This window comes from Staurois parvus, unplaced genomic scaffold (genome assembly GCF_062004578.1).
Source record: "Staurois parvus isolate SC_StPar_1 unplaced genomic scaffold, SC_StPar_1.0 ptg000580l, whole genome shotgun sequence".
Taxonomy (NCBI): Eukaryota; Metazoa; Chordata; class Amphibia; order Anura; family Ranidae; genus Staurois; species Staurois parvus.
In genome coordinates this window covers 2,392,290-2,680,647 of record NW_028318376.1, presented here as the reverse complement: position 1 = coordinate 2,680,647, position 288,358 = coordinate 2,392,290, and the positions used below count along the sequence as shown (strand labels likewise).

The 288,358-nt window shown below is 40.6% G+C and overlaps 1 protein-coding gene and 1 pseudogene across 2 annotated transcripts; both read left to right on the top strand.

The window, feature by feature from the left end:
• Nucleotides 1-38,337: 38,337 nt before the first annotated feature.
• On the top strand, nucleotides 38,338-38,457 carry LOC149450199 (U2 spliceosomal RNA; annotated as a pseudogene).
• A 29,723-nt stretch (nucleotides 38,458-68,180) lies between these two features.
• ALCAM (activated leukocyte cell adhesion molecule) lies at nucleotides 68,181-248,054 on the top strand. 2 transcript variants are annotated; one of them, XM_089692248.1, is made up of 16 exons: nucleotides 68,181-68,865; nucleotides 148,482-148,582; nucleotides 165,262-165,481; nucleotides 173,175-173,239; nucleotides 173,388-173,475; nucleotides 180,899-181,081; nucleotides 183,453-183,580; nucleotides 194,227-194,356; nucleotides 201,018-201,130; nucleotides 204,660-204,792; nucleotides 204,952-205,085; nucleotides 206,263-206,395; nucleotides 208,365-208,403; nucleotides 213,946-214,051; nucleotides 241,374-241,489; nucleotides 243,825-248,054. In XM_089692248.1, exons 1-15 carry the CDS (start codon nucleotides 68,808-68,810, stop codon nucleotides 241,459-241,461), a joined length of 1,719 nt encoding a protein of 572 aa, XP_089548374.1. In that variant the 5' UTR covers nucleotides 68,181-68,807; the 3' UTR covers nucleotides 241,462-241,489; nucleotides 243,825-248,054. The 2 variants fall into 2 exon arrangements, with proteins under 2 accessions (XP_089548374.1, XP_089548375.1); XM_089692249.1 differs by lacking the exon at nucleotides 208,365-208,403 and having other exon boundaries at nucleotides 68,185-68,865.
• The last annotated feature ends 40,304 nt before the right edge of the window (nucleotides 248,055-288,358 follow it).

Below are 288,358 nucleotides of genomic sequence, written 5' to 3'. Positions count from 1 at the left end.
TTCAGGTCTGAGCAGAGAGGGTGGGGGGGTATGTGAGGCACTGGCTGACAGAATTGTTGTTGGTGTGTATGAATCATCCAGACTTCTCACACACAAATCAGGGGGGGCTCCAGGATGTGTGACTGATGTGGACAAAAAAGACTTTTTGTTTGGGTGGGATAAAGCTTTCATTTCTAGGTCCAAATTTTACCTCGTAGCCAAACCTCGTAATTAGTCTCAGCTATCCTCAGATCACATGCGGACTGACAACTCATGGGGCTACCGGGCAATAGGGGATCATGGGGCCCCTGCGCCCTTGCCCAAACTCAAAAAAGCCTATGAAAAAGGTACCAGGGGCATCTCATGGGGCCCCCTACTTACCCCGGACCCTCGGGCAGTGCCCGAGTTTCCAAATGGTCAGTCCACCCCTGCCTCAGACTTTTATATATTTGAGCTGATTGATGCTCAGGGTTCTTGCTCTCTCTGCTGTGGGAAGCTGCCACTGTGTAAAAAGGCTGACTGCTGATAGAACGCATAAGGTAGAAGTGTCATTTGTTTTAGGGAACCCATTAGGGGACATCCTGTTAGTCAGGCACTGACCTGAGTTTAGTTAGTGAAACATATGTTTTGTTGTATGCTATGGACTTCCTGTAATAAGCCCCCTACAATTAAAATTATATTTGTTTACTGTCATTCTGACAAAACTGTTTGGGCCGTTCCTTGGTGTCCCTTAGTCATACATGGTTTAGAGTGACCAATATCAGTTGAGCCTTCACACCTTACAATATATTCATATATATTTGGTGGGTAAGGGAAATCTGTGTCAAACTGAAACAACCATCTTTTACATGGGTTGGGGCAATGATACCATCTGTTTCCCACATATGTTGCCATTTTAACATCTCAACCTGTGGTTTGCAACAATTCACACCCTTAGCATTGTAAATCGAAGGTTTGACACCTATCCATTCTTCCGGACACCTAGGATGGAATTATGTAACTGGAGCAGGGTGGTTCCACAACCTTTACACTTTACACACTGTTATTGGACAGTCAATATCTGCCTTTCCATGGTCATTGTTTCAAAAGAAAAGTTTGGGTTTTTTTGTAAATTATACTTACCTAGATGGATGCAGCATCCATCCGATGCTGCACCTGTCCCCAACTGGTTCTAAGGGTGAGAACTGAGTGATCAAACACAGCTGATCACTCAGTTCTCCCTGCCACCCTGAGCAGAGATCTGGGATGCTGGGCTGTGGAGGGGGTGGGAGCAGGAGGGTCTGGCTCAGGCTCTCAGTGGCTCACTGAGAGGCTGAGCCAGGTGCCAATCTAAGCTCCTGGGTGCATCCCGACCAAATGGTGGGGATCTTTCCCCAGCCTGGACAGGCTGAGTGACATCAGTCGACAGTGGACTTTAGCCTGCTGTCAGCTGAAAAGGGATCACTGGAGTGCAAAAAAAACTGCACTTCTGTGATCCATAGAAGTACAGCCAAACAAGCTTTGGCTGTACTTCTCCTTTAAGGTGTCTGTGCTACCTGTTTTAATATAGATGCTGGGTTATTTTTCTGACATTCATCAGAACTGAAGAAGTCTCTTGGATAAGCTAGAAATTGTCTTAAATGTTACACCTGGATGTGACTAACTACTATTAGATATACCATGACCTGATTAAATAAGAACCTTCACAGACATGCAACTGCAATATAGTATAGTCGGCCCTAAATTGGAACTCTTGGTGAGAAGTGTGAACTGGATCAGCCTGATCAACAGGTAAATCGGAAGCATAGCAAAGAAATGGAAATATTGCATATTATGCAGTGAATCCATTATTATGTAGAATGCACAGGGTGATTTTCATTTTTGGAATTTCACATTAATGGAATTCCAGTTTAATGATTTTAATGCTCGTAATTACATAATGGGTCACTGATGGATCTCATTGTTTTATAAGTTACATTTGTTTTTTTAATAAACTTATAAATCTCAAGGCCATACCAAAATGTGCCTTATATTGAAATTAAGTTCTGCCCTTGTGATAAAGCAAAATTCTACACAAAGCAGACATACTGGTCATCCCTAAGAATGACCATAATATATTATTAGGTATGTATCTGCTACCTCCACTCTTAACCAGACAAACGCATTGACTCCTGCTGTTCTTCTCTGGGTAACTGCATTTATCTGCTACCTCCACTCTTAACCAGACAAACGCATTGACTCCTGCTGTTCTTCTCTGGGTAACTGCATTTATCTGCTACCTCCACTCTTAACCAGACAAACGCATTGACTCCTGTTAAATTCTCAACAAATGTTGTAATTATATCTGTGTATCTGTTGACTTGTCCTCACCTCTAGGTGCACTCAGGTTTATGACTGTGGCCTGGTTCCTAAGAAACATCCCCCCCTATTCATGTGAGCCTTATCAGCTTCTAATTGGGGCGGAGTTGAATGCTCATTTGAGCATCTCCCTATAAATTTAGTTCAGCTCATGGGGGAGATCTCTGATGGGGGGCACAGTCTCTGATGGGGGTGCTGCTTATGATGGAGTGCGGCTTTGAGTGAGTGCAGAGCAGTTAAACACAGCAGTTGAACTTAAGCAGCAGGAAGACACAACAACAGCAAGAAACTCTACTGCATGCTGGAAAGACTGCAAGGAAACACACTGGGAAATATCTTTTACATACCTGAGTCCCACTCCATGTACCTTTTATATAATACACCCCTCTTCTCCTCTTCATATTACTATCCTCTGTTCCCAAATCTCATTTCTTTACCCCTCTGCTCCACCCCAAAACTTGTACATCTACCCCTCATTGCTATCATCTCCCTACTATTGCTTTCATCACCTCCCCAAAATGCCTCTTCCATTCCTCCTTCTCATTTTCCTCTCCTCTGTTCCCAAAATCCATTCACTATATCCCTCTGCTCCTCCCAAACATTTGTATATTGTGCCCTCACTGCTTCCCTCACCCCTCTATGGCACCTACCACCTCCTCCTATTACTCCACTCTCCCACTGACCCGAACACCTCCACTAGTAGTTTCTCACGCTCCTGCACATCCCGCTCCCATGCCACCTTTCTCACCCTTCTCCTCCTCATAACCGCGGGGGACATCTCCCCGAATCCTGGCCCTCCACTACCTCCCTCACCCGCCCAAAACCCTCCCGCCTCCACGTCCTGCCGCAACCCCCGCAACTTAGTATCTGTCCCCCTGCTCCCTAAAATCTCCCCCCCCCGTTTTCATGTGCACTCCTGAACGCCCGATCGGTGTGCAACAAGCTTACCGCCATCCACGACCTCTTTGTTTCCCGCTCCCTCAACCTCCTGGCGATTACGGAAACCTGGATCCAGCCCACTGCTGACTCTACCTCCCCTGCTGCACTCTCCTACGGCGGTCTCACCTGGACCCACTCACCCAGGCCCAACGGTCGTAAAGGTGGTGGGGTTGGCCTGCTCCTGTCACCGCTGAGCACCTTCCGAGTCCTCCCAAACCCCCCCTCCCTATCCTTCTCCTCCTTCGAGGCCCACTGCGTCCGACTATTCTCCCCAACCCCCCTGAAGATTGCTGTGATATACCGGCCTCCTGGATCCATACCCCGCTTCCTGGAAGACTTCTCCTCCTGGCTACCCTTCTTCCTCTCCTCTGAGCTACCCACTATCATCCTTGGGGATTTCAACATCCCTGTCAACCTCGACAACCCGGACACAGCCCGTCTCCTCCACTTAACCTCCTCCTTTGCACTTGCACAGTGCATACAATCCACCACCCACTCCGACGGTAATATCCTTGATCTTGTCTTCTCCAACCGCTGCGCTCCCCACAACCTCACTAACACCCCCTTCCCTCTCTCTGACCACAACCTGATTACCTTCTCTATCTCCTCATCCTCCAACGCCTACCCCTCCAAATATCACACTACTACCAGCCGTAACCTCCGCAACCTTAACCCTGCCTCCCTCCACTCCGCAGTAGATCAACTCCATGACCGCATCCTCCCCCTGTCCTGCCCTGACTTGGCTATGACCGCCTACAACAATGCGCTGTCAACAGCCCTTGACTCACTAGCGCCTTTAACCACACGCAACATCAGACCCCGACCGCTCCAGCCCTGGCAGACTGATCACACCAAAACCCTCAAACGACACAGTCGTGCCCTAGAGCGACTATGGCGCAAAACCAAATCCCAACAAGCCTTCACCCGATAAAAATCTGCCTTCCACACCTACACCTCCTCCCTCCATACTGCCAAACAAGCCTACTTCCTGACCCTCATCAAGGCCCTCTCCCCCAATCCTCGCCGACTCTTCTCCACCTTCAACTCTCTACTCTCGCCACCCCCACCTCCACCCAGCACCTCACTCACTGCCCTTGAGATTGCCAATCACTTCAAAAACAAGATTGACACAATTCGCAAGGACATTGCCGCAACTCACACGCCTTCTCAACCCGTCCCCTCTCACACAGCTACCCCCTCATCCCCCCTCCCCCTCGACATAACCCACAGGGACTTCGTCGCTGCTCAAACTCCCTCCAACCCCCTTCCCCCTCACTCAGCTACCCCCTCTACACCCCTCTCCCACGGCCCCACCACTGCTCTGACCTCCTCTCCCACCCCACCCTACATTCCTCATACTGAAGCTCCCCCAACACTCCGCACCTTTGACCTTACTACCATCGAAGAAGTCTCCAAGATCCTCTCTGATGCCCGCCTCACCACCTGCCCCCTTGACCCTATCCCCTCACAACTCCTACAACCTCCCTCCCCCTCCATCCTACGCTCCCTCACCCACATCTTCAATCTCTCCCTCTCCTCCGGCACTTTCCCTTCCCCTCTGAAACATGCACACATCACCCCCATACTTAAAAAGCCCTCCCTGGACCCCAATGACCCGAACAACCTCAGACCCATCTCCCTGCTCCCATTTACATCTAAACTCCTCGAGCGCCTAGTCTACGCCCGCCTATGCTCTCACCTCAACGACAACAACCTCCTCGATCCCCTACAGTCCGGCTTCCGTCTCCTACACTCCACCGAAACTGCCTTACTCAAACTCTCCAACGACCTGCTAACCGCCAAAGCTAATGGCCACTATTCAGTGCTCCTACTCCTTGACCTCTCTGCGGCCTTTGACACAGTCGACCACCCCCTCCTCCTCAAAAAACTACACTCCCTCGGCCTCAGAGATTCTGCTCTCTCCTGGCTCTCATCCTACCTGTCACAACGCTCTTTCAGTGTTACCTATAATGCCACCACCTCCCTCTCACTCCCCCTCTCTGTTGGGGTCCCTCAAGGCTCTGTCCTCGGGCCCCTTCTCTTCTCCATCTACACCTCCTCCCTTGGCCAACTCATACACTCTCACGGCTTCAACTACCACCTCTATGCCGACGACACACAAATCTATCTCTCAACCCCCCACCTCACCCCCTCGGTCTCCGCCCGAATCACACACCTGTTGAGCGACATATCAGACTGGATGTCGCTCCACTTCCTTAAACTGAACCTCTCCAAAACCGAGTTTCTTGTCTTCCCTCCAGCCCGGACACCACCCCCCATTGACTTCTCCATCATGTCCAACAACACCACCATCAAACCCGCCCCGCAGGCCAGAGTACTTGGTGTCATTTTGGACTCCAACCTATCCTTCCAGCCCCAAGTCCACTCTTTAACAAACTCGTGCAGACTCCACCTCCGCAACATCGCCAAAATCCGCACGTTCCTAACTCCAGAAACCACTAAACAGCTCATCCACTCCCTCATCATATCACGACTCGACTACTGCAACTCCCTCCTCACTGGCCTGCCTCGCCGCTGGCTATCCCCGCTTCAGTCCATCCTGAATACGGCTGCCAGACTCATTCACCTTTCCAACCGCTCCGTTTCCGCCACCCCCCCTCTGCCAATCCCTCCACTGGCTTCCGATTGCGCAACGGATCAAATTCAAAATCCTAACGCTGACGTACAAAGCTGTCCACCATACTGCCCCGAACTACATCACTGACCTAATATCCAAGTACCGCCCAGCACGCACACTCCGCTCCTCACAAGACCTCCTTCTCTCTAGTTCCCTGGTCTCCTCCTCCCATGCCCGCCTCCAGGACTTCTCCAGGGTGTCACCCATCCTCTGGAACTCCCTGCCCCAACCCATCAGATTATCACCTACTCTCCTCTCCTTTAGGCGCACCCTGAAAACCCATCTCTTCAGGGAAGCCTACCCCGCCCCCTGCTAACTTGCCGACCTCCTCCACTCTTCCTACCACTCCATCCCCCACAGCTATCTCCTCCTGTGCCACCATCCCCTCCCTCCTAGATTGTAAGCTTGAAAGAGCAGGGCCCTCGATCCCCTCATGTTTTGCATTGTATTGGTATTGTTCTGTCACATGTTCTGTCCCCCTTTATAATGTACAGCGCTGAGCGAACTATTGGCGCTTTATAAATACTGTATAATAATAATAATAATGTAGTATAATATAATACCTTTTCCAATATGGTTTTTATTAGTAGCCCTTCTAACACACATAGTATGAGGTTTAGATGCACTAGTCATTTACATTTTGCAGTGAATAAAAAAAACCCCAACATATATTATCTTGTATCAGTTCAATCGTGTATTATTTATCAGTGCTTATAAATATGCCAGCAAACAAGCTTGCTATTTCCTCCCTTTATAAAATAGCAATGTGACTAGAGAAAAGTCACAAAGGATCTAGATTCTAGGGTATTCAGTCATTCAATTTTTTACATTCTGTGCTTTAATTATGGAGTCAGTCATTCTCCATAAGATCTGTATTATGTGAAACAAAGAGAATAGCTGTAGATTTAAAGAAATAAAACTGATGAATCATTTAGGAGCAGATGAAACTGTTGCAATTAGCGATTGTGCAGTAAATGGTCTGAAACATACTGTAATTATTAAAGTTATCCATCCTTTACATCATTTTTACTATTTTCTTCTGGAACGTGCAACTAGTTGAGTCTTTGCAATATGTCTCAGAATTGTAAAATACAACTGAAACTACATATAAAGATGCTTAATGTGGTCTTAATTTTAATGCGCAACTACACTTTTTCTGAGACAAAAAAAAACAGATAATCCTTACAATTTCAGCTATAAACATTGCATGACATTTAACAGACATTATGACAGATTCTTACTTGCTTCAGTTCTGGAGATGAGTCACTCCTGTAGTCTAAATTTTCATAATATTTTTTACTAGTGTTATTTTTAATCCAACTTGCAGCCCCGTAGATGTCAATGGGGTATCTATTGCACAAGCTCAGGCTACAGAAAGAAAAATTCTGGTTGGTCAGAGATATGTGGATTGACAGAGTACCGGAACTAGGTACAGTCATGACCAGAAATCTTGGCATTTCTGTCAGATAATGCACTACTTCACTCAGAATATTGTTGCAATTACAAATGTTTGGACATTCTCATGTTTATTTCTTTTGTTTTTATTGGTATGACACAAAAAAGTGAAGAAACAAAAAGCCAAATCTGACACATTCCACACAAAACCTCAAAAATGGACTGGTCAAAATTATTGGCGCCCTCCATTTAATGTTTGGTAGCACACGCCTTGGAAAAAAATAACTGAATCAATCGTTTTGTGTAACCAACCATGAGTTTCCTACACCTCTCTACTGTAATTTTGGACTACTCTTCTTTCACCAACTGCTCCAGGTCTCTCAGATTGGAAAGGTTCCTTTTACCAACTGCTGTTTTGAGATCTCTCCTCAGGTGCTCTATGGGACTGAGATCTGGACTCATTGCTGAGCAGTTCAGTACTCTCCAGCGCTTTGTCCGAAACCATTTCTGGGTGCTTTTTACATGTGCTTTGGGTCATTTTCCTGCGGTAAGACCCATGACCTCTGATGGAGACCCAACTTTCTGACACTGGGCCCTACTTTGCACCCCAGAATTCTTTGGTAGTCTTCAGATTTCATAATGGCATGCACATGTTCAAGACATCCAGTACCTGAAGCAGCAAAGCAACACCAAAACATCAGTGAACCTCCACCATGTTTGACTGTAGGGACTGTATTCTTTTCTTTAACCACTAGCCTACAGGCACTTATACCCCCTTCCTGCCCAGGCCAATTTCCAGCTTTCAGCGCTGTTGCACTTTGAATGACATTTGCGCGGTCATGCAACACTGTACTCATATGAAATTTTTATCATTTTTTTGTGACAGATAGAGATTTATTTTGGTGGTATTTAATAAACTCTGGGTTTTTTATTTTTTCTTAAACAAACCAAAAACCACTGAAAATTTTGAAAAAAAAATTTTTTTTCTTAGTTTTTGTTATAAAATTTTGTAAATAAGTGATTTTTCTCCTTCACTGATGTGTGCTAATGAGGCTGCACTGATGGGCACTGATAGGCTGCACTGATGGACACTGATAGGTGGCACTGATGGGCACTGATGAGGAGGCGCTGGTAGGTGGCACTGATGGGCATTGACAGGCATCACTGATGGGAACTGAAAGGCAACACTCATATATGGCACTGATAGGCGGCACTGACTGACACTGATAGGCGGCACTGACAGGCACTGATAGGTGGCGCTGATGCACACTGATAGGCGGCACTGACTGGCACTGATAGGTGGCACTGATTGGCAGCACTGATAGGTGGCACTGACTGGCACTGATGGGTGACACTGAAAGGCAGCTCAGATGGGCACTGATATGTGGCACTGATGTGGCACTGATGGGCCCTGAAATGTGGCACTCATGGGCACTGGCAGGTGGCATGGATGAGCACAGAGCTGGCACTGATGGACACTGACAGGTGGCACTGCTGGGGCTACACAGATCATCAGGGCACGCTGATCATCAGTGCTCTGATGATCTGTGTAGATGTCCCCTCCGAGGAATGCCGATTACCGGCTCTCCTCTCCTCACGAGCTGTCAGCGTGACAGCTCGTGGGGAGAGAAATGCCAATAACCGGCATTTCCCTGTTTACATGTGATCAGCTGTGATTGGACACAGCTTATCACATGACCAAGCCGACATCTTCGGCTCTTTCCATGGATCGGTGATCCGCTGTGTCCGAGGGACGTCATATGACATCCTCCCAGAATGAGAGAACCGCCTCGCGTCCGTCATATTACTATATGGCGGACCGGAGGCGGTTAAAGACCTCTTTTCTTTTTCTGACACATTAAAATGATGGTCTTTACCAAAAAGCTGTAATTTTGCTTTGTCTGTCCACAGCACATTCTTTCAAAAGGATTTTGGCTTTCTCCGGTAAGTTTTAGCAAACTCCAATCTGGCTTTTTTATGTTTCTGTATCAGCAGTTGGGTCTTCCTGGGTCTCCTACCGTGGCGTCCCTTTTCATTCAGATGGCAACGTATAGTGTGAGCTGACACAGTTGTACCCTGTGTCGGAAGGTCAGCTTGTATTTGTCTGGAAGTTCGAGTTTCTTTATCCACCATTCGAACAATCCTTCGTTGCAATCTTTGATCAAGTTTTTCTCTTTTGTCCACGTTCAGGGAGATTAGCTACAGTGCCATGGGCTGTAAACTTCTTGACAATGTTGCGCACAGTGGACACAGGAACATTAAGATCTGTTAATTGATACAGGTGAGTTTAATTACAAATTACAGGAGCATCACAAACTTGAAATGCAATTGTTTCTTACAATTTTTAAAAGGTGCCAATAATTAGGTCCAGTCCATTTTTGAGGTTTTGCGTGGAACGTGTCACATTTGGCTTTTTGTTTCACCATTTTTTTGTGTCATACCAATTCAAACAAAATAAATAAATATGCGAATGCCTAAACATTTGTAATTGCAATAATTTTCTGGGTGAGGTGCTGCATTATCTGACAGAAATGCAGGGGTACCAATTTTTTTTGCGATGACTGTAAGTATGCATTTGAGGAGGGTGTTAGCTAGATCAGTTCTGTGAGGTGGGGTAAAGTAGGAAAGCTTTCCCTCAAGAACTTCTCTGTGCTCTGCTTGCTGTGTCTGTCTGTTGCATTTGCTGCTGTGCCTGCCATTTTCCCACAGCCCTTCTGTCAGTTTTTGTCATGTCTGACTCACTGCACTCCTAATCACTTTACTGTGTAGTGTGTACTGGCAACCTTGGCTACCCACCTAACCTACTCCAGTCCATAGCTCATCGTCAATGGTGAAGTGGTTCTACATTGCATCTAAGCACCCCAAACCAAAACTGCTATTTAATTCATTTTTAATTTCCAAAGCAAATTCACTCAATTATGTCTCCATGCTTTATTTTGCTGAGAAATCACTTTGATAAACACCCCCTATCATATCTGGCCGTGGCCATCTTAAGTAAGGGCAAATGTTTCATGTAGCATTTACTTCCTGGAATACATCTGCTCTTAGCTCAGGCATGCAGACAGGAGAGAGTGTTTAGCTGAGTAAACCCCTCTTTCCCATGACATAATTTGCATATGCCTGAAAGCCAGGAAGTAACTGAAGAAATATAGAAAAAAAACAAGTAGATATGATATACTATCCTATCTATTTACTAATTCTGGCAGCATAAGCATTAAGCACCAGAAATCGGCAAAAGTAACTACTTTTCAAATTTTTGGAGTCTCAACAATTAGAACAGCTCCATTGTCGATCATAGGGTGTGACTTGTCATGCGATTTGAACTGTCAAATCGCATGACAAGTGGCATCGGTGTGAACGAGGGGTTAATGATGGCTGCTAAAGATAAAGTGCGCTGCACCTGTGGCGAAATAAAACCTCAAAAGAGATCCTTACACTTTCATAAAACTGTTTTTGAAAGTTTCCTTAACAATTAAAGATGTATTGCTCCTCAGTGCCTGAATCTAGAGGTTATAGATTATTTTTTTTAAATCTCATTTACAGCTTGTTAATTTTAAGATACTCAATTGTCCATGGACTGTTCACAGGTTCACATTAAGGCTGGATGCACATAAGTGACTCCAACACCAGTGCTGGCAATGTTCCTTCTGCTGCCATGTTGCCTTCTGCCTAGGTAATTGAATTCATGTTATTTACAGTGTAGTTATGTACATTTTGTGGCTATAAATGCTGGGGCATATTTCTGGCAAGTCCAGTTTAATGCAACTATCTGCTACTAGCTATACAAAGACCTACAGAACTACAAGTCCTGGCATGATCATCTCCCCCTCCTCAACCTAACCCACTGAATATGCACCCGAAGCTACCAGAATTCCTTGCCAGTGAGAAGGCTGGGAAGCTAGTATCAGGAGGGGGTCAGCAATGTCAGCTACCATTCTTCACAGTACAGGGCAAACTTGTAGAACTACAAGCTCTGGCATGATCACCTCCCCCTCCTCAACCTAACCCACTAAAAATGTACCCTTAAGCTACCAGAATTCCTTGTCAGTGAGAAGGCTGGGAAGCCAGTATCAGGAGAGGGTCAGCAATTTCAGCTGCCATTCTTCACAGTACAGGGCAAACCTGTAGAACTACAAGCTCCGGCATGATCATCTTCCCCTCCTCAACCTAACCCGCTGAGTATGTACCTGAAGCTACCAGAATTCTTTGTCAGTGAGAAGGCTGGGAAGCCAGTATCAGGAGAGGGTCAGCAATTTCAGCTGCCATTCTTCACAGTACAGGGCAAACCTGTAAAACTACAAGCTCCAGCATGATCATCTTCCCCTCCTCAACCTAACCCGCTGAGTATGTACCTGAAGCTACCAGAATTCTTTGTCAGTGAGAAGGCTTCATGCAATCACACGTCAGTAGCTCCTACAGAAGAAACTTGGTGATCTCCTGCCATCCTTTGCAGTCTACAAGAAACCATGACAGATATGATGTTTAATCTGAACAGCAGCAACCGAAATACCCCACCAGGCTCCACAGAAAAAATTCTGCCCTTCAAGGTTATGTGCAGCTTCCCAACCTATTCCACATGCAATCAGCTGTCATGTGACATCCTCTACATAGCCTGCTGGACAGCCTGAGCCCACGCAGATTACGTTGGGAAGTCTAGTTTTAGAATGACTTTCCTACTGGGAATAGTAGGTTTGTGTAGTAAATCTCTACCTCAGTCTGCCATGTTCACTTTTTTTTTTACTCTCTTTAGGTGCCTTTCTTTATACTCATTTTTTATTTTAATAGACACACCCACTATTTTATGGCTGAATGCTCTGCTGTGTTACTGTTGGCATAGGCTATGTCCTCCACCTTTACGGTGATACAGGGAGAATGCTGGTTGGGTTGTTGAGCTTCTGAACTGGGGCTGCCAGGAGACTGAAGTGCTGCATGGAGGCTGTTGACACAGGCTTGGCCGGCCCGGGCCCTCTGAATTTACTGAATTACCTATGCAGAATGTCATATCAGGCACTTTTCCCCAGTGACAAAGTGTGAGGACTGGTTCACACATTTTTGTGCATAAAAAATGCAGGTGAAAACTGATTTGCATTAACCTGAATTTTATGTGTGAGAGCTGGTTCAAATTTCTGTGCATAAAAAATGCAGATAAAAACTGATCTGCATTAACCTGAGTTTTTATGTGCATTTACAGTACCTACATTTTTATGCCCATTTTTTAATCATTTAAGCTTTGGAATGATTTATCCCCTTCCTGACCAGAGCATTTTTTGTTTTTCAGTACTGTGCTATTTTAACTGGCAATTGCGCTGTTATGCAAAACTGTACCCAAATTAAATTTATATCTTTTTTTCACACAAATAGAGCTTTCTTTTGGTGGTATTTATTTTTTATTATATAAATGAAAAACGATCAAAAACTATGAAAAAAAATATGTTTTTTATATTCTGCTATAAAACATATCCAATAAAAATTTAAAAAATCAAATTTCTTCATTAATTTAGGCCAAAATGTATTCTGCTACAGGTCTTCGGTAAAAAAAATGTTTTTTTTATACTAGTAATGGCAGTGATCAGCGACTTATAGTGGGACTGTGATAGTGAGGAGAGCAATCTGACATTAATTGATGCTTAGTAGGAACTGACTGACACTGACATCACCAGTGACACTAATAGAGTGATCAATGCTCACATCCACTCACTGGCTAAATCAATGCCCACATCCACTCACTGGCTAAATCCTGCCGCCTCAACCTCCGGAACATTTCCAAAATCCGCCCCTTCCTGACCAATGACACCACAAAACAACTTATCCGCGCCTTGGTTATATCCCGCCACCATTACTGCAACTCCCTCCTCACTGGTCTACCGTTACACAGGCTATCCCCCTTTCAGTCTATTATGAATGCTGCTGCTAGACTCATACACCTTACCAACCGATCAGTGACTGCTGCCCCTCTCTGCCAATCCCTCCACTGGCTTCCACTAACCCAACATATAAAATTCAAAATACTAACAGCTTACAAAGCCATCCACAACACTGCCCCTAGCCCCACTCCGCTCCTCCCAAGATATCTTCCTCTCTAGCTCCCTCATCACCTCCTCCCACGCTCGCCTCCAGGACTTCTCCAGAGCCTCTCCCATCCTCTGGAACTCCCTACCACAGCATGTCCGGTCAGCCCCCACCCTGTCTGCCTTTAGGCGATCTTTGAAAACTCACTTCTTCAGGGAAGCCTACCCCACCTCCACCTAAGAACTGTACTTGAATCACCTCCACCAGGTCATCCCCTGCAGCTATCACCTTTTGTATCACCTCCCCCTTCCTTTAGATTGTAAGCTCCATGAGCATGGCCCTCGAATTCCTTCTGTACTGAAATGTATTGTAATTGTACTGTCTTCCTTATATTGTAAAGCGCCGTGCAAACTATTGGCGCGATATAAATCCGGTATAATAATAATAATAATAATGCTAATACTACACACTGTCACTGTACTAAGGTCACCAGCTGGGAAGGATTAACATCTCGAGATAATCAAGGGGTTAAGTGTGTGCCTAACAAGTGTTAATGTGTGTTATGCATGCTGCTTTTTACTAAAGATCGCTTTGTTTCATCTGCCCATGTGTGCCCTGACCCTGGAAGAAAGCCACAATGTGCAGGTATGTTGCCGTGTCTGTACGAGCAGCCCGTCCTCAGTATATGTGCTGCAGCAGGTCAGCAAGCAGTTAAACTCATATTGCATTTAGCTGTTTTATTTTTTCCGTGACTTTTCTGACTATTTCCTGTGTCATAATTTCCTTTTCACAGAAAATACAATAAATCATTATTAATGAACACAAACACAACATAACTTACAAACTTCCTCCTAAATCTAAAAGACAAAACTGTATTGAGGTTATAAATAAAGCTCTGTATGTGAATGAGGTCTTGGGGCTCATTCACATGGGTGCTGTGGCCAGTACAGTTCAAACCAGATTTTTTTGGCTAGAGCTGTGTGCAGGCAGCCTATGTTATGCTATGGGGCCACAGTAATTCTACGAATACAGCTGCAGTTTTTAATTTGAAAAGCATGTGGATGCACATGTACAGCCTCAAACACAGACAATGTGCATTTGGGGCCACTCACCTGCACCTGTACACCTGTCAAATTAGGACCTGCTGCTGCGTTCATACGGCGGCTGCATCCTTATAGAGTAACCGGTCAGAGAACCCGTGTGAATGAGCCCTTTATTTTTTTTAATTATTATTTTCATTTTCTCAGTGCTTCTTTTTTTTTTAGGGGGGGGGGGGTTGGTGACAGAGAAAGGAACAACACATCATTCCCCACATACATTAGAAAAACAAACACAAAAAACGCTTCATTAGAGAGCTTTTGTTGGAAACATAAAAGGTGTTAAACAAATAAACAGGGGGTACTCAGAAAAACAAAGCCTGCCTTGTTAACGCTAGAGACAGATTGCAGCATACTTTTTATTTTTCCTTTCATATAACTTTAACTATGAAGATTAATTTCTTCACAGTGCCTGCAGATACAGGGGACAGTTAGAGCTTATTTTATAACTTTCCTCCTGTTTGTTAAAATATTTAAATTCCTTAATGGCCATAGTCTGGATACAGGTGAACTTTAAAGCCAATACATTATAAGCTTCAGGTTAATAGAGAAGGGTTTAAATCTGTTTTTTGGTTTTTTTTGCCATCCATTTCCCAATGGGGAAATTTCTTTTTACCAGTTCCATGCACACGTTAGAAAGTGAGGAGAAATCTCTTAAAAGGGAGGGAAACTCTTAGACAATTGTCACTGCAACAAGTGTTTCCATTGAAAGTTTTCCCCTCTGCTCATGATTTTTTCCCTTGTTTTCTGTCCCAGTGACAATGATCACAAGTCAAGATAAAGAAGGTGAATCTCCTCTTTGTACATGGAAGTTTTTAAATAGCTGATGTAAGTGCAATTTAAAAAAAAAAAAAGTGTTTTGAGAAGCTTACTACACCATGAGGCCCCCTCCTTTTCTATATGAGTTTACCATAGAAGGAACCACAACCTCTTAAAGGGCCATACACCTTTTTTTTGGAGCTGATACAGGACCCCTAACAGCGGAAAAGAAGCCAAGTGCCCCAGAAAGAGGCATCAAGGAAAAAGATCCAACAACAACCCCTGCAAGGAAAATGTGTGTTTGACCTGAAAATGTAGCAGGTCCAGCGATAGAGGTGAGTGCATATGATGAATGGTAGTGGGGAGCACAAGAAGGCACCAATTAATATTGCATGGGTGAATATCCAGAAAAATTGGGATTATATGGACATTGTATTACTATCAGTAAGAAAGGCAGTGTCTTAATTTTATTTAAATTTTATTTTTTGAATAATATTTATGCATATAATTATTCACTTTGATGTTGTTTATATGAATTTTAATATTGTGTTTTTCTTGATTGGATCCATATTAGGAAGGCGCTGCAGTAGTTTAATATATGTATATTGTTTATGTAGGTTGTGGGAACACAATTAACTGCGAGCAGCCTTCATTGTTTTCATACACACACGGGATTGATATATATTGTATTTACAATATAGTTACATAACACATTGGAGATTTACTTTATTAATACACTGGTAGAACGGAATAGACAATTACATATAAATGATAATGTGTATGGTGAATTACTGCCTTTCACAGAATATTTGCAGTCAGTAAAGCGGTGGTAAAAGTAATTAATCAACTGCATGAAGATTTTCACAATATCAAGTGCCATTTTTTTTATTGATAAAATCATAAAAGTTAAAAGTTTCTTGACCACACCTTTTTTCTAATATCAGATTTTGTCTGAAAATTTGAAAATATTTCAGGGTCTATTGATAAATGTTTTCACACAAGATTTACACAACTTTTAGCCAATATTAACACATATTTCTGATTAGATTCAGTGAAGTGAAAGTTGCGTAAATCATGTGTGAAAATATTTACAGTATAAATAGAAGAAATAATACTTTTTGTGGACAAAGTTTAAAAAAGAAACTACAGAAGAAACAGATTTGTAAAACATTAACATGTAGTGACGCAATTGTTTAAACAAGTTTATCATGTTCACACACAAGTGTTAAAATAAAAGTACAGACTCCCTTTAATTATTACAGATGACTTGTTTTAATTATCAGCTATCATGTACTTTATGTTTTCAGAGATAGCAACAAAAAAAAAAATTCTAATTTTGTCCATAATATATTCTGTATTTTAGCTAGAACAAGGCATGCATGTGGATTGCTTTAATTGCCTTCAGCCTCTCTAGAACCATGTATTCATGGTTAGGTAACATGATACAATCATTGGATGTAACAAATGAGGAGGGGGTCACCATGGTTCATCAACTCTCCATTACAAGCCATTCTGTCATTATAATGTAAATTAGTAGCTCTTGTGAGGCACACTTGATCTGTGATAATACAGAAACAGCCAAACTGCTGAAACAGGAATCATGGTATCAGAAGTCATCACAGGTACAATGTTACAACCTTCTGCTTCTAGAAATAGATAATTGAACTAAAGTACCAAAACAGTTTTTTCATAAGAATTGTTGATTTTGGCCTTTCCACTTTACAGAGCTGCTCTGGAGCATTCCTCACTTACTGTTGCCATATTTTGCTAAAAGATAAAGAATCAAGTCAAAGTATTTCACCAAATTCCAAAGACTCTCCATTATTTTTTTCACTGAAAATTTCAGTTGTAACTCACTTTACCCACCATGGTCTTAGCCTTCATTTCCAAAGGAGGAAAGCTATTTTGTTCAAGATGGTACACATTAGTGTTTCATTTCATATACAGTATTTGGTCAGTTGTTTCATGTTGTTTTTCAATACCCTCTCTAGATACTTTTCACAACTTTCAACACTTAACTGGAAACATCTTAAATTCAAAACCAAGCAAAATGTCACAGTGTGGAAGTGTGGGGTAGCATGGTGGCTAGGTGGTTAGCACTTCCGCCTAGCAGCACTAGGGTTCATCGGGTTAAATCCCAACCACTACACTATCTGCCTGGAGTTTGCATGTTCTCCCTGTGCTTGCGTGGATTTTCTCCTACACTCCAATACATGCTTGTAGGTAAATTGGCTGCTGACTAAATTGGCCCTTATATGTATGAATGTGAGCTAGGGATCTTAGATTGAGGGCAGAGACAGGTGTGAATGTGTAATATATATGTAAAGCGCTGCGTAAATTGATGGCGCTATATAAATACCTGTAATTCATTAAAAGCAATTATATCAGTATAACTGCATTTTCTTTCTTGTTTATTTAGGAACACAGGATTATTAGGAACAGGAGGATTTGGACACTGGAAAACATGAAAATAGTGACCAGCTTGGCATAAACCCTCCTACTCCCTTCATGCCTCAGTTTTTGTAAGTGTCTTAGTAGGATGGGCATTGTCTCTCTACAGAGAAAGTTTAATTGTTTTCAAGATTATTTTTTCTTCAGTCGAGACATCCCTACTTTCTTCTTGTACCATTCTTAAGCAGCTATCTGGATTTGTGTATCCTCAGCAGTATCTTTGGAGGGTATATCTGGAATGTGACTTCTGGTCTGGGAGCATTATGGATTCTTTCTGAGTCCAGAGTTGTGGCATAGCCTCTCGTGTGAGCCTGTCTCTGAAGATTTACTTTGTGAGTAAGCCATGTAGGCAAAGCACCAGAAGCTACTTTGTTTATTACAACAGTTGAGCACCATTGTAAACCTATTTTCTATTGATTTATTGAGGAAAGTGTTAAAGCTGAGGGTGCTACATCTATAGGTGGAATATTACATACTCAGACCCACACTCTTGTTCCTGTCATTCAGCATGAAGGTAGCACCTTCCAATTAATTCTAGTGATGAGCTGAATTGCCCTTGGTTTGGTTTGAGCAGGATTCAGCTAACATCAAAGACTTTTGGATGCTGAACCCAATTCTCATTGAAATCAATGACAACCAAATCTGTCAAATTAAAAATGCAATTTTTTGGCTAATAGGCAAGGTGTTATAAAAAAAAAGCTTGTGGAAATGTGTAGCGCTCTGGACAATGTGTATTAATTCAAAAACATTTTTTGAAATCACTTTGGCCAGGAGTAGTGTTTTGTTAAAGGATAATTTTTAGAAGTTTCCCCGTACTATCTGTCAAATTTGAAAAAAGCATGATCATGCGGGGCTCTATCCACACAGCCGAATCATTCATTCATAGACTTCCGTGAATGAATGAACTGCAAGTCCCAACAGCCTTAGCGGCTGTCGGCTTGTTGTTTTCAATGAAGCGCCACAGCACCGTGGTAGTTCATTGAAGCTTCCTGTCAGAATACCTGCTTGCTCGTACATCCCGTACAGCAAACACATATTCTGGCAGGTCTGCAGGAGACCTGCATGGCATCAGCGATCTACTAATCACTGCTGCAATGCTTTCCAGGCTCCTGCAGACAAATATAATAAATACACATTTTTTTTACCTGCAAAAAAATGAGTATTTATTATTTTTGTCTAAAAGGTGAAATTATCTTTTAAATGCTTAAACTGAAACATTAAAAATGTCCAATTCCTTTAAATAATATGCCTGGGGAATGTCATAATCCTGCATGTGAAGGGATGCATCTATCTGAAGTAAAGAAAGTGTTGTGGCAGCACTAACAGTTGCAAAGGAAAAGCAGTTTTAAAACTGCTGGCAAATGACAAAGGTGCCCCAAAATACATTCAAAGGGGTTTGTTTGATGGTACCAGGCCACATTCCCTTTACATGAAGGGGTTGCCTTGCCAGGGGGAGGATCCCCAAGGGAAAGCACCCCATGTTGAAGAGAACAAGGGCCTCTTCCCCACAACTTTTGTGGTTGTGGGGGTCTGCAGACCTATCACCCACCGACTCACCAGACAAAAAACCTGGCAACCCAATGCATTTGACCAATCCTAACAGTTACACTAGCCAAAGGTCAGGTCCCAAAGCTGTCATCAGCTATATAAAGGAAAGGGTGGCGATAGTAGTGACTTCATTGGCCAAATGTGGCCATGATGTCAGTGGTTCCTAGGAACTCCCGGCTTCCTTAGGACAGTGACAGTGGGGAATGTTTATAAATAGAAGCAGTTGAAATACTGCTTTTATATATGATGCACAGCTCCTGCCAAACAGGCTAAAGTTTGGACATTCGTCTGAATGCCAAAACATCCAAAATTTGGTCATGTTCAGAGTTAACTGTTGGCTCATCCCTAATCACTGCCCCGTTTTTGATGCCACTTGCAGTGGCCTGGTCACCTTCAGTCATCTGAACTTTTCTTGATTCCAGCAGCTGGTTCATGAATCTTTGTCTCAGCCTTGCAGTACAACATGTTGGATGCCAGATGGGGAGCAGTCCCATTGTACCAGGTCTTTCCAGGTTATTATCCACCAACAGTTTTAGGCAGGCCTGCAGTGCTCCCTCTCAACACTGGAGCACTGACAGCCTGGAATGTGGTCCCATGCTTGAGTTCCTACACTCTCCTGAGTTTTTCTTAGCTTTGTCAGGTGTGGTCAATTCTATTCCAGGAGAATTTCACTGCAGTTATGTAAGATTTCATGACCCAAATTGCAACCTTGATTGCTGATTTTGGACACTAAAAGCCACTTCCATGTCTTCCCCTGCTAAATGTATATCTGAACTCCCTGTTGCCCTAGCAGTCTCTGAGTCTTCTGCTGTTAGCAAGAATCGCAAAAATCCTTGATGGATGATGCCCCTAAGTAGGTACAGGCAACTGTCATTTCTCCCAGGCTTAGATAGACCATTTTGGCTCTTATTGACATAGTGAGCACCAACTTAAAATATGAAGAACGGCCTGGAGCTGAATCTGCTACCTGTTTAGGATCCTTTGGACATCCTAAGACTACTAAAACCTTTTCAATGCACCCTCACAACATGTTTCAAGGGAATGTCCCTCAATTTATAATCTACAACACCACAAGAAGGGACTCAGATAAATAGCTAATCAAATGGGTGACATAGTAACCCCTTGGGGTGTATACAAAGGCTGAAGCACCATTATATTACTTGCAAACTGTAAATCAACCAGTGTGGTATATAATATGACTAGATTATAAGATAACTCACATGGAAGAAATATATTTTGAAATATATTTTAATAATATTCTTCCCAAATACGTATATTTCCATTTATTTGAAATGCTACAATGTTGGCCATATTCAGTATATTTAAAAAAAAAAAAATATATATATATATATATATATATATATATATATATATATATATATATACTCCATGTTAAAATGTGTTTTTATTACAAAATATAAGAATTTAAAAAAAAAAATTATTTCATATATACTGTATGTCTTTACAAATACAAATCTACATTTTTGGAATGCATTTACAAATATATGTAAAAATATATGTTAAAATTACTTTTTTATATGTAAAAAATAAAATTTGAAGAATATATTTAAATAAAATATATTTTTAAAAATATTCAAGCATGGTACCATGATAGATTGCCACCTGTATAATAAGGCCATCTGTTCAATTGTTAGTGGTATTATAACAAAGTGGAAGCAACTGGGAAGAACAGCAACTCAGCCACGAAGTGGTAGGCCATTTAAAATGTAAGAGCGAGGTCAGCACATGCTAAAGAGCACAGTGCACAGAAGTTGCCAACTGTCTGCGGAGTCAAACCTCCAAACTTTGTGTGGCCTTTAGATTAGCACAACAGTGCATAGAGAGCTTCATGGAAAGGGTTTCCATTGTCGAGCAGCTGCATCCAAGCCTTACATCACCAAGTGCAATGCAAAGTGTTGGATGCAGAGGTGTACAGCACTCTGCCACTGGAGTGACAAATCATGCTTGTCTGTGTGGCAATCCAATGGACGTGTCTGGATTTGGCGGTTGCTAGGAGAACAGTACTTGCCTGACTGCATTGTACCAAGTGTAAAGTTTGGTACAGGGGGATTTTGGTGTGGGGATGTTTTTCACAAGTTGGGCTTAGCCCCTTAGTTCCAGTGAAGGGAACTCTTAAGGCGTCAGCATGCCAAGACATCTTGGACAATTTAATGCTCCCAACTATGTGGGAACAATTTGGAGATTGCCGCTTTCAGTTCCAACATGACTGTGCACCAGTGCAAAAAACAAGGTCCATAAAGACATGGATGAGCGAGTTTGGGGTGGAGAAACTTGATTGGCCTGCACTCAAGCCGATAGACCACCTTTGGGATTAATTAGAGCAGAGACTACGAGCCAGGCCTTCTCACCTGACATCAGTGCCTGACCTCACAAATGCGCTTCTGAAAGAATGGTCAAACATTCCCATAGACATACTCCTAAACCTTGTGGACAGCCTTCCCATAAGAGTTGAAGCTATTATAGCTGCAAAGGGTGGTCCAACTCAATATTGAAACCTACGGACTAAGACTGGGATGCCATTAAGGTGTCCAAATACCTTTGGCAACATAGTGTGTGTATATATATATATATATATATATATATATATATATATACACTGTACATATAATATGTATGTGTAAAATAATATCCAGTTATAGCAGATCCATCAAATGAAGTGGTGGTGTAGAGAAGTGGTTACATATTATAACATGTACTGATAATAAGGAAAATCCTATTAAATATATTGATATTAGGGTCCATTGTAATAATGATAATATTCTGTAAAAATGTAGCCTGAGCTAGCCTTATGCTGGGTACACACAATCTGAATATTGGCCAATTCAGCAGGAACCGGTTGACGGTGTGTACAGCGGTCTGTTCATCAGAAGTTGGTCCAAGAACCGGCTATCCTTATAGCTTATTAGTCTAGGAGGATGTGGTGCTACAAACTGATCAGATTCCTGGTAGATGCTCTGTGAGTCTTTCCAGATCACCAAGATCTTCTCTCCCAAGGACTGGTTTACCATCCTGATTTACATCTTTGGCGTTACCAACTTGGCTATTGAAGTAGAAGTCTTGATGGACAGGGGCCTTTCCAAAGTGATGATTTTTATAACGCTAATCTTTTTCCAAAGATTAGCTTCCCATTCTTTGATTAAGACCTATGTCCAGGGTGTCTCATGGTGTTCCTTCTGTACACTCACCCATCACTCCCATGTGGGATTTAAATATGGTTCTCTTAGCACTTCAAAAAATGCCTTTTGAACTTATCAGAGAAGATCCCTTTTCCTTAAAGTGTTACTAAACCCAGGACCATGCATTCACTCTATCTGGTCTCCCACAGTAAACAGAACACGGCAATTCAATTATTTTAGTGAATATAAATTGCAAAATACCTTTTCTCATCAGCAGTAAGAGCAGTCTTGTGACTTCTATCAGTGTTCAGCAGAGCACTGGTTAAATCTTTTAGGAGAAGTTTTCTTTCTGTTCTAGGAGGATGCAGAACCACTGACCTCTGTCTGGACAATGCTAATTGGCCTATAGCTGATCACATGCACTCTCCCAATAAAAAAAAAACTCTAGCAATACACACCAGACTGTGCATGTGCTATCAGGAGATAAGAGGGGGGCACTGGAAGAAGGGGAGGATCAGAGAAGAGAGAATCAAACAGCCTTTTTACACAGTGTAGAGCATTAACCCCCTATGTTCCACAGTGAGTATATCAAGCATGCTTTACTGCATATACAGACTGATTTTACTGTTGTGGGTTTAGTTACACTTTAATTACTCACAAGGTTGCATTCCTTGTCAATATCATAATCACCTTGGTGAGGAGTATATATGAACTGGTGGTTTTGTGTTGTAGACAGGGGCGGACTGACAACTCATGGGGCCCCCAGGCAATAGGGGATCATGGGGCCCCTCTGTCCTTGCCCAAACTCAAAAAGCCTATGAAAAAGGTACCAGGGGCATCTCATGGGGCCCCCTAGTGACCCCAGGCCCTCTATAGGGGATCATGGGGCCCCTGTGTCCTTGCCCAAACTCAAAACAGCCTATGAAAAAGGTACCAGGGGCGTCTCATGGGGCCCCCTACTGACCCCGGGCCCTCGGGCAGTGCCCGAGTTTCCAAATGGTCAGTCCGCCCCTGCTTGTAGATAACCCTTTTTTGCCTTACTCAGGGACAAAGCAGTGTTGAAACTTAGAGCTTTCTTCCTTTTTAAAGTTGTTTCAGCCTTTCACCTCAACTAAGACACTATGGGGTGGATTTACTAAAACTGGGGAGTGCAAAATCTGGTGCAGCTCTGCATAGAAATCAATCAGATTCACAGGTATTTGTCAAAGCTTAATTGAACAAGCTGAAGTTAAAAGCTGATTGGCTACCATGCACATATGCACCAGATTTTGCACACTCAAGTTTTAGTAAATCAACCCTTATGCTTCCATCTACTGTCTGGATGTAGTTTGAGCTCTGTGTCTTTACTGTCAAGACACACTGTATGATAACTGATGGCTTCTTGGGCTTTTTTGATTTCAAGGCAGCGGCCTGATCTCTAATTCACAATTTTTTTAAGTTCTACCAGGTAGGTGTTCAGTCCTCATCTACTGTCAGCTTCTGGTATAAGGTCTTCAGGTGGCTCTTTGAGCTGCAGGCAACCACAAGTTCAATTTTTGCATGATGTATGGGCATGGTAATGTTTTGTTGCTGGTGCCCACCCCTCAATTGGACTGCTTTTGGACATCCCAGTAGTCTATAAATCCTTTGTCTCTCAACAAACAAGAAATGTAATTGGGTGACACAGGTGCCACCCCTCGGTGTTTAGGATCTTGCCTTATTTGTTGCTTCACTACAATACTAAGCTATGCTGGGAGAGTGAGAGGGTTATTTCAGGCTGGTCACTTCCAGTGCCCAAATCCTCCTGTAGACAGCAAAAGTCTTTGAATCCTGAGTCCTTTAATGAACTCCCAAAATAGGATTTTAATGCAAGTACAATAAACAATTCTTATGAGCTACAAAATTACAAAAATGTTTATTAAGATCAATGATATATTTTTAGCTACACTGGAAAGATGCCCAATTAATTTTCAGTCCAATCTGGACATTATGTTTCCGAATGGTGTTGTGTAAGACCTTTTTAGAAGGCAGCCTTACTCGTCCTACAGTTGAAAAAGCTCACTATCAAAACAGGTTAGGAATCCTCCATGTGACAGGTGCATGGTGCATGGTGCCAATCATTCTCTTTTCTATGGAAAAAGGTAAAGGACTAAGGCTGGCCATACATTATACAATTATCTTCCAATTTTCTGCCCAATTTCCTTTAGATTTACCTTCAACTGTGTAGTGAAAGGGCCTGCCTGATTGGATATAACTGAAAGTGTTGTTTAGGTTTGTCCTCCTATTATATGGTTTTTGGTAAATCTAAACCAAAAATCTCCAGATAATTGTATAATGTATGGCCAGCCTAAGGCTGGCCATACATTATACAATTATCTGGAGATTTTTGGTTTAGATTTACCAAAAACCATATAATAGGAGGACAAACCTAAACAACACTTTCAGTTGTATCCAGTTAGGCAGGCCCTTGCACTACACAGTTGAAGGTAAATCTAAAGGAAATTGGGCAGAAAATTGGAAGATAATTGTATAATGTATGGACAGCCTAAGTGAACCTAAACATCACTGTTGCCCCATGGGTATTTTCCAGTTGGATATCTACTCATCTTTTTAGCAGCCTTACTAAGTGTAATTCCTAAGTATTACAAGGAAAATGGAGAAAAAAAGGACTCAAGGCTATTAAAAGAAACAAGGAGTTTGTGTCATAGACAATAACCTGAAATTCAATTTCCTGTGGAGAAAGAAGGGCTTATGACCTTAATAAAACTTTAGTTGTAATTTCCTTTTCTTCATCTATTTTTTCAACAAAAAGCCTCAGTGTCCAAACAACAAACTAGAGCTGCTTAAAAGTAATAGATTTAAAGAGGATTAATTGTGTTCTATTTATTTTGAGTATGTCATGCATGATAAAACTGATATATAGTATTAGCAGCATTTCCAGTTCTTCATATCTCTATACCCCCAGCTACTACACACGTAACCATTAACCAAGTATCTGACTATTCACATTTAAAAGAAAGAGAACAATTGTGAATGCAGTATCCAATGTATTTTTCTTCTTCTTCCTATTATTATTAATATACTGTATTTGTGAAAACTTAACAGTGCATGGCATATAATACCAGAAAAATAGAAACATGCAATAATCATCAACTTAAGATGTAACAATATATGGTATGATCCTGGGTAACCATCTACCATGTTAAGAGAAGTTTGTACTAGGAAGTTTGTACTAGGAGTGACATTTCTGATCCTCCTCTGAAATGCTAGCTGTCTGGCTGTAGAGCTTTCTGAGTCAATAAAGCAAAAAAATGAATTGTTGCAAAGTCAAAGTTTTTAATCTGCATTGTGAAGTGAAGCAAAAAGAAAGTGCTCACCAACCTTGCGCATTACTTCAGTAAATCTGTGATTTTATTAAATAAAATATATATACTCACAAACAAGGACGTGAAACAAGCACTACAGATCCTCAAAGGAACTAGGGAGTGTAGAGCCAGTGTGAATCACGTCACTTCACAGTATCGGTCAGGCTTCCCCAGCCTTGTTTAAGAGCTGCACAACCTTCCATGCACTGGTGGAATTGTTTTGAGGTTCCTTTGATTCTTCCACCCCTGGTTTGAGTCGTAGAGCGCAGGAGGTGTTGTTTCTGTATCTTTTTAATCTGCATGTTTGTGCTAGATCATTAACTATGCAATCATTGAGCCCATTGCACTTTCTTGATGGCAGACAAATAGCATTTTCAGAAAGCGAAGTTAGCAATGGCAGCCCCCACATTTCTCTCAGCACAGCTTTTATAGGAAGCTTGTACTAAGAAAGTATAAAAGCTACAGTTGTTGACCTGCTTTTCTGAGAATGCTAGATTCCAGGATTCCATTCTAATGCTTGCTATGATCAAGCCCTATGTGAAGTGAAACATATTGGTGCGGGAAGTGGACAGGCTGACAATATGTTGTGAATCCTCTACTTATTATAATAAAGCTGGTTTTACATCGGCGACAGCATCAGTGTGCAGTCAGTTAATTTCTACATGACAAACAAACAGAACAGCTGAGTCGTGGGGAGATTTACTAAAGCTGGTTCACTCAGAATTTGGTGCAGCTGTACTTGGTAGCCAATCAGCTTCTAAACTCAGCTTGTTCAATTAAGCTTTAGCAATAAAACCTGGAAGCTGTTTGGTTTCCATGCAGAAGTGCGAGAGCTGGAAGTAAAGATACAGAGGCAAGTTTGGAGTGGCATAGCTACTATTGGTTTCATAAACAAAGCAGAATACATCATACATATGTAGGTTTTCAAAGGTTACCAAAACAATAAATAGTTGTAATAATTACTGACATAATGACATTAATTATCTGATCAAATTACATTTAATTTAAAAAAAAAATGTTCACTGGCAAATTTGATGTCTGCCCAAGTAGTGTAAAAAAAGCAAAAATTCAGAGTCACTGCAACTGCTACTGTGGCCACATGGAAGGACTCAGCTCTTTTCGAAGCTCTCTGTTCTCACCAGGGGTGGACTGACAACTCATGGGGCCCCCAGGCAATAGGGGATCATGGGGCCCCTGTATCTTTGCCCACACTCAAACCACACCCAAAAAAGCCTATGAAAAGTACCAGGGGCATCTCATGGGGCCCCCTACTGACCCCGGGCCCTCGGGCAGTGCCCGAGTTCCCAAATGGTCAGTCCGCCCCTGGTTCTCACCAGTCTCTGTCATACTTCTGTGCTACTCCTGTCCCTTGCACTAACAATACCATCCAAATCAATCACACAGTTCCTTCTTTTTCCCATAGCTGCAAATATTTTTTTTTAACTGAAGACGCTCAGGGCTTATATAATAAGTACACATTACTGTTTGCCTGAATAAGGAGCTGGTGAATACTCTGATATGTTGCACTTTCTGATACGTGGCTAATACGTTGCTTGTGACTGAGCACATGATGTGCTAGTGATTTCTATGAATTCTGGCATATACTGAGAAAGTACAAAGAGCAGTAAGCTAGTAAGCTTTTAGAATACTAGAGTCATATCAGTAAAAGGTAAAATCTAACTGAATGATAATTCTTACTCTGCAGCAAAGAATAAGCATCAGCATATATATGAAAGTGAACTTGAAGAAATAGCAGTACATTTTGGTAGGGTTTTTGAAAAATAAAAGGGTGTTCTGGCTTGGGGGCTTGGCTTAACCACTGCGTCATTGACCATGAGACTTTTATTTCATCTTTAGCTTGCACCACCTTGCATGATATATTTTGTACAATTTCATGAGGTGAGCAATCCAGCTAAACCCAGTCTGGATTTGCAGTGAATCAAATCAGTAAATGGTGAATTAATGTTCACTATGGATTATACATTTACATTTTTTTGTTTGATCATGTAGTAGGTGTACAATAATACTATTTTATATCTTTAGCAGGTATGAGACATCAAAAGGTAAATGTAAATTCACCTCAAAATCCCTTTATAGTGTAAAACTAGGAATGTCAGTTATCAAAAATATGTAGATGGAAGAATAATGAAGCAAGCCATAGATTGTGCAATTTTATTTCCTTCCACCACAAGCGAAAGAGAAAAAAATGCTCAATTTCCCCATCAACACAGTCAGTGTTGATGGGGTAATCTCTCCCGCAGGACTATTGTGTTCTGTCCCTGCCAGCATAGCATAATGATCACTGCTAGCGGCTATAGTCGCCAGCAGTGATCACATGCCAAAATACGACAGGCTGATTTTACTGAAGTCTATTGCTAGATCGACATCAGTACAACCAGCCTGCCCATAGATGGATCAAATCTTGGCTGGTCCCTGCTGAATCGGCTGAGATTCGAACTAACTATAGCTTGCATAATGATCAGCTCACTACAGCAACCCATAATAGTCAATCAGATATCAATTTACTTCAATTGGATCAGTGAAAAGTAAATTGTAATTGGTTTCTCTGGGTCACTGCACTTTCATATTGCTTCTAACCTTAAAATAGATCTAAGCCTAATCACTAAAATATTACATAATTACAATGCAATTACAAAAGTAGCTTCCGATCTTTTTAAACAACACTTCTCTATAGAATAATATCTGGTGACCCTGCCATAAAGATATATGCTTATGGAATTAAAACTGTCTTCCAATTCAGCATTGTCACCCTGTGGGGTTTATTTACTAAAGCTAGAGAGTGTAAAATAAGGCTAACTTCTGCATAGAAACCAATCAGCTTCCAGGTTTTATTACCAATGCTTAACTGAACAAGCTGAAAGTTAGAAGTTGATTGGCTACCATGCATAACTGCACCAGATTCTGAGCACTCCAGTTTTAGTAAATCTACCCCGCTCTGTGAGTCCGATGAAAACTTCAAATGGCTGTGCCTACCCACATTGCACAAGCCTGGTCCGCCATTGTCACCATCCAGAAGCAGGACCAATGATGTGCAGCCCAGCCTGGAACCTTCACAAACGAAGTGTAGTGGAATAGAAGGAAAAGATGGAGAAATTAAAAAAAAAAGTGAAAACAGGATTATATGAAAAACATATTATGAGACACAGCGAAAAAAACAAAACAAATGTCAACTGGTTAGGTTTTCAATTTCCGTGAATAGCAGGTTCCCTGCATTGTTCAGATACTGCTTATGAAAGGGATTCTAACAAAACTAAGGAAAGTAATACATAAATAAGTGTACTGAGTAGTATTTTGCTATCTATAAAATAACAATAAAAATAAGCCAGATTTCTATCCAGTGTGTGATCAAGACATCCGCAAATAAATTATTAATAAGCTAGCACTTTAGTTTTACACAATGCTGCCAGCTGGAAACAAATGGCCAAACAGGTCAATATAGTGCAAGCTATAAAATTAGATTGAGGGGCGTAAATGGCTAAGTTTGTGGATCTGTCTCTCTTTAATTGGTCTAAATCATTTTTAGACAGATGGGCCAGACTCCCAGTACACTTAAAATACACCAGCTGGACCAGTATGTGAAATCAGGGTTTATGTTACCAACACAAAACCATTTACAGTTGGTAACTTAATAAATAATTACTCCAATCAATACTTCCTTTCACTTTAATTTCTACTACCATTTTGTATCAACTATTTCAACTAAACTACTTGTGTTTCTGGAACAATTAACATCAAGCTTACGTCTTGGATGATACATTTGTAAACAGTAAACCTCCATATGCCCTATAAATAGCATGATTTGGAAGATGATTATGACCAGGGAAACTACTTTCCAGCATGCAAAATAAACACATAGGGGTAGATTTACTAAATCTGGAGCAGTCAGAATCTGGTGCAGCCAATCAGCTAGTTCAATAAAGCTTTGCAATAAAGCCTGGAAGCTGATTGGTTTCTATGCAGAGCTGCACCAGATTTTTGCATTCTAGAGGTTATTTAGTAAATAACCTCTATAGCTCCTATTTTTTTCTGTCACTTAGCACTGATAAAATGCCACAGTTACACTCCATGTTGATTATTGACAACATAAATGTTTGGCTTTCTTACAAGTAAGGAAAAAGGAAAGCTGTGGCATTAGTTTACTCTAATGAGGACTGCATCGGGCATCAAGCAATGGCTGTCAGCAGTAGAGGAAAACTGTATGTTACTGTTCCATGGTTGTAATATGGGCTGCAATAATCCTACATTACTGCTTTTGTACTTTCAATGTTTGTGCAAATTACTTGCACCACCCTTCAAGGAATGTTTATATGGATCTGCCTTTCTTCCTGTGTTCAACAAATGAGGGTTGTCGTGGTAGATGAGATCTATGAAAATATTGTTAATGTGCAAGTATTATTACTAGTTTATTATTAGTTCTATGCATAATGAGCAACACTGCCCAAAGCACTCTTATACCTAATGCTGTGAAAGGTACATAGAATTTGTGCTTCGACTTTTTCATGATCAAATGTATAAAGTTAAAGGTGTTTTGTACTTTTATATTGTGTCTGTTAGTATGGCAGAACCATACTACCCCATAGAAGAGTTCTGTGTGATTGGCTAAAAAATAAATTAGTTAAAAAATTGGGGTTATTCCAAAATATTCCACAATTTCTTTCTGGGGTTATCATTCAAAACATAACAAAGAACTCAACAAAATATAGAATGGAATTTTCCTTGATTACCCTAGAGATGCATTAATTAAATACTTCTCACTTTTGTATATATAAAAATAGTAACAATACCTTATAGGTTCAAAAAACAAGTCTATGCACAATTTCCTTCCTTTTCTTCATGACAATATAATGTTTTCATCAAATATAATCACATGCTATGTGTGTAATCTTATCTACACCTCTCCCCAATGTCATGATTAATTATGTTCTTTGTAAGCATAGTGTTCAGTATACAGTATACTAACATATATAGTATATGAATGTCATTCCTAATTGGAGTACTGGATATAATTTTATGGGAAAATATTAGAATACACCTGCATTGTGAACATTTCGTTAGGGCTTTCATCCTTGCTCTTCCATGTGTCAGCCTGTATCACATTTCTTTTTCTCCTTTTCTGTTAACAATTGATACAAGGAGGCAGGTGATGTGTACTGTTTCTATACCTTCACTAGCAACTCTGAAATTAGCTGCCTTTGCTGGTATCATAACCTTATCTATCTTGCTATATATGGATAATGGACTGTCATCCAATGTCTAAGAACACTTAAGGGACAAGGTTTTACGACTACTGGTAGGCTTACCACTAACCAACTTTGCAAAAACCATCACAACTTATTTGCGTCTTCGTGGTTCTAAAAGTCATGTTGAATAAATAAATAAGTAGAGGCAGCTGGGTTGTTTTACTAAAACTGGAGAGTGCAAAATCTGGTGCAACTCTGTACAAAACCCAATCAGCATGCAGGTTTTATTATCAAAGCTTAATTGAACAAGCTAAAGTTAAAAGCTGATTACAATGCACAGTTGCAGAATTTGCACTCTCCAGTTTTAGTAAATCTCCCCCAGTGTGTGCCCACCCCTCCTTTACAGTATCTCATAGCTGTCAATAGTTACAGTAGGCATAAATACTGGCACTGACCCCTGAAAGTTGAAGTCCAGCCAGAGACTTTTCCCCAGCTAATTGACAGCAGCAAAATAAAAATATACTAAATTTTCCAAACAATTACTCAGTCCCAAGTGATCCTTCTTCTTGAGTGAGGGGTCTGGCTGTAGTTTGGACCATAGGTCTTCAGTTCTGGAAGAGGCACCATGGCAGGTTGGGTTATGGTGAACTCTGGTGGGTATAAAACCTTGTTATAGGGTTTAGATTCAAACAAGTAGCCATTAGAAACTATTGTGCTATTTAGACCCCAGCAATCTTCTTAAATGGAACAAATGCATGATGCAATATGCTATGAATAATATAATTTTTTTCCTAAAACAAAAGAAAAAAATAGGACTTACAACAGGGGTGTCCAAACTTTTTTCAAAGAGGGCCAGATTGGATGAAGTGAACATGGTGGAGGGCCGAACATTTTTCCAAACATTCTTTGAACCATTACAATTAAATGCAAATAAATTATTTTATGCCAAGTTAATTGCAAACGACATACTTTTCATTTCATAACATTAAGATCAACTGACAGCTGAGTTTTCACAATGTATTGAAAATACATTTTAAAAAAACTTACCTGCACTAATGTGAAGGGTGAAAAAGGTAGCTGGAGCTGAAGTCTCTGCTCGGCAGCCGGGAGGGGAAGAGAAACACACTTCACGCTGGAAGCCCGGCCCTGACGTCACCACCCTCTGTCGCTCCCAGCGCGGCGCAGTCACGCATGCGCACTGCTCTCAAGCAGAAGACTGTCTGCCACAGAAGGGAGGGCCGTGCGACAGCCGCATTTACACAGACCAGGGAGAACGCGCCGCAGTCAGGCATGCGCACTGCCCTCTGCTCTCAAGCAGAAGACTGTCTGCCATAGAAGGGAGGGCCGTGGGAGGGCCACATTACACAGAGCAGGGAGGGCCATATTAAACCGACCTCCGGGCCGTAAATGGCCCGCGGGCCGGACTTTGACAATGCCTGACTTACAATTATCTACAAGTACAATGACAAGCATGCCACTATGTATTGAAAAAAGTACATTAAACCTTGCTACATACTATACAATTGAGGACAGAGAAGTGTTCTGTAGGAGGAAATAAACATCAGTAAAGGCCTCGCTAGCTTTCAGTTCATTTCTGTAACTTAATATATTATTTAATAAATTCCAGAGGTAGATGGTACACATTTCTAAATTAAATGTAGCACACTGGTGAAAATGCGCCATGTGATGCTGATTATTTTCTTTTATATTCTGTACTGACAGGAACATGACAAGTAGTCTAGCGGAACTGTTGCATAATAATACTCTATCAATTTTGAAAATAGATTGTAAAATGTAATTATCATCTGCAGAGCAATTAATGTGCCTTTTCAGCTTCTGTAGAATTGAGTTTTAAATTAATACTCACTTTTCCTCCTTCCTTCAAGTTAATGTAAAACTAGCCCATCTAACTTCATGAATGTAACTGATACCCAACAGGCTTGGCTTTGTAATGCAACCTTCTTATTTACAATACAAACAAGCCCTTAGAGTAAAAGTTAAATGCAGAATTCAGCTTTGCTTTATGTCTACTGCAACATTGTAAACCTGCTTCAGCTGCTTGGGTTTCTTTCTTGAAGAAATGCCTTTCTTAAAAAAAAGTAAAAGGAAAGGTACTTATAAAGAGTTACAATCAACTCAGATGTGGCCTCCTGTAGCTTGGAACCATTACCTCACATTTACAGGAGAATTGCCAAGGAGAATCTCTATTCAGACTACAACTATCCTGGCTTTAGCCACAAACAATGGAGCTGATGATACATCACAAAAGAGCTCTGTTATTACCTATTAATGCAACAATCAGTTCAGGCGTTGCCTTTTCAGTTGCCCTGGAAGGGCTGGCACCTTACATCAGTGTATTGTTATTCTTCTTTTCTACTAGCCAACTGTTCACACTGTAATTGAATTCCTCCTTGTACTTAACCCTGCAGCCAGAAATGAGCCTGCAGTGCTTTGCAAGCTACTATCCTGATACTTGTGGCATTAACAGGAGACTGAAGCTGTACTGTATTATCATGTACACAAAATGACTATTCACTTTACTCTGACTTTGGTACAGCTACAGAAATTCTTTTTTCGAAATATTACTTGTCTGTGTGAAATGGAAATATGATACAAAAATGATGCTTCAGTTTGTGACTATTCAAATAATTCACATATTTAAAAATGGAATTTTGTATAATAATTTATGTTAATTAAAGTGATTGTAAAGAATGAACGTTTTTTTTCCCTTCATGCATTCTATGCATGAAGGTAAAAAACCTGTGTGCAGCATCACCCCCATCCCCCTAATACTCACCTAAGCCCCCTCTTGATCCAGCGATGTGCACTTTAGTCTCGACTATCGCAGGACTCCCTCTTCTCATTGGCTGAGACAGAAGCAGGAGCCATTGGCTCCCACTGCTGTCCATCATAGACACTAAGCCAATGAGAAGAGATGGGAGGCGGAGCCGAGCCACAGAGTCATGTGTGGATGAACACACGGAGCAGCAGGTGCCCCCATAGCAAGCTGCTTGTTGTGGGGGCACCCGACAGGAGGGAGGGGCCAGGATTGCTGGTGGGGAGGATCCAGGCTGCTGCTCTGTGCAAAACCACTGCACACTGCAGGTAAGTATAGACATGTTTGTAATTTTTTCCTAAAAAAAAAAGCCTTTAGAATCACTTTAAGCAAAAAAACAATGTACAGTAGTTTAGGTATATTATTATGTTGTAATGTTATTGTTGTTAATGTTATTAAATTGCTAGTATGACTGTAAAGCAGATGCCTTAAAATGCTTAAACATAAATTTAGATACCTGCTAGGAGCCCCTAAACTGGAGTGCTGCCCACTTTCCATGCCTCTGTACTAGCCCCTAGGAGGTCTCACTGACCAAAGGAGAAGCAGAAGGTGAGGGCTGGGCTTGACTACCAAGAGCTGAAAAATGTAGCACCCTGAGTTTTAATGCACCCAGGGCACTTTAGCACAGTGTTTTTTAATCTTTTTTTAGTCAAGGCACCCTTAAGAATTGCTGACAATCCCGGGGCACACCAGTTTGGGGGCTGCTCTATGATAGTGAAACATGCAGAAATGGTGGTGGCATGGTTTTTAAATTGAGTCCCACCAAAATGCATGGTACTATGGTACCATGCGTATTAGTAAGCGAAAACATGCATGCAATTGGTGGATGCATGGGGGTGCCACTAAGAATTAATGGCACCTGCGTGCAACTGCAAAAGGCATCACATTTTTTATGTGGTGCAGAAAAATGCACATTACCGCACTGCACCTTGTGTGAAAAAGCCCTAAAATGTAATTTTTAAGGCAGAGTTAAGTGGTCAGTAGGTTTTAAATCCCCCCCCATCCCCCCAACTAGCACAAATCTTCCCTCCAAAAGCCCCCTCCTAGCAAAAATCCTCCCCTTCATACAACAAACTTTTCCTCCAAAATACCCCCTCCTACCACAAATCCCCCCCCCCCTCGTAAAATCCCCCTTCTAGCACAAATGCTCCCATCCTCTTACCCCCCCCCCCCCCTTTGCCTTTATCACAGCACACAAAGACTAAAGGTTTCCTGGGTTAACTCCTGTGTACAGGGAGCAGGGAAAGTACATTCCCTTCCTCCTTCAGGATCTCTCTCCCTCTCTGCTGCTATATGTACTATTGCCAGCAAAATAAAAAGCTGTGTGCATTGCCCAAGCTTCCCTTAGCAAACAATGACGTCATCGGTTGGTGGGACGCGGGCAGACGGCTTGTACAGCTTTCAGTTTTGTCAGCAATAGTATAAATAGCATCAGGGAGGGGGGACAAAGCCCGAAGGAGGAATGTGATGTGCTCACCTTGTTCCCTGTACACAGATGTTAACACAGAAAACCTTTAATCATTGGACAGGGCTTTCTGTAATGTTGCCCCTGGGGACACTTTGCAGCCTCCTGATTGAAAAACCCTTCTTTAGGATATATTTAAGGCCAGCCATAGACAAATCAAAATTTTGCCAGTTCAGCAGGAATGGCTGAATTTCGATCCATCTATGGGCAGCTTGTCACATTTTCGTGCGTTCACTGACGGAGGCTATAGGCGCAAGCAGTGATCATTGTATTCTGCCTATGGGGAACACAACAGTGACGTGGGAGGGATTCCCCCATCAAACCAAGGTTGAAGGAAAGAAAATTGCATAATGTATGGCCAGCCTAAGGTTATGCTCTAGCAGGGGTCTCCAAACTTTCTAAGCAAAGGGACAGTTTGCTGTCTTTCAGGCTTTAGGGGCGCAGGACTGTGGCCAGCGAAACTAGAAAAGGCTTGGCATCAGTGACTCATCATTGGTTTTAATGGGAGGAATAGTGCCCAATTTGTGATATTATTGAGGAGAATAGTGCCCCATTGATGGTGTCAGTAGGGGGAATGGTGCTCCATCATTGGTGTCAGTTGATGGAACAGTGACCCGAGGGCCAAAAAGGCAATCAGAGGACCACATCCAGCCCCCAGGCCACAGCTTGGAGACCACTGCTCTAGAGTCCTGGTATACAGTCACATTCACTGTTTATAACTTTAACATCGAGTCTCAAGAAATATATACTTTAAGCTTATTACAGATAAAACTAGACTATATTTTTAGCTCTTCATAAGTGTATTTGTGAATATAAACAGAGAATTCATAATTGCTCATTGCATTGGGGTTGATTTACTAAAACTGGAGAGTGCAAAAACTGGTTCAACTGCATAGAAACCAATCAGCTTCCAGGTTTTTTGTCAAAGCTTAATTGTTCAAGCTCAAGTTAGAATCTGATTGGCTACCATGCACAGCTGCACCAGATTTTGCACTCTCCAGTTTAAATCAACCTCATAGTCTACTTCCTACTCAAAAAATATTTTTAGATGCATTGTAACTTGTAACTTGGCAATTTAGGTCTAGGCGTTGGAAGACTGCTGTTTTCAGTTGTGTCAGACTTGTTTTACTAAAAACAAAGAGGCGGTTGCCTTTGCAAGGGAGGGGAAGGTGGGAAGGAGGGAATTTTATTTAAGCTTAGTGAATGTGACAAAAATTCAGTTTGCAAAGAAAACCCAGTCACATTTAAAGAAAGAGAATTCATTTTTTTCTTTTGCTTGCACTTGATTGTACAATAGAAGTCAGCAAAGATTTACCACATTCATTAAATTAAGAAAAAATGCCCTTGCAAGTGAACAGCATACTGCAAAAAGTCAAAGCAAGAACACACCTGTCTAGTGCATTATCCCCAAAAGATTTATTGTATTAAAGATAAAAACGAACTCACAAACACGTGATGACAGTTCTCCTATCTAGTGACAGCCACTTAGTGCAATGACTGATTGGAGCCAATATAGATCTTGGTGTCTAGATTAGAGCCCTAGGGCCAAAATACGGCTGACACATTTTAAGGGCAACCCTCTTCTTCAGAGCCAAGTGAACACCATATTTGCTTTTGGTAACAACTCCAAAGACTTGCACCAAAAATAGCAGATAAATAATAGTTTTCACTGACAATATAACAACACTATACTGGCCAAAAATAAAACGGGTACTATACTGGCCACTAATGTAACTACTATAACTTTTCCACTGACTAACATTGTAAACAGAACTAAAATGTTCACCTTCCAGCTTACATGATTACACATGAAAATATATAGTTTACACAGTGGAGAGAGGTTTTAGAGAGATGATCCATCTTAGGTGTCCAATATTCTAGTTAAGCCTCTGACAGTATTACTGATCTGTTTTTAACAGCTAAAACAGTTACAGTTATCAGCTACATTTCTCAGTCAACAGGCATGAACCGTGTGTCCTATCTGAATTTTACATGTAGAATGTAATTACTAGGGCATTTTTTGTCACTTCTTGTCTCCGCCCCCCTACTTACCTCTGAGCATCGTCATTTGGTTCCACTCCCTACCTACCTCCCAGTACTACACCTTTTAGATACTACAGAAGCAATCATTTTATGGTGCTAAATAATTTGTATGTAATTTGTTAATGATAACAAGGAAAGCAGTCAAATAGATATCCTGCAGCCAGCAGCATTACACCCCACCAGCAACAACAGATTTCTCTAGCAACAATGGACCCTCAAAACAAAATATCACCCAGGCAGACCAGACCCCCAGCAGCTGCAACAGATCTTCCAGCAACCAGCATCAATAGACTCTCTAACAATAAACAATAGACTCCCATCAACAGAAGATCACTTTCAGCAAGAATTGACCACTATCTACAATATATTCCTCACCAGCAACAATAGACCTGACCAGCAACAATAGATCAAAACACACAAATTGACCCCTTCAGTGACAATAGATCTCTCAGCAGCCAACATCAAAGATCCTCCAGCACACCCCAGCACCCCTTGCCATTGCATAAATTCAGTGCTGCAGGTGTTGGAACTGCGTTTCCCCATGTACTTGCTAAAAAAAAGCCCTGGTAATAACATCATCTCCTGTATTGATGTTGAGGTAAGTAGCAGGAACCAGTGATCACTGCAGGGGAACAGATAAGATCCTCTCTTGGTTTCCCAGCAGCCTTTGAGAGATGATGTCTTAACAAATGCAACAGAGTTCAGCAGCGCAAGTTGCTTAAAGAGGCCCTGTCACATAGGTAAAAACTCAACTGAGCACATAACTGTAGAAAAGAAATGTATACATGCTCTGTTTTGACAGGTTCACTTAGAGGGTTAATTTTATAGATTATGTTAAGTCTTTTGTGTGAAGATTAAGTGTTAGGATCAGATTAAGGAAACTCTTTGATACCACAATTATAGGAGCAGCCTATATCCTGTAGAGCGGGTTTTTAAGGTTCCAGGGCTATCAGTTTGATTGCAGCATTACTAACAAGTCAGCTGCTCACATAGAAAAATAGCATGCCAGAAGGTTCAACCAGGATCACAGTCCTAGAGCATACACCTTTAAAAACAAGTCAGCAATGTTGGCTACCATATTTCCATCTTATCTGTCTTATCACTTACAGTAGATGTCAGTGATATTTTTGGGCACTATATAATTGAGAGCTAACAGTGCTGAGCTTCTCAACCTTTTGGCTAAGATCAAGTGTAGTATCTCTTCTTATCAGTTTTTTGGGAGGAAGAAAACTGGTATCCTTTAAACAGGCGGCACCGGTTAGTATTTTCCTGATGTAATAAGGTGGAAATGGAGGGAAGGTTTGTATTCTTCCTGGGTTGAATACCTGTGCAATAAGTCCATCCATGAAATTTCCAGGCTACTAAATATTCCATGGTCAACAGTTAGTGGTATTATGACAGTGTGTAAGCAACTGGGAACAACAGCAACTCAGCAACAAAGTGGTAGGCAATGTAAAATGACAGAGCGGGGTCAGCGCATGTTGAAGCACACAGTGCACAGACGTTGCCAACTGTCTGCAGAGTCAATAGCTAAAGACCTCCAAACTTTGTATGGCCTTCAGATTACCACAACAAAAGTGCATAGAGATCTTCATGGAATGGGATTCCATGGGCGAGTAGCTGCATCCAAGCCTTACATCACCAAGTGCAATGCAAAGCGTTGGATACAGTGGTGTAAAGCATGCCGCTACTGGACTCTAGAGCAGTGGAGATGTGTTTCCTGCAGTGACAAATCATGCTTCTCTGTCTGGCAATCCGATGGATGTATCTGGGTTCGGTGGTTGCCAGGAGAACGGTACTTGCCTGATTGCATTGTGTCAAGTGTAACATTTGGTAGAGGGGGAATTAAGGTGTGGGGTTGTTCTTCAGGAGTTGGACTTGGTCCCTTAGTTCCAGAGAAGGGAACTCTTAAGGCATCAGCATACCAAGACATTTTGGACAATTTCTTGCTCCCAACTTTTTGGGAACAGTTTGGGAATGGCCCTTTCCTGTTCCAACATGACTGCACACTAGCACACAAAGCAAGGCCCATAAAGGCATGGATGACCAAGTCCTGATCTCAACTTGACATAACACCTTCGGCATGAATAAGAGCGGAGACTGTGAGCCAGGCCTTCTCGTCCGACAGCAGTGCCTGACCTCACAATGCGCTTCAGGAAGAATGGTCAAACATTCCCATAGATACATTCCTAAACCTTGTGGACAGCCTTCCTAGAAGTGTTGAAGCTTTTATAGCTGCAAAGGGTGGGCCAACTCAATAGTGAATCCTATGGACTAAGACTGGGATGCCAATAAAGTTCATGTGCGTGTAAAGGCAGGCATCCCAACACCTTTGGCAATGTAGTGTATATAGAGGTTTGGATAAGATATCGACCCAGAAATGGAGGCTGTATCCCACCCAAAGCTCTACAAAGCTTCTGGACTCCAGGACCCAGAAGAGAACAGGGTTCTTAAAAAACAAAAAATATGTTTCTCCACATAAGCCTTCAACTCTGGACCCCCTCACCATTTGTATGTGAGTAACAATGGTAACACACACACCTTCCACAATCCTGCTAGCCAGTGTCTCACAGATCACTTAAAACTTAAATTGACCACAGACATCTCTGATAAAATTGGGAAACAATATTGATTTAATTATCATCCAAGACGTAGCCCACAATGAAAAATTACATATATGATACAGTCTGTCAATGGAAGTAACACAACCGTTTTTGTTTATCATAACATAGTTGTATTACCTTTTAAACCATGCTAGTAGGTCTGAAATTGTTTCATTTCCTTTGAAAGACCAAGTTAATCAGCAAAGGTGCCAGTTAGAATGGTTGGAAAACCATTTTACTTTGACAAGGGTGCCATAGTCATAACTATTATGGTGGGGGTGGCATGTAAACAAACTCTCATGCTCTATATTCTTCAAAAACAGTCTGCCATTTGTTTTGTTGAAGTGATCCAGCAGCTGCACAGCTGCTCATTCACTTTTTTTAGATGTGCACCTCCCCCATCTGGAAAACTACCCTGGGGGGAAGGAGGTAAAGCTGGCCACTCCCTCACACTTGAATGTGCATAGAGTGCACACGTTAACATACATGAACACTGTACAACACATGTTGGGTATAGTTGTATATGCCAGAATAAGAGGAATAATTCTAGGGTCTCATTTATTTACAGTTAATTCTAAACTGATTAAATCTGTAAAGTATCATCTATTGACAATTTTGGGTATCATAGTTTGTTGCTGTGTTGCATGCACACACGGTTTTTGAGTTTCAACATATCTGGCATCTATTTTATCGTTTCATCGTTTTTATTTTACATGGAGAATGGATTGTGTCTGCATGCACTAAAAATAATTTAGTGCATAAAAAAAATACAATAAAGTGTATTTTTTACTGAAGTTCTAGGATTGCTAAGCACTCCTAAGATTTTTGTTTAATCAGTACAATTTTCATCCGAAAAAAATCAGAAGAGAAAGAAGCACGCATGCTCAGAAACAAAAGAATACATTACAATACATTATAACGCATGACATCACTTCTGAAGTTGTATTCAGTGGTATGAGAATTTTCCTAACTTTAGTAACCTCTTCATTTTCAATATGAGACTAGCTTGCAAAAAAAGAAAAACAGATTATCATTCATCTGATATTCTCATTGTGTGTACCAGGCTTAAGCCTGTATCAAATCTGGACCTTAATTTACCCTAGTTTGATTTTTCTCAAATCTACTGCATTAAGAATGCAAAGAGCATTTTACAGGGTAAGAAATTCCCCTCACCTTCTTCCTGTATCATCAATCACACTCAAACTTCCAAGGTGATTTGAGTCTGATTGGTTGCTGTAACAAACTTGCTGTCTATATGTGAAAAACAGCAAGAAGCCTGCTGTAGGTGAGTTTAAGAGCTTATTCCCTGCTTCACAATCAGTGGTTCTTAAATCACCAAACTACAAAAAAAAATTCAGGGTGGCTGGTGCACTACAGCTAGACTTAAATAAATAACTAAGGCAAAAAACGCTTTGTTGGCTATTTCATTTCTTTGTATTAGAGATTTAACTGATTGTTGGCATTAACTTCAATTGAACCACATCAAAATCAGTGTGATGCTAATAGGTTAAGAAACAAACCTGTCAGCAAAGCCAGTAGCCAGTATAGCTCCAGTGTATGTAGGTAATCTACTCTCCCCGTCTTATCTTAAAGCAAAGTTCCAGCTGAAAAAAAAATGAAAGTCAGCAGCTACAAAAACTGTAGCTGCTGACTTTTAAAATACAGACACTTACCTGTCCCTCGGTCCAGAGGTGTCTTCACCACCGCTGGTTTCACTGGTCATCTTCTCTCCCCAGCGCCGGCATCTTTAGTGTGGGCACCCGGCTGTGACAGCTTGTGGCTTCACAGCCAGACGCCCACTGCGCATGCGTGAAAAGTGCTGTGCTTTGTGAATGGCCCCATAGTGTTCTGGGTCCTTTCATGTGTCCCAGAAGACTACGGGGAGGGAGGGAGGAGGACAACTTCCACTTCCGATTGCCTAGGCGATCGCAGTGGAAGTAGGAAGCGGGTACCTGTCAAATTTGGGTACCCGCTCCCCCCCCCCACTCCCAAAAGGTGCCAATCCTTAATGGGGTGCGGGGGACATAGCATTAAAGCGGAACTTCCCCTTTTGGGTGGAACTCCCCTTTAAAATGTATTAAACCCAATAGCAAAAACGGAATATATTGGGGTTGATTTACTATAGCTAGAGAGTGCAAAATCTGGTGCAGTTCTGCATAGAAACCAATCAGCTTCCAGGTTGTTTGTTATCAATGCTTAATTGAACAAGCTGAAGTTAGAAGCTGATTGGCTACCATGAACAGCTGCACCAGATTTGGCACTCTTCAGTTTTAGTAGATCAACCCCATTACATCTCACTAGACCTCAGACTAATTGCAAGGACAAACAAAACTTCTTGAATTATGTAAACCGTACTGCTGCATTAACATTTTTTCAGCTAGATTGTCATCTCAAATATTTACTTAAAAGATTATATTTTGTTGTGTATATCATTTGCATCTTCTTCCTTCTTGTATATCTAAGCCTAATAACAAAAATTTAATATATCGGGGACAATTCACTAAGCAGTATCTTACTTAATCCAAGTATGCGGAAAGGTACTGCACAGCATTTAAAAAAAAAAAGTTGGCATTCACTAAAAATGCTACTTAAATACTGCATGAGTTATTTTATTAAGTCATGCGGTATTTTACTAGTGAAAACATGCAGTAATGTATCAGTTGTCAGCGGGTTTCTGGCTGACAGCTGAATATAAAAAAAAGAATTGCTGGCAATTATAAATTAATTTAAAAAATGACGTAGGGTCCCCCCTCATCCACACCACGCCAATATTTTTCAACAAATGGCATGGGGTCCCCCCCCCCAAAATCCATACCAAACCTTTATCCAAGCATGCGGCCTGCCCCAGCATATATCATAAGGGAGTGGGGTCACCCGACCCCGTTCTTTAGTTATTTAAAGCGGAGCTCCACCCAAAAGGGGAAGTTCCGCTTTAAGCCTTTGTCTTCCACACCCCATTAAGGATTGGCACCTTTGGGGAGCAGGTCCCTGAATTTGACAGGTACCCGCTCTCACTTCCATTGCAGACACCACTGGACCAAGGGACAGGTAAGTGTCTGTATTTTAAAATTCAGCAGCTACAGTTTTTGTAGCTGCTGACCTTTATTTATTTTTTTTCAGCTGAAACTCCGCTTTAAGAACTGTCAGGCAGCAGAGCTGTCAGATGAAGGAAGCCTTCATTGGAAGCGGAGCCTTTTTTTTTTTTTCAGATTGGCAGTGTTGGCGACCATTGTGATTGATGATGGATCTACACCAGGGGGCATTTTTTTGCTTTTTTAATAAAGCACTTGTCAAAAACTGCCTTTTGGTTTTTTTTACACTACAGTTTATTCAGGAGGGGGGAGACTGCATGCATGGTCAGATAAAGGTCTGGTATGGATTTTGGTGTGGGGATGTGGGGGCTTGGTATGGATGGGGGGAACCCCATGCCGTTTTTTTTACTTAATTTTGAATTGCCGGCAATTTCTTTTTTTACATTCAGCTGTCAGCATGGAACCCTGGGGTAGACATGGTAGGCCAAAACTCGTACATAGTCGCTGGCAGTGACTCTACCTCTCAAGAAGATGATGGGGCCTACAGAATATCAAAATATGGCTGCCCAAACCATGATTGCGCCACAACCATGCTTTACCATTGGCACAAGACAGTTCTGGTCCTAAGCTTGGACAGAGTTCACCACATGTAAACATGTCTGGTGGTTGGGAACAGTGTGAAGCTCAATTCATCAGACCATTGATTCCATTGATTGATAGTCGATGATAATGTTATATACAGTCATGGGCGGACTGACAACTCATAGGGCCCCTGGGCAATAGGGGATCATGGGGCCCCTATGTCCTTGCCCAAACTCAAAAAAGCTTATGAAAAAGGTACCAAGGGCATCTCTTGGGGCCCCCTACTGACCCCGGGCCCTCGGGCAGTGCCCGAGTTTCCAAATGGTCAGTCCGCCCCTGCATACAGTGGATATAAAAAGTCTACACCCCGCTGTTAAAATATCAGGTTTTTGTGATGTAAAAAAATGACACAAAGCTAAATCATTTCAGAACCTTTTCCACCTTTAATGTGACTTATAAACTGTACAACTCAATTGAAAAACAAACTGAAATCTTTTAGAGGGGAAGGTAAACATAAAAACATAAATATAATGTGATTGCATAAGTGTGCACATCCTCTTATAACTGGGGATGTAGCTGTGTTCAGAATTAAGCGATCACATTCAAAATCATGTTAAATAGGAGTCAGTACACACCTACCATCATTTAAAGTGCCTCTGCCAGCTGTTCTAGTAGGTTTTTCCTGACATTTTCATAGTCACATCCTATAGCAAAAGCCATGGTCCACAGAGAACTTTCAAAGCATCAGATGGATTCCATTGTTAAAAGGTATCTGTCAAGAGAGGGATACAAAAGAATTTTTAAGGCATTAGATATACCATGGAACACAGTGAAGACAGTCATCATCAAGTGGAGAAAATATGGTGCAACAGTGACATTACCAAGAACTGGACGTCCCTCCAAAATTGATGAAAAGACAAGAAGAAAACTGGTCTGGGAGGCTGCCAAGAGGCCTACAGAAACATTAAAGGAGCTGCAGGAATATCTGGAAAGTATTAGCTGTGTGGTACATATGACAACAATCTCCCGTATTTTTCATATGTTTGGGCTATGGGGTAGAGTGGCAAGACGGAAGCCTTTTCTTACGAAGAAAAAGATCCAAGTTCTGCTACATTTTGCAAAAACACATCTGAAGTCTCCCAAAAGCAAGTAGGAAAATGTGTTATGGTTTGATGAAACCAAGGTTGAACTTTTTGCCCATAATTCCAAAAGATATGTTTGGTGCAAAAACAACACTGCACATCAAAAAAAAACACCTGACCCACAGTGAAGCATGGTCGTAGCAGCATCATGCTTTGGGGCTGTTTTTCTTCAGCTGGAACTGGGGCCTTAGTCAAGGTAGAGGGAATTATGAACAGTTCCAAATACCAGTCAATATTGGCACAAAACCTTCAGGCTTCTGCTAGACGAACTTCACCTTTCAGCATGACAACGACCCAAAGCATACATCCAAATCAACAAAGGAATGGCTTCACCAGAAGAAGATTATAGTTTTGGAATGGCCAAGTCAGAGCCCAGACCTGAATCCGGTCGAAAATCTGTTGGGTGATCTGAAGAGGGCTGTGCACAGGAGATGCCCTCACAATCTGAAAGATATGGAGAGTTTTTGCAAGGAAGAGTGGGCCAATATTGCCAAGTCAAGATGTGCCATGCTGATAGACTCATACCCAAAAGGACTGAGTGCAGGAATAAAATCAAAAGGTGCTTCAACAAAGTATTAGTTTAAGGGTGTGCACACTTATGCAACCATATTATTTAAATTTTTTTATTTTTACTTTCCTCCACCTAAAAGATTTAACTTTGTTGTTCAACTGAGTTGTACAGTTTATAGTTCTGAAATGATTTATCTTTGTCTCATTTTTTTACATCACAGAAACCTGACATTTTAACAGACTTTTTATATCCACTATAACTTCCGCTTCCAAAGCAAAACTTGTCACTTTCACACCAGCAATTCATGTAGAGTTTTCATATTTTGTCCAACCCCCTGTACATCTTGCATCATTTCATCATCATGTTTCTTTATGATGGCGACACTTTTTTTTGGATTGTATGCCTTTAGAAGCACTGTCTAATTGATGATTCTGAAGTTTCATGTTGGGTAATGTCTGTAATGTTTTATCTTGAAAATGTGAAAATAAAGATTTAATAAATGAAAAAATACTTACAGCTCTCTTCATATCATAGGGCTGAGGTATTCTGTAGTCTACAGAGAGAGCTGGAAACAATGCCAACTGATAACTAAACAGAGTGCACAGAAAGTTACCTGGCAGGATCAACAGGCATTTTTGCACAGATATAACAACATTTTTTCAATGGTATATTAAGATACCAAAAGGTAGAAAATTAAAGATGTTCATTCTAGGGTACACACCCTGGTCACATCAAGCCAGACTTTGAAATTGTCGCATGATTTCAAAGTCGGGGGACATGCTGATTTCAGGTGCGATTTGCAAGACATCTGACACAGATGTCTATGCAAAGCACACAAAAAGTAGCGCATGTACTACTGTAGAAATCAGTGCAGCTCCGACTAAGTTGGAACCACACCGATTTGATCGTTGTAATTGCAGACAATAGGGTGCGACTTGGCATGCGATTTGCAAGCCGCATGGCATGCAAATCACATGCCAAGTCGCACCCAATGTGACCGGGGTATCACACTTTAAGGTTAAGTTATTTATTTTGACAGAATTTTACTTTGATTAAAAGTTATAAGACCTACAACCCATCTATCAGACTATTTTGTTATTTACAACATATATCTCTTTTCACTAAGATCAATGAGTTATAACTCCATTCACTATTGTACAATTCTCAAAGTGTCCAGTTTGCAAATCCAAATATTGTCTAGGTGTGGAATTCCAATTTCTCGGCATAAAATCAGAGTTTAATTCTGAAAAAAACCTTATTTCCTAAATAGCTATTTTATCTCATAAAGCATTGCTTTATCATCACCTCAAATGGCTCCTTTTTCCTGCTTTCTTCACTGGGCACCCTAATGAAACTCAGTGTTATTTCCAGCCTAGAGCTACCGGTGTTATAAGGAGGAAAACTCTGGACAATAATTTTTGTGACCTGCCTTTCAAAAATCAATAAAATAAGGGCTGTGCAGTAAATGCAATGCTCAGCTGTTCTGTACAGCCTTAAAAAAAAATGAAAAATGCATGTTAATGGAAATAATGCTTGCAATAAGTCTTTGTAAACTGAGCCTAATGTGCTAAAAGCATTAGGACATCTGCCTTACTTAATAAAAGGTTCTTATTTTTGAGTGTAGTAATAGCAGTTATTCAAAATCTTACTGGTCTAGATGATTGCTATTGGTTACTGAACCTAAAGTGCACCTGGCATGTGAGAATTGCTGATCTTAGCCTTCTGAAAATGTTAGTTCACTGGCTGTCATTCTGATCCAACAGCCTTACTGATGCTTTCTTAGTCAGTGATCCAGAACAAGCCTAGAAAAAAGGAATTCTAAAACCCTTTTAACCCTCATTCACATCATAATTGTTCTGGGTTCTGTGCCTCAAAAGTGTTTAAAAGCTCAGTTCTCCTTTTGTAAAAAAAAAAAAAAAATGCACATCATTTTGCAGGTACAAATTGTGCATTTATTCTTTTTTTACACTGGAACCTGTAAAGCATTGCACCAGTGATAATCAGATTGCGAATGTGATATCAGGCTCCCACAGACTCAGTACAGTTGTCTGCCCGTACCATACGGAAGAGCAGGAATCATCAATGAACTATAAGGATGCCCACCAGTGCCCTTGCAGTTCATTGAGAACTAAAAACAGTCTGCTGCATTGACAGATGGGACTTGTAGGTCATTCATTCACAGAACTCTATGAATGAATGACACAGCTGTGTGGGTGGAGCTCCATATAGCCACGCTGTTTTTAAATTGTGACAGTGGGCGCAGGGAGAGAACCCTCCCTCTGTCACAATGGGGGTTTGGGAGGTGGGGATGTGGGAGCTGCTACTTTAGTAACATGTTACATGCTACACCTTAAATACAGGTGTAACATGTAACATGTTACTACAGGTGAATTTATTCTTTAACCCTTTTGCTGCCAGGTCCATTTGCTGTATGGACCTGACAGTGGGTGGTTTTATGCACAATCCGGTGGCTACAGCCAGCTAGACTCTTGCCAGTCAGGTGTAAGCAGTCAGGCGGCTCCGCTGCCGCCATTGCTTCCACAGCCCTCAGTGATGGTGCCCCCCGCCCTGCAGGCTCACTCCCACCATGTATCTGGGCTCCGCTTGCCCATCTGCGGGCCTGGGGAGAGTCATGGCGGGTGCCGGTGGGTAGAGGGGAGAGAGGAGAGTCCGCTCCCCTCCCCTTCTTTGTGTGATCTGGAAGGCCCGGATCATGGCTGTCACTTTCCTGGCTAGAATAAAAAGATGTATTGCAATGTGGTTTGCATTGCAATACATCTAATGGATCACAGAGGAGACATGCAGGGTCTTTTAGACTCTGCATGTCTCAATAAAGAGAACCTGTCACCAAAAAATCATCACATAGGGGACTCTGTGTCCCCTATATGATGGAAAAAAAAGTTAATTAAAAATTTTGTTTTGTAAAAAAATTAAGTTACAGCCATACAGCCAAGCACATAACACCTCCCACCCCCACATATACGCATGTATGAATGTAAACACACGTCAGAGTGCCTACGTGTGAAAATGCCCATTGCAATACACGTTACATATCACTGTGCACGCTGAAGTGAGAGCAATAATTCTAGCACCAGACTTCCTCCGTAACGCTAAACTGATGACCTGTAGTGGCTTTTAAAGCGTCGTCTATAGAAAATATAGGGTACTGAAGTGTGACGCAATTTCATAGGCAAACACTAATTTAGGGTTTGGCATGTTGGGTATCTATTTACTCAGCACAACCGTGTCTGTTATATTTTACCTAAAACTTGGGTAAATTTTTTTTTTCCCCTAAAATTCACTTTAGTGTGGTTTTTGCAAGAATATCACGTGACATCAAAAAATTGGAATTACCACTAGTTTATTATCTAGGGTGTCTGCTTTCTGAAAATATATAATGTTTGGGGGTTTTGTGTAATATTCAGGCCAAAAATTATTTTTTAAACATGTGTGCAAAAAATGCAAAGACGGATATGGCAGCGAAAGGGTTGAGACATGCACACCAAGACAGCTAACACTTTCAGACACAGCCAACAGTGGTAGACCCCATACTTCTTTCATACCAGGTATACTTTACCTCATTGCCACCAATGCCTAGCAACCCAGGAGGAGGAGACAGGCTTCCCAACCATATGGGAATCACAGCGATCACAAGATTGGGAGTGCCTAGTAGTAAAAAATGGCAGGAACTGTCCACTGCCCATTGCACAGTGAGCTCCCCGTGGACGCATATGTGCAGAGACTCAGCGGTAAGACCTACCCACCCTGCATATATGTGTAAGACCAGAGGGAACTCGAAATAGTAAAGAATTAGTGTTTATTGATGAAGTCATGAGTTCTTCCTACATTTGGTACTCTTTGTAGACACTGAGAGTATGCCAATTATATTCTCTATTTATATAATAGTGGCAGGCAGAAGTACCAAAAAAGTAGGCAAGATCAAAAATCAATAAATGGCTGATTTTATCCAGCAAACAGTACAACTGTTGTCAAATGTAACTCACTGCAACCACACTCCAGTATAGTCGATGTGTCTGTTTCCAAGTCTATGCTGTGTAAATTTCTCTTTTTTTTTGCTAGCCATAACACTGACCAGATTCAACTTGCCTGAGCAAATATAAACCTTCTTAGTGCTGACACTTTGGTACAGCTGGTTTTCTACATGGCGTTGGGGTGGTGTGTAAATGCCTTTCCTGAATTAAGAGCAAGTACATAAATGGGATTTCCAGATTGCTGACAAAAGGGAATGGGTTAGCTGTTGAACTATAGCTACATTGGGTTAAAAAATCCTGACTCTATACCAGGTAAGTTGTATTCTCTACATGAACTGAAAAAACATAAGTAGAACCATGACCTCCCATTAACAAAAGATATGAGGTGTAGCACCTAACTGTAAAACCATCTGAACTTAAACTTTTACCTTAGACCCCCTGTAGTTTTAAAAATACTTGTTAAACCTGCCAGTGAAGTCCACCCCATGTAGCTTCCTATGATGGGTTGACAATGATGCTGCACTGCACCAAAATTCAAAGCAGCATTGTCACCCTCATTTAGACTCTGAATGCTTGCACTACAGTGGAATGAGCGCACTCTCCTTGTGCATTACCGTGGTAAAAAGGAATTTATTTAAAAATGACAAAAGTATGTACTCACAAACCAAGATTCATAAAACAAGCTAGGAACCAATGTGACAGTCCGATCAAATGGTAGTCTGGCAAAAGGGTATGCTAATGCGTTTCAGGAGACGTACTCCCTTCTTCAGAGCTAAACCAACTGTACATGATGCAAACATATATAAAGAAGTGGAATATAAGTTTGCATCATGTACAGTTATTTTAGCTCTGAAGAAGGGAGTACGTCTCCTGAAAGACTGAGTGTGCAAATGATGAAAAAGGGTGGCAGGTTATAAGGGAGGATTTGGGAATGAGAAAGATTTCTGCAAAGACGATACCTTGAATCTCGACAGAAGATCAGAAATAATATTGTCTTGATATTTCATCAGATCTTTTAAAGAATGCAGCAGTGTTTTAATGTTTTTTTATATTGCATTCTGGGAATTAAATTGTCACACCTCGTGTTAAAACATGTAATTGTATATGCTACAATACATGCACTTTTGAATCAGTGTTCACAAATACTTTAAATTAAAAACAAACAAAACATTCAAACATATTAAACTAAAATAAATTTGCCCAGTCCAAATTTTTTAAGGCTTATGCCACAGTTAATGGCACATCTAATATATAAATTATCAATATCCTTCAAAGCTTAGGCTTAAACAGCAACTTTGAGTTTGAGAAGAGAAAAAAAAAAAAAGCTTTCTCTTGCTAGTGACAGTCCAAACAGTTATACATTGTCCCAGCAAACACACCTGCTTGAAACGCCACTAACTAAATATGTGACCGAGCTCAATGAAAGCAAGGGTGGAGCAACCTGCTATTTCAGTGCCACGTTATCCAGGCCAGCATCAAAGCTCTGCATTGTTTGATCACAAGAATCAACGAAGAAATAATGTCTAAAGAAAATAATGCCATCCTATAATTGTCCTAGTTTCACCTGTAAGATGAGAAATGTTTTGTCTGTCTTAGTCACCTTCCTGCCACACCTTAGTTTTCTCCCCAAAAAAAAACATCTTAGTGTAAATGAGGCTGAATTTATTTAAATATGACCACAATGAAGACAATTCAGAAAAGTCAAAAATCAGTTCCAACCAGCAGAACAATACAAGTGAATTAAGCCCAGTCATTTTAAATCACATTACAAAGCATTGCTTACAGCTAGCTATTTGGAAGCAGACGTAATTGTACTGCAGCTGATGCATGCAATATTCTATGATGTGTAAAATCCACAAAATTATTAAAGGAAATTCGACATATCATAGGTCAGCATATATTATAAATGAATTTATTTCAAGTGGACCTCGCCCAGGTGACCATACTCATAAATCATACCAATTTGAATTAAAGTAAATAGGTTATCAACTTTGGCAAACCAAACTGAACATATGGTGAAAAAATGCAAAAGGAGAGAATACAAAATATCTGTTGTGAAAAAGTGAAAACCATGAGCCAAAGCAATCAGCAGACCCACAGATATGGATAGCTGAAATTATTGGAAAGGTTAAAATGTTACTAAACAGTAAAATCAGTCTGTATATGCATTAAAGCATGCTTGTTATACTCACTGTGGAACCCAAAGGGTTAATCCTCTGCATTGTGTAAAAAGGCTGTTTGATCCTGTCTTCTATGATCCTCCCCTTCTTCTACTGTCCCCAATCCATTGGCCGATAGTACAGAGCTCTAGGAGTCACTCTGCGCATGCTTAGTTTAGTGTGTATTGCTAGAGAGTTTTTTTTTTGTTTAGGAGGGTGCACGTAATCAGCACAGGGACAATCAGAACTGTCCAGACAAAGGGTTAATGGTTATGCAGCCTCACAGGACAGTCAGAGCAGAATGAAAACTCCTCCTACAAACTTTAACCAGTGCTCGGCTGAACACTGATAGAAGTCACAAGACTGCTATGTACTTCTGATGAGAAAAGGTATTTAGCAGTTTATATTTACTTTATATTTACATATTTATATTATATTATATTTACAGTTTATATTTAATTGCATTTCCATGTTCTGTGTACTGTGGAAGACCGGATACAGTGAATGTAGGGTCCTGGGTTTAGTAACACTTTAAATTTCCCCGCAATGACAAGCTTGGCAAACCTCTCACCATCTTTGTAAAAGTCCTTTTAATGGGATAATAACTCATCGCTAACTGAACTCCAAACTTTTTTTTTGCCCCGCAGCTCACATAAAGAAAGATGGGCTGCAGGGTGTGAATGACCTGGCCACAACTCATTGGAGGAAAAAAGGAGAGCAAGCTTGGAGTTCGGTTAGAGGACATCTGAGCTCATTCCTATTCTGTATCTAGTGATCATTTTGCAGATTTCATGGAATTTAAAGTGATACTAAGGTTCAGTTGTTTTATTTTTAAAATAACAAACATGTCACATTTACCTGCTCAGTACAATGGTTTTGCACAGAGCAAACCTGATCCTGCTCTTTTCAGGTCTCCCACCAGTGCTCTTAGCTTCTCCCCCCTGCTGAGTACCCCCAGAGTAAGCAGCTTGTGCATGCTAACCAATGGCTCCCACTGCAGTTTCTGAGCCAATGAGGAGGGAGAGACCTAAAAGAGCTGTTGCTCTCGTGCAGGTCAGGTTCAGGAAAATATAAGGAAGCGACAGCTGCACACTGAAGGTTTTTACCTTCATGCATAGAATGCATGAAGGCAAGAAGATTTTACAACCACTTTAATATCTGTTTATGTATTTTGTTTTTCACAATTTGCTTAGGTTTAGGCCTCATGCAGACTGGACATTTTTCTATCTCTTGTATATGTCCTTCCTTCCAGCAGTGGCATTTAGAGAGGAAAAAATGCTTGATGCTTGTAAAACTGTGTAACGCATTTACACCCCGGTCATATCAAACCCGATTTTGAAATTGTGCGACTCACAGTGACCTGCAAATTTCCTTGCGATTTGCAAGACATCTGACACAGATGTCTAAGGAAATTGCAACAAAAGTAGTGCATGCACTACTTTTAAAATCGGTGAGACTGTAATAGCGGACAATAGGATGCGACTTGGCATATGATTTGCAAGTTGCCTGGCATGCAGATCGCATGCCAAATCCCACCCGATGTGACTGGGGGGCTTAGGCCTATTTAGCAGCATCAAGCATTTAGGCGTTAATTCATTTACTTGGCTAGAATAATCATTTATTCTGCCCACTGACATCAATTAATGCTCAAGAGCTAAACACGCTTCATGTTAATTCATGTTTATGTGAGTTTACACATGTCAAGCGTGTTTTTTTTTTTGCCAAAATGCCACTGCTCCTGGACACACTGGCAGATGGAGTTTTCTCCTGCCTCTAAACTCCTCTAAAAGCCTATGGGGTTGATTTACTAAAACTGGAGAGCTTCCAGTTTGTTTTGTCAAAGCTTAATTAAAGAAACTGAAGGTAGAAGCTGATTGGCTACCATGCACAACTGCACCAGATTTTGCACTCTCCAGTGTTAGTAAGTCAACTCCCACGTGTGCAAGGACACATAAGCTAACATGTTTAGGGGCAGAAAAAAAACCGAACACCAGATGGGTGCAGCTGAAAAAACATCCAGTGTGCATAAGGCCTTAATCGTACATTCTGACACCTTAAAAGAAGATAAAATAAGACTTAAGCTGGTCATAGATGGATCAAATCTTGGCTAGTTCAGCAGGGACCAGTCGAGATTCGATCCATCTATGGGCAGGCTGGTTGTACCCACATGGAAGAAAATATATTTTAAATATATTTTAAAAGTATTCTTCCCAAATATATTGACATATATTTGAAGTACTACAATTTTGGCCGTATTCAATATATTTCAAAATATATTTCAATAAATATACATACAGTTGCAAGAAAAAGTATGTGAACCCCTTGGGATTACGTGGAGTTTTGCATGAATTGGGCATAAAATGTGTTCTGAACGTCATCTAAGTCACAACAATAGAAGAACACAGTCTGCTGAACATAATACTACACAAACCATGGCAACATCTAATGTTTGTGTAGTATTATGTTCAGCAGACTGTGTTCTTCTATTGTTGTGACTTAGATGACGTTCAGAGCACATTTTATGCCCAATTCATGCAAAACTCCACGGAATCCCAAGGGGTTCACATACTTTTTCTTGCAACTGTATCTACTGTATTTATTTATTTCAGGTACTTATATAGCGCTGTCAATTTTACGCAGCGCTTTACACATATATATTTAACATTCACAATAGTCCCTAACCCTCAAGGGGTGTACAATCTAAGGTCCCTAATTTACATACACATATTAGGGCCAGTTTAGACAGGATCCAATTAACTTACCAGCATGTTTTTGGGAGTGTGGGAGGAAACCAGAGCACCCGGAGGAAACCCACGCAAGTACAGGGAGAACATGCAAACTCCATGCAGGAGGCACCATGGTCAGGAATCAAACCCATGACTCATTTACTGCAAGGCAGACGTGCTAACCACTAAGCCACTGTGCCGCCCCTGTATGTTGAAATGTGTTTTTATTACAAAATATATAAAAAATATTTTTAAAAATACATTTTCAAATACACTGTATGTCTTTAGAAATATATTTAATCTACATTTTTGGAATGCAAATATATGTAAAAATATATGTTAAAATGACTGCTTTATATGTTAAAAAAAATCTGAAGAATGTATTTAAAAACATATATATTTTTAAAAATATTTTTCATATATTTTGTAATATATAAAAAATGCATTTCAACATATGTTTCAAATATATTTTTCTTCCACGTGGATAAAACCAGCCAGTCAGAATTTTTTCAGGTGATCACTGCCTCCAGCATTGATCATTGTGTTCTGGCAGTGCAGAAGGCTTCCCTCTGGCAGAACACAATAGCGCTACGGGAGAGATTTCCCCATCAACACTGACTGTGTTGATGGGGGAATCAAGTGATCTTCTTTCCTTCCACCCATGGTGGAAGAAAGAAAATATCATAATCTATGGGCTGCTTTATTGTCATTGTATACATACAACGAGATTGCTCAAAGTACTCTTTACAACAGCAATAAACATTCTTCAGCACAACCACACAAGCCTACTTCCTAACGCATGCCCACATATCTGTCCTTCAATATAGCAAAAAGAGCAAATATTTTTAAAAGATTTTCACATACAATTCCTAAATCTCTGCACCTGGTGGATTTATAGACAGTACAGCCCTAGGAAAAAAACTATAACTCCAATGGACTAGTGTGTGTTTAAGGTGTCCTATATCTTTCCCCTGAAGGCAATGGGGCAAACATACTGTAACCTGGATGGGTTGAATCACAAAACTGATAAATCAAGTTTCAAATGCTTTATAGGACCATGTCACACATAGCAACTACAAAATCGCTCTCTTTAGCCTTTTTTTTGGCTGCTAGGAAATTCCCTTCACTTGAAATTACAAGCGCTATAGCTCAGTTGTTGAATGGTTGACTTTCTGCAGCTAGCAACAGGATCACCAGTTTCAATAGCTACTCATGTTATCCAGTGGAACTGTTGGGGATCATGGCAAACTTAAAATTTGTAGCCTGACATTGAATTCAACTACAGGAGACTGTAGGAAACTTTGTAACTAACTACAAATCACTACAAAAAATAAACAGACATTTGTAGCTGCTACAAATGACAGCTACAATGTTGCCACTGTGATATGGCCCTTAAATCATGCTAATCTAATGGTTTTGCTGTATTCTAAAGCTCTGGCTCAGAATGAGTGCAATTTTTTTTTCTGACACTCTAGTAGAGCTTGAATCCTATATTTCACCCAATATTTCACTCACATACAGTCCTGGCCAAAAATATTGTCACCCCTGCATTTCGGTCAAATAATGCACCACTTCACCAGAGGAAATTGTTGCAATTACACTGCTCAATAAAATGAAAGGAACACTTTGAAAACACATCAGTTCTGTTGGATTTAGGTCAGGCGAGCGTGGGGGCCATTCAATGGTATCAATCCTCTAGGAACTGTCTGCATACTTTTGCCACATGAGAATAGGCATTGTTGTGCACCAGGAGGAACCCAGGACCAACTGTACCAGTGTAGGGTCTGGCAAGGGGTACAAGGATTTAATCCTGATACCTAATGGCAGTCAGGGTGCCATTGTCTAGCCTGTAGAGGTCTGTGTGTCCCTCCATGGCTATGCCTCCCCAGACCATCACTGACTCACCAACAAAATGGCCATGCTGAACAATGTTACAGGCAGCATAATGTTCTCCACGACTTCTCCAGACCCTGTCACATCTGTCACATGTGCTCAGGGTGAACCTGCTCTCATCTGTGAAAAGCACAGGACGCCAGTGGCAGACCTGCCAATTCTGATGTTCAATGGCAAATACCTATCGAGCTCAATGGTGCCGGATAGTGAGCACAGGGCGCACTAGAGGACATTGGGCCCTCAGGCCACCCTCATGAAGTCTTTTTCTGATTGTTTGGTTAGAGACATTCACACCAGTAGCCCGCTGGAGGTCATTTTGTAGGGCTCTGGCAGTGCTCATCCTATTCCTCCTTGCACAAAGGAGCAGATACTGGTCCTGCTGATGGGTTAAGGACCTTCTACGGTCCTGTCCAGATCTCCTAGAGTAACTGCCTGTCTCCTGGAATCTCCTCCATGCTCTTGAGACTGTGCTGGGAGACACAGCAAACCTTCTGGCAATGGCACGTATTGATGTGCCATCCTGGAGGAGTTGGACTGCCTATGCAACCTCTGTAGGGACAAGTTCTGCCTCAGTCAGTCAGTCAGTTAGAAAAGATGAGTGGGGAATAAAATGTCACTGGCCTCCACCTGTAAAACAATTTCTGTTTTGGGGGTTGTCTCATTGTTGCCCATCCAGTGCACCTGTTGTTAATTTAATTAACAGCAAAGCAGCTGAAGCTGATTAACAACCTCCTCTGCTACTTAACTGACCAGATCAACATCCCAGGAGTTTAATTGACTTGATGCTATACTCTGATTAAAAAGTGTTCTTTTAATTTTTTGTTAGCAGTGTACAATTGTTTAGGCATTCTCCTGTTTATTTATTTTGTTTGTATTGATATGACACAAAGAAGTGAAGAAACAAAAAGCTAAATCTGACACGTCACACAAAACCCCAAAGATGGACTGGACAAAATTATCTGCACCTTCTCAAAATTGTGAGAAATAATTGCATTCCAAGTTTGTGATGCTCCTGTAATTTGTAATTAAACTCACCTGTATCAATTAACAGGTGCAGACAATATAGAAATCACACTGGCAACCAGGTAAAAGACTGAAAAAATAACTCAAACTTTCTGTTGTGTGTATCTGTGTGCCACATGAAGCATGGAGAAGAGAAAGAGCAGCAAAGAATTGTCTGAGAATTTGAGAACAAAAATTGTGGAAAAGCAGGGACAGTCTCGAGGTTACAAGTCCATCTCCAGAGATCTTAATGTTCCTGTGTTCACTGTGCGCAACATTGTCAAGAAGTTTATAGCCCGTGGCTCTGTAGCTAATCTCCCTGGACGTGGAGGAAAGAGAAAAGCTTGATAAAAGATTGCAAGGAAGGATTGTTCAAGTGGTGGATAAAGAACCTTGATCCACTTCCAGACACTTTCAAGCTGATCTTCAGGCACAGAATACAACTGTGTCAGCTCACACTTTACATCGCCCTCTGAATGAAAAGGGACGCTATGGTAGGGAACTCAGGAGGACCTCACTGTTAACACAGAAACATAAAAAAACAGATTGGAGTTTGCCAAAACTTACCTGAGAAAGTAAAAATCCTTTCGGGAGAATGTGCTGTGGACAGATGAAAAAAAATTACAGCTTTTTGCTAAAGCTCATCATTCTAATGTTTCAGAAAAAGAAATGAGGCCTGTAAAGAAAAGAATACAGTCCCTACAGTCAAACATGGTGGAGGTTCACTGATGTTTTGAGGTTGCTTTGCTGCTACAGGCACTGGATGGCATGACCGTGTACATGGCATTATGAAATCTGAAGACAACCAAAGAATTCTGGGGTGCAATCAGAGATCATGGGTTTTACAGCAGGACAATGACCCAAAGCGCACATCAAAAAAGCACTGGAGAATAATGAACTGGCCAGCCATACGTCCAGATCTCCATCCCATAGAGCAAGAAAGAAACCTATTGATGGTTACAGGAAGAGATTAATTTCAGTTATTTTTCCAAGGTGTGTGCTGCCAAATATTAAATTGAGGGTGCCAATAATTTTGTCCAGTCCATTTTTGGGGTTTTGCGTGAAATGTGTTAGATTTGGCTTTTTGTTTCTTCACTTTGTTTGTGTCATACCAATGCAAATAAAAGAAAGAAACATGAGTATGCCTAAATATTTGGAATTGCAACAGTTTTCTGGGCGAAGTAGTGCATTATCCGACAGAAATGCAGGGGTGCCAATATTTTTGGCGATGACTGTAAATAGTGGCATAATCCACTATACTGTAGGAGGTCATTCACATCAGCTGCTATTTTCGAGGGGGATCATTGCAGTGCCAATGCACTTATCCTGGCACATAACACTGTTCCCTTTTTTTTAAATTAACTTTATTGAGATGTCACAAAGACATTTCATTAAATTCAGTTTGGTGCTGTGTGGTGTGGTTTATTTCTTTGTAGTACGTTGCACTGAAAAAAAGAACCATTTTTCACCACACACTGCCTTCACACTACTGCAACACACATGGGAGACAAGGCATTCTGCATTGTCATGCAGTGGGAGTGTGCCAAACTTAATACCTATCACATGGGAGATTTCGTTTTATGTGTCATCGGTTGGTCATATTGCATTTATGATCACGTTTTTGCTGTTACACTTTCACTCTCAAGTTTGTATGTGTATTTTATATTTATTTTTTTCACTTGTGCGTTTTTTCACACTTTTTTGATTTGTTTACACTATATTAATAGGAGTTGAGCAGCTCCTTTGTTTTACTTGTGTTTTAACCATTTTTTATTTTGCATTGTACTTAGGATTGTATTTATGTTGATATTTTATTTATGATCACAGATCTGTTGACACATTCCTTTCATTGTTTTTCATTCCCTTCTCCTGCCTTAGTGGAATATAGTTCAGTTTCACCTATTTAGGATTAGCGCAGCACTATTTTTGTTCCAGTGTGCTTGAATAGCTGCCCAATGCAGTCCCAGCGCATCTGTTGTAAATTAACTCCTAAAGTTAAATTCCACGTAAATGAAAAGTTCTACCTTGCAGTGGGGTTGTCCCTGCACTTAAAGGGTAACTGCTCATTTAGTCTAAGAAACAGTAAGAACACTTTTACCCAATCCATCACTCACCTCTGCACCGCCAGTAGACTTCCTTCTGTTCCTTAGCGACCTCACACCCATTGCAGGGCTATGGACTCTGAATTGGTCCTGATGATATCAGTGGACCTCAGATCGCTGGAGTGTAGGGGAGTAGAGGCTCCAAGGACTGGACTAGCAGTGCAGAGGAACCTGAGGGAGTGGATGGTCAGGTAAGTAAAACTGCTGCACCAATCCCCTCAGCATAAACTAGCTGGTATCCCTTGCCGTGTGGACACAGCTTCACTGCAAGGGAAGGCTTTTATTTTTCCCATAGTTTAGTTTTAAACAACTGTTTCTCTATTTGTGCCGAATACTATAGACAAAGTATAACTTCAGAATTAATTTTTGACAGATTAAGGGTATTTAGTATAATGAGTGTTGGTATCATTAGTAACCCCCTTCAATATGAGCAGTTACTAACCATCTTTTGTGTCATGTTGGTAGTTCCTAACAGCCTTTTGTAACATCAATGCAACTGCTGCTAGCTATTCAGCACATAGTTTATTTGCCACAGTGTTACTTTGTATTGCTGGAGGGGGTGCAAATGACTCAGAGAGGAGGGAGGCAAGATGTTTTCCCTGGGCTACCCAATAAATTAAAATGGCCTTTAGCAGACCTCTAGTCTCCTCTATACAAAAGGAATGAGGCAGTAATTAGGGAGGAGTAATCTTTTCAATGGAGATAAAGACAACAATGACCCTTCCTTACTCTAAATATACACATAATTTATGTTTGGAATAGCATGGGTAAAGTTTGAAACCTATGTTAGGTTTTTATTGATGTGTCCCCAGTTAGATTTCCCCACTCACTTCCTGTGTGGTGCCAGCAATCTCCCCAACCTTTCCTGTGCACACATTGGGACCCTTGACAGTTTTTTTGGCCATCTGTGTCCTTTGGACAGCTTTTTCCTCACTTCCTTTCCTGTGCATCGGGACTTGAGAGAAAATCTCTCCAAAGTGAGAGAAAATCTCTCCAAATTGAAGAACATTTCTTGAAGAACACTCTCTCCAGAACTAGGGTCATCATCTGAAGATTTCCTCTCTATTCCTGTAGGGTGACAATTCAAAACTTTGGATTTTCCCTCAATTTCAGCGGTCACCATTATGAATAAAAGGGTGACACAGACAGCAATTAAATCTGCCAAAGGTTCTAACCCATCGCCGCTGGCTAGAGTGCCACTTTAGCAGATACTTTTGGTGTCTGTAGACTGGGTAGTCCATTTACTGGTGTGATGAGACCTTTACAGAAAGCTTGTGTATATTGAGCCCATTCACACCTGCATACAGAATAAAATGTGTGCGTGCTAGTGTGTGTTGTGTAGAGGAGATGTAATGCTATATTGCCTTGCAGTAAATGGGTTATGGGTTTGATTCCCGACCATGACGCCTCCTGCATGGAATTTGCATGTTCTCCCTGTGCTTGCGTGGGTTTCCTTCGGGTGCTCCGGTTTCCTCCCACACTCCAAAGACATGCTGGAAGGTTAATTGGATCCTGTCTAAATTGGCCCTAATATGTGTATGTATGAATGTGTGTTAGGGACCTTAGATTGTACACCCCTTGAGGGTTAGGGACTGATGTGAATGTACAATATATATATGTGTAAAGCGCTGCGTAAATTGACAGTGCTATATAAGTACCTGAAATAAATAAATGTTACTTTTTTTTTTTTACTTTACTGAAATTTCACAAAATGACACTTTATTCAACTTTGCATAGTGCTGCACATTGCAACACACTGTGGTGACATACAGTGGGTTGCGCCGTGCAAAAATGCATACATACTGCATACTGTTACACATATATAGAAAAAGAAATGTTTTCTATGTGCCCTTGTGTTGAGCCTGCCCTGATCTATGCAGATCAACACACATAGCGCTAGCCATACACTGTTAGACTTTCTGGTGGTGCTGCCATCTTGACAAAAGTCTTTTAGAAGGAATTGGGCTGAAAATTGGCTGAACCTCCAAATTCCTTTTTTTGCTGCTATGATCTGACTTCCTGATAGAGGGTGGATATATTTGTTCTTCATGGTCCCATTGTATGTAGGAATGTAACCACCTTCTCTTGCTTGCCCCTGGAATGGACTATGGGATCTATGGTGTACATAGAGTATTGCACAGGACCGCAACTCACAATCACTGATTGTTCCAAACAAAGCTTTAACACATATGTGTGACAACAAAGAAGGTGGGCTTTAATACACATATTCATTAATTGAAGGACAAGATTTCTGTGCTGAGTAACTACCAACACAATAGCCAAACTGTCATAGACAGTTTTTGGTATCCCAATATAAATGTGAAAGAGGAGGTGCAGCGCTATATAACTAGACACAATAATAAATAAACCACTGATGGTACACAATAGTGATAAACAGTGACTGCAATTAATAACGCCACTAAATGGTGGCCGTAAAGTGAGGAAAGTGAAACAGTCCAATGAAGGAGTGCTCTTGAGATCCGGGATGATCTTCAAACGTCCTATATGAAGGACCAACAGGTGATAAAATATAAAGACTGCGCACTCACCAGATACGCAATCTTTATGCGCATTTGTGTAAAATATCACTGGACCTCCTGTGTCCTCATCCTGGTCTGGTCAGATCTGGTCAGCATATCCCTCAAGGCCTGGTATCCAAATAGATGTAGCTTTTCCGTAGATTTGGCCGGTTTTCACCAATGCTCAAATAAATAGAAAGGGCCACATAGTGTAATATCCTCAGGTATCTTTATTAGAGGTACAGGATAGCAGGAAAACTGACATGCAAAAGTATACTGACCAAATGAAAATCAAAGATGGCCGCCGGGGCCCCTCGTGGCGCCGGCGGTGAGGCGTCCGACCTGCTGTAGCGCTCACTTATCTTTTGTTTTTCTTGGTATCCCAATATGATTGGGAGGTACTGGTTCCTGATCTTGTGGCCACTGAGACAGTCAATTACAGTCACATGATTGGGAAGTCCATCCTGCCCCCAGGGTGTATGCACCCACTTAAGCAGAACTATAGGCAGTTTATACTTACTTTTTCTCCAGTGGTCCTGCCCCACACTGGTGCTGGTATCTTCTAAAAGGTTAAAGAGGGATGTAACTACAATGATCACAGTGGCAATTGTGACCCGGGGGGCCTTGCAGCTCTCCTGTACACCTGGAAAGAAGGAGCAGCATATAGAGAAACTGAATAGATTTTCCTTTTGCAGCCACTGAAAGCATGCTGCTCATCTCCCTCCTGCCAGCATTCTGTGGCTGCAGGAGGAAATATGTTCCTCTAAATGCTGCCCCAGCTGCCCCTCCTATGCAGCTTCTGCAGCCCCATGTACTCTCCTGAAGCCCTCCACCACCACCCCCCACAGTTCTACTGGCTTCTCCCCTCTCCCATTGGGATGCTTTCAGGAAGGAGAGCGGGAAAGGGGCCAGTAAATATGTCATTTACCGACCTTTTCCTATTCTGAATGGACACAGTGATCAGTAGAGATCACTATGTTCATTCATTATTCAACTGAATAAAAGGTCCATCACAGGAGTAAAGGGTCCCAGGATCTGTGGGAAGGACCCTGGGCCTGAAGCTTATAGTTACGCCTCTGGGTTAAAGCAGAACTAAAGTCGGCAATATTTACCTCTGCTTCAAAGGTCTGAAACCTGTGAGGTTCCCCCCAGAGCAGGCATTTTTCCACCCCTCTACTAACACCTATACTAACTACCCTGTAGCTAATGTGGATAAACTTACCTATTTTCAGGTTGTTACGGGCTGCTAAGATAACCTGCCCTGTATCAGTTAACACTGGCTACAGCGGAGAGCAGAGAATGCTCTGGCAATGGCTGGAACGCCTGCATGTTGACATCCCCCATAGGATTACTATGGGCCATCCATTGTAAGCACTCCCTTGTCTCTCCTTGCAGTGGTCACTGCCAGAAACAGGGGAGATGATCATGTGACCAGATCAGAGTGCCCTAAAAATAGGTAAGGCAGGCCATACATGATTCTTTTTTTTTTCATTCAACCAGTGGGCTGAACAAAAAAAATGAATGAATTCTACCATCCACGCATTTGGAGAATTACCCCCAAAGAGCTATTGTATTCTGCTAGCAGGGAGCCATCCCTGCTGGCACAATATAATGATCAGTATTGATCATTGATCAACCAGATAGCCCATACATGGATCAAAGTTCAGCCAGTCCTTGCTGAACTGTTATATTTCAATCCACCTATGGCTGGCTTCAGTATATACATCATTCTTCCAGAGGATAGTTAGCATACAAGGGGTGACAATTTAATTCATGGAATGCCCATGGCATAGAACAATGGTGCTGAGTCACGCAGCCATTCATACTCGAGAGTTATGATATGTTCTAATTTGCACTCCGCTGCATTGCAGACCAGTCGATTCAGTCTTTACAGAGTAGTAGAAGAAATAACACGTGTGTTGCGCTACTGGAGGAAAATGAGTGACAGGAAACTGGAGCCGTGGATTAATATCAAATTTAGCAAAATATCAAAATTTTAAAATTGGCAAAAGCATGAGTAAAACTTTAGCTCCGTTACAACAGACTTATGTTAAACATTATGTGAAGAAATCAAGCGTTTTTAAATGACATAGGCTGTTTAAGGACTGGTGGGAAGATGTACACGATGATGTAAGAAGTGGGCAGCCAAAAATGCAAAGGATAAATGGTTGAGTGTGCAAATAATAGCAGAAGAATTGAATATGAACAGGAGAAACAGTGTAACAAATTCTAACAGAGGGTTTGGGAATGAGAACGATTTCAACAAAGATGGAGTCTCGAATCTTGACAGAGGATAAGAAAGAACGTTGTCTTCAAATTTCATCTGACCTCTTGAGGAATGCAGGTGTTTGATAGGGTTATTACTCCTCCATTGCAAGAATTCAATTGTCATACCTTGTAGGTGTTGGGGAGGAGGAGCAGCTCTAAGATTAGAGAGTTTTATCCTAGTATTCCACTTCATTTGGAGAAGACCCACAGAGGTTTGTCTCTTCTCTAATAAATAGCCTATCTGCTCCCATTTCTTTCATAATAGACTTTTTTTTAAGTGTAGTCAACTTGGGTCCGAGTCCCGACTTGATGAATGAGAGTTCTAAAAAGAAGTCACTTTGTATTATTCTAGTGAGATCCTCCAGTGTCATCACCACAGCTTTAGTCAATGTGTCCAACCACCTAGTAGTTGGTCTCCCTTTTCACCAGGATCCTTCGATCTTCCCACACATTATTGCTCTCTCCATTGATCTCTCTCTTCTAACAATGGGGTTTATTTACTAAAGCTGCAGAGTGAAAAATCAGACCCACTTCTGCAAAGAAACAAATCAGTTTCCAGGTTTTATTGCCAATGCCTAAAGTGGTTCTAAAGGCTCAAGGTTTTTACCTTCATGTATTCTATACATGACGGTAAAAAAAACTTCTGTGGTCAACCCCCCAATCCTTACCTGAGCCCCTCCCATCCAGCGATGTTCTCGACAGCCTCTGTTGTCTGAGGACTCTTCCTCATTGGCTGAAACAGCAGCGGGAGCCCATTGGTTCCCACTGCTGTCAATCACAGCCAGCGAATCAATGAGGAGAGAGCAGGGGGGCGCTGAGCCACGGCTCTATTGGGTTCATTTACTAAAGCTGGCTCACTCAGAATTCCATGCAGCTGTGCATGGTAGCCAATCAGCTTCTAACCTCAGCTTGTTCAATTAAGCTTTAGCAATAAAACCTGGAAGCTGATTGGTTTCTATGAAGAAGTGCCTGAGATTCTGAGTGAACCAGCTTTAGTAAATAAACCCCTATGTGTCTTATGCAGGCCATACATGGGTCGAATTCCAAACAATTTTTTGTCCAAAAATCAAAAACGTTGTTCGCTCAGTAATCTGATGGTGCCATCAATAATTTCAAAAATCGGCCGACCAAGTCATAAAGTTCACCCCAAATAACAGGCGAAACGTCTGTTCCTTGCAGGTCACGGCTCATGCACATATTCTTTTCGAAAAAACGATTGTATGATTTGACCATCATTGAGTCGAAAATCGGTCGTTTTTCACGAATTTTCCAACATGCCCGATCACCGAAAAGGGGAGGAACCACGAAAATTGGCCGATGCCATTGACCCAATAACAGAGTGCAAATCAGCTGATTATTTTTATGTCCGATTTTCAGACAAAAAATCTCTCGAATTTCGACCCATGTATGGCCAGCTTTAGGCTACTTTCATACTGATCCGGCGCACAAACACAGCAAAAACATATAGGAATTTTCACTGTGCTTTTGCCTCGCTTTCTGGGCATTTTTAAAAGACACGTGACTTAAAAGCTGCAGCAAAAACATTTCCCAGAGGCGTTTTTGGGGCATTTGTTTAACTCGCCAAACATGCCCCAAAGATGCTGCAAGCGGGAGTTTTTATACCATACCGCAAGCCCAACACCTCAGTGTGAAAACAACATTTTTCTTGAGCTTTTCAGGTGCTTTTTTTAACACAAAAATGCTTCATAAACTCCGCAGTGTGAAAGTAGCCTTGTGGATGCACAAAACAGTGGCTCGGAAACAAGCACTCAGCGGTGCCCCCAGGGTGAGTGGCTTTCCCTGGGGGCACTGATCAAGTTGGGGGGGGGCGTCAGCGGGGACCTGAAAATAAGTGGATCTGGGCTGCTCTGTGCAAAACCACTGCACAGAGCAGGCAAGTATAGACAGGTTTGTTATACTTTAGGACCAGTTAACACCACGTGCAGTCCAGTGCATTTTTTTTCTGCATCAAAAACACATTGATGGTACTTTACATGGTTTCTAATGGCATAGTTCACACCAATGCAGTCAGTTCCAGTTACTTAAAAAAAAACAGTAGAACATGCTGCATTATTTCTGCACTAAACTGTACCAGAACGCAGGAAACCTTGTCAATGATGCACCAAAAAGCACCAGGATGCACATGTCCTTATTTGAGTTGAAGAAAAAGAGAGGGGAAAAAATGAACCGAAACACATCGAAAACACACTGTTGTGTGTCAAAAACGCGCATACAGAAATGCGTCTGGAACGCATCTGGACTGCGTTTCTGCGGTGTGAACTGGCCCTTAGCATCACTTTAACCTTCCTGGCGGTATTCCCGAGTGTAGCTCGGGGTGAAGTTTCAGTACCACAAGTGGTAACCCTAAGCTACACTCGGGAATACCTTGCAGCATTGCTCCGGGATCTCTTCATCACTTACCTTGTCCTTTGCTCCCGCGATGTCCCCCCTGCAGTGTCCCTGGCAATGTCCTCCGGCCAGTGCTGGCATCTGACTTCCAGGTTCCATTCCCTGCGACGTCAGGACGTACGGGGACGGAACGGCGGGATATTTGCAAATTTTAAAAGTGACATTCACTAAAATCACATAGTAAAACATTACTGTATCAAAGCATTTCACATACATTTTGTCCCGAGTGCTTTGTCCTGTGCCCTGCCTGCATTTTTACTGTTCTTTCTGCCTGGAAACTGAGAAACATCCATGGCGTCCAAAAAGCGTCCCTTTAGGTCAAAAGCGGTTTTAGACCGGCTAGAGAACAGTGATAGAAATCAGAACCACTTGCAGAATTGAGTGATAATGATTCGTGGGGAAATTCGTCATCAGACACTGAAAACGATTTTGCGACTGAGCTCAGTGATGTGCGAACTTGGCGCTCTATTTCAAATTTCAGTGTTTTTGGTTTGATTATATTATTGAATTAAATGTATTATTTTTATGATTATTTATTATAATTTATGATTTCGTGTTTCAAATTTTAACATACCCAGGATGTTTACTAGACTATTGTTTGGACAGATTTCAGTGAGTTATTCCTAAAAATTACAGGCCTACAATAAAAAAACAACATATTTCCATGCAAAAAAATGTACCGCTTTGAGCACAGAAATATGGTCATAATCAGACCACTAGGGAGGCTACCTGAACAAGCTGAGGTTAGAAGCTGATTGGTTTCTATGCAGAAGTGAGCCTGATTCTGCGCTCTCCAGCTTTAGTAAATAAACCCCTGAATGACCATCCTAGATTGTAAGCTCGAAAGAGCAGGGCCCTCGATCCCCTCATGTTTTGCATTGTATTGGTATTGTTCTGTCACATGTTCTGTCCCCCTTTGTAATGTACAGCGCTGAGCGAACTATTGGCGCTTTATAGATACTGTATAATAATAGTAATAATAGGACAGTCGCAACCTCATCATTTGGGCTTGTAGTGACATTGCTGGTTTGATCTCTTCCAAAATCCATCTATTAGTTCTATGGGCTGTCCACGGCACACATAAAATCCTTTTCCAGCACCATAGCTCAAATGAGTCGATCTTTTTTTTCGTCCCGTTTGCAGACATTAGTTCCACTGTAAGCATCATTACCATTAGCCATGCACATGTACTTTTCAGACTTGTTTGGAATGAAGTAATAAACAGAAGTGCATTGTTTTGTCCAGAAGTCTCCTGTATGTTGGTGGGGTCATATCTTTGTAAGCTGAGTCCAGTGTGGGAAGTCGCCCTCAGGCTCCCAGCACACCTTTGGATATGACCAGCAGGCATCAGGCAGACATGACACTAATCTTCAGCAAACAAAATCTAAACAATGTGACTATTTCTATAGTGTGGTGGAAGATTTCAGTGGAAGGGGTTTTTTGTTTCTTTTTAGGGAAAGCCTGGCTGACCACACACGGTGTTGACATGAAGCCTTCTATAGAGATGACAGTGTGACCTGGGGATCCCCCGTGTTCTCTACATGACCTCACTCTTGTCATGAGCTCAGCTGACTTCTTCTCAGAGTGAAACTCCCGCTAGAACTCGGGACGTGCCCCCCTCCTGATTAGACTCCGTGTACTTTCCAGCAGGCGTGTGTCTCTGGCGGGCCCAGTAATAATAATAGTAGTAGCTGTGATAAGAGTGATTGGGGAGAGTCATCCGTCAGGAATGCGGCCAGCCCTGTTTGGCAGCCGTTAGCCCGCAGCCCGGCCGCTCATTATCTCCCTCACACAGTGTGAGGAGGTGTCCGGCCCGGAATAAAGCACTGCCAGTACAGCAGGCTCGTCCCCGACCCCCCCACAACTCGGGTGAGGTACCTGTTGCCACTGAGAAAACTAGTACGGGGCACGTGTGTGAACGGCAGCCCAACCTTCCCCCACACTGAGCAGGTGCCCCTGTTGTTGAGGGCACAGCGAGGCTCGTATATCTATATATCGCAGGCGCGCACCCGAGGCTCGCCCCGCTTTGCTCCTCTCACTAGAGGTCCTGCAGCGCCGCGAGGAGGACGGCGGGAGACACCTGCTGAAGCCTCGTGCGCGCGCCGCCCCAACACCTGCGACTTACTAGCGGGCTCCCCATTTATAAGAAGGAAGAGGAAGAGAGCGGGAGCCCGAGTGGTGAGGCGCGTTCCCGTGATAGTGAGGTGCAGAGGCTAGTGTGCCTGTCCTCTATTGAAAGTGGCGGTGAGGGCGGAGGGGAGCACCTGGGAAAGTTTGCACGTGCGCGCGCCGTGCCCTGTCCGCACTGTAAGAGAGTGCGCGCCCCCCGGCAGCGGGAACGCGCGTAGGCAGGCTGTGGGGACCGGAGTAGGAGGGAGAGTCGGGCTGGTGAGAGAAGAGAGTCAGTAGTGACTCGGGAGCAGCAGCTGCAGGACGGAGCCTCCCTGTGCGGTATAGTGGAAGCACCTGCCGGGACAACTTGATGTGGTGGCCGGGGACAAGCGGGACGTGTGTGACCTTTTGGTGACTGACTCCGGGGGGACGGTGTGCTGCAGTGCCGGGAGGAGGACGATTGTTATACCCCGGGACAGGACTACAGCTACAGGTGCCCTCTGTTCACACCCCGGCCGGTCCGGGCGATTACAGCTCCCAGTCTGTGTGTGTGTGCTGGGATCGGGATCTTTGAGCCATGGCAGCAAGTACCCTCCTGACCGTGTGTGTCCTGTGTGCGACCACCTTCCGGACAGGTAATTGGGGGAGGGGGATTATGGATGGATAATGGGGAGGGGGAGTGGGGTGGGGTCCTCCACCTCAATACATATCCACACTTCAAAGTTTGTCACCTGTCTATTTTCCTTCTCAGAGCTCTATCTAGGTCGGGGATGACGTCACAGCAGTGTGTATACCTGGCTCCTAGGTGCATCTGCCCTATGGGGGTCCCTCAGCACTATGAGGGTCCTTGTGTCAAGTGATATGCCTCTGCTATGGAGTTCCTGTGCCCAGTGGTGTGCCTCTGCCCTATGATATTCCATTGTGGCCAGTGAGGTGCCTCTGCTATGGAGTTCCTGTGCCCAGTGGTGTGCCTCTGCCCTATGATATTCCATTGTGACCAGTGAGGTGCCTCTGCCCTATGATATTCCATTGTGGCCAGTGAGGTGCCTCTGCCCTATGATATTCCATTGTGACCAGTGAGGTGCCTCTGCCCTATGATATTCCATTGTGGCCAGTGAGGTGCCTCTGCCCTATGATATTCCATTGTGACCAGTGAGGTGCCTCTGCCCTATGATATTCCATTGTGGCCAGTGAGGTGCCTCTGCCCTATGATATTCCATTGTGACCAGTGAGGTGCCTCTGCCCTATGATATTCCATTGTGACCAGTGAGGTGCCTCTGCCCTATGATATTCCATTGTGACCAGTGAGGTGCCTCTGCCCTATGATATTCCATTGTGCCCAGTGAGGTGCCTCTGCCCTATGATATTCCATTGTGCCCAGTGAGGTGCCTCTGCCCTATGATATTCCATTGTGCCCAGTGAGGTGCCTCTGCCCTATGATATTCCATTGTGCCCAGTGAGGTTCCTCTGCCCTATGATATTCCTTGTGACCAGTGAGGTGCCTCTGCCCTATGATATTCCATTGTGCCCAGTGAGGTGCCTCTGCCCTATGATATTCCTTGTGACCAGTGAGGTGCCTCTGCCCTTTGATATTCCTTGTGACCAGTGAGGTGCCTCTGTCCCATGATATTCCTTGTGACCAGTGAGGTGCCTCTGCCCTATGATATTCCATTGTGACCAGTGAGGTGCCTCTGTCCCATGATATTCCTTGTGACCAGTGAGGTGCCTCTGCCCTATGATATTTCTTGTTACCAGTGAGGTGCCTCTGCCCTATGATATTTCTTGTTACCAGTGAGGTGCCTCTGCCCTATGATATTTCTTGTGACCAGTGAGGTGCCTCTGTCCCATGATATTCCTTGTGACCAGTGAGGTGCCTCTGTCCCATGATATTCCTTGTGACCAGTGAGGTGCCTCTGCCCTATGATATTCCTTGTGACCAGTGAGGTGCCTCTGCCCTATGATATTCCATTGTGACCAGTGAGGTGCCTCTGTCCCATGATATTCCATTGTGACCAGTGAGGTGCCTCTGTCCCATGATATTCCATTGTAACCAGTGAGGTGCCTCTGTCCCATGATATTCCATTGTGACCTGTGAGGTGCCTCTGCCCTATGATATTCCATTGTGACCAGTGAGGTGCTTCTGCCCTATGATATTCCATTGTGCCCAGTAAGGTGCTTCTGCCCTATAGGGTTCCTTGTGCCCAGTAAGGTGCTTCTGCCCTATAGGGTTCCTTGTGCCCAGTGAGTTGCTTCTGCCCTATAGGGTTCCTTGTGCCCAGTAAGGTGCTTCTGCCCTATAGGGTTCCTTGTGCCCAGTGAGTTGCTTCTGCCCTATAGGGTTCCTTGTGCCCAGTTAGGTGCCTCTCCTCTTGTGCCCAATAAGGTACCTCTGCCCTCCGGGGTTTCCTTGTGCCCAATGAGGTGCTTCTGCCCTATGGAGTTCCTGGTGCCCAGTGAGGTGCCTCAACTCATGTGGAGTTCCTCTGCCCAATGAGGTACCTCTGTTCTATGATGTTCCTTGTGCCCAGTGGGGTGCCTCAGGTCGATGAGGTTCCTTGTGCTCTGTGGAGTGCCTCAGCCCCCATAGGATGCCTTACAGGGTGCTTTTTTCCCGTGAGGTGCCTCTGCCCTGTGAGGTGCCTCTTGATGAGAGAAGCTACTTATCAGATCAGGGCAACCATTTATGAAACATGTAATGGCCTCATTTCTCCAGACTGATGTCATATGTTGGAAGCACTCTGACTATCTAATGACCCTCCTCCCTTCCAGGACATGGCAGCACCCCTAGCTCAGCATAGACACCATGAGGACATGTTAGCGTGGCCATGATGGGCAGCTGTGTCTTGCCGCCATCCAAGCTGTTGGATGGGCAACCAAAAGTACAGAGATTGGTCAGAAGGTTTATGTCCTGTATGCCAACATTCTAGATATAGCATCTAAGACCTTCTTGAGGTCCTTTAGGCAACCAGAAGCTCAAGTCAGGTTAATGCCCTCCCATAATTTCATGAATCTTTCCGTTGACACTTCAGTGGATGCATAATCTTTACACATTTGGCAATCTAAGTAATCCCACTGCAATGTCCCAGCAATCTGTGTATAATAAATCTGCCTTTTGTTTTGTCAACAAAACTTGTTAGAAGCTTTGCAGTCCATCGTCCATGATGTAATATTCCCTCAGCCTTCGATGGGTAAGAATGGAATCTTTCACTTTAGCCATGACCTACTGTGCTCTGTGTATAGAAGCAGCACTGTGTTGTGGATTGAATGGCAAGAATGTGATGCTTCGTGTCTTCTCATCCCAGGCTCAGCCCTTTGTGGCGTTGTGGTCATATTTCCTTACATCTGTTTATGGTAGATTTGGAGATCAGAATTATCCAGATCACACACGCATTTATCAGATATATGGTTATTGTAGCCTCCGTATTCAAATAAAAGCCAGCCAACTGAGCGGTATTATGTGGCTTTTCTTGGCTCCTACAACTCCAGGAACAGCCTCATCAGGCTATCTTACTATTGAAAAGTGATTTATATCTCTCTTTTCCCTGGGCACTCCATAGTCCTTATGTGGGGTTGTAACAAAGACTACACAAGCACAGTAGGACCCTCGGTTGATTTGCAGCTTCTTTTGAATGGAGGAGTACCTCCGAGCCTCATTTGCATGTTGAAACCTGTTTGCTGCTGAACAGATTTGTAAGTGCTATGATGTTGTGTGCATCCTTCCTGACCCAGAGTTTTAGATGTGTGCACTTTCTATAGCAGGTATACAGCATTGAACTGCTTTTATATTTTTTAGGGTTTTAGTTTAGTTTCTCCTTTCTCGGAAAACTTGTTCACTTAGTGTCTTACATGTTTGAGTTTTAAAACATGACCCTTAATTCAGACAAAAGAGCAGTGGAAAATTAAACAGATTTTTTTTTTTTGCCAAAGCTGCTCTTCTGGTTCGGCTACTTGGCCCTGATGGTCGGTGTGAATAATTGTTCCTACAACCAGTACTCCTGTGTGAGAGGTATGCAAACAGGAAACAAAGGAACCTGATTTTCAAAGTACACATACTGGTCTTTTTTTTTTTTCTAAATTACAAAAAAAGGTGGTGAGGGAGCGCAGGCTTGAGCATTGAAAAGTTAACCCTCTAATTGTCTTTACTTTTTAGCCTTTTTTATTAAATTATGCCCTTTTAATAAATAACGTTTAAAAAAACTCTTTGTATAAGGTAATTTGGAACGTGAACGTGTAGGGCGTGGCTGTACTTTAAACAGAACTGCAATAAAAAAAAAATCCCTCCTTCGTGAAAAGCATAGCGGCACAAGATTTGTGGTCATATATTTGCTACTTGATCTTCCAGTGCTCTCACATCTCCAACTGTCTGCGCTAGTGGGCTATAAAACAATTTTATTTCGGAATTTAACAGCAGCATCCATCTCTCCAGTATTGTAAAGCAATTTGGAAGCTGTAATCTGTGGAAGCAGTCCTGTGCCAGCATAGTGCAGCAATTTTCAGTGGATTTCAGACTGTCCCCTATGAAATAACCTGACTCATTTTCAAGTAATTGCACAAATGTTGTAGCCAAAGTGTTTATTTTAAGACATAAATAATAGTAATAACCTTGATAGACGTTTGAGCACTTTATAATGAAGGGATTTTCTGTGGCTCATCAGCATCCTGAATATGGTAGTTTATTTCTGTTTGCTACTTGAAAAGTGTTTAGGTGATTTCTTTGCAAGTCACATGAAATCTGTAATATGTATCCTGCGTGCTTTGCAGCCCCCCCTTTGGCTGTAATTATACTGCCAACTCGTGGATATAGGTAGCATCACATTGTGATGTAGTGCTGAAAAAAGACTTACACAACTGAACATCTCTCTCTTTCTAGTTGTATTCCAGAATGTATAGAAAATGCTGATACAATCTGTGGTGCTCTGATTCCCCCTTATTGTCATACCTCAATGAATGTAATTGTAAACATGTAACACATTCAGGTTGATTTAGTAAAACTGGAGAGTGCAAAATCTGCTGCAGCTGTGCATGGTAGCCAATCAGCTTCTAGCTTCAGCGTGTTAAATTAAGCTTTGACAATAAAACCTGGAAGCTGATTGGTTTCTGTGCAGAGCTATGCCAGATTTTGCACTCTCCAGTTTTAATAAATCAACCCCATTATTTTTATTTTTTGCTAGTTTAAGGCATTCTTCAGTGGCTGCTTTTCAGATGTTTTAGTTGGAAATGTCCTTGTTATTTTTAGAACTGTCTGTAATGTGTATATCATTTATACACACTTGTTTTGTAACAATCATAGGCTGTGTTGATTGTTTGTGGACAAAATTTCTCAAATACTCATTTGTGTCAGATACCATTTGATTTAATTTCTGAAGTTTGCAAGACTGGCACTTATCTTGTGATGGGTGATTTGTTTACACTTGGAATAAGAAAAATCACTATAGGTTTTAAAGGGTGTGTTCACTGCACTCCTTGAAAAGCCACATTGCAGGGTGATGCAGGCATACAGTTCTTTCAGTATATCATAAAGGAGGGCAGATCATTAACGTGTAAGGATGCTTGATGTTTGGAAATGCAGTTTCACAAGGAGGGGCTTACTTTCCTCATATGTAGACTTGCAGCAGTATGCTGGTATTTAGTACAGATTTTCATCATGTATTGTTATCTGTTATGTTAAGGCATAAGAAAATCCCTGTTCTCCCCAGCCTCTGGGTAGAAATGTCAGGTTTGCCTTATGGTCCATGTCTCCATCATAAAGCTTGTCAACTTTATTTTTCATAAAAGCAATGGTCAGATTTACACATGATGTGTCTCACAGCTATTTATATTTTCAGGCTGGATCTAACTTTATTGTAGTTTACTGGAGCATGGCCAGTGCACAAATGCATTTTTTATCCTTTTGCTCTTCTGATCTCTTAGTCAAGGGAGCTGTAAGGGTGTGAAACAGTCAAGCTCAGATAGCGCAAACATTCTTTTACAATGTGTTGTAATTAGCAGTGACAAAAATGCCAATACACCTGATTGGAAATGTAAGGATTCAAATTCAGCTGTCTGCAGTAAAGTGACAGCTGTAACTAAAACATCAGTAGGTGAATGGGAGCGTTAATTTGGGAAGGAAATGACTACGAATTACATAAGACATTAATCCAAACCCAGTTCTTTGAGAACTGAATACTTAAAACTCAATTCACTAAGCTGTAACAATAATTTTTTTGCCACAACTGTTGTTTTTAGCCACAAGAATCAATGAGAAATGAAAATAGGTGACATGGTTGAAAATAATAATTGTTATAGCACATAACACATTCATTGCAGCTTAATGAGCTGAACCTATAATTGCATATTCTACATTTTGAAAGATCAGGTTGTTTTTTGTAATGAAACGTTACTGGTGTATTACCATAGAATATTACTGAGTAAAAATTGTCTTGCTGTACTACCACTTATGGTGGAACTCCAAGTAAACTGCTAAATAAACAGTTCAATACTTGTCTATGAACATTTATACCTCCAAAATGATTTGTAATTCCATATAATTAGTCTTGTGAGTCAAACACTTCTGCCGAGTGACACTTGTCTGGTTCAGCTTTGTACCTTTGGAAGCCATCTGTGCATCTCTAGCCTGTTCAGAAGACAGTGACTCAGCATCAGTACTCTGCCGATTCATTTTCCCAGAAACAGGAATTAGTAAAGGTGAACCAGGAAATACTGAAACCATCTTCCTGTCTGTGCAGTGTGGCAGAGGTGTGTGAATGGCAAGACCAACTGAGCAGAATTTCCAGTCCTTTAGATAACAATGTTTAAAAATATATATTACTGCTGTGTTTTTAGATGTCTATCTGAAGTTCTGATTTTACTAAGATAACCTACTTTCATCTATAGTGTGCCAAGAAATTCTGCAGTGCTTTTTCACATCAGTCCATGTTCCCAAAGGAGCTACCACTTCAAAGACTCTCCCAGTTGTACAGACATTATAAAGACGTGACAATTTGGATGGAGACTGTTTAGTAATTTGGGGTTGTGTGGAGGAAAGTAAAACGCCTTTGTGAGTGTAGGCAAAACAAGAGTTGTCTCCAACCCTGGAATGGACAACTGCAGGCCTCCAGCTGTTGCAGAACTACAAGTCCCATCATGCCTCTGCTTCTAGGAGTCATGCTTGTAACTGTCACATTGGAAAGCCTAATGAGACATGTAGTTCCACAACAGCTGGAGGGCCGCAGTTTCTCACACCTGCTGTAACCCCTTTAGCGTTGGTACCTTTCCTTTTACTCTGATCAAAATAAAGTTGATTGTTGTATAAAACAACAAAGCAATAAAATCCAATCTTGAATGCATTCATTGGAATGCATCCTTACTAACTGTGACTTGCAAAACATTTCAGTATTTCTCCTTGAATTAATTTCATCAGGTCTATCAACATTGAACATGGACATGAAATGACAAATCCAACTATTTCTGCCATATGAGATGAACGATTAATTCCCATAACAAAACAAAAGCCTCAGATGACTTATCCTGACCTAACTTATTCATTACCCCACGATAAGCTGGCATATTTGTCTTCTTTCTTTTCTATAGTGTATACATCCATGGTAGAGTGTTTAATATGTGCATTTTTATACGCAAAACTTTGGAAAAGTGCCTTTTTCGACTGTCAGAATGTATGTGAACACCAGATTATTATAAGAGGTTTATGGCCACTTTAAGACCTAGAGCTGCCTGGTAATGTGACACTACGTTTATAAATAAAATAGCTCAGTTCAGGAAAGGATTTTTTTCTAGAATAAAATCACAAAGCAGAGGCATAACAAGTACTTGGTATCCCATCAATACAAATTATTGCTAGGCTGTACAGAACATATGAGACAGTGGGGTTGATGTAATAAAGGAAAACTGTCTGTTTGAAAGAGAATTTTCCTCAGAGCTTAGTAAATGAGGTGAAATTTCACTTTGCAAAAGGATACCCAATCACATGCAAGGAAACTAAAAAAACAGCATTTTAGCTTGTACATGATTGGATGATGGAAATCAGCAGAGCTCCCTCTTTAGGCTTCTTTAATACTGGCAGATCCGCCTTCTCAGCAAGGGATCTTGTGCAGAGTGGACATGGACACAGCCCACTGTTCTCTATGGAGGGGATGGGTAATGAGTCCCTATCCATCTGCTTTTAGAGGATCGGATGCAGGTGGGTGTAAATTAACATGTCCATTTACATTCGCCTCCCCATAGAGAACAATGGAGGGTCCGAATGGGTCCGCTTGAAAGATGGGCAGATGGATCCCATTGGTTCACCTGTGTGAGAGAGGCCTTTCTTCAGTAAGCCCTGGAGTAAATTTCCTTGCAAAGTGAAGTTTCTATTTGCCTTTAGCATATCAACCCCAGTGTGTATACAAATGATGGACATACGTTTTTTTGCAGAGAATATTGCATGGTAAGCAGTATTTAGAACTGTGTTTTTAGAGACAGTGGCTCCTCAATGAGAATAACACAATGGGATTGATTTACTAAAACTGGAGAGTGCAAAATCTGGTGCAGCTCTGCATAGAAATCAATCGGATTCCAGGTTTTATTGTCAAAACTTAATTGAAGAAGCTGAAGTCAGAAGCTGATTGGCTGCCATGCACAGCTGCACCAGATTTTTGCACTCACCAGTTTTAGTAAATCCATTCTACTGAGTTTTACAGGTATTAGAATGAGTTAACTAGATTTAACTGATAAATCCAACCACATCTCTTCCTGGCCATGCACTAGTAGATTTTTGAAACGAACATTCGTGCAAAAAATCTTATCAGGACATTCAGAGACTTGAAAAATGTTGTTTGAAAGTACCTTTTAACATTCGATTTTGGAGTATATGGACTTTCCTAATCAAAACTGCATTCACTGTTTAGAAATGCATTTGTTCAAGAAAATATTTCCATCCTGCTTATTCGAATTTTCTCCTCACTCTGGTAGAAAATTAACTTCAATTTGACTCCACTAACGAAAATTGAACGAACATTCTTACAATAGACATTTTCAAACAAAATAGTGCTAGTCTGTGGCCAGCTTCAGTTTGATGTCAGTGATCCTTCAGACCATATTGTATTGTTTCATCATGAATATGACATATAACTGTGGTTTAAGATAGAGAGTGGTGTCACCTGCCACCCTTAATTCTCCATAAAAAATGAAGGTGCTTGATTTAGTATTTCTAGGAAAGACACATTTGATGTAGTGAGGTTCTTTTTGGTAAACTAGGCTGATATAAGAAGAGTAATTAGCATTGATATAAATGTGGGTTGCCTTCCCAATCACTTGAAGAGGGGGAATGAAGATCACTTTTTAAAAATGTTACAGGTAGTGTTTATGGAAATTGTTTGCTCTCCCCTAGGCTTGTGTAGTGTGGAAGAGACAGACTATTAAGAGAGGTTCCAGAACTGAGGTACAAGGTATCAGTGTCTATGACAGCACTTATGTGATAACCAGTCCACTACAACAGACGTGATCTCAGGTGGTGGCTGTATTGCAAGAGTACTGTTTGACTGCTTATTCATCCAAATAGTGGGGAGTCAGGAAACATTTTTATTCACCATTGAACATTCTTCTTATAGAGATATTCATCATTAGAAGTGCATTTCATGTTCCATGAAATATAAGTTATAAAATATACTCTTCTTTTCATGTTTCCTTCCCAACTGTCAAAGAACAACCCAATTTATAAACATGCACAGGCCATTTCCAGGATTTATCATAGCAAAGTGTTTAGCTTCCTACTTATTTGATCATTTTGCTTTTGTCATAATCAATAATAGTTTAGACAAGTGATTTCTCAAATGAAGGACATTAGTTTGTTCCTTAATCATATTAGTAATGTTGCTGAAAATGATATAAAAGGCACTGCTTTAGTGAAGTACATTTGTTGGATTGCAACCGACATGCTGTTTAATATGGCTTGTACTGTGCTAACTATAATGCGGGAGTCATTACCTGTAGCTGTTTCTCTTCAGGAGAAAAATAAGATTTGTAGTGGGCTGTGCTACATTTCATAGGAAGATCAATATGGTGTCTCCACAGAACATCATCCTGTGCCATTCGTACAGCTGTTGCTCACAACTTGAGTCACCTTGGAAAGTGAGTAACTAGAAAGATTTCAAAACACTTACATGTACTATTTAGGTCATAATTAAAGTTTATTGTTAGTGATTCTACTTTCTTGGTATTGTGTTGCTGGTATTTTAAATTAATTCATGGTAAAAAAAATAAATAATAATGGGTGGAAATATTTCAAAGAAACGTCCAATTTTTGATGTCAAGAAAGTCTTTCTTCTCCCTGTGCTTATGCAGGGATGTGCAATTCCTATAGCCCAGTGCCTGGGACATGCAGTTCTGGGAGCTGGGCAAGAAGTTTTTCTTCATATTTAGCCCTGCTGTGGGCAAGCAGCAGGAGTTGCAACTGATAGTCGTCTCTCTTGTAAAAGATCTGAGCAGCAAACTAGCCACTGGATCGCTTTTACAAGCAGTGGAGGGGATATCCCCCTTTCCGCAGGCTGTCGCATCGCACCAGGACACCCAAATGACCATCTGGAGCTACCGCCGGCTGATCATAAAGGCGGACAAAGTCGGGAACCGCTCTGTCCGCCTCTACACTATTGGAAACAGGAAACGATTAGCATACATCACTTCCAGTTTCCCCGGATTTATATGGGGCATCTTTAAAAATGGAAAGAATTTGTGTGATCAAATGCTTTTAAGGACAGAGGAGGGAACTGGGGTCTTATTGACTCCAGATCTCTCCATAAAGAGCACCTGTTGCTGTCACAAAGGATGTTTACATACAAAAATTAAAGTGACAGTCTTAAATTAATAAATAATTCAAATTTTTTTTATTTTTTTATTAAAGCATCCCCGTTCCCGCACACAAAGGCAAATGCATGTGTCGGTCCTGCACACATGCAAACAGCAATCAGTGCATGCATGTGATGCATCACCGAGAATGTCAGATCATGGGCAGTAATTCTAGTACCAGACCTCCTCTGTAAATCTAAGGTGGTAACCTGTAAAGGCTTTTAAAGTGTTGCTTATGGATAGCAAAAATTTGCCTTGTTTATTGCTGCTGTATGGGCGTGCACAATTTTAAAGTGTGACATGTTTGTTATCTATTTATTCAGCATAACACCATCTTTTATATTTTACAAAAAAATTGGTTTAGTATTGTGTTTTTTGCATTAAAATTCAAGTGTATTTTTTAAAAAAAATTGCGTTTGAAAAACTGCTGCACAAATACCGTGTTACAAAAAAAAATTGACAAACCCACCAATTTATTCTCCAGGAATTCTGCTTTAAAAAAAAAATACTGTATTAGTGGTGCACCAAAATTAAAATTCTGGTACCAAAACTGAAAATTCAAAATGCACTTGGCCGAAAACCGAAACCGAAATGAGCAGTTTTTAAAAATGAATATATATTTTTTGGAAAAAAATACACTGATTAAAAAAACAAACTATATGTACCCCAATTTTTTCTACAATATGAAAGAGGATGTTATGGCAAGGAAATAGATACCCAACATGTCACGCTTTAAAATTGCACATGCTCGTGGAATGGCGTGAAACTACGGTGCCTAATAATCCCCATGGGTGATGATTTAAAAAGTTCTACAGGCTAGCAGTGTAAAGTTATAGAGGAGGTCTAGTGCGAGAATTATTGCTCTTGCTCTGACGTTCATGGCAATACCTCACATGTGTGGTTTGAACAACATTTACATATGTGGGCATGGCCTATGTATGCGTTCACCACTACGTGTGAGCACGGGGGGACGGGGACACTTTAATTTTTTTTTTTTTAAATTTATTTGTTTCTTTTTCTTTCACTGTTCTTTTAAAAAAAATGTAATCACTTTTATTCTTATCACAAGGAATGCATGCATCCCTTGTGATAGAAACAATTAGTGACAGGTCCTCTTTATGGAGAGATATGGGGTCAATAAGACCCCACATCTCTCCTCTGCAATGTAAAGCATTGGATCAAAAAAAAAAAAAAGCATTGATCTAGTGCTTTAAAAAAAAAAATAGCCAGAATGGGAAGTGACATCGCTCCAGTCCTCCAAGGGCATAGAGAGTGGCGGCCATCTTTCCTTCACTCATCTCTATGCCCAGCACCAGGATCAATGGTTTCTCAGGTAAGACTGAGAACTACCAAGCGGCAGACGGCGGTGAGGGGCGGGGTTTTTTCGGCACCTGCACCGGTGCTTTTTTTCATCACAACCGAAAAGGGTGCTTTCGACTGAAGTGTTTTGGCCACCGAAATTTCGGTGCATCCCTAATATAAATATAAAATAACATCTGGGGGTTCTTATAAATTTTCTAGCAATTTAAGTCGCCGTAAAGCCCCTATCATTTTTAAAAGCCCCAGACATTCCTAATAGTACTTCTTCCTAATAAACATCAACCATTCATATTTTCCAAAAAAATAGTTTTTTTTATCGGGACATGTAGATTGTCATGAGGGACAAGTAGATTGGAATCCTGATTTAGTCCTTGGACAAGTAGTTTTTTTTTCTAAATGTCCACAACGCTGTTTTGGGACTATTGCTGTTCCTGGCAACTTGCTGGAACACAACACAAATGCAGCTTCAGAAATCTCTCAGCTTTGCTCTGCTTCTTCCAGCCATGCACAGCATTGTTTGTATAACAAATCAGTCTGACTCATGTAAAAGCCACTAACTGCCGTTCTGAAACCTCATGGAAAGTTGTACACAGGGCAGAGCAGGATAAGGTTACTATTGTTTGCTTATATTTCAAGTAACTGTTAAGTTACATCACAACACTGTCATGACTAGTGATGGACAATGTGCTTTTTTTAATTTCTTTTTTTTTTTAGGTGAACTGGACAGTTTCTAAAGACCACCCAGCTTTTACAACTCTAGAGCACAAAACATTTGATTTCTTGAGTGTAATGCCTAGGGACCTAGCAGTGTGCTGTGAAAACTCATGGGGGGCACATGGGAATGTCACTTACAACTTGATTTATGTTTTGACTCCCATCTCATTTGAAATATAGCTTCAGTGTCATTACTTTCCCCTTGTAGAATTACAGTGCAGAATGTACAGTATATATGAATATTTAGTACATTATTTTCTGTTCATGCAGTGTGTATTTTAATAAATATTAATCTATTTCTCACTTTACATGTGTAATTTGGATTGTTAGATTAGTTGACATCCTCAGTATTACCTTTTATAAAGCTTTGGTTAAAGGCCTCATAATCATAACATAGTATATCTAGAAAACTGCATCGATAAAGAGCTTTCCATACACCCCTAGGTTACTTCAGCACAATTGGCTTTATTTGTAAATGGCAAATATTTATGATGTCAGATGTACTATATTTGTATACTCTTTTGTTTCTATTAAATGCAAAAGACATTGAATGAGGTGGCAGGTTATCTTATAATGCATGCCTACACTTATTATAGTATAGGAAAAACACTTCTTTGCATCTTTTACATTTTGTCCTAAAACAATTTACATGGAAATCAATGGAAATGCCCAAAATACATGTGAACTCAAAATGTTGTATGTTTCTACGCATTGCAGTGCACATAATCTTTACAGTTGCTAACAAGCTTGCCTGAGAGCTGTGAGAAAGGGAATAATAAAGTGCTTACAGCAGCCTCCTGCACTGAGATTGTAAGAGGAATGGAATTGGTTACTTTAATGAACCAATATGCTACCCCGACTGGAGAGTAAAAAAGTAAATACAAACACATTTACATTTACAAAGCTTCTAATACAAAAAACATAAACAAGTAAAATAAAACAGGTAAAAAAGAAAAGAAATACTTTAAAACACACATTGGTTGCATTAACTTAGCAATATTGATATATCCCACACAATCTTGCCTTTGATGACTGATGTTCTCATTAGATTTGATGAGATCTCCCATTTAATGGTCATTTCTTTCCTGATATCCGATTGCAGAAGAGAAAGGACCCTGAAGACTGTGATGCCATCATCTCATATTGCATTCATTTGGCAAATTTGTGCTTTCTCCACTCTGTCACTTTTTGATCATCACCCCACCAACCATCAGTGGGGTGGGTAGGATTTGAGGAAGCAAAATCCTGTCTCTTTACCAAGATGGTCATCTTCATACAGTGACCTACTGTGGAACAAGGCACAGTAAGGCAGTCCATAGATTATGCAATTTTCTTTTCTTCCACCAAGAAAATTGCTCAATTCCTTATCAACACTGACTGAATCCCTCCCGCAGAGCTTTTCTGTCATTGGTGAGCCTTCCCTGCCAGCAGATCAAAATGATTAGTGTTGACAAGTATAGCCGGTAGTATTAATTATTCTAGGAAAAACCCAACAGGATGGTGGTAGACAAGTCAATCAACAGATTGACTTATATACAACCAGGGTGCCCATATACGGATCAAGATTTGTCTGGGCTCTGCTGAACCAGCCAAATTTGGATCCATGTATGGCCGGCTTTAATCAGTCCTGGAGAAAAAGATCAGTTGCAGGGAGCCTGTTGGTAACACTGGTGACTAGTCCTTTTCCCTCCACTAGATTTCTATAATATATGTGAGCATGCCAGATCTGTTTATTTAAAAGCAAGTTTTTGTGCATTTTTATACTTTTAGATTGCAGCCAAAATAATACTCTATATACTGGAGTGAATTTAAAATGCTTTCTTTGAGAGTGTGAATTAAGAAAATAGCTGCACAGTCAGAAGAAAAGAGTCTTTTATTAAATACATCCAAAAACATATACTTTGCATTCTGAAATGTAGCAGTGTATAGTCTTTGCAATGGTGTCATAATTTAACATGCCGCTTGATGTTCCAATGAATTTGAATGCAATTGGGACTGTAGGTAACAGCCCACAGTTTACTGTTTTTAGAAACTTGCCCCTGCACCATTTTATATTTGTCTGCTGATCCCCATTATAAAGCTGTAGATTGGTGTTACATGTAGTTGTTGTTTTGCATTGTTAGAGATACACTAGTCATGTGTTTACAGTGGGGTGTGCAATATTCAAGAATATAGAGATGACCCTATGAATGAACCACACTAGATTATTTCACACCTTGTCCTAAAACACAGGAAACAGATCTATTCTTTCACATTCCCATTCATTTTATTGTGGAATTATTTTAAGCCAAAAATATGAGGTTATTTTGGCAGGTAGTTTATATTACTTTGCAACCATGTGTGGTCCTTATGAGAAGAATATTCTATAAACCAAGGAGTGTAAACACATTTACATACTTCATATATCAATTCTATTGTATTTCAATGATTTTTTATTAGTTTATAAACATTAAAAAAAAACCCAAGAGCAACAAGAAATGCCCACGCAGAGGCCATCAATTGCACATAAAAAAAATAAAGAAAACAGTGATCTAACACCAACAGAGCAAAAGGTGCGCCCACGTAGGGGCTATCAATGGCACATAAATGACAAAAACATTGGTATAACATCAACATTAACTCAAACCAAAGGCAGCTATCCACCGCCACACCAGAAGCAAACAGAAATAGAAAAGGAAGGAGGAGTACAAAAGGAAAAAGATGACAAGACCATGAGCAGGGGTTCGGAAACACCAATACCGAGCAACAGCACAAGTGTTTTTTAAATTTTATATACTCAAGGGATAAACCTGGGGAGAAGGTTTACCACACCTTATGCCAGCGTTGCTCACGCTTTTGAAGAGTGAGGGCTACTTAAAGTACATGTAAACTCTCACCTTGTAAAACAGCCTATTTAGTTTAAAATAGAAATGAAAGGCAAAACATTTGTGTATAGATAAAATATATATACATCTTTTTTCCCTTTTTTATAAGTGATTACATACCTTTTGTTTTCAGCTGCATAAGAGCTAGGGAATGAGAAGCAGCAGCTCGCTGATCTTCCCAGTGAATGGCTTTGTGTGGGGGGGGGGGGGGGGGGAGATGTCAGGACAAGTCTGATCAGAGGGAGAGGAGGAGAAGCAGGCCTTCAGCAGTTACAGGAGGGAAATGGAGAGGATCGGTTCTTGTATATAACACCCCCGCTGCCCTCTTGTAAAGCAGAGTGACAGGGAGGCCGCACAGGGTGTGGTCGCCATTGTAACCCCTGATGCTACACCAGTGGATGAGGTGGGGGGTGGGGCTGTGCGATGGAAAAAATACATCTTAACTATGGGGTTTTACCTCCCCCAAACGCAAATGTAGATGAGCCCTTACTGTCCTAAGCCCTCTAAGGCTGATTTCACACTGATGTGCACCTGTGGCTTTCCTGCAGGTTAGCTGCTCTTTGCCATCGACTTCTATTATATCTTGTGGGTGTGGTGCACATAAAACCCGCAGGATATAATAGAAGTCTATGGCTCAGGGCAGCTAACCCACAAGTGCAGTGTGCTGCACCTGCGGATCGGTGTGAAAGCAGTCTAATAGTTGTCAACCCTTTTTTTATTATTATTATACAGGATTTATATAGTGCCAACAGTTTGCTCAGCGCTTTACAATATAACGGGAGACAATATAGCAACAATACAGTTTAATACAAGAGGGGTAGGAGGGCCCTGCTCCTTAGAGCTTACAATCTAGGATAGTTACTAATATGCCCATGGAAGAAGCACAGTGTTTGTGTTGTTTAATACATTGACCTTCTTTTCCAGCTTCTGCTGGCATCACTCTCCAGGCTGCTAGAAAGGTCCCAGGTGAGGTGCCCTTGCTATCACTTTACCTGGGACAGGAGCCAGTGCCACTAAGGAAACGTCGGCTTATGTGGCTCCTGCTTCCTCTGCTGCTGGTGGTGGTCCAATGCACTCTGTGTCACCAAATTATTTTAAACACCAACAAAATTAATTGATTTCATCTAAATTTCATTTTCATCAAAGTTAATGTGATTGGCCTGGACAGAAGATCTGATAATAGGAAAGTAGATATATCAATATGATCATTAATGCAGGCCATAGACGGGTCGTTTATTGGCCAAATTTTCGTCCACACGAAAAATCGGCCGATATTCTTGCCGTTAGTGGGGCCAGCCCATCAGCCGTTTTTTACGGATCTTCTCGTTTATTTTTTTCGGTCATGCTGGAAAATCCACGAAAAACAACATTGGTGGCAGAATCGGCAACAAGGCCGACCGATTTTTCATTTATAGGCCAACAATTCGGCCGATAAATGGTCCGTCTATGGCCAGTCTAAGTGTGTGGTACATTGAAAAACCTTTTTGATTTTCCAATCGTATTTTTATTCTCCGGGACAGTGAATCGATTGGTAATTACATTTTTTACAATAGTGTCTGTGGTCACCATTATGTTTCAGGTTTTCTATTTTGTAACAAAAAGCATTGCCGAGTAATTTTGTCCTCATCTTTCTAAATAGTGAACATGCATATGCAATGGCTACCTTTTTTTAATGAGACTTTTTTTTTAGCACAATAATTTTTCTCTGGTGTCCAGCAGACACTGCCAGAAAAGGCTTGTTGTAATGAAAGAGTGACTTGATATGTTACTTAGTTGGTAAGGTTGAATAAAACCAACAGTCTATTCAGTTCAACCTGTGTGGGTGTGTGTTCATGTTAAAAAATAATTTCCCATATCCCTGTATATTGTGTTTGCCAAGATGCCCATTCAAGAATGTTTTGAAATTATCAATACTTCCCACTAACAATACTGATAGTGGAAGTGAGTTCCACATTCTTACCATCCTAACAGTGAAAACCCCCCTACATAGTTTAAGGTTAAACCGCTTCTCCTCCAGTTTCATTGAGTGGCCCCACATCATCTTATACTTCCTGAGACTGAATAGTTTTTTCTCTGTTATAATCACCACTGAGGTATTTGTATATTGCTATCTTACCTCCTCTCAAGTGTCTTTCTCCATAGAGAATAAGTTTAATGTTTGTAGTTATTCCTCTTAACTGAGGTCCTCCAGTCCTCTTATTAGCTTTGTTACCCTTCTCTGGACTCTCTCTAGTTCCAGTACATCCTTCCTAAGGATTGGTGACCAGAACTGGTTGGCATATCCAGATGTGGCCAGAAGAGATTTTTTTTTAAGTGTCAGGATTATTGTTTTATCTCTTGAGTAAATACCTTTTTTAATGCATGCTAATAGTCTGCTAGCTTTGCTTTCTATTACATGCTGAGTCTGTTATCTATTTTGATCCCCAGATCTTTTTCCATCCTGGATTCCCCCAGAAGTTCTCCCCCTAGTGCGACTACTTGCGTTCATAATTATATTGCATTGCCTTACATTTTTCAACATTAAACCTAGTTTGCCATGTAGTTGCCCATCCCTTTATTTTATTGAGGTTATTAACGTTGTCCTAGCTCCCCCAATGAGCTGGCACCAAAGGTGTCTACTGGACAGCTTTTCTACTTTATTTCCCTCAGTCAACAGGAACACTCACACCACTTAATGTGTTCCTAAACTAGTAAAATCAGTCTGTATATGCAGTAAAGCATGCTTGTTATACTCACCTTGGAACCTAAGGGGTTAATCCTTCACATTGTGTAAAAAGGATGTTTGATCCTGCCTTCTCTGATCCACCCTTTCTTTTACTGTCCCCAATCCATCTGCTGATAGAACAGAGCCTTGGGGGCAAACTGCAGATGCTTAGTTTGGTGTGTATTGGTGTGCATGTGGTCAGCACAGGGTCAGTCAGCGTTGTCCAGACGATGGGTCAGGTGTTATGCAGCCTCATAGGACAATCAGGGGGGAAAATGAAAACTCCTTCTCCTCTGCTGGGCACTGATAGAAGTCACAAGACTGCTCTAACTGCTGATGAGAAAAGGTATTTAGCAGTTTATATTTTTTAAATTAATTGCATTTCCATTTTCTGTGTACTGTGGGAGGCCAGGTATAGTGAATGCAGGGTCCTGGGTTTAGTAACACTTTAAAGTCTAATATTTAGCAACTTGTTAGGCAGAGATTTTGCCTATATTTCTGGACACTCCAGTATCTGTGGTGACATTTTAAAGTCCAGCTCTGGGCACATGTACTTTTATGTTTTTTATCTTTGATTTACACACTAACATCCTCATGTTTTTGATATGTATGGCAAAAAGCCATCCTTCTGGCTCCCCACAGCATCAGAACAGTGTATTTGACACTGGTTCCTGTGTTGTGCCTCCTCCCCTCAGATTTTGCTGTGACATTCACAAAGCACAGCATAAACACAATCACTGTGCTGTGCTCTGTGAAAGGCACAGCAGAAAAAGGGAGGTGATGACATGACACCAGATCCAAGACCAGTCCATAGACATTGTTCTGATGCAGAGATGGAGCTGGAAGTGTGGCTTCCTGTTGTACATAATAGTGCCCAAATGAGAGCTCTTAAAGTACTAAAAACGTGAGATTGTTAATGTATTAATTAATGAAGAAAAAAACTATTAAAAATGCTTTGTATGAGTTGAGTTTCACTCCATCTTCTGGCCATAGAGATTCTGACTTGCCTCCTGCTTATCTCAGGAGAACAGATAAGCAGTTGACTGCGATTCTAATTTGCTTCCTTGTATACACATAAATGACTGATAACCCAACCACACCACTTTGCATTTTTAACATAATGTGGGCATTATTGCCCCAACCATTCAATATCTACTGATTTGAGCAATGATTATCTCATATCTGTACAATACCTTGTTGGGAATAATGCCAAGCAAGTAAACTACTTTGAGGCAGGTATCTTTGGCAGACAAGGGTAAAGGTAAAAAGACTGTTCACTTTGAAAGAGATTTTCCTTTAGCTTGGTGAATAAGATGAAGTCCTGCTGGTTTCCATCATCAAATGACATGCAAGAAAAAAATGCTGTCTTTTTAATATCCTTGCACACGATTGAGTATTTGTAAAGTGAATTTTCACTAAATTCACTGAACTAAGGGAAAGTTCCCCGACAGTGAAAACTCCCTTGCAACTTGAACAGCCTTTTTGCCTTTAGTAAATCACCTCCAGGATATCAACTTTGAGTTTTATGACTATCACCTCAAGTATGAATGCCTCTGTGAGTGTTGTCTCCCCCCCCAGACTTTGATTTTGCTGTGTCTTATCTCTGTTCTCTTTTTTTTTTTTTTTTTCCATCCCCTACATCTCTTCTAACATTCTGCTAAACCTTTGTGTTCAGTACTGCTTGGACCTGAAGAAGGGGACATTCTTCGAAAGCTTGTCCTCAAAATTGTATGTTAGTGCAAATAAAAAAAGTATCACGGACAGTACTCAATTGTTTCTGTCCTCTAAAAACAACAAATCTGTTTTTAGAAGACATGTCCCCCCCCCCACTCCCCAAAATGAAAACGTGTTCAATGCTTACTAGTTCCCGTAATGTGGATTTTGTTTTATGAATATCATATAGTATAACTGGCTTTTATAAAATTGTTTCTTAAAGATATTGTAGCACAGTTCTTATTTTTTCAAGATAACTACCACAACTATTTTGGAAGAAAAACTGGACTTTATATGTACAAGGAGAGAAAATTAACAGTCTCAATATATCTCATAAAAACATGTTTATTTACAAATTATTTTAAAAAAACCCTACTGGGTCTTCATAAAAAACAGAGTGATGTACAAAACATATATACAGAAGAAATCACACATATATCTGTCCAAAATGGAATGAACATAAGCTCAGATGTCTAATTTCTAGATAAATCTTCGCAAGCTGTAGTAAGTAGCATTAATTATGTAGTAGAATCATAGATTACAGCATCCCTTCCTTGCATGTCAATGCGTTTCACAGCCGCAGGCTGTTTCTTCAGGACAAGACAGCATAGTATAAATGATGTTCGTCTATTATGTTCAACGAGAACCTTGACATCTAACAGGTAGTGGGCTGTCCTCGGTGTTTCCGTAGATGACTGGTAAGGCCTATACGGGCACAAAATGTTCTGCCACATGTTGGGCAGACATGTGGGCACCACTGTTGCAGCATTTGCAGCTCTGGCTTTGCAGAGTGCTCGCTTCTCTTGTGCTATGGTTGTTCTTCTCTCCTCAAATGTCTGGCAGCTTTGGTGAATCAACGTACGCCACATCAATTGATTTTGTGCCAGGGTTTCCCAGGAGGTGATGTCAATATCCAGGGACTTGAAGGAGGCTTTCAATGTGTCTTTGTATTGCTTCATTTGTCCAACGTGCGATCGCTTTCCTTGATACAGCTCACCATAGAGGAGCTGTTTAGGGATGCGGTGGTCTGGCATCCTTGCAACATGGCCTGCCCAGCGTATCTGGGCTTTCATCAGCACGGTATGAACTGATGGCAGGCCTCCTCTGGAGAGGACTTCTTTGTCTGGCACCTTGTCCTGCCAACAGATCCTCAGAATTCTACGGAGGCAGGTCATGTGGAAGTGGTTCAATTGCTTAGCATACCTCCTGTATAAAGTCCTAGTCTCACTGGCATACATCAGGGTAGTTAGCACTACTGCTCGGTAGACTTTGAGCTTTGTGGCAAGGCTTATTCAATGGCGGTCCCACACGTTAGTCAGTAGTCTACCAAATGCAGTGCTTGCCTTGGCGATTCTGCAGGTGAGCTCGATGTCATTTGTCACTGCATGGGATAGGGTGCTACCAAGGTATGTAAATTGCTCCATTGCTTGCAGCTTTTGTCCCTTCACTGTGATGGTAGACTCTTGGTGTTGGGCTTTCGGAGCTGGCTGATGCATCACTTTGGTCTTCTCTGTGTTGATGAGGAGGCCGAAGTTGTCGCATGCTTCTGTGAATTTCTCCACACTGGCTTGAATTTCCTGCTCTGATCCAGCATTCAGGGCACAGTCATTAGCAAAAAGGAGGTCTCGTACCACAGTCTCCTTTACCTTGGTGACAGCCTGGAGTCTTATCAGGTTGAACAGTTTCCCATCGGTCCTGTATCTCAGGTTAACTCCCAAGGAACTGTTCTGGAAGGCGCCTGACAGCATGGTTGAAAACATTATGCTGAACAGGGTCAGTGCCAGCACACAATCTTGCTTGACGCCGTTTTTAACGGGAAAGGCCTCTGAAGCTTCTCCGTTATTAAAAACATGAGCCATCATGCTGTCGTTGAACTGACGTACAATTAGGTGAATCTGTCAGGGCATCCAAACTTCGATTTGACGATGATGCGTCACAGACCTTCACGACTGACAGTGTCAAAATACTTGGTGAGATCCACGGTGGTGTACAATTCACGGTTCTGCTCTTGACACTTCTTGGAGCTGTCAGGCTGCGAAAATCATGTCCATAGTGCCACGCTCTTTGCGGAAACCGCACTGTGTCTCGGGTAATAAACCCTGTTCCAGGTGGTCAATAAGGCTGTTCAGCAACACTCTTGCAAGGATCTTGCCTGCGATGGAAAGCAGTGATATTCCTCTATGATTATCACAGACTTGTCGATTCCCCTTCCTCTTGCAGAGATGTACGATGGATGCATCTTTCAGTTCCTGAGGAATTGATCCTTGATTCTAAAAGGACTGGGACAGCAGAGTGAGTTTGTCGACAAGCACTGCACCGCCATTCTTATAAACTTCCACTGGGATTGCATCAGATCCTGGGGCCTTGCCACTGGACAGCTGGCTGATAGTTTGTAGGGTTTCAGTCTTTGTTGGTGGGGAGTCCAGGCTGTGGTTGATATCCGCCTGGGGCATTCTGTCGATCGCCTTGTTGTTAATGGAAGATGGGTGGTTCAGTACAGATTGGAAGTGCTCAGCCCAATGCAGTAAGATCAGAGTCTTCTCAGTAATGAGAGTTGCACCATCTGAGTGTAGTAGAGGGGAACTCCCTGAAGGCTGAGGTCCGTACAAGGAGCTGAGGGCTTCATAGAACCGTTTGGCATCCTTTCTATCAGCAAACTTTTGAATTTCATCTGCTCTGGCACTCAACCAGGAGTCCTGCATCTTGCAAAGCTTGCTCTGTACGGTCCTGCGAGTTTTGTTGAAGGCATTTTTCTTAGCTGTTGACGATGGGTCATTCTGAGAAGCACGGTGAAGGTGGTGCTTTTCAGCAAGTAGGGCCTTGATCTCATCATCATTTTCATCAAACCAGTCCTGGTGTTTCCTGTGTGAGGGTCCAAGAACCTTTAGTGCAGAAGAGTGCACAATATCCCGGATGCGTTCCCAGTCCTTCTCAGCATTTCCCTCTAATCGCAGCTCTGAGAGTTGGTTGTCAAGATCTCCTGCTAGTGAAGCTGCTGATTTGGGGTTCCTCAGTTTACTGACGTTAATCCATTTAATCACAGCTTTGTTTCCATGCAAAGGTCTCTTTGACTTGATTTGAAAGCTTAATTTGGAGATGATGAGTCTATGGTCAGTCCAACAGTCAACACTCGGCATGACCTTAGTCACCCTTACGTCCTGTTTCCTCCACACGATGACATAATCCATAAGATGCCAGTGCTTGGAGCGTGGGTGCATCCAGAACGTCTTTTTGCGAGTGGGCAGGCGAAAGATGGTATTGGTGATGATCAGATCGTGAGCTGTACATGTCTTCAGTAGTAATAGGCCATTGCTGTTACATTTGCTTATTCCATTTTTTCCCAATGACGCCATCCCAGACAGAATGATTGGATCCTACTCTCGCGTTGAAATCGCCAAGTAGAATCAGCCTGTCGATGCGCTTCACGGATGAGAGTAGGGCATTGAGATCTTCATAAAACTTCTCTTTTACATCCTGATTCGTCATTGTGGGTGCGTAGGCGCTGATCAGTCTTGCTTGTTTTCCTCTCAGTACTGGGAAATGCAGTGTCATGAGTTGGTCGTTCACGGCCTTGGGAAGACTGGCAAGTTTGCGGACAAGATGATTCTTAGCTGCAAAGTCAACTCCAGATGCACAGCGTTCATTACTGCTGCATCCACACCAAAAGAATGTACAGTCAGGTCCATAAATATTGGGACATCGACACAATTCTAACATTTTTGGCTCTATACACCACTACAATGGATTTGAAATGAAACGAACAAGATGTGCTTTAACTGCAGACTGTCAGCTTTAATTTGAGGGTATTTACATCCAAATCAGGTGAACGGTGTAGGAATTACAACAGTTTGCATATGTGCCTCCCACTTGTTAAGGGACCAAAAGTAATGGGACAGAATAATAATCATAAATCAAACTTTTACTTTTTAATACTTGGTTGTAAATCCTTTGCAGTCAATTACAGCCTGAAGTCTGGAATGCATAGACATCACCAGACGCTGGGTTTCATCCCTGGTGATGCTCTGCCAGGCCTCTACTGCAACTGTCTTCAGTATCTGCTTGTTCTTGGGGCATTTTCCCTTCAGTTTTGTCTTCAGCAAGTGAAATGCATGCTCAATCGGATTCAGGTCAGGTGATTGACTTGGCCATTGCATAACATTCCACTTCTTTCCCTTAAAAAACTCTTTGGTTGCTTTTGCAGTATACTTTGGGTCATTGTCCATCTGCACTGTGAAGTGGTGTCCAATGAGTTCTGAAGCATTTGGCTGAATATGAGCAGATAATATTGCCCGAAACACTTCAGAATTCATCCTGCTGCTTTTGTCAGCAGTCACATCATCAATAAATACAAGAGAACCAGTTCCATTGGCAGCCATACATGCCCACGCCATGACACTACCACCACCGTGCTTCACTGATGAGGTGGTATGCTTAGGATCATGAGCAGTTCCTTTCCTTCTCCATACTCTTCTCATCACTCTGGTACAAGTTGATCTTGGTCTCATCTGTCCATAGGATGTTGTTCCAGAACTGTGAATGCTTTTTTAGATGTCGTTTGGCAAACTTTAATCTGGCCTTCCTGTTTTTGAGGCTCACCAATGGTTTACATCTTGTGGTGAACCCTCTGTATTCACTCTGGTGAAGTCTTCTCTTGATTGTTGACTTTGACACACATACAGCTACCTCCTGGAGAGTGTTCTTGATCTGGCCAACTGTTGTGAAGGGTGTTTTCTTCACCAGGGAAAGAATTCTTCGGTCATCCACTACAGTTGTTTTCCGTGGTCTTCCGGGTCTTTTGGTGTTGCTGAGCTCACCGGTGCGTTCCTTCTTTTTAAGAGTGTTCCAAACAGTTGTTTTGGCCACGCCTAATGTTTTTGCTATCTCTCTGATGGGTTTGTTTTGTTTTCTCATCTTGAGAGTTGACAGCAACAGATTCCAAATGCAAATAGCACACTTGAAATGAACTCTGGACCTTTTATCTGCTCATTGTAATTGGGATAATGAGGGAATAACACACACCTGGCCATGGAACAGCTGAGAAGCCAATTGTCCCATTACTTTTAGTCCCTTAACAAGTGGGAGGCACATATGCAAACTGTTGTAATTCCTACACCGTTCACCTGATTTGGATGTAAATACCCTCAAATTAAAGCTGACAGTCTGCAGTTAAAGCACATCTTGTTCGTTTAATTTCAAATCCATTGTGGTGGTGTATAGAGCCAAAAATGTTAGAATTGTGTCAATGTCCCAATATTTATGGACCTGACTGCATAACCGCCTAAGCTGACCTTCGTTTGCTAGACGAGTTTTACACAGGGCCACGACATCGATGTTAAATCTTGCGAGCTCTCTGGTGAACATGACTGTTCTTTTTTTTGGTCGATCTGCTGAGGGGTTGTCTTGAAGCGTGCGTACGTTCCATGTGCCAATAGTGAGTGGTGTCACCTTATGTTTTCTTTGAAGTTTTGTTACTCGACCGCATGAAATGGGATCTCCTCCAGCCGCGGTAAGCTGGTCAGGGTTCTGTGAAGCAACAATGTTTAGGGCACCTTTTCTAGCCCCTTTCTCTTGCTATGGAGGTGATCAGTGTGGTGCTACAGAGGGCGCTCGGTCACTCAGGTAGATGCCGAATCTCTGTTGCTTTGGTCAGCAGAAAAACAACCATTAGACCTGAGCAACATTTGTGCAGGTCCGCGGCTACAGCTCCCAGTGTATGAATACCTGCTGCTTCATCGCTCGCCCATTGCCACAGGACTTTGAAGATTTATGAGAGTTGGGGGATGTCAAGAATTGCTCATGAACTGGATTAAAGTGAAGGAGAGGTGCGCATAGTCAGCTTCACTCTCTCTTCCCAGATTCCATCTTGCTCCAATGGCAGGACAAGAGCCGAGACAGTTGGAGATGGGCTGGGTGCAGTGGTTGACCAGGGTGCCTTTTGTGTCTTGCCGTGCTTTTAGTGTACCACATCACTTGCGGAGACCGCCTTCGTGAGCGTTGTCCTATTCTAGTAGGTTTAATCCTCTCAATCCACCGGAATCTGTCTTCACATGCTCGGGATAGACAAGTCCCTATCTCACTGAAGGCAATGACCCAATGGCTACTCTCAACCTGGTTTGACCAGCCTGTCGAAGCTGTTGCCTGGGGTGTGTTCGCTGTGCATGCTACAGCTATTAGGAGCCACAGGTGAGAGCTGAGTGACAGGTGGGGACCAAAGGTGGACGAGATGCCCTGGAAGGACACGACCTGCCCTTACACCAGAGGTGCTACCCCTCCCTGCACACCCCAATAGTATGAATATACTAAATATAAATGGAGAACAAGCAAAACATTACATGCACACATCTAAACAATTAGATATTCCCACATGGCAAGAGGTTATGGCAAGAATATATATACCTCCCAGGCATATATAGGACCTAAAGGCTCCACACAAGCATTATGGGGTAGGCTCTGGTAGTTACAGGTGTTAAGGCTGTAACCTGTTGTCAAATGTAATGTTTCTGCATACAGGTCTGTACCCTTGAAGAAAACTGCTTTAATGCAGTGCTGGACAACTGAGTTGAGTAGAGAGATAGATTTATGTGTCATCAGCATAGAAATGGTATTGGAAACCATGGGAAGCTATCAGCTTACCCAAGGAAGATGTGTAGATTGAGAATAGGAGAGGTCCAAGGACAGAACCTTGGGGGACCCCGATAGTAAAAGGAGTAGTAGAGGAGCAGGTAGAGTTGTAAGTGACACTTAAGGTGCGGTGAGATAGGTAAGATCCGAACCAGGGGAGAGTACAGTCACAGAGACTAAGTAAATAGTTTTTTTTTTGAGGAGGAGGGGGTAGTCGACTGTCAAAGGCTGCGGAGAGGTTCAAGAGTAAGAGTACGGAATAGTGACCATTAGTTTTAGTGGTTAGCAAGTTGTTTGTGAGTTTTAGGAGAGCAGTTTCTGTGGAGTGTTGTCGGCAAAATCCAGACTGAAGGGGATCGAGCAGGTTATTCTCAATAAGGTGGCAGCTCAGCCGGTTGTAGACTAGACGTTCAAGGTGTTTGGAGGCAAAAGGGAGTAAGGAGATGGGTCTTAGGTTTTTAACATTGGTGGGGTCCAGTGAGGACTTTTTAAGTATGAGGGTAACTAGCGCATGTTTTAGAGAGTTGGGGAAGATGCCATTAGAAAGGGAGAGATTGAAGATAATGAGTTAAAGAGTGAAGGATAGAGCCAGAGGGTGACCATAGTATTTGCGAGGGAACAGGGTCCAGGAAATGGGTGGTAAGGTGGGTTTTAGAAAAAAGTTTACCAACCTCCTCTATAGCAGCTGGGTTAAACAAGGGAAATATAGATTGTGCAGGTGGACAATGAGTGTAGGGTGAGGGAGATATCTGTACAGTGGAGATCTCATCACAAATTGTATCAGTCTTATTTTTGAAGTGATTAGTGATCTCCTGGGCAGTGAGTGAGTTAGTGGGTGGAAGTAAAGCGGGACGAAGTAGAGAGTTAAAGGTAGAAAGGAGTTGACGGGGATTACGTGAGAGGGTGTTAATAAGAGTGATAAAATAGGTCTGTTTGGCAGTGTCGAGACAGGAGTTGTATTTTTGAAGGGCAGATTTATATTGGTCGAAGTCTTGCTGGGTCTTAGTCTTATGCCATAAATGCTCCAAAGCACGGCTACGTTTTTTGAGGCATCTGGTATTGTCTGTTTACCAGGGCTGTAGCGGTCGGGGCCTGATTCTGTATGTAGTGAGGGGGCCAATGTGTCCATGGTGGATGACAGTGAACTGATGTAGACTGAAGTGGCCAGGTTGGGGCAGGACAGGGCTGAGATTTTGTCAGAGACAATCTGTTGCTGAAAAAAGAATAGAGGGGTTAAGATAGCAAAGGTTTCTATGGGTAACTGTTTGGTAGTTGGAAGACAAGGAGGAGGAAGCCAAGGAGAGAGTGAAGCTAATAAGGGAGTGATCAGAAAGAGGAAAAGGAAAGTTGGTGAGGTTGCAAGGAGTGCATAGGTAGGAGAATACAAGGTTGAGGCTGTTACCATTGGAGTGAGTAGAACCATATGTCCATTGTTAGGTTAAATGAAGTGGTTAAGCTTAGGAGTTTAGAAGTAGCAGGAGTGTTAAGATTACAGGGAGGTTGAAGTCACCAAGGATGAATGTGGAAATTTCAGAAGAGAGAAAGTAAGGCAGCCAGGCAGAGAAGTCATCAAGGAAACTTGATACCGGTTCAGGAGGCCGATAGATCACAGCAGTTCTTAAAGAAACTGGAGAGAATAGACAAATACAGTGAACTTCAAATGAGGAGAGGGACAGAGAGGGAGGTGAATGAAGGACCTGAAAAGTGCTTTGTAGGGATAGGAGGATTCTAACTCCACCTCCTTTCCATCCACTAGGCCTGGGAGAGTGAGTCCAGAGGAGACCACCATGGGAGAGGGCAGCAGGAGAGGGAAAGTCAGATTCATGAAGCCAGGTTTCCGTAATTGCAAGCAAGTTAAAGGAGTTTGTAATAAAAAGGTCATGGACAGAAGTGAGTTTGTTACAGACAGAGTGGGCATTCCAAGGGGCACAGGAAAAGGGGAGGCTGGTTCTAGGAAGAAGAGGAATAGTAACCAGATTGCGTGGACTGGGGCCGATGTTAGAGGATAGGGGGTGCCGGGTGTATTGGTCCAAGAAAAAAAGATGGTGGTCCAGGATTTGGGGAAATGTCTCCAGATGGGTGGAAGCAGTAGGGTGAGAGAGGTAACATGGGAGTATGACTTATATGGAGGGACAGGTTTCAGTGTCCTGGAGGTTTTATTAGTATGTGGGCTCAGAATTATCAGGAGTTGATGAGTACAGTAATAAGGTGAAGACAGGAGTGAGGGTGATATATATATAAGCTGTGGGGTGGAGAAGGGGGGTGAAGGAGAGAATGTTTGAAGAGAGAGGATACAACTGTGAGATTGAGGAGTAGGGAATGCATGTTACAGAGTGGTGAGATGAAGAAGCAGACTGGATAAGAGCTGAAAAAGCTGGATGGGGAAATAGGTCACCTGTAGTCTGATTAGTATTTGAAGTTGTCTGCTGTGGCCTCTCTCTTTGTGCATTCGCTGAAGTGCTCAATACTTTAGCCAAGATGATAGTTGCCAATGCTACCCCTGGCTGTGCCTCCCCTAAGGAAGGCCTAAATTTATACTGAGTTGGATGGGGGTATTGTCAATTAATCAATTAGGAATGCATAGCAGACACATAGCTAGCAGGGGAAACTTCTCATACCAAAGGAGGACTACAAGAGAGCAGGAGGGCAGAGTTGTAACGATTAGGATCAACTCATAAATTTGGGTTAGAAAATAAGAGCAAAATAAACACTACAGTAATATGGACAGCGATAGAGATTTTGGAAGCAGTAAGCATTACCAATAAGATTACTGATAGTTATGAATCAGCTTCAGTTAGAGGTGGATTTTAAAAGCAGTATAGATGACCAAATAGCAGTGCATGGTGAATTAGCATTCATATATGGGATGGGTGATAATACAGATAGATATTGCTCACAGAACTTGAGCTTAAATTTTTTTAGAAGCTTCCTAACTTTATTGAGCTTTTTCTGTTGTCAGTAGAGATATGTCACCTCACTTATTAAAATTTCACTTTATTTTTCCAGTTGAGATTTATAGTGAACTAGCTCTTTGCTGTTGCTTTGTAAGGCAAAGTAACAGGTTTTCTTTAATGAGCCCATCCCCAATTCCCCAGGAGCTTATAATGGCCTTCGGTTACCAACTAGAAGCCTCTCTCTTGAAAAGAACTGCCAGTTTGTGAGTCCTGAATTTCCCCCGGAAAAGTTATATGTGGACTGAGTAATATTTTAATTACACATTATATTTATTATTTATCATAACTGGGTGCCTGAGCTGCCATTCACAAAATCATATGAAATTATATTTTTTTTATAGTTCGTTGTTTTGTGTCACTAGGTGTAGCAGCAGAAGGGTAAAATTTTTTTAGGGTAGCTTTTTGAGGCCCCATTCACATCTAGCATTTTGCTGCAACTGTGACACAATAAATTGCGACAAACCTCAATGCGCACTCAGGGGTGTGGAAATTTTTGAAAAAATTGCTTGTCCAGTGAATAAATGGGTGCCCCAATCTACTTGTCTCTGATGACAATCTACTTGTCCAGATAAAAAAAAATTTTTTTTACAAAACCGTATTTGAATCGGAGGTGATTTTAGGAATGTCTGGGGCTTTTAAAAAAAAAAAAAAAAGGGCTTATGGCGACTTAAACGTGTAATATTTTTAACACTGTGCTGTTTATCTCCTCATCTACTTGCACTTTGCAGTGTAATGAGCACTGATTGGCTGCTCATCAGGAAAGGAGAGTGTTGGGCTTATCCTTTATCCCTTCTGCTGCCAGAGCCGTTTTTGCGTTTTTTGCACAAGATTAAAAAATCATTTTAAGCTTGAAGATTAGATAAAATCCCCAAACATGATATATTTTCTGAAAGCAGACATCCTAGAGAATAAAATAGTGGTAGTTCCAATTTTTTATGTCGCATGATATTACCGCAAACTATCTGTAAAAAATACAAGTAACTTAATTTTAGGGCACAAAAAAGCAATAAATTACCCTATTTTTTGTAAATGATAAAAGACGAGGTTACAGCAAGTAAATAGATATCCAACATGTCAAACTTTAAATTTGTGCACGCTCGTGAAATGGGGACGAACTTCAGTACCCTATATTTTCTATAGGCAACATTTTTAAAGCCCCTTATAGGTCATCAGTTTAGCGTTACGAGGTCTGTTGCCAGAATTATTGCTCTCACTATGGCGTGCGCGGCGCTGTGTAATGTGTATTGCAATCAACATTTTCATGCGTAGGCACCCCAACGTGTGCTTTTACATTTGTATGTGTGTATATGTGGGGAGGGGGCTCAATTTGTTTTGGGGGGGAGGTTATGTGCTTGGGTGTACCTTTAATTTTTTACAGTTAAAAAAGCTTTTTTTTTTTTTACTTAATTTTTTTTTCCTAAAGACCCTGGATGTCTCCCCTCTGCTCCACTGAATGTAATGCAGTGCACATTGTACCGCATTACATTCTTTCCAGACCTCCATGGTTGGGAATCTCTCAATGAGGACCCAGAAGTGACATCATAACGTCAATTCTGGGTCAGGACAAGAAGGGGAGGGGAGCGGACTTGTCCGCTCTCCTCCTTCCCCTCTAGCCGATGGCGGTGAGCCGGTCCTGGGTCCATAGATGGGCAAGGGGAGCCCGGGAGACAGTGGACGGGGGAGGCTGGCACTGTGTGGAAGCAATCGGCGGCAGCGCTGCCGCCCAAATGCTTCCATCTGACAGGTAAGCCCTGCTGCTTGCGCGCAGCAGGGCTGAAGGTTGAAAAAAAACTACCTGCCTGGCGCCCAGAACTACATGTCCTGGGCGTCGGGTGATACAAATTCAACATCCCTGGCACTACATTTATGTGCCATTGAAAATGTATTGTACCTGAACACGCATGGTGCGTTTTGTCATCGCAGTGCGATTTGGAATCGTGGGCAGAATTTCAGCGATCGCATTACACAGCTAAAAAAGCTGTGTTTTTTTAACATTCGTGTCACTGAACCCCTATTTGAGAAAAACCCTGCTCTATAGCCTGCAGATAGCTTTAATTAACCGTTTCCTTTTCTTATATTCACATTTTTTTCTTTCCACATCTCTGTCCTTCAAATCCACTCGCTCATCTCCTTCTACTCAGTTGTCTCATTTCAAATATACACTTCCACCTCAACTCCTCCTTTCCTGCCTTTTTCCTTGCTTATTCTTTTTATCTTTTAAAAGTCTACCATTCTTTCTAACCTACTCTTGCTGTCCTGGGGCAACTTCTTTACCAGACAGGAAGTGAAGAAATTTCTCCAACAGCAGTAAAACCTGATCGGAGTCAGGTAGTAAGGCTCATGTCTTTTTTTTTTTTAAATAATTGTTGTAGTAAAATCCAACTGCTTAAGATATAAGTAGAAGTTTCTATATTAAAGCTTGGTAATACATAATATTTATAGCTTGATTTTGCAGTTAACACATTTCTGTGGTCCTTGACAAAATTAATTAAATAAGTAATTTAAGAATTTATACTTGACATAAATTAATGAGCGGTGATGATGGAATTAAAAGTAAGTGTTGTGTTCAGTGACCTAATTTAAAGGTGTTCATTTTAATAACATTTCAACAGCCAGCCATCCGTTTTGGTCCATCACTTTCTTCAAACTGTACTTTAACACCAATCAGGGATTCACAAATAGATCTTTTGTATTGGAGCATGTGCTTCTCTAAAAGATGAGAAATTTGAGAATTCTCTTAATGTTTTAATTTTTGCCACATACTTGTCATACACTTGTGGGTATCGCCCTTGAATATGAAGGATCTACTCACCCTGCTGACAATTCACCACTTTTTTGCACCCATTTTGCATGAACCACAGCACAAAGGAACATACCAATACCTACAGTGAAAAGGCCAGCAGTATTGCAAGCAGACTAACTCAACAGAGGTATGGCCAATTCATACTCATTTGGCCTAAATTTGATCCATGAGTGGCGCTGTCTGCAACACCTGAACACATAAACACAACAAAAGTAATTTTTTGCAATCATTGGAGTCATTTGGTTAGTTTAGAAATAATCTTCTACTATATCTAGTAATCACTGGAGTTTTTAGTAGCTAATAACAATTACTCATGTAGCCTTGCCAAAGTCTTATGCACTGCAGTGTGCAAAAACGTGTATGGTTGGCATCTTGCCCATAGTGTATAAAGGCATGTGAATGGCATAGCCATCTGCATTGAGCTGCACTTGGCTATTTTGCTGTGCAAAGCATCTCAGTAGGGTATGTACCTTTTAAGCCAAGTTACACAGCTGGTTTGCTACTTGTAGGGTACAACAAACGCTATAGGCACAGATACAGACTGACTACATTCTTGGACAGGTAAGTGTTGGGTAAGCTTTTACAAAGCATGTCTAAATGGCTTGTAATGACTTCCACTTCAGAAGGATGTATGTCAACACATTGGCTATGCAAAAGTGTGAAGAAAGTCTTATGCATCTATATTTATTTTCTATCCATCACAGTAGAAAGCTATTTAATGAAAAATTGATTACAGGCCCATTAAGTAGTGGATGGGTACTGATTGGTTTTGGAAAATAAGGATATAGTTTAGTGTCACATTTAAGTTTATGCAAAATGCATAAGCAAGCACTCTGACATTTTCTTTTTTTAGCAGTGAATACGCTTTGTTCTTGAAGCAGTGGTGGCTACCTATCTATTGAGGTAGGTACACCTCCAGAACTACATCTCCCAAAAGTCCCCACACAGTGGGTGAACAGACTCTTGGAAGTCAAGACAGCAGTATGATTTTACTGTCAAGGAAGCGGTAATGTTCCAGAGGGTTGTGGGGGATAGGTTGCGTTCTGTAGGATTTGTGTAAAAAGAGGCACTCTAGGGGATTCAGTAATGAATTCATCAGTTTTCTGATGGTGGGTAATTTTACAACTATCTGCGCCTAATTCAGGCAAAGTTTTGGTAAAATGTGCAACAAATTCAGGTAGTTCATACCACTGCCACTTGAAGAACCTGTTTCTATGTCTGCGACTGATTCAAAAAGGCATACCCCCAGTTCATAGACTAGAAAACTGGCAGAAATTAAGACCAACTCTGAGCTGGAGATCAGAGAGATGTCAATACTCAGTGTGGGGTATTTTGTACTCAGAAATTATCATGCATATGACAACTTCTGCATAGGGCTTATGGATGCTAGAGCACTGATGGTCCCTAACTTTCCAGCAACCAATGACTTATTCAGCTGCTTGTTGGGAAATTCACCTAGTCTCAGCATTCCCCATCAGGCTCCATGCCGATCCACTGCCATGTGCTATCAGTTGCAGACAAGGCGGACCTGAAGGAGAACTAGTCTCCCCGTTATTCATCAGACTTTGGCCACCCCACTGCAAAACTTCAGCCATGTGCCTGTATGCATGACGAGCGCAGTTGCAGAGGAAGAAGCTCAGTAATGCACTGAGGGCAGCGTGTCTGGTATGGACACTGGTTTAGAGCCTGCACAACCAAAGATGATGTGCCTGTTCCTAATAGGAACATGAGTATGTTGCAAACATTGACAATATTGGTGCAGAAGTACAAGATAATTCTAGAGTCTCAAAGACACGGTTTATGAATTTCCGCTACTGTGTTGTCAGCTTCAACAGGAAGTTAGGAGCACGTGTATTTTTCTGTACCTAAAGCATTTGTAAAGAGATAAATCTTTTCCCCTAAAGTGGAACTTTAGTCAGAAAATGAAGTCCTGCTAGATCACTTCAGGCTGGCCCCTTTTTCAGGTATAGCTATGTATAAAATTAAAAATAATTGCCTATACTGTTTAAAATGCAGTAACACACTGTCTCATCCTGCCCTGAACATGCTCAGTTGCTCTCTATTTTTATGCACTGCCGAATTTGTAGAGGCCAATCAGCCTTTAAGCAGAATTAAACCCTCCTATGCTTTACAGCTGCATCCGCCATAGTGCTGCACATGTGATTGGTTATGACTCAGCCATTTGATGGTTTGACAGTTTGGTTGAAGACACAAACAAATGTGACAGTTTGCAATCCCGGCATTCCAGGAATACAGCTGTTTATTAAAACAGTTAAATTGATGGGTTTTGTTCCGCTTTATGATTTACTGCTGTTCAGGAGCTCTGGGCTTTCAGCAAAATGGCAATCTCTGGCAAGAAGAAACATGAACAATTCTGGAGGCAATTGACAACACACACTAATTTGGGTAGCATAATTATTAATTTGGAATGTATGTTCCTTGCTAAAGAACATTGTTTTTTATAAAGTTATGTGTAAAGTTCCTTTTAAAATACACTTTAGGGCACATTTAGACTGTTGTGTTTATACAGTCATAGTACATTTAAAAATCCTGCTTGAACACCTTAAAAGTTAAAACACACCTTCCACACAACAGAATAAATCATGCAAAACTGTATAGGGCAGCACAGTGGCCAAATGGTTAGCACTTCCGCTTGGCAGTACTAGGGTCACTGGTTCAAATCCCTACCATGGCACTTCATGCCTGGAGTTTGCATGTTCTCCCTGTGCCTGCATGGGTCTCCTCTGGGTATTCCAGTTCCCTCCCACACTCCAAAGACATGCTGGTAGGTTAATTGGAGCCTGTCTAAATTGGCCCTATTATGTATATGTATGAATGTAAGTTAGGGACCTTAGATTGTGTACCCCTTGAGGGTTATGGACTGATGTAAATGTACAATATATATGTAAAGTGCTGCGCAAATTGACTGTGCTACATAAGTACCTGAAATAACTTAAATACAACTGCATTGTACCACATAGAAGACAAAGAGGCAATGCTGCATTTATCCCCCTAGATAGGAAGCTTGAATTACATGTGGTACCATTCATTTCCACAGCTGCAGTTGCCTAGAAGTGAATGAAGCGTCACTTTTTAACTTTTCAATAAAGTTTAGAAAAAAGTGTACATTGCCATGCCTTATAATAGCAAAGGCTCCACCCAATGAAGATTGTCCAGCATAGACATCGGACCGCTCAGGAAAGCGAAATGTTTTCCTCTGCATGTAGTGTGAACCAGCCCTTTAATCTTCCCAGGTTTAACACAATAACCAGATGTCTAGTTTAATAAACTTCAATGGTCTGATTTCCTCATGGGGACATTTGAGACTGACTACTAAATGAAGTTAAGGGTAAGCGAAGAGTAAGTCACCTTAACTTGATACATTTCTTAAGTCAGTGCTTTTTAAATATCTTAAGCATTCAGAGTTTCCTGTAACCCTTAGCCCTTAGTATTTCTCTTGTCCCTTAGGAATAGAAAAGTTGTTTGGCATCGAACTCTCTACTGCATATGATGATATTCCCCCCCCCCCCCCCCTCTCCCGGGGCTACAATACTCATTGGGAGTTGTGTCATATATCAGACATTTTTACTCAACATTTTTCTCATATATATTACAAATGTTATCTACGTGATTTTGCGCAGCCGTACCACCCTGTAGCAGTACTTCAGCTGTAGGGTGGACGGGAAGCAGTTAATAAAGGATTTGCAGCAATCAACATTGTACAGTTAAAATGGAACTCGATCAGACTGCTAAATATATAGTTAAAAACATATGTGTTAAAGTGTTACTAAACCCTGGACCCCGCAATCACTATATCTGGTCTCCCACGGTACACAAAACATTGAAGTGCAATTATTTTAGTAAATATAAACTGCTAAATACCTTTTCTCATCAACAGTTAGAGCAGTCTTGTGACTTCTATCAGTGTCATGTTAAAGCTTGTAGGAGGAGTTTTCATTCTGCTCTAGGAGGATGCAGAACCTCTGACCTCTGTCTGGACAGTGCTGATTGGCCCTGTGCCGATCACATGCACTCTTCCTAGAAAAAAAAAAGCTCTCTAGCAATACCAAACTGAACACATGCAAAGTGACTCCACACAGTAATGTCTTATCAGGAGATAAGAGGGGGAGACTGGAAGAAGTGGGGGATCAGAGAAGTCGGGCTCAAACATCCTTTTTACACAACGCAGAGGATTAACCCCTTAGGTTCCACAGGGAGTATAACAAGCATGCTTTGCTGCATATACAGACTGACTACTGTTGTGGGTTTACCAACACTTTAACTTTTTATCTTACCAAATTGTATGTAATTCTGTTCAAGACCTAACCTCATTGCTAATTGCATGGTCAGGCAATTGACCCCCTGATTTTGGTTTTGCAGCTTGTTGGTTCAGTCGGCCAAGTGCTCATTAGAAAATGTCTCACGATCATCACCACCACTACCATAGTGTTGCAGTATGTTTGTTTTTTTTTTCAATAAACAGCTGTGGTTTCTTTGGGTCTATATATTGTCCAAACTTTTTTTGTTTTGGATAGCAATGGTTATAACCTACATCTGTTATTTGCTGCTGTCTGTGTCCTGTTAGGGAGATTTTTGCTCACTTGCTGTCCTGGAGACTCAAAAGGAAATGAGATGAAACCTATACAAAGCTAGAGGGTTTACCCTCTTAGACAGTTGTCACCAGAACAGGTATTCTCATTGGAAAATTTCCCTCACTTTTTGTGCTGGTGACAACTAGAAAAAAATTGCAGGGAAACAGAAAGCAGTAAACCAGTCACAACATACAAAGAGTTATGTGAATGAACAGGAGGGAAGATGCATCAAATCAAGGCCTTGTTTACACTTACTCAAAATACTGATGTTTAACAAATGCGCCTATAGCGTTTATGCAAGTTATTATTTTAGTTTGCCACACATTTATAAAGCTTTAAAGGTGCGTTAAAAATGCCCCCCAAATGCCCAATTCACGTTTTGACTCACATTATAGATGTGTTGACTATTGTGAACAATGCCTAATGTGTTGGAAACGCATCACAAATGTGCTGCAAACATGTCTGGCCCGTTTTTGGTGCATTACAATGGGCTTGAAGGGAAGGAGTTAAGATGCTTCAACTCCTTCAAAACTCCACATAAAGCTTAATTTTTTTAAGCGCAGCAATGCGACGCAAACGCTTCATGTTTTGATAATGTGAACAGCACTGTGTGCTGTCCATATTATCAGTTGAAGACTGCTTTACTAGAATCCTGAAATTTTGGCATTGATATTGATTTTTATTCAAAAATGGTGATCATATGAAGCCATTTATTATCACATAGTTGTTTGGCTCCTTTTTAAATCATAATAACAGGAATCACCCAAATGGTGATTTGTTAACTCTCTGTAGAGCTGTAATTCCTAAACCCTTCCTCCAATTTGGATGTACATACCCTCAAATTAAACCTGAAAGCGTGCACTTTCAGCCCATATTCATTATATAACATTATATAACTATGGCTTGAATATGTTTTGCTAAATACCTGAAAAAAACTAAAATTGCGCCTGTGTCCAAATATATATGGACCTGTGTGTGTGTGTGTATATATATATATATATATATATATATATATATATATATATATATATATATACACACACACACAGTTGTGTTCAAAATAATAGCAGTCAGACATCACTAACCTGATCAATCACTGTTTTTGGTAGAAATTATATTTCTACATGGCAAAAACACCAGTAAACGTGGAACATCTTGGTTCCAGACCAACAAGATTGACATTATGGAGTGGCCAGCCCAATCCCCGGATCTTAATTCAATAGAAAACTTGTGGGGTGACATCAAAAATGCAGTTTCTGAGGCAAAACCAAGAAATAGAGAAGAACTGTGGAATGTAGTCCAATCATCCTGGGCTGGAATACCTGTTCACAGGTGCCAGAAGTTGGTTGACTCCATGCAACACAGATGTACAGCAGTTCTCAGAAACAGTGCTTATACAACTAAATATTAATTAAATGATTCAAAGGAAAGCAAAATCTTCAAACATTTTTCAGTTTATATAGTGAATGTTTGAGTTTGTAAAGAATACAAACACTGCTATTTTTTTGAACAGTCTAATATTCACTTTTCTTCAATTTTTTTTAGAGGAACAACACAAATTTGATATATTTTTCTTTATGTTTTGATTTGGAATAGAATGTGTAGTGTTCCCAATGCATTTGTGTGTATGGAAATAAAAGCTATTAGAAGGATTTTGAGCTTTATTCACTTTTTTCAACACACTACTATTATTTTGAACACAACTGTATATATATATATGGCCTGGTTTAAGAAGCTGAAGAAGACACTTACAGGTTTCCTAACAGAACTAGGTTTACATTTGCATTCCAAACCACGCAAGATTTAGGGCACTTGATGCAGAAAAGATAACAAATTTGATGTTAAAACGGATCTAAACCCATTGATTTAATAATTTAAAAAAACAGTTACATTCCCAGCATGCTTGGATTGCTAACTGTCACATGCACTTGTGCTCTCAACCAAACTGCTGGTGTCATAACTGATCACATTTGAGCACAATGGCAATTGCAGATCAACTAAGATGGCAGCTTCTTTGGCTGAAAAGGATAGGAGTGTTTAATTCCATTTTTAAAGGCCACATTTACGTCTGCACTTTTTTATTGCATTGCGGGCATTGTGCATTGAAAAATGTTGCAAGGCACTTCCAGCATTGCTCTTGAATAGGTCATGTTCAGCAGTAGTACTGCTTGCTGAGTGTGAAAGGGGATATGATTTTTGCCGTTGTCACAAAGCAAACCATTACTGGTACGGGGTATGCACAACTCCTCCGGCTACCCTGTTAGATTAAGTGGGGTTTAACCACTTATTTATTACCATCCCCTGATGGCAAGTGTAAAGGATGCCTTAGAGCTAATTGGTAACACATAAAGGTGTATGTTTAATAAACTGTGTTAAGAGGGTGATAAGTTGTGTTAAGCCTTATCACAGTGAGTCAGTGTAGTAAATCCCTATAGGGCTGTTTAATAAACCGTGTTAACTAAGGTAGGAACTATATATCTCATCTCTTCACTTTGTGTAGTCTCTGTGATAACTACAGTGATAGTATAGGAATGTACCTGTTTATTAAACTCTGTTAGGCTCACAAGACTTGGTGTTAATTCCCTGGATTTAACACCAAGTCAGACCAGGTGTTAAAGCCTTTTTTTCAAAGTAGAAGATGAACTTTCACGGTAGCAGCTAGTGACAAAGCTAATATAGCTCATTGTGGTCAATATGTGCTTCAGCACAACACTATCAGACACTGCAGGGTATGTGTTCATCTAGAAACCTATGTCTGCAGCACTCACATACTGTATCTAATGGCAGAGCAGAGTGGATATCTTTGCTAATAAACAGGAGAGCAGTAGACCTGTGACAGAGAGGTGCATATTTGCTACTGCATGAGACCGCGTTCTTAAAGTGTTACTAAACCCAGGACCCTGCATTCACTATATCTGGTCTCCCACAGTACACAGAACATGGAAGTGCAATTATTTTAGTAAATATAAACTGCTAAATACCCTTTCTCCTCAGCAGTTAGAGCAGTCTTGTGACTTCTATCAGTGTCCAGCCCAGCACTAGCTAAAGCTTGTAGGAGGAGTTTTCTTTCTGCTCTAGGAGGATAGAAATACCCTGACCTCTGTCTGGACAGTGCTGATTGGCCCTGTGCTGATCACATGCACTCTCCCAAGTAAATTAACCTCTCTAGCAATATAAACCAAACTGAGCATTTGCATTCCTACGGTTCAGTCTGGAGATAAGTGGTGGTCACTTGAAAAAGGGGATGAACAGAGAAGAAAGGATCAAGCAACCTTTTTACACAATGCAGAGGATTAACCCCTTAGGTTCCACAGTGAATATAACAAGCATGCTTTACTGCATATACAGATTGATTTTACTGTTGTGGGTTTAGTATCACTTTAAGCCAGCCATATATGGATCGAAATTCAACTGGTTCAGCAAGGACAGGCTGAATTTTCATCCATATATGGGCAGGCTGGTTGTATAGAAGTCAAGTGGTAGATCACCTGCTGTACAACCAGCCTGTCTGTTTATTCCTAGTCGATTAGTGCTGCTGGATATAGCCAGCAGTACTGAGCAGTGTATTCTGACGGAGGGCAAGTCTCCCTGCTGTCAGAACACACACACACACAATGTGTGTGGATGAGGGAATCAAGTCATTTTTTTTCAAATGGATACTGCGCTAGGTGAACCCTTAAAACTTTATGAGCACTATGGAAACCTTCACACCTATGAAAAATTATTTAAAATAAAACACTGTAATAGTTAAATAAGTGCATACGTATGCCCTATGAAGACCCTCTGAAGGGTGATCAGAATTTTTAAAAAAGTGATTGAATAAACTGAGCAAGTACAGTAATCATAAATACGTGTAAGAAACCATGATATGTGGTCAAATTACCCTAAAATATTGTAAACTTAGACCAACTATACTCATTCACTCACTTTCAGTCGCTCCTGATTGACAACTGGCCTCTTCCTGTTGCTCTGTTCTTTGTAGCACAGGATGGGCTGTAAAGGCTTGATTCATACCTTTGCGGTTCTGTGAGCTGCACTTGCATGGGCAGGGCAGCCCATTTATTTGGATGGGCTGCTGTACCTACATTTCATACAGGAAAAAGGTTCCTGCACCTTTTTTAAAATACAGTGGCAGGAAACTGCAAACACATGTACAGCGCTGAATGAACTGTTGGCGCTTTATAAATACTGTATAATAATAACTCTGAGGATTAACCTATGTTCATTTATAGTGAAGGATGGTAGGAGAATGGTAGATTAGAAAAAAAAATATATAATATATATTTTATAATATTAGTAAGGATGTACATGTGCTTTTACATGTGTTTACATTTTATTTTTAACTGCTTCCCGTCCGCCCTGTAGCAGAAGGGGGCACAAATGCGCAAAATCACGTATATATTAGGGATGCACCGAAATTTCGGTGGCCAAAATGTTTTCACCCCTATCGGCTGTTGGCCGATATGAAAATAAGCACTGATACAGGTGCCGAAAATAACCCGTCGCTGACGCCCCTCACCGCCGCCCGTCCACTACTGCCACCAACCCCTCGCTGCTGCTCGGTAGTTCTCAGCCTTACCTGAGAAACCGCCGAAAAGTCTCGATCCTGGGCATAGAGGTAAGTGAAGCAAAGATGGCCTCCACTCATCTCTATGCCCTTGGAGGACCGGAGCGATTTCACTTCTTGTTCTGACGCCTTGTAAACAAGGCCATTTTTTTTTAAAGCACTAGATCAATGTTTTTTTTTTTTTGATCTAATGCTTTACATTGTAGAGATATGTGAGGTCTTATTGACCTCATATCGCTCCATAAAGAGGACCTGTCACTGCTTATTTCTATCACAGGGGATGCTTGCATTCCTTGCGATAGGAATAAAAGTGATTACTTTTTTTTTTATTAAAGGGATAGTGTAAAAAATTAAAAAAAAAGGTTTAAAGTGCCACCGTGCTCACACGTAATGGTGAGCGCATACATAGGCCACACCCACATATGTAAACGGTGTTCAAACCACACATGTAAGGTATCGCCATGAACGTCAGAGTAAGAGCAATAATTCTAACACTAGACCTCCTCTGTCACTTTACACTGGTAACCTGTAGAAATTTTTAAAGTATCACTCATGGAGATTTTTAAGTAGCGTAGTTTGACGCCATTCCATGAGTGTGCGCAATTTTAAAGCATGACATGTTGGGTATTTATTTACTCGCCTTAAAATAATCTATCATATTTTACAAAAAAATTGGGGTATATATTGTGATTCTTTTTTTTTTTTAATCATTAAAGTGTATTTTTTTCCAAAAGATATATATTCATTTTTAAAAAACGTCCATTTCTATTTGTTTTCGCACACAGCCATGCAAAGCAGTGTGCTTACAGTGAAGCACAAACACAGCCCAGTATGCAAAACAGCACACAGTTAACCCTTTGATCGCCCCACATGTTAATCCCTTCCTGTCCAGTGCCATTAGTACAGTGTCAGTGCTTTTTATTAGCACTGATCACTGTATTGGTGTCACTGGGGATGTCAGTGACACAAAGTCAGTTCCCCGCAGTGTCAGAATGTCCGCCAAGTCCCGCTATAAGTCACTGATCAACGCCATTACTATAAAAAAATACCAGTATATATACCGCCATTTGTAAACACTATAACTTATGTAAACCAATTAATTTACACATATTGAGATTTTTTTTTAGCAAAGACATGTCACAGAATACATTTTAGCCTAAATTTATGACAAAATTTGATTTTTAAAATTTTTTACTGGATATATTTTAATAGCAAAAAGTCCAAAATATAGTTTTTTTCTCAAAATTGTCAGTCTTTTTTTGCTTATAGCGCAAAAAAACTAAAAACGCACAGGCGATAAGATACCACTGAAAGAAAGCTCAATTTGTGGGAAAAAAAGGACGTAATTGTCAGTTAAAGTAAAAGCGCCATAACGCAATAAATGGCCTGGTCAGGAAGGGGGGTTAATCCTCTGGAGGGCAAGTACATGTCCTTCATATCCAGTGCACCTGCAACATACCTAAACCGTGCAGGTCCCCAGCTACTGCATTCTCAGTTTTTCCACTGGAAGATACCCTGCTGGTCAGTAATGTGAGCTATGCACACAGGTTTTCAAACAAAAATAACTTCTAATAGTGACTAAAATTGTTTATATTTGAGCAAAAACCTGCAACTCTTCTGGGGAAATTAAACATCTACAAGGTAATGAACCCTAGGCTTACCTGCTATTTGATTTATCTGCAGTAGCAGACATATGATGTGATGAGAGCTTTACACCATCGGAAATTGGATACAGCTGTAATGATTTCAGCAGTGACTGACAAGCCCAGTTCTGAGCCCTGATATATGAACTAAAATGTGTCCTTGCTGGGACCTTTTTACGATGAATGAAGATGTACCTTACAGAGTACCAATACAGATTGAGCTGAAAATTCTATTTTGTAGTACTTTAATGAAAAGGAGAAATGAGATATTCTTCTTTAGCCATGTGTGATGAATGTTTTATAAACACCGAGTTGTGAAACAGGAAACCTATTTTAAAGAGGCAAACTTACTGCCAAGATTTTTCTATTTTTTCAAGTACTTAAAAAATAAAAATGAAACACGATGGAGTGTTCTATGTAGCAATCTACAGTAATTGCTCATGTCTGGTGACCTGTGTGTATTTGCAGTGCCATTTAAGCTTTATGTATCATTCAGTCTCGGTGTATAAAAAACTTATAGTAATTGATTTACTAAAAGCAAATAGATTCTTTGTTTTGCAAGGGAATTTTTCTCAGAGCTTCTTGAATGGTAATATTTCACTTTGCAAAGAATACCCAATAACGTGCAAAGAAAAAGTAAAAAAGCATTTTTGCTTACACAAGATTGGATGATGGAAGTCAGCAGAGCGTCACCTCATTCACTTAGCTCTTGAGAAAAATTCTATTGCAAAATGCAACTTCCCTTGCAGAGTGAACAGTCTGCTAGCTTTCAGTGAATCAATACCGTAGTTCTTTGTTATGGAAGCAAGAGAATTTGCAGTCCTAGAGCAAAGGCTAACCTGAATCTTGGGCGTTAACAGCACTTCTTTCATTCACCTGTGCAATTTATTTAAAATGGTACAAGGCACAATAGCAGTATAATGTAACATTTAATGTAGGCATAAAATCTTTGTGCTCTTGAAAAGAGCAATACTGCTTGTAGACAGGTAAAGTGTACGCACTTTTTTAGAGAGCAGGGAAGGGGTAAACCCTTGTCAGGTTAGGGCCCATGTACACGGGACAGTTCTGAACGATGGAAACTGACTGCTGGAAAACGTAGGTTAAAAAACGTTTAGCTGCGTTTGCATAACGAGTTTGCGTTTAGAAGCGTTTTTTAAAGATAAGCATAGGAGAACCTCCCAAATGCCCAGAATGCACTGAAAAGTGGTAAATTAGTAACTATTTCTGACTGTTTCAGAGAAATACACACAGTAGAAGCAGAGACAGCAGTATTTGTTGAGATAATTAGGTGTGAGTTGCTCATTAACATTTCTTTTGTTTCCAAGGGTGGGAAGGTGTCTGCTGGAGTGAGTCATTAAGGTCACCTGGCAGGGGGTCTTCAGGAGGAATTTGAGATGTGAATGGGCATTAACATATCTTTTGGTCATTACAATGTGTGACAAGCTTGGTAGGAACATCCTGTGTTCAGTGTTTTGTCCATCTGAGCACCTTGAAAACTCTTTGCATGCATTTTTCATGATGAAAAAAGGCTCTGGACAGCACTGGGAACTGGAAGAGTAAAACAAAATGTAAAATGCAAACGCTTATAAACGCGATTTGCTGTGTTTAGCCGCATTTTGCGTTTGAAACACTGATAAAATCGACTTCTAAACCAAGTTTTCTGCATTCAAAAAAACGACTGTAAACTCAAATGCCTGTAAATGACTGTAAACAAAGATGTGTACATGGACACATATGAAAACATTAGGGTGAGTTCAGGGGCTGCTGAAAAAAACGCTGAACAGCTCCTAAACGTGAGTTTATCAGCTGCAGTGTACATGAGCCCTTACTTTTTGCTGTCCTTATGGGGAAATTTCTTTTCACATCCTGTTCTAAAGATGCAACAAGAAATCCAATTACCAAACACTAAAGTAAAGAGAATTCTAATGATTCCAAATCATTTTGCGTTCTGTTTAGTTGGTGCACATTTACCTGAAAGTGATTTTTGGTAAGATATTTACACTTTCTTGCGGTTCTATATTTTGCTTTGTGTATTTCACATTCAAATCTGTTAATACTTCCTTCAGTACTTAGTTTTTTCAAGCCACGTCTGTTGCCTGTAGTCACTACTTTCTCAATCGCCAGCATCTATGGTAAAGTTTTTATCATTTTCATGACATTCATTTGGGTTATGGTGACAACACTGTACTCGGTGAGCTGGCACACTAAAATATTTGGGTGTATTCTTGCATTTTTAACTCCCTTCAGTAGTCTTATGTGTATAAGGAAATACAATTAGCATCCTGTTTTATAAAGAAAACCTATTACAGATCTGCGATATTCAAACTGAGCAAATAAGAAAAAATAAAATCGAACGCTATCTTTGGTAAAAACTTCATGTTAAAGTGCAGTTAGCTAGTGAGGCTGCCTATGGCATGAAATGATCAATATTGTGACTTGGAAAAGGGGTTGACTTTCACATTAAAAGTTAAAATTTACATGAAATTTGAAGGTAATCACTGTTTATGTGGCTTTATGAATTGTTTTCTGGAGCTGGATTGCCTAGGTTTGGGACAGGATTATTTTAAATACTTAAAGTAAACATGCAGAATGGCGGGAAAAAAACCCTCCCTTACTCTATTCAAAATGGAAAAAAAAGTTTGCCTATAGTTCTATAGTAGGTTACAAAAAATAAAAGCCAGCAGCTATAAATGCTTACTCACCAGCCTGTCCAGTGCTGTCTCCCTACAGCTTATTCATCTTGGTGCTGTGGTTTCCCGACGCCACTATCTTGAATTTGAGAGTCGGCTGTGACTTCCTAGTAATTAACAGCCAGCTCACCATTGTGCATGCATGGGAGTGTGCTGTGCGGGAAGACTAGTCCTGCAGCCTCCTGGAATAACACATGAAGTTGTGTGCAGGAGGGGTACAGCCTAAAGGGCTGTCGGGCTTGCCTAAGCGAGAATTATGGAAGTGACTGACTGCGCTGGTGTACTGGGTCCATTTGAATACATATAAAACACTTTGCATGCATTTCTGATGATGAAAAAAGGCTCTGGACAGCATCTGGATATGGAACAGTTAAAAAACGCTTAAAAATGCGGTTGGCCGCATTAACAAGCATTTGGCGTTTGGTGCGTTAAAAGAAACAACTGTAAACTCAACTGCCTGTAAATGACTGTGTACATTGACACATAGGAAAACATTAGGGAGGGTTCAGGGGCTGCTAAAAAAAAATGCAGAAAAGCTCCTGAACATGAGTTTATCAGCTGCAGTGTACATGAACCCTTAAGCTCTGTAAACAAGATGTACAGAATGGAAAACAAAACAAAAAGACATTGAAGATCACATTTTAGTCATCGAATCCTTCTCATCAGTGGACATATGATTAGGAGATGTAGAAAGCCAGGGTAAGGGAGATGACGAAGTAGAAGTAGGGGTACTGGGTGTAGTTTGTGAGAAGAATCCCGTTATTGTGCTCTTTTTTGTCATTTTCTTTTTTTTTTTTTTTCATAAATTTCATGATAGCATTGTAAAGGTTCACTCATTTGCCGTTCAACTTTTGTGAATCGTTCAACATCTGGATCCATAGCCTCTAGTTCTAACATAGCTGCATTGACTTTTGAGAACACACCTGCTAATCCCTTTGCGCTCAGCTCTTCCTCAGTATATTCCACTAATTCTTCAACATCTTTAGCCTCCAAATTAAGCACATCAGCAAGCTCCACAGTTGTTTCGGTTGAGGTTCACATATTCATCTTTGTCAAATGCTTCTGTATTATGCACAAACATTTTTAGGCATTTTTTTCATACTCCTCGCATACAATTTTCCATCACTCTTCCCAAGCTGCTTCAATGTTTTTAATGCAGTCTAAAATGTATGATTTCCAGAAATCACGAAAGGTTACTTCATTGTTTTCTGTTGCTGCTATAGCTTTGGAAAAAGTTGAGCACAAACAGTGCGCTTTGAAGGTAGCTATAGCCTCCTGGTCCATGGGCTGTAAGATAGCAGTTTGGTAAATACACTACCTTTACCGCACAGTGTAGGTCAAGATGCTGTTGGTGGCCTGGAGCATTATCAAGCAGGAGTAGAATTTTAAAAGGAACGCTCTTTTCTTCACAGTAACACTTCTCCGAGGGTATAAAGTAGTTCATGAACCAATCTTCAAATAAAGCTTGCATCATCCAGGCCTTGTTATTAGCTCTATAGTAAACGGGCAGTGTGCATTTACTAATATGCTTTACAGGCTTTAATTTAATTTGAACCCACCAACATTTCCTCTCAACAACAATGTGACTCAAACCTTAAAAGCCTTAAAGCCGGGCATTGTTTTAGCTTCTTTTTGTATGTAGGACCTTTCAGGCATTTTCTTCCCAAAAAGACCGGTTTCATCCACATTGAAGATTTGTTTTGGACAGTAGCCACCTTTATGATTTTATGAAATTGGTTATGAAAAAGTTTTTCTGCTTCTACATCTGCACTTGCCGCCTCACCACTGACACTTCCATTATGCAGCTTGAACCTGTGACAAAACTGCTGATACCATCCATGACTTGCTGTAAAGGTTTCCATTGATGCTTCACCTTCACGTGCCTTCAGAGTCTGGAAAATACTGAGTGCCTTGGCTTGAATGATTGCAAAACTCATTGGCATTCTTTTTTGTATCTGGTGATCAAACCACATTGCCAATAATTTTTCCATTTCATAAATGAGGCCTGTCTGCTGCATAGTTATTATGGTTTTAAAACCTGTACATGTTTTCACTGCCTCTTTCACTTTGTCTTTATCCTTCAGGATTGTTGAAATGGTTGAATGCGCCAGATTTAAGTTCTCTGCTATGGCTTTAACTTTTTTACCAGCTTCATAGTCGTTTATGATCTTCATTTTAGTTCAAGATCAATAGACTTCCTTTTTTTCTTTCTGCTTTCTCCTGCAGAATTCCCGCTTTTGTGTTTGGATGACATCTTGTGCTAAGGGGTGCATAATAAAGTACATACAGAATAAGGTACCCAGATCTCACAACACTACTGTACTGTTCAAGAAAAAAGTTCATGTACTGTACATTGTTACACTACTGTACAGGTACCACATAGCTGCCAACATTTAAAATAAAAATTTCAGGGACTATTTTTTTTGCTCTTCATCCAGCAAGCCATTGTAGGCGGAGAACATATGTTAATTAGGGGTGGGATTAATTTAAATGGGTGTGGTTCTACAAGATGTTTATCATCAAACAATGTAAGGGGGAATGTTACACTGACCACCAAGGTAAGTGAAAATTTGCATATCAATTGAAATCCTAATGTAATACCTCAATTATTTATGAATGGACTTGCATACTGTACTCTAACAGAGCATGGCTATTGACAGGCCATGGTGACAGGTCCAAGCAGTTTCAGGGACACAGAGCCTGCCAGGGACAGATGAGTAAAGAGTGGGAATGTCCCTGAAAATTAGGGACAGTTGGCAAGTATGGTACCACCTGGGATGAACATCACATTAACAGCAATGCCTAGGGTGGCTATGAATGGCAGGCAACACCATTCACATACTGAACAGTACTGTCCATACAGTACATACTGAAGACATTACAGTACTCACTGAGAAATCCGTGGAATTTGTTGTAGAAAAAGCCGCCGTAGGCCAGAAAAGACACCCTAGGCCACAAACAAGCCATCATAGGTCATACTGCCGCGTCACAAGAAGATCCACCATAGGCCACACTTCCGCTCAGTTTCTCCGTCATAAGTCCCCCAGCAGGGTTGCAAGTCCAAACAGCAGGTCATAAGTCCAAGGAAAGGAAATTGAATCAGGTCGCAAGTCCGAGGGCAGGTTGTAAATCCAAGCCGAAAAAAAGTGTGAACATTCGTTAAACGGTCGTTAAGCAAGGGATACCTGTATATATTTTTATGATTTCGGTATTTCAAAGAGGAATATAAGATACTAAAGCATTTCTGTTCTATCTTTGACTATTAGTTTTAAAACAACTAGTGTTACTGTAGCCATTCCTTTGTTGATTTGGATGTATGCTTTCGGTCGTTGTCATACTGAAATATGAAGTTCCTCTTTATGTTCAGCTTTCTAGCAGAAGCCTGAAGGTTTTGTGCCAATATTGACTGGTATTTGGAACTGTTCATAATTCCCTCTACCTTGACTAAGGCCCCAGTTCCAGCTGAAGAAAAACAGCCCCAAAGCAAGATGCTGCCACCACCATGCTTCACTGTGGGTATGGTGTTCTTTTGGTGATGTGCAGTGTTGCTTTTGCTCCAAACATATCTTTTGGAATTATGGCCAAAAAGGTCAACCTTGGTTTCATCAGACCATAACACATTTTCCCACATGCTTTTGGGAGACTTCAGATGTCTTCTTGCAAAATTTAGTCGGGCTTGGATGTTTTTCTACGTACAGAAAGGCTTCCGTCTTGCCACTCTACCCCATAGCCCATACATACGAATAATACGGGAGATTGTTGTCACATGTACCACACAGCCAGTACTTGCCAGATATTCCTGCAGCTCTTTTAATGTTGCTGTAGGCATCTTGGCAGCCTCCTAGACCAGTTTTCTTCTTGTCTTTTCATCAATTTTGGAGGAACTTCCAGTTCTTGGTAATGTCACTGTTGTGCCATATTTTCTCCACTTCATGATGACTATCTTCACTGTGTTCCTCGGTATATTTAATGCCTTGGAAATTCTTTTGTACCCTTCTCCTGAATGATACTTTTTAACAATGAGATCCCTCTGATGCTTTGGAAGTTGGAACAGCTGAACTTTATTTGGGGTTAATCAGAGGCACTTTAAATGATGGCAGGTGTGTACTGACTCCTATTTAACATGATTTTGAATGTGATTGCTTAATTCTGAACACAGCTACATCCCCAGTTATAAGAGGGTGTGCACACCTATGCAACATTATTTTAGTTTTTTATGTTTACTTTCCCCCTAAAAGATTTCAGTTTGTTTTTCAATTGAGTTGTACAGTTTCTAAGTCACATTAAAAGGTGGAAAAAGTTCTGAAATGATTTAAATTTGTCTCATTTTTTTACATCACAGAAACCTGACATTTTAACAGGGGTGTATAGACTTTTTATATCCACTGTATGTTGATTTTTTTGTGAGTTGTCACATATATCATGGCACTAAAATTAGGTCCAAAATAAGACCATAGTACAATTATTTAAAAATTAAATAAAGTTATTTAAAATTGTATGCATTTTTTAACATACCACTAAGCAAAAAAGTAAAAGTAAAATGAACAGAAATATTTAAAAGACATGCAATATCAACAAAAATAAAGAAATCAGAAAAAAATGAACTAGCTAAGTAAATCTAAGAAGTTAATCTATGCTAGACAGTGTTATTTTAAGGATACAAATGAGGTAAATGGGAATAATTTTTATTAAAATGAAAAGAAACCCACTATTTTATCCCACTGTAGCGCCTTGCTGTAGCTACCTTCCTTCGATTTCTGCACTCCTCAATAGACACCTCAATCAGAAGCTAGAGTATTTTATAGAGTGACGACATCAGGCATGTGCTTGTATTTAGAACAATGAGGGGGGGGGGGGGGATTTAGTAAAGTTGGTGTGTCACGTTTCTACTGGTAATTGCTCTTGTTAAGGTTTCATGCCTAATTCAAGAAACATATGCAATAGTTTTAGTTTTGGCTGCAACTCCTGTGCCAAATTCAGGCAGATGCAATTTGCGCTACTTCTACATTGTGCGCCAAAAAGAAATTACCAACACGTGGTATCTTTTGAAATTGGAGCTAATTAAGTCCAACTCTTTTTTAGCACACAGAGAGACCCTGTGCACCCATAAATGATGTGTGTATACATATATTTGTGCTCAACACTCTAGTGTAGACCTTTATATCAGCTGTCATAAATGTAAATGTGTTTGCTTGTAATATAAAAATCTAACATGTAGTATTGCAAAAAACTTACTGTCATGTATTTATATTTTTTGTATGTTAATGCAAACACAAATGTTAATATTAGGTATAGTTTGAGGATATGCTCACTTGATTGTGCAAGGGACTAGCTTTAAAACATCATATTAGTAAAAGCTGTTATTGTACATTCAACGTAATCAGCTGTAATGAAGAATGGCCAGGTTAGTGTTTCTGTCTCCAGTGTGTATGGCTGTAGGTTCAAGATTGCGAAACCTTTTATTTTCCAAAAAAAGTACTGTTACTGTTTAACCACTAGCCTACAGGGCACTTATACCCCCTTCCTGCCCAGGCCAATTTCCAGCTTTTAGCACTGTCACACTTTGAATGACAATTGAGCGGTCATGCAACACTGTACCCATATGAAATTTTTATCATTTTTTTGAGACAGATAGAGCTTTCTTTTGGTGGTATTTAATCATCTCTGGGATTTTTATTTTTTCTTAAACCAAAAACCACAGAAAATTTTGAAAACAAAAACATTTTTTCGTAGTTTTTGTTATACAATTTTGTAAATAAGTGATTTTTCTCCTTCACTGATGTGCGCTATTGAGGCTGCAGTGATGGGCACTGATAGGCAGCAACTGATGGACACTGATAGGTGGCACTGATGAGGAGGTCCTGGTAGGTTGCACTGATGGGCATTGACAGGCATCACTGATGGGCACTGATACATGACACTGATAGGCAGCACTGACTGCCACTGATAGGCGGCAATGACTGGCACTGATAGGCGGCACTGCTGAGCACTTATAGGCGACACTGACTGGCTTTGATAGGTGGCACTGATTGGCAGCACTGATAGGTGGCACTGATTGGCATTGATAGGTGGCACTGACTGGCACTGATGGGTGACATTGAAAGGCAGCTCATATGGGCACTGATATGTGGCATTGATATGGCACTGATGGGCACTGGAACGTGGCACTGATTGCTGGCACTGATGGACACTGACAGGTGGCACTTCTGGGGCCACACTGATCATCAGGGCACACTGATCATCAGTGCCCTGATGATCAGTGTACATGTCCCCTCCGCGGAAAGCCGATTACCGGCTCTCCTCTCCCCTCGAGCTGTCAGCGTGACAGCTCGAGAGGAGAGAAATGCCGATAACCAGCATTTCCGTGTTTACATGTGATCAGCTGTGACTGGACAGAGCTGATCACATGACCGAGCCAACATCTTCCGCTCTTTCCGTGATTTGCGGTGTCCGAGGGACACAGCGCACCGCCGATCGCCGTGCTGCGCGCTCCCTGAGCCGTGCATGCGTGGTGAGAATGACGTCCTATCAGAATGAGAGAACCACCTTGCGCCCGTCATTGTACTATATGGCGGGCGGAAGGTGGTTAAAACAAATATTAAATCTCTTTGCTTGTTTTTGTTACCTCTTGTAAAATATTTCAAGTATGTTTAGCTGCATCAGTGCATTCCTGTGTATTCCCCTGCAATATGACAGCCCAGTCATGGGCTGCAAATCGCACTGGACCACACAAAAAGTAGAAATTTCTGAAAATTGCACCACACCAAATCGCATGGTACGGCATTCTGTTTCCGGTGCTACTTTCCCGCACTGCCCTCAACCATAATCAAGTAAAAAAGAGAACAATGGAATGCAGTTCAGTAGCAGCTTTTTATTTATAGGGTTCTAAATATGTATGGGCCATCTAAACTATTTTTAAGATGTAATTTATGGACCTTAACCTCCCTAGCGGTATGATTATGTCAGTATTTCTGTGCTAAAAGCAGGACATTGTTTTCAATGGAAATATGTTGTTTTTTTTATTGTAGGCCTGTAATTCTTAGGAATAACTCACTGAAATATGTTTAAACAAGGAGTCTAGTAGACATCCTTGGTGCAATAAAGTTTAATAAATTAAATCATAAATTATAATATAATCAAATCAAACACATGGAACTCTGTCCAAACATTATATAGACACTGCATTTTGTTTTAGTAAACATCACGGGTGTGGTATATTTTGAAACATGGGACTGCACAAAGTCCGACATCGCAATCAGGACAGTGGAACCTCGTTTCCTTGCGGATTTTTTTTCCACTCTCATCTCGCCGAGAGCAACATATCCCGCACATCCGTGTAGGTGATGCCTTTTTTTGGGTTGGTGGGATGTGGTCTATAAAGTGACGTCCAGTCAGACGTTCTGGGTTGACAACTCCCACAGCACGTCTTCCGGATCTACCCACAGACACTGATGGTGTTTGATGTTTGAGGAAAATCGATTCCCCCACTTTCCAGAAAAAGTCCGCATGAACCACAGGCTTGTCACTGTTTTTGCGGAACAGAATATAGGCATTCCACAAACACTGTTCCAGAAGATGCCGGAAAATCTTTTTATAGTATTTCCTCTGCTGCTTTCTCATCGCCGGATAGAAAGTCATAGCTTGGTCGGCTCTGTCGACACCTCCCATGGTGCTGTTGTAGTCAATGACAACCTGCGGCTTCTGGATGTTTTTCCCACCTTTTGTTTGTACCATCACTGTGGAGGCATTGTGAACGGTACTCATTAGGCACACATCCTTCTTGTCTCGCCATCTAAGTGCCATCATTTTGCCTTTCTGCCAAGCAACAAATTCTCCTGACTTCAGTTTGTTTTTTTGCAAACATGGATGGCAGGTTGCGCCGGTTAGCCCAAACGGTTCCATAGGCATCCGTTTTGTGCTGAAGAAGAACATCGTAAAGTTCTAAAGAGGTGTAAAAATTGTCTGTCATTACACAGTAGCCTTGGTTTAGCAGAGGCTCAAATATATGGAAGAAGTTGCCATTCCGTAGTTACTGTACTTGGGATCAAATTTTGTGCCTTTGCCGGTGTATATGTCTGTGTTCCAGATGTAGCCGGTAGAGGATTCGCACAGCAGGTAGGATTTGACGCCAAATCGCACTCTTGGATGCGATATCCAGCTAAGCCTTCCTTTGTAGGCCATTAGACTTTCGTTTATGCTGATGTCTCTCTCTGGCACATAGCTCTGCTGGAAAGTTCTTACAATTATTTGGTACATTTACCAAATTTTTTTTAGCTTGGGAGCCAGATGAGTCGATTCATCAAAATCCTCATTATTTGCAAAGTGCAAAAATTTCATAATGAGGGAAAAGCTGTACTCTGACATGACCGGTGCCAAACAATGGCGTGGAGAGCATTTTCTTTGTGGTCCAGTACCACTTCTGCAGTGGTTTCCCCACCACTCCTTGCAGAATAATTAGGACGAGAAACAGCCAAATGTCCTCTTTGGTGACAGGTTCCCACTTTCTGCTTCGTGAAAACCGGCTGTGTGGAGCAGCTAGTTGTTGCTCTGCGTACCTATTTGTCTCCGTTACGATAATTTCAATAACCTCATCGGTCAGAAACAATTCCAAGTACGCCAAGGGGTTATCACCTTCAACGTGTATTTTCATACCAGGTGCGCTGGTAAACGGAAATCTTGGCAGCGCAATCAATAGTGCACCACGTGCACAGATCACTCGCGTCAATCTCAGATTCGCCGCTGTCTTCACTTTCGGTGTCTGAATACAAATCACCACATGAGTCACTATTGCTCAATTCAAGTAGCTCCTTACTGTTGCTGTTCGCTAGCTCATCATAAACCGCTTTAGCGCTAGCAAGGCCCTTTTTGGAAGCCATGATCATCTGTGTACACTCCTCACATTTTTTGTAAATATTTTATTCTATCTTTTCATGTGACAACACTGAAGAAATATATAGGTGGGAGCGGGTACCTGTCAAATTCGGGTATCCGCTCCCCAAAGGTGCGAATCCTTTATGGGGAGCAAGGGACAAAGCATTAAAGCGGAACTTCCCCTTTTGGGTGGAGCTCTGATTTAAAGACCAAGAAAAAACGGAAATAATGAAAAAGAGCTTATTGTCTAAACTCTTAACCACTTGCCCTCAGAAAGATATACCCCTCTTCCTGACCAGGCCATATAACTGACCATTGCGCGGTCATGCATTTAATGCTGTACATAAGTGAAATATATGTAATTTTTTTACCCATAAATAGAGCTTTCTTGGGTGGTATTTGATCACCTCTGTGTATTTTATTTTTTGTGCTCTAAACAATAAGATACTTTTTTGTTTTTACTTTTTGCTATAAAACATATCTAATAAAAAAATAAACTTTCTTCATAAATTTAGCCCAAAATGTATTCTGCTACACGTTTTTGCTAAAAAAAAATCCCAATCCGTGTAAATTAATTGGTTTACCTGACAGTTTACAAATGGTGGTATATATACTGGAATTTTTTTTATTGTTTAATACTAGTAATGGCAGCGATAAGCGACTTCTAGTGGGACTGCGGGACTGTGGCGGGCATTCTGACATCTCCAGTGACACTAATACAGTGATCAGTGCTAATAAAAAGCACTGACACTGAATGAACACTGGGAAGGAAGGAGTTAACATCTGGGGTGCTCCCTACCTGGAAATGCAAAATCACATATATTTACATGATTTTGCACAGCACGGCCGCCCTGTAGCAGTACATCTGTTATGGAGCGGTCATCATACGGTTAATATAATGTTCTATCATTCTGAACAGACATGAATATAGCACATATTGTGCAGTGTCCATGCCAGTTTAGTAAGCCTTTTTCACATTGATTGCAAAATTTCTGAAAAAGTAGTTTCCTCTCTAGTTTGTAAAGAAAAATTGAAAGAGAGTAATTTGGGAGTACAATGAAATCATTTTGTAGTGTTTTCCCTACAAGGAGGATGAGCACCAGTAAGGCAGTGGCAGAGCAGTTGCTTTTTAGGGTTACTACTCCAGTTAGTATTTTTATATGCATGCCTGAGCTTATGTAGCTACTAAAAGTGGACTTTCACTTTAAAGAGTCCCTGTCTCCATACCATTCATTTTAACAAAATCATTCCTATAAGATTATATGTTAATTTTAATGTTTTTTCCCCGTTTATTTACCGTAAAAGCCTCTCTTATGTAGACATCCAAAATCCCTGAGATTGTTGTTGGGCACCACCATTGAGGCTGTGATCTCAGAAGCTCCAGAAGTGACATGCTATAGAGTTCCTCTTTGATTCTCCCTAGCAGCTACATAATAAATTATGAGTAGAATAGAGGAGATTCTGGGCCAGCAGAGATAGTAATTAGACCCCTTAGAGAAGAGGGCTATGACATGCAAGGAGCTCAAATTAGCCCAAGTTAAAAGGCGCACATTGCAAGTAGAATAAATGGTAAAAATTATAGAAAAAATAAACTATAGTACTGAGCAATTAAATTATGTGATTTCTCTGTGATTTACTGGCTGTTTTTCTAAGTTGGTGACACTTTTGGATAATTGGTCTCTTTAAGAGACAAAACCAATCAGATACCCTGAGAAGTCACATAAAAAGTTACATTTTCTCAAAATAATTGCAATTTTTTTGAAAACCCCAAGCATATGTTATAGAGCATTTCAAAAGAAACATTAAGGAGTCCATGTTGCTAACAACTTGGTGCAAAAAGTTCTGAAGAAGCAGCAATTGAAAAAAAAAAAATATGGCACAGCTGTGACTGCTTTAAGAAGACAAAGATCATGTAAGGGGAGCATTACTCAAAGAAAAAAAAACAACCAAGAAAGCAGCTCTGAATTCCCTTATTTTTTTATTTCGTTCAACCCAACGGGCTGATTGATGTATTAGCACCATCGGTGTTAGTACAGTGTCTGCCTCGCCATGTTCTGACGGGGACCGCCCACCTCCAAACCCCCTGGCAAAAGAGAAGCTGATCAGCAGATCTTATTCGATCATGTCTCTTTGAGAGAAGCTGAACGAATGGCTTCCATACACATGGGCCAAATGTCGGCCAGTTTCTGTTAAACTGGCCGATACCGCCCAATAATTGGCACGTGTGTACAGGGCTTAAGGCTGGCCATACATTATACAATTTTCTTCTACAATTTTTCCTTAGATTTACCAAAACCATATAATATAAGGTCAAGCCTAAACACTTTCAATTTGTATGAAGCAAACAGGCCCTTACACTACATAGTTAAAGGTAAATTGAAAGTAAATTGAACAAGAACATTATATAATCTATGACCAGATTTAGGGTCCATGTACAGTGGGCTTAAAAAATGTTGCTTCCGCAGGAGTTTTTGCGTTTTGCCTGTAGAAGCAGCTCAATGTTATCCTAGGTGTCCATGCACATTAGAAAACTTAGGGCTCGTTCACACTTGACTTTATTTCTAACTCTTGCCAAACGTCCCTATAGCATTTGACAGGCGTTTGGGAATCGTTTTTAACGCTCCCCAAACGCGCAGTTTTGAGGTGGTTGATAGGCATTTGCCAAGCGTTAAAACCGCACTACAAACGCCTATAATGAAGTTAAATGGTATTAGCATTCTGCAACCGCATCTCAACTGCAATGCAAACGCCTGCCAGGCGTTTGCGGAGCAGCACCATAGACTTGAATGGGAGGCTTCAACTCCTCCTGACTCCACACGAGACGTCAATTTTGACACGACGCTAACGCTTCAGTGTAAACAGCACAGTGTTCTGCCATGTGCAGAATTTTCATAAGCATTTGATAAGCGTTAAAAATGCTTCCCAAATGCCTGTCTGATGCCTGCTGACAAAGCTAGTATGAACGTAGCCTTAGAGTTTACAGGCAGAAAAAAGCCCATCTGGTTTTCTTTTTTGAGAGCAGAAACAAAAAGCTAAACGTTCCTAAACGCCTGTACAAAAACTCTTTATATGAGCATTTTTTCCTGCCAAAATAACTGCTGTTTTTTTAAGCCCAGTGTGCATGAACCTTAGGGAGCTGAGACAAATAATCTAATACTTGCTGGGATGCTTACAATGAGCACCTCTCATTTATTCATTTAGTTAAAATCGTTATTCCCAAGTGAAAAAAATGAGACTGCTTAAAATGTTAGCTAGAGTTAGGCTCTATTTTTGTTAATCACGAAGTCTATCTAAATTTACTAGTCCATATTACACAGGAGTGCTCAACCTGTGACCTACAGAGCCTCTGATGTGGCCCTCAACCTCAAACCAGGGTAGTGCATACCTGGGGTTGGCAACCCGTTGACCACGATCTGGGCTTGCCAACCCGCGATCTCGGAGCATCAGAGTGCATCGCGCCAGCGCCAGCAGTGAAGAAAGCAAGCAGCCATTGAGGCAGCCTCATAAGCGAATTCTTCCTCTGTAGTGCCAGCTCCTGTCCCAGGTGAAGTGATGCCACATGCACTTCGCCAGGGAACTTTATAGCAGCCTGGAGAGTGATGCCAGCAGAAGCTGGAAGAGGAAAAGAAGGTCAGTGTATTAAACAACACATACACTGTGCTTTTGCAATGGGCAGATTAGCACCTATAAAAGGAATAACATCATTTAGGCTGCTTTCACACTGATCCTTGGGTGTAGTGCAGTGCACCTTTCCTGTGGGCTAGCTGCACTGAGCCTTACACTTCTATTATATTCTGCAGGTTAACTGTGCTTTCTGAAAGTGCACCACACCCGCAAGATAATAGAAGTCAATGGCAAAGCACAGCTAACCCACAGGAAAACTGCAGGTACACTGCACTGCACCTGCGGTGTAGGTAAACTGCAGCACAACAGTGTTAAAGCAGCCTTATATGGGGCTCAGGACAGTAAGGGCTTGTTTTCATTTGCGCTTTGGGTGGTGGTAAAACCCCATAGTTGAGATGTGTTACTACCATACACCCTGAGCCACTGGTGTAGCATTAGTGATCACAATGGCGACCCTGCCCCATGCTCCAGGAGGCCCATGCGTCCTCCCTGACACATCCTGTTTTACACTTGAACAGGAGGGGTCGCAAAAGTGGCATATACAGGAACCAATCCTTTCAATTTTCTCCTGCAACCACTGAAAGCTGGCTTCTTCTCTTCTCCCTCCTGCCAGCATTCAGTGGCTGCAGGAGAAAAATGTTTATTGTGCTATTCAAAATAAAAAACTCTGAACCATTTCATTTCATTGTGGCCCATAACATGTTACCAAACCAACTGAATGGTCCTCATTCTTCTCAAGGTTGAGCACCCCTGACAAAACACTACCCTCTCCACAGCTGGAAAATGTCCAGTGCTGCTGTCAAGGGTGGCTATGTTATTCTTCTATAGATAGAGTGGAGAGGTGAGTGTAGCCACCCTGAAAGTATGGTACTAGATGCAGCCACTACATCTATGGATTGGTAAGCTGTAATATAGTAATGTTTGATATTTACGTTTAGATATGCTTTAATGGTAGTGACAAACTGTATAACATAGGTCATCTACATGTACAGATGACCGTATATATACATTTGGGCCCCTACACATGAAAATGTTGACACCACGCATGCCAGAGTGAGAGCAATGATTCAAGGGCCAATATTCATGGTGAACTCCTAAACTGATGAACTGCAGGGTCTTTAAAAGTGTAGTCCATGGAAAATTATGGGTACCCAAATTTGTTGTTGCTTAAAGGATAAGTTCACCTTTCGTCACATTACAACCATATTCATGGTGTAACATGTTACCATCTGAACCCCAACACCCCCCCTCCAGTGCCCGCTGTGACAGCTAGCGGGAGATCTTTTCCCCCCTCACTAGCTGTCACAATTTTTAAAAAAACGTTGCTGTGCAGGTCTCCACCCACCTTGCTGCGTTATTCATTTTCAGCATTCTGTGAATGGGAAAACTACAAGTCCCAGCAGCCTTTGCAGCTGTCGGCTTGTAGTTTTCAATGAATTACTATGGCGCGCCACAGCGCTGTGGTAGTTCATTGAGCCTTCCTGTCAGTAGTATGTGCTTGCTTGTATGGGATGTATGAGCAAGCAGATATACTGACAGATTTGCTGATCGCTGGTTTAATGCTTTAGAGGCTCCATAAACAAAAGGTAATAAATGCACATTTTTTTACCTTCAAAAAATGTGCATTTATTATAATTATTTTTTTTACAAGGTGAACTTATCCTTTAAAGGCTCATATTTATGGCTTGACATGTTTGGTATCTATTTACTCTGCACAACTTCATATTTTATATTTTACCAAAAATTGAGCAATATATGGCTTCACACAGTTGCATTGCAATAGCATTTTGCAAACACATCCGGTATTGACGCACCACAAAGTGTGAAGGGGCTCTTAAGATTATCTTTTTTGGATGAAGTTAGAGCTGGACATCCACATGGTGATTTCTTTTAAGCTATAGTCTCACTATAAAGGCTCTCTCTCTCTCTCTCAATATCTCCTGATCGTTTTTGTTTTTTTTGTTTTTTTACTGCTTATAATCAGAGGTAGCTAACTGCTTACTGTGAATAACACTAGTTTAGAAATGCATGGCACAACTTGCCATAAGCTACTAATTTCTGCCCTTTGACTGGATAGCTTGATGAATCAGGTCAATTAAGGCCAATTTAGAGAACAATGATATTTGGTTCTGATGGCTGGAGTTGTATGATCACTATTGCACAGTGATCATACAACTAATTGAAAAATCTCTATTCCAATATGGGACTGTTTTTTGATTGAGAAGGGGGAAGTTTGGCATTGTGGGGATGCTGACGCTTTTCAAGTAGGAACAAATCAATCTCTGCAGTTTTTTTTTTTTGGGAGAGATCTAAATATGACCATATTAAATTGGTTTGGCCTGTAACTATATACAGTACATTGTTGCTGATATAGAAAAGAGTTTAGCATAGAGATGGCACACATGCTACAGCCTGATTTTTTAGTACAAATTTCTGTTGAAATTCAAAAAACTTAGGAAATATATGGCCTTGCATAGAAGAAAATGTATTTAAAAACTGAATGATATTCAAGGAAACAGCATTGATTGGATATTTGTATCCAATCAATGAGTTTTACAAAGCTGTCAACATACTTTTGTAATGTTTATTTATTTTTTAATTTCTACCATTAATTGCCATTTTTTTTTACCATCAAGTCTACTTTTAAACGAGAACTATGGACTCGATCCGATGCTGCGTCTGTATCCTACCACCTCTGCAGGGGGAGCTGAATGATCAAAGATCACTGATCGCTGAGTTCTCCCCCTCCGCTCTGAGCAGAGAGCCATGACAGTCAGTCACCAGCTCTCTGCTCTGCCTCTCCAGAGCTCAGTGGAGCGCTGGGCTGTAGAGGGGGTGGGAGGGGCTGACTCTGGCTTTCAGCGAAGGCTAAACCAGCTGCCAGTTCATGCTTCTTGGTGGATCCTGGTTCTGTGATGTCAGTCAACAGTGGACTTTAGCCCGCTGTCAGCTGAAAATGGGTCACAGAAGTGCAGAACGAACTGCACTCATGTGATCCATTGGAGGAGTATACTTCTCCTTTAATAAAGTGTATCTTCAGGTTGTGATATGTGACCACTTTAAAATGAACATGTGATGCAGTAATTCTGGATTGGAGAAGGTATCATTTACAAACAGTGCTAAAGATTTGCCCATAAGTGGATGTTTATTAGGGTTATATACAATGACATGTTCAAATGTTTGACAGTGTATTTGTGCATGCTCTTACACAGTAGATATACGTTTGGCTTCTATCTCATTTGCATTGTTTTCTACTGTTGTAATAGGCAAATCCATCTGTCATTTTCATGCCAAAATATAATACCTTTCACAAAAACATCAGACCTAATCTGTTGTATACATTGTACGTGCTTTAAATTCTTTATCAGTCCTGTGGCTGTAGTGTAGTTGTTTAAAGTGTAGATTCTATTTTTTACAGTAAACATTTATTTTAAAAAAATATCTCCAGGCAACACAAGAACTCCGTTGATAAAATGAAATAGCAATAATTGCTATGGTAAAATATGTACATTTGAATAAATCATCAATAAAAAAAATAAAGGATCATTGTGACAGTCAAGGACAAGTAACAAGTCTATAGAAAAAACACAAAAAAGCTTACCCTAGCCCTCCTTCCCTTATATATATATATATATATATATATATATATATATATATATATATATATATATATATATATATGCTTTAAAATTAGTGCTTTTAAAGGTAAGCACTGACCCTGCAATCCAATATTTCTCCTTCGTTCAGTATTGCCAAACTTCTAACCATATAGCATGAGGTTGTGCCCCGGATCTAGTGGTCAATTGCTTGGTCCGAACACTGCCATGGGAGGAGGTCTCATGCTAATTATCATTTTCTTTATCAATATCCTTGTTTATGCATGAATTATTATCAAATGTTTTAGGATCAATGGTTTTAGGTATAATCTTGCAGATGTTGTTAGACACATAAGAGATAAGACTTTTTTCATGGTTGCAAAAGGTTAAGGGCCGGTTCACACTATAGAAACGCAGTCCAGATGCGTTCCGGATGTGTTTTTGCATGCGCATTTTTGACGCATTCTAGTACATTTTTTCTGCATTCCAGATCATTTTTTCCTGTTTCTTTTTCTTCAATTTAAATAGGAACCTGTGCATTCCAGTGTGTTTTTTGTGCATTCTGGTGTGTTTTTGATGCGTTTTACTGCGTTCCAGTACAGTTCTGTGCAGGAAAAATGCAGCAAGTTCTACTTTTTTTTTTCTGCACCCGGAACGCACTGGAACTTCAAGCACTGATGTGAACTATGACATTGACAACCATATAACCTACTTTCTGTGCTTTTGGAAGCAGAAAAAATGCAACTGAAATGCATGTAGTATGAACCAGGCCTAAAGGAATAAAAAGGTTACATGTGGCACTATATTTATAGCAAGGTGCCAAGAGATATGTATAGTCTGCTTTTTGTCATCATCAAATATCTTATTAGACTAGTCCTGATATTCATTGTTATTAATGGTATGCATTTTCAAACTTGAACATTAAATATAGATGCCTCACAGATAGCATGTTCTTTTATTGATGTATAAATTCTTGTGTCCCATTTTCTGTTGTTTGACGGTAGGTTAATAGTTGATACTTCATTATCTCCACTTGTGACAGTATCTCACATATGATAGTTTATAAAAATAAAAAGAAATAATGCAAGGGAAAAAAGAGGGTAGGAGAGGAGAAAAAAAGATGTGTGTGTGGGAGGGGGGAATAGTAATTGAAGGTATTGTTGGTATTGCTGCCCTCTCAGGGCTGCTGAGACATTCAGGTGAGCTCCATGAAAAAATGTGGATGTACAATAGAATTAGTAATAATTAGAAAATGCGTTAGATGTCCAAGAATATTCCCATTGGATCCAAGACATGGGAATTGGTTCAGAGTCGTGTTCCTCTCTGTGTATCATCTCTTCCATAGATTAAATCTTGTTCATCTCACATACCCATTCTGTCATGTAGGCAGTATAGTTTTACAACAACATTTTGCAATTACAGTACAAGCAGCAGAGTGCATATGATGAAAAAGTTATTTCGTAATAGATTTAAAGTGTTACTAAACCATGGATCCTGCATTCACTCTATCTGGTCTCCCTCAGTACACAGAATATGGAAATGCTATTGTTTTAGCAAATATAAACTGCTAAATACCTTTTTACATCAGCAGAGCAGTTTTGTGACTTCTAGCAGTGTCCAGCAGTGCACTGGTTAAAGCTTGTAGGAGGAGTTTTCTTTCTGCTCGAGGAGGATGCAAGACCCCTGACCTCTGTAAATATAAACTGCTAAATACCTTTTCTCATCAGCAGTTAGAGCAGTCTTGTGACTTCTATCAGTGTCCAGCCAAGCACGTTAAAACTTGTAGAAGGAGTTTTCATTCTGCTGTAGGAGGATGTAGGACCCCTGACCTCGGTCTGGACAGTGCTGATTGGCCCTGTGCTGATCACATGCACTCTCCCACAGAAAAAAAACCCTCTCTAGCAATACACCCCAAACTGAGCATGTGCAGAGTGTCTCCACACAATATGTCTTATCAGGAGATGAGGGGAACACTGGAAGAAGGGGAGGATCAGAGAAGTCGGGATCAAACAACATTTTTACACAATTCTGAGGATTAACCCCTTAGGTTGAGTATAACAAGCATGCTTTACTGCATATAAAGACTGATTTTACTGTTGTGGGTTTAGTAACACTTTAAGTGATCTGGGTCCAATTGATAGGAGGATTATACATGGGTTGGGTATAAGAAATGTGTTCATAATTGTATTATAGATTTGAAAAATGTTGTTCCAGAAAGGGGTTATAAGGGGTCCTTTGTCCCAAGCATGTACCCACAGTTAGTACACACCACCAGCACTTGTCATTGTTATTTGGATCAATATAATTCAGCCCTCAAGGACATTTATACTATTGAAATGTCATTTTTTAATTATTTTCTTAGTATCAAGGATCAAAGTTTTTAAATGGAATCTAAAGACAGTATGTATATTTTACGAATAGTGTTGTGCTGATAATTTGTCTAGTTTAGCAAAAAATTTGTAACACACGTAATTTTTACCTCCAATAAATGTTTTGTGAATGTCAGATTTACTGTTTTATAAATATGCTCTTTAAAGTTATCACTTGCAAAATGCAAATCATATGCTGAATAACAAAAATACCATACTGTATATAGAGGCATGCACTTATATATCGGCTGCCAAAAATTATCGGTTGAAAATAGGTTATCGATGTTTTCAATGCAAAATGGTGTCCCATAGACTTTAAAGTAAAGTTGTGTCGCTTAGACGTTAATGCAAAAACGCCACCTATTGACTTCAATGCAAAATCACATCCCATAGGCTTTAATGCAAAGTCTCGTCGTTTAGACTTTAATGCAAAAACGCCCCCTAGTGACTTCCCATAAGGCTTTAAAGTTGTGTTGCTTAGATGTTAATGCAAAAACGCCACTTATTGACTTCAATGCAAAATCGCATCCCATAGGCTTTAATGCAAAGTCTCGTCATTTAGACTTTAATGCAAAAACGCCCCCTAGTGACTTCCCATAAGGCTTTAAAGTTGTGTCGCTTAGCCGTTAATGCAAAAACGTCACTTATTGACTTCAATGCAAAATCGCATCCCATAGGCTTCAATGCAAAGTCTCGTTGTTTAGATTTTAATGCAAAAACGCCCCTTAGTGACTTCCTATAAGGCTTTAAAGTTGTGTCGCTTAGACGTTAATGCAAAAACGCCACTTATTGACTTCAATGCAAAATCGCATCCCATAGGCTTTAATGCAACGTCTCGTCCCATAGACTTTAATGCAGTCACATCCCATAGACTTTAAGGCAAAAACACCCCTTAGTGACTTCAGTGCAAAACCGTGTCCGATTGATTTCAATGCAAAAAAAGCCCTCTAGTGACTTCGATGCAAAGATGCCACCCACATTAATTTAATAAAAAAAATGTTTAAAAAACTGTCAACTTCTGTTTTGGTTTTCAGCCAAGTGCATCCTGAATTTTCATATCGATGCACCACTAACTGTATATGATGAAGTCTGTCACTAGCTATAGCAAGCAATTCTTGGTTTTTCTTTCATGATGATTTGTATTACTAACACAAATTTCGAGCACCTGGATCTGTTGATCACATATTCCATCCAGTACCGTTCCTATGAAAATGATTTACCCCCTTGGAAGTTTTCACGCTTTATTGTCATGCTGTTAACCACCGTCTCTGCTGTCGCTGCAGACTTTCTGATATATTATGCGGATCCTCTGACTTACAGGACGTTAGTTTGGGTTACTGATGTGCAACGCATATATAACCAATAAAGTCACAAGTTATCTGCACAATCATTGCAGGTCCAAGACAGTAATAATTGAAGTGGTGAATGTGACATCCAGGCAACCAGCTTTTTTTTTTCTTTTTTTTTTAGATATAGGTTAGCAGTGACAGCCACCTTATGCTTCTCAAAAAAGACTTACTTTAAACTAGAAAGAAAGAGCCTCTTTTTTGCACTATTCATTTTGTGAACATGGGGTTATTCTAGTCAAGTGTTTTTTCACGTATGGTTTTATTATTTCAGTTGCTCTATTTTTAGAGAAGATGCTTGCCTAGCTACTTAGGTGGTGCTCATCATCCAATGCGACACTGCCATCTATTTCTGTTAAATAGCAGCTTTGATCATTGTGTTACAACGGCCAGATTAAACACTGCCAGGATCACAATTTCAAACCTCCGCTGGCATTAGTCACTCATGTAACTCATTTGTGACTCAGAAGCAACCGATCAACTCCTTGTCTTGGGACATTTATGTGAAACAAGAGGCGAGACATCTTAATAAAGATCAAGGGAACGCTGGTTTGATCTTTCTTTTTATCTGTGCATTTGCAGTTGTATTGTTCTTCATGGTGGTTACAAGAAAGCATGTTAGCTTTCGTTTTGTTTTGACAATTATAATAAATGTATTTATTCCGTGCTGCAACCATGGTAGAGAGAATTGTCCACAATTCACTAAGCAGTGCCTGTTTATGCAGTGCTGTTTGCCGGAGCTGCATACAAAGTGTAATGAATTGTGCAGCAAGCCCCTCTTCAGTCTGGGCTGGCTGTTTATTTATAAACACTGTGCAAACTACTTGTTCTATATAAATCCTGTGTAATAATAACATTACTGTGCAAGGAAGTTATTTGATAATATGAAAACATTTTTTTTTTAATGTTGCTGAAGCTAACTGAGGCTTTTGTGGTAACATAATGCCACATTTATATGTAATACCTGTCTGCCTTAAAAGTGTAACTAAATGCAAAACTTTTTTTTTTTCCATTTTGGATAGAGTAACCGAGGATTATAAACCCTGTAATTTTTTTTTTTCTTCATCTTTTTTCCCATTGGGGAGATTTCCCTTCACATCCTGTCCCATAGCCAAAACAGGAAGTGAGAAGAAATCCTTCCAAAGTGAGGAAATCTCAGGGTGTCACCAGAACTAGTGTCTCCAGCTGGAAGATTTCCCCTCTATTCGTGCTCTGATGTCAATCCAAACTTTGTGCTTTTATTTTCACTTTCAAGTATAATGGTAAACAGGACAAATACAGAGGTTGAATCTCCATAACAGGGGCAAAGACAGCAATAAAAAAGTGACGGGTTCTAATTCCTCTCCACGCTATCAAGAAAAAAAAATTTTTTTCTTTAGTTAAACTTTAAGACCTGGTTCACACTGATACGCTCTGGGATTCGCAGCGATTCCTGTGCGTTTTCCACATCGCATCACAATCGTACTGTATTCATTCAAACCACTGTGTGTGTCTATGTTCAGTTAACGACACAAAACGCAGTGTGATTGGCTGAAACAGGTGGCATAGGTGAGAAGAGTGTATACGAAATGAATGGCTCAAATTGCACTGCAAACAATTGCATGTGATTTGAGTAGGAATGTGGTGCAATTCCTGTCCAAATCACGTGGTTTCCTGCACCACAATACTGTTAACTGGGACTAATGGTGAACTGTGATGGGTTTTATTGGCTAGTTTTAAATAAGCATATCCCTCCTCATGTTTGTGGTCTTTATATTTTGTATTATAAGAAATGCAACAGAGGGAGTGGAAATACCATATGGAAACTCAGAAATGAGTCAGACATTTTAATAAAACTGGACACTTGGATCTAAACCCAGCAACAAAAATGTTATATTTTGCAGCTTACAAGTCCTTAGATCAAGGGATGGCATTGTTTTTTTCAGGCTTGTTTCCCATATCTTTTTTTCCTGTAATCCTGTGTATTACAAATTTCCTGTGTCTGTGGTAATGCCCACTTGTATCTACAGTACATCCAGAAAGTATTCACAGAGCTTAACTTTTGCCACATTTTGCTGTTACAGCCTTATTCCAAAATAGATTAAATTCATTTTTTCCTCAATATTCTATAAACAATACCCCATAATGACAATGTGAAAGAAGTTTGTTTATTTTGAAATCTTTGCAATTTATTAAAAATAAAAAGCAACCCCCCCCAAACTTCTTCCATTTACGGATGATGGAGGCTACTGTAATCACTGGGACCTTCAATGCTGCAGAAATGTTTCTGTACCCTTCCCCTGATCTGTGCCTTGATACAACTGTGGGACCTTATATAGGCAGGTTTATGCCTTTCCTAATCATGCCCAATCAACTGAATTTCCCACAGGTGGACTTCAATCAAGTTGTGCAAACATCTCAAGGATGATCAGTGGGAACAGGATGCACCAGAGCTCAATTTTGAGTTTCATGGCAAAGGATGTGAATACAAAAATTTCATAACAAACTTTTTTCACGTTGTCATTATGGGGTATTGTTTGTAAAATGCTGTGGAAAAAAATAATTTAATCCATTTTGGAATAAGGCTGTCACATAATAAAATGTGGCAAAAGTTAAGCGCTGTGAATACTTTCTGGATGCAATGAATGGATGGAGTCATGATTTCCACCTAGGCTGGACATCAAGCATGTCTACCTTCGTTCATCTCCATTAAATGATGGGATTAATAGTTTACACAAGAAAGATAGCATTGTTTTTTCTTCCTGTTCAGCCCACAAAAACTGACATGGACGCTGCATTTCTAGCAAGTTAAACAGATATTTTCTGTACTTTTTGAAAACCGTCTTAGTCTGAAAATGAAACCTAGTGCAGCCACTATATCTAAGATGAGTAAGCTGCAGTATATTACATTTTGTTCTTGGCTGATCGCTGATCAGTGTATTCTGCCAGCGAAGTCTCCCTGATGTCAGAACACAATAGCACAGCGGGAGTGAATCCTCCATCCACTTTGATTGTGTGGACAGGGTAATCAAGTCATTTTTTTTTTTTTTTTGTTCAACCAGCTGGTTGAGTGGAAAAAAATAATGCATTGGCAGCTTTACAGTCAGTAGAGTGACTGTGCTGTTTCCTCTTCTTCTGTCTTGACCGCCCCACCCCGTCACTGTGATTTTCCAATGTGGCAGGGGTTAATACAATTAAGGTTGTACTAAGGCTGTCACAGGCTTTCATTAAGAAGGCCTGATTATGTCTGCCCTTTCCGCCCAGATCCGCCATTCATAGAAGCCATATTACAGCGTCTATGTGTTAGAGATTCTGTACATAGCCCTGCAGAACAGACAGGCCTTCTCTGCTAACAGGAAACTGGAAACATAGTATAGAGAAAAAACATAGAGTTCTATCATAGATGTAGCTACAAACTTGTAAACACTTCCATCTACTGGTTGAAGAATATATCACTACTGAACACTGATACTGATGTAGTAGTTGTACAAAAATACATGAACATTGTTTTCCAACACTATGAAGGGAGAATGGACAGATGATGGATAGGTCCTCCTCCTCCATTCACAGCTCCTGTTTCATTCGTGCAGTGCATTTTCCCTTTTTTCACATGGTAATACTGCCAGTAGTACACTTCCTGTCATAGAGCGGTATTATTCACTCACTGTACTGTATCTATGGAGGAGCAGCATTATCAGTCCAGGATATTCAATATGTTCTGCCTACTAAACACCCCCTCACTTTCTCTCTGTTACATGAGTGTTCTGTAGTACATGAAAGTGAGCTGATAAACTTGCTTGAAATTAAACTGCAGAGTACACAGAACATAATTTCTGGCAGGATTTGTGCAGTTATCCAAAAGATTTAACAAAACTTGTTCAGTGTTATATGTTACAGACTAAAAGGGAGCAAATAAAAATTCATTGTTAGGGTTTACAGTGCAGGACAGTGAGTTATTGGGTACTGAAATGCATGCTGGCCAGGTCCTTACACTTAGAAGTTGCCAACAGTATCATCCCATAGACAGTATTTTCAGAATAGGTATTGAACGATAAAGCTGGCCATACACAGATTTTTTTTTTTCGTGTAGCCTGTCGCTGTGCCTATTGTATTCTAATAGCTGGCAGTAGCGGCTTTCAATACATAAACCGCATTTGCGTGGATGCAGCCATAGTTTAGCTAACCTTCCCTTCAGTTTGTTAAATTTTTTTTAATTGAAGGATGTTGGGCAGGAGGGTGGCAGTAGGGCCACCTATGTGGTGAAATTTGCGTGGTTCATCAGGAACTGGAGGAAATTTGCTTAGTGTATGATCAGCTTAGGAGTGTGCTTCCTCAGGAAACCTTTAGAGTGTTTCTTTTACTCAGTTTTTAATTATTCTTTTTTCAGATATTGAAAACTGGTATATGAATGTAAAACTTTGTACATTATATGAAAGTGAATTTGCATGGCAGTGATTATAAAGCCTAGTTGGATTCATTAACAAGAGTTATATCAACAATGAAATGTCAAATCAGATGTACAATTGTAAAATCTGCATGTATTATTTACTAGGGGAAGATTCTTGGGGCTTATGCACACAGGCACCTGGGGCCATACAGTGTAAAGTTTGGGCTTATTTTCCTGCCACCTCATAGACATGAATGGCTGTATACAATTATACGTTGATGATTGCATAAACTCGTGCACGCATACAGAAATCAAACCCAGGACACTGTCACTCTGTGTTGAAGGTTTTACCTCTGTACATGGGTTTACAAAAATACCAGTGCTTGTTGGCATACAGCTGCTTACAGCTATTCATGTCTATGGGGCAGCTCTACACAACACCTGTGGCTCTGAGACAGGGAAATACATACACTATATTGCCGAAAGTATTGGGACACCCCTCCAAATCATTGGATTCAGGTGTTCCAATTACCTCCATGGCCACTGGTGTATAAAATCAAGCACCTAGGCGTGCAGACTGCATCTACAAACATTTGTGAAAGAATGGGACACTCTCAGGAGCCCAGTGAATTCAAGCATGTTACCTTGATAGGTTTCCACCTGTGCAATAAGTTCATCTGTGAAATTTCCTTGCTACTAAATATTCCACAGTCAACTGTTAGTGGTATTATAACAAAGTGGAATCAACTGGAAACAATAGCAACTCAGCCACGATGTGTGTAGGCCACATAAGATGACAGAGCAGGATCAGCACTAGCTGAAGCGCACTGCGCAAAATTTGCCAACTGTCTGCAGAGCCAATAATTAAAGACCTCCAAACCTGGTGTGGCCTTCAGATTAGCACAACAAACAGTGCATAGAGAGCTTCATGAAATGGGTTTCCATGGCCGAGCAGCTGCATCCAAGCCTTACATCACCAGGTGCAATGCAAAGCGTTGGATGCAGTTGTGTAAAACACGCCACCACTGGACTCTAGAGCAATGGAGATGTCTTCTCTGGAGTGACGAATCACGCTTCACTGTCTGGCAATCCGATGTACATGTCTGGGTTTGACGGTTTCCAGGAGAACGGTACTTGCCTGAAGGCATTGTGCCAAGTGTAAAGTTTCGAGGAGGGGGGACTATGGTGTGGGGTTGTTTTTCGGGAGTTGTGCTTGGCCCCTTAGTTCCAGTGAAAGGAACTCTTACGGCGTCAGCATACCAAGACATTTTGGACAATTTCATGCTCCCAACTTTGTGGGAACAGTTTAGGGATGGCCCCTTTCTGTTCCAACATGACTGCGCACCAATGCACAAATCAGGGTCCATAAAGACATTGATGAGCGAGTTTGGGGTGGAGGAACTTGACTGGCCTGTACAGAGTCCTGGCCTCAACCTGATAGAACATCTTTGGGATGAATTAGAGAGGAGAATGCGAGCCAGGCCTTCTCGTCTGACATCAGTGCCTGACCTCACAAATGCCCAACCGGAAGAATGTTTAAAAATTCTCATAGACACACTCCTAAACCTTGTGGACAGCCTTCCCAGAAGAGTTGAAGCTGTTATAGCTGCAAAGGGTGGGCAAACTCAATATTGAATCCTATGGACTAAGACTGGAATGCCATTAAAGTTCATGTGCGTCTAAAGGCAGGCGTCCCAATACTTTTGGCAATATATAGTGTATATCCTTTATGTGGTGCACTCCCAGGCGATCATGTGCATGAGCGCTTACATGAAAAAGGCCATTTTACTTGTTCCAGTTTTCATGAATTTGTGAATGTAAGTAACTGGTCTGTATTGTTTTCCATTATATACAGTAGGCATTCCTTGAATATATCTGTACTGATTACCAGCTTGTATCACAATACAAAGATGACTGGGTTAGAAGCTCCTTTTAGTTTTTTGGGGGTTTTTTATTGTTGTTTCCTTTATTTTGCTTCTGGTTGCTCTATAACTGGGACACGAGATGAGTTAAAATCTCCAACAGACACACAAAAGACAATAATTGGAAAGTTTTTAGTAAAGTAGGGGATATATAGAACCTTTCTAAGGTTTTTACTGCTGTGTTACATTGAGAGATTTCCAATAGCGGTTACCAATTTTTAGTGTGGTGCTACATATTGTATATTCTGTATATTCTCCATTTTACATTAAGTAGTAAACCTGTCACAAATGGAGTATATTAAAAAAAAAAAAAAACAGGTGACATTCTGCAATAAATTTAGATATTGAGGGGTGAAAATGTATGCAAATCTTGAATTTTCTTCTTTTCAGGTTTGCTCCTGCCCCATCTTTTTGATCTTGCATCCTTTATTGTGATAAGCACTCTTACAGACCAAATGGAAACTAAAACTATATATTTATGAAATTACTGGTCATTGTGATATGGTTTTCAATGTAGGTAACCTCTGCTCCCCCGTTTTTGACCATATGGCAAATTTTTGTTTCCCATGTATTTAATTCATTTTAAAGCTCTATTTGCTTTTTAAAGTGTTTCTAAACCCACAACAGTAAAATCAATCTGTATATGTAGTAAAGCATGCTTGTTTTATTCACTGTGGACCTTAAGCAGTTAATCCTCTGCATTCTGTAAAAATGATGTTTAATCCTGTCTTCTCCGATCCTCCTCTTCTTCCACTGTCCCAGACTCATCTCCTGATAGAACAGATACTTGGAGGCTTTTTTCTTGGGATTGTGCATGTGAGCAGCATGGGGCCTATCAGTACTGTCCAGACAAAGGGTCAGGGGTCCTGCAGTCTCATAACACAGCAGAGGAGAATGAAAACTCCTACAAGCTTTAACCAGTGCTCTGCTGGACACTGATAGACATCTCAAGACTGCTCTAACTGCTGATGAGAAAAGGCAGTTTATATTTACTAGAATAATTGGATTTTCATGCTCTGTGTGCTGTGGAAGACCAGATATAGTGAATGCATGGTGCTGGGTTTAGTAACACTTTAACTGAAGAAAGTAATAAGATATTTGCAGAGCAAAATTACGTTTTTACTGTTTTTTACTGCTATCTGGGGCTCCATTAGAAAGGATTTCCCTAAATTAGGCTTCCTTTACTTGGTCAATTACCTGCATGCCCCAGATTCCAGCGGCAAAAATTAGCAGACTCTTGCAGTTGGGATGATATGTGTATGCGAACAGTAGTGATCACTGAGCTACATTCACACTGCTGGTGTAGGCCACTACCAATTGCAGAGGCAAGGGGCTAGTTGTGGCTGCTGACCCCATGCACTGTACTGACATGCCACTTGCGGCCGTAGCTATTCCTGCACAGCCAGCAACCAGTTGTGGTGATCGCTGCTGGAGGGACACAAAGTGCCTTCATCAGCAATCACCGAAAGTAATTGCAAGCTGTGCAGAGAGTTGCAAATAGCTGCAGCCGCTGGCGACATGTCATTATAGTGAACAGGGCACCTCGTCATGGTTTTTTCATAGTATACTCAATTTGTGACAGGTTTACCCAGCTGCTCATAGCAGCAGTAGGAATCAGAAGATTCCTGCTGCTGCAATTTGCAGCGGCCTAGAACGCTGGTGTCAATGTACCTTAGCCTACAGAAAGTAATGACAGGCCAAGAGAAGCTGTCTCTGTTGCATGTATGGGGAAGGATAGAAACCCTTTCAGCTTTTTTTTTTTTTCTTCACTTTTTCACCTTTGTCTATGTGCAAATTTTCCCTTCTCTGCTGAATCCACTGCCAATGTGACGGTTAAAGAGGAAAACTATCTCCAATGGATCCCTGTATACCAGTAATAACCTGACAGGGGTTATAGTGTCCTTCCCCACTTTATTTGAAAGTAAATTAAAAAAAAATTTTGATTGTACTTACACTTTAAGAAAAAAACATACTTCATTGCAAAGAACTTTATTTTGTAATACAAATACTAAGCATACAATTGCTTATTAGATGTTTTTCATTTGATGTGAAGAGCTAGAATGATTACTTGCACCTTTTGCAAACCGCAAATACTGCACCCCTAAAAACAGACATACTGTGTATAATACGTATCATATAATAATATACTGTATGAAACCTATCAGGACTTCAGGAACTTAACATGTACAGTCTGGAGGAAAGATGAAAAAGGGGAGACATGACTGAAACCTTTAAATATATCAAGGAATGAATAAAGTTCAGGAGGGCAGTATTTTCAATATGAAACCAAAATCAAGAACACGGGATCATGATTTCAAATTAACTGGAGGAAAGTTAAAGACTAATCGTAGAGAGTGTTATTTTACCAAAATAGTAGTTGATGCTTGATCTAGACTTCCAAAGTCGTAGTGAGTCAGTCAACAGTAAATGAATTCAAACATGCTTGCTATACTCAGACAAGAAAAAAAATAATACACTGCTCAAATAAATTAAAGGAACACTTCGAAAACACATCAGATCTTAATGGGGAAAAATATCATGCTGACTATCTATACTGATATGGACTGGGTAATTTGTTAGGAACCTAAGGATGCCCCATCGTTTGATGGAAATTAAAATTTTTAACCTATAGAGGACTGAATTCAAAGACACACCGAAAACTAAAGTGAAAAAATGATGCAGCAGGCTAGTCCATTTTGCTGAAATTTCATTGCAGCAACTCAAACTGGTACTCAATAGTTTGTATGGCCCCCACGTGCTTGTATTCATGCCTGACAATGTTGGGGCATGCTCCTAATGGGATGACAGATGTGGTGTCATGGGGTATTTCCTCCAAGATCTGGACCAGCGCATCACTGAGCTCCTGGACAGTCTGAGGTGCAACTTGGTGGCGTTGGATGGACCAAAATGTGATACCCCAGAGGTGCTCTATTGGATTTAGGTCAGGCGAGCGTGGGGGCCATTCAATGGTGTCAATTCCTTTATCCTCCAGGAACTGCCTGCATGCTCTCGCCACATGAGACCTGGCATTGTCGTGCATCAGGAGGAACCCAGGACCAACTGCACCAGCGTAGGGTCTGGTAATGGGTTCAAGGATTTCCCGATACCTAATGACAATCATGATGCTATTTTCTAGCCTGTAAAGGTCTATGCGTCCCTCCATGGATATGCCTCCCCAGACCATCACTGACCCACCACCAAAACAGTCATGCTGAACGATGTTAAAGGCAGCATAACGTTCTCCACGTCTTCTCCAGACCATTTCACATCTGTCACATGTGCGCAGGGTGAATCTGCTCTCATCTGTGAAAAGCACAGGGCGCCAGTGGTGGACCTGCCAATTCTTGTGTTCAATGGCAAATACCAATCGAGCTCTGTGGTACAGGGCAGTGAGCACAGGGCCCACTAGAGGATGTCGAGCCCTCAGGCCACCCTCATGAATTCTGCTTCTGATTGTTTGGTCAGAGACATTCACACCAGTAACCTGCTGGAGGTCATTTTATAAGGCTCTGGCAGTGTTCTTCCTGTTCTTCTTTGCACAAAGGAGCAGATACCAGTCCTACTGATAGGTTAAGGATCTTCTACAGCCCTGTCCAGCTCTCCTATAGTTACTGCCTGTCTCCTGGAATCTCCTCCATGCTCTTGAGACTGTGCTGGGAGATACAGCAAACCTTCTGGCAATGGCACATATTGATTTGCCATCCTGGAGGAGTTGGACTGCCTGTGCAAGCTCTGTAGGGTCCAGGTATCATCTCATGCTACCAGTAGTGACACTGACCGTAGCCAAATGCAAAACTAGTAAAAAACAGTCATAAAAGATGAGTAGGGAAAAAAATGTCAGTGGCCTCCACATATAAAACCATTCCTGTTTTGAGGGTCGTCTCTTTGTTGCCCGTCTAGTACACCTGTTGTTAATTTCATTAACACCAAAGCAGCTGAAACTGATTAACAACCCCCTTTGTTACTTAACTGACCAGATCAATATCCCAGGAGTTTCATTGACTTGATGCTATACTCTGATTAAATAGTGTTCTTTTGATTTTTTTTGAGCTGTGTATATTCACACACACACAATATATGTAAAGGAACAGATCCAATGGACCACTTGGTCTTTTTTTCTGCCATCACTCTTTTGTGTTTTTATGGTTCTATATTTGACTCTAATTTGTATTAAATATTGGAGCTGGATTTTGTGGATGTGAAAACAACATGGTGGATTGACATAGATGGTCACACAAGTGTGATGTATTGCTATTTTCAAATGTAGGGGAGCTATGGTAATTAAGAGATTTGAAATATTGTCTGGTTCAAAAAAGCTTTTCTACCTTTTCTTTGTCTGGCTTTACAAGTTCAGAATGACAGGTTCTGCTTGGAGGATAGAATCAGTGATGGTGTCAGAACAATATTAACATCTATGTAGTTCAGTGTCTTTGTATCTGTGCAGTTATATTTCTCTGTTGTACAACATATCACTCTTCATAAGCGGTCGTTCACATTCACACCATAGCTCTTGCAGTAACATTGGATTTCATTCCTACTTGAACCCCCAACACATACAGTATATTGTATACAGTGCACTGTATGCACCCTCGTGTACAAAGTATATGGTGTTCTTTAATGTTAAACAGGATGCTGTCCCATTTTGCATGTATGGATAGACCAGTCAAAATAAATAAGCTACCTTCACAACATACAACTACATGAAATTTTGTAAATCAGACCCTTAGCTGCAAACTGTACACAAAGGACGCAAGAGAAAGACAGTTGGAGGCTTCTTTCCCTGGAGTGGGTGGGCAGGAGGAAGAGTGCTATGAGTTGGAAGATGTTATCAACCCAAGTATAACATTATCTTTTTAGTTTGATAGGCAAGGGGCCTATTGTCTACCTTTTTCTTATAAAAATAATCCTATTAGTAACCGGTTCACAGTAGCAGGGTGTTTTTAAAAGTCAAGTCTGTCCAAAGCTGCTTTCAATAATCCCAGTAGAGGTGGTCTTGTCCATTAATGATATGTTGGCATTATAGCAAGCCTGAGTGGGAAAAAATGCAATTGGTACTACTACTATTATAATTGTTTAAGAACAGTCTGTTGACTGGTATACATTTATCAAATGGTGATATTTTCTTTAATACAATAATTAAATATAGTTTACTCATCACTAGGCATATCACGGAATTGCTTTCTTTCTTTTAAACAATTATCACTCATCATTTGGATGAATCTCAAGCACATGCAAACGCTGCTTCCCACAACATTCTGTACAAAATATTTTTTTCCAACTGCAGTACATTCAGCTTCCAAAGTAAATATTTGAAGATATGCTTTACCAAGCTTGTTAGATAATGTTTGTGCAAAGTAACTGCACCAATGTTTGATCGATACTTCCATACAGATAGAATGTAGGCACAATTATGACCCTTTACAGCTGCCATGGTGATCTCTGTAATCTCTGTCAATTGCTGTATCAAGCTCACTTACAATATTTTTATAGGCTAACAAATAAAAATATTAAAGGGAAATTTTACCCATAACAACTTTATCAAAAATAATTTTTTTCAACAAGGAACATACATTTCTTATTAATAATTATGCTACCAAAATTAGTGTGTGCTGTAAATTGCCTCCAGTATTGTTCCTGTTTCTTCTTCTTGGAGGTTGCCATTTTGCTGAAGCCCTGAAGAGCAGTAAATCTTTAGGCTGTCAGCAGATTGACCTCTACATTTTCGGCACAGTGCCAAAAAGTAAAGAGCAACTGAGCATGTGCAGATCAGGGTGAGACAGCGTATTACTGCGTTTTAAACAGCATAGGCAATTATTTTTAATGTTTTACATAGGTATACTTGCAAAAGGAGCCAGCCTGAAGTGATCTAGCAGGACTTCATTTTCTGACTAAAGTTCCACCTTAAGGTCGATTTATAAGCATGATGCTAACTTCTGACACTCTCTATTGCTTCTCACTTCTTAATTCTTGAGTTCTTTTTTTGTAAACCATAGCTGGCCTAAAAAGGCAATGCGTTTGCAACAGTACCTACATGTTGATGATTCCAAGTACCTGTGTTAGTGTTCAGAGCAATCCTTGTGGAACCCTTGGATTATAAGGACAGAATGCACATAAGGACTCTCCAAAGTGAGATTAAACCTTGTACCACCTAGTTTTAAAACTGGTTAGAGCCTCAATAGGAACTCAGTAGGACAGGTGGCCCTGTCAGCACCTCCCAGATCCACCAAAGTCAATTTAAAAATCGACTTGTAGAAAATTGTTGTACGAACTGTACTGTATTTTATCAGATGTCACTTTTTTGCAGTATCCAGAAAGTTGCAAGTGTTGTAGCTGTCTGAATACAATAACCAGCAGTTCAGATTCCTCCATCCACGCAGTGTAGCTTGGATGGAGGGATATATTGATTTTTCTCATTCAGCCTTTGAAGCTACATGAAATAATTCTACACATATATGGCTAGTCTTAATGTTTATTTGGAGAGAAGTTGTAGCACTGTGTAGCATGGTCCTAGGAATCCAGTGCTGTACAGGGAAAGAGAGATTGATTTGAACACAGGTACATGCAGGTTCCACAAGGTTCATACATTTACTTTAAAGTGCTGTTAATAGTTTTTTTTATGATTTGTTTTTGTGTGTGAGTGTGTGTGTGTAAAAACATACCTAGCCTAATAGGGTTTTTTTTTCTGCCCTGTGCTAATCAGCTCTCACTGTTACTTGAGTTTGAGCCCATTCAGCCTTCTACAATGAAGAGTTCGTATTTGTAAAGTGCAGACTACAGTAACAGTAATGACGCATTTATAACATGCCATCCCTGGTTTCTGTATCTGCTTTTAGGAAGTTGTTTATTCGCAAATTTCCTCAAAGGTCACAACAAATGATCTAAAACCTGACTTCATTAGGTTCCTAACAGCTTAGAAACACCTGCTGATCGTTTATATTAGAAGATTGGCATCTGCTCTCAGGGCCAGTTCACACCAGGAATGCGCTGCTTGCTCCAGTACTATTCATATGTGGTATGATTTGAGCCCATTCATTTTGAATGGGCTTAATCGAACTGGACTGCACCAAAAGTAGTGCATGCACTACTTTAAAAAACATGTTTTAGCAAGATGGCATGGTACTTCTGTACTATGCTATCCAGTGCAGGGAAACACACTGCATTTACAATCTGCATTTTGGGCATTGTTAACTTACCATTGACACCCGCTGCAGATCATAAATGCAGTACATTTTAAATGCGGTGCGGGAAACTCAAGGATTGTAGGTTTTTCATACTGCATTCTGCCAGAGTTGTCAACTTTTAAAATTAATTTTCTTCACAATGCTTATTGAGGCTTGTTTTAAAATGTTTTATTGCTAGTTTAGAATAGAGTGCATGATCGGGCAAAGGTTTACTTTTTTGTATATTGATCTATAACAGTCAATGAAATGTCTACTTTGCCCAAGTCAGTCCCAAACAAGTTGAATTCTTATTTGTCACTGTTAGTTACTAACCTTAAGAATTGGCTTTTAAGGGTAAGACTTGCAGGTATTTACAATTATAAAGCCTTTTAATCTAAATTTAGCCTTAATTGTATTAGTTATACATGCACTTTTCTCAGTTTTACTGCCTGTTATAAATAATTGGATTATTTTTAAAAATTATCAAACTGAGGTCTCATATGTACTTTAAAAAAGTCTGAAAATTTTGGTATGTAGTGATTGAAAAAAATATGGTTAAGTAAATCACTGCATACTAAACCTTCAAAATGTGGCCTGGTCATAAAGGTTTTGATAACCCCTGGACACAACAGGGTTAATATTATTTTTATTGCTATTATTATTATTATTATTATTATTATTACTATCATTATTATTATCAAGACTTTTCTTGTTAACTCTATTGTACAACTTGTTATGGTGGCTAAACATTTGGTATAGATAATCATGAGTGACCTGAAAACAAAGTTTTGGAATCCTTCTCACTTTTAACAACTCCAACTCAAATAGTAGAGACAAATCATTAGGTGTCTGCCTGTGATTAAAATGCTCTTTTCCGTTCTATGTAAAATAAATGTATAACTAATAATTTCCTTGTTTTTTTTTTTGCACTTTACCTAATGCTATTTTGACTTGCTTATTCTCTTTTTGTGACCGTTTTACATTTTCTTTGTAGGTTTTGGATTACATACAGTTAGTGCAATTTATGGAGAAACAATCAATATACCTTGTGGTCAAGATATAACGGAAGACCTTCTATTTGGGAAATGGAAATATGTAAGTGTTTTATTTTTTCTTGCAGGAAAATAACTAGACTCTCAATTATTATACAGTATTTATATAGCGTTAAAAGGTTTGCTCAGCGCTGTACATTATAGTGGGGGACAGAACATGAGACAATACAGTAACAAAACAAAACACGAGGGTGTCGAGGGCCCTGCTCTTTCGAGCTTACAGTCTAAGAGGGAGAGGATAGTGGTACAGGAGGAAGTGGCCGTGGAGGAGATCGGCTGTTAGGTGAGGGCGGGATAGGCTTCAATGAAAAGATGAGTTTTCAGGGTGCACCTAAAGGTGAGGAGGGTAGGAGACAGTCTGATGGATTGGGGTAGTGAGTTCCAGAGGATGGGGGAAGTCCTGGAGAAGTCCTGCAGTCGTCCGTGGGAGGTGGAGACCAGGGAGCTAGAAAGTATGAGGTCTTGTGAGGAGCGACAATTACGGGTAGGGTGGTATTTGGGTATCAGGTCGGTGAGGTAGTTTGGGGCAGCATTATGAATGGCTTTGTATGTCTGTGCTAGTAGTTTGAATTTAATGAGTTGGACAATCGGGAGCCAGTGGATGGAATGACAGAGGGGGGTGGCAGAAGCGGAGCGGTTAGTAAGGTGGATGAGTGTGGCCGCTGAGTTCAGGGTAGACTGAAGCGGGAATAGCCTGTGATGAGGTAGGCCGGTGAGAAAGGAGTTGCAGTAGTCCAGGCGTGAGATAATAAGGTAGTGAACGAGTTGTTTAGTAGTGTCTGGGGTTAGGAACGTACGTATTTTGGAGATGTTGCGGAGGTGCAGCCTGCATGAGTTTGCCAACGATTGGACATGGGGTTGGAAGGACAGGTTTGAGTCTAGAGTGACACCTAGGACTTCGGCTTGCGGGGTGGGACTGATGGTGGCGTTGTAGGTCGTTATAGAGAGGGTGGGGGGAGGGCACGGGCTGGGGGTAAATCAGGAGCTCGGTTTTGGAAAGGTTCAATTTGAGGAAATGTAGTGACATCCAGTCTGATATGTCGTTCAGTAGGTGGGTGATACGGGCGGAGACTGAAGGGGTGAGGCGAGGGGGGGAGAGGTAAATTTGCATGTCATCGGCGTAGAGGTGATAGTTGAAGCCGTGGGAGTGTATTAGTTTGCCGAGGGAGGAGGTGTAGATGGAGAAGAGAAGGGGCCCGAGGACAGAGCCTTGGGGGACCCCAACAGAGAGGGGGAGGTGGTAGCATTATAGGTAACGCTGAAGGAGCTTTGGGATAGATAGGAGTAGAGCCAGGAGAGAGCGGAATCTCTGATGCCGAGGGAGTGTAGTTCATTGAGGAGGGGGTGGTCAACTGTGTCGAAGGCCGCGGAAAGGTCAAGGAGTAAGAGGACTGAGTAGTGGCCATTAGCTTTGGTGGTTAGCAGATCATTAGTGATTTTGAGTAGGGCGGTTTCGGTGGAGTGTAGGGGACGGAAGCCAGACTATAGTGGATCGAGGAGGTTGTTGTCAGTGAGGTGGGAGCTTAGGCGATTGTAGACTAAGCGCTCAAGGAGCTTGGAAGTAAATGGCAGCAGGGAGATGGGTCTAAGGTTGTTCAGGTCGGTGGGGTCCAGGGAGGGTTTTTTGAGTATGGGGGTGATGTGCGCGTGCTTTAGGGGGGAGGGGAATGCGCCAGTAGAGAGGGAGAAATGGAAGATGTGGGTGAGGGAGCGTAGGATAGAGGAGGAGGGTGACCAGAGGAGTTGTGTGGGGACAGGGTCAAGGGGGCAAGTGGTGAGGCGGGCTTCTGAGAAGACCTTAGTGACCTCCTCAGTGGTAGCAAGGCTGAAGGAGCGGAGTGTTGGGGAGGTTATAGTGTGTGGGATGTTAGGTGTGGTGGGGGGTAGGGTGGTTGCGAGGTCAGAGGAGGGGAGAGTTGATGGGGTTATAGTGGGAGGGAGGCTAGGTAGGTTGAGCATTGGCAATGTCCTTACGGATTGCGTCGATCTTATTTTGGAAGTGATTGGCAATCTCGTGGATGGTGAATGAGGTACTGGCAGACAGTTACTGAAAAGCAGGAACAATCAATGAAATACAAGGGCGTCCACTAATACCCAGACAGTTCATTGAAGCCATCTTCTGCAGTGGTAGATGGGGCCTGTAGTTCTGCACAGCTGCGCTGTTTTTAAATTGTGACAGCTGGAGTGGGAAGAGGATCCCTGCCCTGTTGTTACCATGGGGGTTTGGGAAGGGTGATGTGGTGTTGCTGCTTTAGTAACATGTTACATATTACACCCTAAATAGAGATGTAACATGTTACTATAGGTAAACTTGGCCTTTAAAATTAATAGTTTTTCATTTTTGTTCTGATTAGGATTGTAGAAGCCCTACACAATCATGCTAATTCTGTTTTGAGTTATAGGTGTAATGCAGCAGTCTTAATGTAAAATATGTTTACCCTAAACACATTATCAAAATCTAGAGTTATGTCATTTATTCGCTGACATATACAATGCTGTTGTTAATCTTGTTGTCCAGACTCTTCAGACTCTTAAAGCTGAACTCTAGGCAAGAAACTGAATGGAAATGTGAAATCTAAACATAGGCTCCATTTTGTTTGCCATAGAATTTGTATCTCTATTCAGCCAGATTTCTGTGCCAGACAATCCTTCAAAACCACTGCAACAGATTGATCAAGAATGCATGCCTACCTGCTGATTGGACTGTGAAGGAACAGCAGAACAGTGATAATCATTACTTTGCTCCTGTCAGTACATGTGCCTTGCAGAAGGGCTGCAGAAGAGATACATAGGCTTTTTGAGAAGAATTTACTAAATCAGCCAGAATTTGGCGCAGCTTTGCATGGCAACCAGTGAGCTACTAGTTTTCATTATAACAGCTTAACTGGACAAGCTGAAGTAAGAAGCTGATTGGTTACTATGCACAGATGCTCCTGATTCTGTTTTCTCAAGTTTTAGTAAATTTCCCTTTTGTGTTTCTTTTGTACATAGGATCACAGAAGGATAATATTAAGACAAATTGTGGGTACTTACACTAATTACTTTTAATGTCTACAATTTTTATCTGCTTAGAATTTAGCTTTAATTCTGGTGGGCTGGTGTAGAACATCCATGGAGTGCAAAAGATTCATATGGATATTGGAAGGAAATTCTGATCTGTATATTGACATCTGGCACAACGAGAAGTCAATATCAAAGATACACTGATCAGTCATAACTTTATGATCACTGATAGGTTAAACTGTTACTAAACCCAGGACCCTGCATTCACTATATCTGGTCTCCCACAGTACACAGAACATGGGAATGCAATTATTTTAGTAAATATAAACTGCTAAATACCTTTTCTCATCAACAGTTAGAGCAGTCTTGTGACTTCTATCAGTGTCCAGCCAAGCACGTTAAAACTTGTAGAAGGAGTTTTCATTCTGCTGTAGGAGGATGTAGGACCCCTGACCTCGGTCTGGACATGCTGATTGGCTCTGTGATGATCACATGCACTCTCCCAAGAAATAAAAAAACCTCTCTAGCAATACACACAAAACAGCATGTACAGAGTGACTCCACACGATATCTCTTATCAGGAGATAAGAAGGGGAGGATCAGAGAAAACAGGATCAAACAGCTTTTTTACACAATTCAGAGGATTAACCCCTTAAGTTCCACAGGGAGTATAACAAGCATGCTTTAGTGCATTTACAGACAGATTTTTACTGTTGTGGGTTTAGTAACACTTTAAGTGAATAACATTGATTATCTCATTACAATGGCATCTGAAAGTCGATGGGATACACTAGGCAGCAAGTAAACATGTCCCAGAAGTTGATAAGTTGAAAGCAGAAAAAAAGGGTATCATAGTCTATTGCATATGGGGGTTGTAAAGCCAAAGACCAGTCAGGGTGCCCATGCTGATCCATGTCTGCAGCTAAAAGCACCTACATTATACATGTGGGCATCAGAACTGGACAACAAAGGAATTGAAGAAGGTGACCTGGTCTGATGAATCATGTTTTCTTTTACATCATGTGGATGGTGGCTCTGTGTGCGTTACCTTTCTGGTTAAGAGATGGCACCAGAAGGCAGTATGGGAAGAAGGCAAGCCAACAGAGGCAGTGTAATGCTTTGAGTAATGTTCTGCTGGGAAACCTTGGGTCCTGCTATTCATGTGGATGTTACTTGACATATACCACCCACCTAAACAATTGTTGCTAACTAAATACAACCCTTTGTGGAAATGGCATTCCCTGATTTCAGTGGCCTTTTTCAGCAGGATAATGTGCCCTGCCACACTGGATAAATGGTTCAAGAATGGTCTGAGGAATATAACAACAAGTTTGAAGTGTTGACTTGGCCTCCTGATTTTCCAGATCTCAATCCAGTTGAGCATCTGTAGGATGTGGTGGATCCCAATGCTTGAAAGCTCCAACTTGCAGTTTACAGAATTTAAACAATCTGCTACTGGTGGCTTGCTGCCAGATATCACAGCATACCTTCAGAGGTCTAGTGGCATCCATGCCTCAACCGGGGGACCTACTCAATATTAAGTTGTTGGTCATGAAGTTATGGCTGATCAGTGTAAAATGCCACTGCTTTATGGAGTTTGGAGACATTGTAGTAAAGAGCTAAGATGTCTCACATGTTCAGTCAGTACATCAAGGATAATTAGTTAGTCCTGCTTTGGATGCCTATACATGAAGAGATAGAGCCTGGTCACAAAATATAATAAATTAACTTTTATCTTCTCATAACCTAATTTGCAAGTGTGTAGTGATCAGCAAATTTCTTATACTAAAGTGTTCCGTTTGCAGCCTAAACCAGGTTGGTTGTGTTAGGTAAAACAAGTTGAATATGAGCCTACATAAATAGATCCTTGGATCTAGGGCAATGACTGTTTGAAAAGATATATTGAAATTATACCTTCTAGCTGACCACGATGTGTACTTGAAATTCTATATCTTAATCGTACAGTACAGGACACAGGCTTGATATTCATAGACTCTGGGTTATGGCCTGTTACCTTCAGGTAATTGGACACTGGCAAAGCTTTTGGACATGCCCATCTTGGGCCCCAATTTTTTGCTAATCTCCTGTACGTGATGGACCTTTTCTCCTTTGTAGAGAGGTTTCTACGCTTAATTAGTTCTTGTTTACTTTGAATTATTCAAGAAACTATTTAATCAAATCTCCGCTGCCCTCTACTATAACAATAAAAGCAGTGCATCTAGATCAGTGCGACCTCAGCAATACCTTGGGAATAATACCTGGAACATATTCTGTGTGGATGGCCTGTAACGTTGTTTTGGGCACTGGATCCTGCTTGGACACTCAATTTGGCACTGAGTGCAATGCATGTAATTAGCTTAATTTCTCTACTACTTGCAGTACACCTAATTGTGTCTTCTGAACTGTATTTGTTTCTAGTTAAAACTACCAACAAACCAGGAATTGTCTGACTTTATTCACTTATTGAGTGTTTAAAGTGTTAAAATTTGGTGATAAAAATTTCCTCCATTCAGAGCTTAGTTTCAGGTGGATGACTAGTTTTATCACACCAAAGGTCAAACTATTACAACACTTCCATTTGGAGCCCTTATAAGGTACTCAGGCTTTTCTTCCCACCCTTTTGCAATAAGGACTTTTCTGCAAAGCAGTCAAAATATGGGTTGCTGTGTGTTCTTGTTTGGAAACACTTACCCCTTTTCTGCATCCTATTCCGTGAGTACCCCACAGGGGAATACCCTTACTGATAGCAGTTGTGGAAACCAGGTGCAAGGGAACCACAGCAAAAGCTCAGACAAACCTTTGCTCTGTCAATGGGCTGCAAAGCATTCATACCTCTTTTAGCACCGGTCTCTGCAACCTTTTCTAGCTCTGTCTCAAGCAGACAGCAAACAGCCTATCTAACCAAGACAGATGTATATGCAACTAATTTAGAATTTCTTGGACAGAAAAAATGGACTGTTCCTGTATGAGACTTGGCCGTTTGAGCCTTAATTCAGCCATCACTGTCCAGAGCCCAAAAATGCTAGGTGTATTCTCCATCTTCCCCTTCTTTACCTATGTCAGAAGTAGAGCTAACTACTTTAAAAAAGTATGCATGGAAAACTTTGACGAAGACCCAGAGGCCATGTTAGAGGAAGACGCAGAAGATTTCTCACCTCCAGCCTCCAATACACCATATGTTATCGCTTCATGCAACATTCTTGCCAATATAGATGTGCTTACTTCTGCTTTGTGCAAAATCCATGGTGTATTCCCACTTGATTCTCCCCCGTCGTGCCATGCCCCTCTGGGTACTAAAAGACCTGCAAAGTGTGAAAAGATGTTTCCCATTCAGGAAAAAATATAATGAACAATTTATGACAATTGGGTTTCTCCTGCAAAGGTTTCACCCCTGCAAGAGTCACTGGTAAGCTATATCCAGTGGTAAAATAATTCCCTAAAAAGTGAACTGTTCCAGTAGTAGATCTTTCCATCTCAGTCTTAAACAAACATCTTACTGCACCTATAAAAGACGTTCCTTCATTTAAGAATTCTGCAGACAGAAAACTTCCAAAAGTCTGCCCTCCGGCCTTCCCTTTATCAGGAATACTTTGGTCTCATACTAAACATAATCCAAGCAACATATTCCTTCTATCAATCAATCTTCTATCTTAAAGGTCTCGTGCTCAAACTTTTAAGTATAATGGACAGTCAAGATTTTTTTTTTTTTTTAATAATTAACAATTTTTATTGATTTTTAAAAGAAGCATCTTGTACAACATACAACAAAACTGCAAGAGATAATGGCTGCACGTTTTGCGGGTAAAAATGATAACAGTGTCTGATGGACAAGTCATATCAATATCATGAGAAAGTTTAGCTCAGAAGAGACAACCCTGGGTCAGAGATGTTACAGTTAATCAGACAGCTCTTTGCTACAGGTTATCAGTAACATAGACAATATGACCGTCCACCTCAAAGTTCTAGATGCGTATCTTGTAAACAATAATGAACAAAAAGAAGAAGAAAAAGATAGATAAAGAAAAGAAAGAGATATAGGACTTTCCATTCTCTGGAAGTTACCCATGTCCACCAACTGATCAGAAACCCTCCAAGAAAGAGAAGAAAGAAAGAAAAATTTAAAATCACGGGTCCTCAGTGAAATGCCAAAGCTTCCAGACCTTATTGTGTTTGTCAAGGTTATCGGCCGTAAGGGACTCCAGAAATTCGACATTCTTGATTCTGGCATAAAGCTCAATAGAGGTTGGAGGTTTCACTAAACACTGTGCCACGGTCAAAATGTGACGTACTAACTTTTTGGAGGTGTTAGAGTGGGTGGAAGTAAGCCAAGCAAACATACTTTAGGAAGAAGGAAAATTCACATCAAGTAGACGTTGGAGCAAATGGTGAACCTCCTGCCAATACTTCCTGAGGGAGGAGCATTTCCAGTATACACGTAGTAGACAGTCTCGTTCTCTGAGACATCTCCAGCATCGATCGCTGGTCGTTGGATAAATGACGTCAGTGTGAAGGTGTCAGATACCAAAAATAGAGAACTTTATAAGTATTTTCCTTTATAGAGGGTGCATATAGAGCTCTTTGCTACTTGGGACGAAATTACCCACCATATCTCCAAGGGCAGTTCCTCACCAATTGCTCCTTCCCATTTTTGCATATAAGTATGCTTGCTCTGAGATTGCATTGGGAAAGCATTAAGGATTTTGTAGATATCAGATATTAGGCCTGATTGAGATGGGCCTGCTAAAATTAATTTCTCAAATGGTGTGAATTTGGAGAATTCTAAGGTGGGAGTTATAGCAGATGTGTAATGGCGTATTTGCAAGTATCCGTATAGCGAGCTTTGAGTTAAAGCATGTCTTTTCTTTAACTCATCAATTGAGAGCAATTTATGGGTCCACCAAGCGGCCAAAGTGGAATCATTTCTTTGACATCCACGGGGAGGACATCTGGAAGGTGAGGCCATCTGGTATTTTAGGGTTGAACAAGAAAGCAGTCATCAAAGAGGCTTCTGACTGAAGAGAGTATGTATGTTTAAACTGTTTCCATAGACCCTGGAGTAGTGACATAGAGTGCAGGAGAGAAGATGGGGCAACATCTACCTCGACATTCCACAGTAAATTATTGGGGTGATCAGGGCCATCCAAACTTTCTCGACCTCCGTCCAGTGGTTATATGCAGGCAGCGGTACCCAAAAGGTAATGGCTCGTAATTGAGTTGCGTGATAATATTTTATTAGATTCGGAAAGACTAGGCCACCATCACTTTGGGAGGCAGAAAGGACTGTGTTGGCAATCCTGTGGTGTTTATAATCCCAAGTAAAGTCCTTGGGATTATAAAGTAAAGTCCTTTTGAAGTTGGTTAAGGTGTGACAAAGGCACTGGTATCGGTAGTGTCGCAAAGAGATAGATAAGTTTGGGCAAGATGGACATTTTTATAGAGGCAATCCGACCTAGAAAAGAGATATGATAGCGTTTCCATTGGGCCAGAAGTGTTCGGATGGATTTAAATAGGGGTAGGAAATTCACTCTGCATAGAGTTTCATAAGTAGGAGTTATATGGACACCTAGATATTTGAGCGAAGTGGTTTTCCAGGCATATAGGAAACAGCTAGAGAGGTGTTGAATCTCTGGGAAAGCAATGTTCAGTGGCAGGGCCTCAGACTTAGTAGAATTAATATTATAGCCCGACAGGGCGCCATATAAATCAAGCTGTCTATGAAGATTTGGTAGGGTCAGGCAGGGTTGAGTCAAGGTGAGAAGAACATCGTCCGCTAACATAGAAATTTTAAATTCTCTGCTCTTGACCATCACCCCATGAATGTTCGGTTCTTGTTGAATATGGGCTGTCAGGGGTTTCAAAAGTAAAGGGGATAACAGACAACCTTGTCTGGTCCCATTCAGTTTGGGGAAAGAGGAGAAAGTGACATAAGGTGTCTTGACTCGTGCCAAGGGAGCCACAGAAAGATGTTTGATTACCCTAAGGAAGGGACCCCTAAAACCCATATGCAACAGGGTTGCAAATAAAAAGGGCCAGCTCAGCCAAAAGCATTTTCGGCGTCTAGACTTAAGAGAAAGGCTGTCTTTTTCTCTCTATTAATTGCATCAATGAAATCTATCCCCTGTCCACTGTTGTCTCCAGTCTCCAACGAAATGGAACAAAACCAACTTGGTCCTTATCAATCAGGAAAGGGAGGATCTTGTTTAATCTGGGGGAAAGTAGTTTAGTGAAAATTTTAAAATCTGAGTTTAATAGAGCTATTGACCGATAATTTGAGCAAAGGGAGTGGTCCTTATCTGGTTTGGGGATATCAATCACGTGGGACCAATTCTTTATGAAGGAAACCATTAAAGAGTTGGGTTATGTGTGGAAGAAAGAGAGGTTTGAATGTTTTATGATGTTCGTAGGGCAAGCCATCAGGACCTGGAGCTTTACAGTTGGGGAGTATATTTATAGTTGCTTCAACCTTTTCCTCTGTAATAGGGGCATTCAGGGAGAGAATGGAAGTGGAGAAAAGTTTAGGAATACCGCTCTGGTGGAGGTAACATTGTATTTGGTTAAGAAGGTAGGGCCTTATAGGTGAATGTGGGACAGTAGGGTTATTGTACAATTCAGAATAATAGTCCCGAAAAATTTGTACTATGTGCATGGGGTTTAATTGAAGGTCTCCTCGAGCGTCCCTGATTGCCTAAGGGGCTGCAGAGTGGGTCTGCTCCTTCAATTTATTAGCTAGTAAAATATGGGTCTTATTTCCCTTATCATAGAACATTTGGCGAAGACGAATAAGAGTTTTCTCTACTTTACCCAAAGCCAGTTCTTTCAACATGGTTCTCAGTTTAACTATGTCCCTTAGGAGTTAAAGAGATAGGGTGGTGTGCAAGTGGGCTTCAAGGTCACGAAGTTTACATTCAATCTACTGCTGAAGGGCCTTAATGTTTTTTGCGCATGGAAGACAACAACGCTATGCAATGGGCTTCCCATGAAGTGTTTTGTGACACCGCTGAGGAGCAGTTTTGAGCAAAATTTCAGAGAAGTCTCTAGCTCCAGTCTGGAGGGTTCATGTTTAAGTCAAAAAGTGTTTAGTTGCCAATGACATTGCTTAATTCTAGTTGGATCCAGGGCTAAGGTCAGGAGAGAGGAAGCATGGTCAGATCAGGAAATGGGCATAATCTGGACATCTTTTAGAGCCCTCAGAATGGGATTATTGACAAAAATTAGTCAAGATGAGTATGGGTGCGGAAAGGGTGGGAATAATGTGAGTATTGGCATTCCGTGGGGTGTGTTACCCACCAGGAGTCAAGCAAGGCATGCTTTCTGGTCAGCTGACGAAACAGTTGTGCTGGTCTTAACAGTCTAGGTGTTGGGGTGCACATATCAAGAGAGTGTATATCAAAAGATGTTGAGTATGGCATATTATAGTCGCCCCCTACGACCAGGAAGGTATGTTCCTTCCGGAAAAGATGATTATACACTCAGGTCATGAAAGCGTGCTGGTTGGCGTTAAGGCAGTATATGTTACAGAGCGTGATGTCCACGGATTTTCATTTGCCCCTAATGATGAGGTACCTGCCTTGTGGATCAGAGTAAGATTCTATATGGTGGAATGGGGATCCCCTCTTAATGAGAATGGCTACACCTGCTGTCTTCCACTCGATAGAGACCTGGAAGATGCGAGAGAAATACTTAGTGGCAAAAGTTAGGGTACCTCTCATCTAAATGAGTCTCCTGCACATAAATTATGTCAGCCCCCGAGGATTGGAATTCCCTCAATGCCAGGTGGCGTTTACAATTAGAGTTGCGGTCATAATTGTATTTGTTAAAATAGAAGCTGTTGTTACTTATCTGACACGACATTACTTGTGTGTCAACCACCTCTGGAGGGAGGTTTTGTTCAGTGTCCCAGATCAGGTTGCTCCGGAGAATGGAAAGAGGAAGGAATAAACATAAAAACAAGTAAAAATTGAAGTGAAAATAACCATAGAACAAATCTTGTTACCAACAGAGGGCCAATAGAGTGGTCAGAAAGGAATTAACTATAATAATTCACAAAAGTTCCAAAACACCCCCAACACCGTACGCCTAGGTGTGGGGGTATAAATCAGTGTAACCAGTGAGGAACTTAGAATCACCAAGGAATATTGGGGGGGGTAGTGTTAGAAGGAAAGTAGAAACAGATCACATACAGCAGGGACGTATATAGCATAACTGGGGGACATAAGAGAGTAAGTTTCCATGTAATAAGTGATTAGGGGTAACTGAGCGAAGCAATTATTAGAGTATTATTCTGCTACTTACCAGGTATGATAAGACAAACTGGGGAGGAAGAGGAGAGACAGAAATCACAGCCCTTGCTCCACATGGTAGGGAAAGAAAAAGGAAGTGGAATAGAAGAGACAGAACGGTAGAGGAAGGGGAGGTAGGCCAGGAAGAGGGAAAGGGGGGGAGTGGGAGCAAGGGTAGAGATGGTTTTTGAATCTGTACAACCAAAGTAATTCCACATCGTCAAGAAGGAGTGAAGGAAGTGCAGAACACTAAAAGTAGCAAAAAAAGTGTTCCCTCAGATGGGGTTCAGTTTGGGGTTCTTGTGGGGTAAGTCAGACGTATGGGGGCGTTTGCCCGATGTGACCTTCTGCCAGAGACTGAGGGTGCAGGGGGGATGGAAGGAGATCCCAACCAGGAAGATCAGGGATGGGTATGTCCAGTATTTTACAAAAGAATTAAAGGTCTTCCAGATATCGAAGAGTCAGTTTTCCCATGACGCGTTGCAGAAAGATTTAATTGGAAGCCCCATCGGTAGGTTACGTTAGCCTCTCGCAGGTTAGTAAGCAATTGTTGAAGTAGCCTGCGTTTCTGGAGGGTCAGCCAGGAAAGATCAAGAAATAGCTGGACATGTGTCTCTTCATAAAGGATAGGACAAGGAGTGGGCTTTCCTCAAAGTGTAGGAGTGGATATCCCGTGGTCTAGACAGGGCCTTTAGGTTTCAGGGCCCTGTGAACTCTATCCATTTCAATATGATGTTGAGACGGCTCACATGGGATGCCAATAAACAAGGTTTACAGAGTATCTTTCAGGTCTTCAGAGCTGTCTCTTTCTGGAAGGCCGCTCACTCTGATGTTATGCTGGTTGCGGTTCTCCAAATCTTCCAGATGTTATTGCATGTCAAGAAGTATATGATGATCATCAACTTGTTGGGTTTGAATGCGGAGGACTTCAATTTTAGTAGACTGAAGGTCTTTTTCCACGTCTTCCACTCTGGTGGCAAGGTGGTGAAAAGGAGTTTGAATTTTTGAAAGCCTTCTTTAGTTGGAAGGGAGTGGAAACGTTCTTTCCGGGCAGCTAGCTCATCCGTTGATAGAGTAGGGGACACATAAACGGAGGTAGGAGAAGGCCTGGCAACAGTAGGGGGAGAGTCCAAAGGCTCATACCAGGCATGTGGCTGGGAGAGTTGTGGGGAGCCAGGAGACTGCATTGCAGCCATGGATGGGCATGTAAAGCTGACCTCCCGAGACTGTGGTGCCCGTTGTGGCTTTAAAGAGTTGGGGGTAGAGGTAGGGGCTGCAGGTGGCACTGCTGGGGCTACACTGATCATCAGGGCACACTGATCATCAGTGCCCTGATGATCAGTGTACATGTCCCCTCCGCGGAAAGCCGATTACCGGCTCTCTTCTCCTCACGAGCTGTCAGCGTGACAGCTCGAGAGGAGAGAAATGCCGATAACCGGCATATCCCTGTTTACATGTGATCAGCTATGATTGGGCACAGCTGATCACATGACCGAGCCAACATCTTCGGCTCTTTCCGTGATCCGCTGTGTCCGAGGGACACATCGCACCGCTGGTCGCCGCGCTGCGTGCTCCCTGAGCCGTGCATGCGGGGTGAGAATGGGAGGACGTCCGATGACGTCCTCCCAGAACAAGAGAACCACCTTGTGTCTGTCATATTACTATATGGCGGGCGGGAGGTGGTTAAAAAAAAAAAAAAAACTTAATATATGCTCCAATTTTTTGTAAAATATGAAAGAAGATGCGAGTAAATAGATACATGTCAAGTTTTAAAATTGTGCACACTTGTGGAATGGCGACAAACTACGGTACTTAAAAATTTCCATAGGCGACGCTCTAAAAATTTTTTACAGTTTACCTGGTTAGACTTACAGAGGTCTAGCATTATTGCTCTTGCTCTAACATTTGTGGCAATACTTCACGTGTGCTGTGAGCAACGCTTACATATGCGTATGCGTTCACTTGGGCGCTCAAGCACGGAGGGATGGAGGCGCTTTAATTTTTTTTTTCTTATTTATTTTATTTTTACACTGTCCTTTTATTTATTTTTTTTATCACTTTTATTCCTATTACAAGGAATGTAAACATCCCTTGTAATAGAATAAGGATGACAGGTTCTCTTTAAGGAGCGGTCTGGAGTCAAATGGACCCCATATCTCTCCTTTTACCTTTAAAAGCAAAAGATCAAAAACATTTTTTTACATCTGCCCCACAATGGAAGTGACATCATGGCGTCGCTCCGGTCCTCCAAGGCCACAGAGACCATAGAGTCTCTCATCGCCCTTGTGACCAGCTGGCCTCACTGTTGGATCGTTTCTCGGGTGCGCTGGTTTTAATGGTAAACCTGAGAAACACCAGCGAGCAGCAGAGGGGGCAGGGGGATGTCCCCTCCCACTGCTACTGAAAGTGATCCCATGGCTAATGAGCCACTCGGACCACTTTTAAGAGAAAGCTGGCCATCGGCTGAAAAAAAGATACCAGGTTATGGCCGAAGATATCAGGTAAACCACTTGCAAACTGCAACGTATATGTACATATTGCGGTCGGCAAGTGGGTACATAAAGACAATACAGTGGCACTTCTTATTCAAGGTGTCTCAAGGATTAGACCCCCATTACTTCACCCTGAGCGTCCTTAGCATTTCACTCTTGTTCTCTCTGCTCTGCAGAAACCACCACTTGAACCTATCAGGGAACTTTCCTTGGGTGATCTCCCCTGCAAAGTGGACTTCTTGGTGGCTATCACATCTGACAAACTTATTACAGAGTTAACGACCCTCTCTTGTAAGGAGCCCTTTCTTTTTCTTTACAAGGATAAGGTGGTATTTTATTATTTTTACCCTAAGGTGGTATAAGCCTTCCACCCTAATAAAGGCATTGTCCTTCCTTGGCCCCCACTCCTAAGGATCCCAAGGAATTTGCATCCCATTGTTTAGATGTAGTCAGAACTTTCAGAATCTAATAAATCTAAATGCCACAGCCTCTTGGCAGCGGGTTCTCAGAAAGGACATTCTGCTTGTAAGTCCACGATTGCTAGATGGAGATGACATCTCATTGTAAGAGCTTATGCTCAAAATGATACAGTACCTCTGGTACCCTTTTGTGCTCATTCCACCAGATCAGTGGGTGTTTCCTGAGCATTCTGACATCAAGTGCCTTTTGCTCAGTTTTGTAAGGCTGCCAAATGGATTTCAGTTTATTTCAGTTGGTTGTTCAGGTCTCTGCTCACGCACACAGTAAATTTACCACTCACTGCTTCCTCTTGCACTCTGATCACCATAGTAGCAAAAGGTCTGAAAGTTGATTTTTGCATGCTGCCAAGGGCTATCATGTCCTCTTTGACAGCAATTGGTTGCTCGGGCACAAGCTCTTCACTAAGGGAGTTAAAGCATATGTAAACCCTCACCTTGTAAAACAACCTATTCAGTTTAAAAAGAAATGAACGGTAAAACATTTGTGCATAGATGCGAAAAAACATAATCACTTTTTGTTACCTTTTTCTATAGGTGATCACATTCCTTCTGTTCTCAGATGCATAAGAGCAAGGTTAGAGAAACAGCAGGACACTGATCTTCCCAGTGAAAGATTGTGTGGGAGGGGGTGTCAGCAGAAGTCTGACCATTGGAGGAGAGCAGGCTGAGTTCCCAGCAATGGTAGAGAACTGACCACACTGTGTTCTCCTGCCTAGTGTGGTCAGTTTTTAATAAGAAAGCAGAGCGACTGGTAGGAATACCAGGGGTTTCTTACAAAAGAATCAATACATAGAGCACAGGATACTTTTTCATACAAGTACATAGTACACCAGGCACATATCAGGAATATAAAATGTTAGATTTACATATTCTTTAAGGCGAGCATGGATACGTGCCCCATGCCAATAAATACTAGGCTTTTCAAGGAGGGTAGTAAGATATAATGACATAGACTGGCCTCTAAATACTATATTCATTTGACCACCCTTTCTTTAAAGGGTACCACACTCATCCCCATGATTACTTATGGCTACTGGTCAGTAAGGTACTCATAGAAGCTAATTAGATTTTATTTTTCAAATCAAACCATGAATGTATTTACTTTGAGAAAAACCTTCACATACCCTAAAGAATAAAATGGTATATGACAGAAATGAGGCTATTAACAGCTATTTAGATTTAATTTTTGCAGCTTAATTTAGGAAGCAAATTTCTAAGGGCAATAGCTTCATATGCATCAAAAATGCAAATTAATGAAATACTTGTGAGCCACTAGAAGTTTTCTTACTTATAAAGCAATAAATTCAGTGTATAAAAATACTAATAATATTGAATTTATGAATAAAGTGAACGACTAATAAATCAATTGACGTGCTTGATTAAATAATTAAGTATTTAGATCGCCAGGTACTTTTTACACCCTCTCCAGGTGTATGGATGTTAATTTCATATATCTATATTGTACCGCGCTCCAAAATTAATAAATCTAAGTGCTCTAAATAAATAAATAAATATTGTATATAACTAAAAATTCAATAATAATCTATATCCATAATACTTAAATTCATAATTGCATAATACTTGAATCCATAATTGAAGTGAATCAAAAAAATTTCATTAATATTTGTAAATCAATGCAAAAAAACTGCGTGCCTGAAAAACTATTCAAAAGTGAAAAAATATATAATGATATATAATGAAAATATAAAAAATATAAAAAATAGTTCAGTTCATACGAATTGAGATGGTAATGTGAATCAATCTGATTGGCGTGGTAAGTCTATGTTCATGACATGAACCTCTCTCTCCTTCCTCCTCTCCTTTCTCCTCAATTCAGCTTTTCTCAATTAGGATTTTCTCCTCTATCTGCTTGGCTTATTCCTCCATGAACGATACATACATAGAAAAGGGAAAAAGAAACATAGTGTCTTATCCTATATCATATGCGCCCCCATTTTCAATACCCCCCCTCCAATTAAGAGAGGCTCAAGGATTTTGTATAGACTTTTTAAGTGAGAACAGCACTTCTAAACAGACAAGTTCAATATTTCCTGGAATCAGCAGTAACTTGGGATTTCACCTTCAGCCCCATTTGCAGGCTAAATCTGGTGTAACAGCAAAACAAGTCTCTTGTTGATAATCAACAGTGGTAGGAAAGGGGTTATTTTTTTTTCTGGAAGACACCATAAGAATTAAACATGTGCAGACACCATTGTTTTAACTGTGGCCATTTTTTAGTTCTTCCCATTGATCAGTTTGAACATTAATCAGTATTAATAGCAAATGCATAGCCTTTATAGTAAAATATTTTTTTCTTGGAATTTATTTCAGATTTATTTAGAATACCTATGAGAGCTTAAACTGTAATGTGTATAATTGGTATACTGTGTGACTTTGCTACTGTAAAGATAACTTTGATAGCAGAATTACTTCTATAATGCATCTTTAAATGAAATACTTGTGTTTTAGGAAAAGCCAGATGGAACTGCGGTTTTTGTAGCTTCACGGTCTGCAGTGAAAAAATCATTCAGTTTTGATGATGTGCCAGAATACAATGGTCGCCTGAACCTGTCAGAGAACTACACATTGTCTATTTCCAGTGCAAGGATTAGTGATGAAAAGAGATTTGTATGCATGCTCATAACAGCAGAAAATGTTTTTGAAGAGCCTACAGTAATCAAAGTATTCAGTAAGTACCCTCTATCGTCACACTAAATGTATTAATCTTTTATCCTAGACATTTTCTACAGGTAGCTTAATTAAAAAGGGATCATTTTGTTCTTTAATATTATTTCTTATCAAATTTGAAATATGATTCACAAACTTTGTAAGTAATAGCTATTTTCAAATTGCTACCTTAGATGTGAGCATCATTTTTTCTTTGTTAATGGTTGGAAGCCAGCAGTGAGCCCCGGGAGGGGGGGGCGGAGGAAGAATCAATCCCCGGCTACATAAATTGAGGGTTGTTGTAATGTAACATATTCACAGTCCCTTGTCATCAGATATTATAGGTTTCTTAAGATATACAATATAGGGCATTTAGCTGTAACAATGCTCAGTAATGCAAGGTTGTCTGTGCTCTGCTGGAATTCATATTCATAAAAAATGTATTCATAATGTAACACATTTATGGATTGACTTTGTTCATACTGTAAATATACTATGCTCCTTTTCCACAAATTGGTGGATGTCCTTATGTTTAGGACAAATCTCAAATAAGAGCGGGCTGCTTCACCATTTTAAGAATTTTATAGAAATTACAACTCATTAACTTTCAATTATTGTAGTTATAGAAAGAGCAATCCAGAAACTAGTTTTGGACTATTTTACAGCAGACACCAAAACTGTGCTAATGTTCACTCAATTAACTTCCCACCAATTCTGTCCAATCCTGACATTTCTCTCCTACATGTAAAAGTCTTTTTTTTTTTTTGCTAGAAAATTACTCAGAACCCCCAAACATTATATACTGCTCAAAAAAACTAAAGAAACACTTTTTTTAATCAGAGCATAGCATCAAGTCAGTTAAACTCCTGGGATATTGATCTGGTTAGTTAAGTAGCAGAGGGGGTTGTTAATCAGTTTCAGCTGCTTTGGTGTTAATGAAATTAACAACAGGAGCACTAGATGGGCAACAATGAGCCGACTCCCAAAACAGGAATGTTTTTACAGGTGGAGGCCACTGACATTTTTTTCCGAACTTGTATTTTCGGACTGTTTTTCATTATTTTGCATTTCGCTAGGGTCAGTGTCACTAGTATCATGAGGCTATACCTGGATCCTACAGAGGTTGCACAGGCAGTCCAGCTCCTCCAGGAGGTGGGTGTATCATTGTCAAAAGTCTACAATCAAGAGAAGACTTCACAAGAGCTAATACAGAGGGATCACCACAAGGTGCAAACCATTCATAAGCCTCAAGAATAGAAAAATCAGATTAGACTGCCAAAAAACATCTAAAAAAGCCATATCGGTTCTGGAAAAACATTCTTTGGACAGATGAAACTAAGATTAATCTGTACCAGAATGACGGGAAGAAAAAAGTGTGGAGAAGACTTGGAACAGCTCATGATCCAAAGCACACAAAGTCATCTGTAAAACATGGTGGAGGCAGTGTGATGGCATGGGCATGCATGGCTTCCAGTGGCACTGGGTCATTGGTGTTTATTGATGATGTGAAAGAAGATAGAAGCAGTGTTTAGAGCGATACTGTCAACGCAGATTCCGCCAAATGCAGCAATTGAGCATGCATTTCACTTGCTGAAGGCAAGACTGAAGGCAGAAATCCACAAAGAACAACTGAAGACAGCTGCAGTTAGAGCCCAGCAAATCATCAGAAAGGAGAAAACTCAGTCTTTGGTAGTGTCCATGGGTTCCAGACTTCAGGCAGTGATTGCCAGTAAAGAATTCTCAAGAAAATATTAAAAATTAACATTTTATTTATGATTATATTCTTTTGTCCAATTCCATTTGAGCCCCTGAAAATGGAGGCACTGTGTATAAAAATGGTTGCAGTTCCTAAAATTTGTACTTGATATTTATGCTCAACCCCTTGAATTAAAGCTGAAAGTCTAAGGTGCATGCAAGGCGATCCAAGATGGCGGACGTCTGAATGGTAAGCTCCGCCGACCCTCAGCTTTCACAGTCCTCCCGCTCCTCCTCTGCAGCACCCACAGACTCAGGAGTAATCCCCCCCCCAAGTCAGGATATCCTCAGGCACCCCCCATGGGCAAAATCGGGCAATAGAAGCCACCAGACCCACGGCCTTCCATGATGGATCGCTTCTTTACTAGGCCTGCATCCCGGCCTCAAGTACCTGTGGCGGTCCAAGTGAGTGCTCTGGAGGGCCTGCTGAAATGGAGGGGACAGACACAGATGCCCCTGCTGCTCTACTTCCCACCCCGATGGTCCCCTCTCTGATGGTGGATATCCTGGAGGACAAACTGCAAGTATTCTTATGCAATATCACCCACACTATCTCTGCTGAGATTGGGAAGCTGGCTCAGGAGCTTAGGGGGGAGATTACCCAATTGTGAGACCGCGCAGACCCCCTTGAGTCAAAGTTTGATGAATTGGTACAATATGTCCATGTCCTGGAAGAGGATAATGCGAATCTGGAGCACTCCATATCTCAGTTACAGCTCCAGCAGGCAGGCCTGGAAAACAGGGAGCGCCGCCAGAATATTCGTGTTCATGTTTGTGGCATCTCTGAAACGGGTCCTGACTCCCAACTTCAGCGTTACCTGCTGTCTCTGTTTATCACTCTGGCCCCGAAAGTCCCAGATGCTGATTGGCGCATGGACCGGGCCCATAAGTCATTAGGCCCGAAGCCTCCTGAGGGCACTAGGCCCAGAGATGTTATCATTCGTTTTCACTACTTTGACAGCAAAGAAGCCTTGCTCTCTTCCACCCGCAACAATTCCTCCTTGGAATTTAAAGCAGACAAGCTTCAAATTTTCAGTGATTTATCCACCATCACCTTGGCAAAAAGACGTGTCTTGAAGCCGGTCACCACTCATCTCCAGCAGCACCGCATTGCGTACCGGTGGGGATTTCCTTTCAAGCTAGTTGTCTCCAAAGATGATGCCAAAGTCTTACTTCGTGACCTGCATGAAGTGGACTCCTTCTTTAAACAGTGGGGGCTCCCTCTCCTGCCAGAAGAGGCCTTTCTGCAAACTCCTACTCCGCCCAGGTCCTCTGCTACTCCATGTAAGATCTGGGAAGAAGAGGTTTCTTCACACTCCTCAATGTCCTGGTGCGGTGGACCCCACCACCTGACCCTTTTCTGTGTATGGGGTATCCTGCCCTGTTAATTGAGCTCCTACACCCCCATGTGTGCCTTAGCAATTTTCTTAATTGTTGTGTCCTGATTACAGCTATTATGTGGATTACTGAGGTAGACACCTGCTTTTTTTGGGTCAGCTGCCGTGTTGCTTCCTTGTACGTCAGGCTTTCAGCCCTGACGACTCAGGATATTTCCAATATCCCTGGTACATATCTTTAATGATATCTCTCTTTCCAGCCGTAATTCCTACGGCCTCTGTTCTGAGTGATACATTTTATTGCACTAGGCCTTTTGCCATGCTAATCACCTTGTTCTTTATTTCTGTTATTTTCTGTTTTGCCTTATCGATGATAATTTTTCTGTATGCTGAGTTTACACAGCTGGTGCACTCATTACTGCCTCATGATGGATTTAAGGCTGTTTTCATATTATGTCAAGCGACTTAATTCAGTCAAAAAACGGTGGATGGCTCTGAAGGAGTTCAGATCCTCGGGAGCAGATAATATATTTGTTCAGGAAACTCATTTCCAACAGGATGGCTCTTTTCGCTTTGCCTCCAAGAGCTTCCCGCAATGCTAGTCAGCTTTTGATCCCTCTGAGAAAGCCGGAGTAGCTATTTTGATCCAGAAAAACTGCTCTGAGGGTCTCCTCCTCTCGGGTTGACCCACTTGGTGGTTGTCTTCTTGGAATGTATGCACGAGGGCTCTCCAATTGTGCTTTTGAATTTGTATGCACCCAACTCTGGTCAACTGTTATTTTTTTCTAAAATTATAGATAAATTATGTTCCCTACCTACTCCATGATTGTTGGGGGGATTTTAACCTGGTTATGTCCCCTCACAAGGATAGGAAGGTGCTTTTTGCACCTACGCCGTCAAAGAGACTTTGCTCCTCCCGGCGGCTTTCCGTAAACTGATCAGGGAGCATCACCTCTTTGATGCCTGGTGGGTCAAACATCCTCTCCATAAGCAATTCACATTTTATTCTACTCCTCGTTGCATGTTTTCTTGATTGAATCATTTCTTTGTCTCCGCCCCCCTGATCCCCTTTTTGGTTTCCTCGGAGATCAGCCCGATTACTTGGTCAGATCATGCCTCATTGTTACTTGATCTTCCTACCTCCTCCCCTAAGGTCTGCCACTGGTGCCTCAATGAGAGTTTTCTCGCTTGGAACATCTTCGAGAGGAGCTCTCTCGGGGCATGGATGCTTATTTTCAACTTACCTTTTGCTCAGTATCTTCAACCTCAACCCTCTGTGAGGCCCATAAGACTGTTTTCAGAGGCCTCTGTATCTCCATGGGCTCCCATTTAAAGAAGGCCTCTGTCTGTGCTAGACAATCTCTTTTATGCCAATTGTCCTTAGCCAAACGTCGACTGCTAGATAACCCGTCTATACCTCTGCTTCAGAAAGTTTCCCATATACGAGATCAAATCAGGGCTCTTTACCTGCTGAAAACTGGTCAGTCTGTTGCCTGGGCAAAAATGTTATGTGTTTTCTAATAAACACTGTATGCTTATAAGTAGACTTAAATCTCAAATGTCCCCTTCACTGGGCCACCTACTCCATTCTGTTGGCAAACCCACATATGACCCGCATGTTATGGCTACAATATTTGGGGAATACTATGAGAAACTTTGTAATTGCCTAGCCCCTGATACTCACCCTCCCCTTCAGGTTGCTGTTTTTGATGCATTTTTTGACGCATTACATTTGGCATGTTTGTCACCTTCTGATGTTACAGCTCTGAACGCAGACATATCCATTGAAGAATTATTGGATGTTGTCAAACATCTTCCTACTCACAAGTCCCCAGGGCTAGATGGTCTTCCTTATTCATATTACAAGTCCTTCATTGGCATTTTAGCCCCCCACCTTCTAACTTTGTTTCGGGAACTCCTGAAGGGGTCGCACCCACACGATGATTTTACTCGCTCATACATTTCTGTGATCCCCAAGACCATTCTCTTCCAGATAATTGCCATCCTATAGCTTTATTAAATTCTGATTACAAGATTTTTATGAAAATTTTAGCTAATAGACTGGCTAAATGTATCTCCAAGCTTATACACAGAGACCAGGTGGGCTTTGTCCCGGCTAGACACGCCGCAGATAACACCAGGAGGACCATTGACCTGATTGATCTGGTCAGTAAGTCCCCGACTCCTACTCTCTTGTTGAGCTTGGAGCGTTTGACAGACTAGGTTGGCCATACACGTTTCTAGTCCTGGAGAGATTTGGGTTTCGTGGTCCGTTTTGTAGCTGCTTTAAAAGCTCTTTACTCCACTCCCTCTTCCCAGGTCAAATTAGCGTCGTTCCTATCCCCTTTTTTTTGGATGTCCAATGGTACACGCCAGGGATGTCCGCTCTTCCCTTTGCTGTTTGTTCTCTGGCCCCTGGCTATAGCTATCAGATCCAATCCAGATATCCATTGGATACACACCCACAATAGCAACTTTAAACTGTCTCTGTTTGCGGATGATATCTTGCTGACACTAACAGAGCCTCACATTACTCTGCCGGTCTTACATCGTATTCTACAGCTTTTCGGTGCCTTGTCGGGTTATAAGATCAACACGTCTAAAACCGAAGCATTACTGCTCCACATACCGTCTACCATTTTGTCTTCTCTTTAGTCAAATTATCCCTATCGATGGTGCCCACACGCCTACGGTATTTAGGCACTAACCTTACCTCCTCTTACCACTCCCTTTTATGAAGCTAACTTTTCCCCCCTGTTTCATGCTTTCTCAGTCCTTTAATTCTTGGAACAATCTTGCCATCTCCTTCCTTGGAAGGATTAATGTACTAAAAATGACCATACTGCCCAGACTACTGTACCTGTTTGAGATGCTTCCTGTTCCTATTCCCATGTCCAAGTTGTGTTCCCTTCAGAAATCCTTCCTCCATTTCATCTGGCATAATAAATATCACCAAATTGCCCATATTGTCCTTCTCTCTCCTCTATCTAGGGGAGGTCTGGGGGCCACAGATATTGTCATATTATTTGGCTACTCACCTTCGTACTCTTGTCTCATGGTTCTCCCAGTGCCCCCCTAATAAATGGGCCGAGATTGAATGGCTACAATTGCATCCAATGCACCCTTGTTATTTGAATAAATGTAATTTCCTTTCACAAAACCACACACTTAGAAATTAATTCACCTGATAATTTTCCATCCTACTCCTTTTTCTCACCACTGTGGTTAAAAATTAACATGGATTTGACCCGTCTAACGATTAGAAAATAAAACATACGTTCTTAAAAAGGAAACATTTTTCAATAAGTAGTCGCCTCATTACCAGTACACTGAAATCAATGCAGAATTGAATGAAACTGCTTATGTAGCTATAGATTAGTGGAGATTTGGATAATTCACATATTTGATAATTGCATAAATGATGTGTAGCTTCCCTTTCACTGTGTATTACTGCATATATACATATTCAAAACCTGCAGCTTTACCCAAGTCCTGCCAAAAGAAATGAAAGGTGTAAGGCCTACCTGTAAAGTCGTATTGAGCACTAGATCCTGTGCCAGGTGCTGCTGTTTGGATTGTTATTCAGTGCATGGAGTTAGCTGTCAGGTGCTATACAGGTGTTGGGTAGTGGAAATCCATTCTGGTGTGACCCGGTCCACGAAGACACCTTTTGTGGTGTTCTCTTCAAAAGTGAGTGGGAGGGGCATGTTCCCCCTTTAAATAATTCATCCATGTTATTTCCTGATTGCATACAATGCATGAAGGTAAAAGAATACTTTAAGCCTTTACAACCACTTTAATAACTGTTTTCATCTAGAAAATATGCTTGATAAAATGTGTGTATATATATATATATAGGTCTCAATAAACCTTAAAGACAACCACTATGTAGATTCACCCTCTGCATCTTTTTTGGCCTGTAGTCACCAAGTCAAAGTGATAGAGAATGCACTTTTAAAAAACTTTTAGTTATTACCAGCAGATAGGGCACATCATCCAATGGAGATATTAGTTTCCGTGACAACTAAGGGAGCTCCCAGCACTTTGTAGAGAACACGTCTTGTTGCGCCTTCAGGACAGAAAGTAAATCTCCCCAAAGTGACACAGCCAAAAATAAACTGACGGGTTTAGCCCTTCTCTACTCTTTCAAAAACCAAAACAAAGTTTTGGAGCTTAATCAATATATACACTTTAAGATGGGTTTTTAAATTTTTAGCATGCATTGGAAAAACAAAACACTGAATATCCTAAGCTGACTTTATCAGTAGCTTTCCTGGTGCATGTGACAAGATTAGAAAGCCTGGTTTATAAGAATATAGGATATTGTTTTGTGTTGAGCAACTTTTTGTGCATAAAAATGTTTACAGCACACAAGTTAACAAGGTAATTGTTATCTCATTGTAATTTAATTTACCTGTAATTGTTTATATTTGAAGTTTATAAGTTTGTAAAAAGCATCAAAGTCAGTATGGAATAGAAAGATCTAGAGGTAAAAAATGTTCTTATTACAGAAGGTTTGTATTCTTGCAATGTATCACTTATGTATTATCATTCTTAAGGCAATATTTTCCATTGATAACTGCACATTTTATAACAATGATCACTTTTTATTTCTTGTAACAGAGCCACCTTCAAAACCTGAAATTATAAACCAGCCAACATTCTTGGAAACAGGAAAGCTAAAAATGGTAAGCTAATAAAAGTAATCATCTGACATAATTAGAAAAATCCTGTGTTTTTCTTTCAGCATCACTTGTCTATTTATTACAATTATAAAGAAATGTTTCTTTTCTATCTGCAGTGTTGAATCAGCACTTGTGTTTTTTATTGATTCAGGTTGGAGACTGCGTTGCTAAAGACAGCTATCCAGATGGCAATATTACATGGTATAGAAACGGCCAAGTTCTTTTGCCAGTAGATGGAGGTATGCTCCATATTGCTTTGATTTTGTGGATCAATTTTATTCTTTGTTTCTGTTGCCTTATTGGTTAAATGGAATAATGTGTGCCCCAAGTCTAAGATTTTTTCATAGAATTTATAAAATGTATTTTGCTTATAATAGAAAAAAAAATGCTGATTCTATTACTTTGGCTTAAAAGCGTACCTGTAGTAATGTTAAGCATTGGTAATCCTCCACTTGCAAGCAGTAGCATTTAAGCTTTTGTAGCGGCCCTGAAACATTAAGCATTCTATTATGCAAATAAGGACTTAGTTGGAACTTTAACCTGCCCTCTCCTACTTTGATATCATGGATAGCCTCAAACAGCGTGAGACAGTGGGCTAAAGTGTTCTGAATGTTGGTGTTATCCTTTGTGTATATAATGTAACATGAGTTTATGAATCACTAGTGTGGTGGACAGAACTATGCATATTTTGGCATGTCATATATATTACACTTCTGAAACTTCTGAGTGGTTGATGGCAATGTGTCCATCTTTGCTGGGTTTGTATTTAAGTAGGCTGGTAGTGACTGTTGCTGGATTTTTTTGTTTTAAACTACCCCTTAAATGAACATAAAGAATATTAACTTCACTGGTGGATGGGGTTTTCATTCTTCATACTCCTAAAGTGCTATTGCTACAAAAGAATCTACTGCGTCCGACACCATCCCAGTTGTGTCTGATGCCTGGAACTCTCCGCAGAGCACTTTGATTTCAACTGAATGCCCTTACATTACCACAGGACACAGTAGTGACATAGGTGCTGACAGCTGAAACCAAATCATGTAGTGGAGGATGGCATCTGACAATTCTGGAACTGCTAGATGTGAAGATTCTGCCAAAAGATTATAACTGTTCAAAAGAGCAAAGATTGGAGGCACCTCCTGCATTATGCGAGTATGGGCATGTTGTGTGTATTATTTTTTGCACTTTATTATTTTAATATTTTTTTTTAAATGTTTAATGGTCTTACTGTTTCAAAGAGGTGTCGGTTAATGGTGATTATGAAAAAATTATTAGAAGAAAGCAGTTCAGTGTTTTAGATTTTTTTTTTCAGTATGGTTCTAAATTCTTAAAATGTCTGCAACAGAATGAAGAGTTACAAAATAAATTAGTGCTGTTCCGAGGAGTTCAGATATTTTTCTGCTGACAGAGAACTCATTTGTTTGAAGATCAATGTTTTGCATATGTAGGAATAATTGTCCATATCATAAGGTTTTGTTCCTTCAGTCTGCAGATGAAGAGTTGCCTGCTCAGATACTGTTATCCATATTATAATGAACACCAGCTCTGTGGAGGGACATGAATACTCGTAGAATTTCCTGTTTCTTTGCTACATATGCATTAATTTGATTGTACAAACATTAACATTGAATTTCATGGAGGACAGAAATGATCTGTATGAAAAACAGATAAGTTTAACATTCTCTCTCTGAATGTGAGCTTTCTAATGATTTGAATATAAGCTTTTCTGACTTGCTAGCTAAAAACCTATAGCTGAACTCTAAGATTTAACCAAAAATACTCTTGCAGTGCCATTACCCCCCCATACTATACTGCACTGCAGGGGCTAAATGCTCCTTACATCTAGGGGTTGGAGAAAAAGACTGTAATACTTAGATTACATCTCACTCTGCAAGTTCTCTTCTCTCTGATGCCCGGAGCTAAGTACTAGCTTTCACCATGCTAGTAAGAGATTCCCTGCCGGCACCTGGTGGTATGAAGTCAGCACCAACAAATAAGAGTTTTTGACTATGTCAATAATGCTGCTGGGTTTACTGACAAATATCCACAGGTGGCCTTAAGCACACTGGCATGGTCTATAGCTCTACACAGATCATTATTGTGATGGAGGAGTAGGTGGGACAGAACGCACACAGAGAGCAGTGGGACACACAAGACTTTTGACTGATTTTGAGGGCACACAATGAATATAGCAAGGTTCTGGTAAGACGAAAGGTAAGTCCATACCACAGGGTGGGGCACAAGTATCTGTTCTGGTAGGCAACAAGGGGGATAGTTCGTAGCACCGTCTGGGCACGCAACAGGGAAACGGCCAAGGATTAAGTCCAGATTGGCACACAGCAGGGAGGCAGAGCTCTGGTGGGCAAAGATTACATCTGGGTTGGCACACAGCAGGAAGGCGTGCTCTGGCAGGCAATGGGGATAGGTTCAGGTTCGCACACAGCAGGGAGGCAGACTCTGGCAGACAATGGGTTAAGTCTGGATTGGCTGTAGGGTCAGAACTAGGTTGCGAGCAGGGGGAAACTCTCTCCGCCCGGGTCCTTCTCCAGTATTTATCTCCGGAGCAGGACGCCTTGGCGTCGGGTTGTCATGGTGACAAGCCCGGACAGAATGGCGCCTCAGATGGTTGGTAGAGGGGCTCACAAGCTGGATATAAAAATAGAAGAACATCAACCACCACAGAAAGTTTCCAAAAGATGCTCTGAAGATTTAGGTAAAAAGAAATATATCTATAAGGGATTGAATAGACACCACTAATTAAATGCTCAGTATACATGATTATTACCATCTTTGTTGATAGCGTTACATCGGAAAAAAACGAGAAACACAGGTCCCAAACTGGGTACTGAAATGTAGATGTGAAATACAATGAAACAAAAAGGGGACCACTATCGGTAGCATAATAATAATGATATTAATGTTAAGCTTACCTCAATCAGAACACCAAAGGGAAGGTGGCAACAGCCAAATGCGCATTTAACAATGGACCAATCCTCAAATAAGGAAGCGCATACTAATAAATAAAGACAGCAAAAAATTAAATAACTCTTGGGAGACCAAAAATATACAATATCAGCCATAAGCTCCAAAATGTATCTCCAAAGTCAAAGATAGCATTTTCCACAAGGTGATGTACCTATTTGTTTAGGTTTAGACAAATCCTTTCTTACATAATGACTCTGTACCAATCTGGATCTATGGAATGTAATCTGTGGTGAAGAGCTAATGTATTTGAAAACCGTATCATCTGCCTGCAACAAATACCAAATTTACCCAAAATTTCACGTACCAATTGCTCTGGACCTGTAAAGCGTAAACCAAGTGATAACTCTGGTTGTAGTGTGAATAGATCTAAATTTAGTTTGATGAATTAGGACCTATTTAGGCCTTGGCTTCATTTACAAAGTCCATAAAATTAGTACAATTCCATTTAATTCTTAGATACTGGCTATACGGAATACTCAATATCAACAATTTAGGATGTGAGCTTGTGGCGTGAAGAATGGTGTTTAATGGTGTTTGTTGGGATACTCAAATGTATTTCTTTTAGTATGAGATTTTTTTATTGATATTATAATAAACATTGTAACTTTTAGCTCATACCTTTGTCGGATTATTTATGGCACCCTTAAAGTCCCGTTTACTTTCTTTTCTATGTGAGGAGTTTATTCTCCTCCTCTTTTTCTACCTTTGTATCTTTTCCTTTCTTCTCTTCGCATGTTGTAGAAAACAGTTTCATGTCACAGGTCATACACCATGGCAAGATTGAGCACGGCAACAAGACACAAGGTAGTTATACTGCATCAGCAAGGTCTCTCCGAGGCAAAGATTTCAAAGCAAACTGGGGTTTAAAGATGTTCTTTTCAAGCTCTTTTAAAGAAGCACAAAGAAACAGGCAAACGTTGAGGACCATAGATGCAGTGTTCGGCCAAGGAAACCTAATGCACCAGATGAATGAAACATCATGCTTATTTCTCTTCGACATCAGAAGATGTCCAGCAGTGCCATCAGCACAGAACTGGGAGAAACCAGCGAGACTGAGGTGCACCTATCTACTGTTCGACAAAGTCTGACCAGAGGTGGTCTTCATGGAAGAATTGCAACCAAAAAGCCACACTTCCAATGTGGAAACAAGGCTAAGCGACTCAACTATGCACAAAAACATGGAACTGTGGTGCAGAAAAATGGCAGCAAGTGCTTTGGACTGATGTAGTTTGTTCTCCGAAGGGCTGGAGAGCAGTACTATGATGAGTGTCTACAGGCAACTGTGAAGCATGGCGGAGGTTCCTTGCACATTTGGGGCTGCATTTCTTCAAATGGAGTTGGGGATATGGTCAGGATCAATGGTGTCCTCATTACAGAGAGATACAGGCAGATGCTTATTTATTATGCCATTCCATCGGGAGGCCGTGTTATAGGCTCTGCAGCAGGACAGAAAACCCAAACATACAGCCAGTGTCATTAAGTACTATCTTCAGCATAAAGAAGAACAAGGAGTCCTGGAAGTGATGTTTTGGCTCCCACAGAGCCCTGGTCTGAACATCATCATGTCTATCTGGGATTACATGAACAGAAGGATTTGAGGCAGCCTACATCTATAGAAGATCTGTGGTTAATTCTCCTAGATGTTTGGAACAACCTACCTGCCGAGTTCCTTCAAAAATTGTGTACAAGACACCTGTCTAAAACATTTGCACAGTACTGTATATGTACTGTTTTACCCATCAAAAATGTGATTCTGTTCATTTGGTTTAGGTAACTGCATAGCTGTGTCAGCAACCTCTGTTTTCTCCAGTTCACTTAGGCAACACAGCTTAGTCACACACCCACCACCAACCAGCTTATTGGACAAAGAAAGAGCATCACACTATTAATTTTACTTTGCTCTCTCCTTTTGTCCGTTATCCCCAAGTGTTACATTGACTGCACTTTACAATGAAGTAGATCCTGACTGACCTTCCCTCTCCTGGTTTTCAAAGCAAGGTTGTGCAAGAGACTACATAAAGCTAAATTTGTTTTTCTAGAATACATAATTGAAGGAGGTGGTGTGTTTGTCTACAGTTTGGCTTTTAGAGCCAATTTACTCCATTGTGGTTAGCAGATGCGTGTTGCTATAAGGCTGCCCTTTTATTTAAATGAGCTTTTTAACATTCCACCTGACGAGTCCTTTGGAAAGGTGCGCTGGGGTGCCATTCAGAATATGTGGCTCCAGTTTGCGCCAATGCACCTGATGTGACTTGGCACACCCCAGTAGTGGGAATGCATTCTTAAAACCTATTTGGACTTTTAGTTAAAGCCTGTTAAAAACATTCCAGGTGTATTCAAAGAAAAGGTGCACAAGCCTACAGTTAACTTTCTTTAGAAAGCGGGCACAACATGAGAATAATAGAAAAGCCTGCCCCCTGAAAAGGAGCCTTGCTCTCACTGTTGAAGCAGTTGTCTCTCTGCAGAGGTCTGACACACCTTTTAAGCTAGAAATCTTCAGTTAGTAGGGAGTGCTGCAGATAAAACATGCTCTGTAGAATTTGCACACTTTTGTTTTGATTTACTTGCAATGTATTGATTTTTTTCTGAAAATTCAATTGGGCTTTAACATTTTTCATGTTTTAGTTTTATTTTTATATACAGAATTTATATAGCGCCAACAGTTTGTGCAGCGCAGTACACATTACAGTTACAATACAGTTTGGTACAAGAGGAAATGGAGGTCCCTGCTTGTTAGAGCTTACAATCTATAGTACTTTGATGGGTTTACCATACATCATTCATTTTATAGCCTTACCGGTTTGACAATTTTAAATGCATATTTTGTTTTTTGGGGGGGGGGTTCTGTCATTTTATTACTGAATATTATTGTATGTAATGCGAAATCTCTACAAATAGGCCATAATGTGTCATTCAGAGTGTTGAAAGATCTGATGTATTTAAATGTCAACATCTTATATTAAAATGTTGCAAACCCCCGGGAATCCATACAGATCAATGAGATTTAAAGGATGTGTTCACCTTTAGTAATAAGTTCCACCCATATTCAGGGTTTAACCTGTAACAGGTTACTAAAGCATCTGCTGGCACCCTGACCCAATCTTTCATTATGATAGTGGGTGGGAGATTCTATCCCCACATCCGCTGTCACAATTCAAAAACAGCACAGCTCTGCGGAGTTCTGCCCACACAGCGGCACCATTCATTCACAGAGATCTGTAAAGGAACGAACTACAAGTTCTGTCTGCCACAGCAGGCGGCTTGTGGTTCTCAATGAACTGCAAGGGCACTGATGAGCAGTAGTTCTCGTAGTTCATTGATCTTCCTGCAGTTAAGTAACTATCTTCCCAAAAAGGAGGTACAAGCATAGAGCCATATTGACAGTCTGCAGGAGCCTGACATTGCACCCACAATTTGCTGATTGTGGTTGCAATGCTTTACAGGCTCCTAAGAAAAAAAAAAAAAAAATTATAAATGCACATTTTTTTTTTATCTGCAAAAAAAATTTGCATGTATTATTTTTTTTTAAAGTGAACTTGTCCTTTAATCTCTTTACCAGTCCCCACCCAGCCTATAGGAGAATGATGGCCAAGCAGGACTTTCATCAATCCGGGTAGACGTCATACAACATCCTCCTGGATCGCCGCTAGACTGCGCTAAGGCGAGATCTTTCACCGGCTGTGTCCAAAGGACACATCCAATGACCGATCTGTGTACTGGCCCATTGCCAGTAGGACACAGTCGATGACTGGTCTGTGTATCGGCTCATTGCTAGTGCCATGTGATCGCTGTGACCAATAACAGCAGGTCACATGACAATTGTAAACAATAGATGCTTCCTGAAAATTGGCCTGAGCAGGAAGGGGGTAAAAGTTCCCTGTTGATGAGGTTAAAAGAGCCGATTCCAGATATTAAAAATTATGTTGCCATGGGTTACTACACTGAGCATATTAACTTTTTCTTTCTTTATACTTTTTTTTTTAATAAATCTATAGGTCAAATATGCCTGCATTCCCACAGCCTAATGTTAATTTTTTTTTCTCTTTTGAACTTAAAAGAAATCTGTTATGAAGCTACTGTATGTGCAAACAAAGTTCATCTGGGAAAAAGTGCTTGTGTTCCAAAAGATATCTTTCCTCCAATATATGTGTCCACATTGTGATGTCCTCCACCACAAATGGCGCTGCTGTGTAAAATCTTTATATTTTTATATAAAAGCATTAAAACCAAAATGCACTTGTATTTGGATGTGTCTTGTCCCAACACGAAGATTTATATCATATGTAGTCAGTAGCACTGTGGGGATGCGGAATTGGACACTTTACGAATTGGACTATTTATGTTGTTTGTAGTATGCACAAATTTCAGGAAATTACACTGTATATTATTGGGTATTGCTAAAAGGGGATAGTGCAGTCACCATTTATGTTATATTTTGAGAGTTTTTTTCATTTCAGCAGCTTTCCCTTTTCCAGATATTTGTTTATACTGTACATATTTTTCTCATGTGGCGCAGACTATTGTTTGGTATCAAGATCAGCTATCAAATGAGAAAATGGTAATGGAAAGCAATGTTCATGCTGATTTAGGGACTAGATCCCCCCAAAAAACGTCAATTCAAAGAGAAAAAAAGAATATTTCATATTGATTATTATGCGTCTGTTTTCCTTATTTTAGTTGTAAATGTGGAGTGGTGGAAAGAAAAAAACTCAACAAGCGGTCTTCATAACATGCGTTCAACGTTGGAGTACATGTCAACAAAAGAGGATATAAATGCACAGTTTTCATGTGCGGTGATTTATTACATACCAAATGCACTGGCAACAATGGAATCTGATCCAGCTGTATTTGATATTTACTGTAAGTACTTTTTTTTCTTTGAAAATTAAATTTTAAATAACTATACTGTTGTACAATTATTCTTTAACCAGTTCCCACCCGACCAGTAACAAAATGATAACTGGATGCTATTTTCGTCGATCTGGGTAGACGTCATATGACGTCCTCCCAGATCACCACCTTGCACATGCCCACGGAGCCGTGCTCTGTTGAGTTGTCTCCGGCTGTGTCCGGTGGACACAGCCAATGACCGATCTGTGTACCATCCCAGTGCTGGTACCATGCGACCGCTGTGACCAATCACTTGACAATTGTAAACAATGGATGGCTTTCTTTCCTGCCAATCACGGCCCATCTGTGTTATGTGATTAGCTGTGGTCAATCACAACTAATCAAAACAAAAACAAACATTAATTGATTTCATTTAGTTAAATGCTTGCCTATAGCAGTGAAATTCACTGCTATAGGCAATCATAATGTGTAAAAAAAAAATTATCACTTCTCCAGAGCAGTACAATGTTAACATTATAGTACTCTGATCACAGTGTTTTGTTTTTTTTTTTTTGTTAAAGGAATCATAAAAAAAATAAAAAAAATGTAATAAAGAATTGTAAAATACATTTTTGTTTTTCCCCTACACGGTCACAACTGTCCTTGATCACTGCCACACTAGTTATATGATGACGTGGTACTGCACTGGTGACAGTATGTTAAAAAAAATGGTGAAAACATTTTTTTTAATTTATTTTTTCCAAAAATTGTGACAAAAAAATTACAATGTCAAAAAACTCACCATGCCTCTTACTAAAGACCGCAGACTACTTTCCAAACAGAGGTAATTTGGGGGAAATCTGTACTGTCCTGGCATTTTTGGGTCTCAAAAAATGAAATCGACCATCAGTACATCAGGATTGATCGATTTTTCGAAGTATATACCATAGTTTGTGGACTCTATAACTTACCTACAGACTAAATAATATACATTAATTTGGGTTATTTTCACCAAAGAAATATAGCAGTATAGATTGTGGCTTAAATTTATGAAGAACAATTCTTTATTTGCAAAATGTTATAACAGAAACAAATAAAAACTTGGGTTTTTTCAACATTTTTGATCTTTTTCCGTTTATTTAGCAAAAAATAAATGTGGGTACAGTGTTGCATGACCACACAATTGTCACTTAAACTGTGATAGCACTGAAAGCTGAAAATTGCCCTGTGCAGGAAGGGGGTAAAAGTGCTCGGTATTAAAGTGGTTAAAGTAGAACTATAGACAAAACTTTTATTTGTTTTGGATAGATTTGAATTTCTTTTGCCATCTGTGTCCCAGTGTGGAGATTTCCCTTCACTTACTGTCCTATAGGCAAACAGGAAGTGAGAGGAAATCCCTGCAAATTAAGGGAATTCCTTTGGGACCCCCAGGTTACCAGAACTAGTGTCCCCATTGGAATATTTCCCCTCTATTACTTTTCTGGGGACATTCCAAAATGTGGGATTTACTTTCACTTTCAATGATAATTGTAAACAGGACAAATAGAGAGGGTGAATTTACCTAATAGACAGTAAAAAAATGGACAGGTTTTGCCTTTATTTATACTTGAAATGATTCTTCCACTCCCTCAGATCTTATACTCACCTGTCCATGATCCTGCCAGATCCACACTGTGTGGCCCTTAGGGAGCTGCACAGCTGCCTTTTGGAATTTCTCCTAGCTGGTCCTGGTCAAAGAAGACTTTGAGATTGACATTCGAAGACATTTGCGGAGTGGCTGTGCTGTTCACCACGGAGCACCTAAATCTCATAAAACTCTTTAAATCTGAATTTAAATTGCACTGCACTCTACAAATATTAAAGAGTAAGGCCACCAAGAACAGAGGTTTTCTATTTTTCTGTTCAACCACAGTTTCCATACTGTACATCAATAGGAGGCTCAGATAGCAAGATTTCTTTGAATAACCATTAAAGAGAGTGCAGCAACTGGCACTTTTTGTTGGTCTTGTAACAACCTTGCTGGGGAAGGTATCATAACAGGACTCCAGCACTCTGCACGGTTAGGGATGTATATACTGTATATGTGTGTGTGTGTGTGTATATATATATATATGTGGGATATATATATATATATATATATATATACAGCAAAACATGGTGGTGCAAGACTGCTAGAAGAGAGGAGGATCTTTGGAGGACAGTGCTGGATCTGTTGGGTGTGCGAGTATGTGAAATGTACAGAACCCGCCATCATGAAGGTAGGGAGGGTAGGAGTCTACAAAGAGGCCGGGGGGGGGGGGAAATATCACTTTAATATACAAACAAAATGTATAATTCAGTCAATTAAATTCTATATTGTGTGCATGCTAAACCTGTTTCAACTTGTCCATTCTTTTCTCAGACCCTACAGAAAAGGTGACAATTCATGTACAGTCCCCGAAAAAGACAATAAAAGAAGGCGATAACATCACACTGAAATGTATAGGGAATGGCAATCCACCTCCGGAGGAATTTTTGTTTTTCCTTCCAGTAAGTTTTTCTTTTTCTATATCTGTTTGGTATTGTTATAGCATTCAGACATAAAAATTGGGCGGAATTTTTGTACAGCATTACTGCTGTTCACATCGGCCATTTACAAAATATGTTATCTACACTGCCAAGTAGTGCAAATGGAATGCTTACAGCCACTTTGTAGTATTTGGAAAGAAGGATAGAAGGAATGGGAGCCTGTTGCAAATCAATTTTAAATATTTCCTCTGTACTCCCATTGTATATGCCACAACCATGAAATAATTGTATGATGTAAATGGAATTTATATTTTTACAAGTCGTGTGTGCATGTGCTCACTCATTATTGATTTTTCATTAATTATATAAGGTGAGAATAAGGTGGGCCACTTTCAAAGTGGCATGTCTGTGTGACTTCATGCACAGATGTCAATGCAAGTTGCCCTAGAAATTGGCAAGAGCAGTGAAGGAACTACTTTTCAAATCATTGCGACTCCGATGAAGTTGGAGTTGCATTGATTAGAATGGTTCCATTGCCGATCATAGGGTGCGAGGTATGTTGCGATTTGAACGGTCAAATCTCATGACAAGTCATATCAGTGTGAATGGGGCTTAGACTATATTGGCATACTTCCACACTCCAATACATAACTGTGCTGAATAGCTAATATTTTGTCTCACCTGGGCTGTAGGTTCAATCATTTGGTTAATTTCCATCTCATGTTTCTTGGAGTAGACTTCAGAGGGGTGTGATGCACTTATTGTTGCGCACATGTTCTGGAATTTGTATTCAAATTCAGATTTGGTGATTGAAGTGACTTACCACAATTACCAGATCGATCTATTCAGTTTTATTATTTTGCCTTGGTTTGCACAACTAAAGGATTTAAAACAAAAGCATTTTTATTGTGGATAAAATGGAGAAGGATTTTAACCTCTGTTTTTTATGGCTTTGCGTACTCTACTGGGGATATCCTCTTGCTTCTTGCCTTGGTGGCACTAGTCACATGGAGAGGAAATGAAGCAAAATCTTCTCAATAGAGAAATAATTCTGGCATTCAACTTTAACCATTGTAGCAGACTTGTTAATAAAATTTTGCGGGGCGCATGCGCGACCAGGGATGATGTCGGACGCAGATTGCTGAGCTCCGCTCATCCCCGGCCAGTAGTGACTCACCCGCTCCGCTCCACGGCATATTCTCTGCTACGGGTGAGTCACACAGTACAAGCACCCGGCCCAGCATAAGGGAGAGGCTTCCATGGGGAAGATAGGGCGCTGGAAGCCCCCCTCCCCGCAGCCGCAGGATCCGCGGCCCTCGCCACTCCGACGATTTTTGACTAGGCCGCAATCCCCGGCCTCAAGTAGTGTCAGGAGTCCGAGGAACGATCCCGGACCCCCAGTGGCCGCGGAGGGTACTGCACCCTGCACTCTAACAGAGCAGCTGACAGCCTCTGCTCTGATCCATCCACAAATGGAGGCTCCCGGACCCCCGGTGGCCGCGGAGGGTACTGCACCCTGCATTATAACAGAGCAGCTGACAGCCTCTGCTCTGATCCATCCCCAAAGGGAGGATTCTGATTCCCAAGCCACAGCAGGAGGGGTTATGGACCACCCTACACCAGGGTATCTTCCTCCCCCTAGCCAAAACCCTCAGCAGGCTATATTGTCCTCTACGCTTACAATTTCTGCGTTGGACGATAAGTTGCAAATCTTTTTACGTAATATCACCACCTCCATAACCGCTGAAGTTGGTAAATTGGCTATAGATCTCAGAGGGGAAATAGCCCAGATTGGAGACCGCACGGATAAACTGGAAAACAAGTTTGATGATTTGGTGCAATACGTTCATGTCTTGGAGGAAGATAACGCATATCTGAAACACTCCATGTCCCAAATGCAGCTCCAACAGGAAGACCTGGAAAACAGGGAACGGCGCCAAAATATCCGTATTCGCGGTATGGCCGAATCTATTTCTGATGCACAACTACACCGCCACCTACTGTCCTTCTTCATCGCAACTGCTCCCATGATCCCAGAGGCAGACTGGCGAATGGACAGGGCTCATCGCTCTAAACCTGTTGAGGGCTCCAGGCCACGCGACGTCATAGTCCGTTTCCACTACTTTCAAAGCAAAGAAGCCTTACTATCATCGGTTCGCCACAAATCCTCTTTGGAATTTAAAGGTGACAGACTCCAACTCTTCTGCGATCTTTCTCCGATTACTCTTGCCAAACGGCGTGCTCTGAAGCCGATCACCACACACCTTCAGCAACATCGTGTCCTGTATCGTTGGGGGTTTCCCTTCAAGCTGGTCGTTTCTAGGGACAATACTCAAGTTGTTCTCCGGGATCTTCATGAAGCGGACTCTTTCCTAAAACAGTTGGGACTTCCACCTTTATCGGATGATGTGTCCTCTTTGCCGCCTACCCCATCCCGTCCTTCCGCCACCCCCAACAAGATCTGGACACCAGTCCGCGGAGGTCGGAAGAGACTCTCACGCACCCCGCAACGTCCGCGTTCTTCTCAATCAAGTGATCCACCTGCCTGATGATTCTCAGGGGTGACCTTCTGTGGCTAATCTGGTGCTGTTCTCTCTCTCCTGTTTCATACATGGTTTTTATACCATGTATGAAATTTTTGTCATTTTGGCCGGCCAAACCCTTGTTGGGTGAATTTTTTGCTTCTGTTTCTCCTGGCCGGGTTTGACGACCTCCCGGTTGTGTCGGATGTCGTGCTACCCCCGATCTTGTCTAGCCATTGGCCTAGACGACTTGGACTTAGTTGACGTTCCCAAGTTTATATCCTTGCGGATACTTGTTTTTCACTGTATATTCTTTTCTTTTGTGTTATTTGCTTGTTTTATGTTTTTTGTTTTCTATTCTACTACATCAATGGTATTTCACTCATTTGTCATGGTAATACATGTAGTTCAGTTGTTGTTATTTCATAATGGCTTTGAGGTTTCTGTCGTATAATGTTAAGGGCCTCAACTCCATTCAAATGGATGGCTTTGAAGGAATTTCGATCCTCAGGAGCAGACATTATTTTTGTCCAAGAGACCCATTTCAAATCATCTGGCTCCTTTCGTTTTGCCTCAAGATTTTTTTCCCAAGCCTATTCGGCCTTTGATCCTTCCGGGAAGGCCGGGGTGGCAATTTTGATTAGGTCACACTGCTCCCTTCGGGTTGTTTCCTCCAAGGTTGACCAACAGGGTCGCTTTATTATTTTGGAATGTATGCTTGGTGACACCCCCCTTGTTCTGTTGAATTTATACGCCCCAAATACGGGTCAATTGCAGTTCTTTTCCCAAACACTCGCTGACCTAGATTCCATTTCCACTTCGCAGGTGATTGTTGGGGGTGATTTTAATTAGATTTTTTCCCCTCATAAAGACAGGAAGGTTCTTTTTGAGTCCACCCCCTCGAGGCGGCAATGCTCCTCTTCAAAATCTTTTCATAGACTGATAAGGGAGCATCGTCTCTTCGACGCCTGGCGGATTAAACACCCCCTTCATAAACAATTCACTTTCTACTCCACCCCTCACCGTAGTTACTCTCGTCTAGATCATTTTTTCATCTCTGCCCCACTGCTTTCACTTCTGGTTTCTTCTGAAATCAACCCCATCACTTGGTCTGACCATGCCTCTTTGACTTTAAACCTTTTTTTTCCTCCTGTTATACCCAAACCATGTCATTGGCGCCTTAATGAGACCTTTCTTTCCACAGACCATTTTAGAGATGAACTGTCGCAGGGACTTGATACCTACTTTACACACAATGTTGGCTCCGTTGCCTCTTCCTCAACTCTGTGGGAGGCCCATAAGGCGGTCTTTCGAGGACTCTGTATTTCTATGGGTTCTCGTTTAAAAAAGTCCTCGGCGAGTGCTAGGGCCTCTCTTATACATCAGCTATCTTTTGCGGAACGACGGTTACTGGCCAAGCCGTCCATTTCTGGGCTCCAGAGGGTAACATCTCTACGGGACCAAATTAAAGTTCTCGACTCCAGTAAGACTGCACAATCCCTCCTCTGGGTTAAGCAGAAATTTTATGAATTTTCCAACAAACCCCATCGTATGTTAGTCAATCGACTCAAAGCTCAGTCCCCTTCTACGATGCCTGACCTTTTAATACAGCCAAATGGAAGCCCTACCTATGACCCTCGGGATATGGCAACCCTTTTTGGCTCATTATATGGGAAACTGTATAACTGTTTGACCCCAGACCTTCACCCGCCCCTCACACAGTCATCGTTTGATAATTTTTTTGACCCTTTGTCACTTCCGAGAATATCACCTTCAGACATTGCCACCCTTAATGCTGACATTACGCTAGAGGAATTACTGGACACAATTAAACATCTCCCTTCTCGTAAAGCCCCGGGACCGGATGGATTGCCCTACTCCTATTATAAATCTTTTATTGGTATTCTAGCACCTCATCTCCTCTCTTTTTATCGAGATCTTTTCAAGGGGGTCACACCCCAGACTGAATTCTCCCGTGCATATATCTCGGTTATCCCTAAACCCGATAAGGATCACTCTATTGTAGACAACTACCGCCCCATTGCCCTACTTAATTCCGATTATAAGATTTTCACTAAAATTTTGGCCAACCGACTGTCCGGAATTATTTCCATACTCATACATAGGGACCAAGTGGGCTTTGTACCTGCCAGACATGCTGCAGATAATACCAGGAGATCTATTGATCTGGTTGACTTGGTTAACCGATCCTCTACCCCTGCTGTGTTATTGAGCTTAGATGCTCAAAAAGCTTTCGACCGTTTAAGTTGGCCTTATATGTTTATGGTCTTGGAGAGATTTGGTTTTAGAGGCCCATTTGTAGCAGCCTTGAAGGCCCTTTATTCATCCCCCTTCTCGCAGGTCAGATTAGCTTCTTTTCTTTCACTTCCCTTTCAGATGTCAAATGGCACACGTCAGGGTTGCCCACTCTCTCCCTTGCTGTTCATTCTTTGTCTGGAACCATTAGCCATCGCCATCAGGTCGAATCCGGATATTCGCGGGATACAATCCCATTCCCATGAGTACAAGTTATCGTTATTTGCAGATGACATCCTCCTCACACTTACGAGCCCCCACACCTCCTTACCGATTTTGCATGAGACTCTGAAACAATTTGGGGCTATATCAGGCTACAAAGTCAACACGTCCAAAACTGAGGCACTCCCAATACATGTTCCATCTGCTGTTCTAACCTCGCTTCAGCAAGCCTTTCCCTACCGGTGGTGCACCCACTCTTTAAAATATTTAGGTACTAATCTTACTTCCTCTTACCAATCCATATACGAGGCCAATTTCCCCCCACTATTTATAGCAATTTCTCGCTCTCTGAAACATTGGGATACCTTGCCCATCTCTTTCCTCGGACGCATCAACGTCTTAAAAATGACCGTGTTACCCAAACTTTTATACCTGTTTGCAACTCTCCCCGTCCCCGTTCCTATGTCCAAACTTCACTCCCTTCAGAAATCTTTCCTACATTTTATTTGGCACAATAAGCGGCACAGGATTGCACGTTCTGTTCTGCTCTCCCCGCGTTCTAGGGGGGGATTGGGGGCGCCGGATATAATAACATACTACTATGCAACTCACCTTCGTTTTCTCATGTCATGGTCCACCCACCATCCTCCCAACACATGGACTGAGATCGAATCATTGCAACTGTCCCCAGCTCATCCATGTTCCCTCCTTTGGTCGACCTCAGCAGTGGATGTCTCTTCCTTCCGCCACCTATTCCTTGGTCCCATGCATTTTTCACTGACTGTTTGGCAGAAATGTAAGGCTAAATTTACACTGGCCTCTGATTGCTCCCCACTGACAAATATCCTCTATAACCCTAATCTTCCAGATAATATGGCCATGTCCCGGATGTCTCTTTGGGTAGTAGCTAACCTTTTTCAATTGCGTCACTTGGTACACCCGGTGACTCGTAAGTTACACTCATTCCCGGATCTTCAGAAAAAGGCTCCTCTACCTCCTCATCACCTATATATATACCTTCAAATACGCCATTTTTTTTCTACCTTATCACCCTCATTGATCCTGGGGAAGCCTACTCCCTTCGAACGTTTATGTATGCAGGGTCCCCACCAAAGGGGTATTATCTCTAATACTTATAAACTCCTTATGGATGCCCCCCCTTTATCCAATGACACTCACCTTTACATGCGTAGGTGGTCTCAATTTGTACAACGTGATATTGATTTATTAACGTGGAAGAAAATCTGGGAAAATGCATCTAGATCTTCTGTCTGTGTGGTTTTTAGGGAAAATATATACAAGATCATGATGTTATGGTACAAAACACCTGAAGTTCTTCATGCTTATAATCCGAATGCTTCTCCTGCCTGCTGGCGCTGTAGTAGAGATCTTGGTTCTCTCTACCATATCTTTTGGACATGCAGCTCCATTGCCCCTTTTTGGGAAGAGGTCCGCTCCTTGTTGCAATCGTTGTTGCATATCTCTCTCCCATTTGACCCACTGCATTTTTTGCTGGGCTTGCCATTCCCGGGTCTACCTAAACCAGCTAGAAAACTTGCTGTACATGTTCTGACCGCGGCCAGGAGAAGCATTCCTATGTGTTGGTTATCTTCTACTCCCCCTTCATTGCCGATTTTGTACAAACTTATTGCTGATGTAAGACAGATGGAATATTTGACTGCATTACATAATTGTTCGTTTGCTGTGTTTGAGATGATTTGGCTCCCGTGGGATACCTTCATTTCCTCTATGCCGGCCCAAAATGTAAGACCCTGATTACTTTCGCACTGTTATTATATGATTCCACTGGTCCTGATCATATGTAGTTTTACCATCGATGTACCTTTCTGATATGCTTTTTTTTTTTTTTTTTTTTCCTTATCTTTTTTAAAAACTATACTGTTTGTACTCACATGAAAACCAATAAAAATTGTTAATACAAAAAAAAAAAAAAAAATTTTGCAATGGTGCATTTTGTTTCAAGGTGCAACTACTGTGGATCCCTACTAAACATAAAGCAAAGCCTACCTAAGTAATAGTTGTTCCTATGTACCATTGTAATTACTAACTGTACACAGAAGCCTTAATGGTTCCAGCATCAAGGATATCATTTCAAAGCCATTGTTTCTAATTTTTAGGAACTCTTTATTGACTGGCATAGTACCGCTGGATTGGCATAAAGCCAATGTGGTGCCAATATTTTTAAAGGGATCAGAGTCTTTATCAAGTAACTACAGACCTGATAGTTTAACTTCTATAATCAGGAAGATACCGGAGAGTTTATTTAAAGACCACATAGATGAGTTCTTGCAGGAACAGACAGACAGCATGGTTCCATGAAAGACAGAAGTTGTCAAACAAATCTGATTTCTTTTTATGAGGAGGTGAGCAAAACCTTAGACAGAGTGGTGGCAGTGGATGTGGTATACTTGGATTTTGCAAAAGAGTTTGACACAGTTCCCCACATACAGCTAATGTCTAAGGTAAAGTCTACAGGCTTGGGAAAATCAGTTTTTAAATGAATACAAAACTGGCTAAAAGACTGTACTCAGAGAGCAGTGGTTAATGATTCATACTCTGAATAGTCTAGGGTTGTCAGTGGTGTACCCCAAGGTTCAGTGTTGGAGCCCTTCATTTTTATATATATATTTATTAATTGTATAGGATCTAGGATTAAAAGTAACATTTCAGTCTTTGCAGATGACACCAAGCTGTGCAGTGGAATAACGTCCTTACAGGATGTCTCCAACTTTCAAGCCGACCTCAATGCACTGTTTAATTGGGCAACTATGTGGCAAATGAGGTTTAATGTTGATAAATGTAAGGTTATGCACTTGGGGGCTAAGAATATGCATGCATCATACATACTAGGGGGAGTACAACTGGGAGAGTCAATAGTGGAGAAGGACCTGGGAGTTCTGGTAGATCACAAGCTTAATAATGGCATTCAGTGCCAAGCTGCAGTTTCGAAAGTGAGCAAAATCCTCTCTTGTATTAAAAGAGGTATGGACTGCAAAGAGAGAGATATAATTTTACCCCTGTACAAATCATTAGTAAAACCTCATCTGGAATATGCAGTTCAGTGTTGGTCACCAATTCACAAAAAGAAACTTGGGGAACTGGAGAAAGTACAGAGAAGGGCAACCAAACTGATAAGAGGCATGGAGGAGATCAGCTATGAGGAAAGATTAGAGGAACTGAATTTATTCTCTCTTGAGAAGAGGAGATTAAGGGGGGATATGATAAACATATATAAATACATCAGTGGTTCATATAGTGAACTCGGTGTAGAGTTATTCACCCTGAGGTCATCACAGAGGACAAGGGGGCACTCTTTATGTCTGGAGGAATATAGATTTAATCTCCAAATACAGAAAGGTTTCTTCACAGCAAGAGCTATGAAAACATTGAATAGGCTCCCTCAAGAGTTGGTTGTGGCCAGCTCAGTAGATTGCTTAAAAAAAGGCCAGGATTCTTTCCTAGGTACACACAATATAACAGGATACTAACATTTATAGGTAAATTTACATAGTTAAATAGTTAGTCTGGCTGAAAAAAGACAAAAGTCTGTCCAGTTCAACCATTAACCATTAATTGCCTTTTGGGGGATCAGGAAGGAATATTTTCCCCTGCAGGAGCAAATTGGATCATGCTTAGCTGGGTTTTTTGCCTTCCTCTGGATCAACTGTGGGTATAAGATATAATTTTTTTTTTCCTTTATAGTTGAGCTAGATGGACTTATGTCTTTTTTTTTTCAGTCAGACTAACTATGTAAGCATTCAGCAATCTTTGTTCTCCTGTACCAAAATAGATTTGGGGGTGTTTGTTCCATTAAAAAGAAGTTGAAGTAGTAAACCTGAAAGGAAATATTTATTATACTGCAGCTTACCAATTCTTAGATGTGATGGCTGCATTAATTTTCTGTTTTAGGCTTGCTTTCTTGTAGTTTAATCTAGTGATCCAGCTAGTAAGTCTGTTTTTTTTTTTTTCAAAAGAACAAGCTCTCATGCAGCTACATGGATGTGACAAGCCATTTACCACTGACAGGGGTGCTTACAATGATCAGCTTTTATTTATATAAAATCTTTAAAAGCAGGTACAGCAGCATTTTTTCCTTTTGGGATAAAGTATTAGCTTGGGTTTGACTTCAGTGTGTTAGTGTGTTTAAATCTGCAGGTGAAAACGGGAAAAGCCTAAAAAAAGGGAAAAAATAATGCAGCCACCACATCTAATGATTGACAAACTGCACTATATTGGATTTTTTGTTCTGGGTTTAATACCGCTTTCCACATTAACATTCAATGATAAGGTTTACACTAAGCTTGTCCATTTCATGCATAAAAAGAAATTAAAGAGGATGTAAATTATGGAAGGTTTGTCTAAAAAAGGCAAACAAAAGACAAATTACAATTCACCAGTATTGCCTATGGTTTCTCTGCAGCTGATCCTTTCTCAATTGGTGCTTGTTCACATCTGTACAATGTTACTTGTGTCAGTAGACAAGAGGATTACCTTTCTTTTATATGGGGCTGGTTTACACCTGCGTGTTTCTCTTCCATGTGTTTTGGAAAAAGTGCGTAATTTTTTTCGGTACGAAAATACACATTTGGCTCCATAAACTTCAATTAGAATCCATTAAAAATGCATCAAAAACACATGTAAAATGCATAAAAATGCAGAAGCAGCGTGAATCTAGCCATACTAAACTACCCATTCTTTGTTCTTTTTTTGTCTGTGTAATAAGTTGCCATCTTGATAGAGGCAGGGCTTTTCTCCCTTATGCCAGAGTGACTCCCAACAAGGACTGGTGGAGGACTAAAATCAGCAGAGAAGGTACAGAAAACCACAAGTGCACAGAAAGCATAAAATAGAAGCAAGGAAATCCTTGCCCTGCAGGTCATCAGACATACTTTCTCCCCAAGCAAGAAGAACAATGAGCAGCACTGTAATGATTTCACCAAATCCCAAGAAAATAATAGTGAGAGGCAGCAGTGCCTAACACTGCTATTATACTGTACAGCTATAGGGCTGAAGGCACAGACATTTTCTTAGGAGGGTTTGTCAGGAAACTACTCAGGCCAGTCATAGACAATGTAATTTTTTTCTGCAACCTCGAGTTGCAGGAAATAAAGCTGCTCAAATGACTGTGTTAATTTGGGAATCCCTCCTGCTGAGCTATTGTGTATTCCTGGTGGGAGGAGTGGGGGGTACAGGGAACCGTCCCTGCGGGGAAATGAAACCGTTTGACTGACTGTGTTGATGGGGGAATCCCCACTGCCGAGCTATTGTGTTCTCCTGGCGGGAAGGGGGAAGCCGTCCCTCCCAGGAGAACACAGTGATTTTTGCTAGCTGCTATAGCCACTGGCAGTAGTCTCATGAAAAATCCGACAGGCTGGTTGTACCCAAATTGGGTACAATCAGCCTGCCCATAGATGGTTCAAATCTCGGCTAGTTCAGCAGGGACCGGCTGAGATTTAAACCATTTATGGCCAGCTTTAGTCACAGTTAACATTTCTAGATGTTCCCTAAAACCTAAATCTTCACGTTTTAAGCTTAGATCTACATTAAAATATTTTTTTCCCTTTAGACTAATTATTTTCTTGATCTAATTTACGTATTACCGGTTTAATTAGGTTTCATGTTATGATTTTTATGTTTTTTTCCTAGGGTCAGGAAGAGGGGATCCGTAGTTCAAGTGCCTACCATATAACTGACATAAAAAGAAATGCAACTGGAGATTATAAATGTTCTTTGTTAAATAAAATCATGATTGCTTCAACAATGGTAACAGTACATTGTAAGTAAATTTCCATTTAATTCAGACCTTAAATTGGTTTGCCATTTGCTTAAAGTTTACCTTTTTTCCTTCTAGGTATTTGAAATACATGGGTTTTTTAGATTGCAGTTGTTTTTATTATTATTTTAAGTAAATACTGAGGTCAGTTTCAAGTTCTTAAGTGAGCGGATGTTATGGGTTTTCCTTTATATTATATATCTATTTACATTCATAACAAGAATTGTTTTTTTTAAATATGGCTTATAGAAGGCTATATTTTCCTATGTATGTTAAAAATGTATTATTTAACCACTTGCCCTCCTGAGGATTTAACCCCCTTCCTGACCAGGCCATTATTTGCATTACGGCGCTGCGTTACTTTAACTGACAATTGCGCGGTCTTGCAACACTGCACCCAAATTAAATTTACATCCTTTTTTCCCATGAATTGAGTTTTCTTTCGGTGGCATTTGATCGCCTGTGTGTTTTTTATTTTTTTGCGCTATAAAAATAAAGTCAGACAATTTTGAGAAAAAAAATAATATTTTTTACTTTTTGCTATTAAACATGTCCAGTAAAAAAATAAAGGCCAAAATTTATTCTGCTACATGTCTTTGCTGAAACAAAATCCCAATACGTGTCAATTAATTGGTTTGCATGAAAGTTATAGCATTTATAAATGGCGGTATATATACTGGGATTTTTTTTTTTCATTTTTACTAGTACTGGTGTTGATCAGCGACTTATGGCGGGACTGCGTTGGACATTCTGACACTGGGGGGGAACTGACTTGGTGTCACTGACATCCCCAGTGACACCAATACAGTGATCAGTGCTAAAAAAAGCATTGACATTGTACTAATGGCACTGGACAGGAAGGGGATAATATGAGGGCCGATCAAAGGTTTGACTGTGTGTTTTGGAGTGTTTTGCTAGGAGGCAGGATGTGTGTGATTCACTGTAATCACACTGCTGTGGATGGCTGTGCTGTGTACAGCCATCCACAGCAGTGTGCCCGAGCTGACAGGGAGGAGGACTGTTAGTAAACAAAACAGTCCTCCTCCCTGTAGGAGATCCTCGGAAATCACTGGGCGTCAGTGAGTAATTACCAGCAGGGGCCCGGTGATTGACAGCTGCAGCAGTGAATGGTGGCACAGGTAGGGCACACGCATGGCTTGCTCGCGCCCCCTACCTAGAAATGCAAAATCACGTGTATATATACTTGATTTTGCACACCGCTGCTGCCCTGTAGCTGTATTTCTGGGCGGTCGGCAAGCGGTTAATGAATGTAAACATTATTGCTGCTTGAAATTCCAATATCTCAATTTAGTTAGTTTTGATTTATTGTGAAAATATCTTTGTTTGCTTTGTAATGCTCATTGCTGGCTAACTATGGATGTGAATATTTTATTACATAGCCATCTTTCTAATAGTTGATAATTGCAGCAGTTTTAGCAAGATTTAAACTTATTATTATTGGTACAAATATAGCGTTATCAACTTACACAGTACTTTACATATATTGTGCATTCACATCAGTCCCTGCTCTCAAGGAGCTTACAATCTAAGGTCCCCAACTCATATCCATATATACACATACTAAGGCCAATTTAGACAGGAGCCAATTAACCTACCAGTATGTCTTTGGGGCGTAGGGGGAAACCCACACAGGCACAGGGAGAATATGCTAACTCTAGGTAGGTAGTACTGTGGTTGGGATTTGAACCGACAACAGTAGTGCTGCCAGGCAGAAGTGCTAACCACTTAGCCTCTGTGCTGCTCAACATGTTTTACACACTGCATTGATTGTAATGTTAAGCGCCTGACTACACTATATTTGTATCTTATTGATTTCATCATGAAATTATGTATAAGTCATAGGCAGTGCCTGGTGGATTGAGCCAAATGCTGCCATTTTTTTATTCCTTGGGAATTCCTGGCCCCCATCCGAATTTGAAGCTATGGGTGCTTCCACTTCTTGTCTATTCTGCAAAAAAAAAAGTTGACTTAAAAACCTAGCAGAGTAGAAAATCCTTATAAAGTCCTTATAAAGTCTTTGGAAGATGTACATGCCAGTGAACAAGAGAATTGAAACCTAACCACTGGAGCTCTTAAAATTGTAATGATTAGGCTGGGTAGGAATACTCAAAGAAGAAATGAAGCAAAGCATTATTCAAGTCAGTAATTGCACTATTCAAAGTCTGGGGTGGCAAGTTAACACAGCTCTGATATCCACACCAATTTTCAACAAAACCTGTCCTATGTGATCCTCAGGTAGAGATTGGAGGGATTTGGATGTCTTGAGTATTTCTTTGTAGTTAGATTGGATAAACTGTTGAGATTTTTTTTCAAGTAATTAAAATCCTGGTTCTTAGCTTTGGTTTGTTACATATTGTCAACTCATACCACATGGAGCACTTATGTTTTAACTTTGTACCTTTAGGCTGTGTGAATAAAACATGTTTGTACTCCTAATTTGCAGCTACACATTTACAGACTTGTTTAGTACAGCGTACAGAGTGGATGAATCCATAGTAAGCCCATGCAACTTTCATTGATATTAATTTATTCTGAAAGAGTCCTTACAGCCAAGCTACAGATATAGCACACACGGTGCACACATTGTCTGTTAATCTCTTCTCTGCCATAAAGCCAAAAATACAAAAGGGTTAGCATCAGAAATCTGTCAATGATAAAAAAGTACATAGACAGTAGAAGGTATCTGGCATCTGTTTGTGGATAGGACCCTAAAAGAAAGAATGATTTCCCTAGACGACGGTGACGTATGGGAAGATGCAACAACACAAGCTGCAGAACACATGCAATGTCAGCTTATAAATGGGAAAATAATGAATGGACAAGGTTTTCTAACCCATCCCAAACTCTTATTTCCGAAATAGTATTGACTGATGGCATGACATTGTTTTCATCTTGTATTTCATTGACATTTGATCTTCACCCGATGCGGGTGACAAAGATAGAAATTTGTTTCTTAAGACTGGAGCTTCTCGATCAGTGAACCCTCCCCTCTAGTGAAGTTGCAGACCAATTTTTTCTCTAGGGAGATACAATAACTAAAAAATAAAATGTTTATTCTACAGGTAATTTAGGTGGAGTTTTCTTCCCTTTGCTACATTTTTCCTCATAGACACAAATGTGTATGCTCAGCTTATCCAAGCATATACAGTTGTGTTCAAAATAATAGCAGTCAGACATCACTAACCGGATCAATCATTGTTTTTGGTAGAAATGATATTTCTACATGGCAAATAATTTACTAGTAGGTGTAGAAGAGTAATAGAAATCCAACAGACCCAAAAGTCATGACATGCATGCTGCTGATTCTGTGTAATTGAATCACTAATTGAAAGGGGCATGTTCAAAATAATAGCAGTGTTGAGTTCTATTAGTGAGATCATTAATTCTTTGAAAAACAGGTGGTACTTATTGCCCTTATTTAAGGAAGGAAGGCAGCAAATGTTGTACATGCTGGTTACAGTGCATTTTTCTCTGAAATTCTGAGGATAATGGGTCGTTCCAGACATTGTTCAGAAGAACAGCGTACCTTGATTAAAAAGTTGATTGGAGAGGGGAAAACATATAAAGAAGTGCAGCAAATGATAGGCTGCTCAGCTAAAATGATCGCCAATGCTTTAAAATGGCAACCAAAATCTGAAAGATGTGGATGAAAGCAAAAACTACCATTCGAATGGATAGAAGAATAGCCAAAATGGCAAGGACTCAGCCAACAATCAGCTCCAGGAAGATCAAAGAAGGTCTAAAGTTACCTGTGAGTACTGTTACAATTAGAAGACGCCTATGTGAAGCCAAGCTATCTGCAAGAAGCCCCCGCAAAGTCCCACTGTTGAAAAAAAGACGTGTTGAAGAGGTTACAATTTGCCAAGGAGCACATTGACTGGCCTAAAGAGAAATGGCGCAACATTTTGTGGACTGAAAGATTGTTCTTTTTGGGTCTAGTGGCCGGAGACAGTTTGTCAGACGACCCCCAAACACTGAATTCAAGCCACAGTACACTGTGAAGACAGTGAAGCATGGTTGCGCAAGCATCATGATATGGGGATGTTTCTCATACTACATATACATCAGAATATTTGAAGAGGTCATGCTACCTTATGCTGAAGAGGAAATGCCCTTGAAATGGGTGTTCCAACAAGACAATGACCCCAAACACACCAGTAAACGTGCAACATCTTGGTTCCAGACCAACAAGATTGACGTTATGGAGTGGCCAGCCCAATCCCCGGATCTTAATCCAATAGAAAACTTGTGGGGTGACATCAAAAATGCAGTTTCTGAGGCAAAACCAAGAAATAGAGAAGAACTGTGGAATGTAGTCCAATCATCCTGGACTGGAATACCTGTTCACAGGTGCCAGAAGTTGGTTGATTCCATGCAACACAGATGTACAGCAGTTCTCAGAAACAGTGCTTATACAACTAAATATTAATTATGTGATTCAAAGGAAAGCAAAATCTTCAAACATTTTTCAGTTTATATAGTGAATGTTTGAGTTTGTAAAGAAGAATACAAACACTGCTATATTTTTGAACAGTCTAATATTTACTTTTCTTCAATTTTTATTAGAGGAACAACACAAATTTGATATATTTTTCTTCATGTTTTGATTTGGAATAGAATGTGTAGTGTTCCCAATGCATTTGTGTGTATGGAAATAAAAGCTATTAGAAGGATTTTGAGCTTTATTCACTTTTTTCAACACACTGCTATTATTTTGAACACAACTGTATGTGCATGAAGCAATCAATGGAGTCTGACCTATAGATAGTTTTATTAACTCCATTAACAGTCAAGCATCCTCTGTTGGTAAAAAAAAAAATGGAAAGAAGAGGCATGTACACAGTACAGATATATCATCCAGGCTGTATAAAGGGTATGCTTAGGCCTTCTTCCAATAATAAATTACATTAGTACATAACTTCACAGAGGCTTTAACATGCTGATTCATTATTAGATGTGATATTGGAACAGATGACTTGATACATGGAGGCTTTCAATACTATATAGATTTTGAAAGAAAAAAATGTTTTTAAATCAGTCCCCCTAAATCCTGAACCCTGTTTATTAAGACATACAGAAGAAATAGAAATGCATGGGTTAGGTATAGGATTTCTTAGTTGGAAAAACTAACTGCACAATGTGGACTCAATTTACTCCATTCAGCCGATAAAATGCAGAGATTCTTTATTTGTGCTTAGAATAAGTAAAGTATCAATGAAAAGCTCTCTTTCAATTTTTGAAAGAAGCATGGACTGTCTAGATACTTGAGGCTTACCTCTTTTAGAACATGAAAAATTATTTAATGCTCCATAACTGATGCTATCTTCAGCTTGTATTAGCGAGGTATTCCCTATCTGTTAGACATCTTGTAGTGTCTAATCTAGAATATCAATCAGGAAGGTTTATTTACTAAAAGCAAATACACAGTGCACTGCAATTGTAGTTGCTCTAGGTCTGATGAGGGGATGCACTGAAATGAGGAGAAGTTATGTTGATTTCTATCATCTAATCATGCACAAGCAAAAATGCCATTTATTTTCCTTGTATGTGAATACGTGTTCTTTGCAAAGTAAAGTTTTACCTCATTTACTAAGCCCTGGACCAAGTGCACTTGCAGTGCACAGTATATTTGCCTTTAGTAAATCAACTCCATTGTGTACTGAAGATGCTATTATGATGATTGTAGTAGTTGGAAAATATTTGCACAGCTTAGATTTTGTTTGCTGCATACTAAAAACACATAATCTCTTAGAACAACAGATTTTAAAAAAATTATTTAATTTGTAGTTATAAAATATACCCTTTTGATTTCCAATCTGCGGGGAATGATATTTTGATTGTATTCAACAAAAAGTCTGTTTTTTTCGGATACTGCACACTTCTTTTCACAATTACTCTACCTAAACCCAGTGGTGAGCGCAGCATGAGTTGTGCATGGTATCACTTGCCTTATACTTTAAGCACAGATATTGTATTTTAGGAAAATATAACATGCCTTAATTAGCTAGGTTAAATAACTGAAAAAGCAGAGTCTGTATTTGCTATAAGTTTTAAGGAAGGAATGAGAAAGCTTTGGCAACTAGAAGATGTATGCAGTATAATATGTAGTCTGTCTTTTGTGATTGACACAAAGAAAGGCAGTGACCTGGAACCCTGAGCATTAGACCGGACAGCCCTTTTATATACCTAGCCTTTTATGGCAAGCACATCAATTACAAAGAATATAGATGTAGGGCAGGGTAATTCCACTCCCATGACTGTTTCCAAATACATTCCATTAATAAACATGACAGTCAGCCAAGACATAACACACCTCAGAATGACAGTCTGCTTTTTTTAGATACCCTTATAATAAGCTCACAGTAAAGATGTCTCCACTAGCAGCAGAATTCAGAACAAATGTGTATATTTTTAATCTCTTGTATGAAAATTGTATGATGTAGGTCTTCTGATATGTTGACTGCTAAAGTTGCTGCCATACTTTATTTCTGGATCTTTTTACTGTTTGCGATTTGTTGTAAAAAATAAAAACATGTTATTTTTAATCAGTGCTGATTTGCTTGTTACATTTTGAATTTTTTATGTTTTAACTTTATATTTAAAATTTTGAATACATTTTTGCTATTTTTTTCTCCTGTTTCAGATTTGGATTTGTCACTTACACCCAGTGGAGAAATAATTAAACAAGTTGGAGACAGTCTTTCTGTCTCATGCATTCCTTCTGCTAGTAAAAATGTTTCTGTTACTTGGATGAAGGTAAGCTTGGTTTTCTTTCTGGTTTTTTTTTTTAACTGTGTGCAATCCTTTGACATAAAACATAAAGCAAGTAGCAAAGTTTTTTGTCATCATGTCAGCCAAAATGGTTTAGTATCAGAGTGTAGTTAGATTGATGAAAACGAATTTCTGTTAGCTAACTCTAAGCCTGCCACTCCTTAGGAGTTCCTTAGAGTTAGCTATCGTAAAGTATTTTATCAGGTCAGCATCATCTCTGAATGTCTACTCAAGCCCGTGCTCATGGGAGCAACTTCAGTTTGTATATTAAACTGAGATGCCTCTTCCATTATTTGCTACTGGAAATAATGGGCAATACAACGAGCATAATCTTCTATAAGGCAATTCTGTATATATTTTTCCCCCTTTGAGAACCACTTACAGTGAAAGCAAATTATCCCAGTGGTACATACCCATGGCTTTAGGAAACACTGCTTTAAACAAGATCTATTGGGATAGCCCCCCCCCTGGCAATCTGTTATGTTCTACCTCTGTAATATCGGTTATTGATCCTTTCCTCCCACTGTTATATTGCACTATCTTTATTTATCCACATGGATTATAACCACCTCTCTGATGTTTTTCTTTTGTTTCTGTATTTGTACTTGTTTTTTATATTTGCTATGATCTGCTTGTTAAATTTATATAAAATAATAAAGACAAATTTGCCTTTAAACAAGATCTATTTGTGTTAAAGTGCTATATTTATTTATTTATTACAGGTACTCTTATAGCTCTGTCAATTTACACAGTGCTTTACATATATATATTGTACATTCACATCAGTCCCTAACCCTCAAGGGGCTTACAATCTAAGGTCCCTTACTTACATTCGTACATACACATACTAGGGCCAATTTAGAAAGGATCCAACTAATCTACCAGCATGCCTTTGGAGTGTGGGAGGAAACCGGAGTACCTGGAGTAAACCCACACAGGCACAGGGAAAACATGAAAACTCCAGGCAGGTGGTGCTATGGTTTGGATTCAAACCAATGACCCTAGTACTGCCTTCATTATGTGAACTTTTTTTCTCAGCAAAAAGTACATAACTTGAATATTTGGAAGCCTTATTCTGTCTACAATCCAGTAATTAGACTTCAAAGACTGTAAAGATAATACAGAAAATGGCTCATATTAAGATTTAAATGGGTACTCCTATTACTGGAGAGGTTTTTCCTTCTCTTCGTAATGTTGGCAAGTTGTACTCCCATACTCTCACTTCACTTCAAGTAAATGAAGTGCAGCTCATTGCAAGACTGCAGATCTGTTATACTTCCTGGATTTGGATATCTTGCAATTAGTGCAGGTCATTTACCATTCTTAATGCAATTTTGCACAATCATATTTGTGTTAGGACTGTTTTCCACAGTAAAGTCTACATTTTTAAACTTGACATTTTCATACAAGAGCCAGTATCCTTATAAATTAAGTATAGTTAAACTAGTACAATTAGGTATATGGTAATTAGGTATATGGCTGAAATTGGAAATTGGCTGAAATTGCAAAATCCCTCACAGAATTTCACTAATTATATGCAATGGTTAAGGAACCAATAAATTGCAGTTAGACCTCTGTCTCCCACATCTCCCCTGCTTCGGTCTTTAAAGGGTCTAAATGTTCCTGATGAGCTCATCAGAAGCCACTGTCTATGTCACATGTTGCAAACACAAGGCCTGCGGCTGTATCTGGCCCTCCAGGTCATTTCATGTGGCCCGTAGCTGCAACTTCCTCCTCGTTTCTGCCCCCATCTTGTCTCAGCAGTTAGCAACAGAACTCCTCTGTCAGATACTGCGCTTTCCCATGCAGCCGTGGAGAGGCGGAGAGGCTCTCCCATCTCAGCAGTCTCCAGCAGAGAGGAGGACAGAACTACAGATCCTGCTACTTTCTGTGTAGCTGCAGCACCCCCTTGTCTCCGCCTCCCCTGGTCTCAGCATTCAGCTGAGTCCAGCTCTCCTGTGGTCCCCCTCCAGACCCTGCACTCTCTGCTTCCCAGCTCTACCCACATCTTCCCGGCACCAACACAAGGCAAGGGAGGAGGAGGTGCTCTGGACATCTAGTTTTACAGATACAACTAGCGTTTATGTAGCTCTAGTAAAGGGAAGGGTGTATTGTCCATTATTGTTTTCATTTTAGTCTGTTTTTACACATGTGATAAATTGATAATATTATTCAGTCCCAGTTCATGACAATAAAGTGCTGAATGTTTAATTTTGAACTTCATTAAAAAATTACAGGTGCTCCACTGTGCTCAAAACGGTGCCCCACGTGGATGTGCACCACCCATCTCTAGGACGGTCTCATGCGCTTTATTTGGGACTATCCCAGAGTGCTGTGTAGTAATGGTAACAATAATCCTTCCCGGGGGGTGTGGGGAAGGGGGTATGCAGTGTTGCTGGTGGTAACCAATGTTCTATGACAGGATTTTAAACAGCGTTGCTAATGGTAACAGTGTAACTCCACAAGGGCTGTGTCAGAATTTCTCCTCTCCTCCACTGGCAGTAAAGCAAGTATCAACATGAAAACAGAGACAAAACAGGAAACCAAGATGGCCATCGCGGTCCAGCGTGCATTCCAAAGGGCGGAACTGACGTCAGCGGAAGTTACATCATCAACCGTGTTTCGACCAATACATCGTCATCATGGCACTTCCTGGTGCCAATCTATTGGTCGAAACATGTCGAGGTTTGATGACACTTCCGCCCTTTCGAATGCATACTGGAACGCGGCAGCCATTTTCGTTTCCATTCACAAGCAACAAGGCTGAATACACTGAGTGCCAGGTTATGGGCACTTTGCTTGTGAGTTGTATCTTTATACTTTCTCCCCTATATTAAAAGTTTTTATGGTTTCACACTTTGAGATGTCTGCTTTTGTCCCTGTTTTCATGCTGATACTTGCTTTACTGCCTGTGGAGGAGAGGAGGAATTCTGACACAGCCCTTGTGGAGTTACACTGTTACCATTATTCTGTTATAGAACATAGGTTACCACCAGCAATACTGTATCCCCGCCCCCCCCGGGGAGGATTATTGTTACTATTACAACACAGCACTCTGGGATAGTCCCATATAAAGCGCATGAGACCATCCTAGACATAGGTGGTCAAGGGATAATGGTGAGTGCACATCCATGTGGGGCACCGTTTTGAGTACAGTGGAGCACCTGTCATTTTTTTAACACAAGTTCACAATTAAGCATTCAGCACTTGGGCACTTTATTCTCATAAACTGGGACTGAATAATATTATCAATTTATTACATGTGTAGTAATTATCACAAGTATATATATATTTTATTGCACTAAGTTTAGTGTATGCGCGGTTCATATGGCATTTGTTTGTTTTTTGTGTTTATTGGTTCACAAAGGACTGCTCCTTAAATATGGTTTATTTGCACTAAGATTCTGTCCATAAGCGCAATATTTTATTCATTTATCTGTTGTTGTTTTTCAGCCTAACATAACCTAGGTTTTGTAAACTAGAGCTAAAGTGGCATTTTTGGGTTTTTTTTCAGAACCAAAAAATCCTTGCACAGCCATCATTTTCAAATCTACAATACAGAGATTCAGGTATTTATGAATGTGAGACCAGCCTTATGGAAGTTGACGGTCTGAGAAGAAAAAAGACACTAAGACTTACTGTAGAAGGTTGGTAATATTGCTAAAATGCACTGCCTTATCAAGGCACATATGGTCACCAGTATATATACTGTATATATGCAATATTTTATATGTATGTGTAGTTAATTGATTTCCTCAGTGAATGTATTTTTCTGTTAATGCATAATTTGTTTTTACCCCTTGAAGGAAAACCACGGATTAAACTCTCAAAAAAGACAAATGCTGATGGAAAGTCAAAAACAATCCTATATGAGGTAGATGGCTTTCCAAAGCCTGAAGTGCAATGTGTCAGATTAGGCAATGATTTATACTTGAACAAAGTAAGTGTTTTATAGTATACATACAAATTTTTGCATTTTCATTTCAACTTAAAGACTTTTGATTAACATCTGTCAAGCATAATGAAGTAGATGTTAATGCTGCTTTGTCGTCCTGTTTATTAGTAGCTTTGTCAGAGTGGTCCTGGCATTCAATGCACATTTCTGTGTACAGATCTGATAAATAAAAGCTTGCTGTTATTTCCACAAAAGGCAGCACTTCTAAAGCACAACTCTACCCTTCTATTAAATGTATCCATGCAGTGGGTCTCTGCAACACTACATGGGTTAAATGCTCACATAATGTCTCTGAAGGGGAAGAATAAGTACAAATATTAACCTTTTCCTCGCTCCCTCAGGCTTTTTTCTCTTTGTGTGATAGGTCGCCATCCACAGCAGTGTGCCAAGCTGACAGGGAGGAAGATTGTTGGTAAACAAAACAGTCCTCCTCCCCGTCTGAGATCTTTGGAATCACCAGGCGCCAGCAAGTAATTACCGACCAGGGCCCGACCAGGGCCGCTGCTGAATGACAGCAGCGGCCACGAATGGTGGCACAAGTAGGGCACGTGCGTGCCCCCTACCCAGAGATGCGAAATCATGTATATATACACGTGATTTTGCACACCGCCGCCGCCCTGTAGCAGTATTTCTGCTATAGGGCAGTCGGCAAGCGGTTAATACATTGTATTTCTGAATTAAAGCAAATGAATAAATCTTTTAGTGTGCCATATACCCATGTGTAAATGAAGGCCTGACAGCCTTTGTGTACAATAAAGAATGTCTTGAGTATTTTACTACCCATTGGAAAGGAAGTAAACTCCTGTTATGAATGTAGTATTTTTAAGCTAATTGCATGTCAGTTGAATTTTCTGCTCCATTAAAAAATGTAATGTAAAACAAAGGTTAGAATCACGAGTGACCCCTTTCAAATTTCCTTTATATAGGTCCCATATAAATACTGCAATGGCCTTAAATTACTGTAATTGGCTTATCCTCTATTATGTTTATTGGGAAGTGAAAACTGCAGTGTGAATGTAACACAAGTTATAGTTACTGCACTGATGGAATGACCAAGATTCCCACATGCAACAGCTTTTATGAGATTTTATCTGTCACTGTATTTAATGAATTGTGAACCATTTGCAGAGAAAGTGACTTTACTGTATTTCTTTCATTACAGACTGAAGAAACTACGTTAAGTAACGGAAAATATTCTGCTAAAATTATAATTTCCCCAGAAGAGAATGTCACTATTATCTGCAGTGCTGAAAACAAATTGGGGCGGGAGGTCCATTCATTAAATGTTTCTGCTAGTAAGTAGTGAATAGGCCTTGATGTGTAATTCTTGTCCTCATTTCATGTTTGTCAGTGTGCCAATCAATGTATTCATTCATAATTCTTTCTGCCAAATGTTTATTTCCATCATGTAAATGTTACCACATGCACTTAAATGGCATTTCTACTTTACCTAGAGATTCACCCAGTCCCACTCTGGGCCTCTTAACCACTTCCTGTCCGGACACTTTTACCCCCTTCCTGTCCAGGGCAATTTTCAGCTTTCAGCGTTATCTCACTTTGAATGACAATTACGCGGTCATGCAACACTGTACCCATATAAATGTTTTACCATTTTTTTGAGACAGATAAAGCTTTATTTTGGTGGTATTTATTCACCACTGGAATTTTAATTTTTTTTGCTATGTAAATGAAAATGTCCAAAAATTTTGAAAAAAAGTGTTTTTCTTATAAAAGTTTGCAAATAAATAATCTTTCATCATAAATCTTTGCCGAAATGTATTCCGTTATCTTTTTAGTAAAAAAAAAAATAAGCACATTAGTTTATAACCGAAAATTATAATTTTTAAACTTTTTTTTTACATTTTTATTATTTTTTTTATTTTATTATTTTTTTTTTTTTTTAAATACTGGCACCCTAGCACCCTAGTCACTCTGACACTGTACTACCTGTGGGGGGTGATGAAGATTTTTTTTTTTTTACAGTGACTGCTTTTACACATATAGGATGTAAAAGCAATCATTTCTCTTTCTCTCTGTCTGCATTCTTGCAGCCATTGAGAACTACTGAGTGAGCTGTGATTGGTCACAGCTTGTCACATGGTACAAGGCTGTTGTGAATAGCCTTGTACCATGTGACCTCTGTGATCATTCACAGATTTCACACGTAGTAAGCAATGATGTCACAAGTGACATCTTGCTTACTACTTTGCAGTGATCACATGATCAGGAGCTCGTACAGAGGTCCCGCCCGACGATCGGTGTTTCACTGTGTACTGTAAAATTAATGATACCAGTTTCTGCAAGATTCAGGTTTTCATGCTTACATTCGCCTCAAGTGAGCCACCCTTAGTGGCTGGCATTTTGCTTGTCCTGCAGATTTGCAAGTAGCTTTGCTAAGACAAACCATAGGGCATCAGTAGCTAATTTCCCCTGCTTTTAGGCTTGTTGCTGTTCAGGGATTTCTTATAGACCATTACTCAGTGAGTTAGGAGGCAAAAATTAGTTTTATATCTTTACAAAATCTAATCCTGGCAGTAATGCATTTTATATGGTACAGTGCTGACAAAACTGGATTAGGGTCTGGCCTAAAACTATAGATAACAATAATAAATTAGTTCCTGGTGTGTAATTCATCCTCTTTCTCCTTATAGCTCAGATTTAGGATAATTTTAGTGTAGGTATTGCATTATATAGATAGAATAGTGTATTTAAATTTAGCAATATAGTATATTTTAAACTATATTTAATGTGGCATTAGCTGGGATTCTTTTTAAGAGGTATTTTCCATTATACCATAGTCTGATATATGTTGTGTAGCATGGTGCGTATGGATGGAAGCATGGAGCAAAATTTAGTATGGCAGCTTTGATTAGAACTAAATTGCTGCAGAAAGAGTCACTAGGCCTCTGAACATGCATGATTATTATGGTTGAAGATCCATTATTAGGTATCAAGATCTTGACTAATCAGTCTGATTTAAAACATTTCTGTGGTGTTAGCTGTGAACTGGGAATTAATGCTGTGCAGTTCTCCTTTGTCTGTATTAACCTTGTCATCATATATAGAGGAGGACCCTGTAAAGAATCTTTACTGAGTCAGTTGCATATTAGATGAGTGAAAAAGTGAAACATTTTCTCCTTTTACTTGCACCAAGGGATAAGTCATTTTACTGTTACAGATTAAAGCACATTATGGTGGTGAAGGTGACTTTCTTAGGTTATCAGCAATAGTTTTTTAATTTCACCTCTCAATTTTTCATTTCAGTCAGCTTCCCAGAATCAGATGATCGTATTGATAGCAGTGGTAAGTAGAGTAGTAGAGTAAGGTCTTCTCTTCTCAGCCTCTGTAGTTTCCCAATTCCTAATATACCTTTTCTTAATATCCTACAGTTAGTTATGCTTTCAAACTGGCAGACTGTCACTGCACCACAGCGCTAATTATATATAACACTATTGAAAGAAAGAAACTGCTGAGACATTTCAGGTGCTACAGTAGATATACCACAAATACACAGAAATGATTGTCCGAAAATGTCCTTTTCATTATACAAATAATTGCAACCATAGTAAAAACAAGGGCTTTATATTTTTCCACCAATAATATACAGTGAGGAACAGAAGTATTTGAACACCTGAAATCATGGAGGGGTCTGAAATTCACATTGTAGGTGCATTTCCACTCTGAGAGACAGAATTTAAAAAAAAAATTCAGGAAATCACATTGTACGATTTTTAGGGCTCGTTCACACTTGGCTGTTTTACCAACGCTTGCCAAACGCCCCTATAGCGTTTGGCAAGCGTTGGTTCGGCATTTGCGGAGCGTTTTTTAACGCTCCGCAAACACTGCATGCGCAGTTTAGCGGCGGTTGCTAGGCGTTTGCCGAGCGTTAAAAACGCCCCACAAATGCCTGTAGTGCAGTTTGAATGGTGTTACCGCTCCGCAACCGCGTCGCAACCGCCGGCCAGGCGTTTGCGAAGCGGCATCATAGACTAGAATAGGAGGCTTCAATGACTCCTGACTCGACCGTTTTTCTGCAACGCAAACGCTCCCGTTAGAACAGCACCATGTGCTGTAATGTGCAGAATTGGCAGAGGCGTTTGGGAAGCGGTAAAAACGCTTCCCAAACGCCTCTCTGCCGCCTGCACACAACGCTAGTGTGAACGTAGCCTTAAAGAATTTATTTGTCTTGCACTGCTGAACATAAGTATTTGAACACCTGAGAAAATCAGTGTTAATATTTGTTACAGAAGCCTTTGTTTGCAATTACAGAGGTCAAACGTTTCCTGTAGTTCTTGACCAGGTTTGCACACACTACAACAGGGATTTTGGCCCACTCCTCCACACAGATCTCCTCTAGATCTGTCAGGTTTTGGGGCTGTCGCTGAGCAACACGGAGTTTCAGCTCCCTCCAAAGATGTTCTATTGGATTTAGGTCTGGAGACTGGCTCGGCCACTCCAGAACCTTGATATGCTTCTTACTGAGCCACTCCTTGGTTATCCTGGCTGTGTGCTTCGGGTCGTTGTCATGTTGGAAGCCCCCACCACAACCCATCTTCAATGCTCTGACTGAGGGAAGGAGGTTGTTGCTCAAAATCTCACAATAAATGGCCCCATTCATCCTCTTCTTAATACAGTGCAGTCGTCCTGTCCCCTTCGCAGAAAAGCACCCCCAAAGCATGATGTTACCACCCCCATGCTTCACAGTAGGATGGTGTTCTTGGGATGCAACTCATCCTTTTTCCTCCAAACACAACGAGTGAATTTTAGACCAAAAAGTTCTACTTTGGTCTCATCTGACCACATGACTTTCTCCCATGCCTCCTCTGGATCATCCAGATGGTCATTGGCAAACTTCAGACGGGCCTGGACATGTGATGACTTGAGCAGGGGAACCTTCTGTGCAATGCATGATTTGTATCCATGACGGCGTAGTGTTCTACCGACAGTGACCTTTGAAACTGTGGTCGCAGCTCTCTTCATGTCATTGACCAGCTCCTCCCTTCTTTCTGGGCTGATTCCTCACCTTTCTTATCATCAGTGATAACCCACGAGGTCAGATCTTGCATGGAGCCCCAGTCCAAGGGAGACTGACAGTCGTCTTTAGCCTCTTCCATTTTCTAACAATTGCTCCAACAGTTGATCTATTTTCACCAAGCTACTTGGCAATTGCCGTGTAGCCCTTTCCAGCCTTGTGGAGGTCCACAATTTTGTCTCTGGTGTCTTTTGACAGCTCTTTGGTCTTGCCCATGGTAGTAGATGGCCTCTGACTGATTGTGGGGTGGACAGATGTCTTTAAAGAGCTCAGACAGGTGCTACTAAGTTACATTAATGAGTGGAGTAGAGGTGGACTTTTTAAAGGCACAGTAACAGGTCGTTGAGAGCCAGAATTCTTGCGGTTTCTTAGGTGTTCAAATACTTATGTTCAGCAGTGCAAGACAAATAAATTCTTTAAAAATCATACAATGCGATTTCCTGAATTTTGTTTTTAAATTCTGTCTCTCAGAGTTGGAATGCACCTACAATGTGAATTTCAGACCCCTCCATGATTTCTAAGTGGGAGAACTTGCAAAATCGCAGGGTGTTCAAATACTTCTGTTCCTCACTGTAATTTGATACACTGTTTGTACTTACAAAGGGTCCTACAGAGGAAAATACCCACTATATCCCACCTGTTCAGTGTTGTCCATAAACAAGGTGTTACAATTCAATTCCCTGAATGCCCGCTGCATCGCAGCATCGTAGTGAATCACATGGCCATTCACACTCGATCATATTCTGACATGTTCTAACTTGCACTCGCATTGCATTGTTGGCAGAAAATGAGTGACAGGAATCTGGAGCAGCTAATTAACATCAAATTTTGTGTGAAAATTGGCAAACGTGCGAGTGAAACTTTAGCTCTGATAAAAAGGGGTTTTGGTGAACATTCTCTCAAGAAATCAAGTATTTTTTAATGGCATAGGCAGTTTAAGGAAGAGCAGAAACATGTCCACAATGACACAAGAAGTGGGCAGTCAAAGATGCAAAAAGACACATGCAAGTGTGGACAGATTGCAAACCCTAGTGAAACAGTGCAGAAGATTATAACAGAGGATTTGGGAATGAGAAAGATGTCCACAACGATGGTGTCTTGAATCTTGACAGAAGATCAGAAAGAATGTTCTCTTAAAATGTCATTTGATCTTTTGAAGAATGCAGATTTTTCTAATTCTGGGAATTAAATTGTCACACCTTATATACAGCAGTGACCAAGTTTGGAGAATGACACAAATATTATTTTCACAAAGTCTGCTGCTTCAGTGTTTTTAGATCTTTTTATCAGATGTTACTAAGGTGAAGTATAATTACAAACATTTCATAAGTGTCAAAGGCTTTTATTGACAATTACATTAAGTTTATACAGACGGTCAATATTTGCAGTGTTGACCCTTCTGCAGCTCGCCCTGGCATGCTGTCAATCAACTTCTGGGCCACATCTTGACTGATGGCAACCCGCTCTTGTATAATCAATGCTTGGAGTTTGTCAGAATGTGTGGGGTGTTTTTTTCACCAGCTTTTTGAGGATTGACCACAAGTTCTCAAGGGAATTAAAATCTGGGGAGTTTTCTGGTCATGGACCCAATATTTTGATGTTTTGTTCCTCAACGCCACTTATTTATCACTTTTGCCTTATGGCACAGTGCTCCATCATGCTGGAAAATGCATTGCATCACCAAACTGTTCTTGGATGGTTGGGAGATGGAGGATGTTTTTGTACCATTCTTTATTCATGGCTTTATTCTTAGGCAAATTTATGAGTGATCCCACTCCCTTGGCTGAGAAGCAACCCCACACATGAATGGTCTCAGGATGCTTTCCTGTTGGCATGACACAGGATTGATGGTAGCACTCACCTTTTTTTCTCTGGACAACGTTTTTGCAGGATGCCCCAAACAAACGGAAAGGGGATTCATTGGAGAAAATGATTTTACCCCAGTCCTCAGCAGTCCAATCCGTGTACCTTTTGCAAAATATCAGTCTGTCCCTGATGTTTTTCCTGGAGAGAAGTGGCTTCTTTGCTGCCCATCTTGACACCAGGCAATCCTCCAAAAGTCTTCACCTCAGTGTGCATGCAGATGCACTCACACCTGCCTGCTGCCATTCCTGAGTAAGCTCTGCACTTGTTGTGCCCCGATCCTGCAGCTAAATCAACTATATTAGACAGTCCTGGTGCTTGCTGGACTTTCTTGGGTGCCCTAAAGCCTTCTTCACAGTAATTGAACCTCTCTCCTTGAAGTCCTTGATGTGATAAATGGTTGATTTAGGTGCACTCTTAGTAGCAGCAATATTCTTGCCTATGAATCCCTTTTTGTGCAAAGCAATGATGACTGCACATGATTCCTTGCAGATAACCATGGTTAACAGAGGAAGAACAATGATTTCAAGCACCACCCTCCTTTTAAAGCTTTCAGTCTATTATTCTAACGCATGACAGACTGACCTCCAGCCTTGTTCTTGTCAACACTGACACCTGTGTTAAGGAGAGAAACACTGACGTGATGTCAGCTGGTCGTTTTGTGGCAGGGCTAAAATGCAGTGGAAATGTTTTTTGGGGGTTTAAGTTCAATTTCATGGCAAAGTGGGACTTCACAATTAATTGCCATTCATGTGATCACTCTTCATAACATTCTGGTGTATATTCAAATTGCCATCATAAAAACTGAGGCAGCAGACTTTGTGAAAATTAATATTTGTGTCATTCTCAAAACTTTTGGCCAGGGCTGTATAGATACATATGAGTTCTTTCATTTCGTCAGAGGCTGATTCTAGTGATGGTTCATGGGGGGAATTTGACATATTTCCCAGATCTGTGGAACTGTGGAGCACACATACACAGTATATATACTGTGTTTACTATATACATAGTGTTTGAACATGTATAAACCCAGGTGAGTCAACCAGTCCTGTTTCCACTCAAAGGGAGAAAGCAGGGCGATGCACCACGCTACTGGAATTGGTTTATATATGCTCAGAAATATCCATTGGCAAAGGACTTCTCTTATATAAGATCATTCACATCTTTGTGTTTCAGTGTCAGTTCGCAAGTTACACAAGAATGATTTCTGCCATTGCATTAAAGGGTTACATTTGAAGTGGAGATCAATGGTAGTGCATTGATAACATTCAGCAAGCACCACAAAGGCCCATCAAACAAGGAAGGAGCTGGTCCCAAAACATTTTGGGAACTGCTCCTTTCTTGTTTGAGGGGACTTTTTTATGTTTTTGTCTAAAAAAAAAAAAAAAAACATTTTAGAAAATCTTTTTTTCTGTGTATATGTGGTATGTCAACCGTAACATCTAAAAGGTCCCCTTAGTTTCTTTCTGTCGTGTGCTTTTCTTAATATCTTCATACTTTTGCACAGCAAAAGTTTCATATAGGGGACTATCTTTCTGCTGCACTTTAATTCCTAACTTCTTGTTCTCCTACCTCAAAATAAGGTATCTTAAATAGTCTGAAATCTTCTGTTTGGAAAGGTGGTAAGAATTTAGTTTGGTAAATGCTACCATGGAATACACTATAATCCTGTGCATACTAAATAGATAATGGTGTGTGGGAAAAAAATACTGGTAGTATGTCTGTGAAAACTTGATATGAATGACACAATGATTGAGAGCTTGTGTTAAAGTCACCCCTGTATCTCATGTTTTTCAGTGGATGATTTCAATAGTGCTCTATTTAATGGTCTGAATTTGTCTTTGTACACTTTGTATATTTTTCAACACATTGATCTTGATAATAGCTGCAACTGAATGCAAACTAATCAAGAGGTTTTTTTTTTCCCCCCCCTGAAAACCACATTCCTAGGTGACAATAATGACCATGCAAAACTAATTGTGGGAATTGTTGTTGGTCTTCTACTCGCTGCACTGGTTGCTGGATTAGCCTACTGGATATACATTAAGAAATCAGGGTAGGTTAAAATATCCCTTTTATCATTTCTCTTTTTGTATTCTATTTAAAATGACTTATGAGAGTGTTTACAAGGAACGTAATGTTATGTTCTGCTTCATTTTCATTTTTTTTTAAACTTTATTTCCGAGTATGCCTATGTTTATCCTAAGCATGTTTATGTTCACTTACTGTTGACCAGCTCATTACCTTTGCTGGAAGTCTGTTTCAGACATCGACTACTGTTATCAGTTTGTGTTTTTTGCATTTAAAATATTTGATCAGATCTGTTTTCAATATGTTAAAACACAAATGCCTAGTTTGATTCCTAGCAGACTTTGGACCTTTCAGGTTGGTAGTTATCAAGACAAATGTTTTATGTTCAGTAGTTTTCTCATTTTAGCTTTTAATCTGAAAGTTGGACTTTCAGGTTTGGCTAGCTTATACAATAAATAAGCCATGTGGCCTGGTTTGATTATTTCCTTCCTTAAATTAAAGTAATAACAAGTTTATAGTTGTTGCTTCTATTTCTGTTACATGCAGTGAGGATATACAGTTTTGATATTCTGAAATCAGATACAGTTCCGATGTTATGATATCAATTTATTCCTATTTCTGTTGCATTGGCATGGCCTACAGTGTGTATATGTATATAGTTACATAGTTAGTCTGGCTGAAAAAAAGATAAAAGTCCATCTAATTCAACCATTTAAAAAAAAAAATTTATAATCCTGTACGCACAGTTGATCCAGAGGAAGGCAAAAAAAAACCCAGCAAAGCATGAGCTAATTTGTTCCTGCAAGGGAAAAAAATCCTTCCTGATCCTGCAAGAGGCAATCGTATATTTCCTGGATCAACTTTACCTATAAATGTTAGTATCCAGTTATATTATGTGCATCTAGGAAAGAATCCAGGCCTTTTTTAAAGCCATCCACTGAGCTGGCCAGAACCAACTCTTGAGGGAGTCTATTCCACATTTTCACAGCTTTTACTGTGAAGAAACCTTTCCGTATTTAGAGATTAAATCTCTTTTCCTCCAGACGTAAAGAGTGTCCCCTTGTCCTCTGTGATGACCTAAGGGTGAATAACTCTACACCGAGTTCACTATACGAACCACTGATGCATTTATACATGTTGATCATATCTCCCCTTAATCTCCACTTCTGAAGAGAGAATAAATTCAGTTCCTCTAATCTTTCCTCATAGCTGATCTCCTTCATGCCTCTTATCAGTTTGGTTGCCCTTCTCTGTACTTTATCCAGTTCCCCAATGTTCTTTTTGTGAATTGGTGCCCAAAACTGAACTGCGTATTCCAGATGAGGTCTTACTAATGATTTGTACAGGGGTAATATGATATCTCTCTCTGGAGTCTATACCTCTTCTAATACAAGAGAGGATTTTGCTCGCTTTAGAAACTGCAGCTTGGCACTGAATGACATTATTAAGCTTGTGATCTACCAGAACTCCCAGATCCTTCTCTACCATTGATTCCCTCAGTTGTACTCCCCCGAGTATGTATGATGCATGCATATTCTTAGCCCCCCAAGTGCATAACCTTACATTTATTAATATTAAACTTCATTTGCCACACAGTTGCCCAATTAAACAGTGCATTGAGGTCGGCTTGTAAGTAGAGACATCCTGTAAGGACATTATTCCACTGCACAGCTTGTTGTCATCTGCAAAGACTGAAATGGTATTTATAATCCCAGACCCTATATCATTTATAAATATATTAAAAAGTAAGGGTCCCAACACTGAACCTTGGGGTACACCACTGACAACCGTAGACCATTCAGAGAATGAATCATTAACCACTACTCTCTGAGTAAGATCTTTTAGCCAGTTTTTTATTCATTTACATACAGATTTTCCCAAGCCTGTAGACTTTACCTTACACATTAGCTGTGTGTTGGGAACTGTGTCAAACGCTTTTGCAAAATGCAAGTATACCACATCCACTGCCTCCCCTCTGTCCAAGGTTTTGCTCACCCCCTCATAAAAAGAAATCAGATTTGTTTGACAACTTCTGTCTTTCATGAATCCATGCTGTTGCTTAAAATATTTTTTCCAGCAAGAACTCATCTATGTGGTCTTTTATTAAACTCTTCAGTATCTTCCCAACTATAGAAATTAAACTAACAGGTCTATAATTACTTGGTAAATATTTTGATCCCTTTTTAAATATTGGCACCATATTGGCCTTAATCTAATCCAGTGGTACAATCCCAGTCATTAGAGTCCCTAAAAAATAGAAATAGAAATAATGGCTTTGAAATGACAGAGCTCAATTCTTTAAGGACCCGTGGGTGTATGCCATCCAGTCCAGGTGCTTTATTCACTTTTATTCTGTCTAAATATTTCTGGATCATATCAGCTGTGAGCCAATATGGATCATTTGGAGCTGTGTCAATACCATGCCCGTTATGGACAAGAGCTCCCCCATGCTCCTTTGTATACACAGAGCTGAAGAAGGTATTAAATAAATTTGCCTTCTCTTTGTCCCCAGTCATCCACTCTTGATTATTTTGTAAAGAGCCTACATGCTCAGACCAGACCTTTTTACTATTAATATATTTGAAGAATTTTTGGGGGTTAATCCTGCTATCTTTTGCAATCTGTCATTCGTTTTAAATTTTTGCAGCCTTATTTATTTATTTCAGCTACTTATATAGCGCCGTCAATTTACGCAGCGCTTTACACACACATATATATATATATATATATATATATATATATATATATATATATATTATACATTCACATCAGTCCCTAACCCTCAAGGGGTGTACAATCTAAGGTCCCTAACTTACATTCATGCATACACATACTAGGGACAATTTAGACTGGATCCAATTAACCTACCAGCATGTCTTTGGAGTGTGGGAGGAAACCGGAGTACCCGGAGTAAACCTACACAGGCACAGGGAAAACATGCAAACTCCAGGCATGTGGTGCCGTGGCTGGGATTCGAACCAACGACCCTAGTACTGCCAGGTGGAAGTGCTAACCATTTAGCCACTGTGCTGCCTTGATTTCCTTTTTACATATGCTGTTATGTTCTTTGTAATGTTTAAACAATGATAGCAATGCATCATTCCAAGCATTTTCACATGGTATTTTTTAGCACTTGGTGAACTATTTAGTTATGCAAAATGGCCTTCTCTTGCCCTCCAGAGGATTTACCCCCCTTTCTAACCAGGCAATTTTTGCCATATGGCGCTGTGTTACTTTAACTGACAATTGCGCCATATTGCAATGCTGTATATAAATGAAATGTATGTCCTTTTTTCCCACAAATAGAGCTTTCTTTCAGTGCTATTTGATCACCTCTGCAATCAAACGGTTAACTGTGTGCTGTGTGTGTTACTATATGTGCTGTTTTACAAGGGATGCATGCTGTTTTGTATCTCTACTGTGCAGAGAGATATAAAACAGCATGTCCATGCTGACAGGAGAGACCTGTTTTGTTTACACACAGATCTCTCCCTTGTCAGCTTTACACGGGGATCGCTGAGTGTCGGCTGGGAATTGCTGGCCGGGACCAGGTGATTGACATCCCTAGCCACCGATGGTAGCAGCGCGGGTAGGGCGAAGCGCACACCCCCTACCCGGAAATGCAAATCACATATATTTATGGCAAGCAAGCGGTTAAGTTCTGTGTGGAACTGTACTTAATCTAACATTTGTTTGGATATCATAGACATTACAATTAGCAGGCAATGTCGTTATGTGGTCTAGAGTAAAAGCCTTAACTAAACAAACACGGTATTTCAGAGTGTGCATGTGTGGGTATACTGTGTGAAAGTTAAAGTAGTAGATCATTTGTCCACCTGCCAGACACACATTGTTTCAGCATATCATACACAAGGTGCTTCCTGCAACTAAAATACAGCTTTGATTTATGCTTTGTCTGTAAGACATACACAACATAGCTATTTATGGTGGTCTGTATATGTAAAATGTTGGATTTATTCCACATTTGTTGTGCTTCTGTTTGATGTATCTTTATGTTTCACATGGCTGTGTACACTGATTGACAGTCAGATACGTGTAGTGTAAATTTGGTATTTTAAATACGTTCATGCAAATATTGAACAGGCGCCTCAGTAGCTATGTGTGTGTGTGCTACTGGACATTAAAACGGTTGGATATTTTTACACAACCTCTGTAGGTAGAAGATGAAAACTACTGATAATCTATTATGTTACCATTAGAAGAATATGATTTTGCTAATGCTATTCTAAGTAAAGTTTCCAAAGTTGTATTATTGCCTTTCCTAACAGTTATAGTTATTTTCGTCAGTTTTTTTTTAGCTATACTGATATGCAGTAACTCGGGCAAGATAAAGGGGTGAAAGGCTGCACAACTCTTATTTGTAGCAGATGTTTACTTTTGTGGCATAGAGAGACCATCTAATAGTATGGAAGGTAAAATGGCCTTCTGCTCTTTGTATGCAAATATCATAAAATATTTATTCTCTATTCATTGTAGCTGATGTACTTGCACTGTCTGCTTATTGGCTGAAGTGTGGCTATGTAGTCTCATATGACATTAATAATAGCTAACAAATACAGCTGATCAATCTATAATCAGTATTCATAATAGAATTAGAAAAACTTGATACAACGCAGTATCAATGTTTTTACCTTTTATTACTTATGCTGATAACATATCAGAGTTGGACTCCCTAAGTAGTGTAACAAAGATATACAGGTGTGTGAATAAGTAAGTACATCCCATGGAAATTGTGGACTTTTTCAACCTATTTGAACAGACAAACATAAGCCAGTGGTGCCACCCATCAGTGCTGCCCAGCAGTGCCGCCAGTCAGTGCCGTCTATCAGTGCTGCCTATCTGTGCCACCTTATTAGTGCCCATCAGTGCTCCCTATCAGTGCCCATCAGTGCGGCCTCAAAGGCGGGGCTTTTTTAGCAAAGTATGCCCTCCTGCCTGCATACCTGATCTTGTGAAAGTGTACCTATAGCCTATGTATATTGTACTGTGCATGCACAAGAATTTCTAGTGCATCATCACAGTTAGGGCAAGTGGATTCCAGGAAGTAAATGCTACATGAATCATCTGCTCTTATTCAAGGTTGCCATTGCTTTTTCTCCAAATTTCATCAAATTATTTAAAAGTAATCAATCCACAGTAAGGAAAAATTATCTGTAAGTGGCATAGATTTCAAATGACTGCTAATTTTTCCAGGACTGGCCATATTAGAAAATTCAGCGGAAAAGAAATCTCTACCAACCCCAAAAACTAATCACTGGAACTTCAGGTAACTCTTCCAAAAGTAGATGTCAAAGTTCATGCATCTACATGCACGAATTTAAACACTTGGCAACCGCGCTATAGCTGAATGGCAGCTACAGTATGGTTGTCCAATTCTGGGAGGGCGTCATATGATGTCCTCCCAGAACGTGCCCTCCCATGCGTCTCGAGTGACGTACACCAGGCGATCTCTGTGATCAGCTGTGTCCGTAGAACACAGGCGATCTCTGTGATCAGCTGTGTCCGTAGGACACAGCTGATCACTGAAAAGATCTAGATAACCTCCATTTTGTTGATGTACGCCATTTTAAGTATTAAGTTAGGTTTTTGCAGATATATTGGAAGTTTAATTAAACTGTTTCAGCTTGCTCAAGGAAGTATAAACAATGACAAGATGTCCCTGAGCTTTCTGTGTCCAGCTGATTCTCAGAAAGCTAGCAGAAACAGTTTAAACCAAAAAAATGTATATGTCATGTGTCATGTAGTCAGCTTATGATGTAAAGTTACAAATTGCAGTTTTGAAACTCGCTCCCCCTCCCTTTTTAATTCTTTTCTGTACTCTATATAACCTTAGTAATGTCTAATAAACTTTGAACATCTTTGAACATAAGCTGCCATTATTCCGTGTTCATAGGGTGTTCCCAGAAATCTGTGGTAAAAGGCTAATTACAGCAGCCTTTCACCACGTGATCAGCTGTATCCAATGACACAGCCGATCACTGGGTAAATACAGTTGCTGGTTCTTGACTGCACTTTCCTCCAACTGTCACAGCGTGAGGAAAGTACTGCTGATAACCGGCAATTGTCAGAGAACAGGTTGGCACCGATCATCAGGGCACTGATGATCAGTGCCACCCAGTGGTGCCACCCATCAGTGCTGCCCAGCAGTGCCGCCAGTCAGTGCCGTCTATCAGTGCTGCCTATCTGTGCCACCTTATTAGTGCCCATCAGTGCTCCCTATCAGTGCCCATCAGTGCGGCCTCATCAACGCACATCAGTGAAGTAAAAAAATTACCTGTTTGCAAAATGTTATAATCGAAACAAAGAACTTCTTCAAATTTTTTTGCTCTTTTTTTGTTTATAGTACAAAAAATAAAACACCCAGCGGTGATTAAATACCACCAAAAGAAAGCTCTATTTGTGAGAAAAAAATTATAAAAATTTTATATGGGTACAGTGTTGCATGACCGCGCAATTATTCAAAGTGCAACAGCGCTGAAAGCTGAAAATTGGCCTGGGCATGAAGGGGGTATAAGTGCAATTGGTTAATATATATGAGATGTGTACCAAGAAAATACATTGCTCTCCAGAACAACAGAGCAAGGCCATAGTTTGCCAATTAAAATATAAGCAAAGACCAGGCTTTCTGAAACAGTATGCTGCAGACTGATGAATCAAAGAGAGTTGTTTGGACACACTATCAGTATACATGTTTGGCTCAAACCAAAGACAGCATTTCAGCATTGCCAGCTGTGAAGTAGGTGGTGATGGTGGTGGTGGTGGAACTCTTAGGACTTGGGGTTGCTATGCTTCTTCAAGTGCTCACGGTCATTGAGTCTAGCAATTATTCATTGTATAGCAGTCTTAATGAGTATGTAAGTTAAAGAAGTTAAAGTTGAACAAGACATGAGTTTTCAACACAATAATGAGCCAAGGTACACAAGAAAATCCACCCGGGAAGGTTTAGAAAGAAATTGAGGGCTATGTACTGGCCTAATCAAGGCCATAATTTGAGTCCCATTGAAATAATGGTGGGGGATTTGAAATGGGCTGTTCATGCTGGGAAGCCCATAAATATAATTCAGCTAAAGGGATTTTACATAGAGAAGTGGTTAAAATATCAAAGACCGGTGGGCAGTTATGCAAAATGCATACAAGAATTAATTTCTTGTAAAGGGGACAATTCCAGCTTCTAAAGGCCAATAGTGTACTTACTTTTTACACAACACACTATTTCATTGCTGATTGAAAAGACAAAAATGTTCTTGTGTTTTTATTAATACTTTCTATCTGTAGGGAGTGTTTGAATAAAGATCTAATGTTTTCTTGTTTAAATATGTTGAAAAAGTCAACAATTTTCACAGGGTGTGCTTTTTCACATGAATGTATGAATGACAGACTCTGAGCTTTTACCTTTCAAAAGTTAGTGGCAACTTTGATTCAACTGTCTTGATAGGATACCTCATGGTAAATTGAAACTTCCTTGTGTTTTTTAGGATTTCTTTTATGCAGATACAAAACGTTTTCAGTAGTACTGAAAAGACAACTTTTATTTGCTGTCTTGCCAGTTAGGATAGTTAGTGAAGTCTAATGTCGAGGCACAAACTGAAAATGTAGTGATTCCCTGTGTAAACAAATACATTTTTATTGCCATATAAAACTGGAAAGTGTCCTGCGCTTAAAGTGTAAACCTACAAAATTAATAAAAGAAATTCTACTGGGATTTTCACACACAACCATCTCTAAGGTTTACAGAGAATGGTCCGAAAAAGAGAATATGAGTGAGCTGCAGTTGTGTGGATAAAAGTGCCTTGCTGATGTGGTCAGAGGAGAATGGGCAGACTGTTTTGAGATGAGGAAGAGGCAAAAGTAAATCAAATAACTACTCATTACAACCAAGGTATGCAGAATACCATCTCTGAATGCATAACATGTCGAACCTAGCAGATGGGCTACAAGCAGCAGAAGACCACACCAGGTGTCACTCCTGTCAGCTAAGAACAAGAAACAGAGGCTACAATTCTCACAAGCTCACCAAAATTGGACAGTAGAAGATTAGAAAAACGTTGCCTGGTCTGATGAGTCTCACTGTACTCCAATGGCCTCCACAGTCACCAGATCTCAATCCAATAGAGCATCTTTGGGATGTGGTGGAATGGGAGATTCGCATCATGGATCTGCAGCCGATAAATCTGCAGCAACTGTGTGATGCTACCATGCTAATATTAACGAAAATCTCTGATGAATGTTTCCAACACCTTGTTGAATCTATGCCACAAACAATTAGGCAGTTCTTAAGGCAAAAAGGGGATCCAACTCGGTACTAGTGAGGTGTACCTAATAAAGTGGTCAGTGAGTTTATATTTATACACATTTATTTGTGGGTTTCTCACTAATTTGATTATATACTCATACTCTATTTATTTATGCATTTATTTTTCACATTAATTAGTTTTTTATTTTACTTATGAATTGAATGATATTTATGTGTTTATTTGTGCACATTGTTTGAGAGCGGTACACAAATTATAGTAGTTCTTTTTATTGCCACGCTTTAAAAAGGAAAAACTCCTGCACATGCTAAGGACTCTTGCCAAAAAAAAAAATTACAGCATTTGTAGCCATTTAACATTGTAGTTTCATGAATCTGAACACAGGTTCATTGATGTCTATGAGACAGTGCACACAGTTGCATAAAAATCCATAATGCTGCAATGTTTTAAAAACAATAAAAAAAGAAAAGAAAATTTCACATTTGAGTTCAGTAATTTATTCATATATGCAAGTGTATACAAGCGTATACAAATAATTTGAAACAATAACAGCTAGAAGAGGATGAAGAAGAGCAGTGCATGTACCTGTGTATATGCAAGGTTTTTATGGAACATATCAGACATCAGAAAATTATTATGTCTATGTGCAAGAGACCTAATACAACAAGTGACCCACTGATGTTTGATAGGCTATTGTATGAATTAGGAATTTTATCAATGGAATGGAATTGGCCAAATCAACTGGAGGCTCTCCAATCTTCTTGAAAACATTCCTTAGCCCCTTTAAGAAGAGCATACCCATACTGTATATGTGGCCTCACGGAGGTGGGTCTTCTCTTGTGGAGCCAGACATGAGCATACCTGTGTTTATGCTGGGAGCATGCTGCCCAACATGTACAGCTCTGGTTACGGTAGTAATGATCAGGAGCCATGATCATTGTGATAGTCTGTGACTGGCTATCACAGTGATTATTAAATGTACAGCTCTCACCTGTACATTGCATCTTTTTCTCACTTTTATGCTACATAAGTATGTAAACAAAAAAAAAAGACAAAACATGTAGATAGGTACGAAAAAAGCAAAAATGTACACTTTTTTTTTTTTTACCCTACTATGGGTTCAAACAACACATAACATACACGTATGTATTTCTGCATTTGTCAGGAGTAGGTTTGTTTTGGGTTGTTCTTTTGGTGGTCTTTTTCAGTATTTTGTATACTGGTGTTGGATACAGAGATTCTGTTTATCCAGCATGGATGTTTTTGGAATAAGCTGAACTGATAATTCATTACTCATTCAGTAATTGGGTTTTTTTGTGTGAATTTAAGTTATTGTGAAGTATGTGTAGATTAATTGAAATATGCATCACTTAGGGCTTGTTCACATGTTTGTCAATACCATGTGCTTATGCATTCATTTGGCATTTCTAAAACCTGATAACTGCGTGTTAATGCCTGCCATGAATATTACAGTAATACCACACAGTACTGTTCACACGGGGGCATTAGCATTGTGTCATATTAAAAACTAAGCAGCATGTCGCTTTCATGAGGCATCAACTCTTCTCAACTGCCTTCATTGGTGTCAGTGGTGATGCCCAATAACCGCACATTAACAGTACCTAGGGCATTTGCGGCATGTAAGTAAAACATTTATGACATGTTAATCGAGACCTGGGGAAGAGACAGTGGATTTTCCTGTATCCCAGAATGTACTGAGAGATAATAGAGAACTAGGACAGAGCAGCTCCAATCACTTTTGGTTGTACAGAACAGCTATGTGGTAACACCGCTAACACAAAATTGGATAAAAGTAAATGTACATGTACAAACTCATGCAGTATAAAGTGTCATTGTGCATACAGATATACGCCACTATACTGTGGCTAATAGGACGTGAGGAAGGATTGTTACATCCAAAGGTAAGTTCAGCGTGAGGATGTGAACAAAGTCTCAAACAATCTATAGCTCTCCAGACGACACCGACTGTGTGCACGGTGAAACAATGGGGGTACAAATTGCGCACTCACCAGATGCGCAACCTTCGTGCGCTTTTCTATAACATAAGGACCTCCAATCATTCAACTAGGGTCTGGTCAGATCTGGTCAGGTCTCCTTCTTTCTCCAACACCTTGCGATCAGCCTTCTCCTTAAATAATCACCACTCTCCGAATAAACCTGGCTCCCGCAGGAGCTCAGAAAAAAGCAAAGGAGGCCAATAGTGCAGTATGTCTATGGGTACATTTATTCCCACATACAGACAAAGGATACCTCGTGGTGCCGGCGGTGGTAGTGTCAAACAGCTGAAGCCTGAATCTGACGCGTTTCGAGCGACAGCTCTTAGTCAAAGGATAGCCAAAAACCCTTTGACTAAGAGCTGACGCTCGAAACGCGTCAGATTCAGGCTTCAGCTGTTTGACGCTACCACCGCCGGCACCACGAGGTGTCCCGGCGGCAACTATATACTGGGTCAGTATCTTTATTCTACTTACTCCATACATTGTATCCTTTGTCTGTATGTGGGAATAAATGTACCCATAGACATACTGCACTATTGGCCTCCTTTGCTTTTTTCTGAGCTCCTGCGGGAGCCAGGTTTATTCGGAGAGTGGTGATTATTTAAGGAGAAGGCTGATCGCAAGGTGTTGGAGAAAGAAGGAGACCTGACCAGATCTGACCAGACCCTAGTTGAATGATTGGAGGTCCTTATGTTATAGAAAAGTGCACAAAGGTTGCGCATCTGGTGAGTGCGCAATTTGTACCCCCATTGTTTCACCGTGCACACAGTCGGTGTCGTCTGGAGAGCTATAGATTGTTTGAGACTTTGTTCACATCCTCACGCTGAACTTACCTTTGGATGTAACAATCCTTCCTCACATCCTATTAGCCACAGTATAGTGGCGTATATCTGTATGCACAATGACACGTTATACTGCATGAGTTTGTACATGTACATTTACTTTTATCCAATTTTGTGTTAGCGCTGCACCTTTTTATATACTACTGTCTGTTGGAAGGTCTTATATGGTGCCTTTGGTGTACAGCTGCTGCTATTTTGGAAGGCGCTCGCTTATTTATATGTTTTAGTATGTGGTAACACCATTTGCTATATTTTTGACTTTTTGCTATAAAAAAATAAAAAATTTAAAAAATTTAACTTCATCATAAATTTCATTTAACGTCTTTGCTAAAAATTCCAATACATGTACAGTAAATTAATTTGCTTATGTGAAAGTTATAGCATCTACAAATGGCGGTATATATACTGGAATTTTTTTTTTATACTAGTAATGGCAGCGATCAGCGACTTATAGCTGGACTGCGGCAGGCATTCTGACACTGGGTGGGAACTAACTGTCACTGACATCCCCAGTGACACTAATACAGTGATAATTGCTAATAAAAAGCACTGACACTGTACTAATGACACTAGGCAAGAAGGGGTTAACATCTGGGTCGCTCAAAGGGTTAACTGTGTGCTGTGTGTGTTTTACTATGTGTGCTGTGTTTTACTGTGTAAACACGCTGCATTGTATTGCTCTGCTATGCAGAGCAATACAAAGCAGCGTGCTGGAGCTGACAGAGGAGAGATCTGTATTGTTTACACACAGACCTCTCCCCTGTCAGTGATATTCGGCGATCGCTGGGTGCCGGCGGGGAATCTCTGGCTGGGACCCGGTGATCAACAGCTGTAGCCGTCAATGGCGGCGCGGGTAGGGAAAACACACGCGTTTCCTACCCGGAAATACAAAATCACATATATATATATATATACGTTGTTTTGCGCAGCCCTGCCATCCTGTAACAGTAGTTCTACTATAGGGCGGTCGGGAAGTGTTTCAAGCAGTATATTATGATTTTAATGTATTTATTACATGCTATTTTTAATAACTATAATGGCTCAAGTATCCCAAGCTTTTGTGACAAACACAAAAAGAACTATCTGGCAACAAGTTACCAAGTGGGTAGAATACTTAAACTGGGAAACTGTCCTCCAGGGAGCAGGAGAGCAATAGTTAACATGATTACATGGCTGCTGGTTTTCATTTTCTAGAAATATTGTAATCTATCCTAAATCAACATATCAAAGTAGGTAATTTCCTCTACATTACTTCTCCTTTAAGCACTTCCCATTAGGAAAGCAACACTTTCATGGGCATTTATCAAGAATTCTTGAAGCATTTTCAACGCTTCATAACACGTCATACACACATCATAAATGCCATATGAGTATTGTTTCGTTCTTTAGAATCAATACACATATGAATGATCCCTTAGATAAAAATGAGGACATGAAAGCTATGGTCACGTGTTATCCATCCTGTTAAATAGCATGATTTGGTGGTACAAGGAGCTTTCTTGCTGTTCATGTAAGTATCAGAAATGTGATGAGTAATTTGTTTTCTTATTCAGTAGTCATATCTTTAAAAGACTACTTGACATAATGTGCAGTGCTAGCTATCTGTAATTTAATTCTAGTTTAAAAAAAAAATTTTTATTGTTTTTCACTGCTCCAGCTGTAAGCTAATGGTTTGCATAAATATATAGTATATGACAACACTTAAAAAAATTATTTCTGATATAATTTATCCGGTATCTTTTTCTTTCTTTGCCGACTAATGCAGAAGTTAGTTGCCTTACGGTTATGCAGAAACGCTTGCTTAAATACCCAGAACTGACTTTTCTCTGCCTGATGTGCATCCCTATTTGGGAGATTCCCCCTCACTTCATTTTCTGATATACACTCTAATTAAGAAAAGATTCACCTAACTGGGTCACTTAAATATAAAACCTGAAGGTGGTCAGTTTTTCATCCTATAAAAATGGTTGAGAGATGCCCCGTATTCCTGTTTCCTCTCAAAAAGGGCACAACAGCAATAAAAACCTTACTAGAGAATTTCATTCCTTCCATACTCTAGCTTAAAAACAATGTTCAGCTGGAATTGTTTGCTGCAGACACATAGAACATTGTCATTTAATTTGTCTTACTAGGTAGTTTTTCTAGCTAAGAATATGTACAAACGTCTAGAAGTACATAATTTAATGTTTAATTTCCACCTGACACATGATGTCGTTATCACTCTGTTCCAAGAAAATGTTGCCAAGCAACTTCGTATTGATATCATACCTTCTCAGGGTTGGTGGAACACTGTGTGCTGCTTTATTTGAATTGGTTCAGAAAATGCATAATTGTATTCTACATACAAAAAATATGCAGGTGCTGTATCCCTTATCACAAATATCTCCCTGGTAAACTCATACTTTATGACCCTTGAGCCGCACTCAGATGATTATGTTGGTCGGTGTCACTACTCCCTACTTATTACACTGCACAGTGCCCCTCTGGCCCCAGCAGTTATTCAGTGTTTTTCCTTTGTATATGTTTACTCATATTTGACCAATGCATGACCTGCAACATTATGTCCTGTGTCCTATGCAAATAAGGCCCCTTTCACACGGAAGGACCAATCGGGTCCACCTGTCTGTTTTACAGATTGACCCGATCGGACTATCCATTGCCCTTTATGTGTCCATTTACACCCACCTGCATCCAATCCACTAAAAGCATGCAGATGGGGATGTGTTCCTCATCCATCTAGCAGATAGGTTTGGCTGACAGTCAGATGTAAATGGACGGGTGGTCTGTTTACATCGGACCACCCATAGAGGACACGGGGCTGTGTCCCTGTCCGCTCTGCATAAGCAGAATGGACACAGACCTGTCATCTGCCTGCTTAGCAGAAATCAGTTGACAGATTCCCTTGCTGAGCGAATCTGGTGGCGGAGTCCATCTGTGTGACAGGGGCCTAAGGAGGTAAGGAAAGATTCCCTCTGTAGTAACATATCTGCACCAGAAGAACTACCATATGGTATTACAGTACCCATATGCCAGCACTGCTGCCCTATACCATGATGCCTGCATAACCAAAACTGAGGCCAGTGAAGGAAGAAAAGATAGTGGACCGACTACTGTTAATAGGGCATTGCTTATTTCTTTCATGTTTTCCTAATTTTTCTTTTCTGTCCATTCACTTTTTATTTTATTGTAGAAGGGCTGTAGGAAGCAAAAATGTGCAAGCATTGGTCAGAGACTGTGATGGCAGTAATCTTTAGCAGTTTAATGTCTCCGGCAGTAGTTCTACAGTTTCTGACAACCTCCTGTAGAATGTCTGCAGTTTCTAACCACCTTCTCTAGTGTGTTCGTTGCTGAGAGGACAGCTGTGCATTGCACTTTTTCACACTTCTTGGAGCATTGCCTTGTACAGGGTTCATTTGTTTGCTTCTGAGCTGCTTTTCTTTCCAATAAAATTAATATGAATGCAGATGCAACTGTAAAGGAACTAAAGCAGCTCAAAAGTTAGCCATATGCACCAGAAAAACATGCTGCTTTTGTATTGATTCAAATGTCAATGACCCCATTTAGTCATGTACACTGTGACATTCCCTATGCCTGTGTACCCTGTGCCAGAGTGACCAATTTCCATGTTACATTGGAGTGTACCTTTGAGAAAACTAATGGTTCGTGGGGTTCTGATTTGCATTTTGGATATTTAGTAGTGTAATACTGTTTGCTTTGGGTGATTTGAGCCTCACAGTGCATCACTGCAAGTACTTTATTTACACTGAAGGTGTTAACATTTCAACGGGTCTGGAATCCTATTGATAACACAGCATCATTTTTCAGAGACCACCTGCTGCATTGGCTTCTAAAGCTCAAATCCTTCTTAACTCTAAGGATGGTAGCCTATGAAAAGAATCACGTAGCAGCAGGCAGGCATCCGAAGAACAGCACTGTGTCTTGCCAAAGCCAGCAGTACATATAGATTCAAAGCAATTACCTTCTTGACTTTTAATAATACGTCTGCCAAAGCCATTCTTGCTTCAGCATGCATACTTCAAAATGTTTTTTATTGTTGAGCTCAGATGTGACAGGGATGTGTGACTATATAGTAACTACATATTGGTCTGCATTATTTTTAAGCTAGATTTTAAAAATGTTTCCTTTTCATCCCCTTGTCTAACAGAAATAAGTATGTCATTTTCCTGAATTGAACCTTCAGTTTGAATTAGCTGAATATATATTTTAGATACAGCTAAACAAAATATGTTTAAAGTTTTACTGTTCATTTTATTTTGAAAGTTGCTACTGCCGAAATGGAAGAGTCTGTCACCTGCCAGCAGGTACAGAGTCAGACCCTTGTGCCCTGCATGGGAAGCATTGCAGAGGTCTGGCACAACTACTGAGTCAGACCTATAGCTTTGCAGTCAGCAAAGCTTATTAACTCTGCACATTGGAGAGCTCTAGCATTGACTCAGGTGATTTGTTTAACCTCTATGCTGCATCACCACAGAAAGCAAGGGTCCCATTCTGGAACATGCTAGCAGGACACAGGCATTTCTACTCTACCTCTTCCAGCCCTGCCCCAGAGTCCTTTTAACAGGGATTTCGCAAGGGGAGAGCTACCTGATCATGTGACCTATGTGATTGGATGTCACAGTGGTCACATGATTGAAAGTGGTCCTGTCTGCTCCCAAGCAATGCTAGAACTCGGGAACTGTCTATGACATCTCAGTCACTGTGCTGGAACCACGCTGTGAGTGTGCTCTCGAAATAGAAACCTTGAGTGTCTATTGACATATACAGTATATCCCATCCACCCTCTTTGCCATCACATATATATGTTAAGCGGGCATCAAGAAGTTAAAGAAAATCAACTGACTTTGTATTCCTTGTGTTTCATATTTAGTTAGCTTAACCTGAGAGTTTGAGAAAAAAAAAAAACTCTTGGATGTCTATTAACTAAAGCACATAGCTACCATTATGAACCAAAATCAGTAAATATAGCCTACTTTAGAAAAGATGCTTGTAACACCACTAGAAAGCAGTTTATTATACAGTACACCAGGTGTGCACAAACCTGTGAGCCCAGAGGTGGCTTATACATGAAAGCATCTTTGTAAATATATTACAATTACATTTTATATTTTAGAAGCAGATTTTATGAAATTAAATTCATTATTAGGTCTCTTAGTTAGCCTTCCTAAAGGGCAGTCCATCCAGAATGAACATTTCATTTTGGAATGAGACTCTGGGGCCTGACACACCCACAGTCCATATATTTCTCGGGATAAGAACCTCTGCTTTTACTACTGAGGTCTGACCGCTCATTATAAGTGTTTTCCTAATCTTCCTGTAGGGTTATTTTGCATTTCTAGTTAATCAGAATGAGAAGGAAGATTCTCTTTGCTGCAGCAGGAAAGAGACTCCATGACAGAGAGAAGCAGAGCCTGAACTCCAGTGGAGATATTTCACCATTGGAATTCCATAGAGTTATAAAAACTGAGTGGCTGAGCCAGATATAAAGGGTTTACCCTTACCTAAAAATAATTTAGCTACTGTACGCTTAGCCTTTTTTCCAGGAACAACTTGTATAAAATCTTATCTTCTTGAAAAGCCCAGGCCTGCATATACTGTTGACAGTTTGGTTGTAATATGACAAGAATGTAAGAGTACACAGTGAGTACAGTATATACTGTATATGTTCATGTGTATAATAAACGGTATATCCTACTCTGTAACTAACATTGTGTAATTCAAAAACTCAATCATTTACAGAAGCCTGACATCTTTTTTTTTTTTATTATAGTTTCATTGAATTTATTTTTAGCAGCCTGGTTCACAACTTTGCATATTTTCAAAGTGGTTTTGGCATCTGAAAGCTATTACAGGCAATGAAACCAGTGAGTTAACTGCTCATGCTGTCTACAAAATAGCCAGAATTCACAGAGCTCCTCACATGCTCAGTACGAATGTTTATTTCCTGAAGTCTGTACTATGGAACCTTCTTTGCTTTCAACATCACTATTGAGTTTCAAGCTTTCAAGCTAAGTTTAAATCTGATTGATGTAATCTTTCTGAAACTTCTTAGTATGGGCACTGTGCTGCATCATGATTGCTGTACATAAGAGACAGTAAGTAGGAATACCTAAATACATTTCAGAATTCACAGGGCCATTCTAGCCATGTTTCATCAGAAGGTGTCAGTTTGCTATGCTGGAAACCTTACTTACTCAAGTAAACTAGGTTGGTGATAGGAGGACCCACTTTGGAGATCATAGTTTACCTAATAGACTGCATACCCTTGTGTCACATCACTGTGCTAATATGGAAGTACTATACTTTCTTAACCTGACAGTAAAGGAAAGTGTTGGATTCCTGATGTGGTAGTGATGCATACCTTTATGAAGAAATAGTGAACCTTTGAACTACTTTTTAAAATTTCACGAATGGAACAAATAGTTCAGTCAGTGCTTTAAAATAACTGGAAAAACAGGTGTGGTGTGCAAAGGGGGTCACCGGACAAAAGGGAGTGGGGTGCAGTGGCGTAGCATGCCCTGGGTACTAAATTCTTAGGGGCATAAAATCATATCTCCCAACCATCCGATATTCTGTGGGACCTCCCTTGGATTTCCACAAAATACCAACGGCCCATGGTTCCAGGCTGAGTCGCAAAGCCCAGTTCTGGACCAAGTTTCTGGCACTTGGCTCTCCAAATTAAACTTGCAGGAGAGCACTAGCACCAGACACCCAGGGCAATTGGCTCACATCTCCTGCAGGGTGCCCAGGTTCTCTAGTTCTGCAATCTTCCCCTCTGCAGTAGGCAGCATTTCTCCTCGCCGGCTGTTTGTAACAACAATACACGTCAGAGCCAAGGAAAGCTAGGCTCCTCCTTAGCTCTGATGTATTTCATGCACAAGAGGAGGGGCAGGGAGGAAGGATGTCCCCCCATATTGAGCCTCACTAATCTGAAGTCTGTTTCAAGGAGGAAAAATTGAACGGAAGGTATTATCACCTGGAGGGGGTTAGGGCTGCAGTTAACAAAGATTTGTGGGAGTAGATTTATGCTGGGAGGATTGATGGGGATTGTTGGTAAAAGTATTTGTTCGGGGGGGGGGGATTTGGGAAGGGTGAGGATTTGTGCTAGAAGAGGGTGGGAGCTCAAAGAGGAGGATTTGTGCTAGAAGGGGGGGTTTGAGAGGAGTATTTGTGCTTGGATGGGCGATTTTTTGGCGGGTGAGGATGATGTCAGAGATTTGTACTGGAAGGGGAAGAGGATTTGGGGTAAGGGATGACACAGATATATACAGTATATTTCTAGTGGCAGGGACTCAACAGAAGTCCGGTATCTCAGGGCTTAGTGTTTCGTTTTGACTATAGTCTCCTGTTCAGTAAAGCCTCTGAAGCCTTGCTGAATACAGGTATTCGTAAACCTGAGCCATTTGATTCAAGCTTGCAGACTCTTGTTTCATGGGTATTTATGTTTTTTTTCTCCTAAATAATGTAAAGGTTTACAATCACTCCAATTTTTCAATAACTATTGTTTAATAGTTCAAGTCACATTATGTAGATTTTTTTCTTTCACTTTAACTTTTTGTCTTAAATATTTTTTATATATCTCTGTAAGTTTGCAAAGATCATTTCATGGCAAGATTTAGATGACTTGTTACTTTGTACTGTGTGGTTTAAAAAAACTGGCATCCAGAAATACAAATTGATGCCTGTGCAGTTTTCTTCTAGCCGTAGCAAATTTTAAAGCTGGCTGCATTGTGGTAAGCATTTTATTATCACTCTTCATTTTATGCAACATAATTTGCCGTGTAAATGCAAATGCCACATACTGGCATCATACACCACTTCAAATTTCAGGTTGAAAAAGCTCATGGGATACAGGGCATCTGAAATTTAACCACAGTGTCGTTATTCAGCTTCTTTCTTGAAGCTATAAAATTTGAATTTCTCCTAGGAGACCTGCTGCCTTTTCTCTTTTCTTTAAAGTGCAGACATCACTGGCAAAGAAAACTTGTTTTCTCTAATATGTCTGCTGTCAGGTCATCCATACTTTCTGTGGCTGGGATATTTTTTTTCAAACTTCCATCTCTATCCATTGTAAATAAAGGGTGTCAGTTTTGTGATGCTGTTATTTTAAAGCAGTATTAAACCAAAAACCAAAAATGCAATATATTGCAGTTTACCAATCATTAGATGTGGTGACTGCATTAGTTCTTTTCTTAGACTTTCCTCTGTTCCCACCTGGTGATCTGGCCAATAACATATTATACTGATACCACTCTGAATCAATGAGCACAGGGGGCAGATTTGGAAAGCAGCATTGTCTAGGGGGAGGGGTGTGTTAGATGTACAAGCAGATTTAGCTACACTAACAAAGCTGAACTTCAGCTAACAGTTTATAAGCAGTTACAGAAAACAGTCTTTTTTTCCTTTTGGGATAAAGGGTTTACATAAATAAATAAAAATGTATCATTTTAGACACCCCATCAGTGTTAAATAGACTGTCTCATCACTATAACTGCAAGAGAGCTTTCTGTTGAAAACAGTTATGTATGAATACATTTGGGTCCATTTATTTTACAACATTTTAAAACTTTACAAATGTGTCAACTAGAGTTTTGTTTAAACACAGGCAAGACTTGGTTTCTAATTTAAATTTGTATTTATGAATATGGTTTATACATATATGAAAACATACCATATACAGTATATATGCTTAATGTGTATTGTGTACTAACTTATCCACATTGCTTTTTGGAAAAAGAAAATGGTCTGTTTGGTGCGCAGAAAAAAACAAAGCTCTAGTGTGTGTGCGTAGGTACCTTGTGTCGCCCCTTCATGGTCAAAACTGTTTGAATAAAGAACTCTTCTTGCTCACCTAGTAGCCATCTACACTTAAGTTTCTGATACAGTATGAGAAATAAATAGGAAATTATTTCTAGCTGCCATGAGTAAAAACCAGCTATATAAGATATAGTTTGTCAAATATACACTCTTGCATGCCAACAGACTTCTGGGCTTTATTTGCTGCTGCTGCTACAGTATATATATTGCTTACCTTTTACATATTATAGTTCTCTGCTGAAAATCAAATAAGTTCTCTTTGGAGGGAATAGTTCCATGTCTGGAATTTACAATTTTTTACATGGTCTTATCAGTATATATAGCATGCAAATATTGCTCCTACTGTGAGAATGATACAATTTTCAATATTGTGGAAGTCATGCGCTTCACAACCCGCACATATAACCCAAGGACAATATTATTATTATTATATTATTATACAAGATTTATATAGCGCCAACAGTTTGCGCAGTGGTTTACAAAATGAAGGTAGACATTACAGTTAAATTACAATTTGCTACAAGAGGAAACAGAGGACCCTGCTCATTAGAGCTTACAATCTAAGAGGTAAAACCTAAAGTGTTACTAAACCCAGGGCCCTGAATTCACTGTATGTCTTACACAGTACACAGAACATGGAAATGCAAATATTTTAGTAAATATAAACTGCTAAATACATTTTCTCATCAGCGGTATACTTATTTATTGCAGGTACTTATATAGCTCTGTCAATTTACGCAGCGCTTTTCATATAATTTGTACATTCATATCAGTCCCTAACCCTCAAGGGTTGAAAAATCTAAGGTCCCTAACTAACATTCATGCATACACAAACTAGGACCAATTTAGACAGGAGCCAATTAACCTATCAGCATGTCTTTGGAGTGTATATAGCAGTTTTGTGACTTCTATCATCACTAGTTAATCTTGTAGAAGATGTTTTCATTCTCTTCTGTCCTGTGAGGATGCATGACCCCTGCCCTTCCACCTGGACAGTGCTGATCATATGCACCCCCCATTTTATTGACACACCATCTATGTAGTACTTTCTGAGAGTGGCAGTTCTCTATATACAATGAAGGAAATAAGTATTTGATCCCCTGCTAATTTTGAAGGTTTGCCCACTCACAAATATTGGAAGCACACCCTGCAATGGAAAATGCTGCAAACTGTGCAACCAAATCAATCCATCAAAAAGTGTCAGACACTCAAAAGGGATCTTCAGTATCTCCGGATCATACAGCTGCACCTCCAGTAATGTTGTGTACCTTATCCAGTGCAGAAAATGCAGCAAAGGATCTTATGTTGGCGAAACAGGACAGAAGTTGCAAACAAGGATGAATTTGCACACATACCATCAAGGAACATAAAGAAGATGACCTCTGCACACCTGTAGGACACCATTTCGCACAACCAGGCCACACAATGGGAGACCTCAATATTTTAGTTCTTAAAGGAAATTTCAAATCCATTCAGGAAAGAAAAACTTTTGAACTAAGAATGATAATTCTATTTGACACAAGAGATAACGGGCTGAATTTGGACATGTGATTCCTCACTCATTATCCAACAGTTTTATGACTATTAGCTTAAGCTTAACTCCCTCTGTGTGAGTGTAGTATCCCCCCCTCGCTTTGGCTGTATCTTATCTCCTTTTTTTTTTTTTTTTCATCCCTTCTAACGTTCTGCTGAAACTTTGTGATTTGTATAGTACTGCTTGGACTTTGAAGAAGGGGACATACCCCGAAAGCTTGTCCTCAAAATTGTATGTTAGTGCAAATAAAAAAAGTATCACGGACAGTACTCAATTGTTTCTGTCCCACTCACAAAGAAATGATCAGTCTAAAAATCAAATGGTAGGTGTATTGTAACACTGAGAGACAGAATAGCAACAAAAAATTCAAAAGAAATGCAAGTCTAACAAATTATGCACTGATTTGCATGTTCATGAGCAAAATAAGTATTTGATCCCCTATCATTCAGCAGGACTTCTGGTTACCAGGTGTGTTTCATACAGGTACCAAGCTGAGATTAGAAGCAGTCTCTTAAAGGGAGTGCTGCTAATCTCATTTTGTTACCTGTATAAAAGACACCTGTCCACAGGAGCAATCAAACATTCAGATTCCAAACTCTCCACCATGGCAAAGACCAAAGAGCTGTACAAGATTGTAGACCTACACAAGGCTGGACTGGGCTACCAAACTATCGCCAAGCAGCTTGGTGGGAAGGTGACAACAGTTGGTGCAATCATTCGCAAATGTAAGAAACACAAAACAACTGTCAGTCTCCCAAGGTCTGGTGCACCATGCAAGATTTCACCACGTGGAGTGCCAATGATCATGTGAACAGTGAGGAATCATCCCAGAACTACACATGAGGATCTTGTCAATGATCTCTAGGCAGCTGGGACCACAGTCACCAAGAAAACAATTGGTAACACACTACGCCAACAAGGATTGAAATCCTGCAGTGCCCGCAAGGTCCCTCTGCTCAAAAAAGCACATGTCCAGGCCCGTCTGAAGTTTGCCACTGAACGTCTGAATGATGCAGAGGAGGACTGGTTGAAAGTGTTGTGGTCAGATGAGACCAAAATCGAGCTTTTTGGCATCAACTTAACTCACCGTGTTTGGAGGAGGAGGAATGCTGCCTATGACCCCAAGAACACCATCCCAACTGTCATACATGGTGGTGGAAACATTCTGCTTTGGGGGTGTTTTTATGCTAAGGGGACAGGACAACTGCACTGCATCAAAGGGATAATGGACGGGGCAATGTACCATCAAATCTTGGGTGAGAACCTTCTTCCCTCAGCCAGGGTATTGAAAATGGGTTGTGGATGGGTGTTCCAGCATGACAATCACCCAAAACACACGGCCAAGGCAACATAGGAGTGGCTGAAGAAGAAGCACATTAAGGTCCTGGAGTGGCCTAGCCAGTCTTCAGACCTTAATCCGATTGAAAATCTGTGGAGGGAGCTGAAAATGCAAGTTGCCAAACGTCAGCCACCAAACCTTAATGACTTAGAGAGGATCTGCCAAGAGGAGTGGGTCAAAGTCCCTCCTGAGATGTGTGCAAACCTGGTAGCCAACTACAGGAAACTTCTGACCTCTGTGATTTTCAACAAGGGATTTGTCACCAAGTACTATGTCATGTTTTGTGAAGGGACTCAAATACTTATTTCCCTCATGAACATGCAAATCAGTGCTTAATTTGTTAGACATGCATTTCTTTTGAATTTTTTGTTGCTATTCTGTCTCTCAGTGTTACTATACACCTACCATTCGATTTTTAGACTGATCATTTCTTTTTGAGTGGGCAAACATTCAAAATCAACAGGGGATCAAATACTTATTTCCTTCACTGTATACACTGCTTAAAGGAACACTTTGAAAACACATCAGATCTCAATGGGGAAAAATATCATGCTGGAAATCTATACTGATATGGACTGGGTAATGTGTTAGGAACGTAAGGATGCCCCATCGTTTCATGGGAATGAAAATTATCAACCTACAGAGGACTGATTTCAAAGACACCCTGAAAATCAAAGTGAAAAAATGATGCAGCAGGCTAGTCCATTTTGCTGAAATTTCATTACAGCAACTCAAAATGGTACTTAGTAGTTTGTATGGCCCCCATGTGCTTGTATGGGTGCCTGACATGTGCTCAGGGTGAACCTGCTCTCATCTGTGAAAAGCACAGGGTGCCAGTGGTGGACCTGCCAATTCTGGGGTTCAATGGCAAATGCAAATCGAGCTCTATGGTGCCGGGTAGTGAGCACAGGGCCCACTAGAGGATGTTGGGCCCTCAGGCCACCCTCATGAAGTCTGTTTCTGATTGTTTGGTTGGAGACATTTACACCAGTGGCCTGCTGGAGGTCATGCCCTGTCTATCTCTCCTAGAGTAACTGCCTGTCTTCTGAAATATCCTCCATGCTCTTGACACTGTGCTGGGAGACACAGCAAAGCTTCTGGCAATGGCATGTATTGATGTGCCATCCTGGAGGAGTTGGACTGCCTGTACAACCTCTGTAGGGTCCAGGTATCGCTTCATGCTACCAGCAGTGACACTGACCCTAGCCAAATGCAAAACTAGTGAAAACAGAAAGGATGAGTAGGGAAAAAATGTCAGTGGCCTCCACCGGGAAAACCTTTCCTGTTTTGGGGGTCATCTCATTATTGCCCATCCAGTGCACCTGTTGTTAATTTCATTAACACCAAAGCAGCTGAAACTGATTAACTGATTAACCTCTGCTACTTAACTGACCAGATCAATATCCCATGAGTTTCATTGATGCTATACTCTGATTAAAAAGTATTCCTTTTTTTTTTTTGAGCGGTGTGCATGTTTCTCTTCCATAATCCACTATATGTTCCTCTAATAATTCCTTCAAATATTTTTAACGGGATGGACTACTCCTAGCATTTCTTTCCAAATTTTTCACGGTCTTTCTTTTTCTTCTGCTTATCTGCTTAGCGCTTTTTATACTGGGCTTATCTATGTATTTGTTTCTATCTTCATATCTTATCTTTCCCTTATAATCTAGATATTCTATTCCACTGTTGCTCAATGTATGCCTTCATCTAAATCCATCAATAGAGACTTGATCTTTCCTTCCTCCTTCTTATTGTGCCTTACTTTCTTTTGTATGATCTCTTTTCCTATAAATTATAGAATAGAATATACTAACTTTTTTCTCAAACCTAATGACTTTTAACACTTTTTTTATGGCAGTTCCATAGTTTTAGATGCATGATCCACTTTACTTAAAATTAAAAAAAAAATTTTCTTAGTTCTGACAACAATAAATAGAAAAATGTATAAAACCATTATGCCCCTTTCAAATGGGGGAGATTCCATGTGGAATCCATTCTAATCAGCAGAGGATCAGCTCACAGATCCCCTGCTGATCAGAGCAGAGCAGGCAGATGACAGGTCCATGTCCGCTCAGTTTCTGCAGAGTGGATACGGACAGAGCCCACTCTGCTCTATGGACTGACTCACATGAATCTGCTGTTTACACTCGACTGCCCTCCTGTTTTCCAGGATTGGAGGTCCATGGAGTGAATGGAGGACATATTCAGGTCCCCCTGAAAAACTGACAGGCAGACCAGTTTGGACATTTTGTGTGAAAGGGATCTAATAAAGTTTATTTTAATAAATCATTTGCTCATATATCCAGTTTTCTGTAAATAGGTTATTTATAAAGGAGCAAACATCAGTTTATTTTATGCTGACATTGAAGGATACTAGTCTAAATGATAACCTGTAAAAAGGCTTCAATAATGGAGCTGATGAGGTTTCTGTATATATCAGTATATGATATACAGGTGAAACTCGAAAAATTAGAATATGGTGCAAAAGTTCATTTATTTCAGTAATGCAACTTAAAAGGTGAAACTAATATATGAGATAGACTCATTACATGCAAAGCAAGATAGTTCAAGCCGTGATTTGTCATAATTGTGATGATTATGGCTTACAGCTCATGAAAACCCCAAATCCACAATCTCAGAAAATTAGAATATTATGAAAAGGTGCAATATTCTAGGCTCAAAGTGTCCCACTCTAATCAGCTAATTAAGCCATAACACCTGCCAAGGATTCCTGGGCCTTTAAATGGTCTCTCAGTCTGGTTCAGTAGGAATCACAATCATGGGAAAGACTGCTGACCTGACAGTTGTGCAGAAAACCATCATTGACACCCTCCATAAGGAGGGAAAGCCTCAAAAGGTAATTGGAAAAGAAGCTGGATGTTCCCAAAGTGCTGTATCAAAGCACATTAATAGAAGGTTATGTGGAAGGGAAAAGTGTGCAAGAAAAAGGTGCGCAAGCAGCAGGGATGACCGCAGCCTGGAGAAGATTGTCAGGAAAAGGCCATTCAAAAGTGTTGGGGACTTTCACAAGGAGTGGACTGAGTCTGGAGTCAGTGCATCAAGAGCCACCACACACAGACGGATCCTGGACATTGGCTTCAAATGTCGCATTCGTCTTGTCAAGCTGCTCCTGAACAACAAACAACGTCAGAAGCGTCTTACCTGGGCTAAAGAAAAACAGACCTGGTCTGTTGCTCAGTGGTCCAAAGTCCTCTATTCTGATGAGAGCAACTTTTGCATCTCATTTGGAAACCAAGGACCCAGAGTATGGAGGAAGAATGGAGAGGCACACACTGTAAGATGCTTGAAGTCCAGTGTAAAGTTTCCACAGTCTGTGTTGATTTGGGGAGCCATGTCATCTGCTGGTGTTGGTCCACTGTGCTTCATTAAGTCCAGGGTCAACGCAGCCGTCTACCAGGAGATTTTGGAGCACTTCATGCTTCCTTCCGCAGACAAGCTTTATGGGGATGCTGACTTCATTTTCCAGCAGGACTTGGCACCTGCCCACACTGCCAAAAGCACCAAAACCTGGTTCAATAACCGTGTGATTACTGTGCTTGATTGGCCAGCAAACTCGCCTGACCTGAACCTCATAGAGAATCTATGGGGCATTGCCAAGAGAAGGATGAGAGACATGAGACCGAACAATGCAGAAGAGCTGAAGGCCACTATTGAAGCATCCTGGTTTTCCATAACAACTCAGCAGTGCCACAGGCTGATAGCTTCCATGCCACGCCGCATTGAGGCAGTAATTGCTGCAAAAGGGGTCCAAACCAAGTACTGAGTACATATGCATGCTTATACTTTTCAGAGGTCCGATATTGTTCTATGTACAATCCTTGTTTTATTGATTGCATGTAATATTCTAATTTTCTGAGATTGTGGATTTGGGGTTTTCATGAGCTGTAAGCCATAATCATCACATTTATGACAAATCACGGTTTGAACTATCTTGCTTTGCATGTAATGAGTCTATCTCATATATTAGTTTCACCTTTTAAGTTATATTACTGAAATAAATGAACTTTTGCATGATATTTTAATTTTTCGAGTTTCACCTGTACATATACCATATGTTTATAGACATGCCATACATTTGCCAATACATGATGGAGTTTTAGCTGTCAGTGCTGAAAATCTGAATTTAGCCACTGTGTTTAAAGGATATTGAGGATCCTCTTCTTCAAAGAACACTAGGATCCTTGAGTTATTTAAAATGTATCAATAATGTAGAAGAGTTAGAAATTCGGACTTGTCCACGAGCTGCAGACTATTCCTAAAATGACTATGGTATTATGCTGTTAATATTGGAATCTCGTTTTGCTATTGATGCACATAATGTAGGTATTATTTTAAGCTGCATCGAAACACCCAGAATAGCTTTAAGAAGCTATAGCAATTACTATGCAGTTCAAAAGTTTGAGTGCATATGTAAATCATGTATTTTTTTTTTTACATTTGTATACTATAGTATATCTTATCATGATTTTCCTTGTTTTATAGCTCAACATCAAAACATGTAGGGAAAGAACTTGGTAACACGGAAGAAAACAAAAAACTAGAAGAAAACAATCATAAATCAGAAGCATAAAAACGTTATAAATAGCAAAATACTCAAGGTAAGTGTAACTGATGCAATCCATACATTAGCCATTTTCGTTTAACATGTTACAGTTGAACAAAAATAATGAATTGATTCCCCTATCCACACGCAATGTGGATGGGGGAATCTTCCCTGCTGAGCCTTTATATTCTTACAGTGGGGAGAATACACTGATCAGCACTGCCAGTTGTAGTCAGCTGCGCTGATCACTTGGCAAAATTATGACAGGGTGGTTGTATGAAGTCAGTCAGTAGATCCCTGCCCATAAATAGATCAAAATTTGTCTGGTCCATGCTGAACTTAGAAGCAATTCTTCAGTCTAAATATCATGGCAGCTGTAACCTGAGATCCTAATATAGCCATAAGCAATGGCAGTTTTAAAGGCACAACCTGACCATGCAAAGATCTTTTTTATATATATATATTTATATATATATATATATATATATATATATATATATATTTGTACATGCATGTGTAGATCACCAGAGTGTGCATGATTATGTCCATAATGGAGGGGAAGGAGGGAGCAGTAAAACATCTTTAGGAACAACAGTGATGATTGGCTGTAACATCCTTGACAACTATTTCTCCTGAAATTGGCCGAGGCAGTTTGTGGATGTTGTATGATGTCCACAGATGAAAGATCTCTTGTGGGTATGGGTAAGCTTGCTTTTTATTTCCCTTTGCCCCCTGCTTTCTCCATGCTGTCCGCACCATGTGCAGTTAACGATATCAGAAATTAGATCCATGCATAATACCTACTGTATGGAGGTCCAGATGGTGTTTATAGATCTCACCAGTATTGTATACTACAGCTCCAACTACTCTTCTTGAACATTAACACTAGCATATGTGCAGTGTGCTGCAATAAAAGGTAAGAGGCCTCCAGGTTACAGGTGCTATGTATGCCTACATTAGAATTTAGGGGAGCACAATGTGCATGTGCAAGTTTCAAGGTCTAGACAGAAAACAGGAGCTGTGCTGTACAGTAGCAATAAGCCCTGTAAACATTTTTTGGTCTTGACAATGTCTGCAACTAAGATGCGGTGTCTCTGTCTGTGAGTGGGGGAAGGCTAAAGGTTTAGGGAACAGTGCAACTGCATGTGCACCTTTAACCATTTTAGCCCTCAGAACTATTTAGAAACTATTTAGAAACATCCAAGGGCACCCCGTTACCATCCCTCTTTTAAGATATCTTTGCCTTCGTCCCAATCTTGGGGCACAAAACCCCAATTGGCTGAAGGGAATGCCAACTGTGTTATATTGGGTTAGATAGCTCACTCTCACTTCACCTTTAGGAGATATCTAGGAAACCCAAGGAATACTGCTCACGCATGCATTATGTAAGAGATCCCTTCTTTGGTTGCTAAAATATGTAGTCCATATGTTAACCTCCTTGGCGGTATTCCCGAGTGTAACTCGGGGTAACATTTCAGTACCACAAACGGTAACCCCGAGGTACACTCGGGAATACCATGCGGCACTGCTCCAGCATTTGTTCTTCACTTACCTTACCCTGCGCTCCCACGATGTGTCCCCTGCAGCGTCCCCGGCCATCTCCTCCGGCCGATGCCGGCATCCGGCTTCTGTGTCCTGTCCCTGTGACGTCGGGACGTACGGGCGCCGCTGGCGGCGGGAAACTTAAACATTTTAAAAAATGTCTTTTTTTTTTTTACATAGTAAAACATTGCTGTCTCAACCCATTTCACATACATCTTGTCCCTAATGCTTTGTCCTGCGCCCTGCCTGCATTTTGTCTGTTCTTTGTGCCTGAAAACTGAGAAATGTCCATGGCGTCCAAAAAGTGTCCCTTTAGGTCAAAAGTGGTTTAGATCAGCTAGGAGAACAGCGATAGTAAATCAGAACCACTTGCAGAATTGAGTGATAATGATTCGTGGGGAAATTCGTCATCAGACACTGAAAACGATTTTGTGACTTTGCTCAGCAATGTGCTAACTTGGTGCTATATTTCACATTTCAGTGTTTTTGGTTTGATTATATTATTGAATTAAATGTATTATTATTATATTATTTTTTTTGATTATTTATTAAATTATAATTTATGATTACGTGTTTCAAATTTTATCCTACCCGGGATGTTTACTAGACTCTTGTTCGGACAGATTTCAGTGAGTTATTCCTAAAAATTACAGGCCTACAATAAAAGAAACTACATATTTCCATGCAAAAAAATGGTACCGCTTTCAGCACCAAAAATCGGAAAGAATCATACCGCCAAGGAGGTTAAAGAGTAACTCCACTTTTGTGGGAATTTTTTTTTTGTGGCACCGTTTTTATTGTAAAATATTTATCCACTGATATTTTCTCTAATTTTTTTTGTTTTTCAGGGAAACCATGATGAACAGTTTGAAGCATGACTATGGATTGTAATTAATGGAATATATAATGGAGCTGCAAATGTTCATGGTCAAAGTATTAAACGTTTGTACCAAGTTGTCACAGGATAATGACAAAAACTGCAAAGAATCAACACGAAAACTGTTCCAACAGCCATGATGATAGCTTACCATGTTGTGTTCTTTTCTTTTTTTTTTTTTTTTTTTTTTTAAATGTAAATGTCTGCACTGAACATTTTTGTTTGCCTTTTATGTAAATTTTTTTACGTAGCTATTTTTATACACTGTAAGGCTTTGTTCTGGGAGTTGCTGTTAATCAGATGTATAGCGTATTGTTATTATTTTTATGACACTGTTTGATGCGCAAGTACATTTTGAATTCAGATTGCTATCGGTAAAATGTCAAAGGCGATACACTAAGGTGTAACAGTTTCTATGTTTTTTTTCCGTACTCTTTTAGGCAATTTCCATTAACATATATTATAGTTATTGCTTTCAGTTTACTGGGAACTAGAACAGGGTGTGTAAGCACTAGCTGGTTCCCAGTGGAGAAGTTAAAGTATTCCACACAAAGCTGCAGTCATAGCAAATTAGATATTTTACCGATAGCATTGTAGACAGAAATGAGGTTCACACAATTAATCTTTAAGTAATTGCAATCCTGTTTTTTTTTTTTTTCCACTGCCTTACAAATATCACAGTTTTGGGGAAAATTTTATATTGCAACAATATAATGCCCCATTGTCCATCGAAAGGGTAAATTTTACTCTTGTCGAAGAAGGTTATTATTGAAGGACTGTAACTTATAGATAATACTCTCGTCAAGCTGTGTTTATCATTTTGATTACATATTTAATTGATTCTTTTCTTTATGACTTGTTTATATTTTCAGGGTAAATGAAATGGATGCCATTGTCCTTGTTGCATAGGCTAAGCTTTAAATGTCATTTTCTCACTTTCTGTATAATGGGATCTGTACATCTCCAGCAGATTCGCTTTTTGCACCTTTTTATCACTGATACAATGCTCACATTTTGGTCTTGAGGCAGTTTTAATTACTATTATTATCATCCATAAAATTATGAATCAGATGATACACGTGTAGCAGATGTTACACAAAGAAGTTCTTCAATAATTGTTTTGATGTCATATTTTGCAAACTGGATAGCTGCTGTAAAGACAGTAGCATTAAGCAGCTTGTTTATTTAATGGATACAGAAAACTGCAAAGATCAGTCCACTGGCAGCTTAATGCTATAGTGTATAACTATTTTAATTCTTGGGGCATCTGCTTCGCAGTGCGTTGCAGGATCAGAAAGGGGCTCATTGCTTTATGGTTTTAGTTGCATTAACCACTACAGATTATGGATGCACCTTCATATGATCTTGTGTTAACCGGTACATAATTTATCTGCCAATATCTAAACCAATAAAATGTTTTTGTTTTTTTTGTTAAATTTGTAACTTTCTAAAGAAAATATGTGGACTGTTCAATCCGTGTAAACATGGTATTGTAAACGGACAGCAACTAATGCATTGGATATCGCAAGATGTATTTCATCCTCTGTAAATCTGAGACATGTTTCCAGAGAATGTACATAAAGTGTATTTACTAAAAAAAGAAAAAAATGTGTACAAAAATGTTTACAAGGGTCAGAGTTGAATGATTATCATATGATATAGAGTTAAAAAAACAATTGTAATTTTGTTTATCTAACTGTGTTTTAATTTTTGTTCTGATATTTATTCAATTTCAAGCAAATGAAAGGATCATTCCACCAGTAAAAGACATTTATTTGAGGGTTGGTACAGCTGTGTTAAATAGCCCACTAGCTGCTTATGTCCAGCTGGCAATTTTAGTCATTAAAAAATCATGTTGAGATTCTTTCACATGGGTATTTGAGGTTAATTTGAGATCAGGCAGTGTGCACTGCTCCTTAGGATAAAATTCAAAAACTTCATTTCACAGCTGTCAAAAAGCCTTGCTAACTAATTTCAGAGGCACACCACAAATGTCCATGTACATAAGAGACTCCTGCTGTTGCTTTCTCCCTAATGTAAATGACATTGAGAATTCAGCATAAAAGAAACACCATGATAATAATACCATGGTGAGGGAAAGAGATATCCTTATATACCGTGGTGAAGAAGAGAGATGCCCTTTAAAGTACAAGACTATGGACATCGAGAAAAGTGGTAAAAGTGCTTTTAAAAAGAACGTCAAGTTTCAGTCAGTTTCTAACTTAGAAACACATGCTGTTTTTTTTAGATTAGATTGCTAATAGACTTCCAAGATTTTGCTGCAATAGAAATTGATAAGAAAATGCTCAGATTTCAGTGCCTCTGTTGTGCACTCTGAGAATAATTTCTCCATAATGCCTATAGCTACAGGTATGCATGAGGTTTTTTTTAAAGTGCTTTTATTGCTTTTTCAGAATGTGCAAACACTTTAGTGTGCATAATCTGGTGAGGGACAGAACCTCTAGCAATCTAGCAGTATCCCTTAAAGATAGAAAAAGCCAGTTGGTTAATCCGCTCATTTCTGAAATGCACATTTTCAGATTATTCAGCTGTTATGGGATTTTTGTGATTAACTTAGCCTACCTATGTAGCTGATAATATCTCTGTGTTTAGTTTTTTTTATTAACCTGCTCTACCCACTTAGTTACTGACAACAATAATAGGCAGTTTATTGGTATGGTAAATAAGTTGATATAAAAAAAAGGTATTAAAAAAACTGACTTGCTATGCAGTTACATAAACATGGCTGATTCAGTGCCAGGATCACTAATCATCAGCATGTGCCTTTAGTGAAGTGTCTAGAAGCATGAACAAAATGAAGAGTGCTCAGAAAAAAAAGGAAAGAGAAGTTATTTCCAGTGTTTCAAATAAAGTATCCCTAACATCCCTTTAGAGATATATGTACCCTTCTCAATAATCCTGGCTAATCTGGATCTGGGCAAGGGTGCATACCCATCTAAAGGAGTGCTGGGGTTGCCTTCTGTGATAAACATCTTTATACAGAAAGCTCTGCATCTGACTTTTTTTAAGGAATCGTAACAATATTTTATCTGGAAAGACCACTGATGAACCCAGAACAGCGTTTAAAAGATGGCAAAAGAGAGGGAAAAGGGTGAAAGGATTAAATATGCAAACTCATTTGATTTTCCTGGATAAATTAAAAAGAGCCAAGGTATATTTTTAAAAGCATGTTTTTCTTTTTTAATAAAGATTTAGTTTTTTAGCAAAACTCCTTGCCAAGAAATAGATGAAAGAATCTCTTTATTTACAATCCAGTGCTAGTGATTGTTATCAATTTAGTCATATGCTGAAAATTTTTTGTGTGTTCCAAATAATCACAGCAGAGTGAATGGGACTTCAAAGTAAGAAAGTCTTTAGGTTAGATTGGAAGTATCTGAACAGAGGTCATGATGAATGCAGAGAAAAGCTTAATGCATTTCCGAAGTCAGTAAAATGTGTTAGGCACAATTCATGGTTGCAGAAGAGCTGATCTACTGTATATGAATTATATATAGCAGATCAGCTTTATAAACTCTGAATCATGCCTCTCTGGGTTGATTTGCTTCTTCTAGTGAGGTGCACAAGTAGGTATTCATAGCTGGCTGTATTGAGAGCGTTCTTGCAAGCGGTGAAGAAGGAAACTTACAGGAGGGCAAGCTGTGCTTTACCCTGCACATGTTCCCTGCTCTAGTTGACAGGACTGTCCTGCTGAAAAGAGGGTAATATGAGGGTTTCAGAACTCTTATACTTAAATAAACATGCACAGTGAGAAAAGGGACAGGAAAAGTTTGAGGTACACAGAGCTTGCATCTGCATTTAACTTATGTTTTGCTATAAATTAGGTAACCAAATCATCACAATGTGATCAGATCCTGACATTTCCAAAGCATTACAATGCATACAATGGTTTTTAGATTGGTAAGTCAGGATCACTACTATGGCCACTACTCGCTCTCTACATTAGCAACAGTTTCACCATAGGCTTTCAATGCTATCTGAAAACTCTCTCTACAACCTGTACCTAGTTTCCATTTTCATGCTTTTCTTCAGATGTTCACTCCTAATGCTTTGCAATGTATTATACACACAGTACTATTCATTCTTATAGATGATGCTCTTTACTGGAGATTGCACCAAAAATGTCACAAGCAGAAATTATATCTAATTTTTAATGTTCTTCAATAAAATGCAGAGATGTGAATGTAGCCTTATTAATGAAATGAAGAGTACAGGACTGTGACAGTCGATATAAAATGAGTCTGCCCAGTACATGACTCAGAGGGGTTTATTTACTAAAGCTAGAGAGTCCAAAATCAGACTCCCTTCTGCATAGAAACCAATCAGCTTCTAACCTCAGCTTGTTCAATGAAGCTTTGGCAATGAAACCTGGAAGCTGATTGGTTTCTATGCAGAAGGGAGTCTGATTTTGGACTCTCCAGCTTTAGTAAATAAACCCCAGAATGTCTGTTGTGCAAACAGAAATGACCACATTTTTGTAAAGCTCTGAAAAAATATATTACTTAGTCATATTTCTATAGACTACATCTTGTTTAGGAATAGCTGTCTGTCATTGCACTGCATCTCCCCAGTAGGTCCAAACCTGGCATAGCTCCTGTCCTTACTTGATATACTTTTCTGGAACTCCTTATCATAAACATACTATCATAAGCATTTTCTTTTACTAGCATGCATTTAAACTTACACTTTTTCCTGTTATTAATGTGTCAACTACAGTATTAAAAACTGGATATGCATAATACACTGTGGCTTTCAATAGCAACTTTGTAGGCATTCGTGTGCAATATACATTTTGCGTAAAAATCAAATATTTTTGTAATTTCCTGTAAGTCAATATAAAAAAGACATATACATAAAATGTAGTAATATTTTTAATTCTGTGATGATATTTACAAAAGGTGAAGCTGGAGGAATATCTGGGCTTATGTGAGCTGAGCCCTAAGGGAAAAAAAAAGCTTCATAGCTTTATAGTAAGTGGCTCTAGCATCATTTAATACTGCGTGGTAATTTATTACTAGAACAAACGTCCTGCTTTTTACTGAAGAAAAGTTGAGAATCTCTGAGGAAGATGATGCATATGTCTAGAGCACGGGAAGGACTCTTCAATGGTCAGGCAATAATTGGTCATTGTCGATACACCAAGCTGTGCATTTATTTACACTATTCTACTTATTACAGTTTAAAGCCCTGTTTGTAGATCAAAACATATTGTTCAATGCCTCCCTGAATAGGCTTTCAGGTATAAGAACAAGTTAGTGGCCAAACAATCTTTCAAAATAGCTGTAGACCAGGGTTTTTCAGCTAGGGTTCCTCCAGTGGTTGCCAGAGGTTCCTTAAGCAATGAACGATTTCTGCCTCTCAAATTAATTTCCACTGATACCATTGATCTTATTAGCTATCTGCAAGGGGTAATTCTTCTCAATTTCCACAAGTGTAAGGAGCATGCTTCCCACTGACCATCACGCTAATGTATCATGAGTTGTAGATATACTGTAGATATGTTTATCTTGGGTTCCCCTCAAACTGGAAAGTTATTTCAAGGGTTCCTCTGTGTTGAAAAGGTCGAGAAAAGCTGCAAATGCAATACAACCATACTGATTTCCCTTTGGAATTTTTTTACTAATTTTATTCATACATTAGCTGGTGCCACAGTATGTTTAATTGTATCTCACTGTCACATACTTTTAGAAAAAATAATAGTATGCTATGGGAAAGAAGGTTAAAATTACCACTCTAGTTTCTGGTTTAATTTGCGTAGGCTGGAAATTACAGGCCGCAGTACAAAAGAAGATGCAAAACTGCTACTTGTAAATTTGTCTGGACAGTAATTACAGTTGTTAATACAAGCTTAATGTAGCATACTGGCATAAATGAATTTTTTATTTCTATTACATTATCAATCACCCATTGTAGGAAATTTTTATCTTAATAAGTATATATTTTGAGCGAAAGGGGGGAAATAGAGAACCTTAAAACCCTGTTTTATAAGGCTTCACTGTCGATTATTACCATTGTTGCTTCTACAATTTTGTCATTTATAATAACATTTTCAAGTATTATTGTTTAAAATAAAACTTAGACAAAGTCACATTTAAGTCTGAGTTTCCTTTGCATGATCAGGCTTTTATGCGCTACATGCAGGGACTCAACTTGATGATAGGTTTAGTGCTAAAACTTCAAACATATAAAAGTCTATTCACAATGCAGTTTATGAGTTGAGCACAGCTAAATACACATGGATTGGCATGCTGCATTGTGCTTTAAAATGTACTTTTCTCCTCACTTCCTGGAACATGCAAAGGGTCTCTGACATGGCAGAGTAGGCAAATTTGTGTTGGCTTGTTGCTCTTCCTCTAAACTGATACACGGTGCTAAGGCTCAGTAACCATGCTTTGCATTTCATTGCATTGCGCTGAAAAAATTAGGACTTGCTCATCTTTTTTCCACTGCAAACCAGTGCATATAAGCATACCAGTGTGAACTGCTCCCATTCAAATACCCATTTTTTTTTACAGGCCCTTGGAAAAAACATACCAATGCATTTGGTGTGAATGGTCCCTCAAGTGACATGAAGAAGGATGCTTCAATAAAGAACTTGCCTTAATGTCACACTCCATGCTTCCTCTCATGTCAGCACTGTCCCTTTGACCACATAGTTGAATTTGTATTTGAGCGCCACTCCAATGGTCATAGAGTCCAAGATAAATTTTAACTCTTTCATATTAGGGTAACATGAGAAAAAAAAGCCAAAGTATTTTGGGGGCTTAAGCACTCATCAGAGATACAACACACAAACAAAAAACTCAGGGTATGTACGGTAAACTCCTTGATGGCTCAACCCATTATTATTCTGTAAAATAAAATCTCCTTTTTCGACAAATATCCTATCCTAACAATAATGGCTTATGTAATAATCTAGCTCCACCACTTACATTGTACAGTATTTTATCTGCCTCCCGCCCGCCATATAAGGAAATGACAGGCGCAAGGCAGTTTTCTCGTTCTGGGAGGACGTCATACGACGTTCTCCCTTTCTAACCGTGCAGCTCCGGGGGCATGCAGCGTGGCAATCGGTGGTGCGCTGTGTCCCTTGGACACAGCAGATCACCGATCAATGGAAAGAGCCGAAGATGTCAGCTCTGTCATGTGATCAGCTGTGTCCAATCAAAGCTGATTGCATGTAATTAAGGAAATGCCGGTTATCAGAATTTCTCTCCTCACGAGCTATCATGCTGACAGCTCGTGAGCAGAGGAGACATGTACACTGATCATCAGGGCACTGATGATCAGTGTAGCCCCATCAGTGCCACCTGTCAGTCTCCATAAATGCCAGCTGTCAGTGCCACATCAGTGTCACATATCAATGCCTACCAGTGCACATCAATGCCACATATCAGTACCCATCTGAGCTGCCTTTCAGTGCCATATACAGTCAGGTCCATGAATATTGGGACATCGACACAATTCTAACATTTTTGGCTCTATACACCACCAGAATGGATTTGAAATGAAACGAACAAGATGTGCTTTAACTGCAGACTGTCAGCTTTAATTTGAGGGTATTTACATCCAAATCAGGTGAACAGTGTAGGAATTACAACAGTTTGCATATGTGCCTCCCACTTGTGAAGGGACCAAAAGTAATGGGACAGAATAATAATCATGAATCAAAATTTCACTTTTTAATACTTGGTTGCAAATCCTTTGCAGTCAATTACAGCCTGAAGTCTGGAAAGCATAGACATCACCAGACGCTGGGTTTCATCCCTGGTGATGCTCTGCCAGGCCTCTACTGCAACTGTCTTTAGTTCCTGCTTGTTCTTGGGGCATTTTCCCTTTAGTTTTGTCTTCAGCAAGTGAAATGCATGCTCAATCGGATTCAGGTCAGGTGATTGACTTGACCATTGCATTACATGCCACTTCTTTCCCTTAAAAAACTCTTTGGTTGCTTTTGCAGTATGCTTTGGGTCATTGTCCATTTGCACTGTGAAGCGGCGTCCAATGAGTTCTGAAGCATTTGGCTGAATATGAGCAGATAATATTGCCCGAAACACTTCAGAATTCATCCTGCCGCTTTTGTCAGCAGTCACATCATCAATAAATACAAGAGAACCAGTTCCATTGGCAGCCATACATGCCCACGCCATGACACTACCACCACCGTGCTTCACTGATGAGGTGGTATGCTTAGGATCATGAGCAGTTCCTTTCTTTCTCCATACTCTTCTCTTCCCATCACTCTGGTACAAGTTGATCTTGGTCTCATCTGTCCATAGGATGTTGTTCCAGAACTGTGAAGGCTTTTTTAGATGTTGTTTGGCAAACTCTAATCTGGCCTTCCTGTTTTTGAGGCTCACCAATGGTTTACATCTTGTGGTGAACCCTCTGTATTCACTCTGGTGAAGTCTTCTCTTGATTGTTGACTTTGACACACATACACCTACCTCCTGGAGAGTGTTCTTGATCTGGCCAACTGTTGTGAAGGGTGTTTTCTTCACCAGGGAAAGAATTCTTCGGTCATCCACCACAGTTGTTTTCCGTGGTCTTTCGGGTCTTTTGGTGTTGCTGAGCTCACCGGTGCTTTCCTTCTTTTTAAGAATGTTCCAAACAGTTGTTTTGGCCACGCCTAACATTTTTGCTATCTCTCTGATGGGTTTGTTTTGTTTTTTCAGCCTAATGATGGCTTGCTTCACTGATAGTGACAGCTCTTTGAATCTCATCTTGAGAGTTGACAGCAACAGATTCCAAATGCAAATAGCACACTTGAAATGAACTCTGGACCTTTTATCTGCTCATTGTAATTGGGATAATGAGGGAATAACACACACCTGGCCATGGAACAGCTGAGAAGCCAATTGTCCCATTACTTTTGGTCCCTTAACAAGTGGGAGGCACATATGCAAACTGTTGTAATTCCTACACCGTTCACCTGATTTGGATGTAAATACCCTCAAATTAAAGCTGACAGTCTGCAGTTAATGCACATCTTGTTCGTTTCATTTCAAATCCATTGTGGTGGTGTATAGAGCCAATAATGTTAGAATTGTGTCGATGTCCCAATATTTATGGACCTGACTGTATGAGTGTTGCCTTTCAGTGCCCATCGGTGATGCCTGTCAATGACCATCAGTGTCACCTACTAGTGCCTTCTCATCAGTGCAGCCTATCAGTGCCCATCACTGCAGCCTCATTAGCGCACATCAGTGAAGAAGAAAAATCACTTATTTACAAAATTTTATAACAGAAACTAAGAATAAAACATTTTTTTTTCAAAATTTTCAGTTTTTGGTTTGTGTAGCAAAAAATAAAAAAACCAGAGGTGATTAAATACCACCAAAAGAAAGCTCTGTTTCAAAAACTGCCTTTGGCGGCTACAGCTGTCAATCACCGGGTCCTGGACAAAGATTCCCTGCCGGCGATCGCCGAGTATCACTGATGGGAGAGACCTGTGTGTAAACAACACAGGTCTCTTTCCTACACACATTGTGTTTCCCTAGTAAAACAGCACACAGTTAACCCTTTGATTACCCCAGATGTTAACCCTTCCTGCCCAGTGTCATTAGTACAGTGTCAGTGCTTTTTATTAGCACTGATTACTGTATTCGTGTCACTGGGGATGTCAGTGTCAGTTAGTTAATCCCTCCCCAGTGCCAGAATGCCTGCTGCAGTCCCACTATAAGTTGCTGATCGCCGCGATTAATAGTTTAAAAAAATACAAATTCCAGTATACCACCATTTGTAGATGCTACCATTAATTTATGTATTGGGAATTTTTTTTAGCAAAGAGGTAGCAGAATACATTTTGGCCTAAATTTATGACGAAATTTAATTTTTAAATTTTTTTTACTGAATATGTTTTATAGCAAAAAGTAAAAAATACTGGGTTTTTTTTTTTTCCAAAATTGTCGGTCTTTTATTGTCTATAGCGCAAAAAAAAAAAAACTGCACAGGTGATGAAATACCACCAAAAAAAAGCTCTATTTGTGGGGAAAAAAATGACAAATTTCACTTATGTACAGCGTTGCATGACCATGCAATTGTCAGTTAAAGTAACACAGTGCCGTATCGCAAAAAATTGCCTGGTCAGGAAGGGAGGTAAATCTTCCAGAGGACAAGTGGTTAAAAAACTCTTTAAATGCCACAAATCAAATTAGAAGTCTGAATAAAACAGCAGACTCCTGAGAGCTTTCATAACTATAGGTCAGGGTGGGCAACTGTGGCCCTCCAGCTGTTGTAGAACTACAAGTCCCATGAGGCATTGCAGAACTGACAGTTACAAGCATAACTCCCAAAGGCAGAGGCATGATGGGACTTGTACTTCACCAACAGCTGAAGGGCAACAGTTGCCCACCCCTGCTATAGGTGAATCCCATTTAGTAAACAGTGAGGGGAATTTATTAAAACTGGAGCGTACAAGCTTTGCATAGAAGCCAATCAGCTTCCAGGTTTTATTGTCAAAGCTTAATTAAACAAGCTGAAGTTAGAAGCTGATTGTCTACCATACACAACTGCACCAGATTCTGAGTGCCCTGGTTTTAGTAAATCTTCTCCATTGTATTCACCACACGATCTTTATAGTTCACCTTTATGAACTGCATTATTAAAGTTTGTAAGGCCCACTGAATTCCAGTAAGAGCTGATATGGCTAGCATTTGCCCTCTCAGAATTTAAACTGAAACCCTTCTCCAGGACTGACTGCAGAAAATCTAGGATGTTGGCAATTGATGAATTCAGAGGATTAAATAATTAATAATGCAAACGGAAAGGACTTCTTTCATATGTTATGGTAAGTAGATTTAGTATATAGTTCCCTAGATTGTATGATGCTATTCATTTAAAAAGACCAGATTGCACAACCTGTTCCTATCAATCTTCCTCCTGGGTCAAGAGCTCTCATCGCCCGCTACAGCTTTGTCAGAGCTACCAGCATATGGCCAAGCTATGACAACCATGCCTCATCGACCAACATGCTGGAAATCACATAACCCCCTCTTTCTCTGGATTTTTTTGCAGGACTTTCAGAATGTTGGAAATAAGATGTACTCCGTCATATACTTTATTTATGAAGGCAGAGCCTCCTGGTCCAGCGGGTGGGGAAAAATTTTAAAAAATTAAATTAGAGGAAGCCAGGCATTGGGATGGGATACCACTATGTTCACCTTTGGAGCTCCCTGGGCTTGCAAATTTTCCTAAAGGTAATAGTAATTAAAAGCCCACTAATGCACTGATAGAAGCTACAGATTTGATCACCCTTGGCAGTGCACTGCAGATCTAAGAGACAGGATGCAGTGAGATGTTTTCAGATGTCACTGTGCCCACCCAAAGATTTCTTCTAAGACCTGCATCAGAGGGAGACATCTGGTTCATTTCAATAATTTTGTTAGCACCATTTGGTTAATTAGGCCTCCTGGTGACCAACTTGTAACAGCAAAGAGAAGAAGAGAAGTGTTAAAGCATACTTATACTTTTGCAGCCAATTTGGGAACACCCCTCTATATGTTTGCTATGCATCCTATTCACACAGAATACCTAAAATAATGTTTTAAAAAACATTTTATACCTTTTAGATTTTGTAAGGAGAAGGTGTCATGGCCGAGTCTAAGATATTCTGGAGAGTCTCACAGTGGCTCTGCCCCCACAGAGACTGTATTAACATACAAAGCAGGGGGCAGTTTCTAATTTTTTTAATCCTTTGTTAGGACATATAGGGGTTTATTTACTAAAGCTGGAGAGTCCAAAATCAGACTCCCTTCTGCATAGAAGCTTCTAACCTCAGCTTGTTCAATGAAGCTTCGGCAATGAAACCTGGAAGCTGATTGGTTTCTATGCAGAAGGGAGTCTGATTTTGAACTCTCCAGCTTTAGTAAATAAACCCCATAGTGTTCAAATCTAGGTTACAGCTAATAATGAAGAACTATGAACATAGTACAGACGGTTAATTATGTTAAATTACTCCACAGCTCCCTTCTAAACTTCACAAATCAGAGACTGTATGTAAAGATTTTTTGGTAAGTAAAAAACGCTTAGACCTCATTCTCATGCGGCATATCAATTTGTATTTTGTGGGAGGACAATTTTTACCCACATGGGGATGCACATGTGTTTGATGCTGGAAGTCCCACTGGTGTCAATGGGGATACAGCGGCCCCACAGGCACAGTTTCTGCTCCCAATGTGACATCCATACAGGTACATGGCCCTGAATGCACAGTGAGGCCCTAACCTTACCCACGCCACACCTGGCCAGTTCTGCATCAGGTCCTTAGGAGTATGGATATTTCTTTCCTATCTGCTATATTGTTTTCTTAAATTGCAAGATTTTTTCTATTATCAATAGGTACTAGTAGACTTAGGCCAGATACTATAAGATACTGACCACCCCTTCCTCCTCAAAAAACTCCACTCTCTTGGCATCCGAGACTCTGCTCCCTCTTGGTTCTCCTCCTACCTATCACAGCGCTCCTTCAGTGTTACCTATAACTCTGTCTCCTCCTCTCCACTTCCTCTTGCTGTAGAGGTCCCTCAAGGTTCAGTCCTTGGACCCCTTCTCTTCTCCATATACACCTTCTCCCTTGGTCACTTGATAAACTCCCATGGCTTTAAGTACCATCTCTATGCTGATGACTCACAAATCTTTCTACTCCTCAACTCACCCCTTCAGTCTCCTCTCGCATTACTAACATACTAAGTGACATATCAGCATGGCTGTCACTCCACTTCCTCAAACTCAATAATTCCAAACGGAGCTCTTAGTATTCCCTCCAGCCTGTGCCCCCTCCCCTGACTTCTCCATCAAGATCAATAATACAACCATCAGTCCCTTCCCTCATGCCAGGGTACTAGGTATAATCCTGGACTCCCACCTGTCCTTTCAGCTCCAAATCCAACCACTGTCCAAATCTTGTAGATTTCACCTCAGCAGCACCTCCAATATATGCCCGTTTTTAACCACTTCAATACCGGGCACTTTTACCCCCTTTCTGCCCAGGCCAATTTTCAGCTTTCAGCGCGGTCGCACTTTGAAAATTGCGTGGTCATGCAACACTGTACCCATATGACATTTTTGGCATTTTTTCACACAAATAGAGATTTTTTTTTGGTGGTATTTAATCACCACTGAGTTTTTTTATTTTTTTGCTAAATAAAACAAAAAAAAACTGAAACTTTTGAAAAAAAACACATTTTTCTTTGTTTCTGTTTTAACATTTTGCAAATAAATAACAGTTCTTCATACATTTAGGTCAAAATGTATTCTGCTGCATTTTTTGGGTGAAAATACCCCAAATTAGTGTATATTATTAGTCTGTAGGAAAGTTATAGAGTCCACAAACCAAGGTATATATATCTGACAATTAATCAATCCTGATGTACTGACAGCCCATCTCATTTCTTGAGGCCTGAAAATGCCAGAATAGTACAAATACCCCCCAAATCACCCATTTTTGGAAAATAGACAATTCAAGGTGTTTAGTAAGAGGCATGGTGAGTTTTTTGGAGGTTGTAATTTTTTTCCTACAATTTTTTGGAAAATTTAGAAATTTAAAAAAAATTCACTTTTTTTTACATATTGTCACCAGTCCAATACATCGTTATTATATAACTGTTGTGGCGGTGATCAGGGAACCTGACCAATGACAGTATGTAAAAAAAAAATAATTTAATTTTTTTTTTAATTTTTCTTTTTTTTATTAGATTATTTTTTCTTTTTTTACTATTATTTTTCAACACACTGTGACAAAAGCAATACAATGTTACCATAATAACGTTGAACTACTCTGGGCAAGTGATCAGGATTTTTTTAACACATTGTGATTGCTAATACCAATGTATTTCATTGATATTTGCAATCATTGTTACTGAATGAAACTGATTCATTCAGTCTTTTGTTGTGATTAGGCAAAGCTCATCACATGATACCGATGGGCTGTGATTGACCCTGTCTGTATCATGTGACTGCTTTGACCAGTCGCAGCTAACAATATAATTGTATACAATGGATGGCATGACAGGAAGCCATCCATTGTATACAATTGACATGTGATCTGCTGTGCATGGTCACAGTGGTCAGATGACACTGGCAACAGGTAAGTGTAGTGATATGTCATTGGCTGTGTCCCATGGAGCATGAGTGGCTTATTTTGACAGGGCGTCAGACGCCCAATCACAATGAGGAGTGTCGCACCCGGCCATCAATCTGCTATAGGTCAGGTGGGAAAGTGTTAACCTCTGAAACCACTAAGCAACTTATTCACTCCCTTGTTATCTCTCGCCTTGACTATTGTAACTCCCTCCTCATTGGCCTACCTCATCTCAGGCTATCCCCTCTTCAGTCTTTCATGAATGTTGCTGCCAGACTCAAACACCTTACCAACCGTTCCATATCTGCCATCCCTCTCTGTCAATCCCTCCACTGGGTTCCCATTGCCCAACAAATAAAATTCAAAACATTAACAATCACATATAAAGCCATTTATAACTGCCCCAAATTACATCACCAATCTTGTCTCCAAATATCACCCAAACCAACCTCTCCGCTCCTCCCACGACCTGCTCTCTAGCTCCCTTGTCTCCTCCCATGCTCATCTCCAGGACTTCTCCAGAGCCTCCCCTGTGATGATCGCGGCATCAGACCCCAGCCCTTCTCACTAAACTCGTGACCGAAGGACTAGCCAATCTAAAACCACGCTGTCACGTGCATAACAATGCCATGCCCAGCTGCACCCTGCACAAAGATTTTCCAGCTAACGGACCACAATCTGTGTACCTGTAGCCTGGGAGCGATTGTTACTGGGTCAGGTTAATTATGCAATTAACCCTTCACACTGCCACCACCTCCTTTTTGTACAGAGAGAGGAAACTCGTCAATATTAGCAATAACACTATGATGTTTGAATAATAATTTGTATACACAATGTCACCGCAGACAGATGTATGCAGATGTTTTAAAACACACAGTAGCGCTCTTCAGAGGCAGGGATTCTTAGTTTGCGTTAAAGAGCTTTAGAAACAGTTCAACACTTTCATAAAGTAAGATTTATTACTAAAAGGTCAAAAGGGTGCAATAAAAATATTTACAGAAAAAGATGTAGCCAATATCTATATATATATAAATATACAGAGAGCAATAACACAGCAAAGAGATAACAGAAAGAAGTTTAGAGAGATAGAGTACTTGTCAAAAGTCATGGGTTAAGCAGATCAAGTTTCCTGGTGCCTTATCTCCCAAAGTTGGTTCCGATGTTGAAAGGGGGGATTCTTCCATTTCAACATGACCTACTCAACTTAACTCTCTGCTCCAAGCATAACAGCCTTTCTAAGATCAGCAGGGTGTCTCCTTGAAGCTGAGAACAAATCACCTCATTTGGGGAGGGTGTTGCAGGTGGAGACCCAAGCTAGAACCAAAATCCCTCCCAGTTTATATCATGATCCATAACTTACCCTCAATGCATGTAGCAGCCTTGCCACTAGTAGATTAATATGCAGAAGCATCTGCTGAACGTCTAGATATTAAATATGACATACCTGCTTGGGACGGTTAAGGAGATGTTATTTTCTGCTCTCCTGTAGATTTCAGCTAGGGGGTGTAATATATCGGCCGACTTGTATTAAAGTGACCGATCTGAATATATGCCTGGTTTCCTTGTAAGTCTTCCATATCTCCAGATATAAAATTATATAGAAAAGGGGATTTTTAAATGTGAGTCTGTTTTACAGCTAGCTGGAATGTCTTTGAAGCTCAGTGAAGGACTGGTTTATTGTTTTACAATATCTCAGATTGAGAAGCTAACAGACACCCAGGCACCAGATAGTTTGGGATTTATAACCATGGAGCTTTCCCACTGTGCCTGTGATCTCTGGCCTCATACAGACCACATTCCTGAGGGAGGGGGGAAATTGGAGGGAAGCTGATTTGGGAGTAGAAATGATACAAGATGGAGGATCCTTAGCAAGATGGATGACCGCCCCCATCTCTGTATGCACAATTGCTACATCCCCCATCCTCTGGAATTCTCTACCCCAACCTATCCGGCTATCACCTACTCTGTCCACTTTTAGGCAATCTCTGAAAACCTATCTCTTCAGAGAAGCCTATCCTGCCTTCAACTAATAACGGAATCTTCTATTTCTCCTATCAGTTCATCCCCCACAGTTATTACCTTTTGTACCACCAGCCCTCCCTCTTAGATTGTAAGGAGATCCAAGGAGCAGGGCCCTCCTAACCCTCTTGTATTGAACTGTACTGTTGCTGTATTGTCTCCCTTTACATTGTAAAGCGCTGAGCAAACTGTTGGCGCTATATAAATCCTATATAATAATAATAATAAGTCTTAGTAGTCTCTCTAGTTAGCCAACAAGCACATGTTTTTCTAGTTCATTAAAGGAGAAGTGTGGGATACTAAAAAATAAGCATTCATTTTCACTTATATGACTACAGCATTGGTCCGATACTGCAGTTCTTCCCTGCTGGCTGTAAGCTTGAGAACTGAGCAATCACATGACCCCTGATCACTCAGTTCTTGGGTCCACTCTGAGCACCGGAGTGCAGACAGGAGAGGGGGTGGAGCAGCTGTCTCAGGCTCTCAATGGCACAATGAGAGGCTGAGCCAGCTGCTAATCAGGCATTTTGAGGATATTATTGTGGGGATATATCCAGAAACTGGAGCTGTTCTGTGATGTCAGTCTAGTAAGACAGGTAAGTACACTCTTGTGATCCACACGAGAAGTATAGGCCAAAGAGCTTTGCTCATATTTCTCTTTTAAGTATTTTGATGTCCTTGTTGTGATGGACCTGGAGCTAGCAATGACAAGCGGTCTGTGTTCCAATCAGCAAAAGACTCCACTATTCAATTCAAGCCTTCATATGTGGTGATTTCTGGTAGCGAATCAGAGCTGTGGCAATTTTGTCTGTCTTCGTCACATCTTGTGAAGGGCTTTCACAGATCCAGAGGCGTTCCTAGGGTTGGTGTCACCCGGTGCGATAACACTTAATGACACCCCCTCCAATGATCCCATCAGAATGAATCGGATCTGTGGATTGAGCATAATGGATCAGACTCTGATCCATTATGTTCAATCCACAGATCCGATCCATCCTGCGGGGATCGTCAGCTTTATTTACAACTTACCTTTTTCGTGGAGCGGGTCCGGTGTCACCCCGTATAGGTTGCATGCCGATGATCACCGCAGAATGATCGAACTCCAATCCATTATGTTCAATCCGCAGATCCGATCCATCCTGCGGGGATCGTCAGCTTTATTTACAACTTACCTTTTCATGGAGCGTGTTCGGTGTCACCCTGTATAGGTTGCATGCCGACGATCCCCGCAGGATGGATCGGATCTGCGGATTGGGGAGCATAATGGATCGGACTCCGATCCATTATGCTCAATCCGCAGATCCAAACTTGCAATCCGTCGGCTTACTTTACAACTTAGCTTTTCTTGGAGCGGGTCCAGTGTCACCCCATGCGGTCGATGTCACCCGGGGCAGGCCGCACCTGCCTCAAGATGCCACTGCACAGATCTATGGCTGTGTTGGGTATTTTTCCCTTTAAGTGTTCCAAAGTTTTTTTCTGTGTGCTGGTCGGCAGGGTAACAGTATAAGAATACTTTGTTACAACTACCCTTCATGGAAGGCTGTCTTTTCAGCTATTCGATGGGCTAAATAATTTAATAAAAGATAGAAGTACTCTCTTACTTCTGCTATACAAAAATAAAGATCAACAATGCAACAATGACAATGTTTGTTAGGTTCCAATTGCTGGACTCAAAATTCTTCTTCCACCTCCTTGTCTTTGGCAAAACAAGGGATCTAAACCAGTGGAGAAACCCACCTCCACATGAAGTTCTGTCACCACCAGATCCATCAGAGATGAGGGATGCCTGATGGTTTCAAAGAGACTTGAGAAGCTTGTGTAGCCAATGCATAGGTGCTAGCGGTAGTATTTGAAGTTTACAAAATAGAATTTTGCCTCCATCCTCCACCCCCATTTTCACTTCATATCTTACTACAGTATGTGTCATTGACATTGTACAGACCTTCATTCACCTTTTCAGTGATTTTTGAAGCAGGGGTTATCATTCCCATTACTCTGACTGAAAGGTTTTTATTGCCAGTTTCCTAACCCAAAAGTAATATTCATCCTGTCTTGGATTTAAAGGCTTTCAGTGACTTCGTAATCCTCTAAAAGTTTAGATGGAATCGGTTAAGTCAATTATCAACTTCCTTCATCTCAGAGGCTTCTTAACATCCATCAACTTGAAAACAAATGCACATTTACATACTCCCATCTTTCAGGAAACAACCAGTATCAGTTTGTGGCCCTTTTGCTTAGCCTTGCCTTGGCCCCAAGAATGTTCATAAAGTTCCTTGCATCCATTCTAGGTCTTCTACATCTCAGAGGTATTCCAGTTATTAGATACCCAGGCAGTCTACCACTGCAAGAGCAGGCCTCTCTGACCTGGGACTCCTGTGTGGTAGTCATGATGTGTTCCAGTGATCTCTATGGTGTGCTCAGTGATCTCTATGATGTGCTTCAGTGATCTCTATGGTGCACATTAAAGGGGTGATAAACTGACAGACAAATTTTCTCAGTATACAATGGCTAGACCTGAGATAATTGTTTCTGCATAATGAGATGTTCCAGAAAATATGTGTGCATTGGGTGACACTGGGTGAAGACTTGTCCTAGTTCTACAAGAATCTTGACAGTTTTGTTTCCAGGATGTGGTACCAGACAGTGGATGCAGAAGATGTCTTGATGGCATGGTTGGATTAGTATACCGTGATCTGTACATTTTCTCTGCTGAAACTGTGCCTTGTGTGCTTCGGAGGATTGAGGCTAAGAGCATTCTGGTCATTCTCATAGCTCCAGATTGGCCCTAGAGATTATAGTACCCCAATCTTGTTTGTCTTTTAGCCAAATTCTGTAATCCTAACCATGTGCAAAGTTTGTAAATCTTCCTCCTGCAAGATTTATCATTGAATACGAAAGACTTATTTTCACTGGTGTGAGACTCTGGGGGAAAACCTCACTAGAATTTCTGGGTGGCCATGTTCTTTTCTGCAGTTGGGGGTAGAATAACACTTGGCCCTTAGCACCACCAATGGTTAGGTGTCTGCTCTGTCTGTTCTTTTTCAACATCCTCTTGCTAATCATTGACTGATTTATATTTTTAAAGAAGGGGCTACACACGTTGCTACTCCTGCTAGGCCTCCCTTGCCACTCCCTTGGGATTTAAATCTAGTAATATTGGTGCTCAAAACTCCTCCTTTTTGAGACAAGAACCTCCTTTATACTCAGTGTGATTTCTGCTTTTCACCTTGATGCGGTAATTGCATTGCCTTCCTTGTGTTCAGATTTCACTCAGTTGCCTGGGGGATCATAATGGGTAAGTTTTCTGCTACTTCTTCTTTTACGCCAGCGGTCACTAAATGGCGGACCGCGGTCTGCGAATGGCCCGAGCAGCGCTGCCGCCCAGACTGCCAGCCTGATAGATCCGCCGCTGGGCACGGCAACATGACATCATGTGGGCACCCCGCCCCTTTCAGCTCACTGTCTCTCCGGCTCCCGTTCCCTGCCTGTACACAAGCGTCCAGCAAGGATCCCGGCACAGCTCCTGTCGGCCCTCAAGGTAGGGTTAGTCTTACAGGGGCACTCTGATAGGCACAGCATAGAATGTGCCCATCAGAGTGCCCCTTAACATAAAATGTATCCATCAGAATGCCCCTTAATATAAATGTGCTCATCATTGTGCCCTTTAACATAAATGTGCCCATGAGAGTGCCCCTTCATATAAATGTGCTCATTGTGCCCCATAACATAAATGTGCCCATCAGAGTGCCCCTTAACATAAAATGTGCCCATCACCATGCCCCTTATTTTATGTTAAGAGGCCCTCTGACAGGCACATTTTATGTTAAGGGTCACTCTGATTAGCCCATTTTATGTTAAGGGGGCACAAATGGGCACATAGTGCGCAAAGGGGCACTCTGATGGGCACATGTGATGGAAAGGGGCACTCTGATGGGGGATATGATGTAAAGGGGCACTCTGATGGGGAAATATGATAGAAAGGGGAACTTTGAGTGTAGGGGGCACTCTGATGGAAGGTGGCAATGTGATGGGGATACCTGATGTAAAGAGGACTCTGATGGGGACAACTGATGTAAAGGAGCACTCTGATGGGCACACCTGATGTGATGGGAATACATGTTATAAACTTGCACTCTGATGGCGACACCTAATGTAAGGGGGCACACTGATGGGCACACCCTATTTGGACCTCGGCCAGAAGAAAAGTTTAGTGACCGGACCTGAATTTTAATTCAATACCCTTGTTTTAGGAAAACTCATTTCCTTTTTGTCATTCCAGAAGATCCTAGAATACATTTTATAGCTTCCAGATCCACTATCTATAAGTAGATTTGGTATTTGTTGTGCAGGCCTATGAGTTATGAGATAAGGTGCCTGTTTTCACATTAAACCTAGGGCAGTGAGTGTTTCTTTGGCTTTTTGCAACCAGGCATCAGTATTACAAATTTCTAAGGCCAATCGTCTATATGGTTTGCAAGGTTGATGTGTCTGCTTCCACAAATGCTAGTTTCCATCAAAAGGTTCTACAAGTTGATTTACCTTTGCTTTTTTTCTTGTTTGGCTTGTTCGCCTGTGTTTTTTGAGTGTTTCTGCCTTACAGGACCATTGTTGTGTTTACATTGGGAGTGTGGTAATGTCATGCGTAACATCACTGCACTTCCATTCACTTTGGAGGGTCAGCAGAGCTGTACTAGCTCTTTCTAGTCTCTCCATACAGGAGCAAATCACTGCTATAGTAATCTATTGCAAGCTGATTGCTAGCAATGCATGACTAATAGCAGTGAAGCAAAGCTGCATGGGGGTCTGGATCTGATCAGAGAAGATCTGAAACTAAATAAAAAAAATATTAAAAGAAAAAAGTATATAAAAAAAAGAATATATACAGTGGGGAAAATAATCATTTGATCCCCTGCAGATTTTGTAAGTTTGCCCACTTACAAAGAAATGAAGGGTCTATAATGTTTATCATATGTGTGTTTTAAATGATAGAGACAGAAATTCAACCAAAAACTCTGAAAAAACATGATACAAATGTTATAAATTGAGTTGCTGTTCAGTGAGTAAAATAAGTATTTGATCCCCAAGCAAAACATGACTTAGTACTTAGTGGAGAAAGCCTTGTTGGCAAGCACATACAGTAGGTAAGATGCTTCTTGTAGTTGGTTACCAGGTTTGCACACATTTCAGGAGGGATATTGGTCCACTCTTCTTTACAGATCTTCTCTAAATCCTTAAGGTTTCTTGACTGTCGCATGGCAACTTGAATGTTCAGCTACCTCTGTAAATTTTCTATAGGATTAAAGTCTGGAGACTGGCTGGACCACTCCATGACCTTAAAGTGTTTCTTCTTGAGCCACTTATTTGTTGCCTGGGCAGTATGCTTTGGGTCATTGTCATGCTGGAAGACCCATCCACGACCCATCTTCAGTGTTCTGGCTGAGGAAAGAAGGTTCTTATCCAAGAATTTACAATACATGGGCCCCGTCCATTGGCCCCTTAATGCAGCAAAGTTGGCCTGTACTTTTAGCAGAGAAATAGTCCCAAAGCATAATGTTTCCACTACTGTGCTTAACTGTAGGGATGGTGTTCTTAGGGTTATAGTCAGCATTTTTCTTTCTCCAAACAAGGCTAGTCATTAATACCAAAGAGCTCAATTTTGGTCTCATCTGACCACAGCACTTTCTCCCAATCCTTCTCTGAATCATTTATATGTTCATTGGCAGAGTTCAGATGGGCCTCTACATGTGCCTTCTTGACAAGGGGGACCTTTCAATCCATGGCGGCATATTGCGTTACCAATAGTTTGGTGACTGTGGGGCCAACTGCCTTGAGATCTTTCACAAGCTCCTCCCATTTAGTTCTGGGCTAATCCCTCACTTTGCTCATGATCATCCTTACCGCACAAGGCAAGCTCCAGACCGAGGGTGATTGATGGTTATTTTGTATTTCTTCCATTTGCAAATAATCTCTCCAACAATTGTCTCCTTCTCACCAAGCTTCTTGCTGATGGTCTTGTAGCCCATTCCAGCCTTGTGCAGGTCCGCAATCTGTCCCTGGTGCCCTTTGACAGCTCTTTGGTCTTGCCCATGATGGTGAATGGAAGAAGGAGATTCTGTGGACAGGTGTCTTTTATACACATAACGGGTTGTCATTAGGAGCACCTTCCTAAATTGACAAAACTAATCTGTGTACCACATAAGCACATAGCCAGTCTGTGGGAGCCATAATTATTGTTGGTTGCTAGGGGATCAAATACTTATTTTACTTACCAAACTGGTACTCAATTTCTAACATTTGTATAATGTGTTTTTTTCTGGATTTTTGGTTGATATTCTGTCTCTATCATTTAAAATATGCCTATGAGAAAAGATATAGACCCTTCATTTCTTTCTAAGTGGGCAAATTAACAAAATCTGCAGGGGAACAAATAATTATTTTCCCCACTGTATAAGATGTGGATGACATTTGCACTAAGAATCAAATGCACGCGTAAGTGAACACAAGGTCATTCAAATCTCTAGCAATTGCATACCTGTGAAAAAGTTGCCATCATGCTAATTTTGCCCTCATCAACCTGACTTAATGTTATGTTAATTTTATACTAACAATTTATACAAACTGTTTTCTTTTCCCCTGTGTGTGTTGCAATGTAACATCCAAAGGAGAACAAAGCTCTCTAAAAGTAAAATGCATACATTCACTTTGAGCTTTGTCATTCTGCTAAGTTACATAAAGTCACACTAATGTGATATTTTAATCGGAAGACTTGTGGATTATATTTTGGGGTAAATGTATGAGCAAGAATTACGTAAAAATTGTGTTGGAAAAAAATTACAGAAAAATGTTTTACTATGTATTCTCAATAAAACCCAGGGAAATAAAAATGTATCTAAATTTGTTACCAAATTAAAGCCTTATCTTTTCTGAAAAAAAAACAAGGTATGCATAATACATTAGGGTAGACAAAGCCGAAGTGGAAGAACATTCTGGAACTCAAGGTGATTTACATTCACTTTGAGCTACAGTATACCATTCCGCTATGTTACATTAAAGTCTCACAAATATGATATAATTTTAATTAGCAAACTAAGTTGTTTATAGTTTGGGGTAAATTTATGGAGGTATGCATATTACAAAAACATTACATTTGGAAAAATTATAGGAATATGCACATTTTTGCTATTTTGTTTTACTATTTATTCCCGAAAAGAACAACAATAAGGACATAAAAATATATGTAGCCAAATTTGCTACCATAGTAAAGCCCTATTTGCTCCATAAAGAAGATGCATTATACTTTAGTTAGATTAAAAGTTCTAAAATATATAATGCCTTGTACTGAAACAGGTCTTAACACTTCTGAGCCATGCTAAATGCAATATGGTGCCAGAAAACTGGCATGACAATTTTCAGCCATTGACAGCCAGAATGCACTCCCCTGTTTCTAGGCCCTGCCATGTTCCCACCAATTGAATAAGACATACTTATATGGTATCCTTGAGTATGGAAGAGGTAGCTAAACATATTGTTGGATGAAGTTTTTACTATGCTGTGTTTGTAAAACTCATCACTAAACTTAAAAAATGTAGTTGAAAACTTTGTACTTAAATGTTTTCCCTAATTTTATTGAGATGTGCATTTTGAAAAATTAGGGTTCAAAGTCCAAGTTATACCTCTTGCCAAAAACACAGAGGGGTCTACTTTCCTACTTTTTCTAGTCATTTTGGTGTATTTTCTGGGGTCCGGTTCTCCTGAGCCAGATACAGATTGTTTTTAAAAAATGGACATGCCAGTTTTCATCCATTGACAACCTGAATGCACTCTCTTGTTTCTGTACCCTGCTATTTTTGCACCAAGTGTCTAATACTGTATATATGTGGTGTTTTTATGTATAGGAGAAGTAGTATAAAATATGTTATAGCATCATTACCTACTTATGTATAAAAATCTGAAGTAAAAACATATTTTTCATTTATTTCATTTTTTTAATGTTACAGTTAGGTCCATATATATGGACACAGGCACAATTTTCATACTTTGGCTCTGTATGCCACCAGAATAAATTATAACGAAACAATCCAAATGAATTTAAGGCGCTGACTTTCAGCTTTAATTCAACAGGTTTAACATAAATATCAAGTACAAATTTTAGGAACTGCAACCATTTTGATACACAGTCCTTCCATTTTCAGGGGCTCAAATGTAATTGGACAATGAATACAATCATAAATAAAATGTTCATTTTTAATATTTTGTTATGAATCCTTTACTGGCAATGACTGCCTGAATTCTCCTTTCTGATGCTTTGCTAGGCTCTAACTGCAGCTGTCTTCAGTTGTTCTGTGTTTGTTTCTTTCTGCCTTTAGTTTTGTCTTCAGCAAGTGCATGCTCAATTGGGTTGAGATCAGGTGATTGACTCGGCCATTGCAGAATATTCCAGTTATTTTTCTTCGAAAGCTCCTGGGTTGCTTTTGCAGTGTATTATGGATCATTGTCCTTCTGTACTGTGAAGCGCTGTCCAATCAACTTTGCTGCATTTGGGCTGACAGTATATCTCTAAACACTGTAGAATTCATCCGGCTGCTTCTGTCTTCAGTCACATCATCAATAAACACCAATGACCCAGTGCCACTGGAAGCCATGCATGCTCATGCCATCACACTGTCTCCACCATATTTTACAGATGACGTTGTGTGCTTTGGATCATGAGCTGTTCCAAGCCTTCTCCACACTTTTTTCTTCCCATCATTCTGGTACAGATTAATCTTAGTTTCATCTGTCCAAAGAATGCTTTTCCAGAACTGATCTGGCTTTTTTAGATGTTTTTTGGCAAAGTCTGATATGGCTATTCTTCAGGCTTATGAATGGTTTGCACCTTGTGGTGAACCCTCTGTATTTGCCTGAAGTCTTCTCTTGATTGTAGACTTTTACAATGATACCTCCTGAAGAGTGTCCTTCACTTTTCTGGATATTGCTAATGGGTTTTCCTTTACCATAGAGAGGATCCTGCGATCATCCACCACTATTGTCTTCCATTGACATCCATGCCTGTTTATGTTGCTGAGCTCACCAGTGCATTCTTCTTTCCTCAAAATATACCAAACTGTTGATTTGGCCACTCCTAACGTTGCTGCAATCTCGCTGATGGATTTGTTTCGTTTTTGAAGCCTTACAATGGCCTGTTTCACTTGCATGGACAGCTCCTTTGAACCATGATGTAGGTTCAGAGCAATAGATTCCAAATACAAATACCACACTTAGAATCAACTCCAGACCTTTTATCTGCTTAGATGATGAAGAAATAGTTAAGGAGTAGCCCACATCTGGCCATGAAACAGCTTTTTGATTCAATTGTCCAGTTACTTTTGTTCCCTTGAAAAAGGGGGATGGCTATTCTTAAGAGCTATAATTCCTAAACCCTTCCTCCAATTTGGATGTAGTGTGCACTTTCAGCCCATATCCATTATATAACTATAGCTTGAATATGTTTTGGTAAATACCTGAAAAACTAAAATTGTGCCTGTGTCCAAATATATGTGGACCTAACTGTATATTAAATAACCCTAATATAAAATTCATTATTACATATGTTCAAAAAGTTCCCAATATAATGCCTGACACTGTTTTCTGTTAAAAGTGGAGCAATTTTTGGGGTTTTTCAATATATTTTCAAAGCTAGGGTCTTTATTGTCATGTTGTGTGAGTAATAATGCTTTGCAAATAAAATCTAATCTATACACCATTGTTTCAACGCCATACATTTTCCCCACAACGTGACAAAAACAGGCAAATTTTGTATCATTTTATTCCAGAAAAATAAAAAAAAGTTCTGAAAAAAACATTGCGCATCATAAACAATTTATTTCTTTTATTTTTTAAAGTATATACATTAAAATATGGTATCAAAAGAAAGCACTATCTATCCCCAAAATATCAAGATTGGCTAGGTTGATTGCAAAACAAAGCAGCAATTACGAAAAAAAACCCTTGGCCTCAAGTGAATTGATATAGGATAAAGATACTGGGACTCAAGTGTTTAATAGACGATAAGAGAAGGTTGGATTTTTGTACTCAATGTAAACTCCTTTTCTTAGAGCTTAATGAAGGACACACCTCCCTCCAGCCAAATGCTATTGTTCTCTCTTTGGACTGCCTACTACAACTAAACAAGTGTGGGCTTGGAGGGATTATAGCCTAAAGGGGATGGCCTTTGGTTTTTTAGGCAAACTCATAATCAGACTGAAGATGAAAACAGATCCACTAGGCAAATAAATGGTGGGTAGAAACCCCAATTAGAAATTATGCTCTGCTGGACCTACTAATTACAAACAACACAGAGCTGATTGTAGATGTGAACGTGCAGAATAATTTAGGCAACAGTGATCACAGAGTAATCATGACTGACATAAACTATAGGAAAGGGAACAAGAACATTACAGTTCAAAAGAGCCACTTTAAAAAGCTGAGCTCCATTCTAGTGATACTAAATGGGATAAAATGTTTGCAACTAGAAACACTGAAGAAAAGTGAGAGTGCTTTAAAGACATATTACCATCAGCATTCCAAAACTACAACGAATTGAATAAGAAATACAAAAGTGTTATCATAGCAGCTAATATGGATTACAAGAGACTCATTGCTGAGGAGAGTAAAAAAATTCCCCAAAAGTTTTTAAAGATATTACTAGTAAAAAGGCTAGGTCAGAATTTATTGGCCACATAAAAGATGATCAGAGATAGTTGGTCATGATGGACAGGGAGAAGACAACTGCATTAAATATATTCTTCTTCTCAATTTATAGGAAGGAAAAGGAAGGGTGTAATAAAGAAGACAGTAATGTTAAAGTGGAACTGCACTTCATCTCAGTATCACAAACCAAAAATGCTATATAATTCATTTGTAATATTCACAACAACCTCCTCCATTAATCCATGTGTCCATGCTTTATTTTGCTGAAAAATCATTTTAAAAAACACCTCCTAGCATTTCCGGCAATGGCCATCTTGTGTAAGGGCAGATGATTCATGTAGAAGTTACTTCCTGGAATCCATCTGTCCTTAGCTCAGGCTTTGGCTGAGCTGAGAACCCTCCCTTCCCTCCTATAGACTCCTGGGATGTATGACATCATTTGCCTAGGCATGGAAACCAGAAAGTAAATGAAGAAATGCAAAAAAGGTTAGTAAATAGGATATACTTTCCCATCTATTTACTAACCACTTGCCTACCCAGACCAATTTTCAGCTTTTAGCACTCTCATACTTTGAATGACAATCACGCGGTCATGCAACACTGTACCCAAACTAAATTTTTATAATTTTTTTTAAACAAGCAAACATGGTACCAATATTTAAAAAAGGGCAGAGATGTATACCTAGAAACTACAGACCAGTCCACTTAACATCAATAGTATGTAAATTATTTGAAGGAATGATAAGGGACCTGGTGAAAATAGTATCATTAGTGGTAAAGAACTTGGATTTATGAAAGACTGTTCCTGCCAGACCATGGATAGAGGAAGGCCTGTGGACATAGTGTATCTGGATTTCACTAAGGCATTTGATACAGTACACCATAAACGCTTAATTTACAAATTAATGTCCTTTGGCATTAAGGGTATTATATGTACCCAGTTAGACAACTTACTGCAGGAGCATCCACAGAGGGTAGTGGTTAATGGTATTTTTCTGAATGGTCTAGAGTTGTGAGTGGGGTACCCCAGGTCTCTGTCCTGGGCCAATTCTGTTCAACTTGTTCATAAACGATATAGAGGTTGGAATAAATTGTTAAGTCTCAGTGTTTGCTGATGATACAAAACTAAGCATGATTTAAAATTTTGGTTTTGTTCATTTTGTTTGATTTTTAATATCTAAAGTGCAGAGTAGGAATATATTCTACATGTGCAAAAAATTGTCTACATTTCCCTAGCTGTCATCCTAATTTTGTTGTTGCTTGTTTTAGAATCCAGTGATATGCCCATGCACTGAACTTGGTTTGACACCTAATTATATTACAATACATTATTGCAAGTTTTGTGCCTGTTTGTGCAGTGATAAAGGTTTGGGTCTTTTTAAAAACTCTTGTAAACTCAGACAGGTCAAACCCTGACTGGAACTAAATAACTGAATTGTGAGATTTGTTGATAAGAATCCTTGATTCCATTTAACCTTTTCACAAAGTCCTTATGGTCTAATTCTAACTGAATCTAAGATGCTTTTAAAATTTTTAAAGACTAGGCCCCGCTTTTAGTAGAAGGGCAAAATAAATGAGATACTGTATATGCTGCAGTCTGTTGATAACATTTACACATCAGTTTTTGTTTTTTACAGCTCCCCTATAACTTCATTACCCATTGATCCTGCCAGGAAACCATTTTTTAAACCAAATTGTCCAGCAAAATTGGAAATTAGAGGGCTGAGATAAACCATGTAATATTGACATGGGTCCTTGTAATGATCTGCTTTTTTCAAGTGGTAAAAACCTTTATTTCTGAAACAAAAAAACATTAATGTAATGGCTGAAAAAGTGTTAGCTGCAGTTTGTCTATATTTTGTTTGTCACTTATGTAAAGTTTATCTACTAGCCTATCTAACACTACCCTCTCCACTTGACAATTCTGCTGTCCAAGGGTGGCCATGTTGCTCCACCACAGAGTAGAGTCACCCTAAGAAAAGAAGTGTACTACTGGCCAGATCATCATGTAAAAATAGGTGAAACAAAATTGCAGAGGTCAGTGAGATTTCTGAGAGCTCATTGGAGGGAAGGGACACACCCCCTTCAGACAGCACACAGGAACAGAACTGAGGCTGTCAATCTGCTGGAGATCCCTCCCCTGTCACCTTTCTTCCTTTTGGTGCCAGGAAAACCTGTCAGAAGTGACTCGTGCAGAATGAAGCAGCAGACAGAAAGACACTTAGTGCTCTGGATTGAGACAAGTACACACTATAGAGGGATATGTGTCGTTCATATTTCATGTCTGAGGTTTGCAAACACTTTATTCTTCAAAATCTTTTCTAAAAACACTAAGTCCACCTAATATACTATGTTACATGTGTGGGGGTCAGCTTCAAACAGAGAGCTTGCATAAAGGTAATCCAAGTATCAAGTGGGTTAAGGGCTTCCTGTTCATGTTTTTGGTCAGCTTTGCAACAAAATAAGAACCAAAACAAGACGTTCCCTCACAGGGGTAATAGTCACAATATTCAAATGAGAATCCAATAAAAATAATTAAGCCTCCTGGCTGGTAGTGAGATCACACTGGGTTTGCTTCAGACCTGCAGACATGTTTTATTACATCATGCCTGCCCCCACCAATAGCTGATTGACCCAGAGAAAAGGCAATTGATATCCCTTTGGAAACAAGGTGTGACCAGTTCATAACCCACTACATCCTGCTACAGACCTTTCACTGCAACCTATTTATTTCATAAAGTGCAAATCCTATGCGGCATATATACTCCATCCACAACTGACAGGGGCTGTTTGTCACAAATGTTATGGCCATATTTAGGGTGCAACATGTAATGTGGTGCCAAGCCATTTCCCCTTTTACACAATCACTGGGTTTAGTTCAGCTGTGCAGGGTCGTCTTTAAGGAGGGGCAAAAGGGTCAGCTGCCCTGGGCCCAGTCATTGTTGTGGGACCCAAAGAAGCTGCCCCATACTTGCCAACTGTCCTTGTCCCTTGAAGTCTTCATCCTATGCTGTGTCCTGATATCTCAGTGTGAAGTGCTGTCACTTATGCTGCCCAGCTCTGCCCTATTGGAATGTCCAGATGACTCAAGTGTGTAGACCATGTCAGCATTCACATGTAAATAACCGGCAATCATATGTAAATACTGGTGGCAATGTGGCATTCATATGTAGATTGCAACAGCATTCATATGTATATCACAACCCCCTAAGGTTCCAGGCACCATCACCTCTGCTGAATGCTGCCCACTGGGGAGGTAAACAGACATGCTTGAAAGTCCTGCCTGCAACTTTGGTCACTGAGCCTACCATCGGTCTGTTCTGCAAACGTAAGCAAAGTGTGTTTGTGTGTGCGTGTGTGTGTATATGTGCGTGGGGGGGTGCAGAGGTAGGCAGAAAAGGAATTACAGTTTGGGGTGCATGGGTGAGCAAGGAGGGGATTTGCAGTGGTTTGGGGTGGTTGCAAAGATAAGCAGAGGAGGCATGTAGAGTTAAGTTGGGGGGGGCAGTCGGAATAGAGACGATGGGGGAGGTTTGGGGTACAGAGTTTTTCAGGGAAATTTAGGATGTAAAGGTTTACTGATGGGGCGAATAAAGATGTATGTCACGTGTAGGGCAGCCCATCTATTTCAATGAGCTGGAATTACTGAAAAATTAAAAATCACACCAAGCCACACAGTGCCACAGCACCGCAAATTTTAGTACTTCTGAAAACATGCACGTCAGCAGATGCATGAGGGTATCATTAACAATTAATGGCATTACTGTGTATCTGTTAAAGGGTAGCATGTTTCTGTGGTGTTAGGAAATCAACTTTGTATGCGTTCCTGACACGCACAAATGTGAACAAATATGACTAAATATCTCAATTACATTGGTGGTCAGTGTATATATTCTCATTACATTGGGGCTTGGTGTAGAATCCTTTCATTCACATTAGATGTCAATGTGAATGCCCCCATAGATTGGTGGTCAGTATAAATTCCTCCTTACATTGGTGGTCACTGTGAATGCTCCCTTTGCATTAGTGGTCAGTGTAAATTCCGTTTACATTGGTGTCCAGTGTAGAAACTGCTCATTATATTGGTAGTCAGTAAAAAATCCTAACTTGTATTTTTGGTCAGTGTTGAATCCTCCCTTACAATGGTGGTCCATGTAGAAGCCCCCCTTAAATTGGTGGTCAGTGTAAATTCCCCCTTACATTGTTGGCCAGTGTAGAAATATATTGGTTGTTGGTGTAAAATCCCCTATTACATTGGTTGTCAGTGTAAATTCTTAATTACATTGGTGGTCAGTGTACTTTTACCTTTACATTGATGGTAAGTGCAGAATTGCCCTTACAATAACGGTCAGTGTAAATCCCCCCTAACATTGGTGGTCAGCATAGAAATATCACTTCCCATCCTCAACTAGCACTACCACTGATCCCATCCACCCTAAGTACTGCAACTGATCCCATCCCCCCAAGCACTGCCATTCATCCCATCCCCCCAACAGATCTGTCACTTATCCTATCCTCCCAGAATTGCCACTTACCCCCCACCCCCACTGCCACTAGTTACATCAACCCCCCCCCAGCACTGCCGCTGATCATACCCTCCCCCCAGCACTGCCACTGATCCCAGGAGTCCTAGGTTACCTAGGAGTTTTCTGTCTATTGGTTGGTCCTTTCACCTTCTCAGTCTATGGTGTGCAGGCAGTGAGGAAAAGAACAGTAGTGATCTGATGTAATCTCTATCAACCAATCAGTGAGCAGTAATGATGTGCCATAATCTCTAGCAGCCAATCAGTAAGTGGTAATGATGTGCAGTAACCTTTAGCAACCAATCAGTGAGTGGTAAGGATATGCAGTAACCTCTAACAACTAATAGGTGAGTGGTAATGATGTGCAGTAACCTCTAGCAACCAATAAGTAAGGGGTAAGGATGTGCAGTAACCTCTAGCAACCAGTCAGTGAAGCTTAATAATGTGCAGTAACCTCCAGTAACCAATCAGTGACCAGTAATGATGTGCAGTAGCCTCTAGCAACCAATCAGAGAGTGGAAAGGATGTGCCATAACCCCTAGCAACCACTCAGTGAGGTGTAATGATGTACTGTAACTTTTAGCAACCAGTGCACCATAATGTGTGCTATAACCTTTAGCAAGTAATGATATGCTGCTATTTATTGTATGTCTCAGAGCAGATGGAGAGCAAAACTGCATGGGGGCCCAAGAAAATGTTTGCCTAGGGTCCAATCAATATTAAAGATGGCCTTGGCACTGAGGGGCCGCATATTTGCATACCCAATGTAAACAAAATGTGCCTCACGGAAGGGTCCCAATCGCTACTTGCAGTCAGGAGCTTTCCGATCATGTGACAGCTGTGACTGGTAATCATGGCAGTCATATGATCCTAAGCCCCACACCTCCTGGCGTCACAGACCCCTTAAAGGGCCAGGAGGAGCCAGATCCAAGGGGTTAATAAACAGCAGTGTTACAATTCTGGTATTTCCGCTCTGACCATCTAGGCATTTAGAAGCAGAAGTTCTCCTCCTCCTCTCCCTCCTTCCCTCCAGTCTTCTGAGATATGTGACAGGTCCTAGAAGACTGTGGGACCATTCACAATGCACAGCTCAGCTCGTGCATAAGCAGTGGGCACATGGCTCTGAAGTCGCAAGCTGTCGCAGCGAGGTGCCCACAGTTACATAGTTAGTCTGGCTGATAAAAGGCAAAAGTCCATCCAGTTCAACCATAAAAAAAAAGTTATAATCCTATACCCACAGTTGATCCAGAGGAAGGCAAAAAATCCAGCAAAGCATGATCCAATTTGCTCCTGCAGGGGAAAAAATTCCTTCCTGATCCCCTGGGAGGCAATCGGATATTCCCTGGATCAACTTCGTATTTGGAGATTAAATTTATTTTCCTCCAGACGTAAAGAGTACCCCCTTGTCCTCTGTGATGACCTCAGGGTGAATAGCTCTACACCGAGTTCACTATATGAACCACTGATGTATTTATACATGTTGATCATATCCCCCCTTAATCAAGAGAGAATAAATTCAGTTCCTCTAATCTTTCCTCATAGCTGAGTTCCTCCATGCCTCTTACCAGTTTAGTTGCCCTTCTCTGTACTTTCTCTAGTTCTCTAATGTTCTTTTTGTGAATTGGTGCCCAAAACTGAGCTGCATATTCCAGATGAGGTGTTACTAATGATTTGTACAGGGGTAATATGATATCTCTCTCTGGAGTCTATACCTCTTTTAATACAAGAGAGGATTTTGCTCGCTTTAGAAACCGCAGCTTGGCATTGCATGCCATTATTAAGCTTGTGATCTACCAGAACTCCCAGATCCTTCTCTACCATTGATTCCCTCAGTTGTACTCCCCCGAGTATGTATGATGCATGCATATTCTTAGCCCCCAAGTGCAAAACCTTACATTTATCAACATAAAACCTCATTTGCCACATAGTTGCCCAATTAAACAGTGCATTGAGGTCGGCTTGTAAATTGGAGACATCCTGTTATTCAACTGCACAGCTTGGTGTCATCTGCAAAGACTGAAATGGTATATATAATCCCAGACCCTATATCATTTAAAAATATATACAAAAGTAAGGGTCCCAACATTGAACCTTTTATTAAACTCTCCAGATTCTTCCCAACTATAGACGTTAAACTAACAGGTCTATAATTACTTGGTAAAGATTTTGGCCCCTTTTTAAATATTGGCATCACATTGGCCTTACGCCAATCCAGTGGTACTATGCCAATCATTATCCACTTGCCTACCAGGCACTTATACCCCCTTCCTCACCAGGCCAATTTTCAGCTTTCAGCGCTGCCGCACTTTGATTGACAATTGCGCGGTCATGCAACATTGTACCCATATGAAATTTTGATCATTTTTTTCTCACAAATAGAGCTTTCTTTTGGTGGTATTTAATCACCACTGGGCGCTTTACTTTTTGCGCTATAAATAAAAAAAGTGCAAAAAATTTGAAAAAAAAAAAAGTTTATTTGTTTCTTTTATAAAATTTTTCAAACAGGTATTTTTTCTCCTTCAATGATGTGCGTTGATGAGGCAGCACTGATGGGCACTGATAGGCGGCACTGATGGGCACTGATAGGCAGCACTAAAGGGCACTGATAGGCAGTACTAATGAGGTGGCACGGATAGGCGGCACTGATAGACAGCACTAATTAGGGGTCACGGATAGGCGGCACTGATATGCAGCACTGATAGGCGGCACTGATAGGTGACACTGATTATGGGTACTGATAGACGGCACTGACTGGCATCACTGCTGGGCACTGACTGGCACAACCCCTGGGCACTGACTGGTGGCACTGACTGGCAGCACTGCTGGGCTGCACTGGTGAGTGGCACTGGTGGGCAGCACTGGTGGGTGGGCACAGGTGGGTGGCACTGGTGGGCACAGGTGGGTGGCACTGGTGGGCACAGGTGGGTGGGCACAGGTGGGTGGCACTGCTGGGCACATGTAGGTGGCACTTCTGGGCACAGGTAGGTGGCACTGCAGAGTGGCACAGGTGGGTGCACTGCTGGGCACAGGTGGGGGCACTGCTGGGTGCACTGCTGGGCACGGGTGGGCGGAGCTAGTGGGCGCACTGCTGGGCGGAACTTGCGGGTGTCACTGCTGGGCACCGATCATCAGGGCACTGATCATCAGTGCCCTGATGATCGGTGCCGATCCCCGCTGTGACAACTGCCGGTTCTCGGCAGTACTTTCCTCACGATCTGACAGCGTGAGGAAAGTGCAGCCGAGAACCGGCACTTGCATTTCCCTGTGATCAGCGTGTCATTGGACACCGCTGATCACGTGGTAAAAGGCCGCTGTGATTGGCCTTTTACCACATCACGTGATCAGCTGTGTCCGTAGGGGCGCGCAGGAGAGCGCGTTCTGGGAGGACGTCATATGACGTCCACTCAGAACTGGCCGGCCGCATTGCAGCCGTCATTCGGCTATCTGCGGTCGGCAGGTAGTTAAAGAGTCCCTAAAAATGAGAAACAATGGCTTTGAAATGACAGAGCTCAATTCTTTAAGGACCCGTGGGTGTATGCCATCCGGTCCAGGTGCTTTATTCACCTTTATTCTGTCTAAATATTTTTGGATCATATCAATTGTGAGCCAATGTGGATCATCTGCAGCTGTGTCAATACCATGCCCATTATGGACAAGAGCTCCCCCATGCTCCTTTGTATACACAGAGCTGAAGAAGTTATTAAATAAATTTGCTTTCTCTTTGTCCCCAGTCACCCACTCTAGATTATTTTGTAAAGGGCCTGCATGCTCAAGCTGAACCTTTTTACTATTAATATATTTGAAGAATTTTTGGGGGTTGGTCCTGCTATCTTTTGCAATCTGTTGTTCGTTTTCAATTTTTGCGACCTTGATTTCCTTTTTGCGTATTCTGTTATATTCTTTGTAATGTTCAAAAGATGATAGCGCTCCTTCATTTTTATATTTAATAAAAGCTCTTTTCATATTATCTATAGCTTTTTTAACTTTGGTCGAAAGCCACATAGGTTTGATTTTTAGCCTTTTAAACTTGTTAGGAATATATTTTGCACTGTGTTCACATACAGTCTTTATGAAGAACTCCCATTTCTGTGTTATGTTCATTGATGTCAATATTCCCTCCTAGTCTAAGTCTTGGAGAGCAGCTCTCAGCGTCCGAAAATTAGCTCTCTTAAAATTGAGCATTTTTATTTTTCCCATATGTGCTCGCTGTTTACAGTTAACAATAAATTAAATCATAGATTGTAAGCTCCAAGGAGCAGGGCCCTCCTTTCCCTCTTGTATTGAACTGTATTGTTGTTGTATTGTCTCCCATTATATTGTAAAGCGCTGAGCAAACTGTTGGCCTTATATAAATCCTGTATAAATAATAATAATGTTACTGTCACTGCTACCCAGATGTTCTTTTATATAAACATTCGTAATAAGCTCTGCATGGTTTGAGATTACCAGGTCCAGCAGAGCATCATTCCTAGTTGGGGCCTGTATGAACTGTACCATAAAATTGTCCTGTAGTAGGTTTAAAAATATTTGCCCTTTCACTTTTCCTGCAATACCATTACTCCAGTCAATTTCTGGGTAGTTAAAATCCCCCATTATTATCACTGTCCCAGCCCTTGCAGCCCTTTCGATCTTTGCAAGGAGCTGAGTCTCCACTTCTCATTAACACTGGGAGGCCTATAACAAACTCCTATGATTACCTTTGTAGTAGCACCCCCATGTGCAGTTCCACCCATAATGCTTCAACCTCATCACACTCTCCATCAACTAGGTCCTCTTTCACACTCGCTCTGAGATCACTTCTCACATAGAGACAGACACCACCACCTTTTCTATTTACCCTGTCTCTCAGAAAGAGAACATAGCCAGGAATATTAATGGCCCAGTCATGTGAAGAATGAAGTCAAGTTTCAGCAATACCATTTAAATCATAGTTCTATTCATGCACCAAAGCTTCCAACTCACCTTTTTTGCTTGGCAGACTTCTGGCATTGGTCAACAAGCACGTTAATGCATTGACACCTTGTTCACACGTATTTTGCATATTTTTTATTTTCATACAAATGGTACCAATTCCACCGGTTGTATGTAACATGGGAACCTTCTTATCATCTGCCATAGCCCTCCCCCCATCTTTCCCCATTCCACCCACCAATAAGTACTGACCCCAGTGTGATCTAATTACCCCGTTATAATCTAATTCTCCCTCCCCTCTAGTTTAAATACTCCTCCGGCCTTCCCATAAACCTCTCCCCCAGCACAGCAGACCCCCTTCCATTTATTTGCAAACCATCTCTAGCATATAGGCTGCACCCCAATGAAAAGTTGAGATGCTGGTGCCAAAGACAGAAGAGATAGGGAAGGGACAGCTCAGGTGAGCACATTCCTGGATCCTGGTGCAGGTGAGTGTGTGTTTATTAAAAGTCAGCAGCTAGAATTTTTGTAGCCGCTGACTTTTAATAAACACAAAAATGGCTGGAGCTGCACTTTACCCATACAGGTGTGTTGTTCTATTTTTCTTGAGACTTGAAATGGCTGAGCAATGCATGTGCATAAGCAAAGTAATGTGTAATATATTTGGAAAAGTGTGCATGATGCATAATCAACATAAAATGTCATTATTCAATGAAGTTATGATTTATACATAATGCCACACAGATCATTTTTTACTTTTCTTACCTCTATGGGCTCTTTTCTAATAGCATCACCATCCGAAGAGTGATCCATGATGGCTTTTAGAGGGATTTTGACAGGCAGTGAGGAGGCTCTATGTCACATTACACTCACAAATGACTTAGTTCAACATGGCAACCAAATAACTAGCATCAGCCTTCGTATTTTCACCAGCAAGGATTTTCTATAACAAGAGAAAAACATATTTTTGATTATAGGTGTTCTTTCCATAGAAAGTTGTAATCTTAAGGGTACTCTTTCAAAGATTCACATCAAAACTGAAAACCTTGAAGTGCATACTGGGAGCACAACCTACCAACGTAGCATTTCATTATTTCATCCAAGAATTGCCGAGCTGCACCAGTCTACTTTACTACCTTTTGTTGGTAACCCAGTGATAATGGAACACTTATTACTGAGACCTTACACATGGGAAAATGCAAGTACCAAGAGGTTCCTGCCCCCCCACTCCCACCAATCAGCCTCAAATCTGTCTTGAAAGATTTATTATGCTTGGCGATACAGGGAACAGAGATGCTGCTTGTTTTCTGTTGACCCTGTGGGGTTAGTCTAAATCTGGAATCAGGCAACTAGCATTGGTAACTCATTGATTTCTTTGTCTTGCTCAGAGTAATTGCTCTTTAAAAAAAACTGCTTTGCTATTAAAGTGACTCTAACATCATTTTTTTCTTTTTATTTTTCATTCATTTATTCTGTTGCTCTTTTCATTTTCTTTTTATAATTTTCTTTTCTTTCTTTTTTGTTTCTTTCAGATTTCAATCTTTTATTGCACTAATTACATCAACATATTTCCCATGATTCACGTTTTACACCTTCTCCTTAGCAGCTGATGATGCAGAAGAATCTTAAACCTGCTTTTGGTCCCCACCTCCCTGACTAAGCCCTGGTGGGTGGGAATAAATGTGCCAGGGGGTGTGGTTTGTTGAGCAGCACTGGCTGAAACCGTTCAACTCCCACATTTAGGCTCTGTTCACACATTTTTTATGCTTTTTTTAATAATTTTTACCACATTTCTCTTTTTTTTGTTAAAGTCGACATTTTTTTGTTGCTGGGCAGAAGAAAAATGCAAAATGCAAAACACTGCAAAAATGCACTACTATGCATTTTAGCAGCTTCTCCATTGAACTCTGTTGTAGTAAAAATGCTGCTTTTTGCTTTTAAAAAAAGTCCCTGACTCTTTCCAAAAATGCAGCAGCTCAAAAAAGCATAGATGTGAACATGTTCCATAGGAAACCATGTTAAATAGACTGTAGTGCGTTTCTGCAAAAGCAAAAAACACAAAAAAATGCATTGGTGTGAACAGAGCCTTACACTCTGGTTGGAGTTCCCCATGTTTATGAATCTAACACTAGAAAACAAGAGAAGAAGGAGGAACAAAAGATAATAGCGGTGTAAAATGAGGGCGGGAGAAGGCTTACAAATGGGCTCTTGACAGATTATCATTATTATCCAAAGGTATGGTAGAACGTTGGGATCACGCATGACAAAATAAATAACAATACGGGTAGTCCTAGTACAGGATGTTGGCCGTCCCCCCCCCCCATTTTACACTGCTATCATCCTTTGTTTATATTTGTTTTATGTGGCCAGAAACTAAGGAGCTGGTGTTTAGTATATCCATCCAGTTTTATGCTGTTTTTAATATTGCTGGAACTTGTCCCTTGCTTAAAGTGTTACTAAACCCACAACAGTAAAATCAGTCTGTATATGCAGTAAAGCATGCTTGTTATACTCACTGTGGAGCCTAAGGGGTTAATCCTCTGCATTGTGTAAAAATGCTGTTTGATCCTTTCTTCTCTGTTCCTCCCCTTTTTCAAGTGACCACCTCTTATCTCCAGATTGAACCGTAGGCATGCACATGCTCAGTTTGGTGTGTATTGCTAGAGAGGGGTTTTTTTTTCTTGGGAGAGTGCATGTGATAAGCACAGGGCCAAGCAGCACTGTCCAGAGAGAGGTCAGGGGATTTCTATCCTCCTAGAGAAGAATGAAAACTCCTCCTACAAGGTTTAGCTAGTGGTGGGCTGGACACTGATAGAAGTCACAAGACTGCTCTAACTGCTGATGAGAAAAGGTATTTAGCAGTTTATATTTACTAAAATAATTGCACTTCCATGTTCTGTGTACTGTGGTAGATCAGATATAGTGAATGCAGGGTCCTGGGTTTAGTAAAACTTTAAGGTATTCCATCATTGCCTCCTAGTTACAGTATATGGCAGCTATAGGAGTGTACCCCCAGGCCTGTAGAAGGAGGTAAAGGCTCTGAGGGTGTAGCCTGTGTGTCTCTTTGATTCGGTCCTCCCACATTTCCGGTGACATCACTTCTGTCAATGTGTTCCATGTTAATTGGTGCCCTGCCAGCAGTCCTGTGCCCATTTCTACCTCCAGGACCCCCTAGGATCATGGCTAGCATTATTCCTATGGGATGGAATGGAGCGACCCATGGATTCACAGATGAGCCATGTTTTATATTTACTCTTGTGAGTGTTTTTTTATCCTGTGTCATTAAATCGCTTACCAATCTACTGCAGTCGGCGTCTCCTTCTTCTCTTTTCTGCTGTAATTTAGAGTTGTTAACACTCTATAGGAAAGCAGCCACCACCTTCAGCATTCCAAGGACTCTAATCATCTTTTACGGACCCTCTGGATCATGGCTCTTTAGCGCCCCTACAGCAATGTGCTGATTATGATTGACTTATTTATAGTCTGGATAACACAGCTCTGTGCACCAGTATTATACTGTCTAGGAATCTAACATCAGCTACCTTTTTATGTTACCTGCATGCATTCTAAGTAGGGTGTCAGGCTAGTGGTATTTACAAACTCTCACAGATTACTACCCCTGGCAATGCTTTAATCTGTTTGAGAAAAATGCAAAGCATTTTCTAAATGTTGGCCATGCTGAGGGAGCAACCTCCCACGATCAGTTTTATGCAGGAAAGCCACAGGGGAAGATCAGATATCACATATGCATATTTATATTGTGCCAAGCAGGCCCAATGTAAGTTTGCAAAATTTTTTATACCTGGACAGGGCCAAGACAAGGGGATAAAAATGGAGAAACAGAAAAAGGGCGCACCGACCTAGTGCATTATCATTTAAAATAATTTATTAAAGAAACAAAAATAGGTATCATACTCACAATGGACATAATAACACAGGCATGTCAAACTGAACAAGACGTATGATCCAAACAACATCTGAGTCCATATGATGGAACCCTGGATGACCAACTGGCTAACGCGTTTCGAGGACACAACTTCTTCCTCAGAGCCAACACTGGCATTGTGAGTATGATACCTATTTTTGTTTCTTTTGTGCGCCCTTTTTCTGTTTCTCCATTTCTATCCAGTGTATTCGGACCACCCTGGTCTGTTGAGGGCAGCAAGCAGTGCATATTCCAGAAAATTCCAGAACATTCCTATTGGGTCTACTGAGTCCTTTCCTAGCGCAGGAGTAAAGTGTTTGTTGTGTTGGACAAGACAAGGGGATGGCAGGAGTGGCAGCTACCCTAGTCACTGTGGTATCGTGTGAGGTGGGGGGGCACTGCAAGGAGATTGGGGGGAGGCGATTTGTTTTGGGAGGGGGAATTTGGGGGAGAGCAGGGGGTACTAATTGTTATAGGAGGGAGAATTTGGGAGGGGGTGCTAGGAGTGGTTATTTGGGAGATTTGTGTTGGGAGGGGGGTGGGGGAAGAGGATTTGTGCTAGGAGAAGAATTTGGGGGCATTTGTACTAGAAGAGATCACATGGTAAAGGGGGAGGGGATTGTGCTAGGAGGGGAATTTTTTTTTGGGGGGGGGGGTATGTGCTATTAGGGATGATTGGGGGTATTTGTACTAGGAGGGGAAATTTGGGGGTGGGGGGGTGGGGAGGATTTGTGCTAGGAGGGGGGATTTTGTGCTGGGAAGGAGACTTTGGCATGGGGGGGAGAGGATTTGTGCTCAGAGAGGAATTATGAGGGGTAGAGGACTTGTGCTAGGAGGGGTAATTGGGGGAGGGGGTATGGGGAGGGGCAAAGATTTCTGCTGAGAGGAAGGATTTCATCAGGGTGGTGGATTTGTACTGGAAGGAGCAGGAATCTATGTTTAGGAGGTAAGCATGCAGATTAGTGCTTGATTTGTTTGGAGTTTATCATGTTCACCCTGAGCTCTAAATGATCTTCTCCTGGAAATGTCCCTTGAGTTCAAGTTTATTGATAAAAGGTATAGTTTAAAAAAATGACTGTATTCTGTCAATGTCAAAAATGTAATTATGCAAACTTGTTACTAAAAGGTCAACTTTAAGCTGCACTAAATTTTCTTGTTTGTGTGCGGTACAAAATGTGCTAAGTGTATCACCTAGATAACTGTATGGCTTCCTTTGTACACGGGCTGACATCTAACATTTAAAAACACAGCCTATATCAGTCTTGATGGTCTTCTATTATCAAGAGTGGAAATCTGCTTCATTTCCCACCTAACCTTTGCCAAATTTTTACAGTTTATTTCCTGATTCGCTTAGCTAAATATTCAATTTCCTTGACCACTGGTGAGACCGTACAATTAGATATACTCTGTTAAACTGCAACTAAGCTAGATAGAAGGTTCACACTGGCTTCTTTTAACATTTTAAGCACAAACAAGACACAAGCCATTTTGGAAATAATTTACTTTTTTTGAGTCCCTGTCACCTAATTTTACACTTAACTGAACCATTAAAATACTTAGAGTTGAAATATCTGAGCCAAGTTCTTCTGGTAATTATAATGTGCAGATATGTTTACAGCATTCTTAGAAGCCAAGCCCTCAGAAACAGATAGGCATGACTTCAGCTTTTTAGCAAACACTTAAGATCTGCAGAGCTCTTCTGCTCTTCTAAAATTGCTCCAAAGGGAAGAAAATTGGAACAGCATTTTAAAGAAAGAAAGCTTAGGAAACTAAAGGTTGTGGTTGACTAGTAAGGTTAATAGCTTGCTGTAACATTTACAGTTTCCCACTTCAGTGCGTTAGACATACTGCACAGTCTAAGTAACATGAGATTAGAAGTGACTGCTTGGCAATCTAAATTTTTGCCACTTTTCACCTGGGTTCACGAATGTAGAGGAACTCTAGCTCCCCTGGGTAGGTGTTGTGCATGATGGTATAAAATGTTATTACCTTTCATTCCATCAGTAGCATTACTGAACTGAGACTCCAGCTCTCTGCTCCAGCACAGTGGCACAGTTTTGCAATTTTGAAGGAATGTAGTGACAGTTCAGCCTAGCTTGCTAAATAATGATTGTTCTTGTAAACACCTATTAGGCAACGTAGATGAAAGTTGGTAGCTAGGGCATCGCATTTTACACAATGCTTAATTGCTGCAATGTATTCATCTTAAAGTGTGAAAGTTTTCAAAGATAGCTTGGAGGAAAAATGTAACCCAGATGATGAACTTTTCAGATTATAAATTCCTCCCAACAGTTAAAGGTTTAGCAGGATGTAGTGTTGGGCTTGATGTTCGAGTTGAACATCATGAACGGTAAGGGTGTTCGGCGGGCTATTCACCCTGACAGTGCATTGTGATTGGCCAAAGCAATGCATCTGGCCAATCACAGTGCATGATGACATCACAAGGGGGAGGGTGACCCCGCCCCCTTGTGACATCATCACAGTATTTAAGAACTGTCATCCTGGCACAGCTGTCAGATGGCGGAAGCCAACGTTGAGAGCAAAGCATTTTTTTTTCTTTTCAGGTTGGTGGTGGAAACGGGCATCATGATTGACGTTGGGTCTACTTCGGGGAACTATTTTTTTATAAAGCACTTGTCAAAGACTGTCTTCTGTAATTTTTTACTACACTTTTTTTTTTTTGTGAAAGGGTAGCGGTACCATGTACCCCATACTCATTCACATGGGGGGGGTGGGATATGGGGGCCCCTTGCTAAAGGGGGCTTCCAGATCCTAATAAGCCCCCGCCTGCAGACCCCCACAACCACCGGACATGGTTGTGGGGAAGAGGTCTTTGACCCCATCAACATGGGGGCAAGGTGCTTTGGGGGGGAGCCCCCCAGCCTCACAGCACCTCCCCATGTTGAGGGGATGTGGCCTGGTTTGGTTCAGGAGGGGGTCACTCATTCATCCCCCCCCTTTCCTGACCTGCCGGGCTACATGCTCAGATAAGGGTTTGGTATGAATTTTGGGGGGGATCCCATTCCATTTTTAAAAACATTTTGGCATGGGATTCCCCTCAAAATCCATACAGGACCCAAAGGGCTTGGTATGGATGGAGGGGGGACCTCATGCTTTAAAAAAAAATGTTTTAATTGCTGGGCAAAGCCATCAATTCTTTTTACATTCAGCTACATAACCCCGCTGACAGCTGAAACATTAAAGAATGTTTTCAGTGGCTGTGCGGTATCTTACTGCATACTCAGGTGCGATAAGATACCGCTAGTTAATTGTTCCATCTGTTCGAAGTTTGCAGTTGAACCTTCGTTAGGTTCGAATGTTGGGGGTGTTCGGCCCATCACTAGCAAGATTGTCTGTGGACCCCAGGATGATCCTGCTGTGCACTTCTGAAGTCCCATGTATTGTTGCTAGTAGTGAGTGAGTGCTTTTGTGTGAGTGCTTTTGTGTGAGAGCTTGTGCTGCCAGGGGTTGTGTGTGTGTGTGTGTATATATATATATATATATATATATATATATACAGTGCCTTGAAAAGTATTCATACCCCTTGAAATTTTCCACATTTTGGGTGTACCCTGATGAAGTCATGTGGTACGTGACGCAACGCGTTGGTACGCAACTTCCGGTGATGCACTTCCGGGAGTAGAGGCCTTATTGGTACACCCAACCCATGCAGTACACCCATAGTATGAGGTGAAAGGCGTTTTTTGGGAATACATGTGAGTGTACAATTGGCTTTATTTTTACATCAAGTAATAAAACAATATTGCACTATGGAGATATTCTTCTTTGTATCTCACTAACATGATCCTTAGTGGAGAGAGTGGAGAGTGAGCTGTATCGCAGTACTGTTACCTTTAAGGAGTCTGAGAGGAGTAAGAGATACTGAGGAAGGGAATATATATGACATATTTTCCTGTGATGAGAAAGTATCCTTAAGGATCGTTGGGGTGATCCTAAAAAGCAAGTTGGCCCCTAGGGTCACGGTTTGGAGGTGTGCGGGTATTTCTGCTGTTTTGAAGATTTGACACTAGAGTGGAGATCACCAGTTCACTTCATCACCTGCATGATTTTTGTTTTTTGAAGATCACGAATATAAGTTAATTGGACTCTTTGGGAGAGTTTGTTCATTTGATATATCATAAGAAATCATAAGAATTTTTTTAGTAAATCGATTTATTTGCTTTAGTAAGGCACCGAACAATATTCATATATTTTCCCTTTGCATAAGGGACCACGATTGTTAAGTCACTATGTTTATCCTGATAAGGATTTAAAAAGGGGGATTTGTCTTCACGTAGTGTTACCACAAGTGATTCCTGTGGTTATCACAAGGTTTGCACTTT

Excerpts from the sequence above, each read along its gene's own strand:
- ALCAM (XM_089692248.1), top strand. The coding sequence starts at position 68,808 with ATGGCAGCAAGTACCCTCCTGACCGTGTGTGTCCTGTGTGCGACCACC. Across the intron at positions 181,082-183,452 it reads AGCTGTATTTGATATTTACT|ACCCTACAGAAAAGGTGACA; the intron begins GTAAGTACTTTT and ends TTCTTTTCTCAG. Across the intron at positions 214,052-241,373 it reads ATATACATTAAGAAATCAGG|CTCAACATCAAAACATGTAG; the intron begins GTAGGTTAAAAT and ends CTTGTTTTATAG.